At 44.9% G+C, this 226,488-nt stretch overlaps 5 protein-coding genes and 3 long non-coding RNA genes across 31 annotated transcripts in view; 4 read left to right on the top strand and 4 right to left on the bottom strand.

The window, feature by feature from the left end:
• The window catches only part of LOC130599130 (uncharacterized), a 61,342-nt gene extending 61,102 nt beyond the window's left edge, over positions 1 to 240 (top strand). Inside the window, exon 4 of the long non-coding RNA XR_008972163.1 lies at positions 126 to 240. This is a non-coding gene — a long non-coding RNA (uncharacterized LOC130599130). The remainder of the gene's footprint in view (positions 1 to 125) is intronic.
• Positions 241 to 10,445: 10,205 nt separating this feature from the next.
• Positions 10,446 to 12,489, bottom strand: LOC130599132 (uncharacterized). Its single transcript, XR_008972165.1, has 2 exons — positions 12,022 to 12,489; positions 10,446 to 11,921 (listed from the first exon to the last, which is right to left on the bottom strand). It is a non-coding gene; the product is annotated as an uncharacterized LOC130599132 (long non-coding RNA).
• Positions 12,490 to 24,857: 12,368 nt separating this feature from the next.
• ATG4C (autophagy related 4C cysteine peptidase) lies at positions 24,858 to 48,739 on the bottom strand. 6 transcript variants are annotated; one of them, XM_057409367.1, is made up of 11 exons: positions 48,655 to 48,739; positions 45,479 to 45,609; positions 44,108 to 44,191; positions 43,433 to 43,666; positions 39,803 to 40,133; positions 37,950 to 38,053; positions 36,556 to 36,692; positions 33,217 to 33,295; positions 32,471 to 32,547; positions 28,419 to 28,538; positions 24,858 to 25,390 (listed from the first exon to the last, which is right to left on the bottom strand). In XM_057409367.1, the coding sequence occupies exons 2-11, from the start codon at positions 45,552 to 45,554 to the stop codon at positions 25,220 to 25,222; spliced, it is 1,413 nt and encodes a 470-aa protein (XP_057265350.1). In that variant the 5' UTR covers positions 45,555 to 45,609; positions 48,655 to 48,739; the 3' UTR covers positions 24,858 to 25,219. The 6 variants fall into 6 exon arrangements, with proteins under 6 accessions (XP_057265350.1, XP_057265349.1, XP_057265352.1 ...); XM_057409366.1 differs by lacking the exon at positions 48,655 to 48,739 and adding an exon at positions 48,551 to 48,648 and having other exon boundaries at positions 45,479 to 45,603; XM_057409369.1 differs by lacking the exon at positions 48,655 to 48,739 and adding an exon at positions 48,551 to 48,633 and having other exon boundaries at positions 45,479 to 45,606.
• Positions 48,740 to 58,772: 10,033 nt separating this feature from the next.
• On the top strand, positions 58,773 to 168,660 carry DOCK7 (dedicator of cytokinesis 7). 15 transcript variants are annotated; one of them, XM_057409321.1, is made up of 51 exons: positions 58,773 to 59,005; positions 69,082 to 69,187; positions 85,978 to 86,153; positions 86,300 to 86,368; positions 89,328 to 89,457; positions 89,564 to 89,776; positions 90,172 to 90,257; positions 92,402 to 92,468; positions 93,741 to 93,890; positions 95,882 to 95,962; positions 97,996 to 98,161; positions 98,817 to 98,959; positions 101,100 to 101,193; positions 103,004 to 103,166; positions 122,969 to 123,086; positions 123,673 to 123,743; positions 124,521 to 124,659; positions 124,856 to 124,957; positions 125,110 to 125,196; positions 125,953 to 126,184; positions 127,383 to 127,547; positions 128,471 to 128,640; positions 132,539 to 132,631; positions 133,828 to 133,917; positions 134,913 to 135,008; positions 135,115 to 135,255; positions 135,405 to 135,518; positions 136,511 to 136,681; positions 137,418 to 137,557; positions 141,086 to 141,255; positions 141,990 to 142,144; positions 143,041 to 143,223; positions 143,687 to 143,822; positions 144,565 to 144,661; positions 145,101 to 145,118; positions 146,997 to 147,093; positions 147,907 to 148,041; positions 148,736 to 148,888; positions 150,095 to 150,253; positions 150,511 to 150,611; positions 152,121 to 152,313; positions 153,324 to 153,467; positions 154,426 to 154,557; positions 155,533 to 155,547; positions 161,151 to 161,276; positions 162,587 to 162,676; positions 163,053 to 163,289; positions 164,268 to 164,411; positions 165,267 to 165,373; positions 166,417 to 166,584; positions 168,123 to 168,660. In XM_057409321.1, exons 1-51 carry the CDS (start codon positions 58,968 to 58,970, stop codon positions 168,163 to 168,165), a joined length of 6,414 nt encoding a protein of 2,137 aa, XP_057265304.1. In that variant the 5' UTR covers positions 58,773 to 58,967; the 3' UTR covers positions 168,166 to 168,660. The 15 variants fall into 15 exon arrangements, with proteins under 15 accessions (XP_057265304.1, XP_057265303.1, XP_057265312.1 ...); XM_057409320.1 differs by having other exon boundaries at positions 161,142 to 161,276; XM_057409329.1 differs by lacking the exon at positions 132,539 to 132,631 and having other exon boundaries at positions 161,142 to 161,276.
• On the bottom strand, positions 104,815 to 115,057 carry ANGPTL3 (angiopoietin like 3). Its single transcript, XM_057409372.1, has 7 exons — positions 114,492 to 115,057; positions 113,309 to 113,419; positions 112,386 to 112,503; positions 111,515 to 111,628; positions 109,910 to 110,005; positions 107,807 to 108,079; positions 104,815 to 106,366 (listed from the first exon to the last, which is right to left on the bottom strand). The coding sequence occupies exons 1-7, from the start codon at positions 114,987 to 114,989 to the stop codon at positions 106,164 to 106,166; spliced, it is 1,413 nt and encodes a 470-aa protein (XP_057265355.1). The 5' UTR covers positions 114,990 to 115,057; the 3' UTR covers positions 104,815 to 106,163.
• A 2,556-nt stretch (positions 168,661 to 171,216) lies between the features above and the next one.
• Positions 171,217 to 184,347, bottom strand: USP1 (ubiquitin specific peptidase 1). 3 transcript variants are annotated; one of them, XM_057409342.1, is made up of 8 exons: positions 184,075 to 184,347; positions 182,852 to 182,992; positions 182,319 to 182,426; positions 181,582 to 181,742; positions 179,993 to 180,714; positions 178,782 to 178,952; positions 177,472 to 177,673; positions 171,217 to 172,823 (listed from the first exon to the last, which is right to left on the bottom strand). In XM_057409342.1, the coding sequence occupies exons 1-8, from the start codon at positions 184,240 to 184,242 to the stop codon at positions 172,097 to 172,099; spliced, it is 2,400 nt and encodes a 799-aa protein (XP_057265325.1). In that variant the 5' UTR covers positions 184,243 to 184,347; the 3' UTR covers positions 171,217 to 172,096. The 3 variants fall into 3 exon arrangements, with proteins under 3 accessions (XP_057265325.1, XP_057265326.1, XP_057265327.1); XM_057409343.1 differs by having other exon boundaries at positions 182,852 to 182,975; positions 184,079 to 184,347; XM_057409344.1 differs by having other exon boundaries at positions 182,852 to 182,975; positions 184,075 to 184,264.
• Positions 184,348 to 189,044: 4,697 nt separating this feature from the next.
• LOC130599131 (uncharacterized) lies at positions 189,045 to 192,279 on the top strand. Its single transcript, XR_008972164.1, has 3 exons — positions 189,045 to 189,285; positions 190,486 to 190,616; positions 191,534 to 192,279. It is a non-coding gene; the product is annotated as an uncharacterized LOC130599131 (long non-coding RNA).
• A 5,708-nt stretch (positions 192,280 to 197,987) lies between these two features.
• Positions 197,988 to 222,315, top strand: KANK4 (KN motif and ankyrin repeat domains 4). 3 transcript variants are annotated; one of them, XM_057409341.1, is made up of 10 exons: positions 197,988 to 198,099; positions 209,615 to 209,697; positions 211,154 to 213,052; positions 213,976 to 214,087; positions 215,412 to 215,642; positions 216,205 to 216,292; positions 216,682 to 216,901; positions 218,239 to 218,381; positions 219,652 to 219,852; positions 220,632 to 222,315. In XM_057409341.1, exons 2-10 carry the CDS (start codon positions 209,682 to 209,684, stop codon positions 220,731 to 220,733), a joined length of 3,012 nt encoding a protein of 1,003 aa, XP_057265324.1. In that variant the 5' UTR covers positions 197,988 to 198,099; positions 209,615 to 209,681; the 3' UTR covers positions 220,734 to 222,315. The 3 variants fall into 3 exon arrangements, with proteins under 3 accessions (XP_057265324.1, XP_057265322.1, XP_057265323.1); XM_057409339.1 differs by having other exon boundaries at positions 197,989 to 198,099; positions 211,151 to 213,052; XM_057409340.1 differs by lacking the exon at positions 197,988 to 198,099 and adding an exon at positions 206,029 to 206,277 and having other exon boundaries at positions 211,151 to 213,052.
• The last annotated feature ends 4,173 nt before the right edge of the window (positions 222,316 to 226,488 follow it).

Below are 226,488 nucleotides of genomic sequence, written 5' to 3'. Positions count from 1 at the left end.
ACGTTACATGTCATGTAATTCTAAATATAAAACCAGACAATTCTGTTCCTGCTTAAAAACCCCAACTGATCTGAACTAATTCTTTTTAAAGAATCCTCTTCCTTTTATATTGTTTTGGTTTATAGGAATCTTCATTTCCCCACCTGGCATCTTACACTGGCAAGACAAGCTGAAACCCTTTGAAATTCAGAATGTCGAGAAGTGAATGCGAGGCAGCCTGCTCTGTTTTCATTTCCCAAGGTGAGAGACAAACAGAAAGTAAGTAACTTAAAGAAATGTTGCCCCATATTTTAGTCTGGTAGAATTCGTACCGTTTAAGGGCTATTGATCATACTGGGCAAGAAAATTTGCTTCTGAAGATAATACATAGCATTTTTCAAGCTGATAGTGACCACTCAGTAAATGTATAAATCTCAAATAGCCTAGCAGCGTTTTAAAAGGAATGAACACGCTGCCATTTAGTATAAACACAGACAAAAATATCTTCTGTCATATTTTGGAAACCCATTTTCCAAACAGGCTGTTTCGGGTGATACATATATATTTGGGAGCAGTACCTAACAGCCATGTATATTTGAATGGTAGTAATAGGAGGGAGGACCCACTGAATGAGGAGTTAGGATGATTCCTGTCTGTCCAGCTATCTCAACAGGAGAGGAAATCCTGTCAGTCCCGTTTTACAGATTGAAAAGTGAGATTTAGATTGTCTTGCTCAAATTCACAAAGGCAATGTTTGATACCACTTTGGGTTCTGCATCCTATTCCAGACTCTTAATGTAACTACCCTTCCCTTCAGTTATTACAAATCCGTCATCCATTCATTTGACTTTTCTGAATACTGCAAAATTACTCACTTCACAACTGAAGGGAATTCCTGGGGTTAAATGGCCCCAGCACCTTCTTCTATTCCAGCCTCCAAACTAAAACCCACATCTCTTCCCACTCATCAAATATTTTCTTATGATATTATGTGTTTGATCCAAGACATGTCAGCATACAGTGAATACCCTGGCAGTCTCCATGGGCATGCTCATCTCGGATGCACAATCCCCAGATGTTTTTGAGCAGCATGGGCAGGTGATGTTTTTGCAGTGTAATTCCTTCAGCCATGCAGCAATCTATAAAATGACATCAAATCAAAAACATCCAGTGGTGAGAAGATGCTGATGCCTGACCAAAGTGTGCTTTGCTGGGGAGTACGGAGATGTTCTGCTATAGGTGCTAGTCCGTATTTGTCTAGACTTTAATCTATAATCAGGTCTGTTGAATGCCAAATTTCTGTTGAAGGATCAGCTTCAAAGGACACTCAGGTGAGTTCAAGGTAAAAGTTTATCTTTTTATAAAAAGCATTATTGTGAAATCTATTATTTTGTATTTATGTAGATTATTTTGGCATTTAAATAATCACCACTGCACGATCCTGTGCCAAGGCTTTACAGACTATGGTGAATACAGGAACTTCCCTCTGAGGTTTATATGTTACACAGGAGGTCTGGGATGAATGATGGTGTTCTCCTGACATACAAAAAAGAATCAAAATCACTGAAATGTCTGTTCTGCGTGTACAAGCAAGACACAGAGACTAAGACATTACTCTGCATCACTTTAAACCTAAACAGGAGAGTGTCAGTCCTGGTGTTCCACAGCCAACAATGAAAATACGCAGATATAAAGGCAGAGCTGATCAGTCTCATTTAGCTGCCTAAAATTAGTGGAATGCAAACAATAAATTGGATGCAGGGTTTAAAGGAAAGTGTATTTTCAACACTCTCTGCAGTGCCAAAACCTAGGAGTTATTAGTAATAAAACAAGCAGGAGAATAAATTATTTCAGCATAACATAAAACCACTCTGCATCCTTAGACCCAAGGAGGAAAATACAAATAACCTCCCCAGCTTCCTATATTGGATAAACAAATGAAACCCCCCTAAATAGACTATTTTTGTACTCAGATTCGCATGATGCACATGCTCTTTGCGATCTCTTCAAATCTCAGTGCTGCTCTCTTCACTAGGAAAAAGGCAGTAACAAGTCATACTGCTGATATTCTTCCTTTTTTAAACACCTAAATGTTTTAGCAAATGTTACAACTGAGTATTCTGTGACCAAAACTGCTGTGCACAGGAAAAGCAAAAGGCACAGTCAAGTCCGTATTGCTTCCATGTTAATTTGCGTTTCTGTGCTTGGTTTACATATTATTAAAGCCACCCATCTGATCTCTAATGGCAGCCCTGCCGACACTGTCTGACCCAGTTTGACAATCTGGATAGAAATTGTAGGGCTGGCTGTTCAATGTCTGTGACTTTAACAGCATTGCTTTGGGCCTGGAATCAATTCTCTCTGTTTACAGACCATTTCACAGCCCTTTACCTGCAACATCACTTGTGTCAGTCCCATAAATACTTTGGTGTATATAATGCTTGAATTAGCATAATGGTTTAGGCACAGAGCTTTAAGCACAAAGAAGGACATGTCAACATGTTCTCTTCACTTAAGCAATTAAGAGCCATTATGCTGCTTCAGTGGAAATATCATCAAGGTTAAAGACAATCCCAAACACCCCTCTAACCTTTTTATTCTAACTCTAATAAATGAGGCATAGAAATTGAAATGTTAGTAAACAGTGCTACTTGCAGGCTCTTTTTGTATCATGTTTAATCAGACCTCTCATTCACCACTTGTGAAGTGTAAGGAAATGTGCACCTTAACCGTGGTCACAAGTTCAAAGGATTATTTACCTTGTGGCAAAAGCTCACCTCTCTGCAAAGGCTTCTTTCAGGTCTGATAGCAAGTTCTAGATGCAGTGTAAAATAATACAGTAAATCTATGCAGTGGTAACACAGACTGGGTCATACACAAAAATACTTGCCAAAATCTTTCTCTGTGTGTGTGTGTGTGGGTATCATCAAACCTCATTTTTGGTATTTTCTTCAGGCTCTGCTCTTTCCATGTGACTTAAGAAAATGACTCAGTGGAATATCATTATCATCATGACTTTGTCTTTTAAGCTGGCAGTATTCAGCCAGGCCCAGAATTAAGGCACCGTTTTCCTTTTGGTGAGATGCAGCACGGAGGAAACTACAACCGAACTTTCATGGCTTGATTTTGGGGTCTGTGTGGCCGTTTGTGCGTTTGGGTTTAGCTCATTCATAATACTCAGTCCTTTGATTCTAAAGGCTTTGAAAAGTCTTCGGGAAAACTGGGAGAGAAAGTAAGCAGCTGTAGCAGAAAGAGAGAAGAAGCTTTGGTAGGGAAAGACCCTAACTGTGCAGAGAGGACAGAAGCCCAGCTACACTCCCATAGACAACCCAGCACCTGCAGGCAATCCTTTCACTCTGATCCTGCCGTTGTGCAGAAGACAACAGAATAACCACTTCAGAGTGTGGTGGAAGCAAGGTAACCCCTAAACCCATGATGATTTAAAGGGAAAGAATTGCTTCCCTTGGAAAGGGCGACCCCTAAATCTCTAAGTATCCCCCCTCCTGCAGCAGCACAAAAGCCCACGGTGTGTCACTACATGAGCTAGGCAGCCCAGCACCAGCTTCTGCACCTCCAAGCCTCATGTTTAACCAAAAGGGACTACTTTGGTGGTCAAAAAAGCCACTCAGTCTCCAAGCTCAGTAGTTTTGAGTTGGTAACACCCAGGACCAAGTTACCCCAGCACTTCCGTAATCGACCAAACACCCTCCTAAGCAAAATCCTTCTTTTCCTACTGCAGTACTTGAAGTATTTCATGTTTAGGAAATATGTGAGCACTATTGTAGGTTAACCTAAATGCTGGAGATGAACCAACTTCCTTTTATTAATGCTTCGATTAAATTTTAATTCTTATTAATGCTTTGATTAAATTTTAACTAATGTTTTGAGTCACTTCCCCAAATCTTTTGGAATAGAGAGTGGGTGGGCAATGTGGGCTACCTCAGTTGTCTAAAGGCTGTAACAATCATATGGCAAGCACATGTGATGGCTAAAAGCCACTTCTCAGGCATTCATTGCAGTAGTTGCTTTCTAACAATTACATGCTTCCTACCCACACCTCTGTAAGCTGTACTCTGTTAGCTTTGCTACCAGGAATCTCGCTGGGCATCTTGGCTGCTAGAAGCAGCACTGCTGAAGGCCCAAAGAACCAGTAGTCAATGGTAGCTCCCTTCTTTTATCCTCAGAAAAGGGGGCAATGATCCTGAACCACCTAGCTGGGGCTGTAGTTACAGGCTTTGTGGGCACAACAGAGTTTGCACCTCCATTCTTAGAGCTCTTATTTTCTCTTCTTCTTTTTAAAGCACATAAATTGCTTATGCTCTGAAGAGGACATTTCGAATCACTCTGATTTCAGCTTCCCAGAACCTCACCATTCTCTAGGAGAACATGCTGAATTCTTGTATGGATCCTGTCATCCCACCCACACCTAAACTCCGTTTCCCCTCCCTACTGCCACTCCATGCTGAAATATGGCAGCAGCTGTAAATGGCTGTTTCACTCCAGAAGAGTTTTAAACAAATCTCACCTTCATTTCAATACCATCAGCTTAAGCTGCAATCCCAGAAGCCTGATGGAAGTGAATTGCCTTCTTATTTTATGCTACCCCCTCAGGACCACCCTGAGAAGATTGCCAAATTACATCAGAGATTTCCTCAGAATGAGGCAGAGCTGAAATTAAATCCCTTTTAAAGATATCCAGCTATGGTAACTTTATAATTGAGCCATTTTGTTCTGCCCTCAATCAGCTTCAAACCAAAGGACAAATTGCTCCGAGACAGCACAGGTTGCAGTTTGAAAACTGACAATAATAAGCAAACATTACAGGCGGGTTTGATCTGCTCTCACTCCAGTGTAATAACTTTGTCTGAAGGTGGGTTTGAGATACATGGTAATTCCTGGAGGCTGAGAACCTGACTTTGTTCTTCCTACAAGTTCTGCATGCTGCAATCTCTGTATTATATATCAGTGGATGCTTGGCAGCTTCTCTTGACTAACCATGAGTGTCATCCACATTCTTCAGGTGAGCGATCCACAGAGCATAGCCGAGCTGCGATGAGGCATCAGTGCATAGCCATCCATATTTCATAAATCATAGGCTTTGATAAAAAGCCACAGATTACACATTGAAGGTGCTGTATAGGAGCACCAGGGAAGCTCCTCCAGCAGGATTTCTTTTCCATACTAAGATCTCATGAGGCAAGTTGTGTTCTTTCCCATAAAGTGATGTTTGTCATCCATTGCCAGTGTGCTCCCCTGTTTCCTGAAGAAAATAGGCTGGAGGAGAGTCGTTTGGTAGAGTTTGGAGCTTGGATGGGAAAACTGTTTTAAAGAGATGGAAGTCACACAGAAGGGTCATTGCAGAAAGGTTTGTGCTTTCAGGAACAGAGGCAGCACATTATACACTCACCCTGTACACTTGCTACAGCACCTTCCAAACTGACAGCTACATTATAGTCCCTTTTCTCACCTATGTTTAGAGCTACAAAGATTGTTTTTAGTATACAGTAACACTTTAGCACCTCTTGAGGATCTCAAAGCAGATATTAATTAAGCTTCCTAGCACCTATGGGAAGGGAGTAAATAGCCCAATTGCCACTTTAGAGAAAGGAAATGACTAGCCAAGGTCATCCACTGAGGCAGAGCCCGCAGCAGCGCACAGGCCATAAAACAAGAATTACACTGCTGCCGTTTCTCCAAAGAAAGATGGCCCAAAATAAGAGCTCACCTCAACTTTTAATCAAATTCGGGGGGAAAAACTGTGCAAAACAAGTCATGAGAATTTTCCCATCTACACCACAAAATCTGTTACATTTTCCAGCCCTAAATCTGAACATTCTCACTCCATCTGACACAGGACCTGTGCTTGATGAATGAACACATCAGATATTATGCTTCTGATAGGAATCCTTGATAAGTAATTTTGTTTTTTCTTTTAGCCTGATTCCCTAGACATATAGACACGTGAAGATAATGTTAATTTTAATAAGTTTTCTGTAGCTAAGTATTGATATGTGGGTAGACTCCCCAACTCATTAAAGTTGTAAAGTAGGTATGATTTATTCAGCGCTGAGGCGCATGGGGGATCGCTTCTCCAAAAGCATGCGCACCTCAGCATTGTTCTCCTTCATATTTATCCTCCAAGCTATTACATATTCATGAGGTTACACAACAGACCTATACATATTCATGACCTATCTCTGCTTCATATTATAATGAGGTAAAAGGTCTTTGTTTGCATAGTGTCTCCTGGTGGTCGTGGGCGACAGTCTCAAGATGATGTAAACGAGTCTTCCCTGAACTTTTCATCTCTAGTCGTTGTGCATGTTCCCTGTCCAAACCACAAAGCTGATTTCAGCCGGTTTAGGGGTCCAGAGAACAGGAGTTCCTGTTCCTTCCTCTTATCAGTAGCCTTGGTCCTCCCACCCTGCTCCAGCAAGCATGATAAGTGTTGAGCACGCATTTGTTGAGCAAGCAGGAGTAAGCAGTAACATCGTTAAGCAAGCAGCTTAACCCTAACCCAACCTGTACATCAGTTAACCCTTTGCATCAGTATTAGCCTCATTTACCTATTATAACAGTCTGCAGTAGATCCAAAATTATGAATCTACAATATTTCTATGAATTTTCTGCTTAAAGAAGAACTTCCTTGACTGGAAGTAGTTCAGAAGTTACTTTTCAGGGTTCTTTTCACCAACGGAAATGGAAAACTAGAAACAGGATCCAGAAAACCTTTTGAACAGCACAACAGAACTTTGGCCATTTTAAACTTACTTCTTAGAGCTCCATAACAGCAGTTGTGACTGAGATCATGTCTTCTAAAGCCTCAATACCTGCTGCTTCCATTCAGGTAGATTTCCCATCCTTTCTTGTCAGTGTGGGACCTACCATGAAGAGTCATTCCACTCAGAGAGAAAGAGCAGGCATAGCCACTAACATTCTCATTATTTTCTGTCTCTTGTTTGTAGTTCAGATATCCCTGGACACTTTCAGGGATGTGAAGAACCTGTAATTGCAAGCATGTTTGTATGTTCTGGGGCTAGAGCAACTCTGTGATCATTTAGCTTTACCCAGGCTTTAACAAATGCCGCCACAGATGCTTATTCCATTTCTTTCTCCATGAAGAAATAAAAAGCGCTTGTACAAATGACATGTATGTCAATCTTTAGGTGACAATACTTTGTGCAGTTGTATCCCAAGTAGGAGACATCAAGCTAAAGGCATTTAAGAATTAACAGCCTGTACCCAAGACAAGAAATAGAGTTTATAAAACAGGTGGCTGAAGACCAGTGTTCACTTGCATCACATTAGAGCAAATCCATTTATATTTTATTTCCTATATACTGACTTGAAAGTGCATTTTTACAACAAGGAGACACTGCAGTTTCTGTAGGAGGTTATATTTGCAAGTGGGTTGGTATGACCTGGTAGACCTTCCAGCTAAGACACGGTCCCTCAGAGAAGAGGGAGACACTGTCCAGACAATTCTGTAGGCATCCACCAGCAGCAGCAGCCAAGGATTTGGCTTTCCACCCTGAATCCACACATAGATCATAGGATTATCCTGTAATGCCATAAGTTGTACTTAAACACAGGGAAGAGTTAGCACCCAGTGCTGTAGGCAGCACAGGTTCTCTGGATTTTTGTACAACTGCTCACTTATATCTGTATTGCCATCCTGGGTGCATATTAACCATGATTGAAACAACGCCCATTGGAAGTCTTAAAACCTTAACCACCAGTTTTACTTCTAAAATAAAGTAAACTGCCAAAAGTTCTGATAAAAGTGACAATTTATATTTTTAAGTAGTACGTCCGGAATTTTCCTGTAGCTGTAGACAAAGGAATTCTTACCCAGATAAGTATGAGAGCACCAATAAATTTAAGGTAGCTTATGCAAGTTAGGCACTAATGAATGTCATCTTCTGTTTTGTCATGAAAAAAGATCTTTCTGCTGCTAAAGGAGACTGATTTAGATTATGAATAGCTGTAGTGATTTGCAAAAATGGCTCCAGAGAGATAGACTGAGATTCCATAGACTCATGGCACTTGAGGTTTCTGCCCTTTTTGTTGAAAATTAATTTGTCCTGTGGGTTATTGGATTCCAGCTCAGCCAATGTATATTGCTCAGTCATCACAAATTTACTTAAAATTTAGTGTAGCTGAAGTTCATTCAACAAGACAAAAGTCTACACTCGAAAGCTTCTAAAAATCTCTTTAAAAACCTGGCTAACGGCGTAATTGGAAGTGCTGGAATCAAAGTAGATTTACAAAACGCTTTGCAGGTATCAATAGCTGGTTTATTATATTAAGGAGACTCTGCAGTTTCCTCTTGGAATGGTGAAAACAAATGGGTGGTTTACAGTCCCTTTGGTGGAAGGGGGTTTTAGGCTCTGGTCCCATGCCTCCAACCCAAAACTGAAGATTCCTAAAGTGAGACAAGGTGCCTTGTAACGTATTCTACAGCTTCCTAAGCTACTTCTTTAGTTTGACACTTATTCTTTTTTATGGAATAAGGAGAGAAACTGTGGTTATAAAATGTCAGCTGCCTCCCCTTACATACCATTCTTTTTTTTCCTTTTTCTTTCCTCTTTTCCCCTCTTTTTTCCTTTGTTTGCATTTGATACATGAGCACAAATTTTGTGTGAATTCTTGGAATCCCATCTAGTTTAGTGCCCTTACTTCTCAGGCTTAACCATTGCTGATGCTTGTAAATTCAGTGTCCCCAAGACAAATAGGTTAAGGTTAAGAAAGAAACCTAATTCTGTTCAAATCAGCAAGCTTCTTGTTTAAATTAAAAGGCTGTAACTAATGTGATTGATGGGTCCAAGTCATCTGTTAGCCTCCAGGTTGGTGAAGCTGATACTGAATCACCACCAACAGCGACCCGGAGGTAAAGGTTATCAGAAATACAACCATGTAAAGGTAGCTGTGGTGTGAAAACTAACATGGGCAATGATAGAAGGAGGGATGATTAAAGAATAAGCAGATCTTAAACGTTCACAGGAGAGTGGTTTTGCATTAACTATAAAGGATAAAAATCTTCTTGAAGAGAAATAGTTCTCCTTATTTTAAGCTTTATCGGAAACAGTTTCATGTCTCATTTAAATGATGGGGATTTTTAAAAAGAAAAGTATAAAGGCAGATAGATGTGGTGGCATATGGGGGAAAGCTCATTTTGTGCACAGCTACTGCGGATGGTGCCCGAGTAGTAAGTCTATAATCAGTTTGTTTGTGCTCTTCCTACCAGGAATTATGCTTTAAAAAGACAAACAGGGATCTAAAATCCACTTTCAATTTAATAATAAAATCACTTCACACACATCTCACTAAAATAAGAGGAAACCTGAACAGAAATCCATGCGCAGTCCAAATCTCTGCTCAGCTGGCTATTTTTTATATTTCAATTCTTTTCCCCCTAGCTCTAGTGATATATCTGAATACAACTGATCGAGTTTAAGCTATGAGGCTCTCACCTCTTTGCTTGATACACAAGGCTTATACAATTGCAAGAAATGAGATACAGTGCGATAACCAAATCATGACACAATGGACTGGAAATTTCAGATTAATAAACCTCTTTCAGAAGCGAACTAAATAACTTTTACAGTTTTATCTGTGGCTATTTGTTTCTTTGAAGATTTATGGTCCTTGCAACAGATACGCATCTTATCTTTCACCCTTCAGATTAAAGGAAGATGATTTTAAACAGGCTTCTGACTGGCATAATCCAGAATTGCAGATGATCTTCCTTTAAAAAGATGCTGCAAGTGAACTTGCAAGTCAAATGAGAATATCATTACACACGTCAAAGGGGTCTGAGGATAAAAGTCTGCATACAGCTAAACAAGATCTAATCCTCACTATCACCACCCGGGATCCTCGGGCAGGGCTTTATCAGGCAGGCGGGATCCGTAATGCTTACCAAGGAATTAAAACTTCTCGTGCTGCTGCTGCTTTAATTGATTGATGCTAAAAGTTTAGAAACTAAAATCTAACCAGCTATTACAAAGCTCCTTTAACCAAGCCTTCCCCTTTGAAAGCGGGATCCTCAATTGAAACTGGCAGCCCACATTTTTAGGTTTCAAGCAGCTCTGTCATTCTAGGAGGAATGTGTCTGCCACTTCACACGATAGCTTGAGCTGAAAGACATGTACTTTGAATCAGAGAATCAATAGAACACTTAATGGACAATTAGGAGAACAGCTGTAGGACTGTCAAAGGCCCATCTGTACACAGCTCAAACAGCCTCCGCCTGGACAGGGCACGGAAAACACAGCTTACTGCCCCGGGGCACCCGCTCCCATTACAGAACCCCCCTTTCATTTCACATTTCATGTTAATATAGTATTCTTTTTTTTTTTGCATTACAAATTTTAACACGTGTAGAAAATTATGGAAATTGCTCGGGCCATTTGTCAACTTATATCATGTGAATTGATCAATAAATTTCAGCACTTTGTTGTTAATGTAGATAAATTTTGGCATTTAATTAAGCTACAGCGAAAATGTGGCCACTTTTAATTTCAGCAGATGCTACCTTTTCATCTGTAATACAGGAATACACTGGCAAATACAATCCAGTCGCTAAATATTTATAGACAACATGACAATTCCTAAAAGAGTTATCATCAACGATTTGGGTTCTGCAACAATTAACGTGGTTTAAAAGAGCTCATGTGGAAAGCTGAAATAAATTCTGAACAGCAGATTAAGTTATGGCTACAGAGATACACTGCAGATATACATAAAGCACATAAATCTATATGTTAGAAACACGGTGATGATTACAGGAATACTGTCCGCAGCATCTGTGATCACAAACATATCACAAATCCTGATAAACCAAGGTGCAAATTCCCCTATGTGTAAGTACTCGTGCACTGCACATCCATCTTTACAGATACCTCTATGAATTAGACCCTTATAGTGATATTTATCTTTAATGCAGCTGCTTTGCAAAACAGTAATGAGAGATTGAGCTCCGAAAGTAACATCACAGAAGGAAACATTTTGTATATAAACAGTTTATATCGAGTAACTAAGAGCTGACAAAGACATTGCTGCTTATAACTATAAATGTATTTAACTTTTTATAATGCCAATTAAATTCCTAAACCACAATAATCAGGGATTAGCCTTTAAACTTCTGGATATTTTTTAAGCACACACAGATTTGGCCAGACAATAAGAAACATAAATGAACATTTTAGGCTTTCTATATGGCCTTAGGGACCCCAAGATGAAATCCTGCCTCTGACAGCCAGAGGCCCTAGACACAGCGCTCAGCAGCAAGGCTTGACATGATAAACTGCTGTATCTCATTTGAGTGGGTAGGGGGGAGGTTGCCTGGTGGTGATATTGCCAGTCCCTCCGGGTAGGAAAAGCCTTGAAATCCCATTGCTGTTTTGCTGTAATCCCCCTGACCAAGCAGGCTCCCACCCTGACCTCCAATTTTTGCTAAAGAACTTGCTTATCATTTAGAGGACAACCGAGCTGGCAGCATGAACCTGTGCATGGGAGAAACCTCACAACACAGTAATCACTGGTGGTCACACACATCCAACCCTCATGAAGGATTCTCAGTAACTTAAGCAGACAGGTTCAGCGTCTTCCCATACTCAGGCAAAGAAACAACGCTGTATTGAGCACCAGGCAGGTGGGCAGACATCCAGCATCCTGTAGCTAACATTCTTTTTGTTTTAATATGACTCCATTCTGGATTTCTCAGTTTTCCCTGCTGGGTAAAACCATCTAACTTGATAAAAAACAAAGGAAAAAAGAGACCCACTCAGACATACCAATCATTTTAACGTGGAGTTTCTGGTTTAGGGAATTTGTCACCACTTCAGCATGGCTTATTTTCAGGTTTTCAGAGTAACCAGTCAGCAGATTTCTTGGAGTTGCTGGGAAGTGGAGGGAAGAGGGGTGGAATACGGGTCAAACTGAGACTAAGGAACACTGGTCAAACTGGAACTAAGGAACACTGGTCACACTGGGACTAAGGAACACTGGTCAAACTGGGACTAAGGAGCACTGGCCAACCTGAGACTGAGGAACACTGGTCAAACTGAGACTAACTGGCTTTTAGCCGAGGATTAGCAATTCACACAGAGAGAACAGGGAATCCAAAAGCAGTAACTGTGCTTTATGTAGGGTATTCGAACTGCAGGGAAATGTCTGGACAGTACAGAATATTCTCAATAAATATGGAACATTCTAACTAAATCTTGAGTCATTGAAATTATCTCATTGGCCTTTTCTGTTAAACAGAAAGCTTTGTCTCAGATTACCAAGGCTTTTTTTGCATTTCACAGCACAGGCATTTATCCCTCCTGGACTGGATCAACACATGAGTTCATCAGTGCACGCCTGTGATTGCTGCTCCCGCCAGCACCCCCATGCAGAACCTCCTCCTGCTGAAGCTCTTCCAACACAGCCACACTCCCGACAGCCTCCAAAGAGCCTGTGCATCCATGTATGTACAGACACTCAGTTATCCACAGGCACAGACATGAGGAGAACTGTTCCAGTGGAGGAGCATCCAAAGATGTTGACGGGTCTCCACAGGTTCAGCCCAGAAGTTGTAACTTCTTCATGACATAACAGTGTGGTGAGTGGAGAGAGGCCTATCGGGATGGTATGTGTGAGTTAGTTTTATCATCCTTGTGCCCTGGCATGATGCCCCATGCATTTCATGACATTATTTGCGGGTGAAATTCAAAGAACTTTGACTAAAAAGCTAGCATAAACATCTCAAAACATCTCAGTGTCATCTGCTGCAGATAAATTTCATGTGCACTACATCATGTGCATGATGTAGTGGATCAATGGTGATACCCACTGCTGAGCTGTTTTAACACTTACCCTTTCTCCCCCCCCCCCCCCCCCATTTCTGTAGCAGAAGCTGAGTGAGCAGGGTGTGAAAGGAACCACTGCAGCCAACAGCACCAAACCCCTGAACTCCAATCTGGCAACTACAGCTCCTCCATCATGATGAGGTATAGTTACTAAGTTTTTAATGGTGAAGACATAAACTCTAGGTAAGAGGGATGACACAAGAAAGAGGAGCAAAAGAAGTCTGTTAAACAATCTTTGTTCTTCAAAGATCTCAATAACAACAAATCCATTTGCCTGTTTCACCGGTGGAGCGTTTTTGTGGGAGATCCCTATTTATGTGATTTATTAGAAATGCTCCACTGAGACAGAAAGCATTTTTCTAATAAACCGAGGGGTTAGCACTATTGTTTTCAGTGCAGCTGACCCTTGGATTTGCTGTAAAACCGGAATCATTAGAAATGCTCCATGGGTTATATGGGAGCATTTCTAATGAATCAGAGGGTCAGCTCTATTGAAATAATGTAAAATATCCAGATTCATGAGAAAAACTCCATTGAAATGCATGGAGCGTTTCTAATAAATCCAGATTTTAGTGGAGCTCAACCCTGAATCCATTAAAACATTATGAAAAAATAGTTACTGAGCATGCACCTGAAGTACTTTTCTCTGTGTTAATCTCTCATTTATTTTAAAATGCGTTGTAAAAATAGCAAAAGGCATCAGTGAAAATTCGTTATTTAAAGGCTGCCATTTCCTTTACTTACATATGAGCAGAGAGATACTGTTGCCACCAGAAAGACAGCCCCTCGTATCTCCTAGCGTGGGCTTGGCTCGCATTGCGCCCAAGCAGCTTCCAGACTCGAGCAATGCTGGTGTCAGCTCCTAGGAGGAGGCTTCCTGGGTCTCCACAGCAGGCAGGTCTCTCAACAGGATCCACTTCTTCAGGGGTTGCAATGTGAGGGTTCAGGGATCGCACAGAAGGTCCAGTTCTTCAGCTGGATATTGAAATGAGCATCCTCCTCCCAGAAGTACACTGTTCTGACTTCACATTAACAGAAATGAACATATGGTGGAGGGCAGATCACAAGTCTTTGGTGAGTGTATCCTACCAAAGAAGCTGAGCCTGAATATTCAAGGCCAGGTTGGACAAGGCTTGGAGCAAGCTGGTCTAGTGGAAGGTGTCCCTGCCCGCAGCAAGGGGTTGAAACTGGATGAGCTTAAGGTCCCTTCCAATCCAAACCATTCTATGGCTCTGTGATTCTATGAATGTCTTATTCTTGACTGAGTAACAGATGTAGAACCGGATCTTTCTATGGCTTCAGGAAAGGGCATCTTAAGCCTTGGTACCAGCTACAGGTGTGATGCACTTAGGGCACATGTCGCAGGATGAGTTCCTAGCTACCTTGAGACTTCCACAGTTTAATGGAACAGTTACGAAGATATTTTATATATGTATATACACACAATATATATTTTTATATATATAAAGACCATATATATACATACACATATATATGATATATATGTAATATATACATATATTTAAAGAGAATATATATATACTTCAGGAGAACTCACAGCCTGCCTTCCCCTTCAAGTTAGCTGTTTATTCTTAATTTACAATCACAAGGCCAGCAACAGAATGAGATTTTCTTATTACTGCCAAGCTGAATTGGCTTTTTCTACCACTTTTACTGTACAGCACTATTCAAAGTCCCGGCGGACTTTCAAGTTTACTTTAAGGCAGATTCAACAGCTGTAATCTTCTAAGAACACGTGTCCTAAAGATGGCTTTGGCTTAATGCAGTTTCAGACTTTGCTCTTGCATAGAGTTCACTTACATGTCCATGGCAGGTGACATCTTTAACCTATTTGTTTATTCAACATTGTCAGCGTGATAACTCCCTGAGAGCTGAGGCCTCTGGTAATAAACTTTAGTTATGAATAGTAGCATGTGATGGGCCAGAACACGAGAAAACAAACACAAAGTCTTCCTAATTTATGGTTTCACAGCAGAACAAGAAGAAGCAAACATTGCAAATTTATTCTGAGGGCATGCATAAGTCAGTCCCTCAGTGCCTCTCTTGGATGGTCAAACCCCTCCTCAGAGCAAGAGTTGAAGCTCATTTTGTCAGCTTTGCAAATGAACTTCACGTGAATGTTGCTGTGGCAAGTTTTCATGATGGTGACAGTGATGATGCCCACTTTTTCAGAGCTAGTGCTTTATTATTGCACCTCTTACCTTCCAGAATGCTACTGCTGAAATGCACCTGCTATGGACATAGCACTGCATGTACCAGCCAGGTACAACACTGGGGAAGAGTTCTGAGAAAGGTTTGGATCAGCGACCCTCTGACACCCCCTACTCTCAGGTAACACACCTCAAAATCTCTGAAGACATAGGCAAAAGGGATGCTTGTATTTATGGGCTCAGCCAGCAGACCCTGAGTGGGTGTACCCCTGATGCAGTAGGTGAAAGAGCTGGCTTGATCTAGGAATGACAAGACCGGTGTTCTGTTAAGTTACTTTCTCCTTGGTGTTTATGGTGACTGCCTGAAGGCAGGGTAAGAAAGCAGCCAGAGGTTTGGACATGGCTGCTCTGTAATCATGGAGCTCTTTAGCCTATCTCCCAGTTTCAAATTGGAAGGCATTGTAAGAAGCGTTGTAAGTTCAAGGGCAAGTCATGTACCACTGAAAAACAGCAAACCAGTTTCACACAAAGGAGAATCTGCTCTACACTGTGTAACACTGGAAGCTCCAATACATGGTTTAGGGATCACAACAGCAGCCACATCAGGGCTGTGTGCTGCAGGGCTGGGAAGTCCTCAGGCAGCTTCTCCCTTTTGCAGCTTTACAGCCTACCCTAAATGTATTTCAGAGTAGTTTGCTTAAAATCAAGCATGGGAAGACAACACATTCATCACCTCCCCTTTACAAGGCTGTTCAAGGAACTAGGCTTGTGTGTGTCATAGAGGTTTATAGCAACAGTCTTTCTATGGGTCCCTGTGCTTCCAGCAAACACCAGAGATGCTGGCTCGCCTCCGATGCAGACTGGGTTCTGTTTATTTTATGAATGCATACAGTCAGTGTATCTGCAGTCTGTCAGCTTATGGTGCTGCTCATTTAGCTGCTTTGTACCTATACACACACACATATATAAAATGTATAGGAAAAGTATATTAATATCATTCTATCTCAACAGATTTAATTCTTAAATGCTACATATACTTGTTTAATCTCTCATTTTCGAAGTAGGAAAGGTTAGATTATAACATCAGGTTAGCTCTCTTTGAAGCAGGTAATAATTAAGTTGATTCACTGTTGCAATTACTGTCAAATCCCCCTTAATTACCAAGGATTTTATAGCAGCTTCATTATACGTCTGCTGTAATGCATTGTGGCCCAAAGGAGAAGTGTTGCAGGAAATTCTGCATAGCATGTATAATTCTAACCTGCAGTTAAAGCTTCCAGTGAAAGCCTCTGCACTAAATTTATCTTTTTCTGACATTTTTCTCCCTATTATTTAAAGCAGTTGAACTGCAGTAACACCACTAAAATACACACCTGACTTCATCAGTGGCAATTGATCTCTTCACAGGTATTAGGAATCAAAATGGAGAAATAATAAAATCAGGAGAGAATTATTCTTGGGAAGATGCTCAGCAAAAAATGAAGGATGCTTCTGGTGTAGCTTCATGGAGGGAAGGGGAGAAAACCTCTGCCCCATCCTGCAAATCACAAACCCCTGAAAAACCTCCCCTCACCTGAGTACTCCCACCAAATACAGTTTTAAGGTGGTAAGGATTTGCTGGATCAATCTGCTTTAGATGAGTATTTTCATCCATTGTTCATTTAACGTTAATAAACCCGATTCTACAAACATAAAGCACACACACAACCAATAGCTTTGATGGCTTTGATTTCACCTGGGTATTGAATATGCTCTCACATTATAAAACTATTTGATGAAAATAGCAATTCGAACCTTAGTAACCCCTGGTTTATTACCTATCACACAAGAACTTTTAAAGCAACTCTTCTTCAGGCCTGACTTTCTAACTAGCTTTTGTAACAACACATCCTCGTGAAACCGCTGCTTCATGGCTCATGTGTCACTGCTTGTTTCCATTGGAAAAATCTTTACAAATCAGGGCCTGTAAATTGAGCCTGCAACAGTTCAAACCAGATAACTGAATAATGTGTCCCATGGATTCCCTTGTAACGAAGGAATTTACTCCACAGAATATATTAGATGCAGAAAGGGCTTCAGTGTCAGTGACACTATTGGCAGCTGTGTTAACAGTTAAGGAGCTGGCTTTGTACAGCAGTCCAGTTATTAAATTTCTCCAGAGACCATGACTCATTAATCAAATATTCATACATCTCTGTAAATACACACTGAACAGAGAATACCCTCAGAGCTGAGCATCCCAGCACAAGTGCTCTTTCATGTAACGCTGACAAAATCCTGAGAACATGCGGTCATGTTTTGCATTTCTAATGCTCTATGTACTCTTTAGTCCCCCAATTCCTAAAAACAGAACACAAATGATCTTACTGATCGCAAGTGTTACACAGGCACAATTAAAATTGCTTCACTATTGCTTCATGCCATCTTTTTCAAAGTGAAGACAGTGAATCAATTCTTCTGTTCTTTGTTTACCATCAGACAAGTAACTTTTTCCCATACGGATGGAGAAACCCAAGGCCATGCTCCTATTAATACAAGAATTTGTATTAGCATGAAAACAACAAACTGCTGGGTGAGCTGTGAAGGCCAAAAAACTTCATCTATTTGCAAAGACATGAGCTTGTGGGATTTAACAAACACCAGATTTCGGGTTTCTGCACTGCCATACAATGGCACCTCTTCTCACATGCTCCAGGGGAGGCACAAACACGTCTGAACTGAAGCTTGACCTTGGTCAGGTTGAGATCACTGTTCAGGGCTGAAGCATCTCTGTGTTGTCAGCTGAAGCTCTTCTCTATAAGCTTCTGGAAAAAATCAGTTTTCTGTTTGAACTCTCCATCCTAACACATTCGTATCTAAGACTTTGGTTTCGACTCGTGAAAGTTCTGATGTATAAACGTGATTCAGGCTCTCTGTGGGTTGAAGTAGTCAGATGACTTTAGATAGTGCTATTTGTAAATGGGGATTATCTTATTGCCCAGTGTAGGTCTTTAAAATTCTGTGCTCTGTGCTCTGCTCAACTCAAGGGAGCAAGGGAATGGAACAGAACAACGTGAGTCTGCAAGTCCAACCCCTGAAAGTGTGGCTAGCACAAAACCCCGAATGATCTGGATAACAGAAGGGAGATTTACAGATAAACCCTGGGAAGAGGTAAGTCTCAGATTATATTCTTTATAGTTTTTAGAAGCTGGGGCATAGAATTCACCCCTGGAACCAGTCCCTAACTGCAGATTTTGGGAAATTTGTAAACTTGCATAACAGCCTCATAGTCATAGAATCTCAGGCTGGTTTGGGTTGGAAAGAAGCTTAGAGCTCATCCAGTTCCAACCCCTGCCACGGGCAAGGACACCTCCACTGGAGCAGCTTGCTCCAAGCCCCTGTGTCCAACCTGGCCTTGAACACTGCCAGGGATGGGGCAGCCACAGCTTCTCTGGGCACCCTGTGCCAGCGCCTCAGCACCCTCACAGGGAGGAATGTTCTGTAAGCCACTTGCAGATGGCCCAGTTTAAGGATTGAACTCTGATCATGAAAGACTTCCCTTTTGAGTTCCCCCTCTGATACACCCAGGTACTCTGGCTCAAGCACCTCTGCAGTTCCTGCCACATTCATTTCAGGGCATTTTAATTTTCTTTAACAAGGCTTGAGATTTACATTTAAAAAAGAAAATCCTCTCCTGTATTTTATTAGGGCACTGACTGGGGCAGGATGGCAATAACCTCCTGCACTACTTCTGTGCTAGATAAAACCCACCCCACCATGCTCCCTGAATCAGCACATGCCAATAAAGCAGTTGTGGCTATCTGCTGTGTGCCACACATAAAACAGCACAAGGCCACAACTATAACTCCATTGTCTACCTTAGTACAGGGCCCCAGTCCTGGGCATCCTACAAGTGATCCCACTACCCCACATAACCTTATCCACTGACCCAGCAAGCTGCTGGATGTGGATAAATACCTAAAACACTGACTCTAACAACATTCCTTTGGGACACGGGAGTTCACCAGCAGGATCTGAGCATAGGAAAGGAAGAGATGGAAAACAAGAATAATGTGTGAATGCGGAGCAGGGAGCCCACAAAGCCTTGGTTTTAACACATGCCTAACCACCCACTAGAGCTAGGCGAAAACAGCAAACATTTATTTGTGCATCTTCTTGCATAAATAAAACCCTGCTGATTTGCTTTGATGGCATTTACGACCACATTTATTCATAAACATTAGAGTGAGCAAGTTTTTATTTGCAGGAGCGTTCATAGAAAACAAAAGCGTCGTGAATTCTGGTGTGAATAAATACCAGAGAGCTCTCACACGAGCAGGGCTGCTGCAGTCATTAAGTAAAGCTCTTTTTACTATTCACACCGTGGATTCAAACAATTACAGCTGCCCGTGAACTGCTTACAAACAGGGAAGGGAACTGGTGATAAAGCTCCCTTCATCCAATTAGGGAACAGAAACCATCTCTTGATGATACCCAAACTTGGAATCAAATGATGAGTACTCAGGGCTCAATCCTGACTCCCTCAAAAGCCTCTTTACATCCTTTTGTCAATGCAAATAAGTCACCAGCATTTTAAGATCCCTTTATAGAATGTTGGCACGGCCTAATGAAGACAGCGGGAGGTTGTAACACCTTTGTGCTGCCAGAAAGCAGCATCAGGCTAAAAGAAGCTCCAGCCATAGGGGTCCCATAGGAGAGTTAATCTGAAATCCTGCCATGTGTTTATTATACCTCACCATGCTCCAGAGCCTTCCATGCAGCGCTAGGGAAACGCACTCTACACATTGGGAAGACGAAATTCATCCATAATCCCGCAGTAACCCACTTTAGGGTGGTAAAGGACCATAAAGTAACCCGGTGTATTCTGCCCTCTTGGAGGCTCCTCCCAGCCCAAGGAGAGCTGGTGCTCCAGCCACCCTGAAACGCTGTATTGCCTTGGATGGAATGGTTGCATAAACAGAACGTGGGGCGGGATGGATTTCAAATCTGCTGTTTGTATTAATTTGTGGCATTATTGACCTTTCATCAGTCACCGACAGTTGCTTTTCATTCCATCATTCCAGTTAAGAGGTTGTCAATAACTATGGAAATAAATCAGGTCTCCACAGTGAGTCCTTTTCTTACTGTAATTAACAGCCCACGGGAGATCCCTGCCCTGCCTCCCCAAACACCCTGTTGTGTCCTTCTGGCCGTGTTGTGCATAACCGAACCGCTCGCCTGCTACTCGGCACCAACGCTTCTGGCTTTGGAGGGGCAAGTTAAAGAAAAAAGGACCACACAAAAGGCTTACTTCCCTTACAATAAACACTTTGTAAGCCAAGGGCAAGGGCAAAACCCAAGATTGGGCCTGTTGCTGCCTCCCTAGCACAGCTGGGCAGTGACAGATTGCCTCTGGCCACTGCTCAGGGGAGGAGGGAGATTCCTTCCTTCACATCCACACTCTTTTCCAACTGTATTTTCATACTGATTGCTGATAAATGAACCTGATGCTCAAGTGCTAGTTAATGTCAGTAGACCAACCACTTGTTTGCTGTTACTGCTTTAACTAAGGAGCATGTCACCACATGAAATGTCGCTCAGGTGTATTTACATCACTCGAAAAGTGCAAGGTGGTGTAGGCTCCTCTGGGAGGCAGTGAACTCCCCACAAACAGATCCAGACTCACACAGCCTTGCCTTGTCCAGAAACCAGGGAAGAGCAGGTTTTATCCATCACGAGGCCACTGTTGGCTTTGAGAATTAGGTGAGGGATGCGTGGTGTCACCTCAACACCAGCTGTACGACACCATTGTACCGGTAAGGAAATCCAGTAGCTGCCTTCACGTAGTTCGTACAGTTCCCCACTCATATTCCTGTCATTCAGGGGTGTCCAATTAATACTGAGGAAAAAACATCATTGCCAAGGGAGACGTGCTTATGGGACCCCCGCCTCCCTGTTCTCACAGGAGCAGAGCTGCAATTAAAAGCTCAGGCTTTGAGAAGAGCTACTCTGTGCCCCCCTCCCTGGTACGTGCAGTCTGGTTCTGTCAGACAAGCGAGTAATCAGGCAGTGATTTGTGGAAGGCCTTTAAGAAAACAGGCCACTGCTGGGTGTGTGAGTAACTAATGCTCCTTTGGTTTGTGTTTGAAGGCAGCAGCAGCAACAGTGATGACACAAATTAATTGCATGGTTTTCAGGAGCTAATGCAGAAGAGGTAAGGAGAATTACTACGCGATTAACACAGTTTCCAATTAAAGTCCTCTGTAGTTACCAAAAAACATTCATTTCTAGTAACTTGGTAATTTAACTTGTGTCACCACTGTACCCGAGTGCACCAGGGCTACTCAAGGGCTGTCCATGCTTAAGCCTTGTATGAAAACCATGGAAATAGTCATTAATTTTTAACTATGTGTACCAGGCCTCAATTAAACCACCACTGTGGCCCACTAAAGGATGTGCTAACATTAAAGGACCAAAACCCAGCTGCTGTTCTAGCACTGAACTGTTTCTTGCCCTTAGTGAAAAAGGGAGGAAAAAATAATCCACTGTTTAAATAAATTCAAAGGTCCTTCATGTTTCTTTATCAACAAGTGAGAAAAAGACTGAGACAAATGAAACTATTTCACCCTTCCAGGGAAATTTGCTGTTGGGATGGCAGAATTATGTTTGTCTTTTTAATACTTACCTTCTATAGCTCTTATGTTTCCATAATTCTGTTCCAAGAATACCAAAGCAAAGGTCTCTGGATTAGCAGCTCCCCTCTGTCAAAGCTCACTGAGGTGGGCACCTGCACATGGGGGTTTCTTTAAGGTACCTGAACTGCAGCCAGTGGAGCTCTGGAAGAAGGAAAACTCTTCCCCTAGGTCCCATCACAGACAGCACCGCCGGTACCGCAGCAGGACAGATCGGCCCATGAGGCACCTGCAAGGCTGCAGCAGTCCAACAGGTATGAAGACCTAGGCATGGAAAACTTGGACAATGATCAGGCCTGAGCAGTTTTGGTTTAATCTGATGACAAAACACAACCACCACGTAGAGTCATTACCATTTTACCACGTGCATTTCCAGAACACTCAGCTGCTTTCACCCTGCCTGTTTAAAAACGCAAGTATACTTGGAGAAGAGTCATAGAACCATAGAATAGTTAGGGTTGGAAAGGACCTTAAGATCATCAAGATCCAACCCCCCTGCCATGGGCAGGGACACCTCACACTAAACCAGGTCACCCAAGGCCTCGTCCAACCTGGTCTTGAACACTGCCAGGGATGGAGCATTCACAACCTCCCTGGGCAACCCATTCCAGTGCCTCACCACCCTCACAGGAAAGAATTTCCTCCTTATATCCAATCTAAACTTCCCCTGTTTAAGTTTTAACCCGTTACCCCTTGTCCTGTCACTACAGTCCCTGATGAAGAGTCCATCCCCAGCATCCCTATAGGCCCCCTTCAGATACTGGAAGGCTGCTCTGAGGTCTGCACACAGCTTCTCTTCTCCAGGCTGAACAGCCCCAACTTCCTCAGCCTGTCTTCATACGGGAGGTGCTCCAGCCCCTGATCATCCTCCTGGCCCTTCTCTGGACTTTGATGTTTTCCCTGTTGCCAGACTTGTGATGAAGGCTGAAGTCTGCAGTGAGGTAGGATGGATAAAGTCTTTCAAAAGAGATGTGGGTCTTTGATATATGTCTCGAGTCCTATATCAATGCTGTACAGTGACTTCTGTTAAAAGAGTCAGAACATCGCATAACTGGGGGGAAAAGCCCATGGCACAGCTATGCATGCTGTTAGGTTCACAGAACTCTGCACCACTCTCAGCTTCATTCCAACACTGCAGTCCCCAGTGCATTACAGCCTCGGAAGCTTATTATATGTTATTATTATTACTACAACAACAAAAGCTGTAAATGGAAGAGACGTTATTGATTCAACTAATCCATTTGTTCCTTCCCGTGCCCTTGTTACCAATGGGCCAGTCTGCTTTGGAACAGCTTGACATGTGAGACTAACACTTCCTGGTGAGGATGTGACACAGCCTCGCATTCCTCTGCGGGAAGCTTTTCCATGAGTACTTTCCCCTTTCCCAACAATGTCTTTTTCCTATCCCAACTCCTTTCCCCACGCTATGTACTCGTACACCTTAGTGCTTCTCTCCTTCCCTTCACTCCTCAGCTATAGATTAACAAAACCGTGTAGTTACAAGTTAATCTTCCTTAAGCCCATCCCTGCAGGCTCCCGCTCATTTTTCCTGTTCCTCTGTGCACTTTAATTAGTTAATGCCTTCCTCATGGAAAGGTAAGCAGAAAGGAGAGCATCACTGCAACCAGATTACACCAATTATATCCCCCTGCTCTGTGACAGAAGCTTCTAATGATGCAGCATAGGGCTGCTTTTTTGTCTTTAAATGGGAAAGCAAAGTACAACTTCATGTCTAATTTCCTGCCCACTGTTACCCAAAGGAACCACTCAACAGTTTGGCATTATTTTTGCTAGAGCTACATTAACTTGTGCTTCACTACACAGGAGCCTTCTATTTTCCAGCTCTCGCTGACATTCACAATTCTCCTCATTTTGACATCTAAATTCCATAAATACGTTGTTTACTCCCTCTTCTGGGCTATTAATGAAAAATATTAAGGAAGATCAAGGCAAACATCCTCACACTCAGCATCGACAAGTATTATTATGCCAACTATTAGCATGATTCAACAGCGAACAGGTTACTAATTTAGACAAATGATGTGTGGGTTGGGGTTTTGTCTCGTGAAAACAAGCAAAAACAATCTCATTTTAGCTTTTTGGAATATTAACTCAAATTAACACATGCTAACACACCTTACAGCCCTGACACATACATAGACTAGGTCTTGGTTCTGCCTCAAATCCATCTATTAGGCACTTCTTTCTCATCAAAGGGGAAAAAGGTGCTTCAATGAATCCACATGATGCTTATTATTTGGATCGGCAACATTTGTGTCTCCTGTGCCTGAACAGCACTTAGAATAGGTTAACATTTGGTTTACAACACAACAATAAAACCTGCCTTTATTGCAAATAAACAGAGTATTTACACCTTACAATATTGGTTTAGATGCAGGATTATACTCATTCTTAGTGGATCTAATATTAATATAAAAGGCACATGCATTTCATGTTTTCACACCTTCTTTATTTTTCCAAGCAGTGTTAATAGGTATTTTAAATATTGCATTTACTTTGTTAAAACATGAAACTATGCAGGTACATTGGGTTGCAATGTGAGAACACACAACATCAAGGAATCATTTGTACAGCAATTAACACAGAGCCAAAAGAAAGAAAAACAAGAATCACAGCCCAGAATTCTAACATCCACTCCCTCACTCCCTCATTTGCCTGGATTTAAAAGCTGCATGAACAGGAGAGAAACCTGGACGTTACAGTCGTTGAAACAAGAAACAAATACTCTTCTAATAATTGTCTTTAGCTGCTTTGATTGGTTGCAGTTAATATTAATAGTATAACCTTTAAAAATAGTGGGGAAAGGTAATACTTTATCTTCACTCCTCATATTAAGGCTCCAAAGCAAGCTTAATGAGAAACCATTATAAAATCATACTGCTAAATAGTATCTTAACTCACAATTCAGCCTATATAATTATATCAGGATTGCAACTGACAATTACTACTGATAGATCAAACTTACCTCTCCCACTGTGCTGCTCGGGATGTGCATCACGATTAAAGCATTAACTATTATTTGGGCTTAGCAAGACAGATTAGAGTTTTCCCCTTCCCACATGGATACAGAGCTCAAACTTCCCTTACAAACAGAAATGATGTGGTCTCAAAACCTATGCATACACATCCATGACATAAAACCCCCACGAATCTAGCAGCCTCTGTCGGGCTGACACGACATCAGGGTCACAAGCTGGGCTGTGGGGACTGGCCAAGCTTTTTAAGAGGGGCAAGACCAGGCTGTCTGTGGGCACCTTTCAGCACGCTCTGGCCTCTATCTTTCACTAGCACAACGTAACATTAAACTCATCCAACTAGTAGTGAACAAAAATAATTAGTAAGTGCATTTATAAATGGCATTTTAAAGACTATTAACATATAAAACATTCTCATCTCTATGAAAATAGACCCATTTCAGCACACGCTTGCCTTTCTGGGGGAGGAGGACACAAACATTTGGGGTTTCCTAAAAAGCAAGTGTTCTCCAGGACAGCTGCCAATAATCTTGTGTAAAACGTCCTTAAAGCAAGACAAACTCCTCCGTGCTGAATCTTTTTAATCTTTTCTTTTCATCCTCAGGGAAAAGGTGTTTTTCTTCATGGAGTGGACTGGAAACAAAGTCATAGTCTTTTGAATGACCCTTTACAAAAGTAAACAAGGGATATTTCTCCTTAGACGAAGATTTCAGCATCTACAATGTAAAACACCAGACAAAACGTTAAGTGGGAATGAAGAACCCCAGTAAGTAGCGCTATTGATCTGATGATGGCATTTTACAGTTATTATAATCATATTAAAACAGAAGCACTGCACACCAGCTGCACCAATCCTGCATCTCAGGGAGATGTTTTTATTGTAGAATCAGCACGAACAATAATCAATGCTATTATTAACAGTTTCAACATTTACACCTATGGAAATAAGCCAATCAAGAGCACATGGCTAAAAGCAGATTGATGACAGTACCAGGCTGCCAAAAATCTACATCTATAGATATGGATAGATATATATAAATCTACATTCATAGATTTATAAAACTGAGCATGTAGAAGGTGGGTGGTGGGGAATGATAAATACTAAACAAGATTTGGCAAAATATCTTTAATAGCAGTTAAAATCCACCTAATACTAAAAGACATTTCAGCCTTTCAGGCTCTTTTGGACACTTACATGTTCACTGATTTTTACTTTTTAAATATAATTTCTTAGTTGCTTTAAAACCCCTGCACATTGATGCACTGACACAGAACTACATTAGCCTCGAGGTGTGCTGTGTGCAGAGCTAAAAGCACTAAACATGATTTCATGAGAACAACTCATCTAAACCAGTAAAAACCCCCTAAATATAAGAACAATGATAAAAACAAAAGACAGGGGCTGAGGGGAATCTTTAAAAATACAATAAATCAATCACACAGTAAAATCCTTGATTTTTACTGTGGTCTGAAATGTCCCACTTTTTTCTTGTCTATTTTAATTGCATTTGGCTACTGTAATGTGAAACCTAAGTGAAAGAGCATGGAGATACAGGAGAGATGCACACAGTGATAAGCAAAAGAAGAGTAACAGATGAGCATCAGGAAGAAAAAAGTTTGCACTATGTACAAATGCTTTGTTTCTTGAGAAATCAGACAGTTGGATGCCAACCCTTTCAATCTCTGGGGGTGGAATACAAGCTGCCTTGGTAGGAACAGAAACTGATGGCCACATGGATGCTGTGTGCTGGTGGCTGAAGTGGGTGGGTGCGCTTAAGCCAGCTCCTCACTGCAAGTTAGCTACAGAAAACAAATCATAGAGATGGTCCTACAAAGCAGGACACAAATATACCTGCAACTCCCCTGTCATTGTCCAGGTTTAACTCTCCCTGAACTTCCTTCTCTACAGGTACATGCAACACCTCTATGTACTAAGGGAACACACAACATGAGCTGGACAGACAGAAAAAGGCCTAAACTAAAGTCAAGGGGTACCTGGTTGAGATTAATTATTACCAAGCCACATCTCAGTTCATCAGAGCTTGCAAGTTCTTTAGCAACTTCTGTGATGATTTCTACAGAGAGTTTATTGATAAGCATCAATCTATTTGAGTGTTTTAGTGTTAGACTCAGTCTGCCACTGTTGTGGCTGCAACAATTCATTCTTTGCGCTGAACTCCATCCAAATTCAACACTCAAACAGTCCAATTCTGCAGAGAACTTCTCATTTCTGAACAGAACCTGGACTACAAACAGGCAAACCTGGATTATTTATTTGCTGTGATGGGTTTTGATAGGGAAACAAAAGCAGCAAGTGCCTCAATTTTTGAGCTTAGCCTACCTAGGGCACACTGGTTGTATGCTGTGCTTGATAATTCAAGAGTTATCACACTCAAATTGCAAACATAGGGAGAAATAACAGAAGAGCAGGAAAAAACAAAGGATGTGAAGGAAAGGACTGAAAAATCACAGCATGGTTCTCACATTGCATTCGTATGCAAACTCTCCTCTATTTTCAAGCTTACTGTGCCCGAAATATATTTCTATCAAATAATGTCACTAATATGAAAGAGCTTCTATGTAAAATAACAGGATAAGAGATTTGGATCAGCCATGAGTATTTTCACAACATATGTTCAGAAAAAGAAATGTGCTTAGTCTCAAACTTGAAAGAAAGAAGGGAAAGAAAAAGAGAAGTTCCAATGCAACTGATTTTGTAATTCGGAGTATTTTTTACCTAATGTTATTACATGCTTTCTTATCCATGACAGAACAGGAAAACATGGAAGAATAGTAACTTCACTATTTAAACTTCCCATAAAACCATTGCTGAGGAACTTCTGCTTTTTTAAATCTATCTCCTACCTCTCTGTGCAAGAATCAAAGAAAACGTGAGCATCAATCAATATCTACCAAAGATTACATACAGTATTATGTTTAAAAATGCTTTTTTTGGTTAGAAAACTAATACCACTTAACAGGCTATTCCAAATGCTGCACCAACATTAATTCTTCGTGCTGTTGTGACAACTGCTGTGGTCAGGATATTAATATTGTGACCGTCTCCTGCTGCTGCATCCTTTCATAGGCTGTCTCTTTAAATCACCAAAACACAGCTACTTGTTACCAGAGCTCAAACAGCGTATTAATGCTGTGTTTCACACACTCACATACTGCGATCATCAAGGGGAAAAAGTCACATTTGGAGCTAAATGTGCTATACCATTTCAAGAACATTATAGCAGTGGTTTTGAAGTGGAAGGACACAATCATGCGGGTGATACCTGCTCCCCAGCCTTCAAACCAGCACAACCGTAGAGTAAACGCGCTGCTTTACACTTAAAAGCCATCGCAAAAAGCACTTATGCTAACAGGAAATAACCCACAATTTGGGCTCGATCAAACGCTTCCATTTAAAACCCCAGCCCGTCCCTCCCGAGGGGCTGCCTGCCTCTCCCGGCCCCCCGGCTCGGCAGGAATGCTGGCTGCGGGAATATTCCCATTTCAAGAGTGCCACCTCGTGGGCTGCCCTGTCGCGATTCCTGCACAGCCTCTCGCAACGCAACCCAGGTAACATCGGAGGAGATGAAAAACAAGCCGGGTTTCTCAGGAGCATAAAAGCAGGAATGAAGATCAAGAATTACGCCCATTTAAAAGGGAGAAGCCGCTTCTCTCCCCTTATCCACACACAACCCACACACGCCGTTGTGGCTGAGGAATGCAGTTGGTCACTTCCACACTTACCTTCGTTATCTCTTCAGAAGCCTTCTCAAAGTCCTGCACAGTTCTACAGTAAAATCCTATCGTGCAGCTTGGATCCATCTTTTTGAACGACATCTTTTTGGGAGAAGGACAGTGGAATGACTGCAAGTTTCAAGATTAAAAGACATAAAAGACACGGTTAAGGTTGAGAATGGTTCAGACCAACGCATTTACTTTGTTTTCCACCAACAGCTTTAACATACAACCCCCTGTATCACCCAAGTTAAAACCCAGCACACACTTTAGAAGTCATTGCTCCTATCACACCCACCCCCGCCCCCCAAGTAATTCCACTCCTCACCACACGTATAAAGCCTCCTGCTGATTATGCTGCATCCCCCAAACTTGCACACACCACCATGTTAGTTTGAATCTGTCAAAGGTCTGCGGCTCCGAGCGGTACTTTATGAATATTCCCAAGGCAGAGGAGGAGAATGCTCTCTGCAAATTGAATTTGTAACAGCTTTTGCACTATCTTACTGCTTTACTACCACCGCCCATTGCCCCTTTCCCTCCCCCTGCCTCTAGGAAAGAGACATAATGGAATAAACCAAGCTCATGCGTTATCCTCTAGGAAATAAAATGGGTTAAAACTACCACAAACCCCACGAAGGCAAAAACCACATTACAATAATCCACTAGGAGGGAATAAAACAAACAACATGCCCTGCTTTATAAATGTTTTTTTCCTAATGTGAAATCTCTTTTCATGACAGATGATGCTCTGACAGCGCTGTGATCTGATCCTATCAGCAGCCATGCCATAAGGAAAACGAAACCAATACAAAACCCTCTTCCCCACACTCCTTCACAGTTTATGACAGAAAAGGTAAGTATATGCTGACTGCCCTGATTCTGTGTGTGGTTATGACAGGAACTGTAGCTTTGGTGAAGCTCGCTGCCAAACGTCTGACATTATTTAGTCACTGCTGCCTGTCACTCCAAGGCTGTGAGTCCCTTTCATTCTGCTCCTAACACACAGGACTACCCCATCATCCTGCCTCTATCGAGCCCCAGCAATCCTGCTGCAGCAGCTCAGTAACAACCACTAATACATCACATTCGCACCACACTGCAACAGATCCCGTTTTCCTGAACTTCCCCCAGTGATCAATATTCTCCAGTGAATATTCCATGCTTTTTCCTTCCACACTGACATATAAGCTGTGCTCAGCTCAGGCACCTCCTAGCTCAGCACAGGACCAGGACAGCAACACCAGGACAGAGCAATGCAGATTTCTTACCAACACTGTGCTCCCTCTACGAAGGATTAACAATGGTTACAATCTCATTTGACTAGAGCAACAGCTAACAACAAGCAGTCTGTGTGCTAGAAATCTATTTTATTTCCCCCCCACCCCAATCAGGAAAGTCAATCCACAGAAGACAACAGCACTAGTTACCAACCCGAGCCTGCCAGTGTAATAGTTGTACATATTGAAATGTATTGTTCTTTACTTGCGATTACAAACCTGAGATGTATTTCTATTAAACCTCTGCTAAAAAATAATAGAAGCAAAGATGAGAAGTATTATTTATATACAGTTGGTTTCAGGCACTGTTTTCTCTTTTAATTCTCTTTTTACATGCATAAACCGTATTTTGAATATTCATTCCTGTGTCAAACACGTAAATCAGACCCTGCCTTCCAGATCCCATTTCAGCCACAGCACAGTTGTGCTGGACTGTTGAGGGCAATACTCCTCACGCTGCACAAATCACTGCTCAACAAAGAAGTGGGTAGGCTTTTATTTTCTCTTCGCTCCTCCAAACAAATGGATTCTGGAAGCCAATACAGAGTGGATTGATTTCCAACTTATTCTGGACAATTTGTCAATTTGGAAAATACTCCCTACAGATAAATCTAACAAGCAACTATCCACACTAAGAAAGCAATTTCTGTTTACTTTTGACATTTCTAGACAAAGATATAATACTATTAAATGCACTAAGCATTAAATTGCAATATATTTTCTGTCTGCAGAAAAGCATTAGGATGCGATCAAGCCAGGCTGGCAGCTCACAGACCTTCAAAATACATTTTAAAACATGATTATTATTTGGACATTCATATTAATGCATCTGCAGCACAAGCTGGAGAATTAGTCATGGGAACAGAAAGCAGAAAGATGTGTATTGTTTGTAGTTTGGCCACTGTGCTATGGGGTGACCTTAAGGAAGTCACTTCAGCTCTGGTTCTTTGTGCTCTTCCTGTCTTTTGTCTGCTTTACCCAATTAAACTGTAAAATGCTCAGAGAAGGCACTGTATTTTACTACAGTTATTAGCATAAAGGAGCAAGGATCTTGGTTATAATCCCTGGCTGCTGCTGCAATACAAATAGGTAGGGCTGGGACTCATCAACTCTTCTTCCAAATATCTCAATGGGGTAAATCCAAAGGCATCCCTAAATAAGGATAGTTCCTGTCTAGGATATTTCTAATACATTGTGCTGCCATGTTCCCTTTTTATTTCAGAACTGTCTCATTTCCTAGAGAACCTTACACTTCTGTATTATATGTCATGCTAATTAAAGCATCTTGTAAAGCATTAATACTGAAAAACATGTAATGTCTGCTTTAAGTCAGCCCTAGGGTTTGACATTAGCCTTGTGCAAGTCCTCTGATGTATGCAGGTTCTTTTCCTAAATACTGTTTGATGGTATTTTGATCAAGGTATTGTGATCAATGTTTGCTAACAGATCTTTCTTTTCATGGTGACAACAGGACCATTGCAGTTCACTGTTCTCAGTTTAAGTTTATGTGAATGCAGTGTGTTGTTTCTGAAGCAGTGTTTCCATGTGTAGGAGGCACTTCACATAACAGAGGGCATGATGAACCACTACAAATAACCAACACTGTTCTAGAGCAGCTGATGCTGTCCTAAGCAGTGGATGCACCTGCAAGTGTTTCTACACTGAATGAAGAGCTGCTCCAAAGAGGGTGGAAGCTGGACACAAGATCCAGAAGAGTCTGTATGGATGGCACCAAGCATGTCTACTGTGAGTACTGAGGCTATTGAACACTTCTGCAACTGATGTTTTCCTATGATACTTGTATATCAAGTTCTTAAATAACCTCCTTTAGCTCTGTTTTCAAAGCAAGTTATTTGGCAAGAGGTTAAAGAAAAGGTGAACACCCCCCTGCCAAACAAGCATGGTTTTTAAGACCCAGACATAGCCTAAAGAGATATTCATGCATTCACTACCTCTAGGTGAACCCAGTAACTCATGGCCAAGAAAGCTGTTGCTGGGGGTGGGGAGAGAGAGGGGAAGAAAGAACAAATGCAAACAAGCACCTACAGCATCAGACCAGCCAGTTTCTTGGAAACTACCATCCTGTAAAAATTCTAGTACTAAAACTCATTAAACAGGTCAGAGGACTTGAGTAAAACTCATCTACTCAAGCACAAACCTCACAGATAAGCCTTGCAGGAAGCTAAAACAGTGACCTGCAAAGTTGTTAGGAGCAAAAGCTACATTTAAAACAACCACCATCTACTCCAGTATAGAAATATAATAATCATATATATGTAATATCCAGTTCCTGGGTAAAGAAGTGGCAGGTAAAGCTATAGGAACTCTGGTTCCAAACTGACAACAGGCTCTTCACTGTTAACTAATACAGCAATTCTCTCCATGATGTTGCCTGCAACTTGAATTTAAAATAAAAGAAAATAGACACTACCAAAAGGCAAACTAACAAAACCAATCCAATTAACTCAGGTTTAAGAGCTCCAAAGATTGTCTGTTTTCTTTAATGGAAAATTCCTTAAATGAAGCAATGATCTGTTGTCGAGCTTTTCTTACCATTATAAAGAAACAGACAAAGATTAATGCAGTAAAAATTAACCCCCCATATTGAGTTTTTAACCTCTGGTCATTTTTGTTGATTATAGACCTGTAAAGAAGAGCAGGCCTTTGATAAATAACACGTAACTGTAAAACCATAAAGATGCAGCCAGCTAGTACATCTCTAAATAATTAGTGTTTGATTCATACGGGAAGAAAACAGTGCCAGGTCTATATCCACACTACCTCAAGAGGGAAATCCTTTATGCTGACATCCACAAAAGATTGGCAGTAATGAGGATCCATGTAAATCAAACTGTCATCTACAAGGACAAAACAGAAGACAAGTAATTCAAAAAACACCTTATTATTACACTGCTTACAATCCAATTTCTATGCAGAACAGCTGAAAAAAAAAGAGCAACCCAGCAAGTAACTGCTTGCCAGGCTGATATTCATTGACTGAAGCATAGGTTTTTGCAGGACAGATTAACTTTTGCATAATCAAATATGCTTGTATAAGCAGAATTTTTATAAAGTGATGAGACTGTCATTTAATTTTGGGTGATAAAATTACTTTTACAAACACACAATTATATTCTGGAGTTTGCATATGAAAAATGTATCGTGCTACTTCATCCTGACAGGAAGAATATATTGCTTGTCATTTAAGCATCACCTAACAGCACTTAAACTACTAAAAAGTAAATATGTAAATAAGAGCTGCCAGATAGGAACAGCAAATGGTCCTCAGGTTTGGTGAAACAGATAAATTGTGCCTTGTTTATGCAACAAGGGAAATTAAATGTACATTTTACAGAATCCAATTACTACATGGGGTAAATGACAAATGACTGGACTTGGCTAGATATGATGAATTAATAAGGTACCCATTTTGCTATTTTAATCATGCTATTTCCCACTGGTTCAATATGAACTCCCTAACTCGGAAAGAAAAATACTGAAAAGACGTAACAGATTAAAACACTAACCTTGAAATCCAGCAAAGTAATATGACTGCTTGGGTTTGCCACCAATAATACCAACACAGTACTCCAGGCTTAAAATTCCCTACAACAGGAATATTAAACAATTAGGAGAGTGCTAAACAGAGTAAATATTAAACTCAGTTAAAACCTTTATGGTTTCTTTACTGGTTTTACACAAACAGCTTTTTTTCTTTATAAGGAGTGATTTAACTTATTGGGGCTTGACTCAATTTTAAACTGACCAAAGAGAAAATACCACCAGATATTCCAGAGAAACACCTCCCTTTTCATGAGATGCCCATGTACTGAGAGAATTGGCAGTGTCATTTTTGGGGACGAGACAAGACATAGTGTTTGTTACACATATTGAGCCCAGGTTGCTTAGTCAAAAGGTATCAAGCACTCAGATTTACAGAGTTCACATACATTTACATTCCGTGGCCCTGGGGGTCTCTGCTTCTGCATTCAAATGCAGAAGTCTGTCTAGAGTATGAACTTTGACATCACAGGGAGAAATGCCAGTTGAAGCAAGAGTAATTACAAGATACAGCTCTAAGAACAACAGCCCAAAGTATGGGAGGAGACATGCAACAGACAAGCCCCATAAATCTCACTGGATGTTGACTCTGAGGGTGGAGGAATTGGAACCATCAATAAGTAGAGACTTTGAGAAAGAGGTATTACAAATACACCTAACAGGATTTAAAGAGGGACATGGGGTGAAATACGGGAATCTTTTCAGTCTGGGGTGTAATAACATACTCCTCCACCCACAGCAAAGCTAGGAGCCACTAGGGACAGGAGGAGGTGGGATATCAGCCGTGGGCTGCAGTCACACTAGTGCTGCCAGTGTCCTTCTGTTCATTCAGGTTTAGGAGAGTTGGTTTCTGTAACCCACGGGTCTGTGCTGGCACAGAAACCTAGCAGACTTATTACATTAGAAAATGCTGATTTTATGGCTATACCTTCTATTGCTGGGGAGGAGTTACCTGTATACACAGAGTCCTGTCAAGGTAAGAACATTTCACTAGTTTGACTGAAATTCCTGTTCTTGTGACCATTCGGTCTTGGCTTAACAGAGTTCTCCATTAGTTATGCCATCAGCTCCAGTGGGAGCTGGCTTTTGCCAACACTGAACACTCTGGAAAGCCGAGCCCAACTGTTCTAATGCAACTGAAGCCCAAGACCATTAAATAGTCTGAAAACTGAACAGCCTTTAAACGTCCATAAATCACAGTGGTTTTCTTGTCGCACTTGACAAGTTGCTGGGACAGCAAGCCAGAAGATTATCAGTTGAGCTAAAGTGAAATCTTCATTAGCTGGCAGTCATATCTATATCCTCTCCTCTAAGAGATCAACCATTAAAAGCATTATCATAAGTAGGGAAAATTTCTCTCAACAAAATGATTGATATTTCCTGTACTCATCAGACCAAACCTTCTTGAGGTCTCTGCTTAGACAACGACAATGTAACATAACACAAACGGCTGTACTCCTCACCTCAAATGCTAACAAAGTCAACTTCAGCATGGCTTAGGCAGGTTAACAAAAGGTGCTGCTTAATTAAAATAGGAATGAGAAGGGTTTTTCAGCAAGTGCTCCTCAATGACTGAGGGTTACAGAACATCCAGGCAGATCAGACACTGAAAGAGCTGAGGACACATCCTCTGCCGGTGAAACAGAAAGGGAGCAAAGCTACTCGGAGTAATGAATAACTGTTTAATCTATGGGAAGTTTCTTGTAAAAGTGAATTATAAAAAATTTATCCATTTTCAGCCATAAATATAAAATCCTTCGTAAAAATTACCTCTCGTCCTACGTTCTCAAATCTGCATTTTTAACTTAAATCCAGACCCCAGGAAATTCAGTCACTTGTTATGAACAGTCAGGATAGAGACTGGAGTGACGAATAGATGCAATTGAAAGACCTCTTATCTCAACCTCCATTCCCAGACTGCAAAAGGCGCTCCCAGGCTTGGTAAATGAGCAGCAGGAATCACCCTGGGAAAAGCCAGTTGTGATACAAGAGCCAGGATACCGTGACTGTGCTGTGAACCCCAGTGCCACACAAACGTGTTGTGCTCTGGCAAAGAAGTGGCTCTGAGAGTAAAGTGAGAAAGCCCCTGCAGGGTGAAACTAAAACTAGGCACAGATACTCATCAATAACAGAACTGTTAGTTCACAATTGAAGGTACTATGTGTTTTCCTGGACCTGACTGATTCAAGGGCTTCTTTGCAGTTAACACTGAAAGTAAGGTGGTTGCAGGTCATGTCTGAGACCACAGACTTATCTTAATGTGTCAGAATGCATCAGAAAAGAACTAAAACTTTTCCAAGACCAACTGTCTGAAAACATAAGGAATGAGGAAAGAAACAGTTTAATAGTTCATCACTTAAATAAAAGGCTTCATCACTCCATCTCCCCAATGCTGTTAAAACCCAACTGTTTTTCATGAACCTTAGAGGGAAGAGACGGTCATTAAGACAGAAACAGACATCATCAGACTCCCAGATTTTGTTCACGCTGCTACACTGTGGCATTTAAAAAATGAAACCAAGAATCTAAGGAATTTAAACAGCAGCATAGAAAATGGCAGAGCAGCAGGGCTAAGAGAACAATCTCTTCCCTAAGAGAAGTATTCTTGAGCTCAAGAGGTAGGATTACAGATCTTCTGGTGTTAGCACCATATGCAGAACCTCTGCTGATAAGGACAGCACAGACCTTCCCCCTCTCTGCTTTCTCCTCGAGTTTCACTTTCTTCCAGTTCATTTTCACTTGTGGTAACTGCTTGCTGCTCCTGCATCACTGTCCCTAGAAACATTCATCCTAATGTCCAGATAGTGACAAAATACTTGAGGTAGTGACTAAAGATAAGAAAGGGGATAGCATGTTTTCCAAGACAAAGAAAACGACAAAAGAAAATGGGAGGAATTGACAAGCAAGAACCTTAAACCACCTGACATTTAATAAAATGAGAAACAGAAGGAGGAATCTGGTATATTTGTATTTTTAAATGCTGACTGATACTTAGTTACATATGCCATTAGAGTGGTGCTATATTAAATTACCACTTGCAATTTAAGCCAGTGCATTAATGTCTTCTCAGGTAGCTGCTTCAGGAGTAGGACAGTCATCACTGCTTCACCAAGGGACATCATGTGCTCTGCAATTATGCCTGATCTTGTAATAGGGAATTTTAAAGTCTGTAAAGTCAAACTTTACAACCTTCAACTGTGAAATCACCACCACACGTTTAATAGGTAGACGATTACCATCATGGAGTCGCTTTTCATCTCGCCTCGTGCTACTCTTTGAGAAATGATTGAGCTCTCATTTCATACCTTTACAAACTCTAAGTAGTCCAGGTTTGTTCTCTCTCCACCAAGCCTCACAGGAACTAATATAATTACAGCTTTTGTGTCTGCTTTTCCAGAGTCCATAAGAGAACACTGTCTGTCAATAACATCTGAACTGTAGACTGAAAGGAGACACACGGAAATGTTAATACTTAAAACACAACTGCTTTGACAAAGACACACCTACAACAAGCCAGCACTTAGTCTGACAAACTAAACCCACAGTCCTTCAACATCTTACTGTCCTGAGTGACTCTGATTAAAACCACTGTTAAGCCTCCTTATTTTCAGCAGTATTTTGTAGACTGGTGATCTCCTGCTGCTGTGGCAACATACATTACCAAGGAAATGCAGAAGGAGGAGGTTAGGAGAAAGCCAATAAATATTTATTCACTTCATTTAAACTCTTCTAAAAGGAGTCATTTAACATTTGAATGCCTGCAATTAACAGAAACATCTGCATGTTAAAAGGCAGTAATTGATTTTAATAAATACCCAAGTTCACTGGTAAAGTTAACCCAACACAGCCATTGAAAATGACTGAAAAAGAAGCATGTACTATTACTGCTTACACCCTCCAAACTGAGATGTGAAAACCATCACCAGAACAAAGAAGTGAAAAGTTCATACAAGTTTCAGTTTCTGCTGTCACTGCAAGTCAGGTGAAACTGGTTTGTAGCATACGACTAAACAGGGTCCCTCGAAAACCAGTCTCATTGATTCCCCAGGGACATCAGTCTCATCTGTCCTATCCCCAGATCAGCTGTGACATAACTAAGGCTTCTAGCAGCTGAACATGGTTCCTGAAGGAATACATTGCGCTTAGATTTAGTCATTAGCATAGAGTTCCAGCACACATTTAGTTTTTCTTATCATTTTCTGCTCCTTCAGAGCAGAGGCAAACCAGAATCCTGTGATGCGAAAGACAAACACAATGAAGCTAACAAACGTAACTGAAGTATTTTCCACTTGTTTGGCTGGGTTTGGGGGGTTAATTTTAGTAAGATATGGAAGTTCTAACTAGCTTATTGCTAAAACAACACTGAAGCAAGTACAAATCAGATTATCAACTGATTTAAATAGAAAATTGAAAGTGTCAAAAGGCAGATTGTCAAGATAAATTATTTTGCAGGATTTGGAATTCCACTGTAAGACATAAAAAAAAGCCAATGTACAAAGCTTTCAAGCTGTGGTATCTGATTCTCAAAGAGAACAAACATCTGCATATATCAAGAACCCGTTTGCCTATATAATCTCAATTATGTGGATGCATTTTTGAGTTGATTTTTGTGCTTCAGAGGTCCATTGTTAAGTGCTTACTGAAAGGCATAAAAAGCATCTAAAATGTTTGCAGAACTCTACCCGATCACAACATTTACCTGTACAATCCTGAGCAACATAGACTGTTACTCCTTGTAGCTCAGGGTCTCTTGCTTCTTCAACAGCTTTTCTAAGTACAAACACAAAGCTATTTAACTCATCTCTGACATTAAGGAAATTAACAATGCACAAACAGAAATCAGTTGATCTTTAGAAACAGGTTGGGTTTCACTGTGGTTGGGGATTTTGGGTGGGTTTTTTTTGCGGAATCCAGTCTATAGGACAGCATGTTTTTCCCCAAGCAAAGTCAAACCCATTTGACTGTTTAGGAGAAACAATGAAAACCACAAAAAAAGCCCAAAGCATCACATTAACTTCCAATGAAGTTCATATTCATTACCTAAGTCTGTTTATAACAGTTTTTTGTCATGTACTTTGAGCTAATAAAGGCTAAATTTGCCTTTTCAACTCAATAGATCTCTTTAGTTAACCTCAGTTCAAGTAACCAGGCACAAATTAGCACTCATGTCTGTGGATAGAAAGGTTAGCACGTAACAAGCTGCGAGGTTTCCCCACAACTTTCAACTGCAGCATCAGGCTATCCTCAACAGAGTAAGAGTAATGGAGCCAGAAACTAAACAGAAATTCTATGTCCGCAGTCTGAAGCACAATCATCCATCAAGGACAACGTCTGTAAAGAAATCGGAGTGTTCAAAATAGAAGATGAGCCTTTGACTTCAATACAGGCTTGCATTAAATGGTCACTATCCCTTTATTTCCCAGTATATCCTGAGGAACCATTTAATACAGTCGTTCTCAAGTTATGAGAGCACTGTACATTGTTAGTACTGCTGTAAGAGAGGAGGGAGATCCAGGAAAGGAAACCTTTGCAGTGTCAGTTTGTGTTGAATTCTGGACCACCCCCCCCTCCCCATTAGGTAAAGAGGCTACTGCAATTTAAAGGAAGCAAAAAGAATTCTGACTGCTTCTTTTCTGTTTCTGACTTTTTCATAAGGAAAAAAGTAAGAGGAAAACACATAAATAATACTGACTTCTTGCATCATTGTGTGCATTTGCACGTATGCACCTATACACCTGATTATTTCAGTACAGGTTCACTTCAGATTAATGTACTTTCATACTAAACACCAAATTCAGCTAGTCACATATATAAAAAGGAAGATAAATAGATGAACTTTGGCTTCTGCTGCTTAAATGACTTATTTGTGATTCAGTTTATAGGTAAACCGGAATTCACTAAGAACATAAGCATACATAAGGCTATAAAGAAAATTAAAAGGAAACAAAAGGCAACATTCAAGGAAATGGCACAAAATACAGAGAAATTTGACTTCTGACTTATTTTTCAGCCACACTGAATGTCACAGCCCCTTTATTTTTACTGTGAGCTAATTATAATATTAATAGTCCCATACATTTACAGGTTCACAAGAATGTGATGTGTGCAAAGAAATGCTGAAAACATCAATTTTAGCTCTGACATTTCATTACACTATCAGTACATTACAGCCCCCAGGTTACAGTGGAAAAAGAAATCTCTAATGTTATGCATGTTCCAAGGTTGAAAGATTGGTTAGTTTTTAGAACATTTCATTAAATGCAGCTCTACTTAAAAGCCTGGGTTTGGGAGAAATACATGTGACTCTGTGGCCCAAAGTACAGGAAAACAGGAATGTCTGTTTTCTCTCCTGAAATAAGACTGAACAACAGCTCAGAGTTCAGATCCTGCACCTACTGCTATTTCCTTTCCGGCCTCCGAAAAGCCTCTCGTAATAAGGACATTTTACAAAGCCAATAATGAACAGTTAGATGCTCAATTAAGCTGAAGTAACCTCATGACACTTGGAAATGCTTTTCCTGTAATGCGTAACAACAAATGAAGGTATTTTACCTTAAAATGTGTGCAACAACTGCAGGCCCATACCAATCTCCAGCGATTTTCCCAGACTTCTTTCCATATTCTATTAGCTGATGTAAGCCAAAAGCTGCTAGCGGATAGTCGCCAAACCAAGAAATGATCTTTCTATGATAAACTTCATTTCTCCTGTCACTGTCATCACAGTTTGTCTTTAATGTTCCCCGATGATGATTTGACAGGATCTTGGGTTCTCTTTCTGCTGTAAGCGATGCTTCAAATGATGCTGTCAGCTTCTTCACTGTGTGGGCTGTCCACGATTCAGAATCTGAATTGTCAATGTCCAACGCATCTGGCCAGACCCAAGCTGCAGGCAAGGAATTTTAAGAGGCATATTAGGCTTTATATTAACTGTTAGGTATAAATAGCAAAGCACATTCCTTCATTCCTTCCTCCCCCAGGTTCCTGACTAATAATGTGCAATTTACATACTGAGATGCAAATGTCAGTGTCAAAATGTAAACAGAGGATTCGAGTGGAGTATGATTTGCTTTTATCTTCTCCTGAACGACAGGTGAAATGAAATCCTAACAGCATAAATTGCTAGCAAATGGACTGAGATAGAGGTCAGATTCCATGATCCCAGCCAGTTAAATACACAACACGTACCTGATTACAAGGCACAGGTTACAACTATCTTAAATATAAAAGTATCAGCTAAAAGAGCTTTATCCACATCAAACAAGAAGTTTCAAAAGCTGGTTTTAATTCTTCTGCTTTGTCAGATATTAAGAGAAGATAAGCAAACCCGAGGAATTATTCCTGTAAAAACAAACACCTCTTCCTGGCAAAATGACAAAGCAGATCAGCACAACAATAACAAGATTCCTTTGCTAAATGTGTGAATGCTTTACCAAGATTAATGACAAACTTATTTGAATACCATTCAGCACAGCATCTACAGCCTGCATTTCCAGCTGAAGGCTTCTCTGACAATGCAGCCTGCACACAGCATTCCTCCTCCTGCATAATGGTGGCTCAGCATGCCTAGAGAACAGCAACGCTTTCCTTGTCAGATGACTCAAAGTCTCTCCCACAAGTCCAAACAACTACTTGCAACACAGAGCATGTGAGGAAACCTCTGAAACACACAGCGGGTGTATTGTTAAGAGTAGAACACACCCTGAAGGTCCATAATAAACATCCCAGAAGGAAAGGGGAAGGCTGCCATGTGTAAACAAGGAACAAACCCTACAGAGAGGTGCTTTTGCTAAGTGAGCCATGTTTGGGTAAGCTCCTGGAGGCTCAGAAAACTGCCATTACTGCAGGAAGAGGGACCTTTTCTGACAGAGAGCAAGAGCTGCAGCCCTCCTGGTAACTGTTACTGAAGAATCCATGTAAAACTCTGAGAAACAAAGAGGAAACACGGGGCAACTACATTTTAATTCTAAAATCTAATTTAGGGCTCCAGTCATGTGCCAAGTATTGCTGGTTATGGCCACAATCCATGTCACCCACACTTCTATAGTGTGGCAACCACCCCTCCCCAGTGCCTCTTACCACAAGTGGCACTCCTCTGTGAAACGTTCTTTTCCCACTGCAGACCCAGGCAGATGCATTTGTAAGCTCAGTGTAACAACATCACAGGCCTTGCTATTCCTGCACTGGAATTCCTTAGATATAGGGAAGACGTTCTTCCCTGTGAGGGTGCTGAGGCGCTGGCACAGGGTGCCCAGAGAAGCTGTGGCTGCCCCATCCCTGGCAGTGCTCAAGGCCAGGTTGGACACAGGGGCTTGGAGCAAGCTGCTCTAGTGGAAGGTTTTCCACCCCGTGGCAGGGGGTTGGAACTGGATGAGATTTAACTTCCCTTCCAACCCAAACCATTCCAGGATTCTCTGATACTGTGAGTTTCAAATTTAAGTCAGTGTTTAAGCACAAGCATTTCAAAGAAAAACCTACCAGCACCTTAGTATTCACAATAAAAACTCATTTACAACATCATTCAGCAATATCTGGAACATTCCACGTAGCAGTGGAAATGCAAGTATTCCAGCTAGTAACTGCAGTCAAGTTTTGCTTTGTAACAGAAACAATACCATTAAACTATAATGAAAACATCTCTGGGAAAAGAGTAAACAGCAATGAAAAACTTAATGTAAACACTTAAATATGTTTCAAAAGCTACCCAGACCTCATAAAAAGCTTTCCAAAAGATAATTCACCAGCTGTCAGAAGAGTAGGTGATGAGAAAAGTAGCCCTGAAAGACCATACATACTCCATTTTTCTATGCATTTGGATTGCCACAGAAACACTAGCACTCTGGAATCACCAAATCACTTCCCAAATGAGGATGCTTGGGGGACAGTGCAAGGAATTCTTTGTAACCACAGATTTTAAAGATATAAACCTGGGGCTTTTTTATTTGGGGTTACTTCAGAACGAGCCGTTACACATTCCTACTTGCAGGTAGTCTTCTGATCAGCTTTTATATTTAAGGGATTTGTGTTCTCAGCAGAAGTATTTCAATATATTTTGGTATCTGTAGTCAGTTGAAAGGGATAATGAATGTTTTATGACTTCAATATCTACAGCAAAAGGAACATAAGCCAATCTGACAGCTCGGTCCCGACACTGCCAAGAAAGAAGACTTTGTGATGCAGCTGGTTTGGGACCATGTTCACAGCTTACATCATATTTGCACAGTAAGTACAAAGCATTATCAAAACAGGCTTTCAGAACTATCTTCTACTAAAGTGTTCCTGGGATCCAACAAATGGCTGAGTAAACAATACACTGCATTCTCTCCAGCTAACACGCCTGGGTGGCTTCAGGCCCATATCTTAAATCATTTTGACAAGTCGTGGTGACAGAGGACATGACTGATTGTTTGAAAGGGGCAACGTGGTAAATTATGGAAGGGATTGAGAAGAGGATGGAAAGAAGAGGTGGTTGAGAACCAAACATGCATCTATGCAGGACATGGCTGAGCTCGGAAGAATGGAGAGGGTGTGTATGTTTTCTTTTCCTTTGAAAGCAAAAAGTGTTGCAAGTCTCCTAAAGCTACTTCTTTCAAACAGCTATGACTAAGAGAGTATTTTGAGATAGACAATGATAAGGGGAAAAGGGAAGTTCCTCTGTAAGTACATGGAGGGGAAGGGATGAAAGTGAAAATTTCAACACAAAGAATGATGCATTGAAGTTAGATTAGAATCCTTCTATTAACTCAATGTATTAATACTAGAGGTTGAATAATGCACAGCTTTAGAACTGGTAAAAGAACATCGCTTTTGCCATAGCCCACAGCTATGGGCTGTGGAACTCATTTCCACATCTTGAGTTCAAGAAAAGAGCAAGTTTCAAGAGAACTGGAGACTTGCATGGACAATAATACCAAGGGAGAGGATCACAAGTTTCTGTAGTGTTTCACTTCACAGTTAGCTTCTGTGGAGCTGACAGTATTTTCCTTTGCTTTGGCATTCCCTTTTTCAGGAACGGAAGAGTAGGATAGCCAGATCAGTGCTCTGATGCAATGGGACAATTCTGTTGTCAATGAGGAGTCCAGAATCAAACCCAGCTTGCACAGTCTGGTCTACATACAGACCACCACACACTCTACAGAACACCCACGCTTATAATACAAATTAAAGAGATCTCTCATAACTTACCTCGACCAAGAAAATGAAGCATAAGACCTTGAGCCAGCAGCATTTGGCCAGTTCTCAGTGTGCAACCCCAACCACAGTCTGTTGTCAACGCAGACCCCTTTATCTGAGGGAACTCCTCTCTGTAAGTCAGCCAGATTCTAGAAATGAAATCCTTACGAAACTCCTCAACATTTCCTGAAATCTCCGTGTTGATTTTATCAAAATTGGACCCATCTGTAGAGAGTTCACCAGAATCTGTAAGGCAAAGCACAATTTAAGTTCTAACTTAGTATGCAACTTCAGTTATTAGAAGGAAAGTAAAGAACATACAACTATTCCATGAGAAAAACAGGGCAAACTTGCAAAAAGTAATGACTGCTTCAAATACAAGAAAGGAAAATTGGAAGGCAAACATAATAGAAATGTGGCAGCTGAAAAAGGGGAAAACAAAAAGAGAATATTACGCCACTAGTATTTACAGAAATAACAAGACTGAATAAATGTATCTGAATAAAGCAGGTTAGGATGGGTTGCATTAGTGGTGATGGTGGACATTTACATGAGCATTCCCTAAGCTTTCCATATTCACATTTTGAATGTGGTAACTGTTAATGATAGGCTTTTTAGACACTTACAAATATCTCCACAGAGCTCCTGCCGAATGAGACGAGAATGAGTTAAGTGCTATGTACATACCATCGGTTTTGAAGTGGTAGCATTTTCCCAGCAGAAAGACTGGAGAGTTTCTACTGAAGTAAGTTTTTGTTTTCAACACCCAACCTAAAAGAGATGCAAAAGAAACACAGATTTGTGACTGAAACATTCCAAACAGGAATTGCTACCAGCACCTGGTTAAGCCAAAGATAACCCTCTTTGAGGGGAACAGAGGGAAAATGTACCAATATTGGGGTTTGCTTTCATTAATAACAAGAAGTTGCATGGTGCTACAAAACACAGCTTAGAGTTCTGGTTTCAAAGTCATGATGTCACCCATACGTGCCTGTTAGAATGTTAATATAATGGTACTACTGCACACAAACTGTTAGGATGCAAAATGCTAAAGCAGAGCTCAAGTTGCTTTGTCTCTATTGTGAATTCATTACTACATAGTTTGATTCTGTGAGGTTTCCAACTCCTATAATAATAAACAATAAGCTTCACATATGACCAATGAAAATGCATGCAGTGTGCTGCTTTTGCTATAGGATTAAACATCATCACAAAATTAAACATCACCTGCACAAAACCGCAGAGTTCAGACAAAAAGGGGTAGTACAATATCCTATTCAAATTCAAAGAGCCAGAATTCAGCTTTTCGGTTTTGATAGGGTCCACAAAGAGTAGCTTTTTCACTTAAGTCTAAATCTTAGGGTCTTTAATATCCCAAATCCACAGTCTCTTGAACTTTTCCTATCACATATGGGGTGTGATAACTATTATTCCCCTTCAGCCATGTGGTAGCCTTAAAGAAAGTAGAAGAAAAGTATCTTTTCCTCTTGCCAGACAGCTCCAAGGCTCAGTTATAAGAAAGCTGGTGGTAAATCTGAGCAACCTCAGCCCTAGGGGAAGGTAGAAAAATGAAGTTTAAGGACAGGCTAGTAAAAGGCACACTTGAAAATCAGGTTGCTTGTGAACAAATCACTGATGCTCAGCTGTGGAGAAGTGTTACTCAAGTGTGTGAAGCAGACTCTTCAGTGGAGTCTGTACTTCACACATCAGCCTGTTTTTTCCAGAAAAGTACTTTCAAGAACAGTAACAAAACCAATCTTTGCTTCAGGTGATTCCATATAGACCCTTATTTAAAAGGGTCTGCAAAACTTCATTGCCATAATTTACTGCTTTCAAAAAAGTCATTTAAAAATAAATTATGAACATTTACTTGAAAAAAATAAAAGCTAAAGAAGTTTATTTATTTATAATAACAACATAAAAATGGTTTCAAGGGCCATATTGCATTTTTATTATTAATATTAGTGAAGTTTCTGAGTCGCACTCCCATTCACGTCAACAGGAACCTCCCATTCATGTCAACGGAGACAAGATCTCCCCATACACTGGTTCACTTACTGTATTTCATGTTGTGCCATGCAGACATAAACTTTGATTTTATCTTTTCTACTTCATCTGTCCCTGTGGCCTCCATATTCAAACGCTAGAGACAAAGCCATCGCTGTCTTGTAAGACGTTCAATTCTGCTACTGCAAAAACAAGATAGAAACACATCCATGGGCACTGAGAACACAGGGTATAGCATCACCACCAGCCCACGTCAGTACTTTAGCCTAATGTGGCCAGAACAGTAATAAACTTGCAGTATTCCCTACTACCAAGGACTGAGAAACAATCACATATTCCACGAATAAGTAATAAAATAATTTAATTCCAAATATACACCAATAAAAATACTACACAAAGCTAAATAAAATATAATGTTCTCCAATAGCTCTCTATTGCACAACAAACTGATGCAGAGCATATAACCTGTGCTGGCATATGAGTGCACTCATTTAACTGGCAGTGAAATGAAAAGCTAAGATGAATTTACCTAAATAGATGCTCTACTGCTGAGTAGAATAAGCACTTCTTTTTTTTTGCCATAACAGGGTTTGGAGCACCTATAAACTAATCTCAGTTTTAAGAACATCATTAGCTTCAGATTTCTTATCAAGAATTTTCGAAGCCAAAGCTTACAGGCGTTGGAGGAATGGAAAGACAAAGCACAAGATGTTCTGCTGTACATATGCAAGGCAGAAAACATGCAGTACTGAAAACCTGCGTAACAGTGAAATAATTTTGTACAGAATTAACATCCTAGGGAGATAACCTCAAAAGATGTTTAGAATATTGTCATAAAATCCATGTTTACTTTACATCTCTTCTGATTATCACTTGCAATACATAAGAAGGTTCTCTCCTGATTTGAGCGTGTAGTCTACATGAGCCCAGCTGTATCACAGCAGTAAGAGCTGTAAAACAGTGATAGAAAACACTACAGTGTAGCCTGATTTTGTAAAAACTCTTATAAATTGTCCAAGTGGGGTGGTGGGAGGGAAATGCACTTTTACTGGCTGGCTGAACTGCAAGACAAGAAAGACTTAACCTTAAAAGCAACCTAAACTGGGAGTAATACAGAAACAGTACATACTTTATCCCCGTTTCTAAGAAATCCAAGGAAATGGGACAGAACTTCCTCTGAAGTCCACCTGCACCATTTGAAACAGGATGTTTGCTATTAATTAATGGGGCTTCCTCCACTGCATGTATTCTGTCAATGGTTCGCTTTGAAACAGCTAATATGGGTTTTCTTGATTATATTTGCATAGCTAGCCGTAAAATTAAGAGCTCCTGTTTCAAAAGGAGCTCTTGTGGGACATCAAGAGTTGATCAATAGTGGTACATCACTGCAACCCAGGTGCATCTTCAGAGCCTGAAGGTACTCACACAGGTGCATGGTTTCTAGGATCTGTAGGCAGGGCCAGGGAAACAGGAATCTACTGCCCAAGCCATCCCTAGATGTTTTTCTGCTATTCCGCTACATACAAATCAGTCAACAACTTTTTGATGGAACAAGAGGCAAAGCAAGCTCACAAATGTGGGGGAAGAGTGACATGTTTTGGCTAATGAAAATAACACATGGCTATATCCCTGCTACGCGTAGCCCACCGTTAAGCTGGGCTTTTGTAGGGGAAGGAAGAGAAAGACAGTTTAAGGTTGGGTTTCAATTTCCTGCCTTTTCCCCTCTCTTTTTTCTTTAGGAAAAGAACAGAAAGGCTGCCTGTATCACTGACTCTCGATGGCACAGCTGGCAAGATGAACTTCTTCAGGAGATGTGTTTGGTCCAGTCTGTCCTCGCATGATCAATCAGCAACAATCATTTATGCAGAGGCCACTGATTGCCTTAAAAGCCAATACCTGTAAAAGCTCCCTCTGGCTAAAATTAGAAATGAAACCAACTCTCCTGTTCCAAAAGGGCCTGAAGGAGAAATTACAGAGATGACAAAGAAGCCCATCTTCCTTTAAAAGACAATGGTCATCGCAGCCCATTTTTCTCTCATCCGGTTACATTTCTTCCCTAGCATTATGCTAAAGATATGAAAAGGACTTCCAAGAAGAATGCTAACACAAACCAGGCACATTTATCCCACTGGAAAAATGCAGGCTCTTCCCATCACTGCAAGATGCCGCCAGTAATAGTTCCACTGGAATTAATGGAACAGCATCGAGAGAAGGGCACAGGGAACACATATTTCAAGCCCCACAGGCACAAAGGAACCCCATTATTAAGCCTAAAGCTAATGGTTTTATACTGGAGTTGTCTCTTTTAAGAAGTTACCTAGAACGTGAACGATGTTACTTCACAGAGGGCAGGACCCACCTCCTGCTGAGCAATGGAGCTCCATGCTCTCAGAGCCCCCATTACCCAGTCTCAGAGGGGAGATGATTGCAGCGAGGCGGCTGTTAACTAACAGAGACAGAAAAAACCCTAACAACAGTTTGTTCTCGTTAACAGAAGCGACCTAACACCGCAAAAGGGTAAATGAAGTCTAAATGTAACTCTCTCATTAATGAGGAATGAAGACCTGTACTTTCTGCTACCCGAACAGAAACTGAACCAGCAAACCCCACGCAGCATAAATGCCAAGAGGTCATTTTTACGGAGTTACCCCTTTCCAGCTGTAACCACACATTAGAACAGTCAGAAATAACACTTGTAAAGGACAGGTGAACAAAACCAGCGGGGTTTCTTCATCCCGCAACAAAGACCGAGCACTTCACCTATCCGCTCGTTACCACTCCTGCTCTCCACAGCCGCTCTTTGTGTCCTCACGACGACTCCTGCGGGCTTTGTCAGTCGCAAACGGCGGCGCCGGGGGAAGGAGGATCCCGAACCGTTCCCATCAGGAAGCGAAAGCGGCCCCGGTTACTCCCCAGCCCGCCGGCAGCCGCGGGTTACCACAGCCCAGGAAGGGGAGCGGGAGAGCCCGGGCACGCTTCTCACTCTGCGGGACACACGCGATCGGGCTGGCCGGGAGCGCAGCGGGGCCGCCCGGCAGCGGCCGGCTCTGGGCCGCCACCACTGAGGCTATTGCTACTGCTCTTCCCTCCCTCCCGCCCCGCCTCCCGGCGTCAACCGCTCACCCCTCACGGAGCCGCCGCTGAGCGGGCGGTCAACGCTGCCCGGGTCGCGCCATCGCCGTGAAGCACACGGAGGAGCCGCTCAGCACGGCGAGGCCGCCGCTTACCCGCCCGGTGAGCTCCGCGGCGCAGCCCGGCCGGGGAGCGGCCTCCCGGGGCTTCAGCCGTGTGGGGGAACCGCTCGGAACTACAGCTCCCGGCGGGCGCTGCCACAGGGGAGGGCCGGGCCCGGCGGCGGGCCCAGCGCGGGGCATGCCGGGAGTTGTAGTCCGGAGGGAGGGCGGCTTCCAGCCACCGCCTGCGGCGGGAGGAAGGAGGGAGGAGGAAGAGGCGCGGCGGGGCGAGCCCCCGGAGAGGCGGGCGGAGGCTGTGGGCCCCGAGGCCAGCCCCGTGTCAGGCCTTGACCCCTTCGTGAGCGGAGGCCTCTCCCGGTGGTGCCTGCAGCTGCGTTTCGAGGTGTTTTGCCTTTTTTCGAATGGTTGGTTGGTTTGTGGTAGGGTTTCTTTGGGTTTTTTTTTTAATCGATTTTATATCTTTTAACTCCGCTGCGGCAAAATGGTTCCCAAATCTCCACATTCCTACTTTAAATCTCCAGCCTAAACATCTGTGTGTTTGTTTGCAGGCCAACAGTGTTTCGCCATTCAGTTTCCTGCTTCAATTCGTTTCTATGAGTACATCGGAGTCGTTGTGGCTTCGCTTGCCCTCCTAAGCTAGATGTGCTGAGGGATTTTTGCCTTTTTTTAAGTCTTTTGTAAAGTAAGTTCTTCATTAATCGGCCTTAAGCTGCTTAAAATAATCATTGGCTATATCAGGAGCGGAGGGTTTAAAAGCAGAACCTCAAACTGCAGGATTTGGGAAGGATGGGACTTGAATTTGGGTGTCTGGAGCTGGCATTACTGCTTAACATGCTAGCGAAGATGTCCTTGCATTCTCTGTACCCGGGGCTCAGCAGCACAAGTTTGGGTTCATGAGGAAAATGAGGGGGTTCTTCCATTTTGTGATTTTACTGCCTTCTGCTGGTCAAAGAGGATGAGACTGAGTTTAATTTTTTATCATCAGCACATGATTAGAGCACATGATCTAACAGGCAGCTTCAGTGCAAATACAACAGATACTGGTTGCATTTTATCTTACGGAATCTCATGGATATAATATATTTCATGTAGTAGGGTCGATCAGCAAAGAGGATTGTAGGTGCAATGCAGACAACACCTTGGTTCAGAGGTCTAGCTATTGGCTTGAAGTGTGGATGGAGCAGATCGCCTTTCTGATCCTTCCCTTGCCTTTCTGCTTGCCTTTGCTAACAGCACTTCGTTTCTGTGTTCCTATAAATTCGTGATCACAATCTGTTTTATGAAGCCTTCAGACTAGCAGTAAGCATCTCTACAGCAGAGGTATAACACTACCGTGATCAGATTTAACCCCCCCTGAATAATGGCCACAAGTAGCTACTGTTCCTTTTCAGAACTGGAGAGGTAGCACACACAGTGTCATGCACACCATATATGTCTTTATAGTCCAAGCAAAGATGGAGATTTAAAACTAAACCCCATGTTGCTGTTTGTACAAAACTCATGGAAGACTCTGGCCCCACAACAGTGGGTAATCTGTCAGTGCTGAAGGAAACGGGGCTCCTGCCTGCAGAATTTTATGACCTATTTTAAGAATCATAGAACCATAGAATAGTTAGGGTTGGAAAGGACTTTAAGATCATCCCCTTCCAACCACCCTGCCATGGGCAGGGACACCTCACACTAAACCATGCCACCCATGGCTCTGTCCAACCTGGCCTTGAACACTGCCCGGGATGGAGCATTCACAACCTCCCTGGGCAACCCATCCCAGTGCCTCAACACCCTCACAGTAAAGAACTTCCTCCTTATATCCAATCTAAACTTCCCCTGTTTAAGTTTGAACCCGTTACCCCTTGTCCTATCACTACACTCCCTATGATAGTATAATAGAATAATAGTTCTTTAAAGTTTTATCTTTGCTTTTGTTCTCAGAGACAAAGATGAATGTGCTTGTCTATTTGTGTATGGTCTCGAATAATGAGAGCTGAGTAGCTAACGTGGTTTGGCTAAATGTTGAACAAAGAATTAGTCAGTTGATCAAATGTAATAGCTATTCCCTTGCCTGAAATTAGTTGCCTGCACCTTCCTCCTCTGAAATTTAATAACCATGCACCAATTTGATAGGCCACACAATGTGCCATCTGGATATACATTGTAAATCCCTCGGGCAATCAGGTTATGAGAATGAAGATACCTATTTTCTGCTTTTTGCATCAGTCAGACCATGCAAAACAACGCTTTGATTGCAAAATAATTACTCAGGCAACCATACATAACTCTCTATAAAGAGAATGTTTTCTCCACATCCACTAATTCCTGTTTTTGTAGGAGTGGGAGAGAACATGCTGCAGCCAACAAACTTCTAAGAAATGCCACAGAGTTTATACTTTCAGCATTCTGATGGCATAAAGGCCGTGCAAGCCATCTTTGAGCTCTAGTTGTGCTTCATTAATATCATACTAGTAAGGAAATATTTAAAATCTATGTCCATGGAAAATATAACTTGCCTTTGCTTCTTTTAATAGGTAAACCCAGTGGGTAACACCAAGCAGCAGTGGCAAGAAGACTAAAAATTAGAGAAGATGCTCTCAGCTTTATGGATCTTGGAGATACCACAGTTACACAACATTTCCCCACCAAACACTGCTGAATGGTAAGATAACACTGAACTGAGCAGTTAGGAATGAAGCTGCTTCTCTCTCTGCCACTAGCCTCCTAAATCACCTCTGGGAAGTCAGCTAAGCGTTCATCAGTGATTTGCAGTATGTTTAGAAAAGCCCATTAAAACATGTGGTGGACAGTGTGTGCTATCCAAAACACCCTTTTGCTTGTTGCTTAAACAGAGGAGACCTTGGGTCAAGGAGCTATGGACAAGGGAATTTTTCCTCATTTATTTTTAGTTTCATTTCCTAGGGAAGTAAACCATCTGTGACCTGTTTCCTTCGGGAAAGTTTTGAAACCACTCTGCAGTTTAATCAAGTTTGCAGAGCCTCAGAGATAATAAGTACATTCAGTTTCTGTGGAAATAGCTGCTCAGGTAAAGAGACCCTGGGACAGGACTCAGGGAGAGCACTGGAATCCAGGCTGTGTTAATCCTGCTGCTAACACAACTCCTTGTTAAAATTAGTTACAACATGATTGCTGCCACCCATTTAAGAACAGAAAACCTCAGATATGCTTGTGGAAGGGTTGCTTGTGCTTAGCAACACTACTGGAAATAGCATGGTTAGATAAATGATACTGAGCTTTATAAAGATGGGGAGCACTATTGATTAAAAACTTAAAGCTGTGACAACTCTTTTGTCTCTGAAGCAAACCCATTACTCCAGAACGTCATGGGTCTCACAAAGAAGTTGGGATCTTCAAGGTTAATAAATACATGCACACTGTAAAGCAACAAAGGATCATGCAGGCTTCCAGGGAGCAAAGCATTCTCCCAAGCTGCTTCTTGAGATGTTGTCACCTGCATGCACAGACTCTGACTATGCTCTTTGATGAGGGTGGCCCTGAGGTCCTTTTCCAGATGAGACTCACCTGTCTGCCAATGTGTGAATCTGCTCACATGTGCCTGCTGTGTTGATCTGCCTGGGGAAGCTGCTGCGGCAGTAATATGTGCACCAGCCTTTCAGGCAGTAATGTAGGATGCAAGGGACAGAGTGAGCATAACCCCTCAGCAGAGTGCTGTTGAGTTTCTCTGCACCAGTTTAGCCAGCATGTTTCTGCTCATACCACTCACTCCATCCAAAACCAGATATTCTTACTCTATCCCAGGATAAGGCTAGTGAAGAGGAGGCTCCAGTAGGATACCTGTAAGAATCTGTGTCAAGGTTACCCCTCATTTAAGATCTTAGTTAAATATCTGGAAGAGAAAATAAAGAGCATATTAGTGGCGTTTAGAGAGTATTAAACTGGGAGAGACTGAAAGCTGTATTCAGGACAGAAACATAAACTACCTGAAAATGATAAACATGAGCAGAAATTAATGGAAGCTCCTTTAGGAAGACTGTGGGTCCTTATCTGAGGAGATTCAAGTTCATGAACCCATCTATTAAAACCTGGAAGTAATAATGCTAGGAGACAAAGAGTAAAGGCAGAAATGAAGCAGACATCAAATGCTGCCACCTGAAGAAGGCTGCGGAAAGGTTTGTGCAGCTGAGGGTTTCAGTTTCCATTGCTGCCCCAAAAGGAACTTTTGCTGCTGTAGAAGTGTGAGTCTGGCCACCATTCTTACCTTAGAGCCTGCTGGCCTAGCCAACCGCTCCACCTGAAAGAGCAGAGGTAAAGCCAAGAGAAGGAAGGAACCAGAAACTACTTCTGCTTCTCCCATCTTCAGATAGCACCAATGCCTGGAAGTGCTGTGCGTCTCCCTGGAGGAGGAAGCATGATCCTGCTGTGGGTCAGGCTCCCAGGCTGGGAAGTTCTGCTCAAGGCAGAATGTTTTACATACAGTAATTCTGCTTCATTCAGTAGTTGATATGATTTGATTTGGTATCCAGAACTACAAAACATCTCCCTTCCTTACTGTGAGGATCTCTTGTGATGGGTGAAGAACACCGTTCCCTATAAAAATGGTCTATTGAAATGCTGTGTCAGGGCACCTTGGTTCTTCTTCCAGCTCTGCTAATAGCAGCTTCTGCCATGCCTGGCTTGAGCTATCTATAAGAGAAATAACATGGACGTGAGGGATGTAGTGAAGGCTGCAGGCACTCGGGGAGTCCTTACTCCTTCTTTACTCTCCTACTGTGTCATTTTCCCAGAAGAATTTGGGCACTGGACAAACGGCTTCTCCTTCTTGCTCCAAGAACACCAGCATCTTCACTGTTGCCATACATATGTCAAGAAGATGATTGTGCTTAAAACAGTTTATGTTACACAGATTTAGTTCCTTTAACTATTACCAGCAGATAGGCAGAGATTTGGCCCTTAATGAATTAATTCGCTTCACTTGGCTGCCGGTAGATGGCTCCCTAAATTTGCAGTCCCTTATTTACCACGTTGTTTATTGAATGATGTTGGACACATTTTCAATGGAAAATGTTTCCAGTGTGTTTGCTTGGAGGAAGTTTACGTAAGAAGAACAAGGAAGCAATGGACTGAGTAAATAGTCTGTTACCAAACAAGACACAGGATTGGTTTGCTTTTTGCAAAATGGTTTTGGGCTGCAGTCCAGAAGGTTTTTCTTGTGCAGGACTTGTAACTCATTGAGCCTCATAATTATAAGGTCATCTGTGTTTGCAGGATGCATTTACCACATCTGAGTACAGCAAAGTAAAGTTAATTATCAATTATAAAAACATTTTAGTCCTGTGTTTTAAAGGATTTGTGTGATTTATGGACAGGTACCCTGGTGAATTGATTGAAATGCTTCTTCGTTCATACCTTTTCAGGATGTGATGTTGTTTCACAGATGCGTGTGTGTTAATAGAGCACTGTGTCCAGGCTCCTTAGATAGGTGCTTTGCCCAAATACAGCTTGCAAAGGCAGACTCAACTGGTTATTCCTCACCTCTTTGTTCAGGGTTTATCAGAGAAGATGAAAAGGTGACTTTCAACATGACAGTCCATATCTTGGTAAATTGCTGGGTTTTTACCCCAGTCCCCAGATCAGCAAGGTAACCAAAAGGGAAATACAACAGCTATGGTGCACACCCATCACCCTCAACTCCCTGTTCATATATGCTCAGCCTTCATCTTGGTGGAGCACTCACATGATAGGTGAAGATCACCCCTCAGCTTCTCAGAGACCACTCACTCAGAGCAGCAGATGCTGATCAATGACAGCTGCATAAATGGGCTAACCCCTTTTTGGAGGCAGTGATGTTTTTCAAAGGCTGATGCATTCTACCATTGGAATCCGGTGTAGAACAAGCAAGATTCCTTCTTTGCTTTCCACAATATGATGAACAATTGCGAAGTGTTAATGCAGAGTAACTATTCAGTATCTTCATAATGCAGATAAAGTTCCAGGTTTTAAATTGATTACTAGAAATATGTAGCCTTTCTTCAAACATTTATTTAAATTAAATTGGGCTGCATGGAGGTATTAATTGCAGTGTACACAGTCCCTCTACTGAAGTTAGTCTTCATTTGCCTTCACCCTTATTCTGAGATACCAGTCACCCTTGAGGACAATACACAGGCACAAAACAACTTTATGAAGAATAAGCAGCCTAACACTCCAAATACATCATCACTTGCATACAATTTCACCCTAATTTAAAAGAAAACACTTCCTTTTTTGACTGCAGGTAAAATTTGCCACACAACAGTTGGTTTTGAATCAGAGGAAGGTGCTAGTTCCTGAAGAGATACCTGGAGAAATGTTTTGTTGCAGACTGAAATTCCATGTCTCTGCAGCCAATTGATCACATTCTCCTCGTTGCAAAGCAAGAGTTTGTTTCTTCAGGTAACTCATTTCCTTCACTTAATTCACTTTTAAGATGAGAATACAAGAGGCAGGTAGGTTATGGGACTCACAGTGCCTGTCAGTGGCAGCACTCACCTTACTGCTCGGAATAACACCGCGACACCTCAGCGTCAGTCATACTGACGTGACAGCAATATGGAGGCAGGATTTGTTGATACCACGAATTCTAGTGTCTGGCATTAATGGATTTACAATGATAAAAGGCTGCTGGTTTTCCCCCTCATATTCCTTCGCTTTTTCCTTAACATTTTTGCTTAGTTTGGTTAGTGGTTCTCTTTCCAAGGTCACGTGTGCATTTCTACTAACGTCAGTCATCTCTTACTATTTACAGTCATTGGCGCTTTGTAACTTCTGCTGGGCTGTTAATGTTTGAAAAATAATGAGGAATCTTTGTTATTTTTCTGAAATTCATGTGTTGATGTTGAGTCTTACATGAATATGGGGATTCCATTCATATTTAGACCAACTACATGGAGAAAACCTGTTTATCTGCAAAGCAATACCCTCCCATCGACAGCACATAATATATGCTGTATTTGATGGAGATCTAGTTCAGATTAATTTTGTATCTTTGAATTGAAAATACATTGATTTTTTACTTTTGTACATAGATGTCCCATATTAGATAGGGTAGAGTTAGAGGTTTTTTAGTTTTTCTATCCCTGTTGATACTTCTGCATAAAATACATCAAGAAGATGGGTAACAGATCATTCATAAAGAGGTGGGTTCCTGTCCTTTGCTCCAGTTTAGCCTTCTGCAGTGATGATCTGTGAATAGTGCAAAGGCCCTTCACTCTCAAGGAGAGACTGTTCATTGGTTTAAAGCTTGGCTGCTCCCAGTTACTGTCCTGCTCTGTCAGCGAGGCTGTGGCCTCTCTGGCAGGGGTGGCAGCGCGGGATGAGCGTCCCCACCTCAGACAGCAGTTTCAAGCCCTGGTATCTACACGCAGACTTTCCTTCCTGGCAGCTGCAGATGTCAGAACACATCTGTCAGGCACAGCTGAGGTGCAGGCACGTCTCATCCGGTTGCCTGCAGCATGGAGGTAGGTGGGCAGCCAAGTCTGCCAGAGCTCATCTGGCCAAGCTCTGAGCTGCAGAACAAACCCTTGAAGAGCAGGGCACTGACAGATGAGCAAAGGTGACATCAAAGCTCAGAACTAGTTACCTCAAACCCTTGTGTTGTGGATGTTGGAGCTGTAGGAAACAGCTAACACACAGCTCAGGTGCTGGGGCAGAGGGAGGGAGCACTATGGGTGGTGGGGGCTGTTTCAAGCTCAGCCATTGCTGCTCATCAGACACAGACCTACAGTTTCCCATGTCATGACTGCATTTTGAAGTGTACCCTGGGTCTTCAGACAGCCCACACTAACAAATCAGTGGTAGAAGGCTGTTAAATAAGCTGTTAAATATGTCGATTTGGGGATGATACTGAGCTGCTTTTATGTGTCCAACAACTTCATTAAGTTCTTCTGTCTGTGGTAACTGACCAGAGGGGAAAATGCAATCTAAAATCCAAGAGGTCTCTTGACTGAACTTAGATATGCTGTGCTCTATGTGTCGGGGCTTCAGGGCCAGGCTGCTCTTTGCACCTTCTGGCATTGATAAGAATTTCCCTTTTCAGAAATGCAGGATTCCCAGTTTCAGTATCAGAGTTAGGCAATGCCATTTTCCCTTAAGGTAGGACTACGTTAGCCCTCCTGCATCTTGGATTGATGCTGTTTCAGAAAGGAAATTCCATGTGGGATGCAAAGGGGAAATATTTGTGGTGGTTCTTCATGCTTACGTCTGTTCTTGTAAGCACACACACAATGCATTAAATCACAGAATGGTTTGGGTTGGAAGGGACCTTAAAGCTCATCCAGCTCCCTGTCCATGGGCAGGGACACCTTCCACTAGAGCAGCTTGCTCCAAGCCCCTGTGTCCAACCTGGCCTTGAACACTGCCAGGGATGGGGCAGCCACAGTTTATGTGGATGTGAGCAGGTAAATAGCTTATCTTGTCCACTCTGTGTGATGAACTTATCCTGTGTGCAATTCTATATGCAGGCAGCAACTCAAGAGCAGGAGTCTTTGTCTTGGCAGAGGTTTGTGGGGTATTTTCTCCCCTTCCCATGCAGAAGAGCAGTCCTTTCACAGTGCTGTACAATAGGTCTTTGCTTTGCAGTATCTCCATCTGTGTGCACGTGCGTGCATCTGTGTAACGCCTGACAGCACATTTCTGTAGTGGGCCATAATCTTACCCACATGGGATTCGCTTTCTGTATGCACAGAGTCTGATTAACTCCAATGGGATCGCTCACAAACATATATATTTGCAGATTTTGGGGCCCCTGTGTAAACATACACAAACAGAAGAGCAGGATAATTCCGTGCAGCTGGAAATCGACGGCTTCTGCGAGTGGAAAAACTGGTGTACTCAGATTGCAGCCGCAGTGTGCTAGAAACATTCGCACAATGCAAACAGATGGAATCGGATGAATTAACACGCGCTACTTTTGGACACTTCTGGGTTACTATTAATAGTTCTCTGCTTTAGATTAATGCACAGCATATGTCATGTAACATCGACTTTAAATTATCTGCTAGAATGTGTCCCAGGCTCAAGATTTATTTCTGAAGTCCCAAAATAGTTCCTTTTTAACTCCCTGCCCTCTTCTTCCCGTTAGGATGACCTGGAATACAACATGTTTATGGAGAGACTGGTGGCAATGACTTGTTTGGATGAAGAAATGGTAATTTCGCTATTCTGGCTATGTTCCGAATCACTGTTAGGATGGTTTTTAGCCTTTCTGAAGGAAAAAAATGGTACCATCTAGGGTACAGCAGACCCAGAGCCTGGTCTTGGCCCTGTGAGCACCTACAGTGTGCAGAAGCGTGTCCCTCAGCCGTGCTGGGTGGGTATGTGGGTGGCCACAGGAGCCAGCAGTGCCCTGCAGAACTGTGACCCTGCTGGGGGTGAGCACGTGAGACCCTGGCAGTGGTTTTGGGGGTGAGCATGAGACCCTGGCAGTGATTTAGGGGTGTGCATGCACAAGACCCTGGCAGTGGTTTAGGGGTGAGCACAGGAGACCCTGGCAGTGGTTTAGGGGTGAGCACATGAGACCCTGACACTGTTTTAGGGGTGAGTATGCACAAGACCCTGGCAGTGGTTTAGGGGTGAGCACATGAGACCCTGGCACTGTTTTAGGGGTGTGCATGCACAAGACCCTGGCAGTGGTTTAGGGGTGAGCACAGGAGACCCTGGCAGTGGTTTAGGGGTGAGCATGCACAAGAGCCTGGCAGTGTTTTAGGGGTGAGCATGCACAAGACCCTGGCAGTGTTTTAGGGGTGAGCACAGGAGACCCTGGCAGAGTTTTTGGGGTAAGCGTGTGAGACCCTGGCACTGTTTTAGGGGTGAGCCCATGTGGGTCCCTGGCAGCAGTCCTGAGCAGAGACCACAGCCGCCCACTGCCCCCCGCTGAGCTCCTCCGGCCGCGGGTGAGGGCCGGTTGGTGTGACCCTGGTGACGAGCCATTTTCCCTAACCACGAGCGGACCTGCGCTGATACAAGCGATACCCCCAGCCCGCTCCGTTTGCACATGGGAACGGAGCGAGCCGAGCCCAAGGCGCGCTCCGCCCGCACCACGGCACCGACCGGACGCGCTGGGTGAAGCCTGCCCCAGGCCGGGAGCGGGTCGGGTCCCAGCGCCCGGCACCGGTGGGTGGGCAGCGGAACGGGGCCGCCCGCCCGCCCCGCCGTATGTCTGCGAGGAGCGGCCCCTGCCCGGCCAGCGGGAGGAGGCGGGCGGGCGCCGTGGGGGGGAAGCTGGGCCGGCCGCGCCGCGCGGGTGCGCGCCTCCGCGGAGCATTACGGCTCCCGTTCGCGGCTCCCCGGCTCCGCCAGCGCCCAGGAGCGGCCGCGCCGAGCTCCGCAGCGCGGCCATGGCCGAGCGCCGCGCCTTCGCCCAGAAGATCAGCAGGTACCGCGGGCCGGGGGGTGCGGAACCGGGGCTGCGGAGGGGCCGGCGGGGAGCCGGGAGCCCCAACGATACCGCGCCCCTGAGGGGCGAACGGGCCCGGCGCGGCCCGCGGCTGCTGACAGGGCGGTGGGCCGGGGCCGGGCCGTGTTGTGGCTCTGGGCCTGCCGTGAGCAGCCCCCCCAAGCCGGGCCGCCGGGCAGGGTTCCCCCGAGGCCGGGGCTGCGGGTCCCCCCCGTCCGTCGGCCCGCAACAAAGGGGTGGGGGCTGCGGCCGTGTGTGCGCGCCGTGCCCGCCTCTTCCCCGGGGACCGGGGAGGGAGAGAAGAGGAGGAAAAGAGCCGTTTAATGGAGCTCGCTGCGAACAAAGGCCGGCCGGGCCATTGTGCAGCCCCTCTCGCCGCACAATGGGCGGCCCGGCGCTCTCGGCGGCGCGGACGGTGTTTTCCTGCCACTGCGAGGGTGCCGGAGCCCCGAGTTCGCTACCCGCGGCCGGGAGCGCCGGGGCCGGGAGGCCGGAGCCCCGCAGCTCCGAGCCTGCCCGCCCGCTTCCCTGCGCCCGCAAAATGGAGAAGACGGTTCCCTGCCTTTTGTGTGTGAGCAGCGGCCGGTTCGTGTTGGCACCGCTCCTTGGACGGGCAGAGCTGTTCGAGGCTCCTTGTGTTCCATAAAGTTGTGTGTTTGTTTGTCTTAAATAGGGATATTGATAGGAATTGCCTTCTAATCCCAGGTTTCTGCAGATCTATATGCCAGGCTAGGTGTGTGTGGTTCCAGGTTTGCAGCTCTGGCCAGCTACTCCTTGGTGCCCATGGTGCCTCTCTCCTTGCCGTGATTAGCAGCGGAATGAAAGGGGGAGCCGTTGGTTTTGCTGGTGCTATTCAGAAGGCTGTGGGCAGCAGTGGAAGAAGTATCATTTTCATGCCATTGAATGAGAAAACTGTAGCTACAAACTGTTGCAGGTACAGGAGCTGTGGTGGAGAAGGGTCACAGGCAGAATAAAAGGAGGTCAAAGGAAAAGGCTGGGTAGGAGGCAGAAGGAACAGCATCAATCCCGCCTCACTCGCCATCTGAAGACAGGGCTGAAAACATCGCTCCTCTCTTGTGGTTTTCTGCCAGCCTTGATGTGCACCAGCCAGGGGTTAATGTGGCAGATCAAAGCCTCGGGGTTGGAGAGAGATGGATTTGCTGCCAGACCGTTTTTCCTGGATCTCGGTTGTAGTCATAGAAATCATCACATGAGAGGCAAGTACTAGAAGTGAGAGCCTAAGAGTTCTGCAGCCTTGGAGCTGAACAGAATGGCCTTGGGGTGACCACTGCGGGTGCACACCATGCTTCTGCCCATGCTGGGCACTAGCTCGGTGCAGTAGGTTCTAATCAGTACATTACACATTAAGCAGAAGCTCTTCCCTGTGAGGGTGCTGAGGCGCTGGCACAGGGTGCCCAGAGAAGCTGTGGCTGCCCCATCCCTGGCAGTGCTCAAGGCCAGGATGGACACAGGGGCTTGGAGCAAGCTGCTCTAGTGGAAGGTGTCCCTGCCCGTGGCAGGGGTTGGAACTGGAGGAGCTTTAAGGTTCTTTGCCAGCCACAACAGCTGTGCACCTTTGGATCTAATCCGTTTGATGCGTGTTCAAGCCAAGCAAGCGGCAGCAGGACGTGTGTGCAGGTAGAGGTGGGCTTTTTGACATGTCCTGTTCGACTGTGGGGCTTGCTGTTTGTGCAGGCTGTGCCTGCAGCAGGACATGGGTGCCCTGCAGTGAGGTTTGCTCCTCCTAGGACAGAGCTGTTGCAACTCCAGCTCTTTTTTATGGTTATCTTATAAATACACTCATTTTATATATGCTGCTGTATTCCTCTTTGGGATTTCCTGTATTCTAGCATTGTCTTATGGGGAATCTCAAGTTCCTGGTTCGTTGGCTGCACATCCAGTGCATGTGAAGGCAAAAACTTGCGGACAGAAGAGATACTGTAGCCGGAGGTGCCCAGGCTGAGCCGTGGCCCTTCTCATGCTGACACCGAAGAAGCTGCTGTGTTACTGTTTGAGAGGAGGAGAGATTCAAGCAGGCAGCATACGGAAGTCCTGAGGGCTGTTTTGGTGGCTGCTGGAAGCCCTCCCCGGTTCCATTGTTTAAAGAAGAATAGATCCATCCCATTTTCACACTCTGCCCTCCCGTTTGGCTTACTCATCGAGGTAGACATAGCATTTGTCTTATTCACAGGAAACAGCCATGCTGCTCTTGGTTTGCCTGATAGCTTGCAATCCAAATGGGATGCAATTCAGATCCGCAGAGGTTAATTACTTCAAGACCTATGTACCAAACAGATGCGAGCTCCTAAGCTGATTATTACAGCAGTGGTAGGAAAAGAAATGTGAAATCAGCTGTTCTGTGTCTTGGATAGACCACAGATGTGCTCTTCACAGCCATGGTTTACTCCCTGGGCTGTCTTCAACCAGTGTGGTGCACCTCAAGGATACGCACAGAGCTCCAGTGCCATGCGGTGCCTGTTTATTACTACTGGAGTCTTTGAATATTGGGGATGGCAGCTACCAGGGAGTGCTAGAGCAGTTTCAGAATGTCTGTGTAAGTGACAAGATAGATCTCTGACTGGGTCCTGCTGCCCTTTTGTTGGAAGGCTTTAAACTGGAACAGATTTTTCTCCTGGACTTTGGCTGTCACGTGTACTTACTAATTCCTCTTGAGTGCAGAAGAAAGCCCTAAGTTACTGGGGAAAACCCTATGATACTGGGTTAAAAAGACCTGAAATTGTTAATTTTTAATTGGAAATATATTGGTAACAAATTTTGTATTAAGCTACATCGGAACATGCCCTTCTGCGTGTGGTGCTTGTGTAGCTGCATGGGCACGGTTTCCGTCTCAGTCTAAGAACAAAGGTACTTCTGTTTAATACCCCCGATCAGCTCAGCATGGTGTTTGGGGGACTAGAGGAGAGTTAGTGGGAGGCAGGGTCCATGCCAGCAGACATAAAGCTCAGTCTCTGAGATGTGTCACTAAAACCCAAGCAGTCAATAGGTTGTTCCTGAGGAACCAGCTAAGCTGCCTGTTTGCTCTCAGCAGGGCTGGGTGTTAGCACTGACCAAGCCAGTGCTGTGTCCAGACCCTCTGGGGTTATCCTGTGCTGTCCCCACCAAGTACTCACCCCTTCACCTGTGTGTACTTTGCATTCCCACTTGCATTATCCCATTTTCTGGGTATGAGGCTGCTTGGCAGAGAAATGAGATGTAGAAGACGAACCACCAAAAGGTTGGTTTTGACTTCCTGAGTGCCCCAATAATGGAAGCATGTTGTACTGCAGCACTCCAGTGTCTTTCCAGCCTTTCCAGGGGCAGCGGGGGAAAAGCTGTGCAGGTTTCTTGGAGTTCAAATTCAGAAAAAGAAATAAATCACCCTTTAGGCATCATGCAGCATTCCCAGCTCAGGCAAACTCCTGTAGCCTTTGGCTGAGCCGCTGTCTCAGTGCCTTGTCAGTGCTTGTGGACCAGCCTGACACTGGGTTATTCCAGAGCTGCTGCTTTGGTCAGAACATCACCATTTTGAAAGTGTTTTTCCTTGGAAAGAATTTTTTTCTTCCTTCACTTCTCCCACAGTTAAAGGGGATCCTTCTGACTTGGAATAATGTACCCACCTTACCCTCTGTTGTGTGATGTATTTCAGCCTCACACGAGGCCCAGAGTGTGACTTAGAATCATAGAATCATAGAATAGGGTTGGAAAGGACCTTAAGATCATCCAGTTCCAAGTCCCCTGCCATGGGCAGGGTCACCTCACACTAAACCACATCACCAAGGCTCTGTCCAACCTGGCCTTGAGCACTGCCAGGGATGGAGCATTCACAACCCCCCAGTGCCTCACCACCCTCACAGGAAAGAATTTCCTCCTTATATCCAATCTAAACTTCCCCTGTTTCAGTTTTAACCCGTTACCCCTTGTCCTGTCACTACAGTCCCTAATGAAGAGTCCCTCTCCAGCATCCCTATAGGCCCCCTTCAGACACTGGAAGGCTGCTATGAGGTCTCCACGCAGCTTCTCTTCTCCAGGCTGAACAGCCCCAACTCTCTCAGCCTGTCTCCATATGGGAGGTGCTCCAGTCCCTGCTTATCCTCGTGGCCTCCTCTGGACTTGTTCTAACAGTTCCATGTCCTTTTTATGTTGAGGACACCAGAACTGCACACAATGCTCCAGGTGAGGTCTCACAAGAGCAGAGCAGAGGGGCAGGATCACCTCCTTGGACCTGCTGGTCACGCTCCTTTTGATGCAGCCCAGGATACGGTTGGTTTCTGGGCTGCAAGCGCACACTGAAGCCGGCTCATGTTCATTTTCTCATCGACCAACACCCCCAAGTCCTTCTCCGCAGGGCTGCTCTGAATCTCTTCTCTGCCCAACCCGCAGCTGTGCCTGGGATTGCTCCGACTTGGTTACCCTGGTCTCCATTCTCTTGCTGAGAGCTGTAAGTTTTCCCATCCCTAGCTCTCAATGGAATCTGAAGAAAATTATTTTCACCCCCATGGGTTCAACCTTTCCAAGGTGCTTCCATGTGGATGGGAACCGTGTGAAGGTGCTGCTGTCCGGGGCTGGTGGGGTCTTCAGCAGAGCCCTGTTTAAAGGGGGTGCCCCTGCTCTCAGATGTTCGGTGATGTGGAAACTCCCCATCTTCCAGGGCCCTCACAGTGTGCATGGACAGATACTGGGAGTGCGCACAGCTTGTTGTCTGTATGGTTTTGAATTGAGGGGAAAACACTGCTGTTCTCTGCCTTCAGAGCTAGCATCTTATCTCTGCTGAAGCTGCCTTTCTGTTGGACTGTAAAAGGTGACTTGGGAAGGATAAATTTACATTCCTGATCATGTAAAGCCCTTTTACACTGCCTGAACTACGTGTTAGGGGGACTGACAGCCGCCTTTGCCCTGCCTCAGGGTAAACAGGGATGTGTGAAACCTGCACCCATTGAAACTGATAACAAAGCTGTCACTGGCTTCTCCTGAGCACTGGATCAGGCCACAGATGTGGTCGCAGCAGGATGTTCGCTGCAGTTTATTCTCTTCGCACATCCAGATGCCATTTGCATTGTCAAAACACTGTCACAGATAACAGAAGCTGTTTTTAATAAGCTTCAGAGCAGCTTTTTCCTGCTCAGCTGATGTGGGTGCCTCGTGCAGGAGGCAGCAGCACTGACTTCTCCTAGGAAAATCTCTGTCGGCTTAAGGCGAGCGGGAAGGCAGGGAGCACAGTTCATCCCTACAGAGCTGCTGCTGTTTACAAGGCTTCCTCGTTTGGTCGGGGTTCTTAGTGTGAGATGTGACTTTGATCTCTCCTGGAGAATCCCATCCTGTGGTTATTTTCACAGTAAGGTGTCTTGGGACTCACTCCTTTCGCTGCAGCCCAGTGGTGGTGCTTTCAGCCTCAGTAATCAAATATGATCAGAAGAGCACCACAGGCAGTGTTATATGGTGTTTTCGGTTTTAATCAATGGTAAGGGGAAAGGGAATATGTTGTTCATCTGTGTTAAGTTAAGAACCTACATTTACCCTGCAGCAGTCAGGATCAGGCTGGGTATTTCCTCAGTGTCACGCTGTAAATCAAACCCATTTCACTCAGAGGGGAAGGAGTTCACTCCACAGGAAGCAGGAGCTCTGGTTTGGGAGGAAGGCTGCATCCAGGGCACGGCTGAACTGGCAGGGCCAGAGCTCTCCCTCATCCACCGCAATGCATCCCTGGTGACTCAGCCCATGGATGGAGCAGACCTGCTGGCAGGAGAGCCGAGGGGGAGCAGGCAGGGACATACCAACAGCTCATCTCAACTGCTCAGCAGGACAGACAACCAGCCAGTGCCATTTGGATTTGAAGATCCCCATCCAAGCATAGCGAGTATAGTAGGAGAGACACCTGCAGCCATGTGCGGAGCTGTACACAAGGGAGCTGGCTGAACAAACGGGATGCTTTCACTTTAAAAACTAAACCATGTAAATAGAGATTTCTCTGCTGCTGACGGAGAACAAGCAGCTATGCTATGGCTTGGCACAGATGCCTCACTGTACCAGGCTGTCTTTCTCAAGAGGCAGAGGCTCTCCGGGTGTAGAGTCACTGCACGTGACCCATGAGATGAAGAACAGGCTGGAGTAACAGTTTTGTGATGAGAGGGATGGGCAGAAATGACCCCTTTGCACTGCTCTGTCAGAGTGGGGAGGGCTGTGGAGAAGAGAGACTTCCTCCAATCACTGCAGCAGATGAGCTAGATGACTGTGTCCTGACCCACCTGGACAAGCCTTGGTGACCCTCAGGAAGGCAAAATGAAGACCTGATGTCTCCGGGATGCTGCTTAAGCTAAAAGAGAACTAAAAAGGCATCACCTTTTGGTTTTGACTGGGTAGGCCACGTAGAAACAGAAGTGATTGTTGTGTGTAGTGAAGAAACATGGAAGTGCATGCAAATGGTTTCAGTTTGTTATTTGCAGCTTGGAGTACTTTGAGAATGACGGGTCCTGTTTTGCTTTAGAAGCCAGTTCCAAGGGGCTTGTTTTTCCTCCTTTGTCTTTTTCCTTTGTGTGAACCTCGTGCGCACACAATAATTAACCAGTGAAGAAGGTCAGAAAGGAAGCGACTGAGGAAGATGTACTTTAAACATAGACATTCATGAGGCTGTGGGCTGTAATTAACTGCAGTGTTTGTCTAAGGATCCCGGGTTACATGTTGAATATAAGGCAGTTATTAAAGTGGCAGTTTTTCATTTGTCCTTTTAATGATCAGGAGCTGTAATGACTCTTCTGTCCTGCCAACTGGATTTATTTTTTCCATTGGGAGACTATTGTGGGATTTATTTCTCTTCCCTGGTTGGGTTTGGTGCAATCCACTTTTTAATTGGAGTTGGTTTAGGAAGCATAGCTTCTAGTTAAAAATGGTGCTCCAGGTTTATAATATAACATGGTCTTACTAGAATAGATGGCATTTGTCATGGACAAACAGCTTTTGGAAATGGAGGAGGAGAAGGCAAGTGTCTTATCAGCTTTGGGGAAACTGTGAACCTCTGTGATGAAAAAGTGAGAAAACAGCCCTAAAAGTAGTCAGCTGGGGTGCTTTTCTCAATAGGAAAATACACATTTGGTTCTCCAAAGCCCTGCTCTGGCTGTATTTGGAGTGAATGATAGGAGGAAACAGGGTGCTAAAGGCGTGATTGCCAACTGGAGCAAGTGTGGAGAAGAGCCATTAGGGTGACCAGGGGAGCAGGAAGCCTGTTGCAGGGTCTGACCTTGCTTAGCCTTGTAGAAGGAAGGTTGGGGGGGGGGGATCCAACTAATTCTTGTGAACACCTTGTGAGTAGGAAGGAGTGGGAAGAGAGCTGTTGAACCTAAGTGGTGATGTTGGAACAAACCCAAATGGGTATAGGTTACCCAAAAATACAGTTGGTGATCAGATTACATTGGAAGATGGTTTCTAAATGTCAGAAGAATAGTGCTTTTCTATGAGGGGAGGTGGTCTTCAAAACATTGGTGAATACAGGGTCATAGAATCCCAGACTGGGTTGTGTGGGAAGGGACCTTATAAAGCTCATCCAGTCCCAACCCACTGCCACGGGCAGGGACACCTTCCACTAGAGCAGCTTGCTCCAAGCCCCATGCTACTGACAGTGCCCCTACCTGTGGTTGCAGCCAAGCCTGCTTCCACTTCAGGCTGGCTAAAGCACAGTTGTCGCTGGAGTCAAGAGTGTATTTATGAGCTGTGCCCCAAACACAGCACAGCTCCCAGGCACTGCAGAGCTGCCCAGCTGAGACCAACGTACAGAAGGGACTGAGAGCCCCAGTGGAGCCTGTCACAAAGCACACCTCGGGTTCATACAAGAGGAGCAGCGCCGAGCAGCATGGCTGGGCATTGCCTAAGCGAGCGAGGGGCTGAATCCCTGACAATAAGCTCTTTCGCGTCGGGCATTACACCAAACTGAGTAAGAGATCGCCTGTGTTCTGGGGCCAAGCTTTTAAATCTCCTGAGCCACGGATGCGTGGTGGTTTCCATACCAAGCAGCCGTTTTAATCCATCCCAGATCTTCCTATAACTGCCAGCAGCTTGTGTGGTTTGATCTCACGTGTGTGTGTGTGTGTGTGAGTGTACGCTGCGCATGGGGGGAGCAAGGAAGATGGGTTTCCCAAGGGTGCTCCGGCAGCCTGAACGCTGTCCGTCCTCAGCAGGAAGCGAAGACATGGTCCCCTGTGGATAAAGGCAAACCCGAAGGAAATGACTTCTTGCAGCCAGAATACATGGAACTCTTAGTTTTGTTTTTCCTTCTGCAGTCCACTTCTGTAGAAGACAAAATAAAGCTTCCTCCGGCTACTCTTCCTCCCACTCTCTGGCCTGAGGAAACATCTGCGCTCCATGGTAGGCTCGGTTGTCCCAGCTAGTTCCCTTTTAGAGTTCCCTTTGCTTCCATTGACATCAGTTGGCTCCACTTGCCCCCAGTGTTCACTGTCACAGCAGTCCTGAAGTGAGGAGCCCATCCTGATGCCAAGGTTTTGCTCAGGGAAGTTTAACCATCCTTATTGGACAGGCAGTAGTCCAGTGGAAGGGGTCCCTGCCCGTGGCAGGGGATTGGAACTGGATGAGCTTTAAGGTCCCTTCCAACCCAAACCATTCACTGGTTCCATGATTTGAGCAGCTCATGTGCCACACTGATACGCAGTAGGTTGCCCTGAGTGCCGTCAGTTAGTCATGATGCTGTTCTCACAGAGACTGCTGACACAGCAGGAGGAAAATCACCTGTGTCCTTGCAGCCTCTGCATCTCTTACACACTGCTTAGCATCTCTTTGGAGCTGGGACTTAGTTCTGGGGGACAGAGCAGGCTGCAGTGCTGCCATAACACGTTATAACACATAACAACATAGTGGTGAATAACAGTTGGGAGTGGATTTCTCACTCTTGTGTTGGTGAGGTCCTGTAGACCGGGGATAATCAGCAGCTTTTCAACAAAATGGGGTATTTTGGTGAAAGAGTCTGGGTTTTTTGTTTGCTTTTGAAACAAAACCATTTCTACCATACTCAAATCCTTGGTTATCCCAGTTCCATTGCTGAGCTGGAGCTCACTGCTGGGTTACAAGGCGGGTGGTTGTGTTAAGGCTTGACCCATGGCTGTTTGTTCATGCAGTCTTTGACAATGAGTGTTTCCCTCCCCTGGGCTCTTCCTTTGCTGACATACTCCCTTGGTGGGTTTACCCAACTGCTGTGTCTTCAGGCTTACCAGTGACAATGGGACTTACTGAGGGAAAGAGAAGACCCCAGAGGGGTGCAGTGTGAGTTTTACCCTCCAGGCATGGAAAGGTTGATCTATGGTTTTCCTTCGTGTAGAGAAAAGCTGCCCAGAGGTGAGATTCTTCTCTGGCAGAAACCATAAGGCTGTGCCCTGCTAGCGAGTGTGTTGTGTGTCCCCTCTGCTTGTCACTACAGTCCCACTGCTGCCTTTCTTATGTGGAAGGGGAAATAGGGTTTTGTTCTGACCCAGTTGGTTGTTTTCTGTGTGTCATTCCCTGGACGTTTCAACCCATCCTGCTTGGGATTGCTCTTCTGGCCCTGAGCTGGGTGTTGAAGGGGTTGGATATCGGGTGGAAAAGGGTCTGCTGGTCCTTATCTCTGTGACTGCAAACCCCAGAAATGAAGTACCCAGGGATTCAGATGAGAGAGTGGAGCACAGGAGCAGATGTGTGACCAGGCTTGGAATTGCTGAGGGATGTGGAGAGCACTGGAGGAGAGCTTTGCTTGGTCGGAACTGGAAAGAGCCTGCTGGGAACCAGTTTATGTGTGTTCAGGGTCACAGGCATTTTGTTGCCACAGGTGTGCATGAAAGAGCAGTTCACAGAAGGAAAGAGAACACGATTGCTGTGAAGAATGTGTATGTGCAGCCTTGTGAGAGTTTTGTGGTTCTCTGGTTATTTAATGTACAGGGTCTGTTCTCACTGGCTGGTGACACTTACACCAGCCAGCATACCAAGCATTTGGTTCTGTTCCAGCAACAGTGTAAAGCATATTTAATACACCCTCTTCACTGTAATTCTTTTGCAGTGATAACGCTGTCTCTGTCTCCTTTCAGAACCGTAGCTGCTGAAGTCAGGAAGCAGATCTCGGGGCAGTATGGAGGCTCTCCCCAGCTTCTCAAGAACCTCAATATTGGAGGCAGCGTCTCTCATCATACAACCGTAAGTAACTCTTGGAACCTGGAGAACCAAAGAAAGGGTGCAGGGTTATTTTGATCACCATTTGGAAAGAAGTCGCAGCATTGACAGGTTGTTGACTTAAATGGCCCTAAGGAAAGCAATTCCATGCAAAACCTGCTGATTTTGGAGGTCTCTATCTTGCAAATCAGTTGGTGTAGGTAGGAATTTGTGTTCCTGCCGAATCTTTGTAGGACAAGGGACTCACTCAGCTAGATGCTGGTTGTTTTATCCCAGAAGAGCCTGGGCTTTGCATTAGATCCCATGTGTATGCATGGTTCTCTCCATGGCTGGAGAAGCCTGGAGAAGAGAAGGCTCCGTGGAGACCTCAGAGGAGCCTTCCAGTATCTGAAGGGGGCCTATAGGGATGCTGGGGAGGGACTCTTCATTAGGGACTGTAGCGACAGGACAAGGGGTAATGGGTTAAAACTTAAACAGGGGAAGTTTAGATTGGATATAAGGAGGAAATTCTTTCCTGTGAGGGTGGTGAGGCACTGGAATGGGTTGCCCAGGGAGGTTGTGAATGCTCCATCCCTGGCAGTGTTCAAGACCAGGTTGGACAAGGCCTTGGATGACATGGTTTAGTGTGAGGTGTCCCTGCCCATGGCAGGGGGGTTGGAACTGGATGATCTTAAGGTCCTTTCCAACCCTAACTAGTCTATGATTCGATGAAGAGCTCTTTGCAAGCTCCATCACTGTTTTGTTGTGGTTTTGTCACTCTTGAGAGTGGGCCCACAGTGGCTCATCTACTCTTCAGAGGTATTTAAATGTTAACGTGACAAGTGAATGTAGCTGGTCCTCAGCAATACATACTCACTTACAGGTTTACAGTCCACTTTCAGCAGTGGCTGAAATGCAGGCCATGTTGTCAGAATCACCCTTTCTGAATCAGATTTTCCTGCATGGCTGACCAGGATCCTTCAAAACCTCTTAATCGCGGTGTTAAACGCTCCAAGAGTTCACCCAACACATTTTCAGGCTGGAAGCGTTCCTTTGCTTTGGGTTGTGGCTTTGGGTCATAGAACTTTCTTTTGCAGCAGTTGACTTAGGAAACAAATATCACAGCATCCTGTTTTCTTCAGAGAGGGTTGATTAGGTCAGGCAGTCCTGGAAGCATGCCCTGAATTTGATGCTCTGTGCAAGTGTCCTGAGTTTAGAAGAGTTCTTTTATTTTGGAGCAGGGTCCTGTAGAATTTTCTCATGTGCTGCTCTGTGTCCAGTGTAAGGCATTAAAGCTCACTCCTATACAGCACAAATGTGTCCTTAGAGCTAGTACCATCTCAAAAGGGATCTCCAGGACTCAGCTGACCCCTGGCTTAGAAGAATGACTTCGCTGCAGGCTGAAAGTTCATCTTGAAGGAGATCTGGCTCTGCCAGAGTCACTGGGGATCAAAGAGGGCTGGAACTCCTGTCGTTTCCCTCAGTGTGAGTGCAAGGACACCAGAAGGCTGGCTTTGTCAGCTGTGAGCCCAGCCTTAATGGTGAATGAGCGCGAAGGAGGAGGGGTTAATGAGAGTGGTGTGTCCAGGGCTAATGCTTTATTGCAGCAATCTCTGTAGGGGTGTGGAATGATAATGGGAAGCCCTGACTTGGCAGTTCTCTATGGTCTTTTGCATAATCCAGTATTAGGCAATAGGGAGGGACCCCTGCTATTAGCGGTGTAGGACTGGATGGAGCACTCAGGGTCATGGAATCCACTTCCCTGCAGCAGTGGATAGCTGAGGAGCAGCTGCCTACTTTGAGGACCCATTCGGTGTCCATCCTGCAAGCTTCCATGTCTCACTTGTTTCCCATGTGGTTTCATCTTGGAACAAGTTGGCTGAATTGCCTTTCTACTCCCAGCAGCTGAATTGTCTTTCTACTTCCAGCAGCAAGAATTCTGCTGTGTTCCTCTCCAAGCTGCTCCTTTTCCAGCTGTCGTTTTGATGACTGTTTTAGCTTGTGTCACCTCCTTTTGCTCTGGGCACCCTGCTTTAGTGGAAGGTGTCCCTGCCTATGGCAGTGGGGTTGGCAGTAGATGATCTTTAAGGTCCCTTCCAGCCATAACCATTCTCCTATTATTTTAATTCCACTTCTTCCTATTTCTAAGGCTTCTCCATTCTGCCATCATCAAAGTGTGCATGCTCAAAGCTTCAGTCCTGCTCATCTTCATGTGTAACTCTTAATGCAGGATTAGAGTTGTTGCTCGTCGTGTCATCAGCCCTGTCTTCAGTTCTGGCATCTCATTATCCTGTTGCTGTTGTGTTTTGTAGTAAATACATGCAAGGATCTATACAAATCCTGGAAAAGGTCATTCTCACTGGAAGCAGGCTCCGAGCCTTTCCTGTCAAACTGCATTGCGTGATGGTTGGTGTCATAAGCTCCTGGGTTGTCTTATTAAATTCTGTGCTCTGTGAGATGCTCTTCAGAAGCATGATTAACATGGAGCTATAGTTTGTAGGAGATAGTCTGGAGGAAAAGTATATTTAGTTAAGTCATGAGTCTGTATCCTGAGGCTGCATAATGTGACAGAGGTTCGCTTGTACTGAGTTTTGGGTTAACTTCCCTGCCTTAGGCGCCCATCAGGATACGTTCTGCCTGTCTGTCCTGGTTTGATAATCAGCATTATGCAGAGAGAAAGCATTAGTGCTGCAGAGCTGAAATAGCTGCTTGCTCTGGAGAAGTTCGTGTGTTGTTAGAAACAGAAGGGCCTGAATCTGCATGGCGGTTTTGTGCAGCCATACTGGTTTGAAAACCCAGACTCGGGCACGTAGTGTGGGTTTCAATTGGAAATCTGTGCTAAACTGTGGAACTAGATGATCTCAAGGTCCTTTCCAACCCTAACTATTCTATGATTCTATATTAATGATGCCATATGATTGAGTTTCATGTGAATATTTCATGGCAACGAGTTGTACCGTTGAGCGTGCAGCATGGAACTGGAGGACTTGGAATGATGGTGCCGACGTGGCTGCTCCTATCCAGTGCATCTTGCTCATCGTGCTGAGCACGTCCATAGATACAATAAGATCAGCACTGGTTCTCTGTTGACAGTTGCCAACAGTAGCTGCTTATGGTAATTCCTCTGAGAGTCTTACCACGTGCAGCCCAATGGAGACATTTGTGTGGTTTTGTGAATGAAGGGCTGTGGTTGAACCTGGGATGGGTGCAAAAACCTTTCAGCTGAGTTTTAGCAAGTCGCTTCCCTTTTGCTTCACAAGCAGCAGACAAATTGCTGCCAGAACTGCTTCTAATTTGGGATCTGGTAGAGCTGGGGAGAAGATGCTGCTTTTAAATGACTCTACCGGAGCTCGCGGTTTATCGTTGCCAGCCTCCACCCTTCTGCCACTTTTAGGAGCAGTGCACGTTCCTCAAACCACAGATCCGTGTCCAAAGGCTTTTCCTGTAGAACCTAACGTGCTGAACTGGGACTCCTTGCAAGATGCAGTCCTTGCAGCACTGAGGTGTCATTTCTGAACCCAGAGCAGAAGGCACTGACAGTTTATTACTGAGCCACAGGAGCTGGGAAGGCCTTAGGAGTTACATGAAGGAGCTTTTATTTTTCGGAAGTGACTTTTGGAAGTCTCTCTAAGAGCACTGGTGAATCACAGGAGTGCCTGCACCCTGCTGTTTGTGTTCCGGGTGTTAAACCATGTGCTGTGCTCGTCTTCCATGCGTCAGGATGTTCATGAACATGAGCCGGCTTCAGTGTGCGCTCGCAGCCCAGAAACCAACCGTATCCTGGGCTGCATCCAAAGGAGCGTGACCAGCAGGGCGAAGGAGGTGATCCTGCCCCTCTGCTCTGCTCTTGTGAGACCTCACCTGGAGCATTGTGTGCAGTTCTGGGGTCCTCAACATAAAAAGGACATGGAACTGTTGGAACAAGTCCAGGGAAGGGCCACGAGGATGCTCAGGGGCTGAAGCACCTCCCGTGTGAAGACAGGCTGAGGAAGTTGGGGCTGTTCAGCCTGGAGAAGAGAAGCTGCGGGGAGACCTCATAGCAGCCTTCCAGTATCTGAAGGGGGCCTATAGGGATGCTGGGGAGGGACTCTTCATTAGGGACTGTAGTGACAGGACAAGGGGTAACGGGTTCAAACTTAAACAGGGGAAGTTTAGATTGGATATAAGGAAGAAATTCTTTGCTGTGAGGGTGGTGAGGCACTGGAATGGGTTGCCCAGGGAGGTTGTGAATGCTCCTTCCCTGGCAGTGCTCAAGGCCAGGTTGAACAAAGCCTCGGGTGACCTGGTTTAGTGTGAGGTGTCCCTGCCCATGGCAGGGGGGTTGGAACTGGATGATCTTAAGGTCCTTTCCAACCCTAACTAGTCTATGATTCCATGATTCTAATATTCCCTCATGGGAGCTGGAGCTTCTCACCACTGATGGAATGCACTGAAATCAGAGAGCTTGCACTTCCTCCCAAAGAATTCCCCAAGCATCTTGCAGGATGGGGTTTTGCTTTGTTTATTTGATGAACTGGGCTGTTTATTATGGGCTGTTATAATCCCTCATGACAAACCACTTTCTTTTCTTTCCAAGTTTATTCTTCTGTTGAGCAGCTCCTTGTGCTGTGGTGCTTCTCAACACCCTCTATTGCGCTGGTCCTTTTTGGTCATTGCTGCGTGCTGTGCTGTGGCAGAGGCCCAATTGCTCTCTCTGGATTTCTGCAGTAGTTTTACCTGGCTGCAGCTGGATGGTGGATTGTCAGAGATCAGCATGAGTTATTGATGAAGCAACCCAAAGCTTTCTCTGAATCTTGGTGTGCGTGCCTTGGTTTGCTGTTTTATGGCTGCTTATTGGGCTGCTTTGGTATAGGAAGAGAAGGGTTTTGGTCTTGTAGTCTGGTTTTTAACCTGCGTGTGCTGTCTTTTTATGAGGGCAGATGATGTTACCAAAGGACAGAAAGAACCGACTGGGTGTGTGGACCACTCTTCAGTTACAGCCCAGCTGTTTCATAAGGATCATAGAATCATGGAAGGGTTTTGTTGGAAGGGACCTTAAAGCTCCTCCAGCTCCAACCCCTGCCACGGGCAGGGACACCTTCCACTAGAGCAGCTTGCTCCAAGCCCCTGTGTCCAACCTGGCCTTGAACACTGCCAGGGATGGGGCAGCCACAGCTTCTCTGGGCACCCTGTGCCAGCGCCTCAGCACCCTCACAGGGAAGAGCTTCTGCCTAAGAGCTCATCTCAGTCTCCCCTCTGGCTGCTTAAAGCCATTGCCCTTGGCCTGTCCCTACAGGCCCTTGTCCCAAGCCCCTCTCCAGCTTTCCTGCAGCCCCTTCAGGCACTGGAGCTGCTCTCAGGTCTCCCCTTCAGGAGCCTTCTCTTCTCCAGGCTGCCCCAGCCCATCTCTCTCAGCCTGGCTCCAGAGCAGAGCTGCTCCAGCCCTCGCAGCATCTCCATGGCCTCCTCTAGACTCACTCCAACAGCTCCACGTCCCTCTCATGCTGGGGACCCAACGCAAGTTTCTGTGTCTTGTGCCACATTCATCAACTTTTATTGATCAATGATACTTACATTTTTCAAATCAGATAAAAGCTTGGATTTCTGAATACTTCTGAGTGCCAAGGTGTTGTGGTGTAAGGACACGAGCATCGGCATTGAAATGTCCATTTATTTGTTTTTTCCTTAAGAAAAAGGAAAACTTGATTTATTTGTTTTTTCCTTAAGAAAATTATCTTACTAATTTTTTTTTTTTAATTTTTAGTTATATTTTAATTAGAAGAGCAGCATTTTAACACAGAGCTTACAAATAAGAAGAATGAATGCCTACTCATTTGTTTTAGAGACCAATCACGGCAGCTTCCAGAGGATGAGGGGTAATATTTCCTGCCTGTTGGTGTATGTTAGGGCATAGCTGAGTGTTAGTGTGAGGTATCAGAGATGCTGATTCGTCTGGGAATAAAGAGATTTGGATTCTTGGACATGATTTGATCTGACCATGTCTGATCTCAGTGCTCCATTTTCTCCATGGAAAATAAAGGTGCTGACATTGACATATCTTTGTAAAGCACTGCTGGCTTTATGGGCATTATCTGGGCTGATTGAAGCTTTGTCTTGGATGTATTGGATGTCAGACTTTGGTTGTGTATTCAAAGCTGGTATCTAATTATTCAATGAGAGAATATAGGTTCCTTTGTATATTTTCATTGTTCATTTTAGCATTTAAAAGAAGAATGGATAATTTGTGCAAGTGAATGGAAAACGCTGAGGGAAAACGTGACAGTGTCCTGTGTGTAGAAAAGGGTGTTTTGAAGTGTTCAGAGCTGGGTAATTTTATCACCAGAGTCACTAAAACGACAAGGAGAATGAGCCAAGTCAATCAAGCTGATTGAGGCTTACAAGTGACTCCCATTGCATGTATTTCCTGGAGGTTTTGCCCTGCCTTGTGGAATGGTCTATCCTCATCAGACAGGGAGGATGGGAGAGGCATCCACATCCTCTTCCCTGCCTCCTCCCATTAGGGATTACTCACAGTTAACTGCTGTGGTGCAGGCACTTTCTTTAGTGAATGAAAACTGCCACGTACCATTTCTACAATCAGTTGTGGGTCCTGTTGTACAGGTCACAAGCATTTTATGTGTTGAGTTGGTGAGTCTGCAATAACTTCAGCAGCTTATACGTTATCAGAGATAACTAATCTTAATTAAACGTTATTATGCCAACTAAATCTGGCATTCATGGCAGGCCTGTTAAGAAATACTCAGAGGCTAAAAATGCTGTTTAATAATAGGATCATAGAATGGTTTGGGTTTTGTTTGTTGGGTTTTGTTTATGAAACTTAGTTGTGGCACATCTTTTTCAGGAATAAAATGCATAAATGAATTGGTGTTTAATGGAAATGCTGCTAGTGCTCTAAACTGCAAAAAAATTCCTTAATGTTGGATTCAAATCAATGGAAAAATATTCAGTCCTAAGTCCCTGTTGGTTGCTTGCAGTCCTTCATTCTAATGCTGCCACTGTCCCAGCAGGCAGCAGTGGGTATCCCAGGTTGGAAAGGACATCAAGGATCATCTGGTCCAACCTTTCTTGGCAAACCATGATCTAGACTACACATCCCAGCACCCTGCCCAGCTGAATCTTCACAGTGTCCAATGTTGGGGAATCCACCACTTCCCTGGGGAGATGATTCCAGTGGCTGACTGTTCCAATTGGAAAATTTTTCCCCTTGTTTCCAGTGGGAATCTCCACAGGAGTGACTTGTGCCCATCATCACATCTTTGCCATGTGACTCTTTGTAAAAAGGGGGTCACTGTCTTCTTTGTAGCTACCCTTATAATACTGGAACATGGTGATAAGGTCTCCCCTGAGCCTTCTTTTCTCAAGGCTGAACAAACCCAGCTCTCTCAGCCTTTCCTCATACATCTTCTCAGTCCTTGGATCATCTTTGTGGCCCTTCTCTGGACCCTCTCCAGCCCATCCACATCTTTTATAATGCATTGTTAGCCTTTTTAATGCCAGGCTGATTTGAATGAGACCCACGTCCCTATTACCTGGGCTGGCCGGGTAGGGTTGATGCACCCAGCCTGTGCACCAGTTTGGCACCACAGGCAAAGAGGCTAGAGGCTGGAAACCCAGTGTGGTCCATGGAGCTTGGGTCAATGGGCTGACCCTTGCTTGGTGATGGCTGTGCTGCTGCAGGGGTTGGCTATGTGCTGGGGCTCATACTGGCCTCTAAGGGATGCTCAGGTGCATGGACCAGGGGACTGTCTGTGCCCACAGGTGGCTTGGACTTGTGTGGTTTGTTAGGTGAAGCTCTTGAGCTGCTCCTGAGCTGAGAGTCATGGGCAGCTCTATGCAGCACCAGCTCTGGCATCTTCATGCATCTCGTGGTTAATCCATCCATCCACTGATAATTGAGATGTGGCTGTGCCAAGTGTTTTCTACTCAGAAGAGCGTGCACGTTCACTGTTACCATGGTTCAGCTTACACAGTTGAGAGCCACCACGGTTTGCCTGTGAACCCTAAGGGTCCGGATGGATCCATCTCCACTGATCTGATGTAGTGTTCCTGCATGAAGTGGGAAGTCTGTGAGTCCTCTGCAGTATCTGGTCAAACTGTTTGGCTTCTTCATTTCTTTCATAATGGAGCTTTGAGTTTGTCACTGTCGCAGCCTCTGTGCCCTCAGTTTTGGTCTGTTGATCAGAGGGTTGCTCTGTCAGGTCAGTCTCAGCCCTTGGTTTTCTGTACCATCTGTGTGTTATTCAGATACTCTCCTGGTGAAATTACATGCTTCTCAGTCATCAAAGAAGATACCTTCTCCTTGCCCGTCCTTGGAGGCTTGTGTCTTCCTGGGTTTAATACGAAATTGCTCTGGTATTCCCAGATAACTAATTAATCTGATTAATATGAATATTTCTATACCCAAATGGCTTCTTACATTAGCAACCAGTTATAACAGCAAATAACCTAGCAATATTTGTACATAAACCATCTCACTGGTTTTGTGACTGGCTGTTACGTGTTACATGGAGGGAGGTGTATTTACAGATATTCCCTTTATTAGAGGCTTTTTCCATTCCAAGCATTGTGACATTACGTGTGTTTGTCACACCTTGCTGAGCATTAGGCTTGTCTGTCAAAAGCATCCAGAACTTAGTACCTAAATATGCTCAGGACTTAAAAATTGAGGCTTCGGACTATTCCTGAAACCATTTTTGTGGTGACAGAGGATGCTGACAGAAGTCTTTGAGGCACGTTTACAGTTTGCAATGAAGGACTTCCATCAGCTATTCTCCGGGGTAATTACATCTTTCAAAGCGCCATGCAAAAGAAGTACTAAGAGCTAGAGCAGAGCAGGAGATAGGGAACTGCATTCCAGAGGCAGTAGGCAGGTATGTGGAGGTAATGACAGCACTTTGTGGCAGGGGAGGTGTCGTCCTTGTTGAGGGCTGGGAGCTGTCTGTGGTTGATGAAGAGCAGAGATTGCCTCTGGAGGAATCTCCCTGGTTCGTTTGAACATTTCCATGTGTTATAAATGCAGCCAAACCCAGTTAAATGCAGGAGTTCTCTGTGCTCACCAGGCATCAGGGTTATGGAGTTAGGGGTACGGGTTACCTGAAATACAGTAGTGACATTAGTGCGGTACATGAAGATGTGATTCTTAGGATTTGGGTCCAGTGATGACCATTTTTGGAGTGGTTGGGTGAAAGAAAATGGGATTTATGCCAGTAAAACCTGTTTTTCAATGACTTGAGCATTGGCAGTGGTTAATACTGCACTGCTCATGTTTCCAAACCTCTTGGAGTGACCCTTCTTGAATTTGCCTGCAAATTTCATTTCAAGTGTGTGACATTTCCTTTAACCTCAGGTTTACACCGAGTCCCTCCTACAGCACATCAGATTCGACTCCAGTTCCCTGAGATCCCAGTATCCCTTGAAGGGATTTTGCCACAGCAAGAAGGGGCCATCTGCATTCCTGAATGCTCCACAAGGGAAGTGACTGTTTGCCCTGGAGACCTAGTGACAGCAGAGAGAAGGCTGAGGCTCAGCTTTGAAATGCTAATCTGCTTCTTCTGTCCTTCCAGGATTTTGCCCAGGGAGGCAGTGGGTGGGAAGTCGGCATTAATTTGGAATTCAAAGCTTTGGTGCAATCTGTCACAGCTTTAGCACATTCTAAATTGTTTTAATGTCGAAGGAGGTATTGAAGTTAAGGTGGAACTTTGTTCTGCTTTCAGAACTGGCAAGAAATATCGCCCTGATTTTGGCTAGCCACCGAGGAAATGTGATAGTGAGGGTCCTCCCTGTGATGAGGAGTTCTGCAGGGTTGGGTTTGCAAGGTCCCTTATGATTTGCTTGCAGGGAATTGTACTCCTGCACAGGAGGCAGAGGTATAACCTTGCAATCTTTGCCATTGGCCTTTTTACAGGGCCCCAAATTGTACTGTGATCCTCACAGAGGTCTCTGCCCTTAGGAATTACACGTCTCCCTTTAGATAAGAGGAAAGTTGGTCTTGGACTGGGCCAAGAGTAACTTGGGTTCAAATCCTTGTTCTGTCAGATGTATCCTGCCAAAACCATCACGTCATTGGTGTTGTGGCATCTTGGGAGGGCAGAGGTGAGGGAGGGAGAATGAAAGGTGAGGGACACGGTGCTGCTTGTGACTGGTGCTGGCGCAAACTAGCTGGAAGAGCCTGCAAAATCACAGCTGGGAACTGAGTGTGTTGCTTAGAGCATGTCCAACAAGACTGCTCCTGATGCTCAGTACAACACGTGTGAGTTAGGCAGCAAACCTCTGGAACAGGACCTAGGATTATCTCCTCTGCCCAGCTGTTTGTGAAGGGAAAGGGTACATTAGTCCTCCAGGCAAAAATCTGTGGGTATCAGGGAAAACAGCAACGATTTACACAAGACTCCCAAGGTTGGATTTGATGATCTTTAAGGTCTTTTCCAACTGAGTTGATTCTATGATTCTCCTGTGCTTCAGTCAGTATCTGTGAGATGGAGATAATAATAATTCCTTTCTGTGCCCTAGTTGCTACTGTGATCCCTCGCTGAGCTTCTGCACAGTGCCCAGGAGAGCAGACCTTCAGTCTTTAGGTACTAGTGTAGGTGTCATTGGTTCAGTAAGGCAGCCAACTTGAGGGGGAGGCTCTTCCAGCAAAGACATGTAAAGATGGCTAATTAAATGCCATGCTAATTAAATGCAAATGTTTGAAATGATGAAAGGATGTAAGACATCCTTTGTAAGGTCATTTCTAGAGCATGATGAAAAGTGCATCTGTGCAAGCGTCCCCATTGCCTTTGTTAGTGAGGCATCATAGAATCCCCGAATCCAGGGTTGGAAAGGTCCAACCTTTCTTGGCAAAGCATAACCTAGACTTGATGTCTGAGCATCCTGTCCAGCCAAAAAGTGTCCAGCCACCACTGCTGCTCAGCAAACCCCTGGTCACTGGCACACATGGGAAGTCCTGCTTGTCAGAAGGGTTTGTGCATGAGGGAGCTGGTTGTGGTCCTCTCAGGGATGCCACAACAGAGCAAGTCTGATACAGATCTGCCCTTTGCATGTTACTTTTTGCTTCCTTGGTGGGGTGGAATAAGCCATGAGCTTTGCAGCGTGGTGCCCTGGGTGTAGCTTTCCCTCTGTGTTAGCCCTTTGCTCCTGTAGTCCTTGGATGAGATGCTTGGCTAGAGTGACTCCTGCCTTTGTTGCCAGATTTGTGCAGATGCTTCGTTGGGAACTGATGATGATGATACAGGTCGGTGCTCAAAAGAAGCAAATAAAGAGGAGAGAGACATATTTCGGGTAGAGGTGCACTAAAACTACAGCAAAATACAATGTTTGCTGTCTCGGTAAGGGCAAAGTCGATAGGAAGTGGAATTTTATTCTCAAGCTTTTAAGGGGATATAACGGTGAAGAATAACACAGCCCTAAAGAAGAAAGCTTGACTGTCCCTGCTGCAGGAGAGTTGTAAACCTTTGAAATAGGGTTTGTAATGCAACTGCTGAGAGCCGTAACTGCAACAACACAGATGCACCTATGGAGTGTGTGTGTTAAACAGTTTATATAAGCCAAATCAATCAGGCTGGTGTCGTAGTCAAGCTGACAGAGCGTGTGTCTGTGGTCAGGTTAAGGGCATAGATATGCAGAATTGTTATTTGCAAGTGATGTGTAAGTCTGAAAAGGAGAGAGTCCTGTTTGATTTCTCCTGTGCTCTCAGTTTATCAGCACAGTGTATTTGGTACTTACATTGGCAGGGAGCAGGTTATGCCCCTCTTACTCACACCGAGTGGCCTCTTTCACCCTGAGTAGCCCTATTAATTTTAATAGCACCAGAATAGCACTTGTCCTGGGTGAGGTGGCTGAGTCTGATCTTGGGATAAAGACAGTGAAAACCATGTTAAGGACCTGTCTGAAAGGCTGTCCAGAATTTGCTCTGTAATTATAGCTTAAATAAAGAGTATTTCTTAAAGGAGCAGCAATCACGATTTGGGGAGCGGGCTTTCCTTTGCATGTTTTGCCATTAATATAGACGATTCCACAGTCCTGGTTGGGAGGATGGTCAGAGCTCCTGTACAGCTTTGGTTGCTGGAAGAAATGGACACCTTGTCAGTGATCTCCTACAGTAACTCTCCACTATTCCCCCATTAGCAGTTGGTAAGTGGACTGCACATCTGCAAACACTTGACTGAAATTGTCCCTCTCCCTTTGGAAGCCTGATGAAGAAAACCTGTCTGCGTGTCTTGGAGGACAAGGATAAAGTTGAAACGTTTGTAAGCCAGGAAAATACTTGGCTAACGGCCTGGGGAGTTGGTTGTTGGGTGCCTTGTTATTTTTCCTAGTGTAATGAGGAATTAAGCTGGGCCTGGAGACTTGGCAGTGGGAGATAGAGCAGGTTTTGCTCTTCCGTCAGCGGTGAGGCTGGGATGGTGAGGTTGGGTACCCTGGTCCTTATCTGAACTCATCCAGCTCCTTCTGTTCAATCTGATGGCAATTTCAGGTGACACAGGAATAGCTCCATGTCTGCTCTCGTCTGTTCTTGGTCTCATCCACAACTTCAGAGTGATGCAGGAGCCTAAAGGAGGGCAGAGGAAAGTTTAAGCCATCAGTAGTGAGCCGTGAGAGGAGCTCTCCTTGTTCAGTTCAGACCCAGGGACACCATTTGGGTTCATTTTCCTTTCGGTGCATTTGCTCATCCTTATTTCCTCCTCCTCGTTCATCACTTCATCCCCCACAAATATCTAAAGCTTCGATGTGCTTGCCTTTTATCTGCCAATAGTCTGACACCAAGGAGTTCCTCTTCATAGCCATGGATTTATGTGTGGCCTGTTTACTCAGGTGCTAGGCAGTATTTCTGGCTGCACAGATGGTGAGTCTAATACAGGCTTCTGGGTTTGACTTTTGTGTTTGTTTACATCTTCATGGCACAATAGTTACCCGAAGAGACAAACAGGGAGATTGCAAAATGCAACCTTGGGCTTCATCCTGAGATGTATGGAGGGCTTGGAAGCCCTCGGACCATGGACCCAGGCTCCTCAGCATTGGCCCCCTTTCTGGATCAGGTGTTTCTTAATGAGCAGAGTAAGTTTATTCCCTCTTTTGTCCAACACATTCCGGTGCTCTTGTTGGACAAGTGAAATGTAAGATGCAAAATGCCAGGAATGGGGAAACACGGTGCCATTGGGGCAGTGCCGGTCTCTGCCCTGTGTCTGCTCGCTCCTGTGTGTCCCCCTCCACCCTGCACTAATGCAGAGTGTTTTCCTTGCCTGTTTGTAATATTCTTCTGTTTTATCAGGATGAGTGGATTACAATGATTGGAGGGAATGAGGAAAAGGTTCCTTTTTGTTAGCCTGGGGAGATGCACAGGTAAATGTTTGTGCAGATGGAAACACAGCACTTGTGTGGGCAGCTCAGTTTTGCTGAGCACTGGAAGGTGCCTCAGCTTTGGAGCTGCCAGTGTGGAAGGGAGGATTCAAAATATCATAGGATCACAGAATGGTTTGGGTTGGAAGGGACCTTAAAGCTCCTCCAGCTCCAACCCCTGCCACGGGAAGGGACCCCTTCCACTAGAGCAGCTTGCTCCAAGCCCCTGTGTCCAACCTGGCCTTGAACACTGCCAGGGATGGGGCAGCCACAGCTTCTCTGGGCACCCTGTGCCAGCGCCTCAGCACCCTCCCAAGGAAGAGCTTCTGCCTAAGAGCTCATCTCAGTCTCCCCTCTGGCAGGTTCAAGCCATTCCCCTTGGCCTGTCCCTACAGGCCCTTGTCCCAAGCCCCTCTCCAGCTTTCCTGCAGCCCGTTCAGGCACTGGAGCTGCTCTCAGGTCTCCCCTTCAGGAGCCTTCTCTTCTCCAGGCTGCCCCAGCCCAGCTCTCTCAGCCTGGCTCCAGAGCAGAGCTGTTCCATCTTTGTGGTATCTCTGTGGCCTCCTCTAGACTCACTCAAGCTTGTCCTAAAATGTTCAGGCTTAAAAATAGGCTCAGTTAAGCAGCTTTAAGTCACCCCCTGAGGCTACCTTAACCCTCTGTCCTTCTTCCAATGAGGGTGCTTTGAGTGCCAATGCAGCACTGCGTTGCTTTGTGGTTGGGGCTCTGGACCAGCCATAGGAGGACTGTTTCCCAGCAGCTGTGCTGCCCAATGCCTCAGCAGCTTTCACACAGTGATTTTCTTTATCTTCGTTTACAGGGATTCTCAGTTTCTGGGTCTTACTCTTTGGTTTTGAGGTCTATGGGTAGAAAGTAGCAGTAGTATTATAGAATCATAGAACCATAGAATAGTTAGGGTTGGAAAGGACCTTAAGATCACTGAGTTCCAACCCCCTGCCGTGGGCAGGGACACCTCACACTAAACCAGGTCACCCAAGGCCTTGCCCAACCTGGTCTTGAACACCGCCAGGGATGGAGCATTCACAACCTCCCTGGGCAACCCATTCCAGTGCCTCACCACCCTCACAGCAAAGAACTTCCTCCTTATATCCAATCTAAACTTCCCCTGTTTAAGTTTTAACCTGTTACCCCTTGTCCTGTCACTCACTACAGTCCCTAATGAAGAGTCCCTCCCCAGCATCCCTATAGGCCCCCTTCAGATACTGGAAGGCTGCTCTGAGGTCTATTGTGCAGCAGCTCTTCTGAGAAAACATGGACTTTTAGCAATTCCTCAGTACTAAAGTGCCACACTTCAATGCTGGACATTCTGTCAGTTCTCTAGTGCCACGTGGAGCTGTTTCGGGTGTAAGAAGCAGCATGAGGTGATGACATGTTAAGTGTAATGTGGGAGAGAGCAACGCCACGTTCTGCTCACTGGGAGCTTTGCAGTGATGAGAACAGTTCAAAGTGTCTGATTTGTGCTTTCAGAAGTCCCCCAAGTCACATACTTTTAGTTCATTCAGGATTAGAAGGGGACAAAAGGTTATGGGGCCAGGGCTAAATAGATGTTGATGGTGGTGTATTTCTTTACACGGAAAGTAGTGTGTGTCTTTTATCTAAATTGCAGAACTAAACACTGAGTTTCCAAGCATCATATTTCTTGGTGGACCAGATCCGTGTCTGGCATGAAGTCACCTGCTCCAGTTCACCTGACTTCACTGGAGGCACACCGTTTAGGAAGGTTGCAGTATTCCTTCAGTACCCTCTGTGTTAGCCAAGTCTTTTTGCTTAAGGAGAAAGTTCATTCATTTCGGAACCTTTTGGCAATGGAAGTTTAAAAGCTGGAATTTGGCATTGGCACAGCAATTCTATTGAGAAGCACATTTACACCTTAAATACTAAGTGTTCTGTTTGAAGTCAGCAGCAGCAGAAGACAAGGTACAGGATAGTTCTGTGTCCCACAGACACTAGATGACAGGGAAGAGGAAGTAGTAGAGAAAAATAGCTGGAATTTCATGTGTTTTTGTGACTCACGTTAAACCCCTCAGCCTCACTGAGATGTGCCAGGGAATTCCAGGAAACCAGTCAGTTGCTGTAGAGACAGGTTCCTCAAAACTTGCTTTTAGTGTTTCATTTTCTTAATGTCTGTGTTTATGTGCAGCCTCACAGCATAATGATCTCAGGATATAGAATATGCATATGTAAAAACACACAGTTATGCAGTGGGAGTATCTATCCAGTTTATGCAGTTATCTTTTTTCCTGTACCTAAAAGAAGCTCAATGTTATTTAGCATGGAGAGATCAGTACTGCCAGTGAAATGTTTTCCACTCGTGTGTTTGTTCAGTTATTCCTTGTGCATTGGTGGTTTATGCCCAGTAAAGATGATTTTTAAGCATCCTTTGACACGAAAGGCCCAAATATCAGGGAGAAGAGGTGGTTAAACTCATCCCTGTGGTAGGCAAACATTGTGTTTTGTGTTCCCCAGGGAAGGGCTTTAGTTCAGATTAATGTTAGTCTTACAGAGTTCAGTGGCTTCCTGAGTTCCTGGTATATCAGCTCCTGCTCTGGATTCCTGTCTGGGGTGCTGGAGGGTGAAAGGGTTCTTGCATCGTGGATCAGGGTGAAGGTTGCCTTTGTGATCAGAGCACGATAGAAACAAATCCTAAGTCATACACATGGGAAATAAAGCACCAAAGTTTTTCTGATGCAGAGTGATGCATTCCTGGGAAACAGATGAAAATCCTTTTTCTAGGTTGCATTTTTCATTAGATGATGGCGGTATGCATCATAGACATATCCACAGAAATATCAGATAAGACATGAAAAACAGCTTTGTGATGTGTATTAGCTAAAGTTAACACCATTAAAGTTAGTTATCGTCTGATGCCCGTATCAGGACAGTTGGAACTGGATGATCTTAAGGTCTCTTCCAACCCAAACCATTCTATGATTCTACGTTAGATCAGGTTTCCTCAACAAGACAGAAGAGCTGGTTTCAAAGACAAGAGAGCTGGTTTAAAAAACAAGGTAGGCTGAGAAAGTTGGAGCTGTTCAGCCTGGAGAAGAGAAGCTGCATGGAGACCTCATAGCAGCCTTCCAGTATCTGAAGGGGGCCTATAGGAATGCTGGGGAGGGACTCTTCATTAGGGACTGTAGTGACAGGACAAGGGGTAACGGGTTCAAACTGAAACAGGGGAAGTTTAGATTGGGTATAAGGAGGAAATTCTTTGCTGTGAGGGTGGTGAGGCACTGGAATGGGTTGCCCAGGGAGGCTGTGAATGCTCCATCCCTGGCAGTGTTCAAGGCCAGGTTGGACAGAGCCTTGGGTGAGATGGTTTAGTGTGAGGTGTCCCTGCCCATGGCAGGGGGGTTGGAGCTGGATGATCTTAAGGTCCTTTCCAACCCTAACTGTTCTGTGATTGTATGATTCTAAAATGTGACTTCTCTTTCTTTCACCTTGTTTAAAGACCCCTTCCATCACTTGTCTTTCCCCAGGTACCACTTACAGAAGCAGTGGACCCGGTTGAGTTGGAGGACTACCTTATCACACACCCCATTGCCGTGGAGTCGGGACCCCTGAGGGACTTGCTTGAGTTTCCTCCTGATGACATTGAAGTCGTGTACACCCCTCGAGAATGTCGCACCCTTGTGTCGGCTGTGCCTGAAGAGAGGTAGGGTAGGAGGTGACAGGGTGACACCTTGCTCCAGGGCATCGATTGTCTGCATCACAACCAATACAAACCTAAGTGGAAGTGGGGATGTTTAAGAATTCCTTGCCATGCCTGTGATTTTGAAGATGTTTTTGTTCTTTTAACAGTGAGATGGACCCCCACGTGAGGGACTGTGTAAGGAGTTACACGGAAGATTGGGCGATTGTGAACAGAAAGTGAGTTCCCCCGTGGTGTTTGTCAGCTTCATTTCATATTTAAAGCTTTGCAGGTTGGCTGGCTGCTGTGGGGATGCTCAGGTTAGATATAAGGAAGATGTGCTTTACTGTGAGGGTGCTGAGATGCTGGCACAGGGTGCCCAGAGAAGCTGTGGCTGCCCCATCCCTGGCAGTGTTCAAGGCCAGGTTGCACAGAGCCTTGGGTGACCTGGTTTAGTGTGAGGTGTCCCTGCCAAAGGCAGGCAGTTGGAGCTGGACGATCTTAAGATCCTTTCCAACCCAACCTATTCTAATATATGAATTATTGTCCTGGCTACTGAGTCCATGTGCCCTGGCTTTTAATTGCCCAGCTCAGCTGAACTGATGCCTTGTGTTTAGCTGAACTGAAGCTTTGTGTTTGGAAAATTAGATCTTAGACATCGAAATCCCTTGGGGCATTTCTGCAAATCTAGGTCATTGTAGTCAACAGTTGCTCCTTTAGAATGGGAGAGGAATTAGGGAATGGGAGCAAGTAAAATTGCTTTGAGCATTTGTTTCTTTCTTTGTTCCCTGTGTTTTTAGCTCTTTTTTAGAGAGGAGTTGCAGTCATTTTGTAACAATGTAAGATTTATGTGCAGCCACAACCACCTAATAGATAAGGTGCCCTCTGCAGCTTTCATTTGTCCCAAAGAGACTTTGAGAAAGTATGTAATTTAAACAAATAACTGCTAATATTTGAACTATGGCAGCATTTACCTAATGAGTTACCAGGCTAGAGAATATGCATGCATTGATTAAATCATGCAGATTAGCAGGAAGGTGTCTGAGTGGCTTTACTTGGAACTCTCTGATGATTGAAAGTCTGATGGTTTCAAGAGCTGCTGTCAAGGAGTAAGTGATCCATGTGATGTGCATCACCTACAAATGACTTGACTACAGCTACAGCTCTGCCCTTGTGGCAGTTGCTACAATTCACTGGTTTAATGTTGTCCTGAGAACCACTTCAGGGGATGCTGCAGATGTGCTTTGCAGTGCTGAGATGACCTAATAAAAATGTGGTTTGTAATCTCGTACCAGAAGAAAACCCTCACCCAGAAAGAAAGCCAGGAGAGAGACAGATGCTTTATTAACTCCCTGCCTTTGTGGGCAGAGTCTGGAATGCACAGTAGGCTTAGACAACGTGACCCAGCCAGCCAGCACACCTCTTGGTTTCTCAGTGACTGTCACTGGTACCTGGAATACCTGGCTGTGATTCCTGCCCTGAGGAAGTTCTAGTTAGTGGCAGCAGAGCTTTTTGTCCTGTGTAGGTCAGCTGCAGGTTGTGTTCTGTGTCAGGGAAGGCAGGAAGCTAAAGACATCAAAGTCGCTTGAGTGGGTTGAAGGTGTGATGGGAGATTGTTGAACTACAGTCAGAGGTTGTCTTGCCCCTTTTGAGGAGGTCAGGCACTTCTATAAGTGTTTATAGCAGTTTTAACATGGATAAAATCATGGTGCTAGAGTGGGTGGAAACAGAAGGGGTACTGCTGGAGCAGAGGAAGAACCTGAAGGCCTGGCTGGGGAGGATTAAATAGTTTTTCAAGTAAGGATGCTGATGGGTTTCTCTTAATCCATCTTATTGAATGGTTATGAGTGCTGTGGCTAGCTCTGGGAGCACAAAATCCATCTCTTTTAGCGTTAGAAGAACATACCTTCCAATGTGCCATCCATCTCTGCCCCCACCCCACAGGTAATAATCCTTATGTCAATCTCTGTCTACAGTTCTTTGTAACCAAAACATTTTTGGGGACAGGCAAATCCATCTATTCAGTGATTACTGTAGTGATATTGGAAAAGGTAAAGAAGTTTTATTCACTGGCATGAAAAAAACAGTAGCATATTCTTGTTTCAACCTTATGGCATAATTTCTGTATGCTAGTCTGATGGCAGCAATGATCACAAGCACCTCTGAAGTCAGCTCTGATTCAGAATGAATTTACACTTGGTGGTGGAGCTGTGAGTGAAATGCAGACATCCCAGTGAGGGTTATACAGATTGTATTGTTCAGCTCTCAGGAATGATAACCTTGAGAGAAAGATACTCTCCTCCTTTTTCTCCCCCCTTTATTCACTGCTAGCACAGTTTTCATGTATCAGTGCATCCTTCTCTGGTAACTTTAGTAACAGGGCATGATAAGAACAATTAATTCTAGCTGTGACTCCAGCACTCCTTCAGGAACTGACTTAGAGTGCACGTTGTAAGAAGGCTGTGGCTCTGGCCATGTGTGTGTGTATATATATATATATATATATATATATATATATATATATATATACAGTGGCATTTGGTATCCAAAAATTGTGTGTGTGAATATACACATAGTGCCATTTGGTATGATGAAAAGATTTGTTAGTCAAAGAGATCTGATCTTGTCAGCAATAGTAGACAGACTGTTTACTAGCTGTAACACCCTGGAATGCTCTGAAAGGACTCAATTCTGCCTATAAAGGTAGTATGGGAACATGCTGCTTTTAGTTGGGGTTGGGAAGTCATATGTGTTCCAGAGGTGCTTAGGACTTCTGCACTTCATGCAGGCTTACCTGAAGGTGGTGCTTTGGTTTTCAGGTTCCTAATAGTGTCTGCTCCAGTTCAGTTCTTGGTCCAGCAGAACTCCTGGCCTTCAGTCCTCATGTTCTTGGCCTGTTTTAAGCTTGGCATCACAATCACACATTTTATGATGGCCTTAACTGGCCACTGAAAATACTTCTTTTGACATCACCCAGGGTTGCTGTAGGGTTGAACAGAGTCACATTGTAGGACTGGAATACTGTTGTTGGATTATTACCCAGCTACAGCGGAAGGTGACTGGAAATACTGTTTGCAGAGGACAGCTTATGCTTTGAGAGGACCCACTTTGGTAATATGGGGCTTGTTCTGTAATGCTGCTTCTGGGTTTGGGGTCAGAAAGGACATTAAGGGTGTATTTGAAATGCTCTGTTTTCAGATATCACAAGCTGGGAACTGGATTTAATCCCAACACCTTAGACAAACAGAAGGAGAGGCAAAAGGGGCTCCCCAAACAGATCTTCGAGTCTGACGAAGCTCCAGATGGCAACAGTTACCAGGATGAACAAGTAATGTACCTTTAAAACCTTCCTGCATAAAACCTGATTTATAGTCACGTTTTAAAAGTGCAGTCCCTTTCCCATTATAAGTTGCTTTTAATTTGTTGAATCTCAGGATGACCTTAAACGCCGCTCAATGTCCATTGACGATACTCCCCGGGGCAGCTGGGCATGCAGCATTTTTGACCTGAAGAACTCCCTTCCAGATGCCCTTCTTCCAAACCTACTGGACCGAACCCCAAATGAAGAGATAGACCACCACAATGAAGATCAAAGGAAGTCCAGTAGGCATAAGGAGCTTTTTGCACTACATCCAGCACCAGATGAGGTATTTTTATATACATGTGGGTGAGGCTAAAAAAGTTAAGGATGTAAGGAATGTGAAAATTGTCAGTCTGCTATGGATTTAAAGGAGTTAAGATCACCTGTGTTTAACATCCATGAGAGCCTTAGCTGTTTTGTGGGTTGCATGTTCTTTAGCATGTTGTCTTGCCGTAGATAGTACTTCCAGAAGATTGGTTTTCCTTTATGCTTATGCAATCCTCTGTAATGTAGAAACATTAAAGGGATTTAATTTAGCATATTTATAGCTGCTGCTAAATGCAGCATGCTGGTAAGCCTTGGATTGAATTGGTGCTAGTGTCTTAGAAGAAAAAAGTGATGCATATGTTTGCTTCCTAATGGTGTTAGTGGTTTGTACAAGCGTCATGTCTCTAATTTCAGGAGGAGCCTATAGAGCGGCTTAGTGTCCCTGAAGTACCCAAAGAGCACTTTGGCCAAAGACTCCTGGTGAAGTGTTTGTCCCTTAAGTAAGTATCACTTCAACAGATACCTGAGAATTTGAAGCCTGCTGTTGTATCCATGTGCATCTGGAATAACCCTGCTGCCTTGTTTATTACTCTTGAAGGGATGTAGCATTGGTTTGGCAATAGGCTTAAAGGTTAGTTCTGTAAAGAGTAAGTTACACAGCACTGCATCAGACAGTTTCATCTTCCAGACTTTCTTCATATTGGTGTGACATAGGAAATACCTCTGAGTTGGTTTCCCGACAGTCTTAGCTAAACTTGCCCATGTTGCTAGCACTCATGCTTCACTGCCCTCATTCAGGGCTCTGAAGTTGGCCAGTCGTCGGTGTTCAGCTCTGTAACAAGGATGCTGAAGAGGGGCAGCAAATAAAAAAGGTGAAAAATGCTTAAGCCTTGAAACATGAGACAGCCAAAGATTTGCTGAAGTTTAGGCTCAACAACCTTGACTGTGTCCCTTTAAGAGTGAAGACTTTATATACTTAGCAAGCATTAACTGAAGGAATAGAAACCTGTTAAACAAGTTTAATGAAGTGGAGCTCCTGAATATAGGGTTACCTGCAGCTGGTTCATTGCCTATAACTCTTCTCTAATAACACAAGGTAAAATTTTACTGTTATTCCCTTGGAGAAATAAAGTACAAAACTGATTTTCCACACTGCTGTATTCATCTTCTGTGTCCTCAGTTAGGTCAACCCTTCTTATTAGAGAGCTCCAGTTAGACTACATTGCAGCTCATAACTGAGATATATGTGTGGGACATATCTCCTGCTCGTAGAGTACTCCAGGACCTAATATAGCCATAGAGATGAACTGATTTTGCAGCCTTTTATGAACTGGAACAACATAATATGCAGTAGCTATGGAACTTCCTCTCCAAAGGATGGTGTCTTTAGCATAAATACGTTAGATGGTGGAAATTAATGATTTCTGCTATTTAAGCTTCTCTTGGCGATTGTGAATTTGTAGCAGATCTTCACAAACATGCTTGTTTGTGTACCATAGTAATCTCTGAAACCGTACCTACAGTTGCAGTAGCAAGCATCCAAGATCACACTATCTTAGTGGCACAAAGAGAAATAGATAGTCTCTTCCCCAGGGAGAAGGCTAAGATGACCTAAGCCGGGTCGTTTTCAGGTTAATCTCACCTTTGTTGCCAAACTAGAGAAATTACCTGTTAGGTGATGCAGTCCTGTCTGTTCTTCCTATTGGAAGAAGGAGTTCCAGGCTGAGAAGAAGCTGAGAGCTCTCTGCAAGAACTTTGTGCATGGGAGTATCTCACTGTGGGTTAGGTATTAATGTCATGGGGAGGCTGTGCAGGCAGGATAAGGGCATTTCAGCCCCTGCTCCCTTGGATATAGGGACAGGTTTTGAATGTTTTTCCGATTTCTTTAGCTTCCCAATTGACTGACAATAACTTTAGCTCCATTTGGTAGGTTAATGGTTTCATTGGAAGTGATTCTCTCAGCATAAATACTTGATAATAGTTACTCTGACAAACTGACATCTTTCTGAAAGAGGCTTTGAGGTATTGGGGTTTTCTGACGAGTTAAATGTTGAACATTGCCAAAATAGCTGTCCCTGACTCGAGAGGAAGGAGCTTTCTGATCAATACTGCTGAGGGGAGCAGTTGGCCATTTAGCCCTGTCAACAGGTCAGCATAGGAAATTAGCATAGAGGCCATCTTTTCAAGGTAATCAGAGGAGCTAAGTGGTCCAGGTACCCAAATAATAATGCCTCTTCCTTGAAGGAAGCTATTAGGTTTCTTTACTTAGCTTTCAAACAACACTTGAAGAAGGTAAAAGCATTTATAGAAGTAGGCTTTATGGCCTGTGACCCTAATCCTAACCTTTTTGTTGGGTCAATGAGCTGAAATGGCTTTTAGGAGGTCCACGGAGCATCAATGCATGTCGTAGTGGAAGAGAGCAGAGGCAATGTAGACGTAGCAGGACAGGAGAGGAATGGGGGGGGGGGAAACAGGAGCAATTTTCCCCTTTCAGCAGGAGCAAGCCCTTAGGTTGGCTCAGCTGTTGCTGACATCTTGGTTTAACAGTGGTCAGCCATCACTTAAGAAGGATTTGGGGAGAGAGTGGGTTATTCCTTCTTACAAAATGCAAGTCAACTGGTTTTATCTGTTTCTTTCTTTCAAGATTTGAAATAGAAATCGAGCCCATTTTTGCAAGTTTGGCTTTGTACGACGTTAAAGAAAAGAAAAAGGTAGGTTTTTAATTACTTTCTAAACACATTTCCACTGAAGCGTTGCAAAGCTGTTAGCTATAAAGAAAAAAGGGAGGAATTAATTCTGGAAACAAACCTTTATGAAGGCAGCGGCATGCCAGTGTTTGGAAGAATGATGAGGCCATTTCATGAGCCACCTTCTGTGTTCTTCTGCTTAGTAAAACAGATGAAGTATAACCACTTTTCTAAAAATATGAAGTAATATTTTTAGAAATCAGAGTATTTCTAACGATATTTCTGAGTGCCTGAGATCAGAATGTAGACATTGTCCAATCTTGGCTTTCAAAGGTCTTTTCCCCAGAGAGAACTTCAGTAACTGAAACCTTTTATTTAGATTAAATCTTTGTGACTTCCTTAATGCCTTCTTCGTGATTCAGCATGGTATATGTCCAAATGCCATTGTAATAGTGCACAAGGAAGCCATACGCTCTAAAATTGCTAAAATCAAAACAAAACTGAGGGGTCTGTTCAAGATCTGAGTTATAGGAAATGCAAAATACATTTATTCGCCTATTTATGTTCTGTATTTAATATTTGAAGAGTCTCTTAGTTTTCCTAATTCAAGCTATTAGCAGCAATAGAGAGAAAAAATGTTAAAAATATGCATTTTGACATTTATCTCTTTAAGACTTGAATTTAATGCATTGAGTTTTAAGTTATGTAGATGAGAGTATGTGGAATATTATGTGAACTTTGTTTAATATTTAAATCACATTTGATAAGCCAGTTTTATCATCTCATTACTCCCATTCCCCCCCCCCCCCCCGCCCCATCTACTGTAGTAAGTTCTTTAGTGACCTCTGGTGTTGATAACACCAGCTCACATTCCTTTTGGCTCTGAAGCCTTGGTACAGTCAGGGATTTGGTGTTTCAACGTGGAAAGCTCATTGTTCATCTTGCAGAATGTGTTGTTCTTTCTGTGAATGATCTGAAAGATGGTTTTCTATTTTGATACTTTGAGATATTCAGTTCAGATAGCAATTGTAATTCCTAGCCCTGTGATGGAACTACACACCTTACATGAGTTGGAGGAAACGTTATAGGCAGTGTGTATTGTTAGCTCCATTTCCTTTCTCCTTTCTGTCCTGCCTTGATTTCTTAATGGAAAGGCATTTTTCCCCCCTATTATGGTTTGAAAGGAGGCACCGTTGGTAGTTTCTTAACCTTGGGTTTTGAAATTGTCTGCTTTGTTCGTGAAGAGTTCACTAAAACTAAAAGGTATAACTTGAAACTACCCAACTTCTTCCTTAGATTTCAGAAAACTTCTACTTTGATTTAAACTCTGAGCAAATGAAGGGAATGCTCCGTCCACATGTTCCCCCTGCTGCTATATCCACGCTGGCCAGATCTGCCATCTTTTCTATCACTTACCCCTCTCAAGATGTCTTTCTAGTAATAAAGGTAAGAAATACCAGAGAAATGAGAACTCTCATTGTCTCTGTTTCCATTTAACATTGTCTGACAAGTTTACTTCTGATTTACATTTGGAGAGCAGAATTCTGTTTCATTTCAGATATTCTCCCTTGGTACCTTAAGTTCCTTTGAAACAGTTCAGTGGAGATAGGCATTGTTGTGTTATTGAAGAGCTAAGAAGAACACAAAGGTTTGCTTGATACAGAGCAGCTTTCTGGGGCTTGACCTTGGTTTTCATACGAAACAATGGGCTGACTCCTTAAGGTGATAGATAAGTTAGTGATTTAAAAATACATATTGAATCTCATTTCTGAAGTGATCTTTGCTCTTAAGCCAGATTTTCAGAGGTCTTTAAGGAGTGAAATTGCTAAGAGGGTGAGAACCATAACTGAAGTAAAACGCCACATTGGTCAGTCCTGTATGAAAGTATACAAAGATAAAAGTTATTTTCTCTTCTTTCATTTGATTTAATGAGAGCACAAATGTTACCAGCTCAGATTGGCATTTGAATCAGGGCTTTTTGTCTGGTCTCTGCATAAAAAATCATCCTGTTGTAAAGAAAGGGAGTTCAATGCGTGCTTTCAGTTCACAGGCAGTGGTTACATTGCCTGCTACCTAAGTGCCGTGTTTTGAGAACCCTGGGGACTGAGGTTTGTGCAAGTCCTTCATGAACTGCTTCTTAAATGAGGAATAAGCTTTTGGTAATGAATTGAGGCTTTGTGGCATGACAAAACAGTCCCAAGGGAGAGTAAGACTTTCAGTGGCTGGAGTATATTCTGATCTCCAGTCTGTGGTATGACTCTGAACTCCCTCTAAAAATCACGTTCTACCTGTGCACACACATTCACTCTTCTGAGTTTTGCAAGATACGAGGAAGAGAGAGCCCCATGTTTATGAGATGGGGATGTGGCTGAAAGAGCTTGTGACTGCACGTTCGTGCTTGTAAAACCCAAGAGGAGCTGGTGGCGTAGGGGATTTTTTGATTTGATAATGAAAAGGATCTAGTCAGGGATAAATAAGATGCATCATGTGCCTTATCAGGTGAAGTTTTGCATGGATCTTACTCATGGGGAAACCACTTTTCAGGCAGCATAAACTCACCAGGTGAGTTGGTGAAAAGTTCCTTATATTGTGGAAGCCTCTTGGAGTTCTACTAATAGAGAATATGAATGGTGCTTTATAAGCACGGGAGAACCTTAAAGATGTTCTAATCTAGTAACAGCATGTGCAGAGCAGTGGGTGTGGGAGGGAGGGCCAGGATGCTTCTGAAAGAAACAGTCTTAGGGATGTGATAGGGAAGGTATTTCTGCCAGAAACTGGGCGTTAAGCAGTTTTGTATTAGTTCAGAAGCAACCATCTGCACCTTGGCTGACTTCAATTATTTGATTATTTCATTATTTGATTTGAAAGCACACTGATTTTTTTATTTAATATAATATATAATATAATATTTAAATAAGATAAAAATAAAATACTAATAAAATAAGTAATTCTTTTCTAAATTTGTAGAAATATATTTATTTAAATAAATAAAATAAATAATTATAAAAAATAATATACTATTTAAAATAGTGCTTGTTTTAGCTGAGTGCATCCGAGTCCCCTGTTTGTGCTGCTGCAGTAGGCCCTTAATACAGAGACCAGAAATAAGAACAGACGATGTTAAAGGCAGCTAGTTAGTGTAAGCTGTCTTTAAGACCTCAAACATGAGCTGAAAGTGGCCCTTGAACAGATCAAACCAGAGTGGAGTGGTATATGTTCCCTTTGAACCTATATTTTACGCTTGTGATTCAGTTATAGCTGGAGATCTGGGAGCTTAATGGTTCTAACAACACAAGCGCAGTGCTTGTTCCCTGCCTCACAAAGGGAAATCAAGCTTTAACTCTTTAGAAAGACTGTTTTTTGCTTCCTAGTGTTTGTTTAATTTAACAATCCTTGCTGGATCCATGTCCTTGTAATGGTTCATTTTCCCTTCTCAGCTGGAGAAAGTGTTACAGCAGGGAGATATTGGGGAGTGTGCAGAGCCTTATATGATTTTTAAAGAATCTGATGCAGCAAAGGTAAGAATCTTATTTATTTCTTTTTTGGTTCAGTTTGCTAAAAAGTGCTTTAAGGCATTTTGTTATTAAGAAGTTAAACTTACAGCATTTTCTTCCATATTGGACTGTAGCAGCCATTCATAGTGTTCCTAGCATTAAAAGAATCCACCTTTAATTAAGAATCTAGTCAAATTCTAAAAGCCAAAAAAGAGTCAAAGACCCTTGAATCTTGATGCCTAACTGGGGTAGACTAGTTAAAGGTCATCAGGTTTTGTAGTCGACAGAGGAGATGTGTGGGTACCATCAAGCTCAGTCATCTGTGATTCCCTGTCCCGAAGGATCAGCTGCCTGCTTATAGCTGGGGTCAAGTGGAGCAACCTTTGATGTGGATTTGCAGTAAAATCTCAACTTTTCCATTGCTTCTGTGCCTTAACCCCATCACAGTACCTCTGCCTTCTAGAAGGGTCATAAAGTGGATGAAATATGTTAACAGGAGATTATCCATCAGGCCTGGTTTTGAATTGCAAGGCATTTCTGGTTCTTTTTTTCTGCTGATTTTTCTTATTCTTTGAATATTTGCAATAATATTTATAAGAAGGGCCACACTCAACAGCAGTTCTTTTTACATATAGTAACAGTAATTTATATTTGTATAAATTCAGTGGTTTGTTTCTCATTAACATTCTTTAATCCGTGCCTTCAACAGTTTGGGCATTGTCCTGTGCAGTAAAGTCCTGGGCATTCCCAAGTGCAGCAGATGGGCTGCACCTGCTCAATTGGACTGGTTCTTTGCCTTTCCTTCACATGTTTAAATGCAGCCTGTCTGCTTGTAGAACTAAAAGCAGAGGTTTCCTCACAGGGAGGAGTCTTATTCCCTGCAGTTGGCAGCAGGTTGCTCATTGGTAGTACATTGGAGTCTGGGTGGGAATTGTAGTTGGTAGGTTCAGGAATGCTGGTAGCACCTGCGGAATTCAGTGGCACCTGGACTATGGACTTGCTGTGCTCCTTTCACCTGCTATTTGTTTTCCTGAAGTGCTTTCTCGTTACAGCAGTGGTTATAGTATAGCAAATCTCTGCTTTTACTAGCAGTCAGAAGGAGAGATCTCTAACTTGAGCTCAGTATATTGTTTTACAACTCCAGTTTGTAAGGTGCAGGTAAGCTTGTAAAGGAAACTTTGAGTACATACAGTATGAGGCAGTGCTTATGGATCTCAGGAATGGCTCCTAGTTTCTTGTACAGTTGGATTGAGCCAAGTGAAGATCAAAGGGTAGTAGTGAGGACAGGATGAAGGGCAAAACAGAGATGCCAGCATTTCTTGTGATCAGAAGCTTTTCATTATGGCTGTTTCAAAGGAGCTGGGATGTTCATTTGTTAGTTTCAGTCAAATTCTAACAAAGTTTTGCCTTCCTAAAGTTCTAGTATATGTTTTAGCTGAAGAAGTTCACGTTTTTGGGTCTGTCTCTGTCCTTGTATCACTCCACCACAATATGAAAAATGAACGTTTTTCACCTCGGATATATAAGCAACACAAGTAAAAACCCTACATTTCCTGTGATCACTAAGTTGACATGTGCCTAAGTGAAATTTTGGAATAGGAGTTTCAGGGTGCTTGGGAATGTGGGTGCAAAGGTGATTTGTCAAGATCTCCTTCCAAGCAAAGTGCACAAGCGTATCCTGAACTAGAAGGATGTGAATAGCAGAGTGCTCTTTGTTTTCACCCAACCCTGTGTCTGGCTTAAAATCGCATCAAGAAAGGCCATTTCAGACTTCATAGAGTTAAATTCTGCTTTCTGTGAAAGGGCAGTGGGCAGATGAGCTCACTGGGATTTGACAGGCCGTTCCGGAGGAGCATGAAGCCAGCTGCTTTAGGGCTTTCCAGCTGTCCCACATCTGGTACTGTTGGCCTGATGGCAGTTTTGCGAAGCACAGGTCCATTTGCGCAGCACTTAGTGATCCTCCTCTAGAAGGTGCTATTGAAACACAAAATCACTGTATGAACCTTTGCTCCTATTCCTCTCCTTTTAATCTCTTGGATTAAATATTCTCTTCACAGAATAAGGAGAAGTTGGAAAAACTGAAATGCCAGGCAGAACAGTTTTGCCAAAGACTAGGCAAGTATCGGATGCCGTTTGCCTGGACAGCCATTCATTTAATGAACATTGTGAGCAGCGCTGGAAGCTTGGAAAGAGACTCCACGGAAGTTGAAGTTGGCACAGGAGGTACAGTACATCTGCATGAGGGAATGTGGACAAATCCAGAGTTTACTGAAGCCTTGATTCATACCCTGTAGCTGCCATCGCTCCTTGAGCGCTTTCCTCCCCCTGCCCTGAGCCTTCTGATAGTCTTGGGTCATGGTTGAAATAAAAAAGTCCATGATAACAAATGGGTTTATCTTTCAAGGATTTTACAAGCAAACCATCTGTTATATTATTTAAAACCAGGCTTCTAAGACTGAGAGAGCGTTACAGGCTGATGAACATTTTCCAAAGGAGTGGATTAATCTTTGTGAACCACATAGCTCATCTGAAACTGCTCTTCAGCATCCCCAAAACTGCCAACTTCATCATCTTTCAGAGCAAGAGAAACACATAAATCTCCACACGATAAAGACTTTTATAATAGGAGTAAGGCACTGGGGTGAGGTTGCTGTGAGAGGAGCAGAAGTAGTCAGCTGTGCTTCATAGCCTCCTGATGCCTCAGGAGTGTGATTGTCTTAGCATAACCACCTCTTCTATCACGCTTATTGCATAAATTCTGAATGCAGCACCTATTTTCCTGTGTAGAAAATCCTGGTTGGAACAAAAGTAGACTCTTGGGCTATTGTTTTTCTTCTTTTTTGTAATTCCTCTCCCTTTTTGCTTTTATTTCTTGAAGAACGTAAAGGATCGTGGTCAGAGAGGAGGAATTCCAGTATTGTTGGGAGGCGTTCGTTAGAGAGAACCACGAGTGGGGATGAGGCTTGCAATCTGAGCAGTTTTAGACCAGCTACTCTGACAGTGACAAACTTCTTTAAACAGGTATTGTATGAAGCTGTTTAATTAAGGAGTTGCTCCTTGGACATAGTGATTTGATTGTGTGAAGTCAGTTTAGAGCTGAGTGATTAATTTGTGATGTTTTCAGTGCATGGAGTGTCTGTTCCCTGATCACACGATGTCTTTGAGCAGCATGCGGTGGGTTTGTTATATCAGGTGGTTAATTCTGGGGGTCCAGAGTCCATTGGTGGATTCTTTCATTGAGGTTACTATGGATAATTGCTATATGGAATTGGAATTATTAGCTAGTTTTGCCTTGAATGATAAAACAGTTACGGCATAGTGACTCCAACTAAGAGAACTGGGTCTCTCCAGGAGAACACTGGTTTATTTTGCTCCAGGTTTTTTTCTAACATGGAAAAATCCCTGCCTGGCCTTTTGTTAAATGCTGTTTGGAAAAGTGCTTATAGAAGAAAGTTCACAAACCTGAGGATAACATCTTTTGGTTAGTACGTGCCAAAAAGTATTCCAGGTATTTCTCCTAGTCCAGGAGTTGCATAGCCTTCATCATGATGGTCATTGGACTCCTTTGGTTTCATTGGGTGATAGACAGACCATTGAAACATCAGCAGTTTCATCAGAACCAGGTTCATCAATGTGGTTTGAGGTTGGCATCAGGTTGGCCGCATCCAGGGATACCTGAGAAAGCAAAGCATGTCACTTTGATGCTGCTTTGCTGAGTGGCAGCTCTTAGCCAGAGCTTGGGATTTTCCTGAGAAGCATTAAAAACCACCATTAAACATAATAAAATTTTTAGTTAAGCTTAGAAAATGGTTTCAGTCCATTGATTTTTTGCTAAGATTTGCTTAATGCCACATCTGGTTAAGGAAAATCGTTACTTCAATATCACCTTTGTGACATTTGTGTTTAAAAAGGGATTTACTATTGTATAACCAGCTACTTTTTGGACTGGTTTCTCAATCATTGGGAATACAAAGATTTAGGTTCCATATATTGAAAGTTGGTTGAACTCTCTTTTTCCCTTTCTGATTGTTTTGGTTCTGTGCCACTTTCACTGTGGGTACCCATCCAAAGTCTGCTCTTAAATAAGTAGTGTAAACAAGGAGAAATGTCACCAAGGGCATTGAGTTATACTGGTGCAAACCAGGGAAGTGGAGGGCTGCTCATGCCTCTGGTGCTCTGTGCTATCCTGAAACTCAGTATGACTGGAATTGAGCGCTGTGAATGGTACCTCTGGGGTCTCAGTGACAGCAGCACATCCTTTCACTTGGGGTGCTGATAAAATCCAGTTCTGAAACATAGGCACCCAACATGTAGGAAGTTGGAAGTAATACACAGCAGTTTAAACCTGGTCACTAAGATAATAATGATTTACAAAAGCCTTTATTTATTTCCTTTGTTGAGGTTGCTTTCACTTGACAGCTTTCAAACAGCTTCTTTTATTAATTTGTCCTTTAAAAATTGCCTAATGTTGATTGAAGATTTTAAGCTTGATTCTTCTTTTATTTTTTATCTTCCCTTTGTTTTCTTCCATTGAGTACCGAGCGTTTTCCTCCTTCCATTTGCTTCTTTTTTGTCATATTGTGACTTACTACCATTGTGATAAGATATCTCCTGCTTTTTGGGTACTTACAGGGTGGCAGAGGTACATTTTCTATAATTAACAAAGTTCTGAGCTACCACCACATGGCACAAGGAAAGCTGACAACAGACTCCTCCTGCTTCCCACCATTTCTTAACACTTCTGTGAAGTGAGGCTCTTTTAGACTCATACCCAAGAAAAGGCAGAGAAGGAGCAAGGATCACTACTTGAATGACGGATACTTTTTCAAACTATTATCCTTGCTAAAAAGTGGGTATTTGGGGGGAGTCTTCTAACAGCCATTTTCAGTTTGGGAAAAGATAATATTGATGGGGAGAGAAAAGGTTTTCAATTAGAAGTTCCTGCAGCTGTCATGATGATTAATAAGGGAAAAAGGAAGGGAAAAGGATGGAGAAATGAACTGTAATTTAGCATGTTAATGTTAACACCTTGTTCTGGGAAGGTACATTTTGGTATCGGGGGAATACTGATACATCTAATACTGCAGTATTAGATGGTCTGTTCATTCTCTCACAATCCTGAAGTGTTGTGTAGATAACTTTTCTTGCTAACATCCCACAGGAGGGTGATCGCCTGAGTGATGATGATCTGTACAAGTTCCTTGTTGACATGAAGCGGCCATCGTCAGTGCTGCGGAGACTGAGACCTATCACAGGTATTGAATGAGATCTTTCTGGCTCACATGCATTTGGTTAGTCATTCCCTGTAGCCACCCAGTTCTTATAAATCAGCAGGTGAAAAAAAACCCTGCAAAGTCATTGACAGCAATCCCTGGTAGACCACGAGCACTGAAGGTGGCATTTTGGCAGGTATGTCACTGGTCTGTGTGCACGCAACTCCTGTCACGCTAAGAGTAGTATCTGTGAGGTGAGGATGCAAGCCCCAAAGCCCTAAACCCATCAGGGGCTGAGGAGCCTTTGTAAAATACCACTGAGTAAAATGCCACTCTTTAGCTGAGAGATGTCTTTCCTGCCTCCCACTTGGTTAATAGGAGCAGACTCCACCTCTGTTTGAGAAAGGGAAATAGGAATGCTGGCACACCAGCAGTGAAACAGGCCCCTGACCTGTGCTATTTCTGACAATATTTACTTAACCTGTTCTTAAAAGTCTCCAGTGACAGCAATCCTACCTCTTCCTCAGTTCATCTCTTCCAGCACTCAGCTGTCCTTGGAGTGAGGTTAGGTATTAAGAAAACTTTGCAAAATTACCTTGCTGCAAATTAATCTGATGAGGGTCTGGCATGCCCTCAGGGCAGTTATCTCAGCCTTTCAAGGGCTTGAATACTGTTATTAGTTCGCTCTTATCCACCTCTGTTTTGTAGCCTAACCTGTCTCAGGGATTTTTCTCCCCTTCCTCAAAGGCTGTGATTTTAAAATAACCTGTTACCCTCTGGTAGACTTTCTCTAATCTGTCCATGCTTTCTTCAAGCTCTAAACCGGCCACGTTACTCCTCTGAAGCCCTCATGCCAAGTAAAGCAGACAAATTTGCAATGTTTTACCCATGACACTGCACTAATACCTCTTAGAATGGTTGTAGCTTTCTTCTGGACGTTGGCTTATTGTCACTTCTCTCACCCAGCCCTTTTCTACAGAGCTGATGCATGCCAATTATGTGTTTGTCTTCTCCTTCTCAGTGCAAATCCTTTGCTCTTCTTTGTGTTTCACCTTAGTCATCTGATGCCACTTCTCTTACTGTCCTGGCTTCTGGTTTTTTACAATGATTCCAGCCTCAGTGCCATCCACCAACAATAAATGTGGTGTCAGTGCTGGCACCTGACTGGCCAAGGAAAATACTCAGCAGCCTCAGTGCAGATCAGCTTTCAGCAACTTCTGATGTATCCCTGCAGTTTGATAGGCAATAGTGCTGATGAGACAAGGGGTGATGGGTTCAAACTAAAGCAGGGGAAGTTCAGGTTACATCTAAGGAAGAAGTTCTTTACTGTGAGGGTGCTGAGGCACTGGCACAGGGTGCCAAGACAAGTGGTAAATGCTCCATCCCTGGCAATGTTCAAGACCAGTTTGGACAGAGCCTTGGGCAGCATGGGCTAGTGTGAGGCATCCCTGCCCATGGCAGGGGGGCTGGAACTGGATGATCTTAAGGTCCTTTCCATCCCAAACTATTCTGTGATTCTATTGTTTTTAACAACAGTTGGGCCTCACAGTAGCATTATCTAGACCCAACTTGCCTATGAGAACAATTGGGAGTTGTTAAGATCCATCTCTTCATTGGTTCTCATTATCTGATATACCAGTTGCCCTAGATACCAGTTTGGTTCACATTTATTTTTAATGCTTTAAACATATAATTTTTCACTGTGTTTTTAACAAATCCACATTGGCTGTAATGTATAATTTTATTTATTTATGAAAATAATATATAGGATATTAACCTGAAGAAACAAGCCATGAAAATGCTTTTTGGCCTAAATTCTATTCATTGTAATAAAACCATTTTCTTCTTACAGCTCAATTAAAGATAGACATCTCTCCAGCTCCAGAGAATCCTCATTACTGTCTGACTCCAGAGCTGCTTCAAGTCAAACTTTACCCAGACAGCCGAGTTAGACCTACAAGAGAAATCCTGGAGTTCCCTGCCAGGGATGTCTACGTTCCAAACACCACATACAGGTCAGGATTTTGAAATACCCTTCACATTTCAGGGCCTGAGACTGGCAAGTGTGGAAATGCCTTCCTTATCATCAGGTTTGTTGCAAAACTGGCTGTATCAGTTGCTCTGCTGTGCCAGAGGCACAAAAAGGGTCTGTATTGACACAACGGAAAGTGCACAGATGTGAAGGGACAAATATATTTGCCTAAAACTTGGCTGTGACCAAGATGGGAGAGGTTTCTCCATTTCCCCACATTCACAGTGAAATTTAGCTGAATTCTCATCAGTTTTATGGAGGTTTTTTCTTGGCTGTGTGCTAAAGTCATTCTCTTACTGTTTTAATACTTTCTGACACTTTCAGTGACTTATTTCTTTAAAGAGAAGGATAGAAATGAAGAAGATACCTATTCCCTTTGTTCATATTTCCTTTTTGACTTAAAAGCAGTTTCTTTTTTTACAATGCTTGAAAAAAAGTGTTCTGCAGACCTGGAAGATAAGAAATTTATCTGAAGGGGGCTTATAAGGATGCTGGGGAGGGACTCTTCATTAGGGACTGTAGTGATAGAACAAGGGGTAACGGGTTCAAACTTAAACAGGGGAAGTTTAGATTGGATATAAGGAAGAAGTTCTTTCCTGTTAGGGTGGTGAGGAACTGGAATGGGTTGTCCAGGGAGGTTGTGAATGCTCCATCACTGGCAGTGTTCAAGGCCAGGTTGGACAGAGCCTTGGGTGACATGGTTTAGTGTGAGGTGTCCCTGCCCATGGCAGGGGGGTTGGAACTGGATGATCTTAAGGTCCTTTCCAACCCTAACTGTTCTGTGATTGTATGATTTTGTTATCTTTCTAAAGTATCTTGGAAAACAGTAACTTTTCTATAACTAAGCCCAGGCAGGAAGCAGATTTCATTGTGTACCACTATTTGTTTAAAGCTCTTTCAAAGTAGCTTTGAAGATGTTACACAATCTGGGTGGAATTGTCTTCTTCAGCTGAGTAATTTCGGCAACTTTTCGGGAGCACCAAATCTGTTACTTCTTGTTGTAAAAGTTAGATAAATACAAACCAGTTTTATGTAAAGCTGTCGTGGTTTAAATGCAGTCAGTAACTCAGACCCACGCAGCCCACTCGCTCACTCCCCCCTTCCTCCCCACCCCGCTCCCGGAGGGACGGGGAGGAGAATCAAAAGAACGTAACTCCCACGGGTTGAGATAAGAACAGTGCAGTAACTAAGGTATAACACAAATCACTGCTGCTACCACCAATGATAATAATGATAAGGGAAATAACAAGGGAAGAGAATGCAATACCACCCGTCGATACCCAGCCCGACTGAGCAGTGAACCAGCCCTTCTGGGTAACTCTCAATTTACCTCCTGGGCGTGATGTGCTGTGGTATGGAATACCTCTTTGGTCAGTTTGGGTCAGGTGTCCTGTCTCTGCTTCCTCCCGCCTTCCCCTCCTCCCTGGCAGAGCATGAGACTCACAAAGTAAATGAGGTAAACATTTGAGCAGTAACTAAAAGCATCGGTGTTATCAGTGCTGTTCCCAGGCCGAAAGTCAAAACCACAGCACTGCACCAGCTACTAAGAAGGAGAAAAAATGACTGCTACTGCAGAACCCAGGACAAAAGCAAAGCTTACAAGAAAGAGTTTAGTCAGGTTCCGTATCTCATGTCTTTTCAAAAGCTTTATTTATTTATTTCCTTTGATTTCTTTGATGTATATTTATTGTTAGAGGTTTGACAGGTAATTAAACATTACAACACACTGGTACAAATAAGCAGCACTCTGTCATCTCTTCTTTGTATTAAATCCATGAGCAGTAAAAGTAGTTTTGCGGTTTTTCTGTAATTGGCACGTTCTACTCACAGTTGTTTCACTCTTAAATTACAGTTTAAAACCATTTTCTGTATAGTTGCAAATACTGAGGTAAAAAAATCCATACTGTACAAGGGTTAGGTAAGATATACAAGTTAGGTAAGATATACAAGTCAATATGACTCAATGTAACTGCAGAATTGGGGTCTTTGTCAGTCAACAGTTCCATGGCCATCCATCCACAAGCATGTCAATAGTCCTTCTGCTTTACAGTATTCTGCAGCTGAAGTTAAACAAATGTGAATGTATTCCAGGAGCAGGAGTCCAACACTGTCACGTAGGTTGTGCCTCCATGGTTTGTTGGTTGATAGCGTGGACTCCATTGGAGTTGCCCCACAGGCAGTTGTTCTCTATTTGAAAAGTGTTTTGTTGTGTGCTCACTTGGTCTTTTGTTTTATTTCTTAGTTAGGTGTGCTAAAAGATCGGAAAGGGATGGCTCTGATTCCATTTCAGACAAGAAGAAAAGATCTCTTACTCATTTTAGCAGGCTTTGAAGCTTGGCTGTTAAGTAGTTCTTCAAAGTGTGGTATCTGAAAGATTGCTCGATGTGTGTGTACACATCTATAGCTGCACAGTACAGTGCTTCAGTGAAGACTGGCCTGAGTTACACTGCTGAAAACTTGGCTGGAAATACACAGAACCCTAAAATGGGGAATTGCCCATCTTTCGTTTGCTCATGGAAACATTCCACAGTAACGTGAACCAAACATCAAATTTAGAGACCTTCTGAAACAAGATTTCTTTTCTTCCCTATCGATTTAATCTAAATGTCTTCCAAAGCATTTTGCCATCCCTTCATTTCCTGAAACACTTTGTTCCCTTCTACACAACCCAGAAACGAACGCAGCAGCCTGAAAACCCATTCCTCCAAGCAATAGTATCTAATACACGAATAGGTGGTTGATTCCCAGGCATTAGAGTTTCATCCAATGGAGGTAGAAGCTCTATGAAAGCTACAGCACATTGACCCTGGGGTTCGAGTGAATGGGAATACTCACCAAACCTACTGTGAGACCATCACAAATGCCTCAGGTTTATGTATTGGAGAATACACCATACAGTGTATGGATTTAGACATGCATCTGTTATTAAACATAACATGAACTCCTTTGATGTAGTAATGTTCAGCGTGTATGTTCTGGATTAAATTACATTGGGTTGAGTAAAGTCAAAACTCTTTAGATCTGTTGGGTGTATCATTATTTTGGTTGACTTGAGCAAGTAGTATCTTCCTTTCTTAGGCTTCCAGTACAAGCCTTTCCTTCTGTCTAGTCTTCCTCTTGACCTTGGTGTGACGTATTTCCCATTCAGATTGGTTTCCTCACATTCACTGTGCCACCAGCCTCCTAAGGAAAAATATTGTAGTGTCAGTTGTGCTCTGGCATACTGTGCTCAGCTCGTGTTTCAGCATGAATCTTCCAGCAAAAGGGACAATTACCCAGTCTACCTGAACAAAATGGTTCTTGTAGCTCTACACACTCACACTTGCAAGTTGAGGGCCAATACAAAATGCTGTGCTCCCTGTTATTGCCTGATTCACGTCGAAGTAGTGATGCAGAGAAAACTGCACACACAAATGCTACCATTGAATTGGGACATTGAGGAAGTTAGCTTCACACTTCCATGTTTCATGTGACCCTCTACAACTGACTTTCTGATTTGCTGGTATTTGTCTCAGGTACAAATAGTTAAATCTCTTCCTTTACAAGAGGCTGAAGTAAGCAAAAGAGCCTTAAGTAAGCAAATTCTCTTTTTTATCGGCTGGTGTTCTTAACCACAAGCTTAAATCATAAGCCCAGTTATGCTTGCAAAGGACTGGCAGCAACTCTGTGCTCAGAAAGAAAGTTTAGCACTTTGGAAGTCATTGGCCATCTGTTTTATGGTCACTGGAGCCAAGTAATGCTCTCGACATTGTTTCAGACAATAACAATTTTCAAGCTTAGAATGACGTACAGAATGTTTGTTGCATGAAGAGGATGTCTAGAGGGCAATTCTGTATTCTCTGGTTTAATCATTTCATTGCTTTTTCAATTGTTTGCTTTTTGCTATAAACTGGCAAAGCATAAAAGCTTCAGAAAATCAAAGAATTAGGACTCCTTTAACCAAATTAGCTTTAAGGAGATGTATCTTCAGCCTTGCATCTCTGTTGCTCTTTTGAGGGTGATTATACTGGGTGTACTTGACAGAAAGCTAAAAACTGCCTTTGAATGGAAACTCATCATAGAATCCTAGAATGGTTTGAGTTGGAAGGGACCTTAAAGCTCATCCAGTTCCAACCCCCTGCCAGAGGCAGGGACACCTTCCACTTGCTCCAAGCCCCATCTAACCATCGTTCTTAACTTTTGGGTTATAGTCAAAATTGAGTTATGAGTCAAGTTTGTCTTCTGTTTTTATTGCAAGGAGGGATTAAACTATCTGACCTAGGGCTGCCACACCAGACCAGGTATCAGTGGAAGAACTGGTTTTTACTTCATAGCTTAGAATCTCATCCTGGGGTTTTATTTCGACTGCTGCTGCTAGTTCTGTTTCTGATGGCGACCCTTTGCACAGCCTCACTGTGCTGTAGTTTTACCTATCTATAAAACAGAAAGATGATGCCTCGTTGTAGGACCCTGCTGTCTGCCAACAAAACCCATCTTTTGCAAGATGGAAAGATGCTGCTGCCCTCTCTTTTCTGTATTTAAAGCCAGGCTAGTATCAGTAACTACCCACTAAAGCATTCTACCCACAACCATCCTTCATACAGCAAAGCAAGTCCCACGTTAATATACCCAGCATACTGATACCTAGGTAGTTTTCTGGGCAGTTGAAGTCGTTTGTGGTGTTTGCTTCATGATCTGCAGTTGAGAACCGCAGTTCTGTCTGCTCTGGCAGGGCATTAGGGATGCTCCCAAACATCCGTGAAAGCTGGAGGGTGTAGTCCGTTTCGGGGCCTCCCAAACTGAATGCATACTCGATGTAACGTTTATTATCTTTCCAGTCCTGCAGCTCAATCCGTAAGATGTAGTCTCCTTGCTTAGTGATGGAATAGGTCTTGTTGAGGCCGAGCCAGAATTCCTCTGCAGAGTTGTAAATAGATGCTGTTAATACAGGAGTAGGCATGAACGCCCCACGGTTTGCAGATTTCTAACCCATGCTTGAGCTGATTCACCTTTAGAATATCAGTATATGAAAATATGTGTTCAGATAAGCTGTGGAGTGTCAATCAAGGGATGTCAGAGGGGAGGATGAGGGGACAGAAGTCACCACGTAGACAGATAGAAGGGAAGGGGTTATGTGCTAAACTTTCCCTGAACCCCTTATTGCTCACACTGCTGTTGAATTTGTTTTTGCAGGTAACCTGTGGGTAGTAGGTGTGAAAATGTAGTATTTAAAGGGATTTATTCATTGCTTTAATTAAATCAATAATTTGAGTCTTGGGGACTGTTGATCTTTTCAGAGGTCTCCTGCTACATTCTTTCTGTTTACTTCTCCCTAATTGCACACCAGTGATCAATAAAGGCGAGAGATATAAATGAAGTGGAGCTTCTCTCTTAACTTTTCCACCTCTTATGAAACTCTAGCAGGGAGCTCAAGACAATTAAAACATGTATAATTGCAACTGTGTGACGAATGAAGGAAATGACATACATAAAACCTAATTGTAATTGTTGTAGGTCTTAAGGAAGGAGCTGCAGAACCGAGCCGAGGTTTCGATACCCTTGTGTACGAAGTGAATTTAACTTGAGCATTTTCCTTTTGCTAGAATTTTTGATAATTGGTGTAATTAGTTTCCTAAATTATATTCATTAAGTAGCTTATTATCAGTGCTGCAGGTATCAGTGCACAATGGGTAATTGCCACATGTAGAACTAGTGTAGCTGAATGCAAGTGCTGTACATACAGGTGGCATTTAAAGCAATATAAGACAAGATGGTTGAGTAAAATACTCCCACAATTAACAGGTTAGGAGCAGCCTGTTGTATTTTATCATCTCAGACTATGCAGCACAGAGCTGAGTAGGACACAGCTGAGAGTGATGACGCTGAAAAGATGTGGCTTCTTGTTGGTGTGGTATGTGGGAATTCATTGGAGGCCAGTCAAGGAGCATTCAGTATGATCAAACTATGCAGGCAAAAGTCTCCCTCAGTTGTGAGCTGCTGTCTCAAAATGTGGGAAAGGCTGAGATGGAGCAGCTCCTTACTGTAAAAGAGGTGGAAGTAAGTCAATATTGCTGCCCACATTGGTGAGGTTTTGATCTTAGCTGTGCCTAGAAAGTCAGAGTGTTGTCTAACTAAAAGTAGACTCATTGTATGAGAGAAATAGGGAAGATATTCTGGGCAGGGAGGCTGTTGGGCAGCAGCTGGTGCTCCAGATTCTTTGGAGTTGATGATTAACAGGGAAACATGGGTGTTTCCTCACCCTATCCAGCCATGGAGGGGATTGGCCACTGCACAGAGACACTGGAGGTGTTTGTCCAGGGGAGCACACACAGCTTTAGGTGCTTTTGAGGTTGGAAAAGTTCGTGTGGTGGTTTTAAAGGGAAGCGGGATTGCCAGAAGGTTGGGAGCAGGCAGTGACAGCAACTTGCTGAGGTTTTGCACTTGTCTCTATTTTAAAGGCTTTGGGAAGTGCTTTTATAAATAGTAGAATATTGATAATTAAAATATCATTTAAAGCATTCTGGCTTTGATTCAGCAGAAGTTTCTAAACACATTTGGAAGTGCGTCTTTCAGAGTTTTACTGAGTTACATTTTCTGGTAAGCATTTTCTGGTGTTCTAATCAGGTAAACTGCTCAGGTTTGGTGTTTGGTTTTGCCTGCTTTCATGTGAACACATTTCAGTAAGAAGATTCAGCTTCTCAAATCAACTGATGCAAAGAAAAGACACCAAAAAAAAGGTATTTTTACCATTGAGGTCACCAAAGCCGTTTGTGTAGGCATCCCAGGTTTGGTTGAAATCTAGTGATCCATCCACTCTCTTCTGGATAACAGTCCAGGAACTGCCTGCAAACAAGAAGGGGAAATAAGTCCCAAGCCTGGCTTAAGTGTTTAAAGCATTAGAGAGTAGATGGAAAGTAACTGAGAGTGTCAGCTGCTGACCTACAGACTGCATTGCTGGGGCTGCACTTACGTGAGCTCTCTCTCTACCAGAGAAGAAGAAAATGGGTTTGCACTCAAGGTAGCTCTGTATGAATCCCACTTACTCTTCATTTTGCAAAAGACATGAGTGCACATGTACTGAGCTACACAGCCTTTAGGCTGTACAGAGAGAAGGTGTTTGACTCACAGGATCATAGAATCCTGGAATGGTTTGAGTTGGAATGGACCTTAAAGCTCATCCAGTTCCAACCCCCCTGCAGTGGGCAGGGACACCTTCCACTAGAGCAGCTTGCTCAAAGCCCTGTCCACCCTCGCCTTGGCCTTATTAACTGTCCATGAGTGCTCTTGGGTGCTCCAAATTTGAGGTAGAATGAGTTAGCTTAAATCTTCATGAAAGAAGTTCAGGTGGGCACAGCTGAGCAGAACATGCGGTTGTTGGAACCCCTCTGGAGTCCTCTGCCACACTCATGGTAACTCAGCTCACTGGACTTAATTTGTTAAGCTGTCTTAACTGGGCTCCATTTGTTTGCTAGGGCTGAGAAACACAGACATAGAGAAAATGATAAAAAAGAGACATGGAAAGTTGCAGACATTTGGTCAGATTGCCAGGCTCCCTCTGCTCATAGTGCTTCACTGAAGCAAGGCAACTCCACAGAAGGTATGAAGTGTTGGAGGCTGTGCCCATGCAGGGTCTTTCTCCTAACCGGGTCATTACACTCTAGTTTTACCAGTTTCAGCAAATGTAATCAAAGGAGCTTTTTGCACAGGGCAATCCCATGTCTTTCTGTTTAAACATCCAGACAAACCACATGGCCCTGCCATGGTTGCATCAGCGTGTTCCCAGGCTCTCCAGGTACCCGTGGCCAAGGGACCATGCAGGGAGGCTGGGCAGGACACGCACAGGGCAGCACTGTGTGGTGCTGCATTGCAGGGTTTAAAAAACAGCAAACAGTGAACCGGCCAAGTGATGTGTTATCTCTGAGTAGTGGCAAAAGGAGCAGAGAAACGGGTTTCTCTGGTAGAGAAAAGGTAGAGCTTGGGTTGGTGCTGTGCCTTCTGGTCCATGACAATTCTGGATATGTATGATACATATCTACTGACTCACTCAGACGTGATACAGAAATCCTGTCTCCAGGGCTCACCTCTTTGTTTGGTGAATCTTAAGTCTCGAGCAATGAGGTTTATTAATGAAACAAATTTTTACTAAGGTATTTACTAATTACTGTTTGCTTTGATTTGGAAATGTATTCATGGGTGTGATATAATGGCATTTATAATTGCCGTTATCCTTATCAATCGCTGAAGGGGCTTGGGTTTTTTAAATACACTTAATTTATATCAAATGATTGAAAGTCCTTGCCTCTTTATAAACAAGAGGTGAAAATTAGATTACTTCTAGCACAGGTATCTTACCAAATTTCATTTCACAGTAGACATCGAAAGCTTCGGAGCCATTGGGCTTAATAGTGTAGACACCACTGGACCGCGTGCCGCTGTTGTAAAGTGCACTGCAGTCAGGAGCGGTACCTAGGAAAGCAAAGAGCAGACAATCACAAATCTTGGTTTGGATGTGGGAAGTTTTCATCCAGCTTTGTAACTTCAGTGTCTGTACAGGATAGAGTCAAAGCAAAAACTTGAACCATCTTTCTGGTAATTTCATTTTACAGTAAATGTCATGAAATGGACAAACCGCTTTGGGCTTGGTGATGCAGCTGCCAAGTTGTAGTAGGTTGGATGTACATTAGGCAAGGTTTCAATTTAGATAATTCTGGAAGGTTTGTAAGAACTAAGACTAAACTCTGGCAAATGGTCCTTCCTGCCTCTTATAATGTTCCCAATAAATAACCATTCCCATTGCTGCAGTTCAAAAATGCCTTTCAACTTCAAAGAGAGCTCTTCCAAATCTTATAATTAGCCACTGTGAAGTAAATTAGTTCTCTGTTCATGCTCTCCAAGACAGGCATTGGCAGTGTCAGAAGTGACTCTAAAAGCATGATCACAGCATGTGTTTACAGGAGGTGAATGGAGGAGGAGAATTGAGGACAGGATTACTGCATTACTGGATGTTATTCCGTGTCACCCCAGAGATGTACATGTATACTGGGGCTAAGCAGATGATGGCATTTTTCCCAAAGCAGGAACTCTAGCACCTTCCCAGAGCACTGTATGTAACTGAAGTCTTTTGCTTTTAGTCTTTGACTATTAAAACCCAACACAAGATGTTCACAGAGCATGCTGTAATTACAGTGTGTTGCATCATCACGTCTAAGAGAGAAGGTCTCACCATCAGATCCATATGTTACAGCCGTGGCGTTGCGCACAGGGACAGGGGTGTCCTCTGGTTCTGTGAGCTCCTCCACCAAGGAGTTCTCTGCATGTTCCTGGAGCTCAATGTGGTTTAGCTGAAAGAACCATAATTACAGGTTGTTAATTTCCCAAGGCTCTGAAATGATGAGATTCATGTATCAAGCCAAACAATGTCCTGCAGAGAATCATTTTCCTTGTGAATGTAATCCTTCAGAACACCCAATTTACAACATAAAAATAACTTGAGGACCACACTGGTGGATTTCAGCCACACGGATGTCACTGCTCAAACAAGGTAGGATTCATGAGGCAAGTAAATGAACCGTCCTCACGAGATGCCCCTTAATGGGCAAACAGGTTTAACTTATTTCCTCAGGTGACACCACTTAGACAAATAATACCAACATCTAAAGAGCACAGAACCCAGAGTTCCTGAGGCTGAAATGCATTTTCCTTTTATAGCCTCCTCTTAGGAATAAATTAAATATGAGCATGTCAGTTGTACCCAGTGTTATGGTGACACATGTTGGACTGCAGAGCCTGGCTCTCTATTGGAGTGAATATCGGTAAAGAAGAAAGATGTAGAAGACCAATGGGAAAACAGTGATATGGTAGATAAAAAAGAAAAGAAGTAGTCAGAAAACACTGTTGCTAGAGAGTATTTCAGAGCTGTGTTCTTGGTCATCATGTGCCCTGGCCATAGCCCCAGGCTTGGCAGCACAGCGGTCTCTCACCCAAAAAGGTACCTGTGTGTGGTCAAAATTGCTTATACCCTCCTCTACACCGCCCAGCTGTGAACAAGAGGGATGGCTGACCAGAACGAATGGTCAGGCCATTGACTCCTTCAGTGTTATGAGAGATGACAAGTTCTGGAAAGAGAAATAGAGATGATTCTGGTACCTTGTCCTCCAGCTCCAGTATTTGGTTGTGCTGTCTGTCGAGTTCTATGTGCTGGTCCTCTACAACTTTGAGAAGCTGCTTGATGTCGTTGTCCTGCTGCTCCACAAAAGCCTGAGGACAGGAGGAAGGTAGTGGTTAGAAGCAGCAGAAGACATTCACAGTGCTGCTGCCTCCATAACTCTTGTCATGGGGCCAGTTTTGAGAGGCACAAACCATTTATCATTGCCTTTCTTTTTCCAAAGGGGTTGCTTGCTTTGCCCCTTAAGGGATGTACTTCGTCTCTGAAGCAGAGACCCATTTTTTGAGACAAACTGCTGGCAGCTTTGTAGAACTTCATTGTTGTTGCTTTTTTCCTTCAATTTTCATGTCCAAACCAATTTTGTTCTATGAAGTTGGCCCTTGATTCAAACTAGATCTATGCCACTGATCAAAAAAGGGAACAGTTCCCAGCATTTAAGGTATTAGCTTGGGATTTGGGAGATCTGGATTCATCCTTCTGCTTTGACACAAACATCCAGTATTTTCTCACACAAGTTGCTTAGCCTTTTATACTTCTGCAAAATGCAGTTAATACTTCCTTTTCCATAGGAAGCCTTATACCCCCCTAAATACTTGCATCTATTGACATTAAGCGTGCTAACAGTTGCAAGGTTCTTTGTTCTGGAGGTCATAAAGGTACTATAGATGTCCCTCTTTAAAGGTTTAAACTTCCTGCTTTTATACTAAGCAGACAGTTCCTAGTGCATTGATTTGCAATGAAGTGATGACACACAAACCTGTGGGCTTGGAAATCACATCATTTTCCTGATTGCAAAAATTATTTACCGTTATTATCTAAGAATTTCTTTAAATTTCTTTAAGAATTTCTTTAAATTTCTTTTAAATCTACAGAATTCCTTCTGACTTTTTTCTTTAAAGTAATTTCTTTTAAAGCAAACAAATAACGGAAAAGATAGACCTGTTATTTCACAGGTTTCTCACTGGGGAGTTTTACTGCAAAATAATATGTCAGATGAAGACACTGATTCTTATAAGACTATTGCAGTGATTTATTTCTCAAAATACACAGTAGTACTACAGTGAAGAGGAAGATAAAACATGAGCTTCTATTGCGTAACTCCCACTAATAGCATTACAGTTTACTTTGGCTTTGGGTGTCAGGGGCTTTCGCAACTCTACTTACTTTGAGTGAGGAAATTTCCTTTGTCTCTTCCATTGAAGGCTGGGTGATGGCCAGTTTGGTGACTTTGTCTTCCAGTCCCCATACTTTCTCTTGCAGCTGGATTTTGTTTTGTATGAGGTCTTCAATCTTCGAATTCATCTCCTGGGAGAGATTCTTTATCTCTTCATTGTTGATTTGCAGCCTGGCCGTAGTTTGTCTGAGCTGTTCTTCTTCTTCTTTGATTTCGCTCGTTTGCAGTGAGAGCTCATAAAAGGACCTATCAAAAATGTAAAGTTTTTCAAAGATGTCATTCATCTGCCCCTTTGTCTTATGGACAAAGTCTTTAAGACCGTGCCCAAGCTCGAGGAGTCCATTGGCTAAGATTCGAACATCGTCTAACATGGCAAATCTTGATCTTGTCTCGGGAGATAAAGCAGGATCAAAGGAGGAAGAATCTTTTTCAGCTCCAGCTGAAAGAGCAAGTGGGGCAATGAATAGAAAGACTAGAATGGTGTTCATCTTTTCTCCTCCTGGTACTCTTTGGTTGTTCAGGATGCAGAGACTTTTCCTGCTAAGAGTTTTTGCTGTGCGACTGTTCTGGGTTGAAGAATTTGATCTATTTATACACCTCTTCATTTCAGAGGAGGCAAACCAATGGGTTGATCATTAAACTGTGTGTGTTTGAACGAATGTAACCCCTCTCGAGTGCAGGTTGATATCTGGGAAGATAAAACCGAGAGACGGGCATGTTGCTGATTAAGGTGGTTCTGAACTTTTCCATCTGCCAGACCTTCTGTTATAAAATGTTATTGATGGCATAGTGGTTTTCACACAATGCTTTTTAATAGATTAATTTTGGGTCATAATCTTGATAAGGGCCTAAATTGCTTCTTGTTTGTGTTGTATGATGCCTTGGGAGCATAAAAGGATTTACCATACTTAGGAGCACTGTATGCTGTATTTCAGGTTGTGCAGCTCCTTGATAAGCTGTGGAAGGGCAGAATATTCCCAGATGATTCACACAGCTTGATTCGCATCTTGTGCCATTTTCTGATGTAACTCATTGTGCTGCAGTGGATTTACTTGTCATGTAGTTCAGATTAAGTGAGAAAGAGGGAATTAGGTCCAGAGATTGCCTGGATGTGATTCTACTATGTTAAGGTTTGTGCAGTAATTTACACCATATAAAACTTACTTTTTAAGAGCTGCTTTGCAGAGGTGGGGGAGATAAATAATACCTCACATTTCTCACCTTACCATTCTTCTTACTGTTTAAGATTCACACTACATAAAGCAAGCCCACAAGTAATCTGTAGTAAATGTTCTGTTCTGCAGTCCATGCCTCTGCAAGGAGGCACGTACGTTCTTCAAGCAGTATTGCAGTATGAATGAGAAGTATTTTTCTTTTTGGAATCGCTCATAGCAATCCAAAAAACCCAAATCAATCCCTGCATAATATAGTCTGTACTTTGGAGAGTTTTCAGGGTTTTGCTAGATTCTTTTATAGTTAGTAATTCTTCCCCTGGACTCGTTGATGTACATATGCACATGTGATAGGCAAGCATCAAGAGGAAAATAATTGAAGTTGTTAAACTGCGTCTCAAAGGGTTGATAATACACAGGTAACTCCCCACCCATAACTAAATAATGTGAAACTTCTTTAGATCTCCAGTTATTGATGGAGAATATTTTGTACCAGGTTGCTTAATATCAGACTTTGCAAAGTCTCTGCACAAAGCATGGAAAAACAGCAGGAGAGTGTTGCGCATCGAGCCCTGCACTGGGGAGGATGGAGCTTCATTCAAAGGCAATCTTCTGGCATAGAGTGGAAGCAAATGTGGGAACTGTCCTTCAATACAAGCGTTAGTCACTATTCTATACCAGGGAGCAGCACTGCATTTTCATAACCCAAAGGTTCAGCTCAGCCCCATAAAATAAACAATGCAGTAATTTCTCATCTTGCGATGTTTCCACTGCAGCAGACAGTTTTGAAGGGCCTTGTATGCTGCTGAGGCCAAGTACCAAGAATTGTCGTGTAGGGGATAAACTTGTGAAGGCAAAGGGATAAGTAAGTTTTTCCTTTTCCTGCTCTATTTCGGATGTTTGTGAAATCACAGCATCATAAAGGCTGTGACCAATCAGGGTTTGCCTCTCAAGCATAACTCTAAAACACTTGAGCCAAGCAGCAAAGTGCTGATCCAGAAATCCCTGAGCACTGAGAGTTTTGAGGGTTCTGGCCCAAGATCCCAGCTCTGGCTGCACTATGCAAAGAGGGAACGGGAGGTCAAGGACAGCTCTGTGCCCTGGTGCATGGGGCTGCCAGGGATCGAGCAGGCTTTGCCTCAGTTCATTTGCAAGTTGTTGTCAAGCAGCTCTTCAGCTGGTTTAGCTGGACAGTCCTTTTGCCTTTCAGGACAGACTGAAGATGGATGAAGAGGCCTGAGATAAGTGCAGGCACGTTCAGATACTGCAGTGCTCACCTGGCTCTGTTCAATTCTCTGCAGCCTGGATTAGATCAGGTCAGAAATGTGCACACATAGGATGCAGGAAGAATGGCTCTTGCCAAGTAAATGCCTGTCAGGCTCTCTGTTGATGACTCTTGTAAAGCCACAGGTAGCTGAGCCTAGCCTGGATCTGCTCTCTGTCAGCAGAACAAATGGTAGAGAAGAATAATTTGCTTAATGACTTGTTTGAGCCTGGAAAGGTATAGGCAAGCAAGGAGTTTGGTTACGGGCTGTTCATTATAGTGCCTGTGCATCCATTTGCTATCATTTTATTTTGCACTGACTGTTTGGTGCAATGATGAAATCGTGGTAGCCCCTTCATTTCTAAAGTAGCACAGGTCAATCATTGGAGACTGGCTGGTTGAACACACTCAGGATGTGAGTAAGTGCCAAGAGGTGAGTGAAGTGCTGAGATTTCTTGAGCAGCGGGAGCAAAGTTGTTTTGTGTAGAGGAATGAGAAGGAGTTAGGACTGTGCATGGTTTTCTTCTTCATCTTTTGATGCTTAGAGATACAGCAGCCCACAGCCACCAGTGACTGTGCTTGAGTTTCTCACAGGCTGAAAGTTGTGAGCTTGCTTACCTGTGTTATTCTGTGTTGGGAGTTCAGATTCAGGTTTATTATGGTTGATGCTGCTTGTTCAGTGGCTAAGTGTTACATTGATTTTGGCCCGTGAGGAGTCTGCTCTATTCCTAAATCAGCTGCTTCTCAGCAGTATTGAGATGAGGTGGGTAGGTGTGTTATCAAATGGAACAAAGCAAAAGTATTCTAGTGATGCAGTTCGGAAGCTCAGCCTGCATAGAGACACAGAATTAAACAGGGGCTTCTGCTAAGATGAAACGCAGTTTACTCCTTTTGTCCCTGCCTTTTAATCAGCCCTTTATTTTAACTCCACGTGCAAAAGTCTGGTAACCATTGTATTAATTCTTAATTTTATTGTGATAACGAGTGTTTATCATGATTAATTCTTGTATCTGCATGGCATAGGGCTTTATTCTAGAGATCTGCCTTTGACAACGTTGACTGCTTCCGCAAGGGATGTCCATGAGAAGTTGTTCAGTGGAAGGCTTTCATGCCTTATTAAAATATGCTTTTTTTTTCAGATTGGTTTCTAAAGAAACTCATCAAATCACTGTTTACACATCCTACTAAAAATCCATTAGGAAAAGTGTTAGAACAGTTAGGGTTATTCACAGGACAGTGGTCATCCTGGAGTGTTTGCGCTGAGTCATCTTTCCTGCAGCACTTGGTAATGTATGAAGCACAGGGAATGTATGAAGAGCTGTTCAGATGAGTTAAAAACAAAAGGCATGTGCAGCATCTGAACAGCATTTACAGCACTTACATTGTACCTTTGGGTGGAGTTGTTAGGGTTCTTAACGCTTCAACTCTGAAAGGTCTGGTACTTTCTACTTTGAATGGTAGACCGAGATACATAAAACCTGATAACCTTATTAAACACTTACAGCGTTTAAAAGAGTGAGATAAGCAATAAGCCTGTGCTTTCGAAGGATTTGTGTTTTCTATAGGGAAACTCAATGGAGTTTCACTTTAGGTATGGTTTTCATCTGGGCCTGGCACTACTCTGTAATAGCAAACAACATCCAGCCTCTGGTATATGATTTTGGGCTGCAAAACTTGAAGAACTGGTTGCAAAATTAGAAAAAAAAAGTGTAGACTTTCTGTAATCTATTTCAGAGTGTTTGAATGGCTTTAGTTTTACAGGATTTTAAATGAATGATTTTCTGCTGTTTTAGCTATTTCTTATATTTCTGTGTTAATGGCAGTGCCAACTAAGTCAGGCAGTGATAAGCTCACTACAAAATGCCACCCTTAGATGTCACAGCAGTCACAGAGCCCATAAGCAAGGCAGGCCACAGGAAAGCAGAGGGGAGAAAACCTTCTGGTATGATTAAACTGTAAGATTCAGGGGCTGTAGAAACCCTGAGGGAGAATCCTGCTTCAGGGAGCTGTAAGCCCAGTCAAGAGAAGATGTATGTTAACAAACATGATCCTGAAGATCTTTCCTGCACTTGGGTGACCCAGATTAAATGGGCTTTAAATGATTTTTATAGTAGGAATAAAGCAAAGAAAAAGGTCTCTGGGTTTTACTGAAAAGGGAAATTTTCATAATAGTTAGACATTCACTCCAAGAATTAGGATCAGCTCTTAATGTTTTAACACCTTTATGAAGGAGTCTGCAAAATGGCTGCAATCATGTTATATAAATATTTAGAGGAGGGCCTGGTGCCATTATTTCCATGGCTTGGGAAGCCTTTGCACTTCAGCAATTCATTTTATGAAAGTAAAAGTACTTTTGAGATCTGTTTGAGATAATAGGATAAGCTTTGCATACATTTTGCATAGCATTTTAATAAAAGCTCCTGACACAAGGCCTTGGGTTTAAAGCTTCTGCCTGAAACTTTTATTGATAGAAATCTGTGACTGTATCATCAAGATGTAGCTGTTACCTGGAAGCGTAAGGACCAGTGGTCCTTTAGTTGAATTAGTATGTGCTTAGTATGGTTGTTGGCATTGCAGTGTTATCGTCATGGGCAATCCCTTCTCCTGCCTTTATCCCTTCTGTAGAGAACTGAACGCTAATTTGAGACCTCCCCATGGTGTTTGCCCCACCAGAAAGTTGCTCTCTCTTGCTTCCTACTGCTTGTTAATAATATGCATCTAGGGCTGTCTTCCCTTGATTTCTGAAGACAACATTCAGTGCCATACCACTTACTTTGTGCACTCGCAGCCCAGAAAGCCAACTGTATCCTGGGCTGCATCCAAAGGAGCGTGACCAGCAGGTCGAAGGAGGTGATCCTGCCCCTCTGCTCTGCTATCGTGAGACCTCACCTGGAGCATTGTGTGCAGTTCTGGTGTCCTCAACATAAAAAGGACATGGAACTGTTGGAACAAGTCCAGAGGAGGCCACGAGGATGAGCAGGGCTGGAGCACCTCCCATATGGAGACAGGCTGAGAGAGTTGGGGCTGTTCAGCCTGGAGAAGAGAAGCTGTGTGGAGACCTCATAGCAGCTTCCAGTGTCTGAAGGGGGCCTATAGGGATGCTGGGGAGGGACTCTTCATTAGGGACTGTAGTGACAGAACAAGGGGTAACAGGTTAAAACTTAAACAGGGGAAGTTTAGATTGGATATAAGGAGGAAATTCTTTCCTGTGAGGGTGGTGAGGCACTGGAATGGGTTGCCCAGGGAGGTTGTGAATGCTCCATCCCTGGCAGTGTTCAAGGCCAGGCTGGACAGAGCCTTGGGTGAGATGGTTTAGTGTGAAGTGTCCCTACCCATGGCAGGGGGGTTGGAACTGGGTGATCTTAAGGTCCTTTCCAGCCCTAACTATTCTATGATCCTGTAAGCAACATGAGCTTCTTCCTAATGAAATGTCCTCTGAGCCTTTCACATGACAAAGGCTTGAAGGGCAGTGGATGGGGGAACAGGCTGTACATTTTGCTGTTACGAATGCAGCTAAAGCCCTGCCTGATGTGTAACATCAGCTGTAACTTCTGCTTCTGTAGGTCTCTTTCTAAAGTGGAATCACATTGGTGGAATATCTCCTTTGCTTCCAGCAGGCAAGCCCAAGCAGGAGAGTTGGTAGGAGAACTGCAAGCTTGGTTTAGGCTCATCTCTGCTATTCAGTGTAAATCAGTCCTAAGACTGCCTTTAATATAGTGATCCTGTAGCCTGGCTTCACAAATACATTAAATCCTTCTCTTAAGCGCTAATAATACTTAATAAAAGTTTTATGAGCAGTGTACATTTTAGAGTAAATTTTCATATCCATTTTCATTTTAAAAAGAACATCAAGGAGCAAATGTATGCATGCCAGAACAAAGTAATTTAGTAGAGTCACAGAAACGGCACAGGCCCCCTCTGAAATAGTAAGAGCACGTTGATTAGCCAAAGCGACCAGTAGGGATGGGATTCAAAACTTAATTCACCATGAAGGACTTGAAAGGGAAGATGTTCCCACTTGCTAGCTAAGCATATTCCTATGCCTGAAGGGGTGGAAAAGAGCCTGGCTTCATAAGGCTGTCCTGTACAGCTGTCTGGAGCTGTACAGCTGGACTGCTCTGTGTAGGTGCTGACCTTTTTTCTTGGGAGACTCTTAGAGGATTCCTTGGGACCAGCATTATCACAGACTCATGGAGTGGTTTGTGTTGGAAGGGACCTCAAAGCTCATCCATTCCCCACCCCTGCCACGGGCAGGGACACCTTCCACTAGAGCAGCTTGCTCCAAGCCCCTGTGTCCAACCTGGCCTTGAACACTGCCAGGGATGGGGCAGCCACAGCTTCTCTGGGCACCCTGTGCCAGCGCCCCAGCACCCTCACAGGGACGAGCTTCTGCCTAAGAGCTCATCTCAGTCTGTGCCATTTCCAACAGCTTAGGACAGCTCAGCTTTCCAGCCTCTCCTGCAGGAGAGTGACCTGCTGCTTTCCCAGCACAGGAGTGTTGGGTACCCTAAAAAGGCACCAGATGCCTTCAAGGAGCAACCAGTTCTTGCCTTCCTGATACTCAAAACCGGTCCTTGTTTTCAGTCTGCTGTTGCCAGCACTCTGTAGCAGCTTTATTGTGCTTAAATGTTGTCCTGCTGTGCTCCTCACTTCAGTTTTCTGTGCCCATCTGTTGTCTGTTGTCTCTCTGGGACAAGGAACTGTTGGAAACAACTTACAAATTGTGTTCAGATTCACTGAATCGTCCCTGGAGGGTGATAGACGGGAAAGGAACTTCTTTTTCCTGCTACCTTACAAGGTACAAGGCTTGTTACAGAGCTGGTTGCTTCAGTGTTTGGGCAAAACACAGTATGCCAGTCTCTTATCCCTAGCAGATGCAATGCAGTAATGTGAATCTCTCACAGAACCATTGGGCTGCCCTGTAGCCCAAGTTGAGCATCCCTTTTGGTTCTGCTTTTTTGGTGCTGTAGGAGCCAGGGTATCTGAGGGGGAATGATGCTGGTCTGGTGAGCAAGGCTGTGTGGGAGATGGATTGGATATTTCCAGGCTGACTTTTAAAAGACATGCAATAGTTCATACACTTTTACTTGTTTTGGGCAAAAGAAGCTGTATTTCCTTTGAATAACTGTGTGTTGAACGGAATGGTTTGGGTGCTTGTCTTTTTTGTCTTTAAAAGAACATACGAGGGACTTTCTGCAGGTACATATTACTTGATCATACACAGGCCGGGGCTTGTAGTGGACAGTTTTGCTGTCAGTGTATGAATCCAACCTGCACTTTGCTGGCAGGGATGCAGGAGGGCTAAAAGGATGGCAGAATTTGCATCTTGTCACTGTTATGTTTCAAGTAATTGTAGACTTGGGGACACGGAGCTGGAAGGGGCCTCCAAAATGTGCCCTTTCCTAGGGAAGGATGAAGTTGTCTATAAACCTATGAGGAGGGGTGTCTGCCTCTCCTGGCCTCAAAACCTACCAGTAAGTGTCCACCATTAAATGTGAGTCATTGCAAGGATTGTATAGCCACTAAAGCTGCAGGTATCTGTTTCGTTTAATCTGCTTCCAGAGGAGAGGTGTAATCTCAAGTCATCACGATGTAAGGGGATTCTAAAAGAAAGAAGAAAAGGACAGGTCTCAACAGGGAAGGGATTTAGCAGGAACCAGCCACTCTATGTTGAATAAATAAATACTTCCGTGCTCTTCTATTTGTGTGTTTTCTTTCCACTTGAACTTCTTAGATGGCAGAATCACTGGTGAATTTGTAGATGTATTTTTCAAGTGCCCTTATGAACAGGAACTATTTCACGGTATGATGGCAGTAAAAATACTATGACTTTTGATGTCTAAAATAAAGGGTCATTGTCAAATTGCTTGTGTGGGTCTGCACTTACATTGAAGAGAAGCCCATCTGGCTAATGGAAAATGTCAAACCCATCGCTTTGTTTCCATAGGGGTTTAAATAACAGCATTAATAAAGGTGGGAACGCTCTCATTCTCACACGGGGATGCTCACTCGGTGCCTTTGTCTCTTGCAGGAATCTGCTTTATGTCTATCCCCAGAGCCTTAACTTTGCCAACCGCCAAGGATCTGCCAGGAATATCACTGTAAAAGTCCAGTTCATGTATGGAGAGGACCCAAGCAATGCTATGCCGGTGGGTGATGTACTTTGTGCTCTATGGGAATGCTGCATGCCGATACGGCAGAGTACACATTGCAGTCGTAAAATCCCTGTGTTAAAGAAATACATGGGTATTTTGAAATATATTAAAAAATACACGTTCAGAGGAATATGAAATTATAGTATTTCAGAACAGAGTTCCTTTGTATAGAGGTTGCAAAGTAACAATATAGTAGCTAATATTTTAACTTAAGACCTTTGCAGTGGACACCCTTGTGTTTGGAACAGCATCTTCACTTCCATGACAAAAAAGTTAGAGGTAATTGTTATCCTTGAGTTCAGGGCCAGAAGTGATCAGCACTTGGTGAAGACCTGCACAGGAGTGGTTCCGTTTATCAGTTCTTCATCCATATCTGTGTGCCTGTGTAACTGGTATTAGTAAAGTTGTGAACTCTTCAGTGACAAAGTAAAACGTTGCATGGAAGTGAAGGAGCACAAGCAGATGTAACTGTCCAGAGCTGCACAGACTAGTGAATGGAGCTGTAAATGTCTCTGTGGGATTAGGGAATAAATTACTGGTTTTACAGGGGGATTTCTATGGGTTTCTTGCTGTTTTGCAGGTCATCTTTGGCAAATCTAGCTGTCCTGAGTTTTCCAAAGAAGCATATACAGCTGTAGTGTATCACAACAGGTAAAACGTGACAGCTTGAGGAAAGCCGTGACACCATATGGGTAATGTGGTTCCACCCAAAGGAAGTTTTACCAGTGTGAAAGTGGAGTAACTCCCCAGTGACTCTGTTCATTATTTAACAGTGACTATCTGGGTAGCACTCACAACAACTGCAGTGTCAGTTGATTCTCAGTTTTTTCTCACAACAGCTCAGTGTCAGTTAGGGTTTTGCCATGAATAGGAGCCAGAGTCTTTGTTTGCTCTGGTACAAATCACCATTGTGTCGGAGCTGTGATCCCAAGCACGTACCCAACTCAGCAGATGCTCTAAGTATAACCTTCAAGTTAGTAGTCACAAAGGTTTACGTTATAAACTCATGTTAGCATGGGCTTTGTTATTTTGTTGGAACCTTTTAGGCTTAGGTTACAAATTGGAAGTACTTGGTCTGGAAAATAATTTCATGGGGTAAGGAGTGCTGAATCTGGCTTTAGCATGTTGACAGTCTTTGCAGCTGAACCAGGGAGAGATGCACCAGGGAGAGAATCCTGTCCTGCAGGCTGAGGGTTGTGGCAGTGCCTGTGTGGGGTGGGGGCTGCAACTTTTGGGGACTGTAACTGCATATACAAGGTTTTTCCAGTCCTTGATGATCAGAAAGTGAAGCTTTTATCCCTTGGGATGGTCCATATACTTCCTTCCCCCAAGATACTTCAACTCAAAGGATTCCATCTTGAGCATAAGATAGTAAAACACATTGTTTGTATTGATGGTGACTCAGTTAAGGCTCTGGTCTCTGCACAGATCGCCTGATTTTCATGAGGAAATCAAGATTAAGCTTCCAGCCACTTTAACCGATCACCACCACCTGCTTTTTACTTTCTACCATGTGAGTTGTCAGCAAAAACAAAACACTCCCCTGGAAACTCCAGTTGGATACACTGTGAGTATCTTTCAGTCTTTGTTTCTCAGCGCAGGATATGGTCATAGTGCATGTGTTTGCAGTTTGTTGAGCATCACTGTCAACTCATACACCGTAACAGAGTTTGAGAATTTGAGTGTCAAGCCTGCCATATTCAAGAATGCCTTAAGAAGTGCGTGTTTCTGTTCTTTCTTTTGTTAATTCCTTCTCACTGAAGTGGATACCAATGCTCCAAAATGGACGGTTAAAGACTGGTCAGTTCTGCCTACCTGTGTCATTGGAGAAACCACCGCAGGCTTATTCAGTGCTTTCTCCAGAGGTGAGTTGTTCAAGTGCCTTAGCTCTGCTTTCTGTCACATCCTCACTCATCTAGTGATAGGGCAAGGGGGAATGGGTTGGAACTGGATGAGTTTTAAGGTCCCTTCCAACCCAAACCACTCTAGGATTCAATGATCTTTCTTTAACCTGCAGGTTCCACTCCCTGGGATGAAGTGGGTGGATAACCACAAAGGGGTTTTCAACGTAGAAGTTGTTGCTGTATCATCCCTCCACACTCAGGTAAATGATAAGAGCGGTTATTGTAATAGTTCGATGGTCTTTGATAGTCTTTTGACTGTTGAAATGCTGTCAAAGTTGATACTGTGGAGAGTTTAATAATCACTTGTAGTGAAATTACGATCTCATTTTCAGTTCTGAGCCAGCAGACCTGTTATTCCACATTCTGCTGTGAGTATATTGAAGTTCTGCTTAAGAGTCTGAGCAGTTTGGCCTTTATTCACGGGGTGAATGGCCAACCGTGTTTTCAGACCTCAGACTGTTGTGTTTAATACAACAGGTCTAACATAGAGTCCAGACATACGATGTTTCCCTGTTTTCCCTTTTCCCCTCTGTCTCTTTTGTTTCTCCATGTATTTTTCATCTTGTCTTTGATCTGCAAAGGAAGATGACAATCATTTTGACTAATCATTTCAACTTTTGTTTTATCAATTCCCAGTGCGTCATTTTGGTGGGTTTTTTTGTGTATTTTATTTGTGCTTTAAGTAGTAACATGATTTTAGTGCATTTTTGTCTGTTTTAATAAGGATACAAAGTCTGTGGGACCTCTGTTTTTGCCCTGACTCCTTCTGAACTATTTCAGTTGAATAAGACATATGGGCAGAGCTCTCAAAGTTGTTGAGTTTCTGTTAATCCTGTGAGATTAAAGTCAGGTAGAAGAATGAGGGAGAGACTCTGTCCATGAGGTCCAAATCCATAGGAAGCAGAGTTACTTTTGGAGCTTCTTGCTGATTATTGGGGCTTTTTCCTTGTCTGTAGGACCCTTATCTGGACAAGTTCTTTGCACTTGTCCATGCTCTGGATGAGCACATGTTCCCTGTGCGAATAGGAGACATGAGAATTATGGAAAACAACCTGGAAAATGAACTGAAGAGCAGCATTTCAGCTTTAAATTCCTCTCAACTGGAGCCGGTAGTGCGATTTCTTCATCTCCTGCTTGACAAACTGATTCTTCTGGTAGTAAGACCTCCTGTCATTGCAGGCCAAATAGGTATTCTATTTATGTTTTATAGAGAATTATATAGCTGAAACTTTGACACTTCCAATTTTATCATATTTATGCAGAAATAAAAAAGTCCATTTTTATGCTTTATTTTAGTGCCACTAATATACCATGTGTCTTCCAAATAAAACGTGCTGGCATCCAGATGGGTAGTGATATACACAGACGCAATATTTAATACAGAGGTTTCCAAGAATGAGTAGTAATTTGGCATTCAAGTTGAGTCCCAAAAAGGGGGCTGACTTTCATGAGTTGGATGCTCAGCAGTTTCTTAGCACTGGAGCCTGTTGAGGTGTCTCTATACTGACATTCAGAAACCAAGGATTTTGACCTTCCTGGTCAGCTTGGAAATCTTGAAGTAGGTAAGATAAGAAGATAGAGATACTGCATGTTCCTGAAGCTACTGTGGATCTGATACTGTCAGCATGAATAATCCTTCTTTGTGCTCCCTGTTAGGGGCTGTGCTGTGACAGTACAAAAAATCTCAAGTGGAAGGCAGGATTACACCCTTGGTATCTAAAATAGTAGCTTTTTTGTAGGAAACTTGAGTTTGGACATGGTGGAATATAGGTATCTAAGACTGCTTTAAAAATAGCAATCATTTAATCTTTAATTGTTCTGCATTGGTTTAGTTTGTCTATACGGAGCATGGAGGACATTCATGCGTAGTCTATAAAAGCCTAATATTTACAGTCTCCAGCTGCTTGTTTCATCCCAGATTTATTTAGAATATTGTGTAGATTTCTGTGCTCATTTTTAGAACACTTTTCTTTTTTTCCAGAAGCAGAATGGAATTGTTCTGTTGGAGACAGTTTATATTTTGGCTAAGGTTTAAATGGAGGAAACAATTAACCGAGAAAAGCACAATAAACATCCAAGGGATATTATCAATCAGTTAAACAAGGACTTGATCTTGTTACCATTGCAGTTGATGACCAAAGTTGGGTTGATTCCAGAAAACAGGCCTAATTTCATTAAATTGGTTATTAATAGAAGTGGAGCCTTATCACTGCAACACCTGTCTTCCTGTCAAGCTGTTTATTAGACCTAGTTCAAATAGGCTCAGTTTTGATGAGGAACGCTTGCTGTAATCTAACAAGCTTCACCATTTATCCTTTAGAAGATGGACAAAATGTGCATTTAGGATTTGCTGCATTCTAACCCAAACTCCTCACATTACTTTCAGTTAACTTGGGCCAAGCATCTTTTGAAGCGATGGCATCAATCATAAACAGACTCCACAAGAACTTGGATGGAAACCAGGACCAGCATGGCAGAAACAGCCTTCTTGCTTCCTATATTTATTATGTTTTTCGCCTACCAAATACCTATCCCAACTCACCATCACCAGGTAGCTCTTTTCTTCATTCTATTTCAAGTCCCAGTGTGATAAAAGCAAGCAGAAATTGCTTGCTGGCAGGTGCTCTCGAGCTCCAGCTGCATGGCTGGTTCCCTGCCAAGCCCTCTTATTAACTTTCTTTATGATCCAGTGTAGCCATTTACAAGATGACTTTAATTACAGTTAGCCATGTCAGAGATTTAACTGTTTGATAATCCTTATCATCACTGATGAAAGACCATGAGGCTAAATTATGGCAAAAATCTGGTGGTTTAGTTTTGTTTTCTGTAGCAAGTTGCGCAGATGTGGTGCACTCTTGGCCTGTCATGTTTCCTGCTCTCCCTCACTAGTACTTTTGTACTTTTATCCAGTTCCAGCAAACATTGAAACATTGGCAAAGGAGCATGGAATACTTGAAAATACATGACTGGGTACAGGAGGGAAAGCAATTAATTCCACCCCTGCTGAGAACAAGGGATGTATCTGCATGGGGGAAGAGGTGGTGTGAGTGACAGCCACAGAAAACAAGGCTTTGGAAGGACTGTTGTGCACAGTACTTGCTTCTTACATGGAGGGGGAAACCTCTTAGAGGTGTTGGGAAGGTTTTGTACTTAGTGCCCAGTCCTTTGGTTGTTTTCAAGTCTGAGGTCTGGAAAATATCCCTTTGGCTAAAAGCATTACCTCACACCAGCTGCCTAAATCCACAGGGAGCTTCCTGCTTCCCAGACATCAGTGGATAAAATAGTTTAATCCCATCCCTTTCTCCCTGCTACTTGCCTTGGAGAAACAGGCAGGGGAAGGCATAGGGAAGATTTCCTTATGGGCTACATCTGCTGGTTATCCAAAGGGTGTGCTGCATCAGTCAGGCATAAAGTAGCATGGGATCAAGGCTGATTGATGGTCTAACCAGGATGTTCTTCTGTACACCACCGTAGGTCCTGGTGGCCTGGGGGGATCAGTGCATTATGCCACCATGGCTCGATCTGCTGTCCGACCAGCAAGCCTTAACCTCAACCGCTCACGGAGCCTCAGCAACAGCAACCCAGATATATCTGGGACCCCCACCTCGCCGGATGATGAAGTTCGCTCCATCATTGGCAGTAAGGTAGGAGTGCAGTGCTGAGGGTCTTACAGGAACCTCAGCATCTTTTATTTACTCTTTAAAGAAATAGAAGGGAAGTGTTTGTGACATTTTCCTATGAAAAGATGTCCTACTAATGGCCCCTTCTCAGACTTCTGGCAGTTGCTGATAACACTACTGAAACTCTTGCTCCTTGAAAGTAGTTGCTGATCTCCCTAACTTGTTGGAGACCATTCTGGCAGTGTTACTTCCACAAGTGTGGTAGCTAGGGACAAAAGTCCTTCTGGACTTGTGTCCCCAAGACTAGCAGGACAAGAATGGTTTTACTGCCTCACTTCTCACATGGCCAGCAGCCATATCCTCTGACCAGCTCTGTTATTCTCCCCAAGCCTCGCACCCTCTACCCTGCCACCCTGTGATCCCACTATTACCTCCCAAACCAAAACCCTTTCTTCTCCTCTGCATTCAGATCTGGCTGCTCAGATGCTTTCTCTACTACTCTTGTCCAGAGCAGGTGTCTTGCACACAGCAGGAGTATCCCTAGTCCCTGAATGGGCCAGGGAGGATTTTAGTGAGTGAGCCACAGTCCAGCCAGCTGAGCTGCAGTGTGAATTTATGGTGTGCTAAGTCTGCACCCACACTGACTCCTCACACCTAAAAGGGGTTTTCCAGTGTGGGCACATTAGTGCAGAGCACCTGAATGCTTTTATTTCAACTCTTAAGGGCACCCCCTGCAGAGGGTTTGTCCCTCTCTGGTGACTTCCAAGTACATAGGACTGCCACAGTCCCAATTTGAGCACTTCAGTTTTGTACCTAAATTAGGTAGGATGAGCTAGGGAGAATCTGCTGTTTGTAATTCCCTTCACAAACAAGCCTTAGCTTGTTCGGGGTTCTATTTTTTAATCTCCTAACTGTAATAACTTACTCTAAGAGGAGATGCGTTCCCACCTTCCAGCACAGATGAGTTGCTGAGCCCTTTCAAAGAGCAGTTCCATTCCATCCTTTGGAAGATCAGTGTGCAAGTTTGTTAATAAAACCATCATCCTGACCAGCCAGGCCTGACGCTGGTTGGTCCTGGGCTTTAGAAGAGCAAGAAAAGCATAGTTTCAGAAAGAAGCTACCTATTTAAAATGAGTAACAACATAATTTGCTGACCAGATAAGAGGCTGAAGCAGTTTGGGTAGGCAAATCATTACTTTTACATCAAAGTCTGGACTTAAAAGTCTTAAAATGTTTTAAAGACCACTTCAGTATCTTGCTAATTAAACAAGCCTGACCTTTTGTGAAATGCCATAAGCACTAATGTGCGTATGGCATTTACACAGGCTATCAGAAGTTTAATATGTGCTGGCTCAGTGAATAATGTCACAGTACAAAATGAAGAGAGATTTTCTTCTAGGGATGTACTCCAGGCTTTAAACTAAAACCTCTTCTTTGCGTAATTGTTGAGGGAAAAGTTTCCTTTATGGTAGCCTGAGCACCAGAAATTAAACTCAGTCTGACTCTACGGACTTATGGTTGAATAGAATTATTTCAGCTGGGTAATAGAAAAGACACTTCTTGATATGTTAATATGAGTAAAAAGATGTAAAAATTCCTATTCTGTTTTTCCAAGTAGTGGCTGAAGCACATATGCCATAAGAATTCCGTAAGAATTGGGAACCTGCACTTCAAAAGAGAATCTATCAGGGAAGGCTTTCTACTTGAGAAAACCCCAAAGACTCTTTTGTTGTTTGATGGAAGGTTTCAGAATCCAGTTCTGTTGTAATGTAAGGTATTTATAGGGTTGGTATCTGTGCTTTGAGTCTCCCTTTTATCAGCTTCTTACTTGATTTTGAAAAGTGAAATAGTGATCCCCTGTACAGGATAGGGAAGATTTCTGTTACTTATTTTGCCTTCATTTGTGAATTGAAGCCACATAGATTTTATTCCCTACTAACACGAATTTAAGTGTCTAAAAAGACCTATGGTGAGATTTTATGCTTTGAGTGTTCCTGCAGTGCTGGAGATGTGCTGGAAAGACAGGAAAAGATAGTGGAGTTTCATTGCTGCAGCAGTGGATTGTCACAGATGTCTGCTGTGTTCCTGCACAGATCCAGCTGCAGGTTGAACCCCAGAGGTAGAAGAGAATTTAATAGCACTTTTGTGAACTGTTGAGTGACTCTGCCAAGCAATAAGAAGCTCTTGTGCTCTTTTATTTGCCAAAGAGGAAAGAATCTTTTCCTTTTCTGATGTTTACAACATGACTTGTGCTTCTGCAAACACAGTCTATGTGTACCTTTATCCTCAGAACCTAAGTGATGTGATTAGAAACCCTGTGAGCAGAAATGTGAGTGTGAGAAAGGCGTTTTCAGAGTCAGACTTGATATTACAAAACATGAGCTTAGTTCAGCATTCTGCAAAGTCCTTTCGACTTTAATTCACTGTGAGCAAAATAAAACATGTTTATGGGTCTGAGCAGGGCAGAAAGCTTTGATTTATTCCTTCCAAAAAGTAATTGAGATTAAAGCACTCTCCTTATATGTGTTCAGTATTTTTTTTATTGGACATCTTAAGCAAAATTACAGCATCGCTGTACTCTATGCATAGGGGATAGCTCAGTGGATTAATGGTTTGCATCCCAGGTTACAGCCCTCACACTGGGCTCAACCTTGAGATGGATTTTTCTTTGCAGCGAGAAATAGATTGTTAGGCTTGGTGGACTTTGCAGCAGATGATAAGCACTGTGATGAAATGGGCTGCATTTTTGCTTCAGGCATTGGGAAAAAGCCCTGAGTGGGCACAGGAACTACGATGAAAGCTCTCACTCATGTGAGAGTTGAAACAAAGCTGTGGAATTTATAAGGAATTGATATTCAGTTGTGGCATTGCAAAACTGCCTCCGTCAGAGCTGGTTCCTGGAACCAGGAAAGTCCACTGCATCCTGCTGAATGGTCCTGACTTTGGAGCAGCCTGCGTGACAACATGTGATAGAATCCCAGACTGGTTTGGGTTGGAAGGGACCTTAAAGCTCATCCAGTTCCAACCCCCTAACACGAGCAGGGACACCTTCCACTAGAGCAGGTTGCTCCAAGCCCCTGTGTCCAACCTGGCTTAAACAATTTACCTTTAAATTTGAACTTTTCTTCTTCTTGAGTGTGTTGAGAGAAAAGGGAAGCACAAAGAGAGGAGGGATCCACAGTAATTTTGCCCATACGATCCATTGCAGGAGTAGAACTTGGAATACAAACTAGATTGGGCTTTTAAAAAGGAGGATGATTTGTCAGGTAATTTGCTTGGCAAAACAGGTTGGTTCCAGAAAAGGTATGTTCTCTTTCGTGTATTGGCCACACTGCCCAGAGAAAATACCCAGTGTCCATGTGCAGTGTTGTTCACAGGGTTATTCTACCAGCAATGCTGGGTTTTTATTCCATGAGCAGGAATCCCTGTGAGAGCTGCCACTCATTCTCTTCAAAGTTTCTCAGCATTTCCATAAGAGTTGTAGAGCTTATAAACTGTAGCAAGCAGTCCACCCTAAAAGTGCTGGAAACCTCAGAGAGCATCCTTTGTGGTATTCACATCTGTGCACCAGTTTTCCTCAGCCAGCCTGTATATCCAGGCTGGCTCCATCTCCTGCAGTGAATGGGTTTAATCTGATAAGAGTAGGGTTTCATGAGGAAGATATGTCAGGCATTACAGAGAGGGCAGGTTGGACCAGAGCTGTCAACAGTGTATATGTGTGTGATGAGATATAAAATAATCCTCTGGACTAAGACGTCTCCACTGACACCTGAGAATTCAGGCTGCTTTAACAGTGCTAACTGATGATGTGTTTGTAGTGCACCCGGTTTGATTGCTTTTAAGGACTGAGCTTTGAGTACTGTATGGCATGCAACATGTAATATTTCTTTCCTTTCCCAACTGCTTTCTATTACATGCCCAGGGTTTAGACCGCTCCAATTCCTGGGTAAACACTGGTGGTCCAAAAGCAGCCCCATGGGGATCCAACCCCAGCCCAAGTGCAGAGTCAACACAGGTGGTGTCTTCGGTAGAGGTTTTTCTGGCTTTGTTCTCCCTGATGTTTCCCTGTAGAATATCCTCCTTTTGGTGTTTACTCCCATTTTGGTGGTTTGGTGCCTTTTTGTTGTTTTGTTCTGAATTATTTCTTTATTCCTTGGAAACTTTGTGAGTTTTCTTTTCTAATTTAGCATCTTCTCCCCCACCACCTCCCCACACTGCATGAAAACCCTCCAAACGCGTGGACGTGTCCCCTTCTTTCATTTCAGTGGTTGCTGGTCTGTGAAATGTAAATGCTGTGACTGCTTTTCTTTTCTTTTCTCTCTCTAACACTAGTTTCAGCTTCAGGTGGAGCACATTTCTAAGTGGGAACATTAATCACAGCTTCATAGTTTTGTCCATGTTTGCCATTTCTTTTGATGTTGCAAACCATTTTGCCATTCTCATCGAGCATTTAGTCTCCATCGTCAAGTGATCCTTCATGACTGTTTGAGTGGAATATTGTTAAGCCAAAACTGATTGCCACATGTAAAATTCTCTCTTCAAACACGTAAATCTGAATGATGCAGCCAGTGACGTGCTAGGGCCGATTGTATCTGTTCTGTGTTGCAAAGTATGAAAACTTTATAGCAGCTTCAGTCAGAAGGACTTATTTAGCCCCCATTTGCCTGCTGCTTTCCACTGCATGGTTGCCTTGAACGTACCTCTCAACTGTACCTCCTTTCAAGTGCATCAGAGTCCCAGAAATACTTAGTCTGAGTCCGCATGCACCCGTGGCAAATTATTTCTATCAGAAAGAGAACCTCGGTGATTTCCTTATTCCCTGTGCCATGGCGTACATCCCCATGTGCTTGGTCTCTGGTAGCTTGAGAGGTATGGACTGAAATTACAAGTTTTACCTCCTTGACATATGCATGCTGATAAAATGCAATGATGAAAAAGTTTCATGCTTTGCAGCATTAAGTGTCTTTGTGCATAAGAACATGCAGTTACTTAAATAGCCTGTATGTCTTGAAACAGTGGAAAGTACTGTGGTTTTGTTCAAACCAAATCTGTACATTAATAAGTGTTTGAGAATGCATAAAAAGATGTAAAGGCAGTAAAAGCCTACAGTTGGAACAGTATTTTTGTAAACGTACGTTGTCCTTGAGCTGCAAAACCCATCCACAGCAAACTTTAATGTCCTGTCATCATTCATTCATCTCCACTCCGTAGGCTACGGATCGAAGTTGTAATCGTATGTCTTCGCACACTGAGACGTCAAGTTTCTTACAAACATTAACAGGACGGTTACCAACTAAAAAGGTAGATTTCAGTGAAGACCATTGATCTTGTGGGGCAGGGAGGTCAAGCCATTCTGAAAACATGATGCAATCTACTCTTTCATTTATAGCCTGTTTTTTTCCGAGGTCATTAGGAACGGCTGTTGCTTAGCACCTCCGAATATCCAGGCTGTAGTGAATATGAAGTATTGTGACAGAGCCGAAGTGGGAAGAATAAAATGATCAGGAGTAGCTTGTCTGATTTAATGGCCATAGTGTTTGGAGCCGGTTTATTACTGGCTTTCAAAAAATATGAATAGCACTGTCTAGACATGTAAATGACACATTCTTGTGTGCAAAATCATAATGGGATGGCTAGCGTTATGGATGTGTGCTGAACTCGGGTGCGCAGGCGTTAATCCAGCGAGTGAATGGGAGTTCCTTTCAAAGCGCACTCCCTTGCAGGAGATGAGATCCTACTAAACAATGTCAGAAAGGCAAATTGCCTGACTTGGGTAATGAAAATGTAATCAAACATCCGGCCTGCGGGTTGCTCTTCCTAAGAAAAGGAATCCAAAAGCTGTTTCTTTGCCCCACGTTTCTTTCTTGCTGTTTAAGTCCTTTCTCACAGTAAATATACATCTTTATACAAATTGCTTTATATGTCCGCTTTTTACTCCTTTTTCCTGCAAAAATCAGACCAGGCAGAAAGGTAGAATTTTCAACTAAACTAATTCGAGCACCAAACTTTTTGGTTTTTTTTTGGGGGGGGTGGCGGAAGATTCTTTTGACACTCAAAATTCAATTTCGGAGCAAGATGCTGTGAAACGTTTCTCTCATCCCATATCATCACATCATCCTTCATTGTTAGTTGGGGATTTCTTTAAGGGATGCCACCACTGCTGTCACGTTCCCAGTTATTTTGCTTAACCTCATTGTTTGCCATCCTTGCCATGGATCGTGCTCCCATTTCTCATGCGGATTGTTTTGTGAGCTGGTGTCGAGGCTCGGGCTAACTCTGGATTTGAACCTCTGTAGCTTTTTCACGAGGAGCTGGCCTTACAATGGGTTGTGTGCAGCGGGAGTGTGCGGGAGGCAGCCCTGCAGCAAGCCTGGTTCTTCTTCGAGCTGATGGTGAGCAACCTGGAAACACCTTGCTTATCGTTGTCTCACAGTTCCTAGTTTAAACCACAGACAGCAGCAACTGCGAGTGACTTGGCTGTAATTTATGTCTCTATAGGTGAAGAGCATGGTGCATCATTTGTATTTTGCTGACAAACTGGATGCGCCAAGAAAGAATCGTTTTCCTGAGCGTTTCATGGATGATGTAACTGCTTTGGTCAGCACAATTGCCGGTGATATAGTCTCTCGGTTTCAGAAGGTAATGGCAAAGAATTAAACTGAACTGAGCTCGATCAGAGCTGAGGCTCCACACCTCCCGTGTGTTCGCTGGTGCCTACACCACGAATTGAAAATACACAGCGTGCTCGTCTTCAGTTTCTGTCCCATTTTCCTCTTCCTTCTCTCTAGGATACAGAAATGGTCGAAAGGCTCAACACCAGTCTGGCATTTTTCCTCAATGACCTGTTGTCTATCATGGACAGAGGATTTGTTTTCGCTCTTATTAAGACCTGCTACAAACAGGTGAATGCAGATAAATATTACGACTTCACTGCGAACCGTAGCCTAGTGTATTATTCTACCTTTCTTTGGACAGACAGTGAAGTATGGACACAGAATTCTGCTGTTGAGGTCTTTTTAGAGCTAGCAAGGCATTCTCAGTGGTGATTTAGAGTTTAAGCCTTTCTGATTACTCTCTTAAAAGTGAATTAGGAGTAACTCCCTTGCGCGAATGGACGTGCAGCAGGAAGGAAGAGTTATTCCCTCTGCTCACCGTGTTCAGAGTAATTGCATCAAAAGATGCAGGAGGTTTTGTGAGAGAGCTCAGACTGTCCTGGTTTGTCAGTGAGTCTTCCAAGGACACATTGACCCTGTGTGATGATACTGAGCACCAAGCTCCCCTTCCATCCTTCTGAAGATGCAAGGTCTCCCCCCCGCCCTGCAGCGAGAAGGAGGGTTCCTATGTTACTTGTTAGGAAACTTGCAGTGTTGTGGCAGGGAAATCACCCTGAACCACAGTGTGTCATTTGACTGCAAACATCTGTGCTGACACTGTGTACAAAGGAGATGACCAGGTATCAGGAGCTTAGGCTTAGAGTCTATAACACTATATAAGGGGCAAGAACAGCAGCAGCATATATTTGAGCTTTATTGCTTACTGTATATTAGCCAACCTGCATCTTTGACCTGTTAATGCATCACAGTGTGGTCCTGCTTCTCACAGTTCCCTACTGAAGTCAATAGGATGTGGATATCATACCTGAAGTACCTAGTTCTTCATTTGCTTATAGAAGTACAGCTGTTATATACATCTTGTATTGATATATGTCTGGCATTGACTGGGATGTTGATGTCTCCTGCACACAGAGGTTTAATCTGTAGCGCAAAGAAGTGATGTGGATGTGACCATTTAATGGTATCAAGCTCTTCAGTTCTGCCTTTGGGGAGCAGTGGTGGGACGGGGGGGCTCGTGCTGCGTTTGGAGCTAACTGCAGTTGTATGGGCTAAACTTGCAGGTGTCTTCAAAGCTGTATTCCTTAACAAATCCAAGTAACCTGGCATCTTTGAGGCTGGACTTCCTTCGCATCATTTGCAGCCATGAACACTACGTCACCTTGAATTTACCCTGCAGCTTGCTCACACCACCTGCATCTCCATCACCATCTGTGTCTTCAGCAACCTCTCAGGTACGCTGCGTTGAGAATCCTTTGTGGAAATGCAAGCTGAGCTTTGCTCTGGCACTTAAATCGTTGTTGTATCACCTCTATTTTCAGTCTCTGCTTGCTAATATTTTTCTTTAAATGTTTATTTAGAAATTACTTCTTCCTGACACACAGGTTTTGACTCCTTTTATTATTGTAAAAAGAATGCCCATGTCACTGTCCCTGTATCACACTGTTCTTAGGGACTGTGCTCATGGACAAGCACATGAGCATAAATGAGCCATTAAAGAAGATGCTTTGTCCATTGTTACCCTTTTCTTACAACACAAGGGTCTTTCTAGCATACTGAAACTTAGTTGTAGCCTGCTGAGGAGAAGTCATTTGAATTAGCAAGTGTGTTACTTGAGTGGATCAATTAGTTGCAAAATCACGTAAATGAAATCAAATTAAACCTTCTTTAGCCTGAATAAGAGCATCCCTCCTAAGTTAAAAGTTTAATCCACTTTTAAAGGTTATTTGGCTTAACTCCCCTAAGGCCAGCTCCATGGGTGGGAAAGCAATAACAACAAACAGAATTAATAGAAGAGTTAGTGAGCTCAGATGTAGTGTAAGTAGATGTGCCTGGATCCAAACAAAAAAGGGAGTCTATGTGAGGTTGTCTTTCATTCTGCATACTGCTTCTAATGTGTTTCATAAGCTTTGACTGCGTGTTCTGAGGGGCCTCATTGTGCAACCTCTGAAACTTGATTTCTTTTCACAGAGCTCTGGGTTCTCCACAAATGTCCAAGACCAGAAGATTGCCAATATGTTTGAACTGTCTGTGCCTTTCCGCCAGCAGCATTACTTGGCCGGGCTTGTGTTAACAGAACTTGCTGTCATTTTAGATCCTGATGCAGAAGGGTAAATCTTTACAGTTTGTTTTATCTTTTCCCAGCAGTTTTCTGTCATTCCAAGCAAATGGTGGATGAGAAGCAAGTTCTGGCATGGCCAGAACTGAGTTAAATTCGTGAGCTGAGGGCATAAGAAACCAGCTCCTGAAGAGTCCTCTTTCCCCCTGTTCCTCCTGTTCGTTGCTTCCTTAGCCCTGCCTCTGTAAACATAATTTCAGTCACATTTTTCCAGCTGAGAAGAAGGGAAAGAGGTTCCTACTTGGAGCCCCCAGCTGACACATGGGCACTGCTGGAGCTCATAAGAGGAAAATAGCTTTTCTCAATTATAGCAAGAAAATAGTTGTCAACATTTAGGAAGCCTCTGTTGCTGGTGCTTTTAAATGTTGCAATGTATTTTGCCTGTGGTCTTCCCAGCTCTTTTTAAACATAAATTATGCACTGATGAGGCCCCTGTAGATTACATAAATAGACAAATAGAGTCAAGCATGCGGAGTTTGTCAGTGACTTGCCTGGCTTGCACAGCAAACAATTTTCTGAAGTAGGAGTGTAGCCTGTAGTCCTGCCATCGAGGCTGTTACTTGTGTTATTTAGGGCTGTATTCTGCCTTGCCTCTTTAAAATGGGTTCCAATGGAAATTATTGATTGCTTCCACAGGCCTAAGTTCTCTCAGAGGCATTTTTCTCAAGGTAGACTCAGAAACACGAGCCGAGTCGACAAAGGCTAATGATTCATGGTTAATTCTGCCCCTTTAGCAAGAGGTCTCAGGAGTTAAACATTCGTTCTGTTTCCTCTTGGAGAAGAAAGTGATGCCATAAATTAGAATATTTTCTTTATATGTACATAGCACACTGCAGTCCCATTTGTTTGCCCTGAAATGGAAAAGGCAGCAAATCTTTACCCATATACGCTGTCTGCAGAAATGCTTTTTGTAGCATCGGAGCATCCTGCTTGCTGGATAGAAATCAGGTCCTGTCTCTGACTATATCCGCCTTTGTTCTTCACAAACCTTCTGTTCTACCTGCCTCTTGAGCTCTCTCACCTTGCTATTCTCAGTGCTTAAGCTTGGGCCAGGTCAGTAATCCCTGCCCAGCTGCACAAAGGAGTTACCAGTGTGATCTTGCCGGTGTCCACTGGGGAGACAGGTTCTCTCTCAAACCTTATCGAGACAGAAAAAACCCTTTATGCCAGTTCAGCTCTGGAGATACGTTTTGATCAAAGCTCCTTAATTGTAGTGGAGGTTTATACCAGTATTGCATTTGGGTTTTAATGTTTTCCACAGTGACTTGTAGTTTGCAGTTAGTTAGCTGTTCTCAGGCTTCATCCTTCTGCATTTGCCCTTGTAGATCCGCTGTATAAAGTAAGCCAGTCTGTTCAGATCTGCTTTTCCTTTGTATATGAAGACTTCTAACAATCATAAAGTATCATCAGCAGGTTATTATTAGAGGGTTCAGACGTGCCTCCCATTAAAATGTTTTGGCCGTCATTGGAAGAAGTTCAGCATCATTCCCCATTGCATTATACTACAGCAGGACAGGAGAGGGATGTCCAGCTGGTTGCTTATTGTGTTAGAGCTTTACCTGAAGCCTTAAATGTGTTCCTTCCTTGCTCTTTTTGCCCCATTAGCAAATGATGTTAGATTCTAGGTCACCCATCTTATAAGAACTCCTTGGACTGAGTTGGACAGAAATGCCTGCAGTGCCCAGGTGGTGTGTTAGATGGATCCCTCTGTGCTAGGAGCAGTACAGTATCACAGTATGCTGTGGTCCTCCTCCAGAGCACTCACAGTCTAAAAGCCAATACAACATGCAGATGAAGGAAGCCAGCTGAATGTGACCATTCCAGGGAGTGAGTCCAAGCAGGTAGACCCTCAGCAAGTTGTCTCTGCAAACAATGCTGTGTGACCGGGTTATTAACTCGTGTTGCTCATTTCATAGTGCCCGGATTGCCCACATTGACCGATGTTACTGGACAGAAGTGGGAAGATCAGTATTTGGCTCTCAGTATTCAGTGACAAAAGTCAGTTTCCCAAAAGTGTGTGCTGTTGACACAAATCCAGGCCGGGGCTGGGATTACAGAGGGGGTGGTTGAAGGGCACCAAGATCAATTCATTGCATTATCAGCCAGAAAGGTTAGTGGGCCGTATTTCCTCCTCTTCGCTATGGATCGATCCACCACAGTACCTACTGTGTTCTGGAAAAGTGAAAAGGAAAACCATGTAGCCCTAGGTTTGAATTACACTGCTTTCTTTGGATGTGCTTTCCCTACATGCAGTTCTGTGGCCTGCAGGATCATTTCCCTTGAACTGTTAGAAACACAGCGTAGGTGCCACTCCTCCAAACTAATGCAAAGACTTTTCTTTGTCCTTAATCTGAAGGAACTAGTCACTTAAATAAGCATTTCCTTCCTCATTGTTAAGGGTCTCACTAATTACACACACAAGCAATTGTAGGATCTCATTATGGCTTGATTGAAATACCCAGGAAAGACATGTAGCTGCAAGTAGCTAATGTCCTCCTAACCCATACTGCTACCTTTTAAATCATTTTAAACCTTCAACAATCCAGTCAAAGCCTCTCCTCATTTTTTAACCAGAACTCAACTCTACTTTCCACGTAAACTGGATACTGCCTGAAATTCAGCACTTGTTTTAATACCTCAGGTCTGAGCATTGGAGCTTATGTTTTGCTAATGCATAACATATGAGCTTCCTTGGCTGCTTCATGCATGGGGTAAAGTTGTCTTCTTGGCCTGGTTTGCCTCCAGAAGCAAATAGCTGCCCAGATACCTGCTGTTTGCTCTGAGGGAGTTTTGCCTCGGTGTTGGCTGAGGGAATTGAAATGAGCAGAGTGAGTTCTTGAGAGATTATGGGGAGTTTTGGTTGTCAGGGCATGAATGGGCTCACACAGGGTGTCCTGCAAAAGGGGATGGTGCTTGGGCCCTGCCATCGTTTGCATCTTCATAATGAGGAAGGCCATTTCTTGCTGGTTTTCCTTCTACTGCTTGATTCTGTTGTCACTTTTTACGCAGGCTGATGGATCATCAGTCTGCTGTTTTGATGGAGTAATTGCATGGGGGTCAGGGAACTGAAATAGGAGCTTCCTGACCATTCACTAAAAGTAATATTCTGCCTTAGAAGGGCTTTTCTGTCTGTAAATGGTGTTAAAAAGAAGCAAAAAACCCCACAACAAATAGTTTCACTAAACCCACTCTCCTCTCAAGTTTCTCTCGCTGTTTTCCATGTTCCCTGGTGGTCTTTAGTAGACTCGATAATTCAGCGTAGCAGTAGCTGGGGCTTTGGTTTTGTATAGGAGATATCAGAGTGTTCACATTCTGCAAGGTATTTGGGTACATTTTATATGGCCTTTTTAGCATTTGTAAACTACACAGGCGATCCAAAACCACGTGTCCTGGCAGCTTACCTGGAGTTAAAAATAAAACCCAGGGTTTTCTTCTTCAGAAAAAGAAGCCCCTTAGTTACAAAGTATAGTTTGCTTTGAAGGTATTAACTAATCTGTGTGACCCAACTCTCGTTTACCAGTTTGTTTGGATTGCATAAGAAGGTCATCAATATGGTACACAACTTACTGTCCAGTCACGACTCGGATCCGCGGTACGCTGACCCCCAGGTAAAGGCCCGGGTGGCAATGCTGTATCTACCTCTGATCGGTGTGATCATGGAGACCGTGCCTCAGCTTTATGACTTTACAGGTATTTTGTGTTCTCTGATTTGAATGTGGGTTCATCTGCTCGCTCGATTTAAGTGTTTGGGTTCTGAAATTGAAGTACAAACCCCTTTGCTGTTGGATGAGATCGTGTCTGTTTCTGAATTATAACTTTGACGTGTTTTCTTATCTAATTCCTAAGAAACGTTTCCTATCTATTTCCTAAACTGCACTTGGACAATGCATCTTCCATGAGTGTTAGTGCTCAACATCCGCATTTGCCCACTTGTTTGCAGGAATTGAAAGCTAGCAATTCATTTTAGTCTAAATCTGGCTGGCTACTCTGTATGTGTAGCCAGCTGCCCTCTATGTCTCACCAGCTTAAAAAGCCACCCCACATACTGTACAATTCCCATAACAATTCCAAAGGATAAGCAGAGTTCCTCGTCCTCCTTAGCATGTGCTCTGTCAGCAGATCATTTCAGGGGTGCTTTACAAAGTGTCCTGAAGAGCAGCAGAGGTGAGTTACTACAAATCAGGGCAGGGGGTCCAGCCTGGAATAGTTTGGAATTTATAGTTGTCTCCTACATCCTTTGAGTTTAATGTCACAATAAAGATGCAAGAAGAGAGTGTTCAAAGGGACAAAAGGTCTATTTTGAGAAGGGTTCTAGATACTAAGGTTGTGTAAGTGGCATTTGAAAACTGTTGTTTGCTTTGTGTGACCTCCACTATCAGTCCTCTTGAGTTTGGGATTGACCAGATGCCCACGTTTCTTGACAGAGAGCCACAATCAGCGAGGGAGGCCGAGCTGCGTCGCTGTCGATGATTATGAGAGTGAAGGTGGAAGCATGATAAGCCAGACAGTTGCCATGGCCATTGCAGGAACGTCGGTGCCTCAGCTCACCCGGCCCAGCAGTTTCCTGCTCACCTCATCGGTACAAAGCCACCTCTCCCTATTCCTTGACCCTCAGTCTGTGTCAACAGGCAAATATTTACACATGCAGGTCCCATGGGGCTGATCAGTGAGTGGTAGGGCCTTGTATCAGCGTGCAGCTGGGTGTTACACAAGGAGGCTGGGGATGAATGGCAAGGGGAAAAAGTCACGTTTGCGCGTTGTTGTGCCAGTTTCAGAGAGGATTTAAGGAATGCCAAGGAGAGATAAAACTCAGCAAACCTCTGAAACTGGAAGAATTCTCTTCTCTGATAAAGATTCCCTCATTGTGAAACAATCCAGTAGAAGCTCTGTGAAGCGAAATGGTCATTATTAACTCTTAAGTCCTGAGCAGAAATTCCTACCACATCCAAATCCCACCTAGCTGAAGACATCAGTGGGCCCTTTCCCCTGTTTTCTGCACAGGGAGGAAATCCTCCTGATCCTGGTAGCAGACAGGCCCTTCCATTTCTCTCTCCTCCTCCCTTTACTCCTGCATCAGAACTCCATTTTGATGGTTCTTATGACACCCTGATACATACATGGGATAATGAATGCAGCCCCTTTGCTTAATTGTTAATCTGCCAGGAGCTGTTAAAGGCATCTTGAGGGAAGTGGGTATTTGCTGCGTGAAGAGAAACACATTCATGTAACTGGTTCAAACTGCTGCTTCGCTCTTGTGGCTTGGCTATCTGTGGCTGTTGGGCCCCACTGAGCTGTTGGGTTGAGAAAGAGAAATGTGTTTCTCCTGCTTCTCAGTGAAAAACATCTGTTCACCTTCTGTTCCTATCTGGTAGTGGTTTAGGCTGGGGTGGTAGCAGGTGTAGAACCTTTTAGTGGTGATCGAAGCGTTTGGATGTGAAATACAGTGTGGCACATGTCTTGACCTGTCTGTTTTAGAGTGGCAGGCAGCACTCCACCTTCTCAACAGAGTCCAGCCGCAGCCTTCTGATCTGTCTGCTGTGGGTGCTCAAGAACGCAGATGAAAGTGTCTTGCAGAAGTGGTTCACGGACCTGTCGGTGTTGCAGCTCAATCGCCTGCTGGATTTGCTTTACCTTTGCGTATCCTGCTTTGAATACAAGGTACTGGTGTACTCTGTAACCTCCTGAAGTTCCTTCTGGGGCTTGCCGAGGACCTTTGCACTCTGATCCTTCACACGACTGCAGAAAGGCATTTCCTGCTCTCTCCTAAGTATTTCCTGCATTCAGAATCCCAAGGCTGAGCACGTCTCTGTGCAACCTCTAGCCTTATCCATGTTTACTTTTCAGCCGTGCAAGTGTCTGTGCCTTGTTTCACTTCTTAAGCAGTTTGTCCTGCTTGCCGCTCATCTGGGAACTTCTGCAGGGAAAGGGGATCATAGCTCTTGGTCATTTTGCTTGCTATCAGCAAGAAGAGTTTCCTGTAGCAGTGCTGGAGTCTGAGTAGATCAGCTAGCTAACAACTAAACATGTATTCCCTTCTTTCTGAATGTCTTTAGGTGTTAATGTTAATAAAATGTCCCAGATTGAAAGAATCTTCCCTGATGCTCTCATTTGAAACTTGCAGGGCAAGAAAGTATTTGAAAGAATGAACAGTCTGACATTCAAGAAGTCAAAAGACATGAGAGCCAAACTTGAAGAAGCTATTTTGGGAAGTATAGGGGCAAGGCAGGAAATGGTCCGAAGAAGCAGAGGGCAGCTAGGTAAGTAAAGAAGTCTTCTTCCTTGCACCCATCTGCGGTTTGGGATACTACCCATCAAGATATTCAGGCAAAGAAGGCCCTAGAAAAAGCTGGAGTTTGGAGCATGCTTCTCTGGGGCTGCAGGATCCCTACACTTTCCCCAAGTTCCAGCTACAGGCAATTTATTTGTGACTGGATTGCTTTTGTGTACATGTGATCATACCTCATTTATGGGGTGTTCTTGCCTGAGCTTATTCCAGTGTAGCATCTTTCAAAGCCACCTTCTAGTATGTCTTGTGCAAGGATCACAGCAGAAAACAGGCTGCCTGATCTTGCTCTGAAAATACCTGGATATTCCTGCTAACTTAATGAGGCTTGAAATAGCCAGTAGTGGGGGTAACAAATACCTTCTGATGATCTCTGCTGCTCATGCTTGGGAGGAAGGATGGCACAGGGGTTAGGATAAGAATCAGAATAGCGGTTTTGTCTCCTACTCTGCCACAGGAATCCTGATACATGTATCTCCACAGCCTCTCCATTAGCTCTGTAGTAAGCTGGCATATGGATAGCTGCAAGTGAAGTTGCCTCTCATGTCACTCAGCAGTGACAGAATTAGGGGCCACGTAAACATCTTGGGTGAGTGCCACAGCCTTGGGCTCTAAGAAGTCACAGTTTGCTGTCCCTTGTGAACAGACCTAGAGTTGCTACCCATGTAAACCAAATAGGATTAGATGACCACTGTTGTTTTGATACTATCCTGCAGAGAGAAGTCCTTCTGGGAGCGCTTTTGGAAGTCAAGAGAATTTGAGATGGAGAAAGGATATGACTCACTGGCGTCAGAACACGGAAAAGCTTGACAAGTAACTCTACCTTATCTTTCTACATTAACAATGTGACAGTGCCTGTGGGAATGCTCTCCCTATAGGAGGTCAATGGCAACAGCTCACTGGGCTCTTGTGCGAGCAGGCTTGGGCCCTTGGTTGGAACAGGGCTGGCAGTGTGCAAATAGCTTTTAAGTCCAGCACTGCCCTATCTAACTCTGCTTTTCCACTGTCCCTTGTTTCCTTAGACTTTAAGATGAGATTTGAAGAGGCTGAGACAATCCATTGCCTTCTTAAAACCCTGTAGTAAGCTGTAATTTAGAGGGAAGATCCATTAACAGTTTTCACAGAGAGCATATATATCTCATGTCATATTCCCTTTATTCCATAAGAGCATTCTGGAGTTCTCAAAGCTCGCTTTCCTTTCCTGTCCTAATCCATCACTTTGATTGTTTTTCCACATGTGCTGTGCTTTTAGAAGCCACAAACCAGCCAGGTACTGTAGCATTGGTGTGCAGTTCTTCTAAATTGCCATTTTGTACATCTGCAGACTCAATCATCACAGCATTGTTTGTGATGCTTGGCAGAAGTTTTCAGTGTGTGTGTGCGCAACTGATTGGAATGAGCTCTTTTTGCTTATTACACCCATTTCCCTTAAACCTCCCTCTCTTGGTGTGGTTCAGTCTGGAGGGCTCAGGAGTTGTGTTTGAGCTTTGCTGTGCACGTTTTCTGTTTCCTCAAATGGCAACCTGCAGTCGTCGTCCTCCCAGCAAAAGAATTCTTCCTAATCCTAGGAAAGCAATCTCAGCACAAAGTGAAGCTCTGAAGAAACTGGGGGATGGGGACCTCAGAGCCCAAATGGAGATCAGGCCAAATTTGACTCTTGAAGGCACCGACAGAGTACATCTTCACAGCTTCTAATGCTTTCTCCAACCCAGGAATGTAATCTCTTGTTATGTCAAGTGGTGGCTTTTTGTCCAACACTTCAGTCCTGTTAAGGCATTGAGGTGGCCAAATGACCAGTGTGTTTCAGCCTGCTAATGAAGTGTTGTAGGTATGAATTCCACAACTCCAGAGCTGTGGGCAGAGTTACACCAGATTAAAATTTGGCCTGAAGAGCTCATCTGGATCTGAGCCCCCTCCTTCCCAGAAGAACCTCAAGTACATAGTAACAGCTGTGGAATACCTTGATGCTCAAAGGATGGTGTCTCACTCCACAAAAGAATCTGCTTAGAGAACTCCACAAACCTGCTTTTTAACCCATACTTGCTCACTGCGACCTCGGTCCATCCCACTCCACTCCTGTGGCACCGCAAGTCTGTCCTGCGTGCATAGGTAGAGTCTGGCCCTTTGAAGTCTAACAAGGAAGACTTCACACCAAGGATTGTGCACAACTAATTGCAGGTGGTATTGGTTTATGCAGATGGTGTTGTTTTATGTAGGGTCAGGCCTCAAATCTTCATATTCTGGAGCCTGAAGAGTACATCATGAGTGTCTGGCCCGGCTCCCAGAGGAAGCAGAGTGTGGCAGGGGAGGGTTGCTGCAGTACAGATCCAAGAGCTGAGTCATCTGCCATCCCCTTGGTGGTGTATTTTGCTTGATTTGATCAGTTCCTGCTGCTCACACTCCTGCTGTGATTTGGCCTGGCAGGAGCCTGATGGAAAGGACATCTCTGGTAGGGCAGGCTGTAGTTGGTCTCTTCAGATACACTACTGGATCTTTGCCACATGCAGCACATCGTTGCGGCTGAATTCCTGGGGCTACTGGTGTGACTGGGTGTATGAACTTTGTAGTCTTTCCAGGAAAGTGAGTGCCTGGCACTGAACAGCAACACCCTGTCATTTTTCTTGGAGAGGAAGATACTTTTCAAGTACTGTAATGTAATATAGCTTGAATGGACAAAGATTGCACCCTCACGATATGCACTCTGTGCTACAACCAGTCTAGCTGCTGGGCTCCACAGTGCAAGATATACCAGCTCGTGTAGCACCACCATGTGTCCATAGCCTATAACATGAAGCTGTGTGTTCTGTTCCTGGTTGTGCTCTTGCATGCCTAGCGATGCTACTAAACCAGTTTTGAGTTGGACTTTGATTCTAAACTGTTGTTGTGTCCCTGGGAGAGTAAGGAAGTGTTGGAAATAGTGTGATCTCTCCTAGCATGGTGAACGTAACTCCTGTCTAAGTTTGTATATGTAAAGAAACAAGTCTTTCTTCCTGTCCTCTTAATGGATGCATTGTAGTGTTGTCCAGTAGTAAATATCCAAGTTGGAACTGGGAGTTTCCTGCTAATGAGAAGATGGTTTTTGAGAGGAGAAGATGGAGATCTACTTCTTAAACAGAAAGTAATTTTATTCCTTTCTTCTCTCAATTAGATCAAGGGCAGAGATAGAACACGAGGCACTTATCGATGGGAATCTTGCAACAGAAGCCAATCTGATTATTTTGGATACACTAGAGATAGTTGTACAGGTAAGGATGATAAGAAATAAGAGATACAACAGCATTACTGTCACCTGGCCAGGCAGCAGGTTGTTAAATCAAACCTTCCTGCTGCTCTTAACTCCCTGAATGCTGTCAGAACTGGGCAGCTCCCCTAATGCCTCTCTTAATCCTCAGCCTGTAACAGTCTGGTTTTACATTGCAGTAGCTTCCTTCAGCTTTTTGGAAGTTGTTCCCTTTTTGTAGTATAAGAAGTGGTTGTTCAAGAACTCAGTAACAAACTGCAAAAATATCCAAGTCCTGCCCTATTCTCACCAACTCCTGTAGGTCTTCCCAAATCTGCTTCAAGTCACCAGGTTCCAGGTCAGCCTCCTGTATGTGTACTTACTCTGCACAGTGCAGGAAAGCTTCCAGGTACCTTAGTCTGTGTGCACAAGTGAGCAAGGACACGTGGTACTTTTGTCCCCTGCTTTCTGTACAAATGGAACCAGGGCACGGGCTGGAAGCAGGCAGCAGCAGACTTATCAGATCCACCTCTGGGCTGCAGAGAGACCCAGGAATCCCAAGGGTTGCACCTGGATAATCCATCTAGAGATCAGCTACAGAACAAGGTCCTCAAAGGTCAGAGCCTCATCAGGTAGACGCATTCCTCAGGCATGGGTCAGGTATTTATTACCTGGGGGCTGATTCAGTAATGTGACTGTTTTGTAGGCCCATCTAAGTGGGTAATTTCTCCATGCCAAAGGGCTTTTCAGCAGGGTTGTTCTCTTCCTTTCTCTTACACACAGACACACAGGAGAGGTTAATTTTTGCTCATGTAACTCGATTTCCTTTTGCCTGCAGACCGTTTCTGTGACAGAATCCAAAGAGAGCATCCTCGGTGGGGTGCTGAAGGTGCTTCTGCACAGCATGGCCTGCAACCAAAGTGCACTTTATCTCCAGCACTGCTTCGCCACACAGAGGGCTTTGGTTTCAAAGGTGAATTTCTGGTGGATGCTATAATATATCCAGAACAGCACAGATGGAGGATGGGACTGTTTTCTCTTCCTTTGCTTTGGGGTCATTTCACTAATTGTTTGTTATTTTGTGCAGTATTGACTCTTAGGAAGTGTGGTCTGGGGGTTGATAAAGCCTGGCTGCTTTTCATGATCAGTACCTGTATTTATGCACTTTGGGTTTGACTGCACACAAAGGTACAGTTCACACAGCCCACATGCAGTGGGGGTTCCTGCTCTCCAGCAGTCAGTGGGCACAGGCACTGAGCCAGTCAGGAACACGAAGCACAAGTGGAATTTGAGCTGTAAAAATATCACTTCAAATGGATTTGTTTTCCTGGGCCTGTAATTTAAACCGTTTCCCAGTTTCTGTAGGAATACCAAGTTTTAAACCTGAGGAACTGATATAAATGGGTCTAAAGGTGTAGATATAGGAGCAAGTTATGGGGGTAGGTGAAAGGAGTTGCCTTCCAGTGCTGCCAGCAAGTCTGCTTTGCCTTACTATATTTTACAGTACAGTGAAATGATCAGTGAAATCAGCATCATTCCCCCAAAACAAAGGGGATTGGAATTCCTCTAATGCCAGTGCATGCTCGTTGCTGAGGCTTGCCCTGGCCTATTTGAGTGCTTATTTCTGCCTGTCCAAGCACTCGTTTTCTCCTGTGCTGTTTTTCCAGTTCCCTGAGCTGCTGTTTGAAGAAGAGACTGAGCAATGTGCAGATCTGTGCCTGAGGCTCCTGAGACACTGTAGCAGCAGTATCAGCACCATACGGTCGCATGCAAGTGCCTCTCTGTATCTTCTTATGAGGCAAAACTTTGAGATTGGGAACGTGAGTATGCTGCTGCACTTTGGTTGGTTGGTACATGTAAACGGGTTGGGAATGCTGGATGGAGCTCTGTGTATTCCTGTGGGAGAAAGGCTCTTGGGGGGTTTACCACTGAAACAAGCATGACATGCAGAGGGAAGAGAAGCATGCAGCAGTGACATGGCTTTGCCTTGCTCCTGGACTTGCAGCACCTCACACTGCTGGTCAGTGCATAGCAGCAGGAATATCCAGTCACCAGTGTCAAAGTTTAAGCTGTATGCCTGGAACCTGTATGCCTGGAATCTCTTAGCAGGCAAACTGCCTCTCATATTGGTTTATAGAAGGATGTGGAGCCCTGCCTGGAGCATCCACTGCCAGAGTTCCCAAATCTGTCAGTTTGGAAGGTTTTCATGCTCTCTACATTGGACAGTTTGCACTCAAAGGGCTGTTCAGAGAAGCTCCCCTCTGCCTTGCTTTCACACACCTCTAGGTGAGAGCAGAAATAGTCACATAGCCCTTCTTGTGCCATAGCTGGTGTGTGTGTCCTTTCTGAAAGGGCTGTGTCAGTGGACATGAGTTAGCAGTGCTGGGATTCTGTTTTCATTCAGGTCTTACCTCTGATTACATCTTAGCTTGACTCACCCATGTGTGCTTTGAATTAGGAAGAAGATTTCCAGCCTTAACTCCTCCCATTGGTATTTTGCAGGCATAATTGTAGCTACGTATCACAAAGTGCTCCTCCAGACACCTTTGTTTAAACTGCTTTGGTTACAATCCCCCACAGGGAGTAGTGGAACTGGAGGGACCCACTGTATCTGGGCCCTGGGACTGTTGGTCAGTTGACAGCAGTGAGTTAACAGTGACTCCAGTTTTTAGGCTAGACCAAACCAAAAGCAACTGTTTGGAGTGAAGGTTGTATCACGAGAGAGAGATGAGCATCATCTTCTTCAGGGTATGTGAGAGGAGAGCATGCAAAAGGAGAGAAGACTGGAACTATTGCAGGAGAACCTTCAGCTAGAACTAAATAATGCTGTGATGAGATTGTGAAGTTCGACAACACCAGAGGTTTAGTGTAATCACTGCTCTGAGACAGCCCTTTCTCACTTCAGTGTTCTGTTTTGCATCAGGTGTCTGTCAGGGGGAGGATACAATAACGAGAGCACTGATATTGCAGCAGAGCACTGCAGTACCTCTGGGTTCTTGAATGCCATAACAATACCTCTGTTGCAGAACTTTGCCAGGGTGAAAATGCAGGTGACCATGTCTCTCTCATCCCTGGTGGGGACATCCCAGAACTTCAATGAAGAGTTTTTGCGACGTTCCCTGAAGACTATTTTGACATATGCTGAAGAAGATCTGGAACTCAGGGAGACCACATTTCCTGATCAGGTAAAAGAAATACCACAAGAGAAGGAATGTGTCGTTCATTGATAGCCTGTCCTTAAACCTCCATCTAGAGCTGGAATTTACATGCATTCCCTGAAGGTGATTATTTAAATCACCTGAGTACATAAACCCCAGGTCCGTGTTTAATTCTGACAACAAGATGCAAACAGACCAATGTTCAGAGTGACTGTGGTCCTTAACACAGCAGTGGGTAGCTCGATTCCCATTGCCAGCTCATTACAGCAGTATGTTTTTTACAGGTCCAGGATCTAGTGTTCAACCTCCATATGATCCTTTCTGACACAGTTAAAATGAAGGAGCACCAGGAAGATCCAGAAATGCTGATTGACCTGATGTACAGGTAGAGTCTGTAGCCATTGCACTGTAGGGACAGTAGATGTCAGTGCTCCACATGGTGTTAGAACAAAGTGTAGTATCTACTGCACCTCCTGTATTTAGAGTGTGAGGTATTGTATTGCTGTGAACTTGGATTGCTTGGGGTTTATTAGCAATTCCTTCACTTTGAACTAAAGTCCTGTTTTAAACTGCTTGCTGTGATTCCCATTTTACCCAAAAACAACGCAGCTACTTGCTCTTTGGTTTTGTATTCAGATGTTGCATATTTGAGCACTCAGATTTTGGAGCAGTTCTGAGTCTCAGTGCTCGTGGACCAATAGGTACGTGTCTGTTGTGTTTGACTGTGATGTTAATAGGTTTTGGTTGGCACTTATGGAGCTTATCGTGAATAAAAGTAGTTTCCATCGCCCAGCAGTCCCTAACAACCTTATCCTTTATGTGAGTGTCCTGGGTTCAGCTGTAACAGGCATTTTTCCTCTTCCTAGTAGCTGGTGCAGTGCTGTGTTTGTGCTTTAGTCTGGGAACAATACTGAAACTCTCCCTGCTTGCAGCAGGGAAAACTTAAGGATCTTCCAGCACCTGCTTGCCCACAAGGCTTTTTCGGTGGTTGTAGTGGTTTAAGCCCAGCCAGCAAGAAGGTACCACTCAGCTGCTTGCTCACTTCCCCCTTCCTCCCCTCAATAGGATGGGGAGGAGAATCAGAAAAAAAGGTAAAAACCTATGGTTTGAGATCAGAACACTTTAATAATTGAAAGAAAAGTAAAATATAATACTAAATAACATCAACGGGAAATAGAGATTGAGAGGAAGGAACAAACACCACCACCCCAAAAAAACCCTCAAGTGGTGCCCAAAACAGTTGCTTTGTACTGGGCATGACGTTCCATGGTATGGAATATCCCTTTGGCTAGTTTGGGTCATCCATCCCAGCTTTTTGTGCCTCTCCTCACTGGCAGAGCATGAGACTGAAAAGTCCTTGATCAGGGTAAGTGCTACTGAGCAACAACTAAACCTGTGTTTATCAGCATTGTTCTCATACTAAAGCCTAAACACAGCTGCTAGGAAGAAAGTTCACTCTATCCGAGCTGAAGTCAGGAAACTGGTGTTACATATAAAGGTCTCCATATGCAAAAGGTAATCCAGAGCCACGTTAAGGTCCCAACTACCACACTGCATGGTGTTGCAATGGTCCTGAAGGCTTCTTAGAAAGCAGGAGAGGTTTTGTCATAAGCAACCAGGCAATTCTGCTCTGATTGTCCAACACCTTTGGCTTACTATCAGTATTCAAGTGAAATATGGTCAAGAGCTTCAGCAAGTTACCCATAAAAACATTCTGGCATCACAGGGTGGCTGCAGTTGCCCATCATTGACTGATTTAGGAATCTGTATAGGGCAACTTTCTATCTATATAGCTGCATATCTCATGTATTTCTAGATATCCAACCATGGAAGGTGGTTGTTGTTTAAGCAGAAGTAACTACATACTAATCACAGAGGTTTTCTTTTCAATTAGGATTGCAAAGGGCTATCAGAATTCCCCTGACCTGCGCCTCACGTGGCTGCAGAACATGGCTGGGAAGCACTCCGAGAGGAGCAACCACGCTGAATCAGCCCAGTGCCTGGTCCACTCTGCAGCCTTGGTGGCTGAATACCTGAGCATGCTGGAAGACCGAAAATACCTCCCTGTAGGGTGTGTTACATTTCAGGTGGGAATTATCCTCCGTATTGGACAATTGGGTTTTGTCATCTGCAGCTGAGACACACAATATGCCCCATGTTCCTGTGCCCATGTACTCGTGCTGCAGTGGATTTGTTCTGGAAGAATGCGTTACAACAGCCTCTGAAAAACTTCATTATGCTTGAGGAGGCCATGGAGATGCTGCGAGGGCTGGAGCAGCTCTGCTCTGGAGCCAGGCTGAGAGAGCTGGGCTGGGGCAGCCTGGAAAAGAGAAGGCTCCTGAAGGGGAGACCTGAGAGCAGCTCCAGTGCCTGAAGGGGCTGCAGGAAAGCTGGAGAGGGGCTTGGGACAAGGGATGTAGGGACAGGCCAAGGGGAATGGCTTTAACCTGCCAGAGGGGAGACTGAGATGAGCTCTTAGGCAGAAGCTCTTCCCTGTGAGGGTGCTGAGGCGCTGGCACAGGGTGCCCAGAGAAGCTGTGGCTGCCCCATCCCTGGCAGTGTTCAAGGCCAGGTTGGACACAGGGGCTTGGAGCAAGCTGCTCCAGTGGAAGGTGTCCCTGCCCGTGGCAGGGGTTGGAGCTGGAGGAGCTTTAAGGTCCCTTCCAACACAAACCATTCTAAGATTCTATGAAGACTGTCTTGGTTCCCTCAAATCTTTACATCCATAGGCTGAGTGAATGCAGTTGTTTTTATTTTTCCATTTAAGTCATGGGTTTTTAATAACCTCTTTGATCTAGCCAGTGCATAGTGGGTGCAGTTGATGAAAATGGTTCTTGTGACTAGTAATCTTAAGCACGTCAATACTGAGCAGAGCAAACAAGCACGCACTTAGCTTTGAGTGGTTTTAGGTGGACTGGTCCAGTTACTTAAGCATGTGCTGAAGTACCGTACTGGTTCAGAAGGAAATTAAACAAATGCTATGAAAACTTCCTCTAAAAATGTTCAGACTGGTTTTCAAAGTATTGAAAAGTATTGAAAGTACTGAAAGTGTTGAATGTTGTTTAAATTAGTAAAACTATTTTCTCTGTCTCCTTAGAACATATCTTCCAATGTTCTGGAAGAGTCGGCTGTTTCTGATGATGTTGTATCACCAGATGAAGAAGGTATCTGCTCTGGAAAGTATTTCACAGAAGCTGGTCTGGTGGGATTGCTGGAACAGGCTGCAGCATCTTTCTCCATGGTAGAAGACTTTAATTTCTTTATGTGTTTTCTTCAGCAGTCTTACACTGCTGGGCAGCATGAAGTAAAATGTTTTCTCTATGAGACTGTGTAATACTATTGTGAGCGCTTCAGTCTGATGGAGCCTTTGAGTTTTAGTTGTTCAAGACAGCCCAGTTTGCCCTCTGGAGTAACTGTGCAAGGAGTGGGATCTGGGACCGAGAGGCCTTTGTGTGTTTCCAGTGTCTTTCACATCAACACTGCACATTTGGAAGCTCACAATAGTAAAGAAAGGACGTAATGTTTTTCCTCCTCTTCAACAAGAGTGGGTTGAGAGCTCTGTGTGAGCAGTGTTAATGGGCTGGTAGCAGCGTATCCATCAGAAACCAAGGAATGCAGGTGAATCATTTCCCACAGCACAGTATGAAATGTCATTTGGTGGGGTTAAGCACAAGCAGCAACAACTCCAGGGCTCAGACCTAGAATCCCTGCTGTGGGCTGGCTAAGCCATGGGATGCAGTGTCTCTGCCTGCGATGGGCTGGAACCCCTCTGCTAGAGACATCCTATGGAAACTCCATAAGGCCCATCACATGAAGTGCTAAAAGTAGATGCAGAAATCACTTAGGTTGAAGGTGTGCCTGTACTGTGCACTTAAGCTTCTGTATTTAATTCTCATAGATTTTATTAGGATTCTGTTTAGCCTGTTGTGCTCTTGTGCACATATCCATCCAAAATATCCCAGGTTTGATTCCAGTGATAATCATATTTGGTAGTAGCAATGTGTAACGCAGTAGCCTCTTGATTTCAGGGGTAACTGAGTGTTTTATTCCATTCATGTGCTTGTATATTGTAAGAAAAGATGCCAATTATATCACAGTGGTATCTAAGCCACCTTTTCACTTTTATACTTTAATGCAGATAGTATGTGTTATTCTTGCTGTTGATTTGATGGAGCAATTGATGGACCTTCTTTTTGTAGGCTGGCATGTATGAAGCAGTTAATGAGGTTTACAAAGTCCTTATTCCTATTCATGAAGCTAATAGAGATGCCAAGAAGCTCTCTACTATTCATGGTAAACTCCAAGAAGCATTCAGCAAGATTGTGCACCAGGTAATGGTCTGAATTTTCAGCTGCAGTGTGAATTGTAAAGACCCTTCCTTCAAATGCTCAGTGCAAATAAAACCTGTCTATTAAGGAGAGCATTTTAATCAGATTACATGAGAATTGTCAGATGGTGATCCACAGTAAATGCAAAGATTGCTAGCAGGATTTTTTTCTCTCTGGACATTTAACATGAGAGAACATCGTATACCAAGAAATGTCCAAGAGTTAAAAATCCCAATCATTGGCCACTTTATCCTTTCAGATGCTATTTTAAACTGTTTTGCATGCTGGGAAAAACTACTGTATCTTGCCTTTAGCTGGTAGGTAGTGTTGGGGTTTTGTTGTTCTGTTCATTTGGTGGCTAAATAATTGAAGGAACTTTTCTAAGCTTAGATGGTGCAAAATCCACCAGCTGAGGTGCTGAGCGTTTCATGAGAGACATCAGAAGTTACCAAACCTCACGAAGCTCAACAGACCTCAGCTAGGCAGGAGAGGAGAGCACTTGGCAAGCTTCAAGAAGCAGATGTTCTCTTCTAGGAGAGGCCTGTTGGGTGCATGCCTTTCTGTCAGGGCAGGCAAGCACTCAGCAAACCCTCCTCCAGTACATGCCAATGCTGCTCCAAGCCCCCAGCCCCAGTCAGCTTCTGGTCATGGACTGCCGGGTGCATTGTTGGTGTGGTTACCCCTAAGCTGCCATCAGCTCCTCAGTAGATGTTGATCAGTTCATTGATTTCATAGGATGCAGCTGAGGGTCTGGGGGTTTTGTTCTGGCATTGCTGGGTTCCTGAGGTTAAATGAACCAACAGAGGACAGCCATTGGGTGTACTTCTGGGCCAGAAAAGGGCATTGTGGATGCATGATGACTTGTAATCGTTGAAACCATTTGAGGTTTGTGATACCTTACATTGATGGTCGTGTTTTGGCCTTTGAAACTCTTTCTTTGGTTTCTGTGACATGCGCTTTTTACTTTTTATCACACAGAGTACTGGCTGGGAGGTAGGTAACTCCATTTTAGTTAGTAAAGAGCACTAATAGATTTTTCAGATGACTCACGCCAACGCTTGCCCACATGTGCTAGTTGTGGGTATTTCTGTTGCTGTCTGCTGTTAAAACAATTCATTAACCAAAGAAATACCAATAAACCGATTGTGGTTGTAGGAAATTCTTCATGAGAAGCTGTAGGTAGTGCATGGATGCTGATGTGTTCCACTAATGAGGTTCTTTGGTGAATGAGCCACTGTATCATCACTAGTTTGTTTTTATAATATGTTTATATTTCTTTTCATCAGCATTGACACAGAATATCATCCCTTCATGCCATATTTTCACCCCACCCACAGGGGTCGATTTAAGCACTAATGCTCAGAGGTACTGAAACACAGAGCTGGTTTACTGCATACACAGACCGTATCGCAGAGAAGAGGCTGCTTCATTCTGTTCATTTAAGAACAATCAATTTGTTGTGTAGCTGTTTATCTGGCAGTAAAATAGCTCAGTTGTGTTAACTGGAGTCGGTTTGCCCGCTGTTTTCTCTGTGGAGGCTGTTTGCTCACATTTCTACAATATACACCATGAGAACCACACGTTTGGATTATAAAATAGACAAAGTGGTCAGCTTCATCCACATTCATCTACAGAATCATGGAGTGGTTTGGGAGGGACCTCTGAAGGTCATCTGGTCCAACTCTCCTGCTGAAGCAAGGCCACTTTGATCAGGCTGCCCAGGACTACGTCCAGACAGCTTTGAACATCTCCAAGGCTGGAGAATGCACACAGCAGTTTGGTAACTTGGGCCCTAGTGCAGTCGACGCAGTGGGTACATGAACACTGAGAGGTCTCAGAAGACATTTAAAATGTTTGTGAATATGATGTTATTTGCTTGGCGTTCAGCTGTCCAGTTTACCTCTGCTTTCTGTGAATCGGGCAACTCAGCATGGGCCACCTCACTCCAGGTTTCCACCCCAGGGAGCATTTAAGCCCACCCTTATTAAACCAAGACCGAGAATGAAGTTCTCTTTCATTGTGTGACTTAAACCATTTGGGCTGGTGATGTCTAAACATCGGTTTTAACTCTGGCCTGGCAAGAAATGCAGTTCATCAGCTTAAAAGTAAACCCTGACACTTAAGGGCTGGCCCTGTAAGTAGTGTACATGTTCCTCTGAAAGGTCCCAGCAGATGAGGCAGCACAGCGAGCCAGAGTACGTGTTGCACGAGTGTTCAATACGTGTTCAATAGCCAACAAATGTGAAGGCCTGTGAGCATCTCTTTTGATTAGTCTGCCCCTAAATCGACCCCTGAAGAAAATCCTGTCATTGGTTATGATGCTAACACCACTCGGTCATGTTTTACTGCATGGTAAAAGACACCCATGGTTTCAGTTCTCGTCTGTCATCGTGCTCCTTCATTGCCACACTTCTTCTGATCTTTGTGCTTTGTAGCTTTCAGATTTGTTGCATGTTTTGCCTTTTCTCCGTGTTTTAAATATTTTAATTGATGCTGGCCCTTTTTTATTTTCAAGTTGATTTGCTGCCAAGTTGCTGCTTGTTTGTTGTTTGGAATTTCCCTAATTAAAGACTTTCTGTTTTCTCCTCTCTCGCCCTGGTTGCTGACCCTCCTCCCCACTCTTACTATTGTCTGTTGTGGTAAGTTCCTACTTGTGGAATTTTCTTTTTTGTTTTTCCCCTTTCTCTTTTCCCCTTTTTGTTTTGTTTTTTTTTTTTGTTTGTTTTACACTGTGGAAACCCCAATTTCATTTTGCCAAAGAGCTCTGCCAACACCAGGACTACCCCTTCGTATGGCAAGGAACGTAGTGTTGCCAACTACAAGCACTGATGCGTTTCTGATACCTGCTTCAACATACCAAGCGGTGGGGCTTGCTGCTTGTGTGTTTGTTCATTGAGTAAATGCTGAGTTAATTCTTTCTGCTTGCTTTCCACTTAGGAAAGTTGTTAGGAAAAATCTTTCCATGCTATGCCATGAGAATTGAAACATGCTTTTTAAAGTGTGCAGGGTGAGGTTGCCATTGAGCAGCAGGACTCCAGGAGCTGGTACTTTCAAAAGATCAGTATTAGAAGACTTGTAATAGTTGGCAACACTGCAAAAGACCTTAAAATTCAGCAAAAAAATCACCATGCTCAGCTTGGTAAAGGTGGTTGGATTTCACATTCTGCCCAGTGTGTATGGAGGAGTTACTTTTATTCCTACATACTTGGGCTGGCTCTGCCTTCTGTGTTGGTCTTGGTGAAGAAAGCAGACACAATCACGCTTGCGTCTGGCTTTTTCAACCCTTTGTTGGCAAAGCTTTTTGTGTGCGTGCAAGAGACGACTCTCAAACTGTATTCCCAGCAATTTTGAAAGGTATTTACCATGCATAATAACAAATCATGAACCCTCATACATCATGGTGGCTGTTACCTGCTCTGCCGGTTCTGTGATGGCTATTCAGTGTTCACCTTCATTCTCTTCTCCTCACAAAGACCTATTATTTTTTTCATAAAATAATAGGAGATTAAATGCTTTTAATAATTTCTCCCTCGTATCTGCATTTGTAGCTCTTTTCAGAAACCAGACCATGGAGTATTTTTAAGTTACTTGTTTTCTCTCCATCCTGTGATAAGAGTTTGCTATTGGCTAATTTCAAAGATCCTAGTTCAGAGCCATCCCATGTTCTTAACGCCAGGCATGAAACTGAGCTCTCCTCATCTCAGGGAACTGACAGCTATAAAATGTCTATGCGAGGTATGGAATGGCCCCCAGGTGTTTGCTCTCCCAAAGGAGTTTGTTTCCATCCCCTCGCTTCCAGGTTTCATCCCTCAACATGAGTCCCATACATTTCATGGCTGATGGATCCAGGGGAGAGATGCTTCTGTTGCCTTAGGGGCTAACCAGTGCTTCTCACTGTCTGCTTTTCTCCTTGGGATCCTTATGATGGCTGAGTTTTAGCAAGTAGATTTATCAGGAAAAGCCAGCGCATCTGATCTTCATGATGATGAAACAAGTACCTAAGTTGGGATCTGCCTTCACACAGAGGCACTGAATCTCACCAGGCTTCCCTGCTGCTGCCATTCCTGGGACTTCCCAATGCCCCATTACTCTGATTTTATGCTTTTAGTAAATGCCACCAGAACTTCTTGTTAATTTATGCTGATCAACAGAGAGCATTTTCTTCCTCCCTCCTCGTTTTTACAGCAACATAAATGAGCACTGCCTGTAACAAATAGCTGCCTGGGCAGATGCCCATGTGTCAGACACCTTCTAGGGACCTGGTTCTGCAAATGCTTCCTACCCTGAAAGTCACTTGCCAAGCAGGCAGGAAAAAGCACATGAATTAGAAGAGCAGCAGTGTGTCCTCTGCTGGGGCCTGCCCTGTGCCCATGGGTTGGGGCAGGATCCCACCAACTTCCACAGGGAGCGTTCCCAAGCCCCATGTAAGGTCTGGGGAATTGTTTCATGTGGCAGTTCTCCTTAAGGCAGACATGATGCTAGCTTGGGAAGTGCTTTGGGAAAGGAGCCCTGGAATCGCAGCCTGTAACATTGAATGGAAATAAATAGCAGAGGAAGCTGAAAATGCTGGGCCTGGAGGGATTTTAGTGTAGGTAACTGTGGCTTTGAAAAGGTAGTGATGAGTGAATTAAGGATTCAATAGGCTGCTCATTCCTGTGTGAGTCCAGAGAAATGGGCATTGGAGAAAGACAGGGAATCCAGGGAAACAGCAGCCAGATGTGGCCAGATGGGCACTTCCAGTAAACCAGTAATAGCTCTGCAGCTGGGGCTCATACCCTGGGAGGTGCTCCCGGGGTTGGCTGTGGTCTGAGGAAACCCTGTAGGCTATGCTGGCAGGTGGAGATGGATAGAAGCCCCTCTCTGGAGGAGGGATGCTCAGTGGGACAGGCTGGAGCAGGGGCCCAAGGAGCCACCTGTGCCACATTAAGCATATCAGCATCTCTGGGTGCACCTCCTTTTCTTAAACTGGAGCATGTGTCTACAATTTTACCAGAGCAGGGCTGATAGATTGGTGTCTGTGGATGTCCCATAGTAAAGCCAAGATGTGACCTGTATGTATTAAGCAAGGCTGCTGCTGGCTCTGGTCACTTCAGGCTTCACTTCCACATCAGAGAGGGGCATTGGAGAGCTTTGCCCTCTTGAACGTGCTTGGGGTGAGCAGCAGCCCTCACCCCAAAAAGGCAATGTGTCCATCTGGCTGTGCCTTGGGTGAAGGGGGCTGAGCATCAGTGTGCTCCAGGCCAGGAGAAGGCAGTGGCTTGCTGTGACAGTGCTTTTTCCAGCCTCTACACATTCCCTGAGGGGTTTTCTTCTTTAGTTTGGCTCATTTATCCTCTTCGCCTTCCATAGATCACATTCACCATCACCACAAGAGATCAGTTTTGCCATAGCAAAATACCAAACAAAAACTAATGGTCCACAGCAGCCAGGACATCTGTAAGTGCTGTTTGAAACCAAACACCAGCCCAGATTCAGAAACATTGAGCATTAAATACTACCTCACACTTTATGTCACGAGAGTAAAGGTGAACATTCCCAGTGTTTCTTGCTGAAAGGCGTTTCTGGTCTGTGCATGTGGCGTGAGTTGTTTTAACAAACCCAAAGGTGTGATGTATTTGTAAAGCATTTCTCTTCTCTCTCTTTCTTTTTAATCAGATTTTCTTCGTTACTTTCCCAGCAAAAGTCTCTCTTCTCTCTCTCCTTTTGTTGCATTTCTGGGCCAAATTCACCACTGGCTCAAAGGGAAGCAGGTACATGATACAGTGGATTGCATCTGCTTTCGCCAGGAGTGACTTCGGCCCTCTTTACTAGACATTAGATACTAGAAGAGAACGTAACACCTTCCAGTTGACATGCTGTTTACAAAGCACTTGCGTGTGTGTGTGAGTGAACTGGACATTGACTTCGGCCCAATCCTGCAATTACTCCGGAGTGGATTACGGGGGCTCTGGTGTGGGAATTGTCAGGGATACCCGTGTCTAAGATCCTCCCTGCCTGCTGCAACTGGGCTTCCCTGTGCCTACAGGCTGCCAAAAGGTTGATCAGGCATTGGAACAGGCTGCCCAGGGAAGCGGTGGAGTCACCATCCCTGGAAGAGCTCAAAACCATGGACATGAGCCCCTCAGTGTCACGGGTCAGTGGTGGCCTTGGCAGCGCTGCGGTAATGGTTGGACTGGATGCTCTTAAAGGTCTTTTCCAGCCTCATGGATTGTGATTCTGTGAAAGGGCTGCAGAGGATTTGGAGAGCCTGAAATAACCACCCAAACGAAGGGGTCTGCCTTTGTTCCTCAGAGGCGTTTGACACCTCCAGGCTTCTGGGGTGGGAGAAGTCATTGCAGGGTTGGGCTCATGGTCGTAACTGATCCATATGATTTCATGTGAGTTACAACCTCATTGCGGTGTTGCTGCTAAACGCATTCATGCTGAGTTCCAGGTGTGGTTTTCTTTCCCTTCTTTCTCTCTGTTTTTTTTCCTTGGTTTATTTGATTTCTTTTTCATTTTGCATAAGTTCAGGAGCCTGCCTGCAGCCGTGCTTGGGGGTACTCCTGTCTCCACACTGAAATAACCTCTTGTTTCTCCAAACCTAGGATGGAAAGAGGATGTTTGGCACCTACTTCCGGGTTGGTTTTTATGGAACTAAATTTGGAGACCTGGACGAGCAAGAGTTTGTTTACAAGGAGCCCGCCATAACAAAGTTAGCTGAGATTTCCCATAGGCTCGAGGTGAGATGATCGTGTCTGTGCGTTGCACTTGGACCGCTTTGCATCACTTCCTTGCATTGCCAACCTACAGGAAGTGGTGGAAATGGAAGCTGCTGGGCAAAACCAGCCCCTTGCAGCTGATGCAGGGCTGAGCTCAGAGAAACAGCCTCTTGGCAATACAGTTTGCAGAGCCCATGCAGTGACCCAGAGCTGATGCTTCCTGTCCTCTTGCCAGTGCCACCTCTGCAGGAGGCAGGAGGAATGCAGGGAGAGGTTTCCCTGATCTTGCAGCAAGAGCTGCAGACCTGCTGTGACCATTGGAGGGTTTGTGGTGTATTATACAGTGTTTGCATTTCCCTTCTGCCACCTGGTGTAAGTTGGGATGCCTTTCGGGAGCTGATGCTCAGAAAGTATTGCATTCTGCTGTCATTGTGGTGCCTTCACATCATGTTCCTCTACTGATGGGACATCAGGCCCTCTAAGGTGCCTGAATTTCAGAGCCGCTGAGGTGGGACATCACAGGTCTGAAGTGTGTTTCAGTTGTGAACAAGTAAAGGCAGCTCTGTTAATAGAAATGGGGCTTGAGTGCAGCTCCTGGTACCACCAGTGATCATCTGTACCACGCACCAGTCAGCCTGTCCTGGTTCTGTGCCAGCTAACCTGTGTCTAGACAATGTCCTAGCACAGTCTGGGGTACATCACAGGCCAGAGAGTGTTCCCAGTGAGCACAGTGCACTGATGAGGCCATTCCCAGTGGGAGAGGAAGAGCGTTCAGCAGCATGGGTCTGGTCCATGCCATGCAGCTTGTTCATTAGGGCCAAAGGGCAGAGTGGGCCCTGTTTCCCTGTTTTATTTGCTGTGATAGATCCAGTGTCCTGTTGTTGCTCACAACAGTTCAGCTGCTGTCACGTTGTCTGAGGTTTAAGCACATGAGACTGAGTTCAGAACCTGGCCGTTCCCCCAGCTCAGCAAAGCCGTGCTCTGATGCGGCACCTCGTTCCCGGCGGATCCCACTCTGACCCCAGTGAGCTCACAGACACCCAGCGAGCTCAAATGGCTTGTTCAGAGCCATGCAGCCTCTGTGTGTGCAGCTGGAAGGCTCCCGAGTTCTCCTGCCTTCCAGGGCATTAGGCTTGTTTTTTCCTGTTGCCCCTGGAATGTGATTGATTCAGTTCTCCTGGGTTCAGCAGATCACATTCAGCCTCAGCACTGACACTGTTGAAGGCTTGTGGAGCTTCACCTCCCCTGAATATGCCTTTGTCTCTGCAACCCCCATCTCTCATGGCTGCATTTGATGTTTTCTTTCAATGCTTTCTTGCTCTTGATTGTAGGGATTTTACGGAGAACGGTTTGGGGAAGACGTGCTTGAAGTGATTAAGGACTCAAACCCTGTGGACAAATGTAAACTAGATCCTAACAAGGTAAGAACACACGTACACGTTCAGAGAAGTAGAACAGGTCCTGAATGTATGCAAACGTAATGGGGCGCATCCAGAACAAGGGGCAATGGCTTTGAACTGACAGAGGGGAGACTGAGATGAGATCTTAGGCAGAAGCTCTTCCCTGTGAGGGCATTTGAAGACCGTGAAGGAAGAGGGGCAGTGAAGTGTATCTCTTGCAGTCCAGAAACTGCTGAGCCCTGTCAATGGGAGAGTGATTTTTCCGAGTTATTCCAGAGGTGTCTTCAAGAGGGAAGAGATCAAGCTGGGTTATTGCGCTGCTTAATGTCAGAGGGCAGGAGTCAGCTCTTCTCTGGGCCCTGCCCCTCACCGTGCACACTCGGGCTCCTCCCTGCAGGCCTACATTCAGATAACCTACGTGGAGCCCTACTTCGACACGTACGAGATGAAGGACAGGATAACGTACTTCGACAAGAACTACAACCTGCGGCGCTTCATGTACTGCACCCCCTTCACGCTGGACGGGCGCGCTCACGGCGAGCTGCACGAGCAGTTCAAGCGCAAAACCATCCTGACCACGTCCCACGCCTTCCCTTACATCAAAACCAGGATCAACGTCATTCACAAAGAGGAGGTGAGGCCTGAGCTCTCAGGGGTTTGAAGGGAAGTATTGCACATCACTGAAGGAGGTGGATGCTGCTGAAACCCGTGCGCGATGTACTGTTGTGACAGTAACATGGATGGGTCCTCCTGGCCATCACTGACCTACCTTTTACATCTCTCTCAAAGATGCAGGAGTTGAGCTGAGTGAGAGCAGACAGCTCCATCACGAGCTGCTCAGGCTGTTCACTGCAGGGACTGTGTGAGGTGTTCCTGCCCATGGCAGGGGGTTGGAACTGGATGATCTGAAGGTCCTTTCCAACCCAAACCATTCTGTGATTCTATGACTGTGCATGAGACTCCTCAGTTTGAGTTTAAAAATGCCTTGTTTCTTGAACTTTTCCCTGTTCCTATTCAACCTAAAGAAAACCCAGACCAATTTAGTAATGCAGCATGACCTGCCACCTCTTTCACTAGCATGTCCAGACCACAGTGGCTGGTCTATGCAGGAGCCCTGGTGAGCTTTGTAGTGATGCATGTTACTCCCTTCCACTCTGCTTGAACAGTGTGTCCTTTGCTCTGTGTTGCAGCTCACTTGCATGGCCTCAGCCATGAGTGAGGTCCTGAGGGTTTATAGAGAGATTTATCCCATGGCTGTGTTAATTTTTTAAGGGAGGGATGTGATCACTCACTCAACCTGATATAAAATGCTTGGGCACTGATATAGTGCTGTAACCCTGGGCAGTTGGTCGCAGTTGGCACAAGTCCGTCTGCCCAGAAGCAATCTCAGAAAGCTCTTGAGCACCCAGATGTAGGAACACATTTAAAAGTCAAATTTTGCCTTCGTGTTCCCAAACCAAGACTGAGGTGGTGCATTCCTGAAGTGCTGCTGTCAGTCTTATTGGTGTCTTCCACCACTTCAGCGTGCCTCCCCAAAGTGACCTTGGTGTCTCTGAAGTCTATGGTTGGCAGTCTCAACCATAACAATTCTCTATTCTGGCTACTTGCTTAGATCATTTTGACACCCATTGAAGTTGCCATAGAGGACATGCAGAAGAAAACACAGGAATTAGCTTTTGCAACCCACCAAGACCCTGCGGACCCAAAGATGCTTCAGATGGTGCTGCAAGGATCAGTAGGTACCACAGTAAATCAGGTGAGCATCGCTGAGTTGGAGACACTGGGGTAGTACGTATCTCTCAATGTAGCGGATGTTCAGCATTGGGCATTATTCCTAAATTACCTTTTTCTCCCCATTCAATGTATGGGATGTGTTTAAGGTCACTGGTAGGTTTAGACCAGCTGCTGTCAGTGACTTTGTCATTTAAGAGTCCTGGAAATGTAATTAGGTCTGAAAAGTGGTTGCAAAGAGACAGCCCTCCCTCAGTTACCTGCTCCTTCCTGGCATTCACAGTTGGTTCTGCCTGCTTCTCTTCCCATAAAAACCCCAAACAACCCCAAACCAAAATGTTTTACTGCTTTCCCTTTGGTTAGCCAGGCTCCGGTGGGTGGAAATAACATTGTGTCCTGTTGTGGGTTATGAGCAAAGTGGAAAGCAAAAGTAGTGAATGGAGAAAAACTGAGGAAAAAGTGATGGGGAATGAGCAAAGCTTTGCTAATGCACAAGCTGGAAAATAGGAATCAGCTGGAGCTTAAAGTTCTGGCTTGAGTTTGCAGTGCTGGCAAATACTTCCATAGTCCGTCTGTGTTGTTTAAACTTTGCCTTAGTTGTGAGCTGAGCAAACTTTGTCAGGAGTCCTTATAAGAGAAAACAAGTGGAGAATCAGTGCGTTTTCTCACACTGCTTTCCAACAGCAGAGTTTTATTTAAAACCAAAAGAAAGCCTAAAAGAGATGCGGTTGTCACGGGGTTTGGTGATTTAGGGCACCCTGACCAGCTGTAGTTCTTCAAGGTTTATGGGGACGTTGCATTCTATGAGTGTTTCTGTGTGCAAGAAGCTTCTCCCGTGGTTGACTATGAGAAACTTACTTCTCCTCTTCTCCTCCTAAAGGGACCATTAGAAGTGGCACAAGTTTTCTTGTCTGAAATACCCAATGATCCAAAGCTCTTCAGGCATCACAATAAGCTACGGCTCTGCTTCAAAGACTTCACGAAAAGGTATGGAGTATTGTCTGCAACCTGCCTGCCTGATGCTGTTCCTCCTACCACATCAGGCAGGAACATGTTCAGTAACACAGGGAGTGTCCAGAGAGCAGAGTAACTCCATCTGCCCACTTCTCATAAGCAGCTGTATCCCTCAGGTGCCCAGGTGGTTCCCTGTTTCTCTGGTGCTGCTGGTGCAGGGCTTGAGGGGCTGAAGTCATTTGGCTTTGCTATTTATCAGGAATGAATTAGTGATCACAAACGAGCTGTGAACAAGTGTTCCTGTTCCAGAAAACACAACTAGCCACTCTGGCACGGATGAACTCACAGCTTGGCAGGGTCAGGAGGAACTCCTGAATTGGCCAGGAGATGAAGTTTCCTTCTGGAGTGAATTTCTCCATACAGAGTGGAAGCCTGCTGGCAGAATTCCCTTAAGAAATGTGCTGGCTGCTCATCTTCCCTCCTGATGAATGCATTGCAGTCTCATACAGCATCTTTTGCAAGCACCAAAGAATTAAATATATAGATCTAACTGAAATAAAAATGTTCCAAGCAATTAGATCCAGTGGCAACATAGTTGTCTTGTATGTGATAAATGGCATTGGTGATACAGTTCTTTTCATACCCTCTGTTTAAATTACATCCATGCAAATAGAAGAGTTCCTGGTGAACATCTCAGTCTGCTATTTATTAATCTTTTTCCTGAGGAGAGCAGTAGATCTACCCAGCTTGAAATAAATCCTCTTGGACTGAAAAGGGGCTATGTGGAGATCAGCTTTTCATTTCCCTCCAGAGAGGATATATGTAAATTGAAATAAGAAAAGGAATTGTCACTCTGGAAGTGAAATGGGAATTGGGAATATGACACTCTCCCCTTTTCCCATGGACACCAAGCGGTTTAGCTGAGTCTTTATTAGCCCAAAGACAAGACAGAGAAGGATATTCTGTGTCACCCCAGAGGAACAGAGTGATTTGGTTTTGGTCCCGTTACATGAACAGCTCTGTGGCAAGCGGGTCCTTTATTTTGTGCCCAAGTTTTACCAGCTTTCATTTCCTAGATGTGAAGATGCTCTGCGCAAGAACAAGAGCCTGATCGGTCCAGACCAAAAGGAGTATCAGCGGGAACTTGAAAGGAATTACCACCGGTTAAAGGAAGCTCTCCAACCCTTGATAAACAGAAAGATCCCACAGTTGTATAAAGCAGTGCTGCCGGTCACTTGCCACAGGTGGATATCTGATTTTACTCTTTCAGCAGAGATAAGGAGGGTGTAAAACTGGGGACTGGGGTGTCTGATCTTCCTGGTGAGCCTGTGACGTCCATTTGGTTTCAATTACGGCTCTTTTGGCCTTGTCCCCTTCTGTCCTGACTCAGAGCACATCCCCTTCCCAGCAGTTATGGCAGGTGGTGTTTGCAGTGGTTCCTTTTGCTTCTGACCTATGACAGTTTGTTTGGGTTGATTTTTGCATCCTGCATCCCGTTCTTTTTAAATTCAAAAGCACTCTCAGCACGGCAGGACTTTGACACTGGTTTGTTCCCAGTGAAACTGGGCTGAGGAGCTCCAGGGGCAGGCAGGGTGGAAAAACAGCTGGTGTCTTCCGTGCTGGAAGACTGGGAAGAGGGATCTGGGCTTTTTGGTCCTGAACATAAAACCTTGTTGGGAATGCATGTAGCAGGTCAGAGGCTGTAGTGTTGTAATCCCCTGGCACCAGCTGAAGCTGAGCAGAGAGACTTTGGGTAGATGATAGTGTCTAACAAGATTCTGGCTCCCAGAACAGGGCAGAAGTGCTTCCCAGGAGTTACCCTTTGGCTTCACAACCCCTGTCGTGTCCCCCATCAGCAGGGTAGGCTAATGCAATCCAGCAAGGCAGCTCTGGCCATTGTGGTCTCGCAGCAGGGAATGGGGTGGGGGTGTTCCTGGCACTTGATTAGCACCAAGCAGGATGGTGACAATGCTTTTAATGAGAGACCCTTGAGATTTGTGTTGATGTGGACTTCAGCTCATGTCTGTGCTGTTGGTTTAGGAGAATACAGCCCTTCCTTTGAACCTCTCCTCGTGTAAGTGGTGCTCAGAGGTAAAGAGTGATGGGGAACATAAAAACTGTTGTGAAAAGAGAAACTTGGCAAGCTTGTGTTATAAGAAGAGCAAGACTTAGTGCTGCAGGAAGAAGGAAATGGATGTTCCCAGCTCACACGGCAGTGCTTAGGGATGTTCCTGTAGCTGAATTGGATGTGTTTTTCGGTCTGCTGAACACTGCAGAAAGGTGGCCTCCCCTCATCACCCAGGTCCATGATTTTCTAAGCTCTCTTTAAGGTGCTGGTGTTCTCTGCTGCAGGCAGTTTCCAAGGGCTGGGGATGGTGGGAATACCTGTGCTTCCCTCCTCACGCAGTAGGACCCTCACACACACTTTTAGCGTGGTGATTATTTCTAACCTTGTGAAATGCAGCCTGTGCAGGGAGCCTAATACAGGTATTCCAGGCAAATTCCATGTAGAGATTTATTGGAAAGACGTGAATCAGATGTCAGTAGTGCAGATGGTTTGTGCTGCTTCTTTGTGTACCCATGAATTAAACTTTCTATCAGCAAACCTTAGGCAGTCGAATGATCCCAGATCATTCCATTCATTTGAAAAGCAAGGATTTAATGTCAGTGGACTTTCTCTGTAGAGAATCCTGGAAATCAAGTTACAGAATCATTCATCTGACGAGGCTTCTTATGTCATCATGGAAAACCTGAGCTCATCATTGTATTTTCTCTCCCTCAGAGACTCCTTCAGCAGGATGAGCCTTCGCAAAATGGATATCTAAACGAGTTAAAAACCAAAATAAGCCAAAAAAAAAAAGCACTTAATATTAAGGTTTTTGCAAAAAAAAAAAAAAAAAAAAGAGCCTTGTTATCAACGCTGGGAATCAAGGAAGTTTTATTGGGAAATAAAACTCGGACTTCATCCTGGACATCCCACCCACCTCTTCCTCCATCCAAGTGTTCAGTGGCCAAAAAGCATTCTGAATTGTCAAATGTAGACTTATCCGTGTTTGAAACACAAGCTGATGGCAGTGGTATCCAGAGTGTTGGTGATAAGCTGTAAACTTCCCTCTTTTTTAAGGCATTTTTATGACTCAAAGGTACACTAAACGCATTTACCTTTATTTATAGCATTACCTAATGTTAAATTTATTTACTTTTAGTCCATATATTTAATTTATATTAGGACCATACGCAAATGCATTTTTGAAGTTTTTAATGTAGTGATGATGGTTATTTTGATGGTACTATTAAATATGTGAATGTTTACACTTTAATTCCTGTGCATTGGACTTCAGAGCTCGCCACCCTTGGGAAAAGGTTTGGAGAAAGGTAAGTCCTGCAGTAACACTTCTTATCCAAGTGGTGATGATTTTTATTGTCCCTTTCCTTTTGCCTTTTTAACTCTGAATACGAATTGCTGCAAAGAAAAGTAATTCCATCTGTAGCCATCAGAAGAATGGAGGCACATCATGGTACTGCTTTGCCTCCTTCAGCACCAGTGGAGTTTAAACATGACTTGTGTGTGTACATAGTCATTTCCACCAGCTAGGAACTCCAAACAGCACAGTAATCTCATAGCTTTGAACGTGCAATGCAGCTTTACAGTGGACATGCAACTAGACTGCTTTTGTGTCCATTTCTCAATTGGAAAACTAGTTTCACAGGGAAAAAGAAAGTAAGATGGTATCACAGCGCAAGTCAAAAGCTTGTGCAGAAAGCCTTTGCATTGTTACTTACATAAAGAACAACATCTGTTTTGCAGCAGTTAATGTTGGTGGCTAACACAGCTCTCCACTGGGAACATCAGGACTGGAGCTCAGTACACAGCTCCTGAATCTAGGCCTTTATACTGTAACTCTCTCTATTGAACAGCATCCCTTGGAAGAGGTGGTAGGTGATTAAACACAAGCTTATCCTCTCTCTATAAATACCTAAATATGCATACATATAAATACATACATGTATATATATGAACCCCCCAAATTTGATGAACATACTTTTATATATATAAAATATGTAAGGAAAAAAAGGGGGTTATACATGAGCTCTTAAGATAGATAGCAAACAGTTGTACATCATCACTTCCACTTTGTGAGTATTTGGCTTTTCATGGTTTTCACCTTCCATTCTAGCATACACCTTCCTGTATGTTAGAAGGTGCTGGTGCAGGGCAGTAGGATGCTCGTGCTCATAGCAGGATGATTGTACTTTATGCTGTGCAGGCTGGAAAGGCACCGTGTGTTGGATCTGCTGAGGGATGGATGGCATCCAGCAGGGACACGAGACATTTCAGAGGCTGATGGCAAAGCCCAGGGGTGTTGAAAAGGCTTTGGAAGCTCTCTGGAACCAGGGACTCTCAGACTGGAAAATATTGAGGAAGGAGAGGGTAGTTTCACAAGAGATTTATATGAAGAGGCATGCAGAATTATTTACAAAGTGGAAAAGGGGAAAAAAATCCCCATAGCCATGGAAGAATGAAATCTTAATTTACACTGGTCCTTGTATATGGTTTCTTCAGTTAGGAAAGCATCGGTTTTAATCCAGTTGTATAAATATCCTTTTATTTTACTGGATTTTACTTTTATTTTACACTATCTCCATACACCAAAGGAGTGTTTTCACTCAGTGTATTCCAGCAGATCCATGTTTTCACTGCCTGCAAAGAGCATTTCTCTCAAGCTGTGCAGGGTGACAGAATACAGCTGGGTCTCTCTCCAGTGACACCCACAGCCAGTGTATTCTGTTGAGTGTAACAGTGTTTTGTTTCCTTGGAACATTTCCTGTTCCTGAAGTTGAATGGAAAAACCTAATTCTTGGGTCAGGTGTGGAGAATCAAACTTTCATTTGCAGGCTGAAATTCAGCAACCCCCCCACTGCAGGCAGTAACAAATAGCACTTTGTGATTTGACTACCCTTGCAAGGTAAGATTACTGTTGGTTGTTGTTAATGTAGCTGTTCCTTGGTTTAAGAGCACGAAATCATGTATTATGGTGGCAGTGGTTTGGAAAAAGGAGAGGTCTTAAGAGTGTATCTGTAATGCCAGATTTTCCTCCTCTGCAGAAGATAAGTAAAGTACTACAGACACCTACTCAGCAGGACCTCATAAGCCACTCTAAATTTAGTCCAGCCTTTCTTATACTGTTTCTATTGACAGGACAAGACTGAAACACGTTAGTAATACAGCATCCCCTAGGATATGCTGCAAAAGCAGGGCCTGTACAAGAAAATCAGAGGTCCACCATAAGATGGAAAACACATTACAGATACTTTTCGTGAGCATTTATACTACATTATAATAAAAGACTAAAAAACTAAGGATTGCAGAATAACCTAGGCAGGGGGTTCCAGGGCTTTTCCTATAAATAAATAAGCTTGTATTTGAAAAAGTTTTAGATGCATCCAGAAGACTTGGGCATACTCACATCTTGCAGGTCTTCCCTTGTCTCTGCAGCAGTACCTCAGGTCATCCCGGCCAGCCTGGGACAGCAGAAGTGAGCTCATCCTATCTGGTGTCATATTTTAAACATTTTAAATTGTCTGCAATTTATAGGATTCAAAGATCTTAGCATCTGAAAGATGATTTGGGATTTTAACCTCTATTTATTGCCAAACATCTCACTTGGTTTTGCAATAACCCATTTCCTTTTCCTACCTTATCTCTAGTCATCAAGCACCTTCAAATTAGGACACACTGCACAAGAATCAGTTAAAAACCAGAACGTTATTCTTAAAGCACTTTAAATCTTCCATTTCTCTTTTCTGTAACAATGCCCAACCCCTTTCACTTTCTGCTCTTCCCTCTCCAAACACAAAAGGCTGATTTAGTCATCTCAGATGCATATCATAAAGTTTTTATTTCATATATATACATTCTTAACAAAGCATCAAAGCCAAATGCTTCTGTTTTCCCACCTTTCAGTGAGCTCCAAGTACAAATGAACTGTTAGAGGATCACACTAAGGCCCAAACCCACTCAAACAGATATGCATATTAAGAGGGCTTTAAAAGTACAAAATTATTTTAATTACACTACACGCTCCCCCTGTTTGGAAGTATTAATCACACCTATTTACACGTTGCCCATGTAACACCTATGCAGCAAGATGCAAATTAGACCATTCAAACATTTCTATTAAGTTCAGTTCCTCCCAAGACACTAAACGAGGTTACAAGACCCTTCTCTTGTGCTTTGAGTTGCACCGAGCCGTAGAGAACTGGATAAGGAGAAGAAACCACGTCAATTACCCAAAGACTAAATATGAAGTATTACTTCCCAAGTTACAAAAATACACAACTTCTGATGAAATCTGCTAGTTAATATACATTTACTCCAGGATATGAATACAAATAACTTTTATTAAAAAAAAAGAAAAAGCTAATAATACAATAGGTATGTCTGAGAGCTAGAGTTGTGTTAAAACCACTACCGTGTCCTGTAAGCATCCTTTAGGAACTATACAAACTGGTATTTCTAAAAGGTAAGATCACTATTCTCCAGCATCAAAGTTATTATTAAGTGAGTTAAGTAAGTAAGTTCTGTGTCACGGTTTGTTAATTCAAGTTGAGCCACTTAAACCAAACAAAAAAGACCAGAAACATTATGATCCAGTAGCTTCAAAAACAGAACAGCTGCTTCCTCCAGGTAGTTTTGATGCAAATCAGACCAAACAGTGTATATAAGTCCCTGATATTTACAGTCAAAATACAGTATCACTCTACAATCTTCTTATAAAACAGTAGGTAAGGAGTTGATGTAGATGACGATGTCGGAGAAAGGGAATTCAGAAAGTCCTTTTCTTCTGTCACCTTCACTTCAGAGTCATCAAAAAGCAACCACTTCCCTTCATACTCTTTCAGGCTCTGCAGCACGTACAGGGCTTTGTTCTCTAGTCCACTGGAATTAACACCATTTTGTTCGCCGTGCTCTGGGCTGCACTCTGCACCTCCGTTACTGCTGCTAGACTCAGGATTTCTGTTCTCAGTAACTACACTGAGGAACTTCTCTGGGTTAGCTGGCTTGTAGAGGTCACAGTCAGACTTGCTCTTCTGCCCCCCTAGAAGTCCAACAGCCTCCATGTTCTTTTTGTTCAGAACTTTACCCGGCTGTGCGTTTCCATTGACTCTAAAGGAGACTTCGCCGTCGTCGTAGTCTTCAGCAACGGTTCTCGCCTCCTCCTCGTTCAGTGGTTCTGGTTTAATCATTTCATACATTTGGTCAGTGATGAAATTTCCCTTATCCAGCTCCAGGCTATTGAGATCTGTGATTTTGACAGAAGCTGTGTAGTGTCCACTGCTAATTGTAATGCCACTGTGCATTACCACAGCAAATAATCCATAGGTGTCGTTGGTTGGCTTTGTGCTCCATTCCTCTAGTGAGAGTTTGAGGGGTGTCAGCAAGGGAGTGTTTATCTTGGATAGTCCACCATAGCAATCAAACCTTCAGAAGAAAGATAAAGTTAAGACCTGTTGCCACAACAGCTTGCAATAAGTGCAATATATGGGCCACTTAAAGCAGTACCTGTATTCTTCTATTAAAAAGACTAGGAGACATATTGCTCACTTTTCAACTTGCTTATCATGAGCATCTGTCCCTGTTCAGAAGACATTTTTACAAGTGTCTATAATGTTAAATATTATAGCCTAGTATCTGTATTTTAAATACTTAAGGAGATTCCCTTTCTCTGAAGTATCAGCTAATGTCTCGATAGTAATGGTAAAGGGTTATCCTGATTGTTCAGTTATCACTGAACACTTGCGCTGACACCATCCTGCTTGCCAGATTTAAAACAAATCAAACCGAAAACCTCTTCAACATCCAAGGTTGAAGTAGGCAGGGTTGTTTCCCCTCCCAAGCCTCTGAAAGAGTCATTCACTAAATAAAGGAATACAAATTTAATGACACTTAGAAAGAACTGAGTAAGCTCTTTTTCTCAGCCTTAGTGCCAGCGGTAATGCAATGGTTACCCAAGGATGAGTAGGTTATAGCACTTCCTTGTTACTACAAAGTCTACATTAACTGTCCTGTGTTATTCAGGTTTTAGACTATTACCTAGCTGATTTATTTTGCAAAAGCATCTATCATTCAATAAATAATTAGCATTTTGTTCACAGTGCACAAATCTACAATGGGAAAAGTTCAAGTCTTCTCATTACAATACGGATCTTCTAAAGAGTTTGAAAAGTGTTGGGACTTTCACCTTATAGTGTATTAGATGCCCTGAAGGATCCTACAGGATATACATCTTGCATCAGCCAGATATTGCATCAGTTAATTAACCTATTTATTTAATGATATGTTATGATATCCTAATAGATTTCAGGGCTGATTCAGCCTTACTCAACTGTTAGGGTGTTGTAGGGAAAAGTATAGGGGAATACAGACAAAGCCTGTAAAACACAGGTTCCAAAGAGCTACCTACTATTATTCAACTTGTATTTTATTGTAAGAAAGAATAACTATTTATCTTTAATCCAAGGAAATTGCAGATATGGTGTAGCAGTATGAGTGTTAACTGCAGTAACAACCTACTACTTTTGCTTCCCTGGGTTTAGTTTTGATCCTGCTGCGCTTCTAAACATTTTGCTGATGTTCACAGCCATAAACACTTATAAATACATTTACACACACACAGATGTTCTCAGTCACTCAAATCTAGTTACCTGAAACCTCGTTTTAGACCTAATGAGAAATAAGACATCTTCTGAAAATCCCTATTTGTAGTAACCAGAAATAGAGATACTCAGAAGAGACGGAGAAACTGCTTGCTGATACTCTAGATCAGAAATCCAGTTCCACTCAAGCACACTGTGACAATCATATTGACAGAAAACATTAAAAAACAGGCTCTACCTTCCGAATGAGATCCAGCATCAGAAAGATTTGGAGAGGAGGAAATAAGAGAGGAAATCTTTTCCTATTAGCTTTTTGTTCTTCTGAATCATAAGAATCTGAAGACAGAAAAATTGCATGCCAAGTACTCCGCCTCCTCTGACTGATGCACAGTTCATACACAACAAACTTGACTTTTGCAACTGCAGCTTTTGAGACCATAAATTAGTAGAACTTTACCCACTGTACTGAATTAATACCTCAAGTTATTACACACCTTTAAAGACTTAAGCTATTTTTACTGCAACACTTTTAACACACATGGATGTGAAATACTCCAGATAAAGGATTTGCAGTGGCACAGGCACTGCTGTCACTCATTAGGAAATGTGACTGTTAACAAAACCAAGTAAACCTTTCTTGAAATAAATAAAACATCACCTGCTCTTTCCTGATGGCATTTCACAAGACAACAATCTGATTTTCTCACAGTTGTTAAATGTAGATAGTGGAAACGCTTAATTAGATGTTATTACCAGTTACACGTTTCTTTGTTACCAGTTACACGTTTCTTAATAGCTTTGCAGTCTGAGTACACGTGGCCTAGCACATTTTTCACCACACACACATTTGCCAAAGAGAATTACTCATCCCCAGGCAAGTCGGTTTTCACACTGGCTGCTTTATTAAGTAAACCAAACCCTTTGCAAGCCAGCATCTAGAAAGGATAAAGCAAATCTCTACTATTTATCTGCAAATACTCACATTACTGTTCTCCTCCATTTATCTTTATTTATTTAAAACTCAGTCATCAGAAAACTCAGTAGAGCACAACTGAGAAGCAGACATGACTGCAGAACTTTTATGGAGAGAAGTTGTGTGAAGATTCTTAGTTTAAAAGTCGTAGTTTAAGGAAAACAGTCTGCTATTACTTTCAGGATAAACCATTGGCATCTCATCTGTGAAAAGGGTAGTAAGTTTTACAGTAAATATTTTAAGTTTACATAAGTCAATTTGGGGAAGCTCAGTCAAAGCTCATTGTTCAAAAAGAGTAACTGGATACTATGGAGTAAGCAAGTGTTCCGTTTTATTGGCCACGGCTCTTTCCCACTTGATCTGCAGCTGGGCTTTACTACTCCAAATCAAGATGTTTACAAGTGACCTGGTTTTGTCCAAGATAAAAAATTCCAAGCCAAAAACTGGGAAAGAGGAAAGAATCTTCTAAGCAGCTTCTGCTTCGTCACTGACTCCAGTTCTACATCTCATTTTTCCACTCTTACTTCCTTAATCTCTGGCTGCTAACACTTGGCAGAAAACATATGACATGATTCAGAGGACACACGAGGAACAGCACAAGAGACTGGATTCAACCTGAGCAGAATATAGGTCTGAGTATTTTGGAGCAAGGACCTGGACATTGCAAGGACAGAAGAAGAGGTAAGTGATTCAGGAGATAGCTGGTTAACCTGCAAGCTGCAGGTCCTGCCTTGTAGAAACAAAAAGTAGCAAATATAGGAGCAAAGTGAAGATGATACTCAGGTTTCCCTTCAAGTGGATATCTGGGGTTGTATTTTTGAATAGCCTATAATCACAGCAGGACACCATCTCGCATCAAGGCCTCCTCAGCCATAGCAATATAATCTTTTAAGTGTGCAACTTCCTCTCTGCCTCACTGTGACAGTCAAATATTATGTAGAACAATGGAAAGACAATTTTGTTTGTACAACCCTGGACTTGTATGAAGAGAAGTAAGCAGACATTGCAGAGACACAGGAAGTTTCCTTTCTACTTTGTCAGAAGCGTATATACTCCTGAAAACAAATACTGAACCCAAACTTTATATATACATAAAAACTAGACAGAAATCTAGTTTTAGCAAACTACTTGTAAAAGTATCTTAAATCTATCCTTGACACTAATTATATTACAAATCTTACTTAGACTGACCACAGTTACTAGCACTTGCTTATAAAGCATCTGACGAATCATCTGTCAACCTGTACTTGGTATCTGTACACTGCCAAAGGTCCTGTACACCTCAGTACTGGAGAAATACAGTTCTAAAATACTGGAGAAACAAACTGAATTCCATGGAATACTTCATGCATCAGACTTCCTGCTGCCTAGGTGGCTCTGAAGGTCTAAAGCCAACCAACAGGGAAATGCAAAGCTCAGGGAACAAATTTGTGCCTAAATAACTTACAAGCAGCTCAATGTGAAGGCTCAGAACTAGATTAGCCATCAAGGTCATAAACAGGAGCTGCTCTCTGAAGCAGAAGCCAGATAGTGGGATGCTGAAACCAACCCCAGTTTATCTTCTGCTGCAATCAACAAAGTTATTCCAGATAGCAAAAGTTATGTCTATTCAATGCCAGAAGTTGCAAACACAGGCTGAGTCTGCGAATGTTACTGAAATTGTACAGTCACTCTCAAGAACACAATTAATGGGTTAAGAATTCCCTAAAGGATCTGGGGGAATACTGTAGTTAGAAGAAGTTTCTCCTGATGAAGCCTTTTCATTAATGGAAACTCAGTGAAGAAATAGAGTTTACTGCAAAATGCTGTGCAGAAATTGGCATAGTTTCATCTGTGTACGGTACTGTAGGGACAAGGGTTTTCTTATCTTTTCTCTCCCTTCCAAAGATTATTCCTAAATTCCTAAGTATGAAAAAGCCCCAATAATAAAAATACAAAGAACACTCAAAGAATAATCTCTTTCAAAAAAATAAGGATTTCTACAGGATATAACATCAAACTGATGGCTCAGTAGTTGATTATCAATGGTATTACTGTATTTTTAAAGGAACTGGTCAATTTTGTTTGGTAATGTGTGTTAACTCTAAAACGTTTCTCTCTTGATATTTTTCCCCCGGATTTTAGTACTCACACTCAGAGACCAGACTACTAGCTACAACCACGAAATTCACGTTTGTTCTCATTCCTTGTGCTGCTCAAGTACTTAAACCTGCTTCTAAACTCACTGGTGATACTGAAAGTTAACAATGTTTTCAGACACATCAGGATGTCAGGCTGTTGTTAAGAATACAGATAAAACAGTCTTCCTGGAGGTAATTTCTGCCAGTACTTGTAACAACAGAAAACCTTTATGAAATGACAGGCTGCGTCCCACTGACTTTAGTTCACTTCAATCTAGGAATCTGCTTTTGGAAAAGTTACAAGACATTTTCACCTCCTTTGGTAAGATTTCCCTTCCAACAGCACACTGTTTCACAATATAGGCAATCTGCATACTCACTCTAAGCCACTAGCAGCAAAGCACTTCAAATGAATTGTTATAACTTCAGGCATTTTATCGAATAAAAGGCTGCGTTCTGCTTCTGTGTAATGATGGCAGTTTTCACAGAAGTATTTATCCTCTCCCACAATTCTTTCCACTGATGCAAACTGTGAAATTGCCCATTTAAGAGTCTTCATTTCTGTTTTTGGCTCTGGAGAAACTATAAAAGAGAATCGTTACATTTGCAGACATGCTATTATTTACATTTCCAATGTATCCTACCAGAACAACAACAAAACAAAGTATGTCAAGCTAAGACATGCTCAAAGCCTGCTATCAACACCATAAACAACAGTCAATATGTATGAAACAGAAGATGTTCCAGATCTCTGAATCATTTCAGGAAGCAATGAAAATATCAATAGATGTTATTACTTAAAATCCATGGTTTTCCCAGAGCTTGTCTTCAGATTACACGTGCTAATTCTGTTTCCCCATCTGTAAAATTGGGTGCATGGATTTGAGACCAGAATTTCACTCAAATAAGCAGAAAATTCCTTCTCCTTTCTACATTTTACCTCCCCCAAAAGCTTTACACTTGCTAGTGACAGATGACCTCTGCTGCTGGGAGCATTTTACACCCCAACAGCACCACACACCTTACACTGCAGTCCTTCAGCAAAAGGGGGAGGGCAAAAAATAGTAAAACCTGTCCCAAATTCAGTTAATGGGAACTAGAATTAATTTCCTTCAAATTCTGTCAAAAGTGCATTGTTGCCATGCTTAATTTTGAAAATAACTATAAAATATATATAGATCACTAATAGTTGTGAAAGATACCAGAGGACAAGCATTTACAAACATAAAAAAACACCCACTATTAAGGTGAAAACAGTCTAAAGTACTGGAAAAAAGTACTTTTTATAGTGAATTAACAAAAAAACTCAACTGGATACTCATTTCTTTCGAGGAAAAAACAACCCAGATATTTCTTATAAAATGAAGAAAATGCAGAATTTCTTACCATGAAGAATACCAAAATAAAATACCCATTTATAAGCAGGAAAACGTGCATAAGTGAAGACCTGTCAGCAATCCGTGTTCTGTGTTAAGGTCTGAAGCAATTTTAATGCTATCAAGCTCTGTCGACATTACCAACAATGTGTTTCCAAAGTCTAAAGTTAATCAGGACAAGAGATAAGAGAACGGCTGCTAATTTTAACCAGCACAAACAGGAGCAGTGTTCCCCGATAACCATGGCACTATCCTTCCTCAGAGTCTGGCTGAAGCAGAAACATGTATCACAACCCCTGTTGATAATTACTTACTTTCGGAACTCTCTTCAGTTTTAGAAAGCTCATCTTCTTGCACTGGAACACTGATGTCCTGAAAATCTTCTCTCCTTTCAGTAAAGCACTCGCACTCCAGGCATCTTGTTCTCAGAACCAACTGGCCCTGGAATAGCTTCTCCACTAGTTCAAAAACAGCCAGCTCTGTACCTAGAGAAAGTATATACCACATCACTTACCAAGATGCATTTTATTCAAAAGGTATTTCAGAACCTGGCTGTCCCTCTTGGAAAAATCAAGCGTTACACATGTGGCCCTCTCAGGATTAATCACACACAATTTTCACAGTATCATTTAAGTAAACAAGGATCCTCTTGGCCCCTAAACTGTAATTTCTGTTTTAAGATTAGTTTCTTGTTTTATACTTGGAAGTGGCATGGTGTCACTCTGGAAAACCTGTTTGTCATCAATGCACTCTCTAGTATGGACTGTCAGCCTGCCCAAGGAACACCACACTGTGGTTTCGCCTGGTTTCTGTTTATTCTCAGGCCTCTCCTCCAATACTTTCTAAACTTCTTGGCCAATTTTGGTCACATTTGCTGAGGAAATGCAGCCCTCAAAAGATTCTGTATTCCTTCAAATTTGTAAAAACTTGGCAGGTGGATCAGAAAGCTCCAAATTATTATGTACTGAATTCATACCAAGGCCCTTCCATCAAAAGTATCTCGTTTTCATTGACATGAACACAATCCACACCTGCCAGCTAGTTAGCATATATAATACATCCACTGTCTTTCCCAGTTCTTGGGAAGGTTGGAAATACAAAAAAGTAGGGAGGGAAGGAGAGGATATTGTTTGTAATGACTTGGAAAGCAAAGCAATAGCCCGTGGGGTTTGAGTGTGTTTGCTGCTGACAGTAACATTCCTTTACACCTTGAATCCACTTGCTATTTCTATGGATGACAATAATACAAATTGGTAATATTCTGCCTTTTGTTTTTATCTATATTATACAACATTTACATAATGTTAGAGAAATACCTCTCAATATCTGAGCTAAACAGGTCAAGTTACCAAAAAAATGAATTACAAACATGTATTAAATTCTCTTTCATAAAAATCTTTTTCAATTCCCGAGAATGTAATTTTGTATTTGGAGAGCTCCGATGGCTACAGTCTGAAGGCTGACTTCTCACACAGAGTAACTTCTTAATTTTAATAATCTTAAACCCATACACTTGGTCACCAACCTTCCTTTTTTGGTTCTTTTTCAGTTCCTTTTTCATTATGGCTTTCCACAGGAGATGCAGGTTCATGATACTCTTCTTTAATACTGTTGCCATTTTCACACTTTACAGATGACTCTTCTGGCTCACAGTCATCATTTTCTTTCCCTGGGTCTTTGGATCCCAAGTTTGTAGTTAGTTTTCCTAGACTATAAAATTTAGACAGAATACTAGGCTGCTTGCATGAAGATTTTAACCAGTTTAATCTGAGCCGGGACTTCTTCTGTGTTGGCTTTGCACTCTCGTTTTCAGTGGAACACTTGGCAATGGCATCGGTGTGATTTTCTAACTTCTCTCCTGTCGCCTTCCTCTTTGACCTGGTTTGTCTTTGATTCTCTTCTGCTGCAATTTGCTCTTTTGATACTTTGGATTTTTTCTTTGCATTGCCACCCTCTGCATCACTTTTTCTTTTCCCATTGCCTTTGAGTAGCTTGTCCTCAGCTGTCTCTCCAACGTGGCAACTTGGTGTGTTCTCCTCCTCCTCCTCAGCAGGGCTGCCAGTTCCATTACTCTCGGTATTTGAGTTATGGTTTTGCTCTGGTTTAGCTGTAGGCTCTTCCACAGGCAGTTTGTTCAATTCTTCTTTCTTCAGTAGCTGACACGTTTCTTGAATGTTACCCAGGATACACTGCAGAACTTCCTGGGCATCATGCTGCAAGTAGCCTTCATACATAGGGTTGAGCTCTCTAGTAAAAGTAATGAGTAAAAGTAATGAAGAATAGTTACACTCTGCTAACTGGCTAATGTGATCTGAGATTTAAATTAGGGAGTTTAAATATAAAAGTGGGAAAGGATCCTCTCCCAACCTAGAGATAAGTCTTCTCTGTTGCAGGCAGATGTGGGAAGGTAACTACAGCCTTATGCATTTAAATGCATTCAGTTGCAACCCAGCATCAGTCCTTCTCAGGTCAATGAGAATATTTAGACACTTAAGGCTTAACTAGATTTGAATTCTATTCTTCTCCTATGAAGACAGGCTGAGAGAGTTGGTCTTATTCAGGCTGGAGAAGAGAAAGCTCCAGGGAGACCTTAGAGCAGCTCCAGTGCCTACAGGAGCTGATAAGAAATCCAGAGAGGGGCTTTTTACAAGGGCATTTAGTGACAGGACAAGGGGAATGGCTTTGAACTGACAGAGGGGAAACTGAGATGAGCTCTTAGGCAGAAGCTCTTCCCTGTGAGGGTGCTGAGGCGCTGGCACAGGGTACCCAGAGAAGCTGTGGCTGCCCCATCCCTGGCAGTGTTCAAGGCCAGGTTGGACACAGGGGCTTGGAGCAAGCTGCTCTAGTGGAAGGTGTCCCTGCCCACGGCAGGGGCTGGGAGTGGATGAGCTTTAAGGTCCCTTCAACACAAACCAGTCTGGGATTCCAAGAAAATTAAAATTTACTTTCAAGTTTATGATGATATGAATAAACACAAAAAACCTCATTTCTTATAACCATACTCTAAATTTAAGCTCATCTAAATTACGTGAGTCTCTAATGCTGCATTGTACAATGATAATGACCTCCAAACTTCAGGTGAAATTCTGACAATGTGTTTAAGATAATCTGTACCTGAGGGTATTCAGCAGCCTTCGTGGCTGAGTAGCAAGTTCATCTGTGTATTTTTCTGGATTTAAGAGAAAGCTGGCTTGAAGCTGTTCAACTGAAAGGATCAGTGAATGCAAACTGCAAATTAGTTCATAACTTGCCAGTGGATCTTCTTTACAATTTCCCTGTAATAACAACATAAGAAGAATACAGATACTTGCAACTCTGTCTGCAACAACAAATTAAACTTTTTTCTTTCCTACTCTCACTTAGTTTAGCAGACATTTGACAGCTGGAGTATTTTTCCACTGTGGGAAGCAGGTGAGTTTCAGACAATATATTGCTCTTTTGCCAGTAGAAAACAAATCTAAAAGCCAGACCAGCCATTATTTTAAAAACCCAAACTTTCTTTGACCAAACCCTAATTTCCATCCACTCAAAAGCACTGTATCATAATTATCTTAATGTCAGAAGCACGGTGAGATATCAGAGCTTAAGAGAACTTCTTGTTAAACTCCAGACTTGTGCTTCCAAGTTTACAGACACTGAAATTTGAATACAAGACACTCAAGTCTGAATGCAAGTTCAAAACAAATATATATATAATGGTATGCATCACTGTAGAAAACAAAACTGCAAAACTTCTTACAAACAGAAGAAATCTGTTTGCAAGACTTTTTGAGTTAAATTTTCATTACACTCCCAGCCTACAGCCTCACTTTCAAAAGTACAAGTAAAGGAATGTGTAAGTGAGATGTTACCTTTTCTGCTTTTTGCTCTCCTTCATCCTTCAAAGACTCTTTCTTCTTTGAAATAATATTATATAAATGTTTTACTCCAGTTTTAAAGCCAGGACAAAAATATAATACCTGAAAGCAACAAGAGAATAATTGATAAAGTAAGAAGTTACTCCACATACATATCCAGGCTTATGATCAAACTCGTGCTGCGTCTCCCAGGGCTGCACAGCACACAAAGAACATGGAATGACGGAATAATTTGTGTTGGAAAGGACTTTAGAGCTCATCCAGTTCCAACTCCCTGCCACAGGCAGGGACACTTTCCACTAGAGCAGCTTGCTCAAAGGTGCAGATTATTCATAGCAGGGAGGTGCCCCAGCGTAAAAATTACCCAATCCAGGCAACCTACAGTATCATCTTTTTCCCCACTGTAATTAGTTTCCCTTCATAATACATGCAGGCATCTATGCAATATCAAACTCCAAATCTCATCCACTTGTGCTTATCCAAAAGAAAATCATGCTTTCGAGGCCTATTGAACAACGTTATCTTACCTGAAGTACACTGTTAAGGTAGCAAGTGTTACCCAGGTTATTCAAGCCCACAAAAGGCAACATGTTGTCTTTCTTCTCACAGCTAACAAGCGAGGGAGGCTGCGCTGCAGGAACAACCTGATCACTATTAAGCAGAGAAAACTGTGTGTAAGAGTTTTTGACAATGACTCCTCCTGGTGTGCATGCACAAACTCCCTCCTGGCCATCCACCACCTCAGGGCTAGCTTATAGAACTCGTTACTAGTATACACAGATCATAATGTCAGTGTTTCTGAGAGTGTCTATATGGCTACTGTGGGCACTCAAACACAGGCTTTCTCTTCAGCAACCTACACAAAAATAGGCAGGTTTACAGGCAAATCTGCCTTTAGTTCCAATAGGTATTTGTCAAGAACTACCAGGAGACCCACTTATGGAACAAAAAAAGTTCTCTTCAGAATACTTTTGTATCTTCTTTGTTCATTCTTAAGGCAGCACTAAGAAAAACGTGCCTACCACATACTTCCTACTACTGTCTCCTGCTCCAGGTTCACATCACTTCATATCTGTATGCAAACTAAAAGGATTAAAAGCGGGGAAAAAGAGGAAGGGGGGAACCCATAAACCTGGCACATTATATACAGGGATTAATGCACTGCACTAACCCAACAAAACCAAAGTTTAAAGTCTCCGAACCATTTGTAATTCACCATGATTAAACAATTTTTCCCACTAAAACTTCCCCACTAGCTGCAGTGAAATGAGTTGCCAGATTCACTCTGGGCTCAAAATACCCTAATGAATGGCAGTAACCTGCATGAGCAATTCTTTTACTTGCAGCAGAAATAAACCTTAAAATCCGGCGTTTTAGTATTAAAACTCATTTTGCAAAACCTTACGTTTTCGTATGCTTAAAATAATTCAGCATCAGAATAGCTGCCTTATGGTAAGCTCAAATAAGGTAACTTCAAGTTACCAAAAAGTTTATGCTAACTAAACATCCACAGTGTGGCAAACTCGCCTTCTTAAAACGGAGGCATTTGTTACAGTGAATAGCAAGTCCAGTTTGATTAACTTGGCTTGACGGTTTACTTCCTACATGTCAGAGCACATACTTATGCGAGGATATAACACTTAAACGACTGGATGGAGCAGCGCTGTTTATCCACCGCATCAGACTCGCTGAGCTATCACACTACTTTGACAACAGACCCAGAAACGCTTATTGAGAGCAAAACTCTTACATACATCTCGGAGCCTCTGAATTCCGCGCTCTTTTGTTCATTTTCCTGCGACTGCGTAAAATCCAGGGCTCTTTTCGTGTCCTTCTTTTGGAAGAGCTTCAAGGAAAGCCGGTTCTTTTTCGACGGGCTCCCTCTCGCCGTGCTGTCACTCGGCAACACCCCGGGCATCTTTCCTGGCGCGGAGGGGAGCGCGGGAAGCGGCCAGCGCGGCCGGGAAGCTGCAAAGGGCGCTCACACCTGAGGCACACACACACACAGAGTCGCCATTTACTTTACGTGCGGGAAGCACCAACCGGAGCCGGAGCCCAGCGCGGCCCGGGAGCCCCCCCTCCACAGCAGCACCGCCTGCACCTCCCTCCCACCCTCCGGCCCGGCCCGCCCGGGAGGCCGCTCGCCCGCCGGCGAGGAGGGCAGAGCGGACCCGGACCCGTCGGGGCGGCCGGCGGGGCCGCCTCTCCTCACCGCTACATGGCGGGGCCCGCCGGTTGCCATGGAGACCGCGGGGCGCCCCGGCGCCGCTCTCCCCACCACGGGAAACTTGGCGCGTTTTCCGCGCGGGACCTGCCCCGTCCTCTAACGACGTAACAGAACCGCCCCGGGGGCTGCCCGCGCGTTTCTGCACTCGTAGCTCACGCTTTACCCTCCCAGCTCCCATCACATCCGCGCTAAGCGGCTTTGGCAGCACAGCTACGGAGAACGCAATAAAGCACAGACTTTACCGAGGCTGTTGAGGCTGAAAACAACCCTAGTGTAGGGATCGGTACGCTCACAGAAGAGGATATGTGGGAAAATAACATCGTTTACTCCATTCTGCCGTTTAAAATACATAGAAGGTTCGCTGACGGCCTTTGTGTATAAACAATGTCCAGTGACTCAGGATGGCTTGGAGTAAATACACCTATTGCCTGTCATGCATATGGGGTAGCTACAGATTCATCACACTGTTTACAAAGGCCCCTTTCTACAGAAAAGCGAAGACTTTCATTCTTTTTCCACACTAATACTGTTTTTGTTTTGAATAAAAACAACTTGGGCAGTCCAACTAATGAGAGGTTGTGAAATACATCTTGGAAGTGTATTAAAGTGAATTTCAGGCTTCCCAGACCTTCCTCAGGAGGTGCTTTCTATGCTTAACCCAAAGAGAGATGCACTTCCGTTTTCTTTTAATAAAAACAATTAAGTATTTTAAACCTGTTATCACCGAGCATCTGCAGCACACACAGTTGTTCAGTTTATGATGAAAGACCTCAATCATCTGTGGCTTCACTTGCTGTGAGTTAGGAGCTCTTGTCTTTACACATGCGCTGGCTTCCATATTCCACAAACACGTCTGTCTCTGAAGATCACTCCGTATTTACTCCATATAGAATCGTAGAATCATACATAAGGCCTTACATTTTTCACAGCTCTTCTATGGCAGGGCTTGGACAGTGCAAGATGGGAGAAACATGATGAAGGCATTGCTGGAGTAAGTATTTTTTACACACCATGGATCTGCTCCTTTAAGTCTGTATGTTGTGATGCTATGTAATGTAATATTGCCCCAAAAGGTCAGAAATCTATTAAAGATTCATCCTTTATCTGGAGGAATAAGGAGCTCTGTGTGTTAGTCACACTTCTTCAGCACTGGTGTTAATAATTGTATTAAAGGGAAAGCCTCTTAAGTTAGAACACAGTTTTATTGCAATTACATCTGTGACTGCACTGGAAAACTTTGGCAAATGTTTTCTAGGTTACTGAGTAAGATATTTTATAGGATTGGTTTCATAACTGACTTCAAACCATGCCCAGACTGAGGCCTTAGCATCCTTTCACCTTGGACAGAGGTACCCTGTATTTGAGTACTCAGTGTAGAGGTGAAAGAATGGTAGAATCCAGCCTGGTTTGGATTGGAAGGGACCTTAAAGCTCATCCAGCTCCAACCCCTGCCACGGGCAGGGACACTTTCCACTAGAGCAGCTTGCTCCAAGCCCCTGTGTCCAACCTGGCCTTGAACACTGCCTGGGATGGGGCAGCCACAGCTTCTCTGGGCACCCTGTGCCAGCGCCTCAGCACCCTCAGAGGGAAGAGCTTCTGCCTAAGAGCTCATCTCAGTCTCCCCTCTGGGTGCTTAAAGCCATTCCCCCTTGTCCAAGGACGCCAGGACAAGCTCCTGCTGCCATCCCCAGGCATGGCACTGGGCTCTCTTGCTAAATACCAAAGCAAACCATGAAATCACACATGATTGCCATGCCAGTTTTGAAAAGGTGCTAGTCCTGAGTGTTGTGGTTTAAGCCCAGCGGTAACTCAGAACCATGCAGCTGCTTGGTCACTCCTCTTCTTCCTCCCTGCTCCCGGAGGGATAGGGAGGAGAATGGAAAGAATGTAACTCCCACAGGTTGAGATAAGAGCAGTCCAGTAACTAAGGTATAACACAAACTACTGCTACCACCAGTAATAATAATGATAAGGGAAATAACAAGGGGAGAGAATATGAAACTAAAAGGGGAAAAGGAAAACAATAAACACAAGTGATGCACAATGCAATTGCTTACGACCTGCTGACCAATATCCAGCCTGACCTGGAGGATGATCTGGGCCTTCCGGGTAGCTCCCACCAGTTTCTATACTGGGGGGTACCACAGCACGACGTGCGACCTGCTGTAGTATGGAATACCCCTTTAGCTAGTTTGGGTCAGGGGTCCTGACTCTGCTTCCTTCCAGCTTCCTGTGGCCCTCCTCCCTGGCAGAGCATGAGACTGAAAAAGTCCTTGATAGGAGTAAGCGTTACTTTGCAACAGCTGAAAACATTGGTGTGTTATCAGCGTTGTTCTCAGGCTAAAGCTAAAAACACAGCACTGCACCAGCTACCAAGAAGGAGCAAAATAACTGTTAGAGCTGAACCCAGGACACTGATAATGTCCTATCCACATCCATGGGTATTTTACTCCCCTCTCTTCAGGCAGTTCCCTCATGACTCGTGTATGCTTTTTTCTGTGTTTCCTGTACAGCAATGTATAACTTTGCAATTTGATATGTTAGTGCAAGAAAAAAAATGGGAAGCTGGGTGCTTCTTACGAGTATTTAAAGCTATTTTGTTCTGAAAAGTTCTTTGCAACCTTTTGGGATGTTTTTCACGTTGCTACATGAATTAATTATTACTGCAGATCAATGTCCTTAAATACACATATGAATTATGGCAGAAATTATATATACTCCTTCAGTCATATGCATGCTTACTACACATATTTTGCTTTCTCGTAAAGGATAAAATATCCTCATATGCCTGCAGAATTGCAGGCCCATCACCCAAGGAGCCAAGGTTCAGATTCTCGAGGTATATATTGTTCTAAAGATTTATTTCCTTGGCTAGTGGGATTTACAGAGCTCTGAAGCTGGCTAGATGCTGAGCTCCCATTGGAAGCTGCTGGATTTCCTGACCTGGGTTCTGCAGCATGACACTGAGTTGCTTTAGCAAACATTGCCTTAACTTTGCTGTGGTTAGTAGACACTCAGGACTACAGAGGTTCTTTTGTATGAGACAAGAAGCATGCGTAAGGAAGTCTTATCCAGGTGGGTGGTGCTCAGAAGTCGTGTAGATGCTTTGTTGCTTAATAATGTGTTTCATTAAATCTGCTTTACGCTGCTAGTTTGAGTGGCCACATGAGGAGTCACTTCACAGGGAGCTGGAAGGTGCTGGGCAGTAACGACTGTGGTGACAACAGAGTGGTGTAATGAGAGAGGATGACATCTCTTGAGTGCTTGACTGTGAATCAAAACCAGACTGGAATAAACTCCAAGGGCAGGAGTCCAGCTGCTCCGGGTAGGCTTGTGCTCGATACAGAGCGAGTCCTGACAGATCTCAAGTCAAATGACATGACTAAGGCTGTTTAATTACTTACTAATACTGCATTTCAATAAAAGTCTACCCTGTCAAGTGTGTGGTTTGGAATCTGCTTCAACAAACCTGATAAAAGACTATTTGTGTCCAAGGATTTTACAGTCTGATAATCTGATTCCTCATATACAGGTTTTAGGTATGCTTTTGCCTAGGAACACCATCAGTGACTTTGGGGGTCCTAGTTTAAAGTTAGGCTGCAAACATTTACAGGCTTGTGGTTTAACTTTCAGGTGTCGTAACTGAGTGAAAGAAGGAGGGGAGATGTTAGCAGAGAGTATATTTGCAGAGACTGGAAGTATATGCAGCTTTTCACACGGTTGTTACAGGGCTTTGTTCTGTCTATTGCATTTTATTTGGCTAATGAAGCATTCAACTCAGTTTTAATAGGTATAATTATTACTGTAATCAACAAATGCATATGCCACCTAACCAATACATCAAGTAAGTACGAGACAGTAAAGTACCTCTTGCAATGTTTAGTCAGCACGTGTCTGAAACAAACTTTACCTGCCCTTTTTCCACAGTGTTGGGTCTGTTTCCAAATGCTTCCATTCAGAGAAGCTTCTTGTGTCATCCTGTGATGAGCCTGTTGTTCACCCCGATAGATCTCCATGTCAGGCCTCCTTCCTGAATGTGTTTTACTTCTTCTGTTGGTAATTTAATCTGATTACATATAACCTTTATCCCGCTCTAAATAATTTCTCTCCCTTAGCATACCCACAATGAGCTTCCTCATTCTCTATCATCATTATTTTAACCAAACCACACATACTTCATTTTTTATCTCTACTTGTTAGTTCCCTCTGGCTTCTAAAGACAAAGTTAATATACGAGACATTCTGGTTGAGTGTTCTTTAAGTTTCCCCTCTGTCACCTGTATGGAAAACCATTTGCAGTATATGGATATTTTTTAGCTCAATTTGTATTCATTAGACATTAGTTTCTGTTGATTTCAGTGTACTTAATTCTCATCCTGTGCCAGCAAATGCTGGTTTTGAGGTCACTGCATATACAGCATTTTATATTTGTCCTTTAAGCTTGCCCTTTAACCACTGAAAACAGCGGAGTTTTCAGATGGTTCTTGAGTAGAAATCAGCAAGATGAAGAGAGATGACGTCAAAGAGGTGAAGTTGGTTGTGTGGGAAGCCACAGGACATGAAATCAAGGACACGGCAGAGATGGGCTGCCCACACCGGGTAATCAGATTGACTTTCTAATTACAGGTAGCAGCAAGACTCAAACTGCCTTTGAAGAACTACGGGAGAAATCAAGATTCATTCTTGGTATTTAGTGTGTGCTCCTGGAGGCCATTTCAAGGCAAATGACACGAGGTAATGTTTGCAGCATGAAATGAGGCTTTATAATTAGCTAATTTTAACAAACCCTCCTAGGAAACCTGTGTGGTTAATGGGTGGAGTGAAATCTTCGCTGCATTTCCAGCGACTCATTGTTTAAATCTGGCAGTACAGTCACACCTCTGTCTTTGCTTTCTTCCATAGATACACACACATACATCAAGTGTAATTACAGTCCAGGTAATGATTGTATCTGAAGGTTTATGGCAGAGGCAGTGTCACCCCTTGGCATACCCAGGACAGGCTGGTTAGCTGATTCATGACTCTGCATTAAAAAATACCAGCAAAGCCATGATTTATTTTAGACAGCAAGCACAGGAGAAGCAGAAGCTTCTTTCACTGGGAAGTGGCTGCTACAACCAGAACGACACAGTGCCTTGCTGCCCAAAAGCACAGCTCCATCACAAAACCAGCCATCCAACAGCCTTCCCACCCAGAGAGCCACAGAAGAGACCCCTGAGCTTAGTGCAATCTCCTCTTTACCAGCCTTTCACCCTCTCAAATTTTTATGCACCCTCTTAAAATATGGCTTCTTGTCAATGCGGGAGATTTTTCCAGCAGGAAAATGTTCTGTGTAAATGTAAGGAAATGAGGATTTTTTTTTTTTCTGTATCTAACTAAAAATAGAGCAACACCTAATTAAATATTTATGGTGGCTTAGCACACTCAATAAAGGAACTGTTGTCTAGAAGCCTCCAAAGCTTCAGCTTCTTGCAGTGGTGTTTCAAATACAGGCCAGAGAGGGAGCAGGTGCAAGAGGCAGTAATTGCATATGTACAGTTCTGAGACACTCAAACATGCAAGATTAAGTTATGTCTAATACTATAGACTTCACAGCCATATGCTATAAAAAATAACTGCACTGGGAGACCAGAAATCTCCACAGACATAGCCAAAAATAACCATATGAAATGCCTGGAAAGAGCAGATTCCCCAGAGGCTGGATTTCTGGACTCTTAGAGGGAGTCTCCAGCACAGAGCACCATTCCCTGAAGGAAAAACCCTCCACAACCTCTAGCTGTTGCTGAAACACCTAAATGAGAGAGCAGCTTCCAAACCCTGCAGCCATATCGGTGACAGGCCTTTAAATCTGCCAGGGTTCCCATCCTGTCAGAATTACTCTGAATTTTGTGAGCATTGTGCAAGCTGTACACAGACAATGTGCTCTTTCAGCAGGCTCCCATCACCCAGAGACCTCCATGCAGGAAGCTCTGTGCCTACACTGGGCTCTCCACTGTTCACGTTAGCAAAACCTATTCCACTCCTGAGGAATATGACTCTCGATCCAACACCCTACGGCAGGAAAGGTAAGAAACCATTCACAAACATGAGAATACTGCCCATATAATGTCCAGACAGGACTGGCTTCAGGCAGAAGGAATAGAAAGGAATACTTAGAGCTCTTATTGTTTGGTGATACTTTCACAATCAGAAACACAGGAATGAATTGTCCCACTCACTTTATTACAATGGAAAGGAAAATGCACTCTTCCCACAGCAAACAGCCTGGGATCATCACAAACCTTGAACTATTCCTGCTTGATGAGCTACATCTGCTTTCAGAGGATCTGAGATAATTTCATAACCCATTTAACTTCAATACTATTGTGTTGGTCCACGTGGGAATAATTTGGCCTCTGTAGGACTGTGGTCCCCTTGAGAGCAGGACCTCTCCAGGGCTTTGCCTGGTTTGTGGCAAATCAACAGGATTACTTTCTGTGACTTGAGGTCAAACGAAGGGGCTGAGGCAGCAGCAGAGCTAATGTCTCATCATTGGTGGGATCTTCTTCGCTGGATCTTGCTAATACGGGTCACAGAGCAACTCCTTTCCACCCGGGAGGGACTCTTGGAGTTACAGCATCACCAATCTCTGCCATATAAGACCCAGACCAAAGGCTTGACCTGTGTGGCCTGCTGTTGTCCAGAAAGCTTTAAATTAGGCATCCATAAATAAAGAGGTTTTTAGGAAAAGCAGGAAATAATAAATTAGAAATGGCGATGGGTCTGTAAACTCCATTGCAAAGCCTGCAATGAGCTCCTTTTCATTTCAGCTTCCAAAAGGCAAATGTCAACTTGGAGGTTTGAGCCACAAATCATGTGCTTGTCAGTGCACAAACCATGATGTGCTTCTCCATGTGGGAGAGTTTATCAGTTTTGAGATCAAGATTTATAGCTTGTGATACTGCAGGCAGTATGCAGCTCATTTATCTCTCTCTTAACTTAGGAGAAAACACAGTTGGATGTGATCTATGAACGTCCTAGAGCTACATATGCATCTATTACAACAAAGAAAATAACAATGATTACACCCATAATGTTGAGATAAAGCAGATTAGTTCATAACAACATAAAGTGTGGTTCTGGAAGCACTGAAAGCACCAAGAATCTGCTGAAGGTAACACGGTTCTGCAGCCAGGTCTGAAACAACATTTCTCCTCAAGTCTCTTTGAAAGCTGAATTCTGCACTGCAGAAAGAAGTGATGTTTTGGAACTGGTCCCATTGCATCGTTAGGCTGTTTCCCCACCTCTTGTCTGTCTGTGTATTTTCTTTCCTAGCCTGCTGCTCCATTTAATATGACATATGGATCCACAGCTTCCCTGGTAGCACAGGCAGTGCGGTTTTCCATTATGGGCAGGAATTCAAATGAGAAGCCAGGTGCTGTATTTCAAGCCATAATTAATATAAAATAAAAAACAAAAATATCTCCCCATCTCTGTTCTTAGGTTGGATTAACATCTCACAGAGCTGTAACTGAGTCCTGGCAGCAGAAACAGGAGGAAACACAGCCCGCACATTCTTGCACCATCTGCTGGTAGCATCTCCATTGACAGACACACCTAGAAGAGATTTTATAATTCCTCGCAAACCTGGAGGGATACATCCACATCTAGAGACATGAGACCACCATTATAAAGATTCAGGATACAGGTGAGGGTTTGTTTAAACTACAAACAGTTGGTTCTCCATAGTGGAGCCATTTCTGCCAGGTTTTTAAGGAACTCCATAGCAAGGCCTCTATGACCCCAGCGTAGCCACGTCAAGAAGGGATTTACAGAGCCTTTTGTGTCCCTGCAAAAACCTCCACTAGCTGCTGTTGCAGTCAGCATGAGCAAAAGCACACAGAGAAGAGGTCTAGGCTCTTGAGCCTCATAGTCTGCTGCCTGCAGATGGTTGTGGCCAATGTCTCATCACCCTCTGGTGCAGATGAGTCTGTTCTGGCCCCACAGAAGACCTCTGCTGGGTCTTGTACCCATCACACAGCCATTCCCTCCTGCTGGAAACTCTCATCTGAAGAATGGGATCCAGTGATGCCTGTCAGGTGTCTTGCCCATTGCAGAGACTTAATGTGGGTTAAAACCAAACACAGCACTTTCTTACTGTCAAGGTCATCCTAATGCGAGCGAAGGGAATGAATCCCTCCAGTAAAAACAAAACTTTATTAAAGCATTTATGATGTTAAGTTGCCTAGAAATAGAGTGGTTCCTCCTTTCTGCCCCATCCGTCAATACAAGAAGGGGCTGTAAGCTGGTCACAGGAGGGTGGTGTCAAAGGATATGAAAAGTCTCCTTGTGCAGACTGCAGTCCGTCTCCTGAGTTCCCAGCTCCAAGAAGACTCAACATTAAATGCCCATGCTTGGCTTTTAAAGAGGGTTGGCAGTTTCATAACAAGTAACATCCTTGTCCATGGGAGCCCTGCGAAGCTGAGGGGTCACATTTCTCTCCTCAACTTGGCGGATGGAACCATAGCAGTCTGTGGAAATGGTCTTCTCTAGGTGCAGCTCATCAGGAGTGTTATGGGTAAGTTGTCCCCTGAACCATCACACACTAAACCACTACTAAAGCACAGAAACTCCCAGCAGGGTGGGTCAGTGTGAATTAATGAGACCACCTCTTGGATGAGAGTGACAAATCCATATAACTAAACATCCAGAAAACCAAAGCTAAGGCAGAGAACAGCTGAGCATCTCTGCAATTCATGTTCTGTGTAGCAGATTTCTTCTACCCTTTTTTTTAGTACCAAAACATAGGAAATGCAATCACACCCTAGTTGATAAGCAGCAGTTGGAGACTGGGAAGACAGAAAGCAGGAAGAGAAAACACATCCATGAAAACAGATTTATGGAAAAATGGTAACTGTACTTTGCAAGATGTATGTTTAACTGAAATAAGAATTCCCCTTTCTTTAAGTAGATTTGGGGTCTATAAACGGGTGTCAGAATGCCAGCTGTGACTCACTATAAGCAACAGCATTCCTTGTTTATCCTTGCAAAGGCACAGTGGTTTCTTTTAAGCAACACAACGGTAGCAAATTGATTTGACAGGCAAGCTCACATGGTTTGATGTGAACATTGCAAGAGCGATCCGTGTGTCACCAGCAAATGTGAAGAGCCCAGGACAGCACGGGGCTGGCGGCTTTTGTATGAGCACGAGGTTAGTTTCTGGAGGCCGTATCTTCTCCTCCTGGACACAGAGGTTACATCTACCCTCCACATTTTTCCCAAGACCTGCATCCTGAAGGCTGGAGTGCGTAGGGAAGCACAAATGCTTGATTTGGCGTGTGAAAGTGGGTGTACAGTTAATGTTTTGAAGTATTATGATTATTATTTTAAAGTATTGTGATTTTCAGTAGTATGATTCCAACATAAACTATTCTATGATTCTATTATAATCACGGCGTGGTCCATAGAATCCTTCCAAATTGAGCTACTTGGTTAGGCTGATACTTGTATTCTTGTAGCACCCAAATACTTGCAAAGGCGTTTTGCCCTGTTCATGCTCTTGACCAAAAAGTGACTGGAGAAAGCCATAGCTGTGCCAGCCACATGTGGGTGGAAGGGGCAGGATTTCAGCATTTGTAGACCATACAAGGCAGCTCCTGTGAGCACAGCAGAGGGGGAGCTTGCAGTTTGCAGAGAGCCTACAAAAATGGATGTTGGCACAAGCATAACATCATATAGAACAATGGTGATTTTGTACTGTGCTTCCAAAAGGACTCAATCACATCAGCCCTTGGCCTCATCCCTACAGGCTCTGAACACTGCATCAACTTTGTCCTCCTCCCAGCATGGGGCAGGAGCTTCACCCAGCTCCTGCCTGTCTGCTCTTGGGAGCTGCAGGGAGAAACCCCACTGCAGAGCGGTCAAGGGCAGTGTCTCCAGGAGGAATTAATCCCACTACTGGAGGGAAACTTGCTTCCTCAGGGAGTTCCTTCACCATCCAAACCATCATCCACTCTCAGAGGCATTACAGCCAACTAGGAAAGTCATAGAATCATAGAACCATAGAACGGTTTGTGTTCTCTGGAAAGCTCACCCAGCTCCAACCCCTGCTACAGGCAGGGACACTTTCCACTAGAGCAGTTTGCTCCAAACCCCGTCCAACCTGGCCTTGAACACTGCCAGGGATGGGGCAGCCACAGCTTCTCTGGGCATCCTGTGCCAGTGCCTCAGCACCCTCACAGTAATGAATTTCTTCCTTATATCTAATCCAGAGGTCCCATCCCTGTCTTAAAAACCCACACATAAGAAAAGCTAAATCGAGCGGTGAAAGGCTGTAAGAAACCACATTGTTCTTGTTGTTCTTTTCTGGTCTTACATTGACCTTTGAAAATGAGAGCACTTTCGACCTGAACTGGTGGCAGCCCTTGGGCAGGAGCTGACGCGCAGAGGTTCAGGTGGCAGGGCTGACCTCTTGCCATGGAATTTCACCCAGTAATTTCTGCGGCAGAAAGAACTCCTCCGAGCTGCTGTCTGGCTTCAGAAGTAAACTTAAGTGCCTGTGGCTTGACAAATAAACATTCTGAAAGCACTCAATGACTCACAACCTCACCTAAGAATAGTTGAATTTTGCAAGACCAAAATACATAGCAGAGAATATGGCCTCTGACACTGCCCGGGCACAGAGCTGAGGGACATGGTGGGAGAAGGGAAGGGAGAGGCTTTGGCTGCAGCGTGGCTGCATTCCTGCCGTCCCCTCCCAGCTTCTGGCAAGCCACATCTCCTGGAATCATGGAATCCCAGCCTGGTTTGGGTTGAAGGGACCTTAAAGCTCATCCAGCTCCAACCCCTGCCACGGGCAGGGACACCTTCCACTAGAGCAGCTTGCTCCAAGCCCCTGTGTCCAACCTGGCCTTGAACACTGCCAGGGATGGGGCAGCCACAGCTTCTCTGGGCACCCTGTGCCAGCGCCTCAGCACCCTCACAGGGAAGAGCTTCTGCCTAAGAGCTCATCTCAGTCTCCCCTCTGGCAGGTTAAAGCCGTTCCCCTTGGCCTGTCCCTATAGGCCCTTGTCCAAAGCTCCTCTCCAGATCTTTTGTCTCGGAGGCTTCTTCAATGTTCATGTGCATCAGCCACCTCAGAGCTCTCCTCCACGAATTCACCTAATCCTCTTCTAAATAATTTATGAAGTTTCATTTATACACACAGCAAAGTACTGCTCGTTTACCCAATTGGGTTTGAATTGCTGTTATTCTCTTGGATTAAAGAGGGGTCACACAAGTTTTATGGATCAGAAGTTACACTTCTCAGCGCCTAACATTTCACAGAAGAAAGATTCTTTGTCTTCAAGTTATCAAGCAAGTAAAACCTCAGTGACTGAAAAGGGAAATTGATTTTGGTTCTGTTTGCTCATGGGGGGGGGGTTGGTACTCGCTGCTCACTTTCCTGGGGCACGTTTGCAGCAGTATGTGCTGTGAACTGCCACCGCTTTGCTTCTTACACAGGCACCCCCACACGTTTTAGTGCTTTAATCTAACCCCAGGGAGAACAGAACAAAACACAGGTTCAGCTCGATGCCTGTGACCATAAAAGCTTCCTGCAGGTGCCCGAGGTTTCTGTTGCAAAAGCCTTGTAGTTGTTAGAGCTCAGGGAGTGTCACGGCTTTGGAGAAGAGCCGAAGGGATGGGTAGTGGTTAAGCTGCACCATCCCAGGAACAGCAGGAGAGCTGCTGTGTCCCAGAGGCCACAACTGCACATCAAAGTAGGTTTGTTTTCAGGAACAGGAGAAGAAAATCACGTAGGAGCCGTCTCCCGCCTCCACCAACCAAGGAAAAAATCTGTCTGATTTCATGGTCCCTCTCTTTTGGGCCTTGCCAGAATAACCTGAGCAGCAGGGGCAGGGCTGTCCTCATGGCATGAAGCCCAAAGACTCCACTAAGACACACTTTTCCCTTGGTTCTTTGATCTGTTGTTAAAATCATCAGGAAATGTCTTCCTCTTGTTCGGCACATGGGAAAAAGCACAGACAGAGCTGGATGCCAACCTTGACCGTGCAGGGCCCCCATCACTCCCGGGTGGGTAATGGGAAATTTCCTCCCTCCCTGGATTAGTTGGGATCACTGGGAAGTGGCTGGAGCTCAACCCTCAGCTCCCCTCCTGTGATGTGGATCCCCCAGCACTGAGCCCAGACATGGTCCTGCACTGAGCTGTGCCTCAGGGCTCCTGCTTCAGAATCCCTCATTCCCATGGTCAGAGCCCCCTTGCCCTGGCCATCCACTGACCCATCTGAGCCAGGCTCTGGCAACCGTGTGCATGTTTTTCAGGCTGGAGACGAAAACCTAATTGCAGTGCTGATGGGATGATGGGAGCTTAAGGACTCTTACTTACAGCATTTACCTCTCAGAGAGGAAAAGTATCTGGGCTCCTCTTGAGGAAGGGAGGAATCACAGTGAGCCTCATTTGTCCCCGGATGATGCTGAGCTTTTAGCTCAGGCAGAGGCCATGCATCCACCCCCAGCATTGCTGGAGCTGCTGCTCTCCCACGCTCCGGAACAGCGGGAAGCAGGGCTGGGGTTTGTCTCTGTGTCTCCAGACAAGCAAAATGAAAAGCGTCACCTAAAGCTGAAGGTGGTGTTGAAGGTCACTCAACCACTGGTGTCTGCTTGTTCCAAAGTCTAGGAAAGAGCTGTCCCTGTAGTGACCTGCTGCAGCCGGGGAGGTGACAAGTACATGAATTGCAAAGGGCAAGGCCCAAAAGGAGGCTTAAAACCTCAAGCTGACTGTATTTTCATAGAATCCCAGACTGGTTTGGATTGGAAAGGACCTTAAAGCTCATCCAGCTCCACCCCCTGCCACGGGCAGGGACACCTTCCACTAGAGCAGCTTGCTCCAAGCCCCTGTGTCCAACCTGGCCTTGAACACTGCCAGGGATGGGGCAGCCACAGCTTCTCCGGGCACCCTGTGCCAGCGCCTCAGCACCCTCACAGGGAAGAGCTTCTGCCTTATATCTAAGCCAAATCTCCCCTCTGGCAGGTTAAAGCCATTCCCCTTGTCCTGTCCCTACGAGGCCTTGTCCCAAGCCCCTCTCAATCTTTCTTGTCAATCCCCTTAAGGTATTGAAAGACCCCTATAAAGTCCTCCCATAATTTTCTTTACCTTTTCCACGCAGTCACACTAAGGTACAAGGGACCGATGGAAACCGGACGGTGTTGAGCAGCTGAGCCAGAGAACAGCTGGCACACAAACCCTACAAGTTCTGCAGCCTCAGCCCATCCCCACAGATTTCCCCTTCCCACTGCTCTTGATGTGCATCTGTGCAAACAGGATGAGCTGGAAAAGTATAAATAATGACATTAAAAAGGGCCCAGCACAATGCCGCAGTCATAAGAAAATCAAAACCAAAAACCCCATAAAACCCCAGTGGATTTCTGGCCTCCCACAGCCGCCGCTCCTCTTGGCTGCCGCTGACCCGCCCGCAGCCCATCCCCGCTGCCTCGGGCCCGCCCCGTCCCCAGGCACCGCCCGCAGGAGGCACTGGGGCCGCCGGTACCGCCGCGATTCGCCGCTCCCAGGTACGGCCGCTGCGACGGGGTGGGGGGGAACCGGGACAGGGACCGCGACCGGGCGGGGGGAGCCCGGGAGGAAGCCGGGGGGAAGAAGAGACCGTGGGACCGCTCCCCCCTTCCCTTCCCTTCCCGCTCTCGGGATTGCTCCGGAGCTGCTCGCGGGATGCTCCGGGAATGCTTGCGGGGTGCCAGGGCGATAGGCGGGGTGTGTGGCACTGCGCGCTCGGGGTGCTCCGGAGGATGCTCCAAGGGGATGCTTTAGAAGTGCTCAGGGATGCTCCGGAGTGAACGCCGGGAGTGCTCAGGGGATACCTGGGTGCGCTCTGAAGGGTGCGCCAAGGGTGCTCAGGGTGCCTGGCCCCTCAAGGGGCTGCCTGGTGGCAGCAGCAGCCCTGAACCACCCGGGACAGGAGCGTTCCCAGTGTAGCCTTGGGTGTGGGATGGAGGCGCAGAGCGAGACCGGACAGCGGGGAGAGGGCAGGAAGCCCTGGGACCCTTTTGGGATGCCCGGAGAGAGGGCAGGGAGGCTCCGAGCCCTGGTGAGGACCCCAGATGAGAGCAGGGAAGGGCCCCCAGGCCCCGGGCAACGCAGCGGAAGTCACCAGGATCCCAGAGCAGCCAGAGTTGCATTTAGCCTCAAAGCCCTACCGCAGACCTCCCCCCAGCCGTGAAGATGTGGTTCAGACAAGCTCCAGCCCAGCCTCCACTGCTGGGCACGGTCGCTCGCTTTTCCTCGCCGGCTTTCCAGCCATCCCGACACAGAAACTCCTGGCCCGGTAACGTTCCTGTCCCCAGCGATGTTTGTGCTCTGCAGAGCGAGGCCCGGCTGCGCTCCGGGTTTCTGCATCCTGAGGGGGCCGAGAGAGGGGCTGCTCCCGCGGCAGCGGGCGGAGGGATGAGATGAGCGGTGCCTCTGCCTCGCTCCGAGCAGCGCAGCTCTGCCGGGACCAGGCGTGCCCTGTGCAAGCGCTTTCATCATGTCCCAGGGTTCAGGCTGTGACTTCTCACACAGACGTGCAGGGCTCTGATGGCTCCAGGAGCAATCGGGGTGAGGGTGACCGGGCAGCTGCAGACCTGAGATCGGTGTAGAAGAGGCTGGGTGGTCCTTGAGGAGATGGGTGATGGCCAAGAGTGGGTTGGGTAAGCTCAGCTGCAGGTCTAAGTAAGTTCAGGGTGGAGGGTGTCATAACGTGGATGCTCTGGGTAGGATTGTTCACCGTGCAAAGGTGGAAGCAGGACTGTATTGCACAGGGTTATCTCGTTTTCCTCACAGCTATAGGATGTGACACCGCCAGGAAAGGTTTGTTTTGTCTAGAGGTTAAACCAGAAATTAATGTTTTAGCTGTGTGGCCCAAATGAAGGCAGTGAGCACCCAAAACCACTACATATGCAGGGTGAGGGTAGCAGCCACAGAGTGGTGGGGAAGCGCTGTGAAAAACACCAGCATTTCCCACCATGCCTTTTTCAGTCTTCCCGCTGTTTTGGGTTTGATTTGGGATGGATTAAATGGAAAAAGCTGATCTTCCAAATGATTCCCCAGATGATCAATGAGAGGAGGAGTCCGTAACCTTGGGTTTATGATTATCTGTTGCTTTGGCTGTAATATTAAATAGGTATATCTGCCGAAATGACAACGGCGTGATGAACGTGGCCAGGGAATCTGCGGTGAGCGGGATCAGTTGTTGGGTCATTAAAATAATCCTGGACCTGGAAGATAAGATGGGGAGGAGCCTGTTGCTGCTATGGGCTCTGTCGGTTTCCAAACCTCTTGTGAGCAGGAAAACCAGGCTCACATTCAGCTCCTTTGTGAAAAGCCCGGTTATAGAGAAGGTTCTGTCTCCCAGGTGCAGGAATCACCCCTCTTGTGCAGTGCTGGGGCTGCCCCGTTCCCTCAGGAGCTTTCCAATTTGGGGTCACAAAGTATCCCTTCATCCTCAGCTGACCAAAATACCCCCTTGAGATTTACTTGCTGCCGAGCAGGAGGGAGATGTCGCTTCCCATCCCTTGGTGTGGGTGCTTTTTAGGAGGGAGAGGTTTGGTCTCAAAGCACCCTTCACATCAGGAGCAGTCTGAGATGCTGTGGGATGGCCGGTACCAGATGAACACAAGCTCATTCACAAGCTCGTTGCTGATTCAGGTCCTTCCCTCTGTGGTTTTACAGCTGCCAAATATTCTGGAAGTCGCATGTTTACCATGGGGTGTTACACATCCGAGGCTGGGGATTGTCAGGGGAGCTTTGGGAGCAGCACCAAGGATGCACGAGGCCCCATTTGGTACAGAAACAAGTCAATATGGAAAGTTATTGTATTTTCCATTCGGTGCCTTGTATAACAGGGGTTATGTGACTGCCTTGCTGAGGAGCAGCAGCACACAGATTTTGGTCAATAAAGCCTTGATCCCACCTCAGGGGTGCAAAGGAGCCCGTGGCTTGGGGCTGAAATCCCGCACCATGCACGTTTGTAGACTGCCAGTACAAGGGGAGAGAGATGGGGAGGAACTGGCTGCAGAGAGCTCCTTCTTCAGCCCTATTTATTTTAGACCTCAGTGGAATTCCCGTTTCCGGCTCTGTGCCTCGGAAAGCCTCAGGTCCTGCCCATTCCAGGGTTTAAACAGCACGTGAAAAAGCACTTACTGTCATGGAATCCCAGACTGGTTTGGGTTGGAAGGGACCTTAAAGCTCACCCAGTTCCAACCCCTGACACGGGCAGGGACACCTTCCACTAGAGCAGCTTGCTCCAAGCCCCTGTGTCCAACTTGGCCTTGAACACTGCCAGGGATGGGGCAGCCGATTTCCTTGTCCATCAGGATTGAGCATGAATCTCAGTGCAAGTCAGCTGGAAATAAACCAACAACGTCCAACCTGAGCTTGGCCAAAAAGCTGGATGAAACCCCCCCATTGCCTAAACCCTCCCCATAAGCTGGGTGAGCAGGTGGGAATGCAGCCGCAGGGCTCCCAGCTCCTGGCATCCCTGTGGAAACCACTGTTGGAGGGGAAAGGCAGCATCTCCATCCCTTCCATGGTCCCGATCAACGTGGGGAGTGTTTTCATGTGGCCTGGAAAATAAATATTCCCGTCTGTGGAGGTTTTTAAACCTGCCATGAGTGTGATCAACCTGAGCCAGAGACTGATATAAAACGGCCTCGTGTCTCCATGGGGGACTGCAGTGGTTACCCAGGGAAGAGAAACATAGGACTGCAGAGAACAGAGCTTTCCTGGAAGCACCTGAAAATCCCACCTTCAGCAGAAGGGGACCTATGTTGACGATGGAACTGCTAACAGGGTCTGACAGGACAGACATCACATTGCCAGTTGGGTTTCACAACCACAGATGCACTTATTGCTGTTTTCCAGGCTGGCTGGGTTAGGAAGCCCTGTTTATGTGTTGGGGTTCCACAGACTGCGGTGTCTCATCTCTCAGCACCAAGGGGCTGGACGTGGCTCAGCACCTTTCCTTCCCTGTCCATCACATGCCTTGGCAAGCACCTGAGCTAAACTGGAAGAGCCTTTCCCAAGGAGCCGGAGCACCCTGGTTTGATGGGTCCCCTTCTGAAACCACCCAAAGGATCCTGGTTTTCCTTAGGAAATGGAAGATGTTTCCATTCCAGCTTGAGCCAAAGGTCCGGCTTTTGAGTGGGACGAGTGCAGGAGCCCCAACGATGCACCAAGCCCTGGCCAAGCCAAGAACAACCCCATTATCATAAAGCTGCTAGCGGTGTCTTTTGACCACATGGAAGTTACCCAGTATCATGGCAGCAAAGCTTGAGCTGTCCCAAGACCAAGGAGATGGAAACCAGCAGCTTGGAAGAGACCAGAAGCCAAAGGAGGGCTTCAGTAGTTCCCCCCAAACTCCAGGGATTGAGGCAAAAAGAGTGAACATTAGAAACGGGGCACTTGAGATTTTTATGTGCCTTCTGATTCATGGCTTCAGGTGGTTTTGTGATCGCCTGGCTCTGGGAAAGGAGACTCGAGGGAGAACGCAGCTGTTCCCAAGGCATGGGATAAAACCATGAGTATCGACCAAAGCTTCTATAACAGTGTGGCTGGAATGAGCTGAAGGTCAGTTGGAAAAGAGGTTATCAGAGGAGGGGGTGAATGTGATCGCTTTCCCCTCCCGGTGAGCCGTAAAAGAGGGGGAGAGTTTGGATATCCGATACCTCCAGATCTCGTCCTGACCCGTCTCTAATGGAAATGCTGGCAGGAAGCTCATGACATTTATTAAACAGCAATAAGCAGCTTTAATAAAATCAGGATCCACACAACTTTATTGCTGCCACTTGAAAAGATGCCTGAAATGGCTGGTTTAAGTACTGGCGGCTGCTGAGGGTTGCACACTTGAAAGCGATCGTCTGCTTTATTAAGTGGTGCTGTGTTAATGATACTGATTTGCTTCTGAAACACTGGTGAGGCTCCTCATGGCTCCAGGATGTTTCCCATGGGAGCAGCCCCTGGCTCCAGCCCCCTCTGCTGCTTCATGCACATCATCCTGCCCAGGGGCTGGGCTGCACCTCCAGAGCGTGAGCAGCAGCTCAGAGAGGGGATCCTGCCCCTCTGCTGCGCTATGGGGAGACCCCCCCTGCAGCTCTGATCCAGCTCTGGGGCAGCAGCACAAGAGGGACGTGGAGCTGTTGGAGCGAGTGCAGAGGAGGCCATGGAGATGCTGCGAGGGCTGGAGCAGCTCTGCTCTGGAGCCAGGCTGAGAGAGCTGGGCTGGGGCAGCCTGGAGAAGAGAAGGCTCCTGAAGGGGAGACCTGAGAGCAGCTCCAGTGCCTGAAGGGGCTGCAGGAAAGCTGGAGAGGGGCTTGGGACAAGGGCCTGTAGGGACAGGCCAAGGGGAATGGCTTTAAGCAGCCAGAGGGGAGGCTGAGATGAGCTCTTAGGCAGAAGCTCTTCCCTGTGAGGGTGCTGAGGCGCTGGCACAGGGTGCCCAGAGAAGCTGTGGCTGCCCCATCCCTGGCAGTGTTCAAGGCCAGGTTGGACACAGGGGCTTGGAGCAAGCTGCTCCAGTGGAAGGGGTCCCTGCCCGTGGCAGGGGTTGGAGCTGGAGGAGCTTTAAGGTCCCTTCCAACACAAACCAGGCTGGGATTCTGTGATTTTGCAGAGAGGATGATGGCTGGCAGAGAGTGCGAGGCCAGCCTGAACCTCTCCACGGGTGCAACCATGAGCTGATGGGTTGCAGAGGGAGCTCATGACTTTTCTCCCCACACCTTTTCACCTGTCACCTCTACCACCTCTGCTTGTCCCATGTAGCAACTGGTGTTGTATCCCCAAATCTCACCCTGCTCCGCTTCAGCACGTGCAGTCAGGTGGCACCAGCGTGGATCCAGCTTGCAAGGTTGCCTTTCTGGGTGCTGATGAGCTCATAGATGTGGGTTTCCTGGGCTCAGGCATCATCTGCTCTCCCCACTTCAGTTTCGGTTCTGCTCAGCTCTCTTCTGCCCCTTGGCAGTGACAGTTGTGATGCTGAATGCGCCCAGGAAGGCGGCTGATGGGCAGATCTCTTACAGCAGAACCAGTGTTTCCTCTCACCTTGGAAAACCTCATGACAGCTTCTTGCAAGGCAAACCGGGACCTTAAATGCTTTTATTTATGTGATCCCATGAAGCTTCCAAACTTCTTTTTTCCCCACGGAAGGAAACTCCTTCCCGTGCCTGTGCCAGCCGGCAGCCGATAAGAGCCCACCAGCGCGCAGCAGAGATCCCACCCGTGTCGATGTCCCTGGCACACTGGAAAGGGGTTATTTTTCTTCCTTTGCACTGAAAACAGCAATCTGTACAACAAATATTCCCCGAGAGCCTGTATTTATTCCTGGTATGTCCACTTGCAATAATAGCTCTGCTGGCTGTTGTGCAATAGAGCAGACCGCCTGGATGGAGCAGGTTTGGTTTGGGTAGTAACCCTTTGGGTACCGAGGGTGAGCTCCATTTGTGGGTCCATGTGGTGGAGGGGAGTAGGGGGTGATGGGTGAAATCCAAACATGCTGTTTGGGAGGCCTAGAGCCTGGGGAAGAGAAGGCTCAGATGAGACCCAGTAACAGCCTTCCAATACCTAAAGGGGCTGCAAGATGTCTCTTGCATCCCTGGCAGTGCTCAAGGACACAGGGGCTTGGAGCAAGCTGCTCTAGTGGAAGGTGTCCCTGCCCGTGGCAAGGGGTTGGAGCTGGAGGAGCTTTAAGCTCCCTTCCAACACAAACCAGTCTGGGATTCTGATTCTGCCTGGGGAGAGGAAGGGGGGCAGCTGGTCTGCCCATGTGGGCATCCAAGTGGTGGCCATTGTGGGCACAGTCAGGGACCGCTGTGTTGGCTTTCAAGCCGCTTTGTGGCCGTCTGCTTCCTCTCATCCATGGGAGCAAAATCCCCCCTGACAGCTGTGGAGCACAATGTAAAACAGCAGCGATTTTAGGCCATGACCTCAGTTCTCACGCTCGTGGGATGATCTCAGGCCGTGGCCAGGTGAAACGTTTCCCCATTTCCCACCCTGCGCTGGCCCCATAGGGCAGTGCTATGAGAAGCAGTCATAGACCCATCAAACACCAACCCGTAATTAATTGACTTCCACGTTTTGACTCCATCCATCCACAGCTCCCGATTAAAAGCTTATTTCAGGGCACGCAGACTTCAAGCCCTCCTTCAGGCCTGCGGGGATTAAATCTGGGAAAAACTGTGGGTCTTATGTATGTAATTGCATTAGAGAAATGCTCCAAAGAAAAGCTTCCTGCTAGGTTTTCCCAGTGGGAAAACGAAACAACTCTTTTTGACTTGCTTTACAATCAGTGCTACATAGAAACGTGCGTGTTTATCCCATCGTGCCGCTCTGCCTAGAGAACATAGTGCAGAACAGGCCCAGGAAAGATGCACCCGTGGAACTAAACCAGAGGAATTCAACAGAAAATCAGCCAGCGTGCTCTTGGGTTCAGCTTGAACCCCGAGCTTGTCACTCCTTGTGAGGGCAGAAAGCCATCGGCGCCGAGTCACAGCGCTGTGGGCTGGGGTGGGATGCTGGAGCCGCGTGGGAAAGGCAGCGTTTGGGAAAGGCTGCCGGAATGGTGTGTGTGTGTGTGTGTGTGTGTGTGTGTCATTTTTCATTCCTCGGATAAGAAATTAACCCCTCCGTGCCCTGGGGAGCGCTGGCAAGGGGAGCGCTGCTGCTCCTCTGCGGGCTCAGGCTCTTTCCCTTCCTGCAAAGGCAAAACTTCTCTGTTTCTCTTCAGCCTTCACCCACTGAAGTTACCTTCAGCAGTGGCAGGAGCGCGGTGAGCCTGGGGGGGTGCCAGCAGCTCCGTTCTGCACACGGGGTGACGGAAGTGGGGCTTTTCCCCTGCTAACAGGAGCAGTTTGGCTCTGCTGCTTGTTGAGCAGTGGGAGCCGTGCTGCTGCTGCTCTGTGACACGAGTCCCCGGTGAGAGCCCCCAGGTCCCAGCGGGATGCTTCCACTTCTCGGGATACTCTTTTCCACCCTGGAAGAGGCTCACGGTGGGGGTGTGGGGAGCTGCACAGTGTCTGAACCCTTCTACCTTTGCTAGCATGAAGCTGTTGCAAGTTCAGTGCAGAGATTGAGGGGTTTTACCCTTGTTGCCAGCCTGGGGGTGCAATAATCCAGGATGCCCTATAGGAACAGGGGTGCAGGGGCTTGGGATGGGCGCTCTGCCCATTGCTGAGCTGCATGCCAGGAATACCCTGCCCGAAATCACACCTCTATGAGCTTCTCCCTGCCTGCAGTGTGAAGTTTGCATCGATACCCCACTGCAAAGGGCTGGAGGATTCTATACGGAGAGTCCCACAGGAGTCCAGGGGCTCCTTATCCCATCACAACAGCATCCCGGCACGGCACAGTGGGTCAGGCATCCTCTGCCTGCGCCATGGTTACGCACGGCCGCGTTCCCGCCGTCACCCTGTCCTGGTCAGCATCTCGGTGGACGGATGGGCGTGACGTGAGGGTCCGGAGCTGCGGGGAGAAGGGAAAAGCATTGAGGGGCTGTTTTCTGCTCCGTGCACGGGAACGGGGCTTCGGGAGGATCAGGTGAGGACGCTGAGACCTTCTGCAGCATCTACTGAAGGTGCCGCCTTTTAAGCACAGCAGCCACTCGCGTTTCCTTGGGAGAGGCGCTCCGCAGAATAACTAATGGGATCAGCCCGGGAGGGTGCAGCATGCGGAGGGCGAGCTCCGGCTGCAGCCTGCAGCATCAGGTATAGTAAGAGCCGTGGTGTGAATAAGTGACCGTCTTCTCCATAGCCCTTCCTGAGGAGGGAGGGAGGCAGCCGGTGACAGCCCAAGCAGCGCTCCGCGGTTTGTGTTCTATGGAGAGAGACACCGGTGCTCTGAAAAGTAACTCAGTTTATGCAGTGGGCTCCAGCTGTCCTCGGAAAGGTCGTGCGAGAGCGATGGGGCTAAGCTCGATCGGAAAATGAATCCCTCTTTTTGTGCCTCTTGTGTTTAAACTTGCATTCGCTTCCTGAGCAAGGTCACTGCTCAGTGACCAACTTTCCAACAACTGGAAAAGGCATGCTTGCTGCTCCCAGCCCTTCACTGCCGGCTCTTGGCATGGGAAAAGATGCTTTTGAGGGAGGCAAGCGCTTCTGCTCCCCGATGGGCTTCCAGGTGGAAGGTAACAGGACAGGATGCTTTCTAACGGTAGTTTCTCCTCTCACTCATGAAGTGCTAAAGCCGTTGCTGCAGTGCAGGAGAACACAACAGCAGAGCTCAGAAAAAATGTGTGTTACAGCTAATGAGACTGTGCTAATGTGCTGCTCAGCAGGGATGAATTATCTTCTTATTTATAGCCACAGGGTTAACCGTTTCCTATTTCAAATTGCTAGCGAGATGCTCTGGGAGAATGAAAATCATATATACTTGTCTTTGTGGTTAATCTGTTCTTTGTATCTTCTGGGGTGTAATGGTTTGTTCTTTATTTCTTCTGGGGCGTGATATTTGTTCTTTATATCTTCTGGGGTGGAATGGTGCTCTCCTTTCTGCTGGCTGGGATGGATGGGGGAGCAGGCAGACACTTACATTGCCTGGCAAGTTGGACAGAGAGAAACAGGGGTTAAACGTGCCTGTAAAGAGCCAGTGTTTGAGACAAGGCTAGTTAAAAAGGCAGTACATTGTCCCTGCAAATGGGCTGCCCCAGGGAATAAAACCACTTCACTCTGTGCTGTTGCCTTCTCATATTTGGCTTCTTGTTTTCCTTCTGTGTTTACTTATTCCTGCCTTGAGAAAAGCAACGGAATTCAACTCCGGATTAATCTTCCCCACAGACTTCCTGTGTAGTAAAGGTAGCAATCAGCAATGCTGTGCACGTGGGGATGTCGCCTGCCTGGAGAGGAAAATCAGTGTTCTTCAGTTGTATTCGATAGAGGAAAACTTATCAACTATAGAACCCGACAGAAGGTCAGGCTGACAGGATTGTGACCCACCTAAAAGTGCTCCCCTGCCCTGAGCTGTGGGCTGGACACTGGGTGCACAGCTTCTTCTGGCAGATCACTTCCTATTTTTTATATCATCCTTATTAGGGACAGGCGTTGGAGAGCAGCCATGGGGTCCAAAGAGCCGTGGTTTTTGGCTCTAATCCATCCCCCCCCCATGCCTGAGCTGCCCCAGGGGGGAGAAGGGAACATCTGCAAGCTGGTATGCAGCATCCTTTTACGAGGTGATTTCGAAGTAGATTGGTCAAAAGAGGAAAGTTGGAATATCAATTTGGGCTGCAGAGCTGGGACCCAGCCAGCTCATAAATGAACCAAGTAGATGCAGTTATCTAGGTGTTGAAAAGCATCCTATCAACTGGCTTTCCCAAAACCCCCTCTAAACAAATGACCTAGAAGAGTGAAGTGGAGCTGGTCAGCCTTTAGCTGGGGTCTGTGGTCGACTGTAATCAGGAAGGTAAGAGAAAGAACCAACAATTGAACAAGAGGTTAGCGTTTGTTTTGGCATCTGCTGCTTGTTGGCAGGAGGAGACAGAAGAAATTGCCCTTTATAGATACGCAGTTAATTGGAGAGCACATCAGGGGGCTGCTGGTCAAGGTGTTTCAGAAGCTCACATGGCGTTGGATGGGCATCAGCGTTGCCATCTGGCTGTAGAGCATCGAGGAGGCACCAGTCGCGGTATGGATGTTTGGATGGTCTTGGGTTGGGACCTTTGCAACTTTCCATCAGGGCTATACACTGACAATAAACATGTCTGCCTGATTGACAGAACTAATGGTTTCTTTAAAAAGTTTCATTCTTTCAAACTATCTCTCCTATGATAACAATACAGCAGGATTTGACTTTATTCTCCTGATGCTCTTTGTAGTTAGACCAAGAAAGTGCTTCTAGAAGAGAGTGACAGCAGTGCTGCTATACTGTCTGTATCTTATCTGTACTTCAGAACCATTTATCTTATCATGGCCACAAGAAGAAAGATGAGTTTCATAATGCAAAAATACGGGGCAAAAGGAGAATTTAGAAGCTGCAGAATGGAGAAGAAGAGCAAAACAGAGCTGCTCCTGTGATAGTGAATGAGCCAGAGGTCTCGAGAGATGGCTCTGCTGAGGGATGCTGCACAAGAGAAAATGGAAAGGGTTAGGGATAGGGTTAGGGAAATAGGAAATCCACCTCACTGATGCTGGATAAGTACAGCGCCAGGTAAAGTGAGGAGTAAAGGCTGGCTGAGCCCCTTCGTAGGGAGCTCTGGAAGCATGGTCAGGTGCTCAAGCCCTCAGGAAATACTGCAGCAGAAACTGAATTCAGGCTCTGATGGTTTGGTCAATGAGGTGAGAGCCAGTGCTTGGCACAGGCTTTGTGCTGCTTGGTCCTACCCCTGGGACTCTCGCATTGCTCAGGGATGCACTGGACAAGCAGTGGTGGACTTCCAAGCGGCTGTGGGATCATCTGCGACCCGGAATCAAATTAGGTACTTGAAGGAAAATCCTAAACGAGAAGCCTACGGGCCAGGAAAGATGTGGAGCTCACGGTGTACCTGATCTGAAAGCCATTTGGCTGTGGTTTAGTGCAATTTGGTGAGGTCCTCATAACAGGATGGATGTGCGCTGAAGTAATGGCTTTCATTTGAACAAACTTCACCATCAATTTTGAATCTTTGGTTGTTGTGGATTTAGAAAATGAAAAGGTGTCAAACCAGTAATTTCTGTGTATAGCTGATATCCCTTGCTGTTGCCAGAGATACTCTGCTGGATTTATCCAGCTTACAGGAGTCAATGAAGAGTCCTTGTGCCATCTATCTCAAGCTCAGTAGAAATTACCCCAAATATCTTGTCTCTTCTCATTTGCAGTCAAACCATCTGTAGCACAGGGGATGTTTTATAAGACCTGGCTACCTGGGATGTGTCTATGAAGCACAAGTTGTTGCCACGGGGAAAGGAGCTATTGATTTAAGCAGCTTGAAAGCGCTTAGCAGACAGTCCGGGTGCGTAATGTGGGAAAGAAGAGGGGGGGGGGGCTATGAAGAGGTGTAAGGCTTTAAGGGGAGATTAAGTTCAGATGATTGATCTTTATTTTAAATTAGAAGTATCTGTTTCTTGTCTCAAGGGTGAAGAGACTCATCTGCCCTAGCTTGTCAGAAGATGCTTAAGTGACAGCCCGAACAGACCACACCATGGAGAAGACCGATGGTATGGAAGCTACAGGATGTTTGTTTGCTCATTTGTTTCTTGAAAAGAAACCCAACCAAGGCCTGAAGTAATTTCCTTACCAGAAATACTGTAAATAACCTGTTTTCTATAGATAGGTGGTAGAGCCAGGAGATGGAAAATGCATCATTCATGTATTATGCAGACTTCCTAAACCGCAGCAAAAACATGGCCACAGCTCTCAGTTCAGCATGCATTTGTCCTCCTGTCCTCTGCAGTGTGTAGGACAGATCTCTGCTCCCACCATAGAATGGCTTGGGTTGGAAAGGGCCTTAAGGACCATGCAGTTCCAACCCCCTGCCATGGGTAGGGACGCCTCACCTTAGGCCATGTCACCCAAGGCTCTGTCTGTCGGGGCTTTGCTCTTGTGCTGTTTACCCTACGTGATGTTTTCCCTCTGTTGTTCCTCTGACTCTCAGGTGCTGCTTCCCATCAGAAAGGAGTCTGCATCTCAGTGATGCTCTGTGCCGAGCAGCACCAAAACCCTGCCAAATTCTCCTGGCCCACATGCAGGTGCTGCACCAGGATGGAAACATTGAACCCCGTGAAACCTGGTTTCTCTTGGTCGAGCAGCTCATCCTCACTGGGCACAGCTCCTTTAGTCAGAGGTGCAAACCAGCCCAAACCACTGTGATTTGAGAGATTTGCTACATAAGAACAAGCAATAATACAGGGGTTTTACTATTTAGACCTCCAAATTTGGGGGCTGTGAATTAATAGAGGCTGGATGTGATGATATGAAGTTGTATTAAGCCAGGAGCCGAGCTACTGGAGCCGTGTGCTTGCCTGCAGTGGCTGCATGGACAAACTGTCACGCATTCCGTGGTGATTTTCCTCAATTAAAAGCTGTGCCGGGTGCCGTGCAGCCGGTCACCTTGGGAAGCACGTGTTTCGCATGGATGCAGCTCTCTAAAGCAGCCCTGGCTGGTGCTGTCTGCGTCCAGCCTCTGCCCGGTGCTGTATCCATCAATCCCAAAGCATAATTTGTGAGCTGGTGTTTGCAGATGAAGCAGTGTGATGGTTTTCCTGCTTGCTGTGCACTACTTAGGAAAGTGAAACCCAAACCAAAAAGCCTTAAAAGCTGCAGTTGTCACAGCTTGTTTCCACCTTCTGTTTTTGAGCCGGGTTTGTTAGACATCAGGTAGCTTTTTATCCTTACACAGACACGTAGCTCTGTCTGCAAATCCTGCTGTTTGCTTAATTGCCAATTAGAGCTGTGATCTCAGCAACATTCCAGCTTCTTCAGTGCGACAATTACCTGGTTCACCTCTAGAAAACAGGATCATACCTTTGAGTGTGTTGCTTGAGCTTCACCCCGAGCCTCCACCTGCCTGAAACGGAGATGAAAAAGCCATAAAACTCTAAACATTTACTTTTAGTTCATGTTTTTGCTGCCATCAGAATTCCCCATCTCTCTGTTTTTGGGTTGTTTCAGCAGCCAGCCAGGCACCCAAACCCGATGGGGAGAAGGAGCAGCCCCGCAGCCTGCCTTACTCCGTGGAGACGCCGTATGGCTTTCACTTGGACCTGGACTTCCTGAAGTACGTGGACGACATCGAGAAAGGGAACACCATCAGGAGGGTCCACATCCACCGCAGAGCCAAGCAGCCGAAATTCAGCACCCTGCCCCGAAACTTCAGCCTGCCCGAGAACGGCTCCCGGGGATGCGCGCCTGCCCCCAGCAAGAGCTGGACCGCCGCCGCCTTCCCGCAGCGAAAGGCATCGCTGGGGGCAGAGGAAACCCTCCATCCCCTCCTGCCCAACGAGGGAGCCCTGCCTGCACCCGATGAGCCCAGTTACCGGAGGAAAGCCCTTCTGGCAGAGACGCGGCAGCAGGCGGAGATGGGGAGGCAGGAGGGTGAGCTCCAGAGCCGGCCGCAGCTCCTGCGAGCCTCCAGCATGCCCACTGCACTGCTGCCCAGCCAGCCAGGGGAGCCCAGGCTGCCCTCGCCCCTCCAGCCACCTCCCCAGCACTGCCTTGCGCAGAGCGGCTCTGAAGGTGCTATTCACACTGGCTCTGACAGCACCGTGTTACATCTCCCACTGGGAATGAGCGTGGAGCGGGATGTCTCCTTGGGGCAGCCCAGTGGAGGCAGCCCGGGGCTGGTGCAGCTGCAGCCCCCGTGGCAGCATCCTGCGGCGTCACCGCAGCTGCAGGTGGTGATGGAGAGTGGAGGTGAGGAAGGCGATGCTGCCAATGCCAGCGGTCGCTCCGCCTTGGCTGGGGGTGAAGCAGCATCACCCGCTGCCCTCCAGCTCGCAGAGGAGAGCACGAACCCTGGGGAAGGGGAGTTGAGCGTGAGTGAAATCGCTCTGAACGTGCTGAAGAAGGCTGAGGAGGGAAGTGTTTTGGCTGGAGAGAGCAAGGAGAGCCGTGATCCTCAGCCTTGCGATGCTGGGGATGCCGGCGGGGTTGCTGCGCTGAAGCAGCAGATTGCTGCTCTGGAGGAGCAGCTGGGCAAGAAGAAAGAAGAGCTCGAGCAGGTCAGGGCAGTGCTGCAGCAGCAGGATCATGAGATCAAGGAGAAGGAGAAGAGCATTCAGTTCCTGAGCAGCTCCAAAGCTCAGCTGGAGGAGAAGCTGAGCCGCGAAAACAGCAGAGAGGCCGAGTCACCATCCAGGCGGAGCGGTGGGGCTCTGCAGTGCTCCGATGCTGCGGTGAACACCGACCTCTGGCAGGTAACTGTTGCCAAGCAAGCCCATGATAAAGGCATCAATGTCAATATCCCGGTCTCCACCAGATCCATAGGATGCAGCGCCCACAGAGCAGACAACATGAACACACAGGCGATGGAGCTGGGTGCTTGGAGAGATCAGGGACTGGCTCACACCGGTGTCAGTGGACGTTGTGAAGCCAACATCGAGGCTGGACCTCATGCACCGTGCTTCACCCCGCTGCAGATTGATGAGCACCTCGGTGACAACAATCAGAACCACAGGAATAGCTACGATACCCAGAGCCTCGCTGCTCACGCCGGGGCTGCAGAAAGCTATCGAGGAGCAAGGATGGGCTCAAAGGCAGGTGAAAACAAGGGCGGCTTTGGAGAAGATAAACCTCGGGATGGGCTGGAAGAGGAAGATTCCCCGGACCACGAGGATCTCCCTGCAGTTGACCCCATTGGCCAATATGTAAAAAAGATCCAGGAGCTGTTGCAGGAGCAGTGGCTGTGCTTGGAGCATGGCTACCCCGAGCTGGCGAGCGCTATTAAGCAGCCGGCTTCCAAGCTGAGCTCCATCCAGAACCAGTTGGTTAACTCCTTAAACTCGTTGCTGTCTGCCTACTCTACGCGAGGGCCTGCGGACAAGGAGAATTCGAACACCCACTATCAACAGTTGGGTAAATAATACTGGCATAGGTTTCAACGTGTACAGGCCAAATATCTTCCTATTTATTCAAGTGTTGAGCGGGGGTGATGCTGTGGTATAATTAATATCAGCCTGATCAGAAGTAGCCTCTCCAAAACATGTATGAGAAAGGGAAATCTCTGCACATCATAAGCTATGTGATCTTGAAATAAGCAAACAAAACGATGTAGGAGCTGGTAAGGCTGTGGCTCGGTTACGCACAGGATCAGCTTCCAGAAGTGGCCATTCTTGTGGCCACTTCCATCAAACAACCACTCTTCTTAATTGGATTAGATTTGTAAGAATGTGGGACTCCTGCTCACCTGGGGTAAATCAACATGGGCTTCACCAGAACCAAAACCAATCCAAGCTACATGAGCTGGGAAAAGCCCCGCTCCCGTTCATCCAAAGTAATTTTAGCTTATATGATGATGAGGATCCAAAACCAAAGGCTGCCTGTTCATTGAGGGCTGTGGAGGGCCTTGAAGATAGATGTGACCTATTACTTATAAGCAATATGTAGTGAGACTGTTCAAAGTCCGATGGAAAGACTCATCCATGTAGTATTATAGGAGATTTCCCATACATTAGTATATTGGAAAACATACAAAAGAAAACATTATTACAAAAGTAAAACCTACTTATATTCATAGGATACATATATAATTCCCAGTCACTTCCTTCCTATTCCCTGCCACTTGGAATTGTTTCAGACCCATATTTTAAAGGTGGGAGGGCAGGTTCAGGTTGTGGCCAGGTGCATCCGTAGTTTTGCAAGGCACAGGAAGAATCTCATAAGATGAAGTAAGAAGCTTATGGTTATGACCTGTAGTTTGTTGCTAGAGGCTGGGAATAATTACTGATCATTATGGCACATCTGCTTAATTAATCTATGAATATTTTGTATTTTGCTAGAAACTTCTCCAACCACAAGTCTTAAATCCATCATGAAAAAGAAAGGTTATGGTTTCCATGCGGGAGGCAATGGGACCAAAAAGAATCTTCAGTTTGTTGGGGTAAATGGTGGGTAAGCATCCGTCCAGAAGCTAAAACTGCCTTTTGACATGTAATGTCTTCTGTATCGCTGGAGAAGTCATTCTTCTTTTCCCCTCTTTCCCCCTCCAAACCTCTTGATTAAAAGGCCATTTGAAATGGAGCCTCTTTTCTCCCTTCTTTAATCCAGCACTGATAACCTGTAAGTAACCCTGTAGAAAGGATGTTGGTGTTTTCAGAGCAGAGAGGGACACCTGGGGCACTGACACTCTCTGCACACCCATCTTGTGGGGCCTCATCCAAAACCCAGCTGGGTCCATGGGAAGTTTCCCACTGCCTTTGGTGGGTTTTGGAGGAGGTCAGCATTGCCTGGATGGACACACTGCCACTAACCTGCCTCCACGCTCCAGTGACAGCCAGCACAGCTTGGTTCAGGGGCCAAAAAAGACTATTTCAGTAAAGAAGGAATTACCTCATGGTGAAGGACACCTGTATTTTAGGTTGTGCTCCAACACCCTGTGTATGCAGTGTCTAACACTCTTTGGCCTTTGAGCTACCTATATGTGTGCTGTAGGTACATCTCTAAGAGCAGCATTGGCGCATGTACTGAGGAGCACGTGTGCTGGCATGAAGAGGGCAGGACATATTTCACTGTCCCTTCACTGTGCAAACGGATACGTGTGCAAGTTTGGATGCTGGTTCCTGCTGACATACGCTTCTTTGGTGTCCCAGCTCAATGGCTACTGCCCTTGGGTTCATCAGGTATTGCTCATGTTGTGTAGAGCTTCTTCCAAAAGTCGCTGAAACTGGTACAACTTGTAGCGAGTAGAGGAATCTCATCCAGTTTGGGATCCCTTGGAGTGAAATGTTGGGTCTCATGGAAGATGCTATTGTTACTAACACATTCGGACACCCAGAAGAGAAGTCTCTCTAGTGGAGCTGCTCAAATGGTGGACTGAAGTCTGTGCTGGAGCTGCAAGCACAGTTTTTGACCAGCAGTCCATGTTTCCTATGGCTTCCCATCAGCGTGCCAGCAGCTCCCAGCAAGGAGAAGGCACACAGCCCTTGCCTGGCCATGCTGGAACTTGTGCAATGGACATCCCTCCAAACCAACTGAGTAGTCTCTGAAGTAACCTTGCCTGCTTCTGATTAACTGCTTCTATCACGCTCCTGCTGGCTTAAGAAGGCAATAAAAGACTAACCCCAAGTTTGGCTGTGGCTCTAATCCTCTAACTTGTGCATCGCTCTGGGCTTCATCCAAGGCCCATTGGAGTCAGTGGGTGTCTTCAATGAGTCCTGGTCGGGCCCTGTGGTTGCGGATGGGGAAGGAGTGAATAACATGTGGTGTCCTCAAATAGCTATGAGACGACTTCAAGCGAAGACACGAGTTGTGAAGACAGCCCATCGGAATGCGACGTGGAGAGTGAGATGGAGAGGAGAGCTGAGGACTTGGAGCCCACTCAGGGGAAAGCTGAAGGTGAAACCAAAGGGGCTTCATCCGGGACCTCCTCGCAGGGGAGATGTGAGGACTGTGACCTGCAGGAGCCGTTGGCAGAAGCAGCCCCTTGCAAGGAGCACAAGGATGACAGGTAATCAAAACCAGACAGTGACTGTGCTCTCCATCATGGTCCTGCAGCCACAGGATGCACAGCACTGCATTCAGTCACTCATATAGGCTGGGGGCAGAGCTGCATCTGCTGGGTGGAAAGGCAGCTGCTGACCTGTAGACATGGGAAGAAGCTTTAAAGAGCTAAATACTTTTTGGGTTACTACAGAATCTAATGGGGATTGATTCAGGCACCATGCATCACTGTGGAAAACACGGAGTGAGTCATATCTGGGGAGAATTAGCTCATTTCTCCCCTCTCATGTTAAAGCTTCACAGTAAAGTTCTTTGCAGATTCAGGAATAAGGGTTTTTTCCCACTTGAACTTGCAACGAAGTTGACCATACAGATCTGGACTTAAACACTTGTTTAAGTGCTTAACTTTGTACCTAAAATCTGCATCAAGTCAGCGGGACAGCTTGTGTCCATGAAGTTAAGCACTTAAAGAAGAGTTGAACATACTCTGTTCTGAACTGCATGTTCTCCTTCCTGCTTCCATGCGAGTTCTGTCCCATGATGGACTTACTAAAGTATTTTCCCTGTAGGTGCAAACCCTCTGAAGATTTCCTTGCCGACTGCCAGCTGCTCAGCAAGCACCTCTCCGAAATCAGCACCACAAGTGACAAGCATCTGGTATGGATATTTTTCAACCCCATTTCAGATGTGGCTCCTACATTTAATGGATAGGAGAATCCCGATGGCACTTTGCAGACTGCCCTGCAGTGCCTGGAGAGCTCTGTGAGGAGAGGGGGATGAAACGGCCTCTGAGTCAGTTTTAGAATAGCCAAAAAAGAAAGGAAAATGGGGGAAAAAAAAGGGAGATGGATGCTTTCTGTGCTTACTCATTGGAGTTACCACAGGAAATTCCTTTCCCCCTTAAGCTACAGCAGCAATCACAAACCCACAAGCTAAACCCTGGCTGGGCAATGCCAGAGCAGAGGATGAAGCAGCGCAGGGCGAGGAGATGGGGCTGGTGTTCCGGGTGAGTACCCCAGGTATAACACAGACCTCGGTGTTTGCAGCGGCACGTCCTGAGCTCCATCAGCCAGGAGTGGTTCCGGGTGTCGAGCCACAAGTCCTCCAGCCCCGAGGTGCTCACAGCCTACCTGGAGGCACTGGGAGCCATGGACCCGCAGCTCCTGGAGGTGGTGGTGAACCTGGCCGACAGGAACGGCAACACGGCTCTTCACTACAGCGTGTCCCACTCCAACTTCCCCATAGCAGAGCTCCTGCTGGACACAGGTAGGAGCAGCCACTGCTCAGCCATGGCTTTTGTGCGTATGGAAGTGACTTTATGTTGTGCCAGCGGGCGCAGCCTCACAGGGGATGACCACGGAGTGCAGAGCCAGGTCCATCAACAGTCCCACACATGGCAAGCAGTGAATGAGGTCCAGGGTCCTTCCAGGAGCAAAAGGAAATGGGACAGAGGTGGGACTGGGGACCAACTACAACCTATTTGCAAGGGAGTCATCCAGTAGAGAAGCATGGTGCCAATGTCCATCCAGGAGACAAATGTAGGTCCACGGTCCACCCAAGGGACAAGTGAAGGGACGAGGTCCATCCAAGATACAAGCATGGAGAGAAGGTCCACCAGGCAAACAAGGTTGGAGATCAGCCATGGGTGAGGGTCTCAGCTGAAGCTCCTCAGGGACATTAAGGCTCATTGGTGCCCTCAGAGCCCTGTTATATGTGGGCTTTGCAGTGGGGATGGTTCAGGGTCTTTGTGGCCAAGGGGAATGGGGTGGCTCTGCAGCTTCTTGCAGCAGCAAATGCCACATCATGGAGCAGGAGGAGCAGACCCCTGAGAGCCTAACAGCCCCCCAGTGCCCAGGAAAGCTCCACGTTAACCTATTGAACTTCCAGCTCTTGTTGCAAAGAAAGAGAACGTCTCAGCTGAGCTTGTATGGGGGGAAACGCGCAGGAGCTCTGACAGAATGGAGGCACTTTGGCCTTTTCTCATGGGCCAGACAATCTGTTAAATGTTCGGGAAATGGCACATTTCCATTCACATCTATAACCCGATTGTTGCCGCAGCCATGCGCGGAGCTGTGCCCGTTTGTCCCCTTCTGCTGCGGGGTGCCAGCAGTGGCTGGGTCCCGGGACGGGGCTGGACCCAAGCCCTCACCCATTAGACACAGCTCGTCCCTTGTGGTGAGCTGGAAATAGGCTCTTTGAGGTGAAAAGTGACTGAAAGAGGGCCAGGATGGGTTCGCACTGCCTGTTGGGTGATGGTCACCTTTCTGCTGCTCTCTTCCTGCAAGAGCTGAAGCAAACAGCCCACAGCACGTGCCCAAGGCAGTGGTTGTCCCCCCTCCTTTTTCCTTTTGGTTACGGTCTTCCCAGTTAATTGAGTTGATCCCAGCAATTGTAATTAACTGCAGCAATGCGTAGCACCAAGAGCCGTTCGGTGCTGTGCTCACAAGACTGGATGCTTAACACAGATCAACCTCATTCCTGTATGATCATGGAATCTCCTGTTTCTGGGAATATAAGATGCCCCAAAGTTGTATCTCCCTTTGCTCCCCCTTCCCTCCGTTCATCACGGGGCTGATCCTTCCCCTCCATGGTGCATCCCGCAGGCGTGTGCCGCCTGGACCTGCAGAACCGCGCTGGCTACACCGCGGTGATGCTCACCCCGCTGGCGGCTGCTGAGACGGGCGAGGACATGGAGGTGGTGATGAAGCTGCTGAAGGAGGGAGATGTCAACCTGAGAGCGGCCCAGGTGCGTGCCCGTGGGTCTGCTTCCCTTGAACCCCAAGGGTGGGATCGTGCCATGGGTGCAGGGCAGCCAGCCTGCAGTGGGCAAGAGCATCCACAAAGTGAGACTCCTGCTGAGCTCGTAGCCTCTTGCATTGCAGCCATCACTGCGTGATGCCAACTGAGGCTGCGGCAGCATCACGTCCCCATGGAGATCTTGGGGGGTGGCAGTGGGATGTAATTCGTGTTCCTCACACTGAGCGTGCAGCATCAGGCTGAGGCTCAGCAGTAGACATTGGGCTGGAGCTGCTGCTTGCCACAAGTTACAAAAGCCACCTCAGCTGAATTGCAGCATGGCCACCAACCAGCAGCTCCCTGCAAGGGGACGTGAGGGCTGGGTGCAATGAGGAGACTAAAGGAAGGCAGAAAGTGTGGGGAGACATCTTTTCTGACCTAAGAAATCAGAGGCAATGCAGGGAAGTGGTGCATGGGGGACCCGGTGTACAAGATCCCCAGGTTTGCTGGTGAGCTCTCACTTCATCACTCACAGTTTGGTCTCGGAGATGACAAAGACCTCACCCAGCTCCTCTAGCAAACAGCTGTAAAAGTTGGTCTGGACCCAAGCTGGACTGCACAGGAGGGTTGGGGCACCCACATTTGGGGGCTGCTGGGAGCCAGGAAGTTTGGCCATGATGGTGCAAAGACCCTCCGCATGGTAATGGTGCAAGTGAGCAGATATCTTGCAATGCATGCTGAAGATCCCCAGTATTATTTAATATTAACAAGCAATTATAATATTAATTATTATATATGTAGTATATATGTGTTCACCCTGGAGAAGAGAAGGCTCCTTAAGGGAATACTTTATAATAGTCTTCCAGCACCTAAGGGGGGCCTACAAGAAACCTGGAGAGGAGCTTTGGACAAGGGCCTGTAGGGACAGGCCAAGGGGAATGGCTTTAACCTGCCAGAGGGGAGACTGAGATGAGCTCTTAGGCAGAAGCTCTTCCCTGTGAGGGTGCTGAGGCGCTGGCACAGGGTGCCCAGAGAAGCTGTGGCTGCCCCATCCCTGGCAGTGTTCAAGGCCAGGTTGGACACAGGGGCTTGGAGCAAGCTGCTCTAGTGGAAGGTGTCCCTGCCCGTGGCAGGGGTTGGAGCTGGAGGAGCTTTAAGGTCCCTTCCAACCCAAACCATTCCAGGACTCCATGATTATTATTATTCTATATAACTGAATGAGCAGGACTGCAGCAGGCCGGTGGGTCTGCGGTGTTCATCTTCTCCTTGTGTGGCTGCAGGGAGGCCAGACGGCCCTGATGCTGGGGGTGAGCCACGAGCGGGACGACATGGTGCGAGCCCTGCTGTCCTGCCAGGCTGATGTCAACCTGCAGGACGAGGAGGGGACAACAGCCCTGATGGTGGCCTGTCGGCAGGGCAACACCGACATCGTCAGGCTCCTGTTGGCCCAGCCCGGCTGCCAGGTCGCACTGACAGACAAGGTGAGGCTGTCCCATTCACAACCTCATCTAAACCAGGCAGGGAAAGCTCATGCAGGATAATGACTTGCAGGCAGTAATCCCCGAGTGGTTGTTTTTAAGGGAAGAAGTGCAGCTTTAGTCCACTTTCTAACCAGGGGACCACTTTTAGGGGAGTACCCTGGTATTGGTGCTTGCTGCTGATGGGGTGGCTGCAGCAGCATCCTGCATCTCAGCCAAAGCCTGGGCAGAAGCACTGGGGGGAAGAGCCCAACCCAGTGTAAACCTAAAGAAACAGGTGAAATCCTGGACATGTGGAATCAGCAGAGCTTCACTTCCAAAACGTAAGCAGCAGCTAACTGTCCCTGACAGCTGCGAACAGATCCTTACCTAAGGTGGATATACAAGATGGGATGCTGGTCTGGAAGCAGCATGGCCAGCCGAGCTGGTGGAAACCTGCATGGGCACAATGCTGCATTTATAGTTATGCAATTATCTTCTAATTAAACTACAGTTTGTTCTAAGACCTGTGGGGCAGCACAGGGACCAGGAGAAGGCAGAGCTGGGATGCATTTTGTGTGCTTGAGGTTAAGTCCCAAAACACCGTGGGGATGTGCAAGGGCAGGTTGGATGGAATTGGAGCAAGCTGCTCTAGTGGAAGGTGTCCCTGCCCGTGGCAGGGGCAGGTTGTAAAGAGCCTCTCTTTGTAGTGAAGAAGTGGAGGTGATTGAGGGTGGGTTCTGGGGTGTCGGGGTGAGAGGCAGGGTTTGGGTGTTAATGCCTTGTCCGGCTCCCCCCCGCAGGGCGGTAACTCAGCGCTGTCCCTGGCCCAGCGCGCTGCCCATGCGGACATCGCCGCCCTCCTGCGTGCCCACAGCGAGCAGAGCCCGTCCCTCTCTGTGTGACCCAGCGGGGAGAAGAAGCCGGGACAGGGAGTGGGGATCAAACAGCTCCTTCTTGTCACAGCCCTGCTGCTCGCCGCGGCGGCCAGGGCCAACACGGCAGGTACAGGGCCATGAACCCTGTCCGTTATCTGCGTACGCTCCCCGTGTCTAATTCTCCTCATTAAGCCAGCTTACACACCCTAATCTATGCACATTGCCACAAATGACTCCAAGCTCTCCTGCTCGCTTCTCCCTGTATATATTTGGCAGGTGAGCGGCCTAAATGAAGGCGAAAAGCACATTAGAAGAGCAATACTTAGTCTTTTGTAACCTTAGATTATGGTTGTCCCTTTAATCGACTACTTAACTGCATCTCATTTAACTTGTAAGTTTGTGTCCTAATATTTATTATTAGCTCTTCTGTACGCAGTGGCAGGCAGTGATTATTCAGTATATGTAACAACAAACACAAGCTGGATGGATTATGTAAAGTATAAAATCCTATTTATGTTTGCCTATGTGGGTCTGATGTAAGAATTAAAAATTAATGCTCTAGGAAAATATTTGAGCAGGCCAGACCCAAACACACAGACATTGTTTTGCCTGTGTTTGGAATTACCATATGGCTCTTCTTCTTCCTAATTAAGTTGGAGCTAACGGGGAAGCGCAGCCCATTGACATGCACCGTGCATCGGCACACGCGATGCTCCGGCACAGCGGGGCGGATGCGGGTATCCCAGGCACGGCACTAGGTCACAACACATCCCTGTCCCAGGATGTGTTAATGTCATCCAAGAGTTTTGTGGGATGACTTTGCTGGCAGATGCCTTCTGGGCAAGGATCTGCTCTCTGCTTCCCTTGTGCTCAACTTGCAGACACCCAAACTCCTCCTCCCATGTAAAGCCGTGCTGTGATTCAGCTGCTGGAGTTGGCTGGTACCAGGGCCTCCTCCACCACAGTGTCAGTCCAGCATCACCTCTGATCATACACAGGGCAGGGGTCTTCTTTCTTCAATCCCTCCTCACAAAGGAGGGAGAGGAGGGATCAGGCTCCACTTTTCCAGACATGTTTATACTGTCATTAAGTCTCTGTGTATTGGGAAATGCCATTTCATGAGGCTGTGCTGCTTCAGGAGCCAGTGGATGCTCTCCATAGGCTGTGGCAGACCTGGACGCCACCACCAGTACACCCTCATACGCCCAGCTCTACCTGCCATCACTAAAAGCACATCTCCCTTCTAAGCTAATTGCTGGTTTTTGTTACTAAGCAGAAGTTAATCCTGGACTGCTTTGGTTGGTTGTATGTCAGCTCACATCGTGATGGAGTCTCTCGAGCTGCCTTTTCTCCTTCCCTTGTTTTGCAAAGCCATTGCGAGAGCCCCTGTCCTCACACACTGCTAACACTGCCTTGCAGGGAGCAGAGGACAGCCCCTGCCCTCTTTTTTTCCCATGGAAATCTGCCATCTGCTCTGTTTTCTTCCCTTTCTTCATGTTTTCAGTCAGAAGCATTCACTATCTCAATTCTCTGTCCATCTTTTTGTATAACTCTACCCCAAAATGCAGTTACCTTCTTTATGCAGAAATAAACTCGAGTTAAACCTTTACCTGTGTTTGCTCCTGTGCCTGTCCCCATCACTGAGGTGCTCTCCTGGTGCGAGGCAACAGGGATGCTCTGATGCACAGAGAGACAGACCCCTAACAGCATCAGAGCAGGGGGGATGCTCTGATGGACAGGGAAGGCCAGCCCTCGGCCCATGGTGACTGCACATACCTGCACAACATTAAATGAGTCATTGTTAAGGTGCTTCTCCAGATTGGTGACCCCCTGCTCAGGTTCTAACCCCAGTTTGCTGGGTGCTGAGCACTGAGCACCCAGCACCAGCATGAGCACCCATTGCATCGCTGCTACCAACAAAAAGAGCCACAATGCCATGCTGTGACAATCTGCACTGGGGTTTTTCCCCAACAACAGCTCTGGAACCAGAGGAATGTCACTGACTCGCTGCTTCCCAGAGGGAGCAGAACTTTCTGGCTTCAACAGAATACATGTGGGAGATTCGCTCCTACGGATCAGGATGGCTTTGGGAAGCGCCCGCCTCCTCCTGCCTGCGGGATCCCTTGGGATATGCAGCTCACCACAGTGCAGTTTGGGGATGGGACAAGTTATTTCGGGGGCATGCTCTGCAGTGAGAAAGCACAGACTTTGCTGCCTTCCCTTTGCTTCCCTCCACATCCCCCTTTCCTCATGTTCCCATCGCTTCAGCCCGGGCTGGTTCACCGCATCCCACAATGTTTATTTTCATTCCTTTGCCTCAGATTTCCTCTTTTCCCCTCAAACCATCTCCCCAGGGAGGAGCAGCTCCCCTGCTCATGTGGGCCGCAGCATCTCCCAGTGCCTGGCATCACACCATGGAAGTACCAGGTTGCACAAAGCCAGCAGGATCCCAGTGCCACAGAGAACCCAAGAGCCAGCCTTGATTCACATTGTCGATCTCAGGCTGGAGATCAAACTAAATATAGGCAAACAAAAATACACCCCAGTGCGAGCGCTGTGCAACACAAACGGGGACAATTAAGTCACAGCAAGGAAAGGAATTAATCTGATGATCTTTACAGGCTCACCATCTAGGAGCTGATTAGCTATAAAGGGAAAGAATGATGAGAAACTCAGCTCAATGTGATTTTTCCACTCTCCTTATGGCCATTTCTAGTGCTCCCTTGCTTTTGCTGCAAGAGGGGAGCAGGGAGGACTCTGATGGTCCCATCCAAAGTACCTCCATGGTCATGGAGAACCAACAGTGCTGCTCTGTGTAGCCCTCAGTATCTATACCAGGAATGAAAACATTGTGATTTCCACCCCATCTGCTTCCCCCCCACACCCCGATTTACTGATATCCTTCAGAGAAAGCCCTCTGCCACCCAGACATCGTCCCCTGACCCACATGTATGTGATCCCATCAGGTGTCCCCAGGGAATCTGAGACTGCAATGCTGAACACCGAGTGCTTTGGTGGCAGAACAGAGATGGGAAAGGGAAAATGCTAGAGGAACAACAGCCAGTGCCACCCAAAGCCCATCCTGGGGAGAAGGGGACCCTGGAAGCCTGGAAACATTCAAGGCCAGGCTGGATGGGGCTTGGAGCAAGCTGCTCTAGTGGAAGGTGTCCCTGCCCGTGGCAGGGGTTGGAGCTGGATGAGCTTTAGGGTCCCTTCCAACACAAACCAGTCTGGGATTCCATGCCCCATATCCAGACATCTCACCCACGGCCAGCTCTGCATCAGAAGTTGGTTCTGAAGCCCCTGTACAACCACACAGTGTATGACGGTGCAGGGGCTGTGCCGGAGCATGGACCCCCAGGGAAGTGGAGCCCACAGCATCCCTCTGTGCCCCATAGGACCCAGACAGATCCATGACTGGATATAAGGAGGAAATTCTTTCCTGTGAGGGTGGTGAGGCACTGGAATGGGTTGCCCAGGGAGGTTGTGAATGCTCCATCCGTGGCAGTGTTCAAGGCCAGGTTGGACAGAGCCTTGGGTGACCTGGTTTAGTGTGAGGTGTCCCTGCCCATGGCAGGGGGGTTGGAACTGGATGATCTTAAGGTCCTTTCCAACCCTAACTATTCTGTGATTCTATGAGAGACCCCGCTCACCCCAGCCACTGCCTTTGGTGTCCGTACCCACGCCATACACAACACACAAAAGGAGCAGCCAGCAGCTTCCCTCCTCCTTACCGAAAACCAGATGATCCCAGATTGTTCCTCCCACTGCCTGTGTGTGCACTGCCAAGGCACGGGAGCGCTGCCTGCCTGGGGGCACCAGGGCTGGGAGGCAATACCCAGACATTAGGGGGGGGGAACACATGGAGATGCAGCCACTCTGTGCCCCCCTGGAGCAGAGCAGCCCCCATGGCTGGCCTGACATCAGCTGTAAGATATGTGAGAAATGAAAATGCCTGATCCGTGGATAAACGCGTGGTCCCTGCGGGCCGGAGGCCCCAACAAAAGGCTGCCTTGTGCTCAGTGCCTGCGTCTATGGGTACAAACATCCCGGGTCTCCTGCGAGGGGCAGCGGGCCTCTGGATGGGAAGAGAAAGAGCAAAGCAGGCTCCATCCATCCTGCGGCAGGGATGCAGATGGTGCCTCGGCATCACCTTGAGACCATACAGCGCAGAAAAGGGGGTGAAATGATTGCAGTCGTTTGTTAATGCTGCTGAGGTTACTTTAAACGTTGCAGTGAGCTTGTGCTAAAGGTTAACTCATTCCTTGTGCTGTAAATATCAGCTATCCTCAGCCTGCGGTGCAGGGGAGGCCCCTGCTCCCTCCTGGCCCTGCAGGAATGGAGCTGGGATCCCCAGGGGGATGCAGGCACAGAGAGAGAAGGGCAAGAAATCTCCATCAGCCTCTGAAACAGGCTATGGCCATGTTCAAAGCACACGGAGGGAACAGACCCCCTTGAGCCCCATGTGGTGTGCACAGAGAACCCCACACAACTGTGGACACAACCTCCATGGTTAATGAAATTAATGAACTGTTCCCAGGCAGCAGGGATGCGCCTTGCCTTTGCTCCTTTGACACCTGCAGGCAGCTCCTGCCCACAAGCAGTGAGTGGATGGGTGCTGGAATGAGCTCAAAGCTGAATGCTGGGGAAGAGGCAAAACCAGTGACCAGCAGCTTTCTCATGTCCAAGTCAAAGCACAGGGAATGAAACATTAACTTCTGCCTTCACTTTCCTCCCCCAGTCTGGCCCATGCAGCTGATGGAGAAAATCAGCCCCTCTGGGTTCATCACCCAGGAACTGCCCCATCAGCAGCTTGGATGGTGTCAGCTCAGTGACCATCAGCAGAATTTAATATCCTTAGAAGAGATGAGTGCCTCAACAGCACAGGCAGGTGAATTTGCTGCAGGGATGAGCTGCCACAGGGGCTGTGTGTTGGGCACATCTGTTTGGGGTCTGCGGGGCCCCAAAGTGGCCCCTGGCACCCCATCCTGTCCCCATGGAGAGGCTGCTTGGCCCTGCTCTTGCCAGGGATGAAGAGCAGTTACCAGCAGGGCTGTGATTTCATTTCCTAGGAATCTCTCACTGCAGTACTCAAGTGTCTCCCTTCTGCAGCACTCACCTCTTTGTAGAGGAAAAGAGCTTTGGGACTTTGTCTTTCCTGGAGCATCCTTGGAGCATCCCTTGGGGCAGCCGCTCTGGCCCCGCCACCAGGCCCAGGCTGAAGGCAGCAGGAGCAGAATATTTTGTCAATTGCTCCATCTAGTGCCATTTCAGCAGAAAAAGCTGTGGGAGCACAACACTGGGAGCTGGTGCAGCTGCTGTGGATGGGGCCTGTGCAGCTGAGCCTGGCTGGTGTGGCAGTTTGGTGAGGATGTGCCAGATCAGACAACCACAGCCTGGTTTGGGTTGGAAGGGCCCTTAAAGCTCACCAGTTTCAACCCCTGCCACGGGCAGGGACACCTTCCACTAGAGCAGCTTGCTCCAAGCCCCTGTGTCCAACCTGGCCTTGAAAAGGGTCTCAGTCCTGTTTCTGCAAGGCAAAGTGAATCTCAAAACTCTGGCAGGGTGGACTCCAGCCATGGAGAGGATGAGGACCAGCTGCTGAGATACCACTGCAACCCAGGAATCACCCAAAGACCAGGGACGATGTACTCCCAGCATGTGCAATCTGTGAGGGGAAAATCCATTGCAGAGAGGGTTAAACAACACAGCCAACAACAGCTCAACCACAGACCTACCCTGCACAGGGTGACGCCAATGTAGGCAGAAACCCTCCCCACTT

This window comes from Pezoporus wallicus, unplaced genomic scaffold, assembly GCF_028554395.1.
Source record: "Pezoporus wallicus isolate ANWC-B61680 ecotype Strahan unplaced genomic scaffold, APGP_CSIRO_Pwel_v1 contig_8108, whole genome shotgun sequence".
In the NCBI taxonomy this organism is placed as follows: domain Eukaryota; kingdom Metazoa; phylum Chordata; class Aves; order Psittaciformes; family Psittacidae; genus Pezoporus; species Pezoporus wallicus.
Note: the sequence above shows the minus strand (reverse complement) of the source record. Positions and strands in the feature narration are given on the sequence as shown.

What these genes read in the sequence shown, in the direction of transcription:
- DOCK7 (XM_057409320.1), top strand. Translation starts at nt 58,968, where the DNA reads ATGGCCGAGCGCCGCGCCTTCGCCCAGAAGATCAGCAG. An exon ending in ATGTCTTTCTAGTAATAAAG is followed by an intron (nt 93,891 to 95,881) that starts GTAAGAAATACC and finishes TTCCCTTCTCAG; the next exon opens with CTGGAGAAAGTGTTACAGCA. An exon ending in ACGTCATTCACAAAGAGGAG is followed by an intron (nt 163,290 to 164,267) that starts GTGAGGCCTGAG and finishes CTACTTGCTTAG; the next exon opens with ATCATTTTGACACCCATTGA.
- ANGPTL3 (XM_057409372.1), bottom strand. Translation starts at nt 114,989, where the DNA reads ATGAACACCATTCTAGTCTTTCTATTCATTGCCCCACTTGCTCTTTCA. An exon ending in TACTGGAGCTGGAGGACAAG is followed by an intron (nt 112,504 to 113,308) that starts GTACCAGAATCA and finishes TGGTTCTTTCAG; the next exon opens with CTAAACCACATTGAGCTCCA. An exon ending in CTGCCCAGAAAACTACCTAG is followed by an intron (nt 106,367 to 107,806) that starts GTATCAGTATGC and finishes ATTTTTCCTTAG; the next exon opens with GAGGCTGGTGGCACAGTGAA.
- KANK4 (XM_057409339.1), top strand. An exon ending in TTTGTTGGGGTAAATGGTGG is followed by an intron (nt 214,088 to 215,411) that starts GTAAGCATCCGT and finishes GTCCTCAAATAG; the next exon opens with CTATGAGACGACTTCAAGCG. An exon ending in AGGTCGCACTGACAGACAAG is followed by an intron (nt 219,853 to 220,631) that starts GTGAGGCTGTCC and finishes TCCCCCCCGCAG; the next exon opens with GGCGGTAACTCAGCGCTGTC.
- USP1 (XM_057409342.1), bottom strand. Translation starts at nt 184,242, where the DNA reads ATGCCCGGGGTGTTGCCGAGTGACAGCACGGCGAGAGGGAGCCCGTCG. An exon ending in ACCTTAACAGTGTACTTCAG is followed by an intron (nt 182,427 to 182,851) that starts GTAAGATAACGT and finishes TGTTGCTTTCAG; the next exon opens with GTATTATATTTTTGTCCTGG. An exon ending in TTTGCTGCTAGTGGCTTAGA is followed by an intron (nt 172,824 to 177,471) that starts GTGAGTATGCAG and finishes TTTCTTCTGAAG; the next exon opens with GTTTGATTGCTATGGTGGAC.
- ATG4C (XM_057409367.1), bottom strand. Translation starts at nt 45,554, where the DNA reads ATGGAGGCCACAGGGACAGATGAAGTAGAAAAGATAAAATCAAAGTTT. An exon ending in TGTTGCTCAGGATTGTACAG is followed by an intron (nt 36,693 to 37,949) that starts GTAAATGTTGTG and finishes GTCTCCTTTCAG; the next exon opens with TCTACAGTTCAGATGTTATT. An exon ending in ACTACTTAGAGTTTGTAAAG is followed by an intron (nt 33,296 to 36,555) that starts GTATGAAATGAG and finishes TTCCTGTTGTAG; the next exon opens with GGAATTTTAAGCCTGGAGTA.